This window comes from Panthera tigris, chromosome E2 (assembly GCF_018350195.1).
Source record: "Panthera tigris isolate Pti1 chromosome E2, P.tigris_Pti1_mat1.1, whole genome shotgun sequence".
Taxonomy (NCBI): Eukaryota; Metazoa; Chordata; class Mammalia; order Carnivora; family Felidae; genus Panthera; species Panthera tigris.
Window position 1 is genome coordinate 18,929,855 of NC_056674.1, and position 220,194 is coordinate 19,150,048.

General features: G+C 42.0%; 2 protein-coding genes, 1 long non-coding RNA gene and 1 other non-coding gene across 9 annotated transcripts; 1 reads left to right on the forward strand and 3 right to left on the reverse strand.

Moving 5' to 3' along the window:
- Positions 1–6,549: 6,549 nt before the first annotated feature.
- GARRE1 (granule associated Rac and RHOG effector 1) lies at positions 6,550–88,188 on the reverse strand. 3 transcript variants are annotated; one of them, XM_042967940.1, is made up of 14 exons: positions 88,131–88,188; positions 57,328–58,628; positions 34,051–34,257; positions 27,674–27,814; positions 27,379–27,474; positions 27,092–27,253; positions 26,052–26,210; positions 23,675–23,772; positions 18,251–18,376; positions 16,132–17,165; positions 12,651–12,816; positions 11,733–11,870; positions 10,100–10,178; positions 6,550–9,650 (listed from the first exon to the last, which is right to left on the reverse strand). In XM_042967940.1, the coding sequence occupies exons 2-14, from the start codon at positions 57,820–57,822 to the stop codon at positions 9,342–9,344; spliced, it is 3,210 nt and encodes a 1,069-aa protein (XP_042823874.1). In that variant the 5' UTR covers positions 57,823–58,628; positions 88,131–88,188; the 3' UTR covers positions 6,550–9,341. The 3 variants fall into 3 exon arrangements, with proteins under 3 accessions (XP_042823874.1, XP_042823876.1, XP_042823875.1); XM_042967942.1 differs by lacking the exon at positions 88,131–88,188 and adding an exon at positions 81,561–82,153; XM_042967941.1 differs by lacking the exon at positions 88,131–88,188 and adding an exon at positions 70,430–70,466.
- Positions 88,189–112,783: 24,595 nt separating this feature from the next.
- LSM14A (LSM14A mRNA processing body assembly factor) lies at positions 112,784–164,194 on the reverse strand. 4 transcript variants are annotated; one of them, XM_042968070.1, is made up of 11 exons: positions 163,893–164,193; positions 140,509–140,672; positions 137,521–137,650; positions 132,504–132,626; positions 127,142–127,318; positions 126,792–126,857; positions 123,900–124,082; positions 123,624–123,795; positions 122,022–122,253; positions 116,782–116,840; positions 112,784–115,848 (listed from the first exon to the last, which is right to left on the reverse strand). In XM_042968070.1, the coding sequence occupies exons 1-10, from the start codon at positions 164,011–164,013 to the stop codon at positions 116,817–116,819; spliced, it is 1,392 nt and encodes a 463-aa protein (XP_042824004.1). In that variant the 5' UTR covers positions 164,014–164,193; the 3' UTR covers positions 112,784–115,848; positions 116,782–116,816. The 4 variants fall into 4 exon arrangements, with proteins under 4 accessions (XP_042824004.1, XP_042824007.1, XP_042824003.1 ...); XM_042968073.1 differs by lacking the exon at positions 127,142–127,318 and having other exon boundaries at positions 163,893–164,194; XM_042968069.1 differs by lacking the exon at positions 116,782–116,840.
- On the forward strand, positions 163,368–169,263 carry LOC122233993. Its single transcript, XR_006211676.1, has 3 exons — positions 163,368–163,721; positions 168,684–168,707; positions 168,915–169,263. It is a non-coding gene; the product is annotated as an uncharacterized LOC122233993 (long non-coding RNA).
- Positions 169,264–190,600: 21,337 nt separating this feature from the next.
- Positions 190,601–190,708, reverse strand: LOC122234454. The gene has a single exon (XR_006212242.1). It is a non-coding gene; the product is annotated as a U6 spliceosomal RNA (small nuclear RNA).
- Positions 190,709–220,194: the final 29,486 nt, after the last annotated feature.

Here is a 220,194-nt window from a genome sequence, read left to right on the forward strand (position 1 = left end):
TCCTGCCCAGAAATATTTGGCGTCGTAAAGGTGAAGAAGGAAAACAGGCTAAGGCTGAAGACTGAAGAAATGAGTGGTCAGCAGGACTTTACAGGGAACAGCTCTGTCCACATGGTCCTTGTTTACCCTCAGTTTCAGGTCAGCTGTCAACTCAGATTTAACTGAGCTCCCCATACTCAGCACAACCCTGACAATGCAGAACAGCCTCTGTCCTACTGGAGTCGCTGAGAAATACTCCAGCCGTGCAAGCCAGTTGTCTACACAGAACAACACTCCTGCCCCTAAATCCTATGTTTTGTAATCTCATCCAAGGAAGGCCAGTCTCAGTAGCCATTGCCTCATCATCACTTGCCCTATGATTCTCCTGATGACTCTAGCCCAACAGTAGCCACTGACTCCTTCTTTCTAGTAGGCTCTCTTTGGTGACCACAGTGGATGTCTGTTGTCTTTTTCCCAAACCACTCCGTTCCATCCTCGTGTTTCTTCCTCTGCCTTCCTGATTGCATCAGAGATAAGCCAGCCGAACAAGTGCCGGCAAGAGAAATTCCGTGTTTGGTAGTGTTAAGTTGCCTTTCTGAAAGAGCAGACCTGAGGACCAGTCCCTGGTGTCAAGGAAAACAATGTAGAGCGTGAACCCCAGAGAGGTACAGGACCCAAGTTCCTGGGGCTAGGCCTCTTCTGTCTGCAGCTGGAACATAAATCAGTAATTTTTCTTAGCGTTGATGTTGTTTGGAGCTGATCTGTCATTTACAACTCCCAAGTCTTTCCAAAGGTTTTATGGGTGTTCACCTAAGCACTGCCACACTGTCTTCTCTAATGTCTCCCGGTCACTTGAAACCTACAGGTGCTACTTTGGTTACTGAAGAAGAGGCTGGAGGTAAATCCTGATGATTGCCTTTTTGAAGAACTCATCTTTTTTTTTTTTTTTTTAAGTTTATTTTATTTATTTTGAGACAGAGAACAGGGGAGGGGCAGAGAGACAGAGGGAGAGAAAGAATTCCAAGCAGGCTCTGCTCTGTCAGCGCAGAGCCCAATGTAAGGCTCGATTTCATGAACTGTGACATCATGACATGAGCAGAAATCAAGAGTCAGACATTTAATCTACCGAGCCACCCAGGTGCCCCTTGTCATGTTTTCTCTCACCTCCAGCAGTTTGGGCTCTGTGATTCCAGCAGGTTCAATGACTCCAGATTTCCCAATAATATTTTAAATTTAACATTGGGCTTTGAAAACCCAGTTACATGGATTTTCTATATCAGCAGAAAACTATATTGCTATCCGGAGGGCCATAAGGAAAGAAAACAAATAGGAGGGGACAAAGGAGATCATTATTACTTGACAGCCATTCATCATCCAACTACTAACATGGTTAAACTTCTGCCAGTTTACTGTGTTTGGAGCCCTGCGCTAAATGTTCTCCCATATAATCCTCATAGCAGCCCTGTTAACAATCCTGTTGTCCTCCCCATTTAACAGACAGGTTGAGAAATCTGAAAATAGCCATTCTGTTGCTAAGTGGAAAATCAATCCAAGTTTGTCTGCCTTCTGAGCCCTTTTCTTTATTGCAATCCTGTCCCGCCTGCCACGTTCTGGCAAATCCCCATCATCACAGTTCTGTTTTAACATCAATTAAGCCTCTGTGATATTTTTTTTTAAAGTTTTTTTTTTTAACGTTTTATTTATTTTTGAGACAGAGAGAGACAGAGCATGAACAGGGGAGGGGCAGAGAGAGAGGGAGACACAGAATCGGAAGCAGGCTCCAGGCTCTGAGCCATCAGCCCAGAGCCCGATGCGGGGCTCGAACTCACGGACCGCGAGATCGTGACCTGAGCTGAAGTCGGAGGCTTAACCGACTGAGCCACCCAGGCGCCCCAAGCCTCTGTGATATTAATTCTGATTGACAGGGTAGAGTTTTAGTGGAAACGGCCAAGAACGGCATCTCAAAGAGAAAGGACAGCAGCAAGGGAAAAAGCAGGGAGGCAGGAAAATTCAACCACCACATTACTATTGGTCCCTTTGGACCGAATCTGAGGATTTGTATATGGCAGCATGGAGAAACCCACCAGGAAAGGTGCAGTGTGTGGGAGGGTGATTAGTCCTTGGAGTGTGAGGTTAGCATCTCTGAGCAAATCTTGGGAGATGGTGTGGGATTTGGGAATTTGGAAAAATTTCAAAGTAAGGTAATTTTACATTCTCACAAAAGTTAAGCCCTACTGTTTTCTACCACCATGACCACCACTGCTACCATATGTTGTGCCAACCCCTGTCTGCAACCACCCAGAGAGTATAGTGTTCAGATACCTGAGGATCCTGGCGACAGTGAAGCTTGGAGCGTTTGACTAAACCACAACAAAAAGAAAATCTGGCTCAGAAAGTTCAAGTGATCCTGCTCGGCCCTGGGCATCTTCAAGGGCCCTCAGCAAGACAGACTGGTCCGGGACAAAGGATTTGACAGCGGAGGCAATTTAGGAAGTCAGGGACCGTCCTACCTCTGCAGAAGGATTTAATTTCAGAGCCTAGCGCAGCCTTGAAAAACCAGTTGGCTCCCATTATTTGTGAAACTAGTACAGCTCCAATTAAGAGCCCTGTTCTACAGATGGGGAAACTGAGGCACGGGCATTTATATATTTCAGGCCTTAAATCGGAGTAGCTGGGCAGGAGTCAGGCAGGAGCAGGAAACATGGAAGCACCCGCATGTGTATGCAGGATGAAGTCCGGGGGAGGGAAAGGTGGGTGGAGCGCTAGTTCTGCGGCTGAGTTGAAGGAGCCCACGGGAAGGCGGGGCGATCCACGCGGAGGGATTTTTTCGAGCTGCTCCAAGAGCTGCGCCCATTGGGATGCTGAGTCATGGCGACCTGCCGAGGGATTGAGAATAGCGCCTCCAAAGAGCTCCGCGGAGCTCCTAGAGCTGGCCCACTCTCGGGAGAGGGCGGTGCGCACGATCTTTGGCGCAGGAAAGGCTGGTTCGGCGCAGGTTGGGGGCGCTGATACGCACGCATCTGCGTGTGGGATCGCACGTCTGAGATGCACGTGTGCGCATGTCCCCGCGCGGGGTTGGAAGCTAGGGTGCAGACAGAACTAGCAAACGTCTCAGTCCGCACGTCTGGAATGGACGTGTGCGCGCATGTGCACAAAGTCTGAGTGGGGCGACATGCGCACGCGCACTCGCACGCGAGCAAAAAAACCCCGTGAGTGGGCTCATCAGCGCCTCCAGCCGGCCAGGAGCTCGTCCTGCGTCTCGGTTTTTGCTTGCGGCGGTGTTTTGTCCTTTCGGGATGTCGTCCCCAGATTTTCCCTGTGACTCTATTGTTAGGTGCTTTAAAAAAATTCCGTACCGCACAGAGGCATATTTCCACGAGAATGGAAAACTCTATAGAGTTTGTAAAAAGCTGTATAATCCTATCCGCAGTTCCTAATGTCAGTCTCATCTCACACTTCTGGTACAAACGCTGGTTATCATGTATTATTCTTTTAGTTTGATGTGAGAGCTAATTTTAAGTTATTATTTTTATAAATATAATTATAATTATAAGTAATTATAAATAATATATAAATAACATATATCAATTAAATAATTATAAATAAATACTAAATATAAAATTAGAAATTATAATTTATCTATGTTTATTTGGCATCAGAATTTGCTCGATGATTTGCGCGTCAATGCCTCTTTTGGTCTGGCTCCTCTGGAATTGCTTCTCGCCATTCTGCACCCTGGCCATGTGGCCATGAACAAGACTTGTTCCTTGCTCTCATGAGGCCTCCCTTCTAGTGAGAGGATCAAAGGCAAACATGGCTCCAGGGGAATGCTAAGTGCTATCATGAAAAACAACCCAGGTAGAGGTTGGGCTCTGGCCCAAGAGAACAGATGGAGGCAGAAGCAGGGAGCATTTGTGGGAGCAGCAGGCAAGTGGGCACTGGGGGAGGCAATGTTGAGGTAGCAGAGGTGTTTGGGAAACCCTGAGGCCAGAGAGGGAGAGGCAGGAGTCAGGTGATGACCAGGTTGTTGGCAGCATATTTAAGAACATAATAGAATTCAAATATGCTTTGGGGGCACCTGGGTGGTTCAGTTAAACGTCAGACTCTTGGTTTCAGCGGGCGACGTGATCTCGAGGTTGGTGAGTTCAAGCCCCCATCGGGCTCCACACTGACAGTGCGGAGCCTGCTTGGGATATTCTCTCTCTCAAAAATAAATAACCTTAAAAAGAATTCAAATGCCCTTGTAATGATAGGCTTATAGGACTTGCTGGAAGAGGAGAATAAAGGAAAGAGGAATCAAGAATGAATGTCTTCTAAGAATTTTGCCAGAACAGCTGGGTAGATGGAGGGTGGCCTCTTAACAAGGAAGGGAAAGATGGGGTTGTCTCCCCTAAAAGACTATGAGTTTTCTCCTCCAAAGAAGACATACCGATGGCCAAGAGACACACGAAATGATGCTCAACATCCCTCATTATCAGGGAAATGCAAGTCAAAACCACAATATCACCTCATACCTGTCTGAATGACTAAACCAAAAAACACAAAAAACAAACGCTGAAGAACATGTGGAGAAACAGGAACCTTTGTGCACTGTTGGCGGGAATGCAAACTGGTGCAACCAGTGTGAAAAACAGAATGGAGGTTCCTCAAAAAATTAAAAATAGAACTACCCTGTGAGTCAGTAATCACACTACTGGGTATTCACCCAAAGAATATGGAAACACTAATTCAAAGGGATACATGCACCCCTATGTTTACTGCAGCATTACTTACAATAGGCAAATTATGGAAGCAATGTGTCAATAGATGAATGGATAAAGAAAATGTGCTATCTATATATACGCGCGGAGTCTTCTTCAGCTGTAAAGAATGAAATCTTGCCATCTGCAACAACATGGATGAAGCTAAGTATTTTGCTAAGTGAAATGAGCCAGTCTGAGGAAGACAAACACCATATGATTTCACTCATATGTGGAATTTAAGGGACAAAAAACAAAAACCAGACTCCGACTGAGCCACCCAGGTGCCCCGGAAATAAAGTAGTTTTTAAAAAGATATTAAAAAATAAATACAAGACCGAGTTTTAAGAACAGAGACTGTATCTTCTTTGCAGCCCTGGCTTCTAGCAAGGGCCTTGCCCTTAGGTGACTTTATTAAATTAAAAAAAACAAGGTTTTTTTTGAGAGACAGCACAAGTGGGGGAGGGGCAGAGAGAGAGGGGGACAGAGGATCTGAAGCAGGCTCTGTGCTGACAGCAGCGAGCCCGATGCAGGGCTTGAATTCACAAACCACGAGATCATGACCTGAGCCCAAGTTGGAGGCTCAATCGACTGAGCCACCCAGGCGCCCTAGCCCTGAAGTGACTTTAGATGTGGAAATGAACATGACACTCTTGAAACAGTCCTTTCTCCTCACTTATGCCCACCTCCCAAACTCAGGCTCAATATTAGCCACATCCAGGAGCCTGGCCCGGGAGGTTCCTCGACACATGTGGCTGGGAGGCGGCCAGTCATGCTTTCCACATACATGGCTTTTGGGCATTTGAGGAGCTCGCCATTGGAAGGGTTTATTTCCTCGGTGTTTCCAGATCAGGAAGCAGTCACAACAGTGGCCACACGGTGTGCACAAAGGGCCATCCTCTCACAGTGTCACGATTGGCATGCTGTGTTTCAGCTACACTTTTTAAAAAATTATTTATTTTCTTTAAAGTTTATTGACTTATTTTGAGAGTGTGAGAGAGAGAGAGAGGGAAAGAGAGAGAGCGGGACAAGGGAAGAGAGAGAGGATTCCAAGTAGGCCCTGCACTGTCAGTGCAGAGCCCCACAGGGGGCTTGAACTCACTAGCTGTGAGATCACCACCTCAGCCAAAACCAGGAGTCGGATGCTTAACAGACTGAGCCACCCAGGCACCCCCCTACACTTTTTTTTTTTTAACGTTTATGTATTTTTGAGAGAGTACAAATGGAGGAGGGGTAGAGATGGGCCGACAGAGGATCCGAAGCAGGTTCCGCGCTCAGCTACACTCTTTGAGCTGGACGCCCTACTTTCCCAGGATCCCCCAGGTGGAAACGGAGGGTCACCAGCCTCACAAGGACCCTCTTGCTGTTCAGGCGTAACATCTGTTCAGCTTTCCACTCTCACCCATCCGGCACATAGCCCGGCCACAGAACTCTTCTGTCTCCACCACTGCTGTGAATTGAAACCAGTGAACAGCACCAAGTACTGGTGGTAAACAGAGCATGCTTGAATAAAATGCTAGCATTTTAATAGGTACTTCTGGTGTATTTCCTATCACACTCATGCAACATAGCTGTTACTAAGTAACCTTGTCCCGAGGTGCACTTAGAAGGCTCTGGGTCTTGGTCCCCATGCTCAGCTTCTGGGCAGAAAGATGCCTTAGTATTTATACTGGTAGGTTATAGATTAATGCTTGTATCTTTTCCCGAGGCCATGAAAAAAAGCCTCAATCAAGTACTATCTTGCTGTAAATGAAAAGTTGAAATTCCCCTGTAACCCACCCTCCCTTTGTGGTTCCCACTGAACAAGCTTCCCATTGCTTAGCAGGAGGGCATCCTCCAATGAGACTAGTCCTTGTCCCTCCCTGTAAGGTATGATCTCCTTGCCAAATATGGGGTCTCTGGTGGAGCAAGGGGAGAGCTCATCCCTGGGTCTGCTCCTTGGAAAGGCTGGTTGGGCAGCTCACAGCGCCCCTGGCTGGTGGAATGGGGGTACTGGCGGACCACAACCCAAGGAGAGAACTTGCATCCCTCCAGGTGGCTCCTTCACCGTGACGCTGGCTCTGTCCTCACAGACGTCTATCCGGATCTCCTTTGGCCTTAGGGAAGCCGGCTGGAGACGTGCGGTAGTTGTCAGCTTCCTGCCCACCCACTCCAGCTCATCCCAACACTCCCAGGGTTCTTTCCTCTTGCGAGGTCTCAGAATCAGAGGACAAACTGACCTCAAAAGCAACGTGGGTGCAGCTTTTCAAAGTAATGAATCAGGCAGGGCTTCTCACATGTCTGCTGCAGTTCATTTTAAACAGAGATACAAGATATTATTAAATGTATATTTTTAATAAAGCCAATAGTTACTTTACTTATAGGAGCTTTAAAAGTAAGATACAAAATGTAGAGTTCCAGTTTGGAAGCGTTGTAACTATTCACACGATGTCCTGCTGATGCCCGAGCAAGGCGGCCACGCCCGGCCATGCAAAGGACACACACACTCACACACGCACACACATGCGCTTTGGCGAGACCCCTCTGCCGAGCGCAGCACCTGGAATAACCAGTGTTCAGAGCAAGGTGGTGCTGAGAACACAGCACCTGCAAGGAGACCACACAAACAGTTTCACACAGTCTCACAGCCCACGGAGATGCAATTACGAAATGTCCTGCTTAGTCGAGCAAAACAGACTGGAAAGTGACAATTAGCGGTGTCGACGTCACCTGCACTGGGGCGTCAAGGGCTGACCTCTGTCCAGGGTGAGGTCCTTGGGGAGGCACTATTAAAACAAGAGTACTTCAGTATAATAGAACTTGAAATACAAGGGACTGGGGACACGTTACTGAAGGGAACAGAAAACTATCTTACGAGGGAAACAGCCACAAACAACTTCAACAGAGATCAGTGCACACACCGACGGCTAACACAGACAAGGGCCACGCGGGGTGGGCGCAAAGCACGTGCCTGGAAAAGTCTATGTACAAAATAGTTCTCTGTAAACGTGGTGAGGTGAATGTTCGGAACCCGCGGTGAAAGGATCAGAAGTACAGGCAGCAATGGCAACCCCCACAGCACAAAAGACGACACCCGAGCCCTGGGAGCAGCCTGGCAACACAGTGCTAAGAACTCAGATGGCTGGGCTCAGACACCCTAAGGGGCCTCTTGAATTGGTGTGTATACATACATATACGTATATCTTTTTTCTTTTTGGTATTTTTAAATATAAATTTACTTATATCCGTAGAAAAATGAGAACATAAATGTGTTATTACAATCTTCGCTGGAAAAGCTTATGTGGAGTTAGAAAGAATAAACCATTTATTAGTAGTTAACATATATATTAAAATGGTTTAATGATTTAAGAAAATATAAAAAAAATATTAATACTGTCAAACTTTCATACCAGAAAATATTATGGATTTTTCTCAATTAGACTTTTTCAAAGATGAAATATGAAAAATTTAAATAAGTTTTATATAAAGAACTTCTGTAACCTCAATTAATATACAGTGGGATATGTCTATTCTATATAGATATATTTATTATTTCTCAATTTAAGCACCATTCAATTCTTCTGGATCCATTCTGGCTGGAAAATATCCTTAAATCCACAGGATGTCATCTATTTAATGGCACATGTTAACTGAAAATGAGGTGGTTTTTTGTTTGTGTTTTTCTAAAGAAAAGACTTTAAATTAATTCCTGTCTACATCGTAATTGGTTTGTCTTGAGCCAGCTCACAAATGTTAACTGCAATTTCAAGTGCAGGTGTGTCTGTGCAGCCTCTTGACCACACCCCCACGTTCCGAGACCGTGTCAAAGCCTCTGGCCATGTGTGGATCTGAGGGCAGCAGGTGCAGCCTGACTCTGCACACGGACAGCAGCCAGCTGGCTCATCTCCATGCACCATCAGGAATATGCCTCTGACATCAGTTTTACGATCCTGCTTTTGTAAATCCGGTAAAGACTGCACCCCTTGGGTGCTGCTGGGGTGGCGAGGGGCTGCCCACCCACAGAAAACCCAGGTGATTGCTTCCGATCACAAATATTCTATACTTTGCCCATTTTGTTTAAGCTTAAATAAAGATAGTGTTGAACAAACCTCCGGCCTCTATATTTGTTATCTTAAAATCTTCAATGCATTTGGGGCAGGAGATGTTTTAACTAAAAACCTATATGAAAAATAGCTATAAAATACAGTGACTGGTGTGGTCATCACTCAATGCGTTAAGAAGGGGGAGGGGAGGGTTTCAGAAGAATGGTCAGTTTTGCTCTCAGCCTTTAGGCCTGATGCCTTCCCAACACACACAGTGGGACTACAAACTAGAGAGCTGTGTTTCTCAAAGTGTGGCCTCTGGCCCACCTGCATCAGAATCACCGGAGGAGCTTATTAAGCTCAAAGATCCCCCAGCATCTCCCTGAGGGTCAGAAACCTGTCTCCAGCTGGCCCTCCAGGGGTCCGATGCCTCCAAAGTTTGAGAAGCCAGGCCTTGAAGGCTTGGAGCTGCCAACTACCCCCATCCCCAAGGAGCCCTGCCTGGGACAGGGGTGCACTGGTCCTCTGGGGGGGCTGGTGCCAGCTAGTCAGGGTGGGGATGCTGGCCCCAACAGCTCTGGGCGGGCAGGCCGGCCCTGGGTCAGTACTGGGGCAAGTAGGCCGGCCGGCGCTCAGCCTTCCCGGGGAAGGCCTTGAAGCCCTTGGGCGCTGCCTTGTGGGCTGGTGGGGGCGGGGGCTGCGGTGGGGTCTGCACATAGGTGAAGGAGGCGGCGCTGCGATCGCCGGTCGCGGCCCACACCGGGGACTGCAGCATCTGCATGGTGTCGTTCCACTGGCTGCCGGGGCCGGCGACTGCGTACAGAGGTGCGCTCGGGCTCGGCAGCGTGCTGGGCACCGGGGAAGGGTGTTGCCAGGGTGCTTTGGGTGGCCACGTTTTGGTTTTGTTATCCTGAGAGACAGAAGAGGGTTCTTAGGGGCATTTCTGGCAGTTCATCGTCTTTTCCCACCTCCCCAGGTCTCTGGTCCTGACGCACACCTAGGAGCCACGTGCGAGCCCCACACCTCCCCACGGCCCCAGGACAGCCTCATCCAATCGAACCTGCAAGGACAGAAATGTTCTGTGTCTGCGCCGTTCAACACAGTAGCCACTACCACATATGGCTAGTGTCACTAAGGAACTAAGGAATGCTGCAACTGAAATAGCCACGTGTGGCTGTTGCCTGTCACCGTGGATGGCACAGCCCCAGAGCTTCCTGTAAATCTGGCTCTGAGTCAGCTGAGGTAGTTAAGAACCTGTCATTGCTTTGAAGCCCTCTTAAAACTGAAGCTTTGCAACTTTGCTCATGGTCTGCACCCCAGAGAGCTGGCCCTCCTTGGCCAGAACAGGGCCCACGATACCTGGTTCACGTCCTCCACGGTGCTAAGAAGAGGTGGTGAGGGCAGCGTGCTGGTCTCCTGTTCTCCACTGCTGTGTTTCCTGAAAGAACCCGGAGCTCAGCACAGTGGGCCCCTGGCGTCCCACCCAGCTTGCCTCCCGGGGACACACTGGCCACCTGGCTCTGGTGGCTCTGGGCACTGGTTCTAGGTGGGGAGGCCTCGGTGGGTCGCCAGTGAATGGAGCACTCCCGGAAGCCGCCACAGGCTTGGGGAGGGGTGGGAGTGGCGGGCGTGAAGACGGGCACTGGCCATTCCCCTGGCTCTGGCTTTTGTGAATTTATTCAACAGATACTGAATGCTTCCCGCGCCCTGGGGAAGTGGGACTTAAAAGACTGTTGGTGTGAATCACAAACATGAAAAATTTCCGTTCTGACGCTGAATGACACAGGCAGGGCGGAGCAGACTCGGGGCCCAGTAAATCAGTCTGCTCCTGCAGGTGGACTGCAGGTGGACGGCAGTGTCTGCAGAGGCAGTGCTGCTCATCGATGTCTCACTGCCCTCTCCAGTGTCCCTTGTCTAAAACAGACGTCTTACACGCTACCCCTGGTCAGTTCCACTCCTCCTGCCTCCTCCTGCCTCAGTTCGCAGCACCCCCTTCGTACAGATGCTCTGGCCAAACAAAAACTTGCAGAGCATCCCTGATTCTTCTCTCTGACACATACCCCACTGCCAATTTCTCACCCTCATTTTGTTCAGTTTTCTGCTCGTCAGAAGACTCCTTGACCCTTATATTTTTCTTCATAGCACCCAATCCATCCTGACATGTTTGTTTGTTTTAAAGCTTATTTACTTATTTATTTTGAGAGAAAGAGAGTGAGCAGGGAACGGGCAGAGAAAGAGGGAGAGAGAGAGAATCCCAAGCAGGCTCTACCCTGGCAGTGCCTGACTTCGGGCTCCAACTCATGAACCGTGACATCATGACCTGAGCTGAAACCAAAAGTCGGATGCTCAACTGACTGGGCCACCCAGATGCCCCTCTTTTCTTCTCTCTCTCTCTCTCTCTCTCTCTCTCTCTCTCTCTTTTTTTTTTTTTTTGAGTGAGCACCATGCCCCATGTGGGGCTTGAACTAATGACCCTGAGATCAAGAGTTGCATGTTCCACCGACTGAGCCAGCCACGTATCCCTACTTTTAAAACTTCTCAGACCTGAATATACTCCATTACTATTTTTTTCACCGAAGAAACAGGGTCAGAGAGGGCCAGGCCCTTGTCTGGAGTTTCAAAGCCTGACTAGAACCTGGTTGACCCGGTCCTGCTCCTCCCATAGAAAGGGCTGCCTCTCACACGACACAGTCCAGTATCAGCAGACCAGACCCTGTCTCCAGAACCCTCCCCTGCCTCACACTGTTATTTTTGGCTACCGCTTGCATGAGACTGTTCTGCCAGCAAAACCCAACCCAATGTCAAGTCACCTGGGCTACGAGCCTGCATGGTAGCCAGAGAGGACTCAGCAAGACAGTGGTGGCCGAGGCCCTCTGCCTTTCCCACACCAGGCTGACTGGGGACAATGCGGTTCCCGAGCTTTCCAGAGGAATAAGCTGTGGATCGCATTCTTGTGCCCCTCTGTCCTTTGCACTTGAAAATCTCTTCATACCTTCTCTGCTTGACAGCAGCAACGAGGTCGGGCCCTGAAAACATGGAGAACAAGCTGTCTCCGTTGGCAGAGGACGTCTCATCACTTGAGCTGGCAGAGTCTGCCTGAGCACCCGACCAGCCGCTGTGTAGGCCGTCCCTGAAAGCCAAAGACAGAAGGTGGTCCCGGGGCTCCTACGGCCGGCCTGGACACCAGCTGGACAGCCCCCAGGCCGGCCGCCCGCCTGCCCCAGCCCTAAAGGAACAGTCTTTGTCCTGCATTCATCCAACAACCAGACAGTGGTCTCTCACCTCCCCTTCTAAAAACCCGAGCAGTTCTTCCTGTCCCTTATTTCAAAAGTAACATGTGCTCATCGTTGCCCTTTATTCTTCTCAGAAGACTGTGCTCTGCATAGGAAATTCATTTGAGAGCAACAAGTTGAAATGGTCTTTGGCCGTCTAGACTTATGAACCAGGTGGCAATAAGAGACATGAAAAGTCAACGTCCGGTTGTCTTTAGGATGAAAATCCCCGTTGTCTCACTACACTGGCCTCTGGATCATACACCTTTGCTTTTTGGAGGCTACAAGGGCCACATTCCGTAAATCACATGGGTTCCACGGCCATGCCCATTTCAACATCAAGATCGTGGTAAACATGCAGTTACCTCATAAACACCATCAAATAAGTTCCTCGTTTAGGGCAGAAGAGCACGTGTTGAAAATTATCAATTTATACTGATGATGGTGTTTACAGAGACACATCATGCCACTTGGCATTGTAAGAGTCTGTCACAGAACTCTGACCTCCTGAAGGGTTGACAAGATGTCACTCTCTCATCTGGGGCCTTGGAAATGAACTGCCTGGTAAGAGTGCACAAGGGCCCCACGGGGCTTACCCCAGTCCCAAACTCCGCCTCCCTGCCACACGCAGCACTCACCCTTCTGTGAAGAACTCTGGGAAAGGCCAGGTCCGATGGGCATCATCCATGGGTGGCCAGTGGCCCCGGGGGTTGCCTGGGCGGCGACCGTGTTGAACTTGCCTTTTCTGCTGCATTGCCTGGCTCACTCCTGCCACATAGCGTGCAAACTCGGGGTCTGAACCCACTGTGTCAAGACAAAGGGACAAATAGGTTTTGGGGTCACACTGGCCTCTTGTTTCCTTCCCTGCCTCCTGAGGATGTGCTGGTCACACACACAATGAAAAGTGCCAAGGCGCTGCCGGGCTTGTGGCCCAGAGCAGCAGGATTGCCCGGCAGCCCGCCATGGTGAGATGGGCTCTCAGCCACAGGTCTGAAGCTGGGGTGTGGTGTGTGCATAGGGACTGTCAAGAAGGGTTATACCTAGGACAGAGGCAGGCTGACTCTGAACAAAAGACCGAGAACACAAAAGGATCCATGATTAAATGTTAAAGACAAACACCAGTTACTTTAAAAATTCCCAATGTCTGGTGCTACATACTTAAGAGCTTAGAACATCAGATGATGTCTTCGGCCAACTGATAACCTGATAGTTATCAGAGCATCACGGTCAGTCAGAGATATGTCATTCCCATGTGGCCCAACTCGAATCCAGGATTTTCCTGGATACTGGATGGCAGACCTACTCATTCAGTCTGAAGATAACAAGAGTGGTAATGGAGGAGTTAAAACTTCAGAATGTATTAAGAGGTGACTGGAAACATACCGGACAGAGCCGAGTAAGGATGGGCAGGAGAGAAAACAGCATAAAGGGCATGACAGAAAGCATCAGACAAGAAGATATGGCAGGAAAGTATCTATGGATCACAAACTGAACAGGCCTCAGCAGTGTATACTTGTCAGCTTTAAGCTGGCGAAGGTACCAGGGCACGATCGCATTACTGGCCTGTCCTCAGGGCACTGCCACAGGACTGCTGCGTGAGACTGCCCTGTGTGCAATGCACAAAGATGCCCACACTGGGGCGGTAGTGCTGGGCCGAAACCAAGGCCCCCTTCTCAGTGAGTCAAACCATGCCACCAGGGGCCAGAGTGTCTGTGCAGGGCGGGGTGGGGGGGGCACTCTGCCCTGCCAGGCCCTGCCCTAAAGGGTGCCTTCTGAAACTCATCTATCCAGAGGAGTGTCCTTCCTTAATTTGGAGAAAGGGCTATAGAGACCTTATGCTCTCAGGTGGGGTCTGCAGGAAGGTACATAAGGACCTGCAGGTCAGAAAGGAGGAGCCAGAAGCAAAAGCCAGTCAAGTCCTTAGGCTAAAGACATAAAGGCTGCCCAGGCCTCAACAAAGATCAAAGATCTGGCAAAATTCTGCCAAACACCATTTATACTCTGGATTTAATTACATGACTATCAAAAGACGTACCGTTTAACAGCAGCTGAGAAACCGTGCTGCACCCACCCCGGTCAGGGCAACCAGGTAGGCCTGCTCTCCCTGTGCCCCGTGGGCAGGGCTGCCCACATCTACCACCCAAGGACAGCAGGAACAAGCAAGCACGAGCAACGGTATGAGGAATTTTTAGAAGACATAAGAAAACATTTCTTTCCATTAATAGTTAATGCCAGGTTGTTTTAGCAGTGGATCTCCTCTTCCACTGGTTATTTCTATAAATATTTGCTGTAGTTATTTATAATACTTCACAGTATTCTCCTTGTGAATGAGACATATTTTCTATTCTGTATACCTTTTGCTAAATTCGAGAAGACAGTAATGGATTTCTCTGTATTTATCTTCCATCCACCTGCCTTACCGACTTGCTTACTAATTTTAGAAGTTTTTTTATTGAGCTTTCTTTTTTTCTAATTCTACTGCCAGCAAAAAATGGTTTTCTTTTTTTAAATTTGTTTATTTGTTTTTGAGAGAAAGAGAGAGCGTGAGGGAGGGAGGGGCAGAGAGGGGGAGGGGGCAGAGAGGGGGAGGGGGCAGAGGATCTGTGCCGACAAGAGAGAGCCTGACATGGGGCCTGAACTCATGAACTTGAGATCATGACCTGAGCCAAGGTCGGAAGCTTAACCAACTGAGCCACCCACATGGCCCCAGAGATGTGCCTTTTAGTGTATCTTTTTCTTTTGCTGTGTTTGCTAGAAAGTCTAAGACCAAGTTATATGCTGTTGGTGGTAATAGCTGTCACCCTGTCTGGGTCACGATTTTAACTGGAATGATTTTGTTTCACTATATAGAGTACTACTTGCTACCGGCTTTTGGAAGTCTTTATATATATATATATATATATATATATATATATATATATATATTCAAGAAATTTCTTTCTATTCATCTCTTGAGTTTTGTTTGTTTTTCTGTGTTTCTGTTTTTATTTGTTTGTTTTAAGGAATTACGGGTGTCTTTTTCTAGAGTCTTTACAGCATCTCATTTAACTGGCTGACGCGATGGATTACTCTACGGTAGCAGAGTCCCTAACACTGAACCACTTTCCACCCCTGCAGTAAACCGGGTTTAGTAACAGACACTGTATCAGACACTTCTGACACACTGCTAGGTTGTCTTGCCCCTACCCACATTCATGAAGAGATGACTGCAGTTTGCTTTTTTAACAATCCTTATAAAGTTTTTATGGTGAATCACGTTGGCTTCATAATTACCGTTCCAATCTCTTCCACTGACGGAGATCTAGGCAGGTCTTCCACTTCTGGGTACGATTTTGGTAAATGTGTATTTTATTAGGAAAGAAGTCATTTTCCACTCAGTTTTCAAATATGTTGTCATTGAGTCATATGTAGTAATGTCTTACACTTCTTTCAACCTCTCCTATTTCTGGAATGACAGCTCCTTTCTCTTTCTTAATCTTGTCTCTTTGCTCTTACTAAGGCTTACGATAAATTGGTTTGTCTACTTGCTTCAAGAGATTTCTTCTTTTAGATTTTATTTTACAATTTTGACACTACTTTTCTTTTAAATTTAATTAATTATGGCTTTTGGCCTTAATTAGTTCCTCCTCCTAGTCTATTTTTGTTTGTTGTGAAGTTATGTTTCTAACTTCCCAAGATAACTCTGGTGGTATTTTCAGTGTTCAGGCCAGAAGCCTTATTCTATGAGGCAGGAAGAACTCCACTACCTCCCATAGGCCCAAGAGTCTAGGCAAAGAAGAGTCACAGAACAGGTTGTGTACTCACAAAGGACCAGCCACCTTGGCTCTCACGAACGGGAGGACCCAGACTGGAGCCCGCTTGAATTATGGGACTGGGAGCTACTCAAGTAACTTCTCTTAGCCTCAATCCCATCCTCCATATAGTGAGAGAAACCTCATTCTCACCACTGTTGCCTATCTTTGCTGGAGGTGCCCCATGATTACCAACTGACAGTGAGAAAGGGTCTTTAAAAGGAAATTAGGTCACTTCCCCCCACAAGTAAGGCTGTGTCAGGTGCTATGAAGTCCTCAGTGATTATATTTATCTGAAAATCCCAAGGGGCAGGGGTGGGTCACATACCTGCAGGATCAAAAGGCAGAATCTCCCCCAACATTCCAAAGACTCCATCACTTTGGTCACGGTTTGGCCAGGTGTTATTTCTAGGTCCCTGTGGCTTCTGCCCCAAAACCTCCGACATCACATTATCCATATAGCTGCTCACCAGACCCAAGCTGTACAAGTCAGAACTGAGATCAGATATGCCAGGCCACTGGCCAAGAGGAGACAGACCTGCTCCAACAGGCTGTGCTGGCTGCTGGGATGAGCCATGTACCCATTTCCCAGGGGCCCGAGGCTGGGGTGGGGGTTGCTGAGGTCCAATGGGTTGGAGCAGGTGTTGGTAGTATTGGAGCTGGGGCTGTTGTTGCTTTGGGGACTGCTGCTGAGCTGCCAGGCCTGGCTGGGGTGTCAGAGGAGTGTGGGCCCCAGCCTGGGGCGGCCGTGGTGGAGGGGGCACTGGCAGTGGTGGCTGCTGTGGCTGCATGGCTCCTGCCTTCTGTTCAGTCACCATGACTGTGGCAGCAGAATTACGCCTTGTCACCAATGGGGAGCCCTGATGTGACTGGCCCATGTTAAAGCCCGAGAGAAAATCTATCACCTCCTGCATTTCCTGATCGGTTGGTAAGTTCATACCCTTCTCATCCTTGCCATCGTCCCCTTGCAGGAAGTTGTCACGCCTCTCCATGAGAAAACCATTGGCCATTTGATTACCGGGATTTTGAGTGGACTGTGAGGGGTCTGTAGTCCTGGGGAAATTACCAATGTTCAAAATGCTTTGTAACCTTGAATCAATATTGCTGGGCATTTTGGCCTTCTCTTCTGAACACCCAGCTATGAAGATGTTTTTGGAAGGGGTATTTGGGATGGAATAATTTGTGCTGCTGCTGGAGCTGGTACACGAAGCTTTCTTGGTGAACCGGGATGTCAGTTTGGAGAACGTCTTCTGCAGACCACCTGAAGATTTGTTTCCATTCCCAGAAGGCAGGTCAGCCTGATTCCCAAATTCACAGATCTCCCTCTGAAGCTGGATCTGTATGCAGGGTAAAGCTTGCTCCCTATTTAAACAGAGATGTATTTAAAAAAAAAAAAAAAGACAAACATACAGATTGGACAATGAAATGATCTCTACGCATTTAAGGACAAAAACAATCTCTCTAGTTGGTATCAGGTTCCCTTATTTTATAGATAAATAAATAAATACCCAAGGCTTTTAAGTGTATGTAGTTAAGTACTTACTATCCATATTTATTATAAAAAAAAAACTACAGCGTCTAACATGAGGCTGTGAAAAGTACATTTAGGTTCTGGCCGGAGGAGTTTGAGCGAAACCCTCTAACCACAGTACAGAGTGAAGCAAGGGTAGAGCGGGCATGCAAGTGGCAGAGGCCAGCTTTGTGCCTGGAGGACGAGGATGGGGGCTGGGCCAGCAGAGGGACGTGGACAAAGCCCCACAGCAGAGAGGGTGGGCGAGCGGGACTCAGTGACACTGTGCAGCACTGGTGTCCTTGGAAGTGATTTACAGACAATGCTAAGAACAGATGGTTGTTACTTCCAAGGTTTCCTGGGCACTTTTTCTAGTACTGAAAGCCCTAGAGTCAGAAAGGGTATGGAGTGGAGGCAGGCGATGGCTGGTGGGACCCTGGACAAGCCACCTCAGTCTCCTGGGCCTCATCGCGCGTGAGTTAAGAAGGGGGTGCGTGGCTAGATGTTTAAGATCCCTACCATTCTAATGTCCATAATTTCCAGAGACAATCTTGTGACCGTCAGCTGCTTTCAGATATAAAGTTGATATAGGACATAAGTACATTTTCTAAACATTTCTCTGCTCATAAGGTGTAAATGAGTTGGGTTAAAATCCTCTTGATGGGCTTACTCTCGAGTGATAAAACAAATGAAGGCAGACATGTGAAGTAACTGGAGGAGTCTGGGTAAAGGGCAGAGAGCAATTCTTGGTATCACTGCAACTCTTCTGTAAAATCTGAAATCATTCCAAAGTTAGGTTACCTAACTTTCGCTTTCTCGCCTTACTGACTCACACGCTATCAGCGACGTGAGCACACACAAAGCTGTATGTGGTCATGCTGTCCCTAAGTGCGGGCCTGAATATAAAGCACTTGAGGTGACCGGTGGGGACACTGACCTCCCTGCCCTCCAGCGGTTGAGGTCCAGCACAGCCGTGTAGAGCACGTCCACCAGCCCCAGGGTCTTCTCCGGATCCAGGCTTCTCTGCAGCAGGGACATGGTCGCAGGGTCCTCTTTCAGGCACCTAGCCACGAATCAGGCTGTGTCAGTCTGGGCTACACTTCCCTGAAAAAGTGTTTCAAGCAGGCCTCCTACAAAAGGCTGCCATTTTTACATGCTTTTGGCACCAAATAAAAATTGAGCAACTGAAGAGCACTTCGAGAATGACAAGGCGGACGCTGGAACCCGCTGCCCTGCAAGAGGAGGGGGAGCTCTAGGATCTCCCTGGAGTCTGTTCAGGAGCAAGAGAAGGGTTGGCTGGAGGGGATACCTTCTGGGGGCCCTAACGCCCTCTCGCTGCCCACACCGGCCCCGGTCCTGACTTTCTGCCCTACCCTGCGCAGATTCTGTGAGCCAACACAGTATCTGCTCCTTTCCAGAACATCCCTGCTCCCACTTTCTTGTTAGTGCTTCACACCTGCACCCGGGAAACTGCAGGTCCGTGGAGGTAAAACCCTCACCGTCTGCCACCCGGACTCGCTGCAAATTTCAGGTAAGCAACAAACAGCCTTCCCATAAGTGAACGTTTTCCAAGATGACCACCTCAGCCCGCGTCCTCTCTCCTCAGATCCTGCCATCCCTGCTGCCGTCATCCCTTCTTCCCCATCACGGCTCTCAAGTAACTGAGAAGACACACGAGATGAGGTCTGCTTCCTCTCCTCATCACCACGCACCAGCTCACCTGCCTGTGCCGCCTGCCCCTCCAGTCACGGCGGAACACAAGCCTTGCTCTGCCACAGACTGTCCCTCCAGCCGAGCAAGCACTGCATGCTCTGGACCCTCCTGCTTTCCCGAGGACCCTGCTCACCTAATCGCCCCCTTTGTCCCCATGACATTCCCTTTGGCAAACAAACCAGCCTCACTGACCAGTTTCTTTCTCTTCGCCCCCCATTCCCCGCCAGACACTGTGAATTTCTCTGCTCCCCTTCTTTTTTTTTTTTTCAACGTTTTTTATTTATTTTTGGGACAGAGAGAGACAGAGCATGAATGGGGGAGGGGCAGAGAGAGAGGGAGACACAGAATCGGAAACAGGCTCCAGGCTCCGAGCCATCAGCCCAGAGCCTGACGCAGGACTCGAACTCAAGGACCGCGAGATCGTGACCTGGCTGAAGTCGGACACTTAACCGACTGTGCCACCCAGGCGCCCCTCTCTGCTCCCCTTCTTAGCCAAACACACTGTCTTCTCCTCTTCCTTACCTCATATTCTCTCTTTCTTTTTTAAAGTTTATTTATTGATTTTGAGAGAGAGAGAGAGAGAGAGAGAGAGAGAGAGAGAGGCAGAAAGAGAGAGAGAATCCCAGGCAGGTTCCACTGTCAGCACAGAGCCCGATGCGGGGCTTGATCTTGCAAACTGTGAGACCATGACCTGAGCTGAAATCAAGAATTTAGCCGACTGAGCCACTCAGGCACCCCTTACCTCCTATTCTCCCTTCCTCCCACCACCAATGGGCTTTCATCCCCATAGCTACACCAGAATAGCTTTTATCAAATAACTTCGTTCTTGCTAATGTCAAAGGTCAATTGCCTGTCTCCGCCTTACTCAATCTCTCAGCAACTTTTTGCAATGTTTCTTTCCTCCCGGAGCACTGTCTTCTGTAGCCCGATGACCCCCAAACTTGCTCAACTTTCTTCTCACCTGGCTGGCAGCTCCCTCTTGGTCTCCTCTGCCAACTCTTCCTGCTCCGCTTCCCCCACCTCCGCATGGTGGCGAGTCCCAAGTTTTGTCCTTTCTCCCTAGACTGCTGCATCCGGTCCTGCGGCTGTACAGACCACCCTACACTGAGGACTCAAATCTCCTTCATCAGCCGACCTCCTTCTCCCAAACCCCACTCTCCAGTATCTAACTGCACCCTTGACATCTCTCAGGTACATCTAACAGGCAGCCTGGCCAGCACAACGGATTCCTCTCCTCTCCACCAGAAACCACTCTGATTCCTACAGACTTCCTCCATAAGTAAACAACACAGGGGCCTACCCCAAACCTACACATCATCTCTGGCTCCCTCACGGCCCATGCCAACCCACCAGCAATTCCCGACAGCTCTTCTTCCAAGACACATTCTGAATCCAAGCCCTCCTCACCACCCCTCTTATTACCGCTCTACTCCAAGAAACCTCCAGCAGCTGTGTCTCAGGACCAACCACCCAGCCGGACTCCTTTCCTCTATCTACTCCTGTCCCTCCCAGGCCCACTCTCCCACGTAGCCAGAGTGAGCCTCCTATAGCACAAATCAGAACACATGACTTCCCTATTTAAAACTATCCGGTGGCATTCCATCGTGATTGACATAAAATCTAAATGGCACCTCAGGGGTTTTTGTGACCTGGTCTCTCCTGCCTCTCTGGCCACATCTCTCTTCACTGTCACCTCCGCTCACCTTGTCCCAGCCACAAGCCCTTTGCTCGCTCCCTGCATATGTTGGATTTGCCCACATCTCAGAACCTTTGCTTTTGCTGCCTCTGCCCAGACTGCTCTCCCCTGAGAGCTGCTTCCCACCATTCAGGCCCTCACTGCCCATTCAGGGTACCTCCTCAAAAGAGGCCTCTTCTGAGAGGCAGAACCGGGAAGATGTGGTCTGTCTTCTCCTAAGCACTCTGGGAGTTAAATGGTGAAATCAACCCTTGCGAAGCCATCCTAAGGAGGCAGCGGCACTCTCCAGCATGACTTAGGGCTGGAGAAGAAATACGTCTGTGAGGCTACGAGCCAGCCAGCTCCAGAAATACTGCAAAAGGCAAGCTCTGCCAGTGCCAACCAGACCCTGGCTCTGGGGAGAGAATGTTGGCCAGTGGACCTGGCCAGGGCTCATGTACCTGACTCTCTCAGCCTGGAACTGCTGATTATTAGGACCTACTAGCTCTGTGCTCCCAAGCCACTCCTGGCTGTGATTTGGCTGGTCACATATGTTTGCCCACTAGGAGAGCATCTGCTGCTGGTCATGCAGAAAGAAGTACTACACTTGCTGGTGAGAATAATTTCTCTTTCTGAAAATCAACAAATTGGCACTTTTATCGTATCCATCAGTCTCAAGAGTTGATCACTAATATCTCTTTAAGAGATGAAAGCCATTCTTTTGGTAAATCACACAGACTTGCTCAAAGCCATTCTACTCTGGATAAAAATCCAAGTCCCTCAGGGACCCTGTGCCTCTTCAAGACCACCTTGCACATCTCCAGCCAGGCCAGGTCACCCCCCCACCCCCGCCAGGCTTTTGCATTTGCTGTTCCTTCTACCTGGACGAAACACTCTCCCATCTGCTCTGTGCATGGCTGGTTCCTCTCAAATATCGCATCTTCAAAGAAGGACCACTCACAAGTGACCTTCTCATCCAAAAGAGCCTCCCTTCTCCCAGCTATTCCAGTTATTCTTCATCATATGACATCATTCTACTCTAATTCCCCTCATACACATGCCGCGGCTTGAACTGAACTCGTAGGCTTGTTAGCTGCCCCTCACACTCCCTGTCATTAACAGGTCAACACTATTAGGGGCAGGGACCCTGTCTGTGTTGCTCATACTTAAATTCCAAGAGCCAGACAGTATCTCTGACACATAGTAGGTATTCAGTAAGTTCTTGTTGAAAGAAAGAATGGATGGACACCTTAAATAGGACGATTAATACATCTAAAAAAGGTATTATGAAAGAAACCCTATCTGGCAGTGGGACACTCCATTTTATTAAAAGCAAAGCATATAATAAATTCTTGACTGGCTTTGCTAATAATTTCATTTTTCTGAAGGTGGAGTAAAGCAATCACTTCTGCTTGCATTCTTCTCAACAAGCACATACTTTATACTTTGAAAGAAACAAAAACGTGCATTTTAAAAGACTTTGTATTTTTACCAAAAGCAACCAGCAGAGGGAGCCTCTCCAAGAAATTACAGTCTGTAAGGCCTTTATTGGAGGTGCAATGAATTACAAAGGAAATCAATCATACACGGAGAGTTCTGGAACCAGTGAACTGCAATTAGCCATTTTAGTACTAGTTGTACACCTTGGGGTGGGGAAGGATGTGAACTGGAAAACAGATTCAGGAACACAAAAATCTTACAGACAAGTGAGCTTTCAGTTTATTGTTTGATAGGAATGAAGATGTGTATATAAGTTAACAGTATGCCATCTCAATAATCAGATAAAAAATTGGAAGGGGGAGGTTTTGGGACATGAAGTGAACTGCCAACTGTGACTTGATTTATCAGCAAGTTCTAAAACTCTGGGCAGAGTCTACCACTGGGCCCTCTCATGTCTGGGAGCAATGGCTTAAATACAACTCGAATGCATTACCCGGCTCCCATTTTAGTCCCCCTGGGCACCAAGAGTGCCATCACGCCTGACCATGGCCATCTCTTCCTATCTAAATGTCTCAGAAATTTTCTGTATGGTTACTCATTCATATCATAATCTTAATAACAAAAGTCGGCCAACACATGCTCATTTTTGCCATTAATAAAGTTATGATGCTGATCCTTTAGCTGAATTTCTCTGCACATCATTGGGATGAGCCGCCGGACTATGGAGCCGCTCGCGTCAGATCGCTTCTTTCAAGGCTTCTGACACACTGAGCTGCCCTCCAGAAAGGCTGTGTGATTTATTCACTTTCTGTGCCTGTTTTTGTATGGTCTGGCTCAAACTTTTATTTTTTTTATTTTAGAAATGTATTTATTACTCTAAAACAATTTTTCAACACCAGTGGGCAAAATGACATCATACTGTTTCTTTACTCTGCCTCTATTAGGTGAGGTTACACATTTTCTTCATCTATTGTTGATTACCTATTCATGCACCTGTCCATTGTCTTACCAATTTGTAGGAGTTTTAATAAACTAAGGAGAATACTTTATCATCAGTTCATAAATGTAATTAAATAATTAGAAACAAAAATGGCTCAGTCCACCCCCAGATTGGGAATGGCATGAGCTCAAGATCATCAGGGTTGTTACTGGAACAGACAAAGGAGGAGAAGGAATTTTATGTTCTGTACTTAGTTTTAGAGAAACACTGGTGACTTAGGGGAAATGATGTACTCTGTTCAAAAGCTATGGACTCAGTAACAAAGAGAAGATAATATTGCTCATTATGATCCAGGAGTATGTAACATTTTAGTTATACTACTTGTCAGACTATTTTTCAGACACTTTGGCTTCCTTATCATGGACTGATAACCATGACACATGATGTTAACACACCACCATTGCCCGTGTACCTGTGCAAGTAGCAAGACCTGACGCGTCACCTAACACGGGGTTTGTCCAAAGCAAAGCAATGTTTTCAAAGACGTGCAAACTTCAATCATTAGGCTTGTGTTAATATAAGAGTCACGTTACCATGTGGATGGGACTTGAACCACAATTCTGGAGCCCTCTAAACTGATTTGGGGGGCATAGGCTTCTTTATTTTCAATCTGTGCTGTGTCAACTACCACCTAAGAGAGAGTGAGAAAAACAACAATCAGCTTTCAGAGAGGAAAATGGATCGCAAATAAATCCAATACATGAGCTTACTAAAGTTGAGTGACTCTGGCAAGAACTATCCCCATGGCAAGGCAGTTATGCAGAGGCCAGTCAAGAGCCCCATGAAGACAAATGCAAGTAATAAAGATGACTGAAGACAGTAATACTTCAATAAACAGAAACCAAATTCTGAGTGCAAGATGTACTGAACTTTCCAAGCACTTTTAGTACTTTTTGCCAAACTATAAATATGTTAATTAGGAATTGTTTTGTTTCCACTTAGTATTTTTTTTTTTTACTTTATGCACTTGAAAGAAATAAGACCGTCATTAAAAATTGAACCACAGCTTCAGAAAAGCCCATTTGTAACGAATGAATACAAGCTAGAAGTGGATGAAGCTTTTTTTTTTTACAAGATCATTTTATTCTCAACCATCAATAAAAACAGAAGTAGTTCAGAAATGTTAAGATGATTCTTCTCTCAATGATTTCTTCTTATTTGGAGGAGAGTCTTCAATATTACACAGGTGATATAGTAGCTAGGTAAGTTCGACAGTTTGACAAAATGACGACTATATTTTCAAATAACTGAAAGAATTTAAGAAAAAATCATAAAGCACTTCAAAAATAATCTGTTACAGGGCACCCGGCTGGCTTATTCAGTAATCTGACTCTTGATCTCAGGGTTGTGTGTGCGTGCCCCATGCGGAGTGTAGAGATTACTTAAAATTAAAAAAAAAAAATCTACATCTCTATATATATCTGTTATATTTCAAAGCCATGCAGAGTTGCTTATTATGATTCCAAACTCAGCCTCTAATGGAGCTGATTTCCACTGCTGTAAACAGATTTCCCACAGCTGGTCTGCAATGTCCTTTGGAAAAGACTTCCTGTCCAAGTAATAGCCATTGTTGGACCGGGCAGGTGTTTCCTCTCTCCTCCCATCTCCAGAACCACAACCTAAAGTTTCTTTGTCTGTCACACACAAAGGTGCCCTGGGAGCAAGGAGTAAGGAACTGGAAGAAGTTTCTGCTCTCTCAATAACCTGGGGCTTTTAATTTTTTTTAAAAATACGTTTTCCCAAAACAGACTGTATGTCTGTCTGCCTTATTTTACCCACTCCTTTCTAGAGAACTTATCCCCATGGCTTTTCTAGTTCCAGCTAACATGATCTTTGGGAATATGGATCAATTTCCTCAAGCCAGTGGGCTCCCACATACTTCAGCAGGGGGTCTCCAGCTTACTCCTTCTCTTCCCGTATTAAGGGCCGGATCCTAAAAGAAGCCTAACTCCCCGCTGTGGACGGGCCCTCACCTGGCCCTACACAAGGCAGCACCACCCTGAGCTGGGCCACCTGAGGCCTCACCCACATGAAACGAAAGAACAGCATCCTCCCAACAGCTCCATTTATGAATAAAGTAGGAATTAAAGAAACAGTTTTTTAAATTTTCTTAATCTCTAATTAGCTTCTGTTAACCTCTGACTGAAATGCTGTTATCTTTTCAAAAAGTAGTCATTTAATTCTCGAAAGTGGGATCAAGGTTGTAAGGTTATATGAGTCCCAGGTGCCAAACAAAAAGCTAAGTGGTGACTTCAGAGATTGATCTCTGGATCCCACCTTTGACAAAAGTCACTCTTCTTTCCCAAGGTGAAAAGACTAAATTTATTTCTGAATTGATGTTGTTATTTCATTGTTAAGAAGGAGATAAACAGAGAGCTGGGATACAAAGTGACTGGATGGGGGGGGGCACTGCTTATACCACTGAGGTTTCTTGGAGGAGGCGGTGTTCGAGCTGACATCTGGAAGACGAAAAGATGTCACACATGCAGATTAGAGGGGAGTCTTCTCAAGTAAGAAGAGCATCAATGGCAAAGGCCCGAGACGGGAAGAAGCTTGGCATGTTTGAGCATCAGAAAGATACCACTGTCGCTCCAGAGTGGGTGAGCTGTGCAGAGAGGCCCACCCCATCAACCAGCACTCACGGAAGGTTTCTGCACAGGAAACCCGCAACATCACTTTGCAACTAGGTTCCCTGCAAATATGTATTATCAGTCTATACGAGAAAACAAAAAAGGCTTTTTAATGCTGCTGTTCCTCTACCTTCTCCACTTGCTGTAAATGCTGCGGTACTGAAGAACTTTTAAAATTATTCAGTATTTCCACACTTGTGCCCACACCGCATCCTCCCATGCGGGAAACACTCTCTGCTCTCTGCTCTCTCTCTCCGGGGCGTCCCACACGCTCACTCACCAGACCAGCCTGGCCGAACAGCAGCTGCACAGCAGTCTTGCAGGCGCCCCGCCACGTGGACGGGCACACCTGGTTCAGTACTTCGGTCACAGGAAGGTCGTCCCTGGGTGTAATTCCATTGTAGCAGCCCGCCTCCTTGATGAGCTGCAACATCGTATGCTACGGGTCGAGAAGATGAGAGTTCACCCCTCAAGATAAGCTGTACAAGATTCTACAATGTGCTGAAATGAATTTACAAGCACACAATAGTCCTCAAGAAAAGATCACTGTTTCAGTCCCCCCACTCAAATCACGTCATTTTCATTTCTTAGGTAACGGTCATCAGATACCCTCAGAGAATACGGATACGCAGACATTAATACACACACGTGATTTCTATACTAGCAAAAAATATAGCATTGCATTTGCTGACACAAATTGGCTGAGGAATTTTGAAATTCTGAATTCCTCTAAATAAGGAGACAAAATCATCTGACAAAAATAAATACCAATGAAAACCTCAACTTTATTTTGGATGACCAAGTGGTCAGGTATGCAGACTCTGGAAACAGACTACATAGCCTCAAATTCCAGTCTACTACTTTGTAGCTGTGTGACCTTGGGCCTCAGTTCCTCTGTCAAATGGAGAAAAGAGCAGTGTCCGTCTCCTGGGTGAGCATTAAACGAGACGATGCATGTGGAGCCCTTGGCATGATGCCTGGCTCACACGACGCTCCCAAACTGGTCATAATTACTGCGGTATCATGATAAAATTTCCTATCTAATTCACAAAAGTCCCCTAAAACATTAATCATAGATAGTATTTCATAGCGTACTTTCAAAATACTTTATGTGAAACATTTGAACAAAATTAGGAATAAAACCTGGCAAATGTCTATTAAAATAAGTCATCATAGTCTGCTTTTAGACACCAGTTTACTAATACCTCCTGCCTTGACTTCAGTTTTGTTTTTTAATCTATATTCTTTACAAGCCCTCAGGTTTCCCTTAAGAACGGTTTCCAAGTTCACACCCGGTATTGGAACCCCATGGAAAGCTACCGTCTTAAGTTTCAGGTTGTCGGCGGCAGATTCGTTGAAGGAGACGCCCTTCAGGAAGTGTGATCCTATCTGCACAGGGACGGTGGGAAGCTCACACTGCATGGGCTGCGGGGGCGTCTGCCTCCGCCCTGTCTGCTGCGCCTCGGCCTCGCTACAGCAGCCCTGCAAAAGGTTTGGAGAGGAGAGGGGAGGTGACCCACGGCAATTCTGCCAAGACAGCCGGTTCACTTGGTATGGCGACACTGCCATACCACGGCTCCCAAGAGCTTCCAGAAAGAGAAGCATACCTGTAAACTGGCTTCAATTGCCTTTGGATTCAGGTGGAAACCAGCTTTCATTGCATATTCACAGTGGCCTAAGCTTTCCAGAGCTATTTTATATGCCTGCAAAAAAATTGTAAGAATCAAGATTACACGGCAGATCGTACAATGACAAAGTCCAGGGACAACAGGAATTTAAAATTTCTATGGTGACTGAATGACTTCAGGCCAACTACCACCCTACTATTCCTTCCAACGGGTTCAACCTCACAACTTGAATGCCCTCCCTTGTTTCTATCTGTCCTCAGATAGTAACACTTACTTGCAAAGCGCTGTCGATTTTCAAGTTCAGTTCCTTGAGCTGGTGCTCGGGAATGGCCGCACTCTGAGAACAGAAGAGTTGCTGCACCTCAATGCCCGCCAGGCGGCTGTCACAGCCTCTTTCCCTCAGTCTCGATGTTGCCTGCAACAGTAACAGTGACGGGAAGGCACAAGAGAATGTAACAGACGTAGCTATGTTTAAAAAATAAGAAACGAAGAAAAAAAACAACGGAGTTAAACCCAGATGCTATCTGAACATTAGCTATATACCGGACATTCTGGATTGTCTGTATTACCAAGTGAGCAACCAGAAATCTGGGAAGATTAAACCAAGCATCTTGAAGAGAAAGCAAAGCTGACACAGAACTACTTTATTTAAGAAACCCTGGGGAGGGTGGGGTGCACCTGGGTGGCTCAGTTGGTTAAGTGTCTGACTCTTGATCTTGGCTCTCTGCTCAGGTCTTGATCTGAGTTGAAGCCTCACGTTGGGCTCCATGCTGCATGTGAAGCTACTTAGGAAAATTAAAAAAAGAAACCCTGGAAAAAAGACTCACCTACCTGTTATTAATTTTTCCTATATGTAAAACTTTCACATTTAAAAAATGGTTTTTTTTGCGAGAGAGAGAGAAAGAGAGCATGCACACAGGTGGGGGAGGGGGCAGAGAGAGAAGAGAGAGAGAATCCCAAGCACGCTCCATGCTGTCAGTGCAGGGCTCATGAACCATGAGATCGTGACCTGAACTGAAATCAATATTTGGATACTTAACTGACTGAGCCACCCAGGCACCCCTGTAAGACCTTCACATTTTTAATTTCTCTTTTAAAGACAGACAAACTAAAATATTGGCACTTGGAGTTTCCAGAATCATCATAATGAACATATAAGGTTAGGTGTTCCTATACACCAAAGTAAAAGGCCACACCAACATAGAACAGGGAAAAAACGTACCCTGGAGTATTAAAGGAAAAATAAGACTTCTGAAATCTGCACAAAAAAATTTAAATACTTACTGTTTGGTCATTAAATATGTTCATGAACAAGACAGAGAAACAAGAAAAAAAACCTAATCAATGTCTTATTGTGATGAAACGTAAGTTACTTATACATATGGGTCAGGACTGGAGAATACAGAAAAAATGTCTTTAATTTCTTAAATGGGAGAAGGAATTCAGGATGAACTGCCTTTCAATTTTTCAGTGTCTATTTCTGTTGCAGTAACATTTGTGCAACAAATAACATTTTTTTAACAGCTAATTTTTGTTCTTCTCTCTTTTTTGTTCTTCTGCTGTAGGAGTTACAATGTTTACCAAAACTGCAGAAAGGTAATTAGCAGAAACAATGCTATAAAGTTCCAAAGCTTCACAAATTACACATGTATGACTACATTCCATCCAGTCCCTGAACCCTAACTAGTCTTACCGTTTAAAACTATTTGACTCTCTAAGATTCTTTCACTGAAATATTTGGCCCAGAAGGTCTTGTGTTGCATATCTATGGCTAGGCAATGGAGCACAAAGCCTGGTGCCTGCCATCTTAGGGCTGACAGCCTCATGGGCCAAACAAAACATTTAAACCATTTAAAATGGAGAAAAACACACCAAGGAAAACAGGGAGAACTATAATAGGGAGGAGCACCCTAAACACTCAGAAATCAGCATTTAGGTTATGAATTTGAGGTGGAGGAGGAAGTCAGCAGAAGTGTGGGATGGGTGAGCAGACATGTCAGCAAAGAAACCGGAACCCAGTGAGCAAGGGAGACAGTGACCGCAGATGAGGTTGGTGAGCAAGGCAGGAACCAGACTGTGTGGGACTAGGCAGGTCATGGTGAAGGGTCGGTACTTTACCCTAAGGAAGTAGCAACATCATCCAACTTTAAATGGAGGGAGATGAAGGGTGGCAAGACAGGGAGGGGAGAAGGGAATCTAGCCACTGCAGGTGTCTGGGGAGAGGAGGGACATCCTGAACTAGGGCAGTGAAAGGGACACATGTGGGGTAATGCTTTGGGGTGGAACCTACAGGGCTTATGGACTGGATGTAGATGTGATGGAAAGACAGGAGGATAAATCTTCAGTTTCATGCATGAATGACCCAGTGTGGGATGGCAGCACTTGCTAGTATGGGGAAGATTTGGGCAAGACCAGGGGTGTGGGGAAAAGCTAAGCCTGAGCCACCTAGATACCTGAGGTAAGCAGCAGCTGAATACAGGGGCCTGAAGCCCACAGAACTGGACTGGTCACACATATGTGAGGGCCCCCAGCACACAGGCAGTTCTTAATGTCCCAAGGCTATATGGAGACCCTACAGGGAGGGCACTCAGAAATGAGCACTGAGAAACGGACATAAGTTTTGTGTATAAGTTGTGTTGAAGAGAAAAAGCTAGCAAAGTAGATGGAGAGGATGGCCCAAGAGATTAATGCCTGCTTCAGGGACGCCACAGGAAGAGAGGGTCTCTAAGGGCCCGTATTGCTGTGAGCTGCTGAATGGAGTCAAACGGTTCCCTGGATTTGGCCACACAGAAGGCACCAGTGACCTTGACGAGAGAATGCCTGTTCTTTTTTTTTTTTTTTTAATGTTTATTTATTTATATTGAGAGAGAGTGAGAGCTTGAATGTGAGCAGAGAGAAAGAGAGAATCTCAAGCAGGCTCTGCACTCTCAGCACAGAGCCTGAGGCAGGGCTCAACCCCATGAACTGTGAGATCACGACGTGAGCTGAAATCAAGAGTTGGACGCTCAACCAACTGAGCCACCCAGGTGCCCCTGAGAATGCTTGTTCTTGTGTAGGAGGGGAAGCCAGATTTCAGCCAGCTGAATGATGCTATTTATATAAAGTTTCATATTGTGCAAGATACACCTTATACTACTTATGGATACATGTATACAGAGTGAAAATATAAAAATATGCGCAGGACTCACAAACTCCAAATTCAAAAGAGGTTATCTCTACAAAGGAAGAGATGTGAGTAAGGCAGTAAAAAGGTACAGAGGAAATCAGCTGCATTTGTAAATAATATTTTTTCTGTTAAAAATAAAAAGCATGAAAGGGGCGCCTGGCTGACTCAGTCTGTACAGCCTATGACTCTTGATCTTGGAGTTGTGAGTTCAAGCTGTACGCTGGGCATGAAGCCTACTTAAAAATAAATAAGTGAGCATATAAATAAATAAACCAATGGTATGAAGCAACTGACAAGAAGTTAAGATTCACTCGACAAAGCTAAAAGGCAGACAGGGTATGTGCGACATTTCCTATATGCTTGAAATCTTTCATAATAATCTTTTTTAGAATGACTCAAAGGTACGGTAGACAATTCCTCCAAGAAGTTGGCTGTGAGAAGAGCAGAGAAACAGGGCAGAACAGCGAGGATTTCTGTGTATGCGGGTTTATGTAGTGGGTGGGAGGGCATGCTGAAGAGGAGGGAGAGAAAACACAGGGCCCCACCACAGAGGCCTTGAGGGTGGGGGAAGGTGGGGACAGGGCGGACCCCGGACAGAAGGGTCCTGTAATGAAGGGAAGGAACTGACAAGGAACTGATGCAGGGCTCTGAATGGGGGAAGCAGTGTGGTTTTGGGGCGAAGAAAAGGGACTGCTGCCAGGTGGATTCTATTTCCTCAGTACAGTGTAGGGCAGGGTCACCGGCTGGTGGCTAAGTGAGTGAGAAAGCACAAGGGCCTGTGCAGACTGCAGTGGGTGAAGAAAAAGGTTAAGGTGAGGAGATCAAGAGACTGCTGGGGTTCTCACAAGCACTGGGTTCTCAGCATGATGATGTCAACAGGAGACAACTGTGAGCCCGGTATTAAGGGTATGAATATGAGCTGCATGATCAGGAGGCTGGAGCCCAGCAACCAAGAGGACACAGAGGTCTGCAAGGTGACAAATGGCCACCTGCAATAAGGTCAGCAGGTCCCACTTCCACACTGGACCCCAATTAGCATTTCAGGGCTGCTCTGACAAACACCGAGAGGCAGAGGAAAGCCCTTAACAGGAAAGAGAGACCAAAACAAGAAAAAGAAACTGAAAAGAAATTCAAAAGAAGTAAGAACAGAGAACAGCATAAAACTGAAATAATAAGAAAATTAAAGAATGTACAATGTGAGACTAGTAAATAATATTTAAAATTTTGATTAAAGGAGATTTCTAAAACATGAAATAATCTGCCAACTGATTATGGAAGGATTAAAACTAAACATTATATAAAAAAATCAATATTATACTCCTTAACTGTAAATTATCTCTTTCACTACGTAAAACGTATCAAAAAGTCCTAGTCAGTCCTAGTTAAAGTCTTGACTTGGAAGGCTTTTCACTCCCACCCCCCCGGAAACACCTAAAAACAAATAATCCAGTGAAGAAATGGGCAAAAGACACGGACAGACGTCTTTCCAAAGAAGTCATCCAGATGGCTCATAGACACATGAAAAGATGCTCAACATCACACATCACCAGGAAAATATAAATTAAAACTACAATGAGTTACCACCTCACACCTGTCAGAATGGTTAAAATTAACAACACAGGCAACAACAGATGTTGGCGAGGATGCAGAGAAAGGGGAACACTTTTGCACTGTTGGTGGGAATGAAAGCTGGTGCAGCCCCTCTGAAAACAGTATGGAGCTTCCTCCAAAAGTTAAAAAAAGAACTATCCTACAATCCAGCAACTGCACTACAAGGTATTTATCCAAAGGATACAAAAATGCCAGTTCAAAGGGGCACATGCACCCCGATGTTTATAGCAGCACTATCGATAATAGCCAAAGTATGGAAAGAGCCTAAATATCCACTGACTGATGAATGAATAAAGATGTGGTGTGTGTGTATATACACACACACACACATATATACACAATGGAATATTATTTGGCAATCAAAAAGAATGAAATCTTGCCACTTGCAACAATGCGGATGGAATTAGAATGTATTATGCTAAGCGAAATAAATCAGTGAGGGGAAGAGATACATACACACACACACACACACACACACACACACACACACACACATATGATTTCACTCATTTAAGAAACAAATGAACATAGGGGAAGGGAAGGAAAAATAAGATAAAGACAGAGAGGGAGGCAAACCATAAGAGACTCTTAAATACTGGGGGCACCTGGGTGGCTCTGTCGGTTAAAGCGTCCGACTATGGCTCAGGTCATGATCTCTCAGATCGTGGGTTTGAGCCCCATGTCGGGCTCTGTGCTGACAGCTCGGAGCCTGGAGCCTGCTTCAGATTCTGTGTCTCCCTCTCTCTCTGCCCCTCCCACACTCACACTCTGTCTCTCTGTCTCTATCTCTCTCTCTCTCTCAAAAAAATTTTTTTTTAAACTTTTTTTTACATTTATTTATTTTTGAGAAACAGTGAGACAAAGCATCAGTGAGGGGGAGGGGCAGAGAGAGAAGGAGACACAGAATCTGAAGCAGGCTGCAGGCTCTGAGCAAGCTGTCAGCACAGAGCCTGATGCGGGGCTCGGTGAGATCACGACCTGAGCCGAAGTCGGACGGACGCTCAACCGACTGAGCCACCCAGATGCCCTTAAAAAAAATTTTTTTTAAGAGACTCTTAAATACTGAGAACAAATTGAGGGTTAATGGAGGGGTACTGGGTGAGGGGATGGGCTAAGTGACAGGCATTAAGGAGGGTACTTGTTGGGATGAGCATTGGGTGTTATCTATAAGTGATGAATCACTAAATTCTACTCCTGAAACCAATACTACACTATATGTTAACTAGCTTTGATTTAAATAAAATTTAAAAAAATAATAAAATATAAGAAATAATAATAAAAAGAAGAATATGTGGGGCGCCTCAGTCAGAAGAGCATGTGGCTCTTTATCTTGGGATCTTTTGAGCCCCATGTCGGGTGTAGAGATTACTTAAATAAATGAACAACAAAACAAAACAAAACAAAACAAAATACCTACAAGAAACGTGCTGTCACTGACCACATCCCCATGTGGCTGCCTGGCTGGCCGCTTTACCCTCCGCAGCCAGTTCTGGCCTGTCTTTCCAGACTTCGGCTCCAACCTCTTCTCCCTGGTCTCTCTTCCTTGAAGCTTTGCTGCACTGCTCCTAGTTGGAGGCAGGACCCTTTCTCTGGGCTCCTGCACACCTCCATCACAGCCCTTTAACCCTATTTTTGTAGGCCCTCCCTCTTAGGAGGCTGTGAGCAGAGGCTGTCACCCCAGTGCCTGGCGCACGCCTGGCCCAAAGTGAGCGTTCACAAAAGCATTCACTATGAAATGAATGAACAAGCTAGTGATAACGGTTTAAAACTAACAGTTCTAAATAAAATGCCTCTTTCAGGAACCAACAGGCAAAGGTCCTCTGGAGCCTCTCCTAGTTGAACATAGGGCACCAATCTCCCCCAGGGAGGGTTACCTCAGCAGCCCCCCGCCAGGATCGCACGGCTTCCTCCAGTTCGGGTGTGTGGCTCATGCCAGATAAGCCGCCGCCGCCGCCATTCTTCTTTTCTGGCACGACGACCTCGGCAAAGCACGAGTGAGCCACTGGCTGGACCTTCTGTAATGCCTGGGTCAAAAACTGGAAATGGACCTGTACCACTGTCAGGAAACATCGCCCCAACACCTGTGAAAACAAGAAAGCCAGGGATTTTTAGGTTGTGGGCTGCTACTGCATTAGTGCAATAAATTCTCAACTATCAGTGTGAGCAGAAAGTAACAACACTTGGAAGTCTGAAATCACAGGAAGTTAGAAAGTCACCAGCCTTTAGGAGGATCCTTGTTCTCATGTTCGCACCTGGGTGCCTGATGTCTAGAAGTCAAGATATTTCCACCAAATTGCAAACCCCATGGTTCAAATGAGCCTTCCCAGTTCCCAGCTAGCCCCCCACTCCTGTTCTCCGCTCCCCTCATGTGGACTCGGGCTCACAACAACCCTTGGTTGTCTGTGAGTTCCTACTGAACCAGAGGAACCCACAGTTCCAATTATGTCCACACAGCATTCAGAAGGCAGAGTGAAAGCCGTGTGACTGAAAATCTGAAAGGTCGGTTTGACTATAAGACGACACTATTTATTAGAAATGGAATCCAAAGATACAGGTTATTTTGGTAACAATGTTATTAACATAGTTTTATTAACATAGCTGTGTGTCATTAATTGCAGTCTTAGGAAACAAAGCTGATAGACCAGTCTTCTAGGAGTCAACAAAACATACTGGACAACTCTGTCAGAACAGTAGAAACTCACTCACCCGAGACATTATCAGTAGTTGGTTGGTTGATGGAACATCCATTAAAGTAGGGAATTCATTTAAAAAATATTATAGACATATGTTAATACATACTATTAATATGTAACTATAATAATTTACATGTCAAAAAAATACCACAGACCATAAATATTTTAAGACACAAATGTGCATTTATCTGCCAAGGCCAAGGCTGTTTATTGACACTGTCATTCGTTTGCTTTCTTGAGGCAACCCTAGCTACAAGGTATTCTCTAAGATTTCCTATTTCTTTTTCTTTAAAGGAGAGCAAGAACTTGTCACTTACAAAGTAACTTGAGCAGAGAACTTCCCGATTACTGACATCTTCCCCTAAGCTTTTACAGTTGTTTGGTCCATACCAAATTTGACATTCACGTTTTTCCCATGGAGGGTATGTCATATTCCACTGCTTTACATGGTGGATTACTTACTTACAAATTACTTTATTTATTGAGCTTGCAATTTATTCAACGGGTAGGAGCGCAGCGGGGAGGGCTCACTGGCTGTCGGTGATCAGTGCACTGCCTCGGGGAGGTGCTGAAGGCTGGGTAACTGTTTCCATTGCCTGTACAAGGAACCAACACCTAACCCCAGTGTCTACCCTCTAGTCCAGCCCTGTCCCTTAAGGTAGCCAAAAACAAGATTCAAGTCTGGCCCCACCTCCCAACATACATTTCAGATGCTGTCCTTTTCCATCTCCACTGGTCAGAGCTCTGCTTCCTAGAGAAAGAGTCAGGCAAGTCTCAGTGGTAACACTTACTCACTCCGATTTTCCCCTGTGAAGTCACCAGGGCGAAACTAAAACAAACTCACACAAATCTCACACCAAAGCATCCTCCTCCTACAAGAGAACAATTAGAATTACAGGCTGGATCCCCACCCAAACCTCCTGGGTTTGCACTCATACCTGCCTCAAAGCTCCTCCCCATCAATGATTGGTGCCAGATGGGGCAGGGTGAGGGACACAGATGAAGCAGACCTAGCAACCTAGAGTGATGTGACAGGCATAGAATAAACAGCATGTATTTAGTGCCACTGTACATAATATTTAGTACACAATAGCAGCCAGCCTCAATCGAGCACTCAGCCTGTACTTCACCTATGCTAAAGATCTCACATGGATTATCTCATTTAATGCTAGGAACAACGGTACGAGGTCATTCCCATTTTACAGGCAGTAAGAGTGAGGCACAGAAAGGTTACGAACTTTGTCATGGGGACACAAACTGGAGGCGACAGAGTGGGCACTTGACTCAAATGTCTGTGCCCTTAGCCAGTATGCCCCACTGCCTTCAGTCGGCTCTAAGCGGCTGGATACAGCTGTCGGCTGGCAGCGGCTGGCTGCTGCAGGAATGAGTGGGGGAAAAGATGCCGGACAGTTTAAAGGCAGACTTTTGGCATGTTGTCTCCACCATTCTTACATGTTTGACCTTGGATGAGTCATTTAATCTAAATTTCTTCCCTGTAAATAAGGAATGATGAGAACAAGAACTCGGCATCTCCCTGCTCCCACCCGTGATACAGGGAGCAGCAGTCCAAATTACACTTGTAACAAAATATCTGTGCCGTAAACGTTTTGTTAAGAGCCGATCAAAGCAATGGCCACCCTGGATTTGGAAAAGCTATTTCACAGAATATCTGCTCTAAAAGTTTCAAGTAACAGATGCATAAACACTACCTTGAGAGAGAGCGCCTGCCTCTGGGCATCTCCTGTCTCAGCCCAGCTCCCCTCCTGGAACACACCCCACCCACCTTGACCCAGACTTGGGCCAGTCCTTGGGGGTCTTCCTGAGAAACGTGGAAAGAAATACAGACTCTAAAGTTGTGAATTCAAAAGCAGGTGACCTCGGGGCCGTGGGCAGCTATTTTCTCCCTCACACGGAGAATGCTGCTTGGACTGCAGGATTCAGTGAGGCTGAAGAACAGACGTGGCAACCCGGGGAACGGATGAGTAGAGTGGTCAGAGACACTGCAGTTTAAAATGTCAATGCAGCTATACAGTTGCAGCGGTACCAACAGCCACTTTTATTGAGCGCTGAATCTACGCCCGTGTTAGGATCATGGAGTGCCCAAAGCCACCCATCCCCCAGCACACCTAGTGATTTTCATATCGATACACACAATATCTCACTAAGTTCGTTTTCTACTTAACCTCACTTAACAATCCATCTTTCTCACATCCCTAGAGTGAAGAACAAATAAAACCAATACATATACCACATGGTCAAATGTCCAGGAACTCCATCATTTATTTCTGATCAGTTTAAAAGTCCAGAGTGAATGAAATGAAGGCGATCGGGATTGGCTGCTTTTATTAGAAATTCCAAAGTCATTCAATCATTTCTTTCTCTTCAATATTTACTTTTACCTTAAACATTACAGTTGGTTCCAAGTTCCCTCAACCTTGCTCTTTTGTTCGTATGATAATTCCAGAGTTATTACATAATGACCTAACCAATAGACCAGAATGTGATATAAAAACCTAAATGTGTCTCCAGAGAAATAGAGAATGCAGTGGACCATGCCCAGGCTATGGAAAGTGCTTGCAAAGATTAGATTACAGTATAAAAATGCAAAAAAGAAACTTACTGCAACTATGTATAGTCTGACCTAAAAACCGATTACAGGGAGTATTTAAATATTTAAAAATTTAAAAAGCAACTAACAAACCGACAAAGATCTCTTTGCAGCAGGTATTAACCTAGAGCATAAAGAAGCTGCCGTGTTATGTATAAGAGGGAGAATACAGAAAGGAAAGAAAAGCTAACACCTGCCCAAGGGTGGCTGAGCCAACACCAAATGCTAATCACTCACACAAGATTATATTCTGCCTCTGGATATGCTGCTCCCTTGCTGGTAAAAATATCAACAGACACAGTTTCAGAACTCCTACTTCATGGACCGAGCACTCGGGTGCACAAAACCTTTTATGTCAGTAAAACATAATCATTGCAAACAAATTAGGGGGAAAAAGATCAGCTAAATAAAAATCTACCAAATATTACCAAATAGATATAACCACTGATTACATGTTTCCTGTACAGCCTACATTTGTACCTGTAGATGGTCTTTTTGTAAAAACTAGATTATGTTTATATGTTCTATTTATTTAAAAATTTTTTTAATGTTTATTTTTGGGGGAGAGAGAGAGAGAGAGAGAGACAGACAGACAGACAGACAGACAGACAGACAAAGCAGGAGTTGGAGAGGGGCAGAGAGAGAGAGAGAGGGAGGGAGACACAGAAGCTGAAGCTGGCTCCAGGCTCCTAGCTGTCAGCACAGAGCCCAATGAGGGCTCGAACCCACGAACCGGGAGATCATGACCTGAGCTGAAGTCAGACACTTAACCGACTGAGCCACCCAGGAGCCCCTATGTGTTCTGTTTTATAACCTGCTGTCCAAAAGAAAATATATTAACAATTTATTACCATGCCAACACGCACAGGGAGTTTTATATTTTAGCTATGTTGCTATAAATCTTAACAATAAGGATAACTATAAAATATCATTCAGGACATAAAAAAAGTGAAAGGTTACTCAAGGTAACTAAATCCATATTAATTTTGGTAAGCAAAGGACCCTGCTCTTATAGTAATTTTTCCTATTCAAAATGCAAGTTTCCTCCATAAACAAGCAAATTTATATTGTGGGTTTCTACGGGGCATAGATAAAAATATATTTAAGTCACCCAGACAAGCATACGGCCTGGGAGCCTATTAGAGTTCAGGAAATTCTTTTTGTTGATATGAGTGTATTTTTCATCAAAAGTTGGCACTTTGATCAAGAAGAAAAAATTACCAGGGCGCCTGGGTGGCTCAGTCAGTTGAGTGTCTGGCTCTTAGTTTCAGCCCAGGTCATGATCTCACTGTCAGTTTGAGACTCATGTTGGTTTCCACATTGACAGTGTGGAGCCTCCTTGGGATTCTCTCTCCCTCTGTCTGCCCCTCCCCTGCACTCTCCTTCCCAAGATGGATAAATAAAAAAAGAAGAAGAAAATACTATAACTGGGATGTCTGAGCGGTTAAGACATGTCTTTTTTTTTTTTTTAATGTTTATTTATTTAGTTTTGAGGGGAGTGGGAAGGGCAGAGAGAGGGGGATGGAGTATCCCAAGCAGGCTCCACATTGTCACTGCATAACCCAATGTGGGGTTCAAACCTATGAACCATAAGATCATGACCTGCTGAAATCAAGAGTCAGAAGCTTAACCCACTGAGCTACCCAGGTGCCTCAAGGCACTGGTCTTAAGAAGAAAATACTAAGGGCGCCTGGGTGGCTCGGTTGGTTAAACGCCCGACTTCGGCTTACGTCATGATCTCACAGTTCGTGGGTTTGAGCCCCGTGTCAGGCCCTGTGCTGTTAGCCTGGAGCCTGCTTTGGGTTCTGGGTCTCCCTCTCTCTCTCTGCCCTTCCCCTGCTCACCCTCTCTCCCTCTCTCTGTCAAAAATAAACATTAAATGAAAATTAAAAAGAAGAAAATACTAAACTATCTCCACTGAAAAAAAAATGATTAAAAAGACAAATGGGGAATTCAAAGTGGAAATTCACTCCATCAACATTATTTTCACCATAGGACACTGAGGAGAGGCCTTCTGCGTCCCAGGACCCGGTGCCACGTGTGTCACCTATTCCCTGAGAGAGGGCTCACCGCACACATCAGACCGACTGCCTCTGTTATTCTTGTGAATTCCAACCGGTGACGGCTGTGGCAAATCCTGGGCTGAGGTGGAAAAGGGGGTCTCCCACCACCTCTCAGCAGCATCTGGGACAGTGGGTCCCTCCCGCTCACCCCGCTCCTTCTTGAAACACTTGCTTCTCTTGGCTTCCAAGACACTGCACTTACTCCATCTCTGCCTCACTCTCCGGCTGCTCCTTTAGCGTACTCCTAGGCTGCTCCCAAGTCATCTTCTCACCTCTAAATACCGGAGTGTCCCTGGGCTCACTCGTCCTTGGATTCGCCCTCTGATTCTTCTCCAGTTTATATTCACTCCCTTGATGACCAGGTCCAGTTTCACAGCTTTAAATACCACCTATTGAATCTACTGTTCCCCGGTTCCTATCTCCTGTCCGGACCTCAGCCCTGAACTCCAAATTTGTATATCCAACTGTCTACCTGACATTGCCCCTGGGATGTCAAATAAGCACTGCAGACCTGTTATTCCAGCTACTCTTCCCTCACTGCTCCCCGCCTCAGTAAGGAGTACTACCAGTGGTCCAGGTGCTTGTGTCATAAACCCTGGAGCCATCTTGCAGCCCCTCCCCTCTCCCTCATGCACACCCATGCACACCCCCACGGTGCTAGAATATTAATCAGCCTTAAGAAGGAGGGGAGCTCTGACACATGCTGCAATATGGATGAGCCTTAAAGACAATGGTAAGTGAAAGCAGCCAGTCACAAAAAGACAGATATTGTATGATCTTATATGAGGTACCTATAATAGGCAAATTCATAGAGACAGAAGGTAGAATTGTGGTTTCCTGGGGTTGGGGAGAGGGCGGAATGGGAGTTACTGTTGAAAGGGTTCAGGCTTTCAGTTTGGGAAGACGAAAACGTTCTGGAGTTGGATGGCGGTAAAGGCTGTGCAATACTGGGAATCTGCTTAATGCCACCGAGCTGCACACTTAAAAACGAGTACAACTGCTTCTAGTCACCTCCTCTGCTAACATTCTGTTCTAAGTTATGATCATCTCTTGCTTGGATTAATTACTATAATAGCCTCTTAACTGATCTTCCTGCTCCATTCAATTAGGATTAGGTCTGTCTACACCCAACAGCAACAAAACAAATGTAGTGGCTTAAACAAGAGTGATATTTACTTCTTTTCTTTCTAAGATAAAAAAAATAAACCTAGGGTTAGGCAGTCCAGAGCAGGCAATGGGGACTCCTGGGGTCACAAGGAACCCAGTTCCCGTCCTTCTGCTCTGCATCCTCACGCAAGGCTGGCATTCTTCAGTTGCCTCATAGTTCTAAGTGGCTAAATGACCTTCAGCCATTGGCCTGCATTCTAGAGAGCAGCCAACTGGGACAGGGGAAGGGCGTACCTCTTCCCTCTAAGGAAACTTCCCGGTAGACTCATCCCAAACCTCTAGCTACATCTTCCCAGACCTGAATTTATTCAAGAGACCCCCAGATGTAAGGAAGGCTGGGAGTCCAGTCCTTTTTCCAGGCACAATATGTCTGAAAACAAAACAAAACAAAACAAATCCAGGGTTTTGTTACTAAGGAGAGAGAGGAGACTGGATTTGGGGAGCCAACTAGCAGCATCTACTCTCTCTCCTAGAGGCGACTTTTTGCACAGGGAAGTCTTAGAAAACAGAAAGTGGATTATTGTACTCCCCTGCTCAAAATCTTCCAATGGCTTTCCACTACAATCAGAAGAAAATCCAAAGTCCTCATTCTGTCCTATAATACTCTATGTGAACAGGCCCCTGACTATTCTCTAAACTTATTTCCTATCCTTCTCAGCTCTAGCCACCCAGCTTTCTTGCTATTCCTCAAAAATTCTGAGCACAGCTCCTGTCTCAAGTCTTTTGCACAAGCCAGTTCCCACTACATCAGGGTGTCTCAGCATCAACACTATTGACATTTGGGACCAGAGACTTCACCATTACAGGGGCTGGCTTATGCAGGTTCACATGTTGCTAGCAGTGTCCCTGGTCTTTCCTTATGAGATGCTAGCAGCACTGGCAACAGATGCAGTAACCACAACCCCTCAGATCATATTGTTTTGAATACATTTTCAAATTTTTACTGGTTTTTTAAGTTTGTTTACTAATTTGGAAGGGGGGGGGGCACGGAGGGGCAGAGAGAGGGAGAGAGAGAATCCCAGGCAGGCTCCACACATAGAGCCTGACTGGGGACTTGATCTCACAGTTTGTGAGACCATGACCTGAGCCAAGATCAAGAGTCCGATGCTTAACTGACTAAGCCACCCAGGTGCCCCTGTTTTGTTTCGTTTGTAATTTTTTTTAATGTTTATTTATTTTGAGAGAGAGAGAGAGAGAGACAGAGACAGAGACAGAGACAGCACGAGCAGAGGAGGGGCAAAGAAAGAGGGAGACACAGAATCCGAAGCAGGCTCCAGGGCTCAGAGCTGTCAGCACAGAGCCCAACCTGGAGCTTGAACTCACAAACTGCAAGATTGTGACCTGAGCTGAAGTCGGATGCTCAACAGACTGAGCCAGCCAAGGCACCCCTGGTTTCTTTCTTTCTTTCTTTTTTTTTTTAAGCAAAAAAGCGGGGAAAATCCCTTCCTCCCAGGGTGACTTCTGAGAGATCAACAGCTGCAGAAGAGCTTGAATGTGGCTGTAGAGGGGAGGTTTTGAGTATCTACACATCTGTTCTGCCGCAGGATTGAAATACAATGTGATGGGCTATAAGGAAGAGAAATACCAAGATTTTACCTTCTCCAAGTAAATTTGAGTTGAAAATAAGATAAATCAAAGACCTTTGTGCTCCTGCAAACTTCTGTGTTTCAGGATCTGGGGCCTGAGTCAGGTCACCTAAAGTTTCATACTTCCTGCAAAAACACCATTCAACCATGGGTGTATACGTGTGGGATAAGAAGGATGGGATATTGGTCAGAAGCAGAGAGAGAAACTGAGGTCTTAAAAGATGGCAAAAATTGTCCCCCAAATACATAGTGGGTCAGTGATATTCTGACTCCTTAGCATGCAAGTTCACTGCCTCCTCCTTCAAACCATTCTGTGCCCTCTGGTGTAACAGTCAAGTTCCTCCCTACCCCTAATATGGGGGGGGAGGGGGGGGAAGGGAGATGTCATTTTTGTGCCAACTGAAAATACTTCTAGACATTGCCAAATGTACTCTGAGGAACAGCCCACCCTGACCCACTGGGGAATGAACCACTGCTCTATCTGGAGCATCCTTCCCTCTGGAATTCGTACAGCTGTAGCTCTCATAGTCATTGCTCAAATGTCCCATCCTTGGCCTTTCCTCTACCTCTCTCTCCCCCCTTATCCTTCTTCATTTCTCTCTACAGCACCTCTCACCACCTGACATTTGCACATGCTATTTGTTTTTTGGTCTGTTTCCCCACCTAGAAGCTAAGCTGGATGAGGGTAGGATCTTGGTTTTGCTTACTCTTGCGTTTTCAGTGCCTGGCATGCCAAGCCAAGCCAAGCGAGCAGCATGGTGACTCCAGGGCTGAGTGCAGGACATCAAAAGGCCAGTATCTTTGTGAAAATGACATCTGATCCACCCCCCCACCCCTTCCACACACACACACACTTCCTGCTTTTTCCCCTGGACAGCTCTTCTGCAGCCAGCCCACAGAGACCAGCTGCAAACCTTGAGATTACTTTAAGGTGACCTTACCAACAGGCACAGGGAAGATCATGACTTTTGTGGAGAAAGGAAGTCCATAAACCACACAAGGCTTTCCTGTAAGTGACAACTCATCCATGAATAAAGAATCACGTATAACATTTGTTATGGCTTGGAACTATACTCTTATTCTTTCAACCTAAGAGCCAATAATATAATTAATGGGTATGCTGTTAATAGAATTAAGGATATGTGTAAGGGAATAAAAAGATGTATTTTCCTTATATGTTTCTGTGTGCATATCTATTTGCTGCTCTTTGCATAGATCCATAAGACAATTAATAGTAGTTATATCTGGGACTGGCATGGAATTGGAAGGGAGGATCATTATTTTTGGAAAGGGAGACTTATGCTATTCAGAAATGTTTGAATTTTTTATCATGAGCATGTACCATGTATAAGAGAAACTAATTTTTTAAAATCAATAATCAACAGTAATATATCCAAAGCATTCCCATTAAAATGAAGACCAAAACAAGGATGCTCACTCTTTTTTTTTTTTTTAAAAGGGAACACTTTTTTTTTTTTAATTTTTTTTTTTTTTTAACATTTATTTATTTTTGAGAGAGAGAGAGACAGAGCATGAACGGGGGAGGGGCAGAGAGACAGGGAGACACAGAATCGGAAGCAGGCTCCAGGCTCTGAGCCATCAGCCCAGAGCCCGACGCGGGGCTCAAACTCACGGACCGCGAGATCATGAGATCGTGACCTGAGCTGAAGTCGGACGCTCAACCGACTGAGTCACCCAGGTGTCCTGGATGCTCACTCTTAAAGGTGATTATTTCACATATTAAAACTTTTGGTCAACACAAAATATGTAACTACTGGAAGGGAGGAGACATATGCAGATGACGTGACCATATATACACCAAAAAACCCCAAATAAACTAATTGAAACATGGGAATTATTGCATTCAGTCATGTGGGAGGAGACAAAAATCAAGGATGTTTCCATGTTATAGAAAAAAATGCTAAAATAGTATCTCATTCATTAGAGCAACTGAAATATAAATTATTTAAGAATTTCAAGAAGAAATATGGGCATCTCTGGGTGGCTTGACTAGTCGATTGAGTGTCGGACTCTTTTTTTTTTTATAATTTTTTTTTTAATGTTGATTTATGTCCAAAGGGGAGAGAGACAGACCGTGAGTGGGGGAGGGGCAGAGAGACAGAGAGAGAGAGAGAGAGAGAGAGAGAGAGAGAGACAGACAGACAGACAGAATCTGAAGCAGGGTCCAGGCTACGTGCTGTCAGCACAGAGCCTGACTCAGGGTTCAAACCCATGAACTCCAAGATCATGATCTGAGCCGAAGACAGATGGTCAACCGAGCCACCCAGGTGCCCCTGAGTGTCTGACTCCTGATTTCAGTTCAGGTCATGATCCCAGGGTCATGGGATTGAGCTGTGCATCAGGTTTGGTGCTGAGTGTGAAGTCTGCTTAAGACTCTCTCTCCCTCTGCCCCTCTGCCATGCTAGCACACTGTCTCTCTAAAATTAAAATTAAAAAAAAAAAAAAAAAGACTTTTAAGAAGAAACATACACAATCATTAGGAAGGAGACTATGGAACTTTACCAAGAGACATAACAGAAGACTTCACAGAAAGGCATAATTGCTAAAATCCTGAAAAACAAACAAAACAATTTAGCAATGCATATGGAGGGTTATAACTGTGTTTCTCATCTTCTGACCCCCTCCAGATCTGGGTGTGGCCTCCTTCGGAGGGAGCCCCCCTCAGAGAGCCACTCTCAGTCCTGTGGCTTGGGGGAGGCGGACCCCGCTTGTACCGCAGCCATGGGGTGGGCATACAGTCAGGCCTGGCTAATCGGCGTGTCAGTTTAACCTTTCTGGTCATAGGGTCCAAGGACAAGCAAGGTGACCCAAGCCAAGCCAACTGGACTCAGTTCTGGAACTTTTGTCAGAACCTCAGGGAAAGCAGAGGTGCTCTTTCTGTTGAGTTGCTGGGGGCTCTGGCATGGAGACAGTCTGCCTAGCCTTCTGTCTAGGACAGTCCAGTCTGCCTAGAAATGAAGGGAGCACTCGTGAAGGCAAAAGAAGAGACAAAATTTGGGTCTTTTCGGTACGGTGTGAACCCCTGAATCCAGCCACGCCCAAAGAGCTTACTTGCTTCAGTTTCATGGGTCAATATATTGTTCTCTTGAGAGGTAGCACAGTGCTACAGTCAAGAGTTTGTACTCTATAGAGTGAGACCGCCTGGCTCTAAAGTCTGGATCTGCCGAGGAGACTTTTGATAAGTTGCTTAATCTCTCCACACCTCAGGGTCCTCATCAACAAAACAGGAATGGGAATAGTACCTAACTCATAAGGTTATTAATAGAATTAAGGGGCGCCTGGGTGGCTCAGTCCGTTGAGCATCCGACTTCGGCTCAGGTCATGATCTCATGGTTTGTAAGTTCGAGCCCCACATCAGGCTCTGTGCGGACAAGTTCAAAGTGAGGCCTGCTTCGGATTCTGTCTCACTCTCTCTCTGCCCTCCCCTGCTTGTGCTCTCTCTCACCCTCAAAAATAAAAGATAAAAATTAAAAAAAAAATTAATAGAATTCAGTGAATTAATGCGTAGAGTCTCAGAACAGAGCACAGCATACATCACTATTAGCTGCTTTTTGCTTTTATTGTCATTTAAGCTATTTGAGTTTGGTTTCTGTCACTTGTAGCCATAGTGATTTTTTTTATAAAAACAAGTCTAATCATGCTGGTCTCTTGCTCAAAATCCCCCTTAAAAAATCCCATATCAGGGCGCCTAGGTGGCTCAGTTGGTTGAGTGTCCACCCCCTGGTTTTGGCTCAGGTCATCATTCACGGTTCCATGAGTTGGAGTCTGGCATCAGGCTCCACTCTGACAGTATGGAGCTTGAGACTGTCTCCCTCTCTCTGTACCTCCTGTTCCCTCTCTCTCAAAATAAGCAAATAAATTAAAAAAAAAAAATCCCATCTCATTCTGTGTAAGTTCTAAATCCTTATCAGGGCCCAACCTAGTTCTCTGCCCTGCCCTAACCTCTTCTAGGCTGGGTAGGAAGTTCCGGTGTAGGGGGCTGGGTCCTGCCAGAGTAAGAGGAGCAGGAGAACTCCGAACCAACCAGCAGTCATTTGCATCCCACCGCATCACACCTACTGTCTCAGTCTACTTATTTGTCTGTCTTGTCCACAAGGCCTAGAGCACTTTTGACTGTTCTCACTCATCTTTGCCAGCTCGTAGCCAGCTCGTGTGTATTTTCTCCAGGAGGGTGGGTGGTAGCAGCTAGGTAAAGAGGAGAGCAGACCAAAGGAGCTGGTGAGGCCTCAGGAGGGGTCCTGGAGTGAGCAAGGACTCATGGGGTTCCTCCACATCAAGCTATTTCTATCTTCCTGGCTCTGGATATGTCAGCATCAGCCAGAGGGCAAAGAAGCCCAGTCTCGTGGGGGACTGGACACTGCAAACAAGCCCCCTCCACACAAAGACTGCACACTGGCCTGAGGCAGCAGGGGGGTACAGGGCACCACCCCTGTATACGCTGGTCCCAGAAGGATTTTAGGCAACTGTCATTTTACAGACACTCAGAATCCTGATTTGTAAAGATGAGGGAGGCTGCCAAAACAGGCTGTTATCCAATCCTGTGAAATCTCACAAGCCAACCAGTAACCATAAACATTTAGAAGAGAAAATAATTCGGGAAAGCTAGTTCTATGTACAATTATACTCCAGGAACTCTTTTATTTCTCTTTCCTTCGAATTTGCCCACCAAACCTAGTAGTTCCCTTATGTTCCCTGAAGCCTTTTTAGCAACTATTAAATTTTAAATCCTATTCTCCTAAAGGAAAGCAACATTGCCATTTGAGTCACCAAAATGAGGAGCACACCCTGCCTACCTGCTGTTGGGGTCCTTCCTGCCCAGGGGGGTGTTTTTCTGCTTCTTCCTTGACTCACTTTTATTTTCTTCATTTTCCTGAAAAGTACCTGCTTTCCTTTTCATCACAACAACTTAATAATACTCCCTGTGATATTGTGATTTATAGTAAGAAATATGTATTTTGGTCTTCTTCCAAGGTTCCTGCCACATAGCTCCTAAAACTCTTGGAATTTTCTATGTGATAAGAGAGATAAAGTGTGGTTTGTTATTCGTAACAAGCCTCTCTACACCATACCTGAGTTTATGTTGATGAGGTGACTTTTGAAAAGCCCCTAGGAATGGGGGGCTGGTTGTCAAGGGAACCAACCACTGATTACAGGTTTGGAACTTTCAGTCCCACCACTCTGGGGAAGGGAGAGGTTAGAAGTAGAATCAATCAACAATGGCCAATGATTTAATCAATCACACCTACATAATGAAGCCTGGAAAAAGTCCAAAGGACAGGGCTCAGAGAGCCTCTGGGTTGGTGAACACGGGCAGGTGCTAGAGGGTTGGTGTGTCCGGAGTGGGCGTGGAAGCTGCACACCCCTTGCTCTGTGCATCCCTTTCATCTGGCTGATAATGAGTTATAGCCTTTTATGATGTAGTAAGTAAAATGTTTTCTGAGTTCTGTGAGCTGCTCTCGCAAATTAACCGAACCCATGGTGGCAGTCATGAGAACCTCTCCTTTACACCCAGTTGGTAGTAAGCAAGGGTAACAACACCCTGGACATGTGACTGGTGTCTAAAGTGGAGGAGGACAGTCCTGTGGGACTGAGCCCTTCCACTGTGGGGTCTGATGCTAACTTCCAGTAAATAGTGTCAAAACTGACTCAGAATTGCCAGTGTGGGAAAAACTCCCAGCGCACATTTGGCGATCGGATGTGCCAGAAGTGAAGTATTCTGTGAGGAGACAGAAAACAGAAGAGTCTACCTAAAGACTCTTAAAGACTTCCTAAAGACTCCTAAACACTCCCCTTTCTGTTATGAGACCACTTCATAGGCACAAATCCTCCAAGGAATGGAATCATTTCTGGGGTATTCCTGATACACTACTCCTAACATAAGTTTCTCTCTCCCTTTTTTAAAACTTGGAGTATGCCCAAACAAATAGAGAGTGTTAACAAACCCTCATATACCCAACAAAAAGCTTCAATAACCATCAACATTTTGCCATGTTATTATCACCCTTCTCCTGAATACCACCTTTTTTTGCTGGAATGTTTTGAAGCAAATCCCAACCAACGAAGACACAGTACATGTTCAAACTTCCCAAATTTTCTTTTAAAATGTCTTTTGTTTGCTTGAATCTCAACCCCAAAATGCTTATCTTATTTGGTTGTCATATCTCTTAACTCTCATTTTAGATGCCTTCTACTCTTTTTTTTTCCCCCATGCTACTTGACTTGTTAAATCAGGTCAACTGCCTATAGAACATGCCACATTCTGACCCGTCTAATGGCTTCCTTGTGGTGTATAATTTGCTCCACTACGCCCCGTATTTTGTGTAGACTGGGAATTCATTCCAGAGGACTGATGAGATTATGTCAGGTCCCCTCCCACCCTGGGGACAGGGGAGAAGAGGGAGAGGTGCAAGAATATACTATGGGGGTACTGTGTGGTTCTTAGGAGATATGATCAACTAACTGGTTATCTCATTTTTGGTGATGCTGAGATTGACCAATGGATTTGAGTGAGAAAGTCCTGATCTTTCCCTTATGAAGTTCCCCAGTGACCTTTTACCAACTGGTTTTATCCTCCATTGTTGACCACTTGCCCGAGTCAGTTAATTCATTATGGTCTGCAAAATGGTGATTTTCCTAATTGTATCGTCTCTTCTATCCAGAAAATACGGAGATTTTTCTAAACAGAAGAACAACCTTCCCCCATCCAGTAGGGCTATTTGATTACGCTAAAAAACAGTTGTACTGGAGAAGCAGGAAATTTGCTTAATTCCTTGTTTTTCTTTTAATTAGCAATTTTCAGAATAATGAGTTGGTTGCACAGTGGGTCTTGGCCACTCAAAATCAAAGGATCCAGTGCTTCCAGAGTGGCAGCCACCCCCTGGCCCCAGTGGCTTCCACCCACACGGATTGGGCGGGGCAGACAGTACGTCTTGTTGATCCACAATGAAGTTTACAAAATCACCCAAATTCCAGCTGCTTAATTAATTATAGATTCTTCTAAAGGCTAAAATCTGAAGGCAATTTAGATGCTAGAAGAGTCACCTCAATAAAAGAATAAGCCAAAAAGAGTGGTTAGAAATTAGCAACAGCCTGAAAACTGGATTTATATAAGCTTTTAATGAAGTGAACTTCAGTTTCTGATTAATAGCAGCAATTTGGGTTTTCACTTGGCACATATAGTTAGGAAATATTGACCCCATAATCTGTTATGAAAGATCTACTAGTCAAAACAAGAAAGAAAATAAAGAAGAAACAATGAATTTTACCTTTAGGCAAAAAAAAAAAAAAAAAAAAAAAGGAACAACATGCAAATTTAATTCCATTAAGGTTAATGAAAATCACATTTTGAAACCAGCCCCTAATATTTTCCATTGCTGTTGCTCTACAATATTTTTGGCATATATCTACCAAAAGAAATGTGAATATGTCTGAATTAAGGTTCTTACGAGTCAGTGCTTACAAATGAATTATTTCAAACAGATTCACAGATAATCACACAGTACACAAAAGACATTTGTTAGTGCATAAAGTTGAAGGCCGAGATTCAATTACATAAAGGTTTGATTTAAAGTCTGCCTGCCCACTTACAAAGTGGTGATGATACTTGGAAAGCCACTAAAATTGCCAGAAGAAATAAAATAGAGTCTCCTTAAAGACATACAACTCCTGGGATCCCTAAAGCTGCCCTGGGCTTCTGGAATGTCTATGCACAGCATCTGCCCGGAGGGCCATGCCCTCCCAACACTGAGGCCCCAGCCCCAGCCCTAGAGCCCCCCACCACCACCCCAAGAAGTGGCAACGGCTGCTCACTCATCGCACAAGAATCGTCAAGGATGCCGTTCCTGCTGCCCTCCCTTCCACCTTCCCTTCAAAGGCTGACCTCAGGACACTCTGACCTCACCTCCCCCACCCCTACTCTCCTGTACTCTCCCTTTTGCTCACTGTTTCAGCCACAATAGGTCCTCATCACTCTCCAAACACTCAGGTTCATCCTGCCTCAGAAACTGCGCTAGCCGTTCCCTCTGCCTGGAATCCTCTGTTCCTGTTATCAACAGGGCTTACTCCTTCACCTCCTTCAGGTCTTTATTTAAAAAAAGAAACAAGGCGGGGCGCCTGGGTGGCTCAGTCGGTTAGGCGGCCGACTTCGGCTCAGGTCATGATCCCGCGGTCCGTGAGTTCAAGCCCCGCGTCGGGCTCTGTGCTGACAGCTCAGAGCCTGGAGCCTGTTTCGGATTCTGTGTCTCTCTCTCTCTCTCTCTGACCCTCCCCTGTTCATGCTCTGTCTCTCCGTGTCTCAAAAATAAATAAAACGTTAAAAAAAATTAAAAAAAAAGAAACAAGGCGGGGGGTGCCGGGGTGGTTGGGCATCTGACTTTGGCTGGGGTCAAGATCCTGCAGTTTGTGAATTTGAGTCGGGCTCAGTGCTGGCAGCTCAGAGCCTGGAGCCTGCTGCAGATTCTGTGCCTCCCTCTCTCTCTGCCTCTTCCCCACTCACACTCTGTCTCTCTCAAAAATAAAACAGTAAAAATATTTTAGATAAATAAATAACAAATAAAGAAAGAAACAAGGGGCCCCAAATGGAGTCACTTGTGCTAAGCCTCACATCAGCAAACCAAGATTTAATACTTAACCTAACTGCAATTTCAGCCTCTTCCAGGAATAATACCTGTAACCTGTCAATTTAGAACTACCTGGTCAACAGTAGTGAGGTAATCCACCCAAGAGACCCGTTCCATCTCATATAGAAGGTAGTGGCCTTGCCGGAAGCAATCCACTCTTTGCTAGAAACTTTCTTTGCCTGCTCCTTTCTGCCTTATAAAAGCCTTCTATGTTGTATAGCTCCTTGGAGCTCCTTTCTATCTGCTTGCTAGATGGGATGCTGCCCGATTCATGAATAGCTGAATAAAGCCAGTAAGATCTTTAAAATTTACTTGGATGAATTTTGTTTTTTAGTAAGTCAAATGTCACCTCAATGACACCGTTTCTAATTATCTTATCTAAGACTGCAGTCCCCTTTTCTCTACACAAAGGGAACAATTTCTATCTTGTTCACTAGTGTATCCTTTGTGCCTGGCAGTATCTGGCACAAATAAAGTGTTCAATATATATCTGTGCAATGAATGCATGAATCACAAGTCAGTTCGATTCTTTTACTTACATGTGCACTGAAAAAGGAATTTTATTAAAGACAAGTGATAAATACTTGTAAAAAGAGGTGGACATCTGTGACTTTCTGATAAATAAAAAACCACTTTACAGGACTGTCTATACTGCTTTAATATGGACTACACGGTTTAAGTGCAAAGGATAACAGATTTCTAGGACAAGCGATACTGAGGTAGATAAAATCAAGGAGAAAGCAGCCAATTTAGCCAGGCCAGCATTTTACAGGAAAACTGGAATTAACACAATCTTAAAAATCTGTGGTAGAGATAGATTCTCCTAGACTCAAAGAGAAAAGATACAGACAGCAGGTCCCGTGTGGTCTACCTCACAAAAATGTTTGGTTGGGATGTTCAAAGCTTTGTATAAAGAACAAATTCAATATGGGAAACCATATTTTTCCTGAATTCACATTTTGGCTGGACTGACAGTTTGAGACTTATACAAAGGAATTCCCATGAAGCAGTTAATTAAGATCACATTTCCTATTCAGACAAAATCCCAGTTCATATATGATGTAAACTACGTGTTTTCTATAAATCCAGAGGAGGACAAGTCCTACCTAAACTGTCAACTGGCTTGTCCAAAGGTTGTTAGGTACTGCAAATATATTTAATGGATACCCCACCCCCAGCCCTCTTCCTTCCCCAATGTCCCATTCTTGGCGGGAGGCAAAGAGAGGGAGGACTCTTGGTAGAAGCAGTCCCCTTGGGCTTTTATGATGAAAAGGTCCTGGCAGCTGCTCCATCAGGCAGGTAATACTGCTGCTGCCTTACAACAAGGGAGGTGCCGACTTCAAGAACCAGGAAAGGGGCGCCTGGGTGGCTCAGGTGGTTGAACGTCCCACTTCAGCTCAGGTCATGATCTCACAGTTGGTGAGGTGAAGCCCCACGTCGGGCTCTGCGCTGACAGCTCAGAGCCTGGAGCCTGATTCAGATTCTGTGTCTCCCTCTCTCTCTCTCTCTCTGCCCCTTCCCTCTTTGCCCTCTGTCTCTCTCTCTCTCTTAAAAATAAATAAACATTAAAAAACAAAACAGGAAAGAAATTAACAGAGCTACGGTTTTAGGAGTGGCAGTTTTTTCCCCTTAAAAGGATTCCAGTTAGAAAAATACTTGCCGAACATTTCTCTCTGATGTTGGTTTGGTACATAGTTGTGTTCTGCACTTCAGAGAAGGGCTATTAGCACCATTCAAGCCATGTTGGAAGCAATAATAATAAATGATGACAACTGGGTAAAGTGTTTCAGAAACACTAATCACCTCTGATCTTCACCAGAACTCTGGAAGGTGGGTGGTAATTCCATTTTATTTTTTTTAAAGATTTTTTTTTAAGTAACCTCTACTCCCAGTGTGAGGCTCGAACCCACAGCCCCAAGACCAAGAGTCACACACTCTATCGACTGAGCCAGCCAGGTGCCCTGATAATTCCATTTTATAATTCCATTTTATAGATGGGCAAAGTGAGGCTTAGAGAGTTTAGAAGATTTGCTCAAGACTATACAGACAGAAGCAGAGTCATTTTCTAAACCCAGATCTTCTGACCCCATGCCTCATAACCATGATCCTAGCGCTTGTTAACTAGTGAAACACTACAGTTACAACTCATTTCTCTACCAGTGAGATTATAACCATGAGATTGGGAGGGTAAGGGGCAAAGTCACTGACAAGTCCAGACAGGACAGGACTCATGCACACCAGGTCTGTCCCAGAGCACAGAGTGAGCAGCCGCAGTTCCTAGCCAGGCACCGAGATCAAGGAGCACATCCCAGACCTGGCTGTGAGTAAGGGAACAGAACAAGCATGCTTTGGCCCCCCTCTAGGGTGGGACAGTGGGATCAGTACTTTGACTTAGGTTTAAAATGGTGACGGGAACGCAAGCTGGTGCAGCCACTCTGGAAAACAGTATGGAGGTTTCTCAAAAAACTAAAAACAGAACTATCCTACAACCCAGCAATTGCACTACTAGGCATTTATCCACGGGGTACAGGTGTGCTGTTTCAAAGGGACACATGCACCCCCATGTTTATAGCAGCACTATCAACAATAGCCAAAGTATGAAAGGAGCCCAAATGTCCATCGATGGATGAATGGATAAAGAAGATGTGCTATATATATACAATGGAGTATTACCCAGCAATCCAAAAGAATGAAATCTTGCCATTTGCATCCATCTTGGATGGAACTGGAGGGTACTATGCTAAGTGAAATTAGTCAGGGAAAGACAAAAATCATACGACTTCACTCGTATGAGGACTTTAAGAGACAAAACAGATGAACATAAGGGAAGGGAATCAAAAATAATATAAAAACAGGGAGGGGGACAAAACATAAGAGACTCATAAATATGGAGAACAAACGGAGAGTTACTGGAGGGGTTGGGGGAGGGGGGATGGGCTAAATGGGTGAGGGGCACTAAGGAATCTACTCCTGAAATCATTGTTGCACTATATGCTAACTAATTTGGATGTAAATTAAAAAAAAAAAAATTGAAAGAAAAAATAATAAAATAAAAAGTAAAATGGTGATGCGTTTGAACACTGAATTCAGGGCTGTCCTCAGTCACAGTCCTCGGCTAAGCTCCTCAGCAGAGAAGTCCTACCTAGCCAGTCAAGTTCAGCATTGTGAGGCCCCAGGGATGAATGTTAAAGAGTCTCTCAAGGCCTTGCCGATAAAACCCTAAAAAGACCAACAGGAAAAAACCCAAATGCCTAGCCATTCCATGTGAATTGGTGAGTATTCTGAGGGTAAGACCCTTATTGGCCCATGGCAGTACCTAAGTTCCAGAAACAACAAATACTGCTCTGTGGAAAAAGCAAAATGTTAAGTCTGCGGGCCTAAACTTGGCAATCACACTTTAGAATTTACTTATAAGTCAAGCTGTTTGAAACTTAGAATACACCCATAGATTCTAAAACCCATCAACAGCACTTAGTTTCCAGTCTAGCCTCCAAAGCCTGTTTAGCCTATTATGTACAAAAACATGGTAGTATTCCAGCTGTCCTAATCACATTTCAGTGGGGAAGCCAAGTCAAAATCCCAAACCACAACAATTAGAAATATTTCTCCTGGGGCGTCTGCGTGGCTCAGTCGATTGAGCGTCTGACTTCGGCTCAGGTCATGATCCTGTAGTTCGTGAGTTCAAGCCCCGTGTCAGGCTCTGTGCTAACAGCTCAGCGCCTGGAGCCTGCTTCAGATTCTGTGTCTCCCTCTCTCTCTCCCCCTTCCCCACTCACGCTCTGTCTGTCTCTCAAAAATGAATAAAATTAAAAAAAAGTTTTTAAAAAAGAAATATTTCTCCTTCTCAGCTCAAGTGGTCCATGATGGTCCCAAGAAAGCAGAAGGGCCAAGGTAAGTGCAACTTCAGCCCAGTAGCTTCCTAAACCCCCAGTCCTCAGGGCTGGTTCCTCCTGCTCTAGTGGTCCACTCGCCAGGCAAGGGTTGGAGGGCAAAAGGGCCATGACTAACTCTGTCTCCTCTAGCACCTGGAGGCATGGGCTGAAAAAGAGCTCAAAGATGTTCAAGTTAAAATAAAAGCCTTTGGCCTTATTTTTCAAACCACTCTTGTCTGAAAGTCTAAAAATGAAAAGTGTTTATGTCATTACAGGATGAGAGCTGTGACAGGCTGAGTCTAATACTGTATAACCCTTTCTGAGAGGGCAGAGTCCCTAACTGCTCTCTTGCCACATCTCTGTAAAGCAGCGACCAGGCACACTGGTGGCTGAACAACACGGTCCTTTCTGTAAAACAAACAAAAGCCAAAGCTGTACATTTGTGCATGCGCACATATGTACCCAGACAGCAGTCCGGAATGGCACACGCTGGCCAGCTCACGGTGGCCACTTCTGGGAAACAGAATGGGATGGGAGAGTAAAGCAGCAGTTTTACATTTCACCTTTTGAATTTCTTTTGAGAAGTACATTTTTTTTAAGTTTATTTATTTATTTTGAAAGAGAGACAGTGGGAGTGTGGAAAGGGGCAGAGAGGGAGGGAGAGAGAAAATCCCAAGCAGGCCCTACACTGTCAGTGCAGAGCCCAACATGGACTTGATCTCACAACCCTGAGATCATGACCTAAACCAAAACCAAGAGTCGGCAGCTTAACCAACTGAGCTACCCAGGTGCCCCAAAAAGTATATTAAAAAAAAAAAATGCTTTATGTATATCTTACACATGTAACTCAAAAAATACTTGAAACTATCACAAGCCATTTTAAAAACACTTCAAGATGGTAATTTCCCTGAATATAAAATGTGATCATAGAAATAATCAGAAATTTAAAATATACTTGGACAGACTCAAAAGAAAATGACCAGCAGGTTCAGTAAACTACAGCCCATGGGCCAAATCCAGTTCAACAGACAGATCCAGAAGGTAAGACAGGTTTTTACATTCATAAAGGTTATTAAAAAAGCAGAAAGGAACATCTGGGTGGCTCAGTCAGTTAAGTGTCCGACTCTCGACTTCGGCTCAGGTAATGATCTCGTGGTTCATGAAACTGAGCCCGGCATTGGGCTCTGTGTTGACAGTGCAGAACCTGCTTGGGATTCTCTCTTTCCCCCTCTCTCTGCCCCTCCCCTGCTTGTGCGTGCACTCTCTCTCTCTGAAATAAACTTAATTTACTATTTGCTTGGTACAGAAAGTCTGATGATCCCTAATTTACACCAATAATACTCTTTTCTTTCTTTTTTTTTTTTTTAATTTTTTTTTTTAACGTTTATTTATTTTTGAGACAGAGAGAGACAGAGCATGAACGGGGGAGGGTCACAGAGAGAGGGAGACACAGAATCTGAAACAGGCTCCAGGCTCTGAGCTGTCAGCACAGAGCCTGACGCGGAGCTCGAACCCACGGACCGTGAGATCATGACCTGAGCCGAAGTCCGACGCTTAACCGACCGAGCCACCCAGGCGCCCCAATAATACTCTTTTCAAATACGGTTCTAAATTCTCTTGGAAACACCTTCAAAATCACTTTTAAACAATACAAATTAGTCACATTATTTAATAGCTTACCTTTTTTATACCCCCTAAATTCACAGCAGTATAAATTAACTTGTTTAGCCACCCTAACCACCAGAGTTGGCTCAGAAGACGTGATTTCCTAAAATCAAATTCAGCCCCAAGACGGAAAGGGGCATTCTCTGTTCTAGCATTCAGGAACCTAACCCCTGACACGTTGTTAAAATGCACAAGGACATGAGAAATCAAACTCAGAAGAACTCTCTGAGCAGCTAACAATGATTTTTAAAATCTAGCAGTGACACTAATTAGTGACACTAATCTAGCAGCAGATCAGTTTAATAAATGATTTCCTAAATGAAGGAAATCTTTATAAAGGAATTCATCTTTATTCTGAATGAAATGTGTATTCTAATCTTACGTTCTAATCTAGAGCCCTGAAAGAGGGAGAATACTTCATTTCGATTAACAAAGACCCTAAGAAATATATCAATTAATTTAGAACTGGAAAAATAATTTATCCCGTAAACATGTGTGAACTTTCTACATTAAACCAATGGTTCCATATAATGACAATTCACAAAGTTCATGCTCATATTTAGAACTCTCAGTCCCCACTATGTACTTTTAACAGTATGCTATTCAGAACTAAAGTTTCAACTTCAAAATTGAAAGAACATAAAATACAGGCTGATTTGTTTAACAGTCTTTTAACCTACTTAATTTGCAATGAAAGCAATTTAGAACCTGGTACTGCACAGTGTTTTACAAGGACAGAGTCTCAACAGAAAGAAGATGATCATCACTGTCGTGATTTAGGAAAAAAATGAAAACCACATTCTCACTTCCCTCTGGAATACATTTTCCTACCCAAGTATGACACAGAAGATACTCTACCTCAATGTCCTGGAGGCTGAATTCCTTCTGATCTGTAAAGTTTGCGGCCCCAGCACTAAGTTCCATCAGCATCTTGGCGATCTCGGGCTTTATGGCTGAAGTCAGCCGACTGGCTGCTTCCATGACGTGCTCCTGCACATCTTTAAGCTGCATGGCTGCCTTGGAGTAGTGAGAATTCCTAAACACAGTGCTGAAGAGATCCGTGAGGAAAGTACTGGCACGGCAGAAGACGTTGAGGGCATCCAGGTACTTGGAGATGCCCTGCTGGATGTCGGCGATGGGAGTGGAGTGGGGCATGGCGTGGTGGCAGCTGCCCGCAGCGGTCAGGCTGCCCAGGGGGGCGGTGGTGGCCGTCGACGCCAGGGGAGCACTCAGTGCTCGGCCCAGCTCAGGCATCGGGTACTGCTGGTGCTGCTGCACCTTCTGCTTGGACCCGCCAAGCAGGAAGCGCCGCTTGTAGTCCATTTTACTGTCCTGGGCGCTGCAGCAATACATGCGGGAGGGGTGGCTGTCCCAGTGACCGTGAGCGGGTCAGGGTCCTGATTCTATTTTCTTTCCCCCCAGAACTGTAGCTAGGTATAAAAATAGTGGAGTTCTGCAAATCTAAGTTTTAAAAAAGGCATTTCCATGAGGCAGGTGACCATGTGACCCAAAGCAGATGCAAGAACGACAGGTTTATGTAATTAATATTTTCAGTGTAGGCAGGACCCCTGACCAAAAATAAACATGTGTCCAAAATGCTGTATAGGAACTGTTAGCATTCCACTCTCTTAATAAAAAGATATGCTTGCCGAGAAAAATGTTTACGTATAATTGCTTTGCAAGAATATTTTGGTACTTGTATTTACAATGGCAGAAAAATAACTTAACTTTTAAAAAATGTAATATAATGTAATATAATGTATCTTCAATATACCAGAAAAGTTAGAACCCCCAAACCCACAAGCTGATCAACAGCAATTTAAAAAGCAGTCCAGTTACTTCACACTAGGTCCTGAAGAAGGAAGATCAAACCTCTGCAGAATGTTGACAGAGCCTGCCTGCCAAATCCATTCACCTGCAAAGCTTCTTCTCAATGCGAAACATTTCCAAATTTCCTTTGATGTTTTCTGAAAACAAGCATTTTTTTAAAAAATGGCATTTGTTATTATAAGTCTCCTCCTCCTTTCTTTTTGTTTGCTGAGGTAGCAGTTTCCTTGTAACAGTAATAAGAGGTGCTTCCAGACTGGGCTGGCCCTCAATTGTAAAGTCTGAAGCAAGAATGCGCCGCCGATGTATTTGTAAGGCCTCTAAGTCATTTCCTGTGAGGGGGAAAAATAAGATAAAGTTAGGAAAGTTACAGGACAATGAGGAATTCTGAAACATTAACTCCTGAAATGCTAAAATCCACAAAGGCGGGCTATAAGTAAGAAATCACAGACAACCTTACAAAAGCAGGTAGGGGAGCTAGAGTTGAACTATGACATGGTGACTATTAGAAAATTCTTCAAGTTGTACAAAAATAGTGCAACCAGGAAGGTTTGATTCCACACCAACCACTTCAAAGCTGAGGCTAACGGGGCCTGGATTTGTGATGGTATTTGGCCTAACCCTTGATTCCTCCCCAAAGAGCTCATAAATTCGCAAGGGGATCAGGAGAGTATCCAGACCACGGTGAGGATGGTCAACAAGTACAGCAGTCATAAAACCTTAAGGGGGACTGGAAAAGAGAGTGAGGAGCAAAAACAGAGAGATATCAGAAGGTTGCTACAAAGAAAATGTTCCCGTGAGGTAGCCCCTGACCGAAGGATAGGTTTTCACAAATGCAAAGGGATGGGTGGGGTTCCCCAGCTCCAAGGACCACCAGAGCAAAGGCCCTGAAACAGGACGGCACAGAGGGCATTCAGGATACTCCAGCTGGGCGGAAGCGCAGTGCACAGACAGAGCCTGGTGTGGTGAGTGGCTGACAGGAGGTCTGCCGACAGGATTCTCCTCGTCCCCACCTAGGTTCCCCTCTGGATGTTCAAAGGGAAGCCTGGCGGGGTGTGTGCTGGTTCTCATACCCTGGGGCACCTTCTGTAGAAACCCCGGCTCTGCACAGGTGTAAATAGCAACATCTGGGTTTCTCTGGTTACACTTTCTGGTACCTTTAATGTTTATTTATTTTTGAAAGGACAGAGCACAAGCTGGGGAGGGACAGAGAGAGAGGGAGACACAGAATACAAAGCAGGATCCGGGCTCTGAGCTGTCAGCACAGAGCCCGCCCGACTCAAGACTCGAACCCACAGACCGCGAGATCATGACCTGAGCTGAAGTCGGATGCTTTACCAACTGAGCCACCCAGGCGCCCCTCTGGTCCTTTAACAGTGAAGTAGTGTGACTCTTCTCAAACAGCTAACATCAGGGTTCACATTTGCCTGAACTATCTGTTCTCCCAAATGTAACAATAGTCCGAGTCTATTTTACCGAGTGTTATACTTAGTCCCTGTTAAACTACAAACTACATGATCTCTGAATATAGTTTGGCCTACTTATTGATAAGTAGGTTTTCTTTCTTTTCATTTTACTTTTTCGTTGATAAAAAAATACAAGTCACACTTTGTCGCTCATCTTGGCCAACTACCACGCCTTTACAATTGCACAAGGAACGGAGGAAGGTACGGAGGCTAAAAGAGCAAGAGATGAGAGAAACACACATACACTCTAAAGGCGTAGCAACTCTAAGCCAGGTAGCATGTAAGTACAACTAAACTGGCTGCCATTTGCAGCTCTGTGTTCAAGAGAATCTTAGCTCTTAAAAAATCTGGGGTGCCTGGGTGGCTCGGTTGGTTGAGCGACCGACTTCGGCTCGGGTCATGATCTCATGGTTTGTGAGTTCGAGCCCCACATCAGGCTCTGTGCTGACAGCTCAGAGCCTAGAGCCTGCTTCAGATTCTGTGTCTCCCTCTCTCTCTGCCCCTCCCCCACTCATGCTGTCTCTCTCTGTCTCGGAAATAAACATTAAAAAAAAATCTCATAAGCTTTTTATTTATTATTTTTTTTTATTAAATTTTTTTTCATGTTTATTTATTTTTGAGAGAGAGAGAGAGACAGAGCATGAATGGGGGAGGGTCAGAGAGAGAGAGAGACACAGAATCCGAAGAAGGCTGTAGGCTCTGATCTGTCAGCAGAGAGCCCGACGCGAGGCTCGAACCCACGAGCTGTGAGATCATGACCTGAGCCAAAGTCGGACGCTCAACCGACTAAGCCACCCAGGTGCCCCTCATAAGCTTTTTAAGAAACAACATATCAGACAACTACTTGTAAGAAATGTTCCCAAATGTTCTTTTTTCAAATTTATGACAATAAGGAAATCCTATCTATCCCTACCCAAGTGCTCTATTATAACCAATGCAGCTTTACAAATTCTGATGTACAACAGAAGTCCTCAACAGGAATGCTGTTTACACAGAAACCATGTGGTCTATGAAAGAAAATCATCGCCTTGAGCTGGCTATAGTGAGCATCTTGCGCAGTTCTGAGGAGCACTCTTTGTTCTGTGTGACACACGGGTGCCTGTGGCTCTGACAGTCCACCCCCATTCCTCTGCTAGTTGGTCCTGAAAGGCCAAGAAGACCCATATACTTACCTAATTTTAAAGAAAGCATCATAAACATTATACTCTTTTTTCACTTCACGTATTTCCAAAATTTATTTGAATCAAACTTATAACGCTTAAAGATAACACTATTTCACCAAATTCATCTACAAATTCAAAATCAAAATCTAAACCACCTTTTTTTATAGAAACCAGCAAGCTGATCCTAAGATTCATATGGAAATGCAAGGGACCCACGATGCCCAAAACATGTATTAGAAAAAAATATGTTGTTGAGGAGCCTGGTGGCTCAGTCGGTTAAGCGTCTGACTTCGGCTCAGGTCACGATCTTACGGTTCATGAATTTGAGCCCGGTGTTGGGCTCTGTGCTGATAGTTCAGAGCCAGGAAGGATACTGCTTCGGATTCTGTGTTTCTGTTTCTCTCTCTCTCTGCCCCTCCCCCGTTTGCACTTGCGCTCTCTCTCTCAAAAATAAATACACATCAAAAAAAAAAAGAAAAAGAAAAAAATACATTGGAGGATTCACACTTCCTGATTTGAAAACCTACTATAAAGCTATAATAATCAGTGGAGTACTGGCATGAGGAAAGACACATAAATCAATGGAAATAGATAAACATTAAAAAAAAAAAACAAAAAAAAAAGAGCAACAAACAAAAACAATACAAGTATGAGCAACAACGTGGAGAACCTAGAACTCTCATACAGTGTTGGTAGGAATCTGAAATGATGCAAACCACATCAAACAGTCTGGATGCAAACCGTCTGGCAGTTCCTCAAAATGTTAGAATTGCCATATGACCCAAAATTCCACTCCTAACTACGTACCCATGAAAACTGAAAATACAAGTTCATAGAAAAACTTACACATGACAGCTAAATAAAATCATAAGCAAAAAACTTATACACAAATGTCCATGGCAGTATTATTCATAACAGCCAAAAAGTGGAAACCACCCAAATGTCTATCAACTGGTAAATGAATAAACAGGATGTGGTATAGCCATACATATCATTCAGCCATAAAAAGGAATGAAGCACTGATAAATGCTACAATGTGGACGAACCTTGAAAATATATGGTAAGTGAAAGAAGCCAGACACAGAAGACCATACAATGAGAGATTCCACTGACATGAAACATTCAGATAGAGCAAATCTACAGAGATAGATAAAAGTAGGTTAGTGGTTGCCAGGAATCAAAGACACATAGAGAATGGGAAATGACTGCTAATTAATACAGAGTTTCTTCCTGGGGTGATAAGGATGTTCTGGAACTAGATGGTGGTGATAACCATACAACTTTGTTAATACAATAAAACCCACTGAATCACACACTTTAAAATGGTAAATTTTATGGCATGTGAATTATATACCAATGAAAAAGGAGATACAGGAAAACATATATACCACTGGCTTCCAGAAATGTCTATTTAGGATAGATGAACAAAGGTCTGATAGGCTACATCTGAAAAATGACCCACTGGTTCCTGGGTAGATCTGCAGCACTGTGGGTAGTTACTGACTAACCAGGGTGGTGATCACCTGGGTGTTTATTTGGAGGTAAAAAACTAAGCACTGTTGTTGTAATTTGTGCATTTTTCTAAGTTCAGCAAAAAATTTAAGGAAGATGGGGCACCCTGGTAGCTCAGTCGGTTAAGCATCTGCCTCGGTTGGCTCAGGTCATGATCTCACAGTCGTGAGACTGAGCCCTGCATGGGGCTCTGAGCCCGGGGTGGAGCCCGCTTAAGATTATCTTCTCTCTCCTTCTGCCCCTCCCCCACTCAAGCTTGCTCTCTTTCTCTCTCTCTCAAAAAAAAAAAAAAAAAATTAAAAGAAGAAAACAAAAAGTTAACTAGCATAGAAAGGAGGGACACTTGGGTAGGGAAAAAACACTGAGGGTGGGAAGGGAAGAGTGGGACCTGAGAGGCAGTAAGACAGAGATTACCAAATGGCTGGTCTCAGTCAAATCTCCTTCCTTCTTTATAATAAACCAGTGGGGCCACGAATATGTGCATTGCACTAGTCTGAAATGTGTATGCTTATATGACTAATTTGGAGTGTAAGAAAAAGTTCTAGATTAAAAGCTTTGGCAAACTCTAAGATTCAGACCTAATCCAAACTGCAATTTCACTATTAAGAAGAGAGCAACAGGGATGTCTGGGTGGCTCAGTAGGTTGAGGGTCTCACTCTTGATTTCAGCTCAGGTCATGATCCCAGGGTCATGGGATCGCGGCCCGCATCAGGCTCGATTCTCATTCTCTTGAGGCACCTGGGTGGCTCAGTCGGTTGAGCATCTGACTTCGGATCAGGTCATGATCTCTAGTCTGTGGGTTCGAGCCCTACATAGGGCTCTGTGCTGTCGGGCTCTGTGCTGTCAGCTCAGAGCCTGGAGCCTGCTTTGGATTCTGTTTCCCTCTCTTTCTGCTCCTCCCTAGCTTGCACTCTGTCTCTCAAAAAATAAAACAAAACGTTAAAAAAAAAAAAAGATTCTCATTCTCTCTCCCTCTTCCTCTCTCTCCCTCTGCCCCTCTAGACCCTGCTTGTGTGCACTCTAATTAAAAAAAAAAGAAAAGAAAAAAGAAAAGAGCGACAGATTCATGAAAATAAAAACATGTAAAGAAAGAGGAGGGGAATGATATCCAAAGTGCTGCCACTTACTCTGCAGTAAGGACCTCTAAAACTTCTCTTTTCCATAAAAACAATAAGAACACTGGCCAAAATGGTCAGAATCAACTTTTTCCAAACTCCGGAAACTAACAGGCTTCCAGAAAACTGGAGAACATCTATTCAAGAAAAACAGCTGAATTTCAGTATGAATAGTGAGTTCTATAGCATTTTAACTTGACCTAGTTCCATTCCCTGTTCTCTAACTCTGTGATAGAGTTGAAAACTAATAGCTACATTTGCAGTGAAAACCAGAAGGCGGGCAGCCACCAGAGGGAGGAAAACTGGGCTAGAGGTCCTACAAAGATTCCAGTCCCTAGAAATTAAAATTATTTGACCTATCTGGTAGTTCCCTGAAAGATCCCACTTCTCTATCTGAACTGACATGGAACTCACTTGGAGATGGGAGAAAATCAGCTTTCCAGAGTTCCCATATTCTATCACTTAAAATGGTCAGTTTTCAAGTAAATCTTACAAGACATGAATGAAACAAGAAAGTTTGACCCATACACAGGAAAACAAACAACAGAAAGAATTCCTGAGGAAACTGGATTTACTAGACAAAGACTTAAAACCAGCTATTTAAAAATACATTGAAAGAACCAAAGAAACCATATGTAAAGAACTAAAGGAAAGTACGATAGTGCTGTCTCAGCTAATAAAGAATACCAATAAAAGATAAAAACTGTATTGAAAAAAATAGAACCAAACAGAAATTCTGGAGTTTAAAGATATAATAACTGACATAAAAAATATACTAAGTGGTTCAACATAAAATACACTACGTGAGCAGGAGTCAGCACACTTGAACATAAATCAAAATCATCCAGTCTGAGGAGCCTCAGAGACCTGTGAGACACCATTGGGCATACGATGGGATTCCTACAAGGAGTGGAGGGACAGGCACATATTGGAAGAAACAACGGCCAAAAACTTCTCAAATTTGACGAAAAACAGGAATCTACATGAAGCTCAACAAACTCCAAGTAGGATAAAATAATCAAATTGCCTAAAGCCAAAGAGAATCTTGAAAGCAGCAAGAAAGAAGCAACACATCATGTACAGCTGACCCTGTCATTTATAGTAGTTACATTATATAAGGTCACCATGCAAACTGTAATTTGCAAATACTGAATCAATACTCTTAGAAGACACACAGAATTCAATTCCTATGAGTCTCTGGTCATAACATTTTCATCAGTCAATACACAACCTTGTTTTATTTGTTTCTCTTTAAACATCTTATTTAATATATATTGTTGATTCATTAATATTGAACTAACAACCAACAGGACTGTACCTCATGCCTTAATGAAGCTTATCTAACACATGTATTTTATCTATATGGCACATCATAGCTTTCTTAGGCTTAGGAACACTTGACAGCTCTTTAGTACTATGCTTGGGGGCTTTTTAAACAGTGAAATTGCCAACATAAAGCATAAAAATGCAAAAACCATGGCATTGGATAGATTATGGAATAGACACCTTACAATCTAAGAGTTGAAATAAGAAGGCAGAGCATCACCTTGTTTGACAGCCACAGGGGTGTGCACACTGGGCAATTCAAAATTTTTTGTTAATCTGCACATGTCCAAAAATGACCATAATAGCTTCACAAGTTCTGATTTTATATTACAAATAAATTTTAGTCATTAAGTCAATCCACAAATATAGAATCTGAGAATAGTGAGGATAGACTATACAAATATACTACCTGAAATACCTATATTCAGGATAGACTATACAAATATACTACCTGAAATACCTATATTCCCAACATAATGGGGTATACCTCTTCTCAACAATTTAATATACAAAACATCAACCTTTGAAACAAATAATCACAGAGTTAATGAACATCTTAAAAGATACACAAATGGGGCGCCTGGGTGGCTCAGTCGGTTAAGCGTCTGACTTCGGCTCAGGTCACGATCTCACGGTCCGTGAGTTCGAGCCCCGCGTCAGGCTCTGTGCTGGCAGCTCAGAGCCTGGAGCCTGCTTCAGATTCTGTGTCTCCCTCTCTCTCTGGCTCTCCCCCATTCATGCTCTGTCTCTCTCTGTCTCAAAAATAAATAAACATTAAAAAAAAAAATTAGAAAAAAAAAGATACACAAAGGTTGCTCTTTAAGTACTCAACCCTGAATATACTTAATGTAATATATCAACAGTTCCATTATGTGCAACCTGTCAGGATTTCATTGTGATTTAAAAAAAAAATTTTTTTTAAATGTTTATTTATTTTTGAGACAGAGAGAGACAGAGCATGAACGGGGGAGGGTCAGAGAGAGGGAGACACAGAATCTGAAACAGGCTCCAGGCTCTGAGCTGTCAGCCCGACTCGGGGCTTGAACTCACGGACCGAGAGATCATGACCTGAGCTAAAGCCGGCTGCTTAACCAACTGAGCCACCCAGGCGCCCCTCATTGTGATTTTTAAAGATTCAAGCCTATATAAGGTACAATCCATCTGGTATTTAGAAGTGTACAGTTTATATAGACAAATTTATGCTTTAAGAGAACAATTACATCTGGTGAATCATTTACTCCTTTTCCCTTCAAGAATGTATTATTTAAAAATTTTAAGTATAATTAACATACCGTGTTATGCTAGGTTTCAGATAGAAGGAATGTATTATTTTTTCAAATAAAAATAATTTTTCTAAAATCCAAACAAGTTGGGGGATTGTGTTATTAGTCATTAAACATTTTATTTTAGGGGTGCCTGGGTGGTTCAGTCGGTTGGGTATCTGACTCTTGATTTTAGCTCAGATCATGAATGATCTCGCAGTTTGTGGGGTTGAGCCCCGCACTGGGCTCTGTGCTGACAGTGTGGAACTTGCTTGGGATTCTCTCTCTCTCTCAAAATAAATGAATAAACTTAATATATATATATACACACACAAATAAAAAGACTGCTGTTCTTTTGTTTTTGTTTTTGTTTTTTTTTTAAAGGGATGCCTGAGTAGCTCAGTCAGTTGGGCGTCCAACTTCAGTTAAGGTCATGATCTCATGGTTCATGAGTTTGAGTCCTGAATCGGGCTCTCTGCTGTCAGCACAGAGTCTGCTTCAGATCTTCTGTCTCCCTCTCTCTCTGTCCTTCCCCCAATGGCACGTGCATGTCCACACACGCTCTTGCTCTCTCTCTCCAAAATAAATTAAAAATAAACTTTTTATTTTAGTGCTAAGTTCACAGTGAAAAAGAATCACTTAACAAGCTAAAATATGTATTAAAATCTCCTCATTGTTTGGTTTGCATATAGCTGCTTCATCAAAAATAATTACTTCAAACAAAAAGGCAATAACCAGTGCTGGTGAGGATGCGGGGAAATTGGGCACTCACACATTGCTAGTAGGATTGTAAGATGGGACAGTACTTTGGAAAAAACAGTTTGGCAGTTCCTCAAAATGTTAAATATAGTGTTACCACATGACCCAGTAATTCCACTCCTATGCACATACCCAAGAGAAATGAAAACTATATGTTCACACGAAAACCTGTACATAAATGTTCACGGCAGCATTACTCATAGTAGCCAAAAAATCGAAACAATCCAAATGTCTGCCCACTGATGAGTAAATGTGGTACAGCTATATAATACTGGATGTATATATATTACATACATGTAAAGGAATGAAGTATTGATACAAACTAAAATGGATGAACCTTGAAAACACGGCTAAGTGAAAGAAGCGAAACACAAGAAGCCACATGTTATATGATCCCATTGATACGGAATGTTCAGAACAGGCAAATCCAGAGACAGAAAGCAGATATGTAGAATGGGGAGTTACTGCTAATGGGTACAGGGTTTCTTTTTGGGGTGATGACAAAGTACTGAAGTTAGATAGTGGTGATAGTTGTACCACCGTGAATATGCTAAAACACACGGTATATAAACTATATCTCAATAAAGCTGTTATTTTTAAATGAATTTTTAAAAAATGAATTTAAATAATAAATCTTTCATTGCCATTTTCCTTTCGTAACTTCTCATTTTTTTTTTTAAATTTTTTTTTTCAACGTTTTTTATTTATTTTTGGGACAGAGAGAGACAGACAGAGCATGAACGGGGGAGGGGCAGAGAGAGAGGGAGACACAGAATCGGAAACAGGCTCCAGGCTCCGAGCCATCAGCCCAGAGCCCGATGCGGGGCTCGAACTCACGGACCGCGAGATCGTGACCTGGCTGAAGTTGGACGCTTAACCGACTGCGCCACCCAGGCGCCCCTCATAACTTCTCATTTAACAGCAAAAGGTACATAATAAAAAACAAGTTTCCCAGGGACACCTTTATTTTTTTATTTTTTATTTCTTTTATATTTTTTAATGTTTATTTTTCAGAGAGAGACACACACACACACACATAGAGCGTGAGCAGAGGAGGGGCAGAGAGAGGAGGAGACACAGAATCTGAAGCAGGCTCCAGGCTCTGAGCTGTCAGCACAGAGCCCAACGTGGGGCTCGAACTCACAAACTGTGAGATCATGACCTGAGCCAAAGTCAGATGCTCAACTGACTAAGCCACCCAGGTGCCCCAAAAACAAGTTTCCCAGGGACACCTTTAATGCCAGCGTTAGTCTCCTTTTCGTACTTCATTAGAAAGCTGTACTTAAATGCTGCTAACCAGAATCTAGAAACGTCGGTGCCAAAAGGGTCCATAAAGATCATCTAATTTAAGCCCTTCAATTTACAGATGAGGAGGAAAATCCCAGGATGCTGAACAGCTGCCCTAGACCATAGAGCGCCGGGATCAAACTTGGGTGTGTGGATTCTCAGAGCTCCGAACACATATGTAAATGTTCTGTTCTGAACTATTCCGACTGGCAGACAGATTAAGCTATGCTGTAGCAACAAATCCTGAAACAAGTGGCTTAACCGGACAGATTTATTTCTTGCTCACATGAAGTTCAGCATGGGTCTGGCAGCCCTTCTTCAACTTGTTGTGACACGATCAGAACTTGTGTTTTCCAGGGGCGCCTGGGTGGCTCAGTCGGTTAAGCGGCCGACTTCGGCTCAGGTCATGATCTCGCAGTCAGTGAGTTCAAGCCCCGCGTCGGGCTCTGTGCTGACTGCTCAGAGCCTGGAGCCTGTTTCGGATTCTGTGTCTCCCTCTCTCTGACCCTCCCCCGTTCATGCTCTGTCTCTCTCTGTCTCAAAAATAAATAAACGGTAAAAAAAAAAAAAAAAAAAAAAAGAACTTGTGTTTTCCAGTCATCTCAGCACAAAAAAAGGAACTCAGACCTACTCTTCACTACTTCCCACCGGAAGCAACACACATCACTTCCCCTCATGGCCCTTTGACTAGAATTAGTCACATGGTACCAATGTAATGACAAGAGAGGCTGGGAAATGTAGGGGCCCATATGGAATATTGGGTAAGCGTTACCATCAGCCATGGCTGACAACCTAGCCTTGCTGGGTGTTGTGTAGTTCTGACTAGGTGGTGGACGCAATTCTGATCCCACACAGGAGAGGCTGTTTGGTAACACAGAGTCCTCAAAGATGCTTTCCAGATGCCAGGTGATTCCCACATGGGCTGCTCCGGGACATGGTTCTGTGTTGTGTATATGTATGTGGAGTTGGGGAGTGGAAGATCGGGGAGGGGGGGGGGGCGGGAAAGGTCATAGTCTCTTTTGAGAAACTGATGAAAAAACACTCCTAGTCAAACACATATCCAAAACACTGAGGTCTCCCTTCAGTTTTGGAATTGGAGCCCCAGGTGAAGAACCACCTGCCCTCCGTACTCCCCGTGCCTCAGTGAGAACCTGTGTGTATAATCCCTTCTAACAAGACCACTTAAGTCCCACAGTCAGGTGGGTTCTTCCCCAGGCAGAGAGAACACACAAGCCCCTTAAGAAGATGAAAACTGGCTTTTACTTTTCTTAACAGATCTGTTTGTTCCTGTGCTGATCTTTGCTATAATAAAACTAGACAGTGTTGAATTCAAGGAAATATGATGGAATTGAAATAACACTCAGGTTCTATCGTTTTCAAACAGGATTTTGCCAAGAGCTAAGAAGCAGGAAAGGTGGTGACATCCATTTAAGGAGTTGTCTTCACGGCGGTGATAACATCCCCTGACAAAATACTGTTGGATGGGTGATGGGTACCTGAGATCCATCAACCATTTGCTCTACTGCTGTGTATGACTGAACATTTCCACAATAAAAAGTATAAAATGCACACAGACATGCACAGAAGCACCTGGATATATCTCTTTTGTTATTTTTTACATAAAATTCTTCTCAACGCTTAATGTTTTTCTAATGCTTTCACCCCATATTTATCTGCCTGAAGGGCTAAAATATGTTCAATCTATTTCAGGACATTTCTGTATTTTCTTACAAAGAATTTTCACGGGGAAAATATTAATCACTTATGAATCCATTATTCATATGCATTGTGGAAGTCAATATACATTGTGAAAGACCTCAGTAGTCAGTTGTAGCCAAGACCTGTAAGATTTAAGTATTTTATTCATAAGCTTTAATGATGCCCAAGATTTACAAACACATAGCTGAAGAGGACACTTTAGTAGATAAGTCACGTTTTTTCAACACCACAGTAGTTTGCTAAATTCTCAATAGATTAAAATTGAACCCAGACCTGATTATGTCATTTAAAACCTTCCTTTCTGCAATCAAAGTCATCAGCAATTTCTATTTCAAACAATAACAAAGAACATGCTTGAAACCAGACAAGTATAAAAAGAGTTTTCTTATACTCCTAACTGATATCAAAAATGGTTTGGTCAGCCTGAGAAAATCTGAAAAGCTTCCCTTTATAGAGAGTACAGTGGATAAGAGAGTGACCTTAGGGACCGACTAACTGGGTGGGATCCTGGCTCTGCCACTTACCAGCTATGTGACCTTGGCAAGTTCTTTAACCTCTCTGTGCCTCAGTTTCATCATCTGTAAGATAGGGATAATAACAGTAACTACTGTTATGAAGTTAAATGAGTTTATACACATAAAGCACATAGAATGACACCTGGCACATACTGAGCACTAAATGATGAAGTTGTTATTGTCATTCCCATACAATAAGTGAGAGTAGGCAGGCCTTGTTATCTCTGTTCGTCTGGAGAAAAGTACAGACAAAGGTCCTGGAAAGGTCCCAACCCCGGAACTAAGTAGAAATCTATGTATCCTAGGGCAGGAGGCATCACATGTTTCAACGATGTGATAGCTATGATTTGGGAATACAGAGAATAATTATAAATCCATTTCAGTCATTAGTCAGCAGAGAAAATGGGAGTGAAAAGCAGTCCTGTTGTCTGCAACGGTATGGCACAAAGTGGCTTCACTTCAGAATGACGGGCTAAATAAATAGGCACACATACTTACCTTCCCACTGGCCCCAAATCCTAATGAAGTAACCATAAAGACATTGACAAGGGAATCACAACATAACAGTGATGAGTAGGGCTGAGGGATATAGTCTATTTAAATGCTGGCCACTTTCCAGAAGATGAAGAGAAGGCAGAGGGAATTATATGATACAACAGACCACAGCCGAGCTAAACACTTCCCAGAACACGCAGAGCCAAAGGCGGGCAGAGGGACAGAGCCTTTTTTCCTGGAGGAGCTGTATAAACACCTGGCTTTGAGTCAGCAGGTACAGAAGTAAGGAGTGGGAAATAGGTTCATCAACTTGATCTCCATACTTCTGATGGTTGGTCACTTAATCAGCTAACTCCTCCTATGGCAAAAGGACTGCTGGAAAAACAGGAACCTTTTCTCAATTACCTATATATATATCATCAACCCAGTTCTTCACTGATAAGGATCATCAGACAGTAGACTTAAAAAAACAAAAATGAAAAACAAACACAAAAACCAAAAAACCCCTAACAACCAGAGGACACAAAAGGACACCTAGGATGAAAAGCAGATTGGACTCCAGAAGAAACATAGATTTTGTCCCTGAAAATAAATTTTAACTGGTATCCTTAGAGAGATATCAGATAATGCACCCTTAAAACAAAAGCAAGCAAACCATAAAGGAGGCAGAGGAAGAATTCTTGAAAATAAGAAATATGATTGCTAAGATGAAAAACAAGTGAAAAATAAAATGAGAGTGGAGTAGGGTGCAGGAGATATGCACACACATTTGCTTATATATTTTAAAGTAAGCAATAGAAGAATAAATCAAAAACCAATAAAAATGTTACTATGTGGTACAGAGTAAACAAGGGCATGGAAGAAAAGCCATTCATTCTCTCAATCTACCTTGCTTTATAGTTTTATCTTTAGGACTAAGTAAATATTTTGTACAACTAAAAAAAGAAAAGTAAATCAAAAAGAAAACAATCCCTAAAAATAAAAAAAAAAAAAAAACAGAAAAATTAACCTAAACTATCAAATAGTGTGGCATAACCACACAGAGAAGGATTATTTCAAGTTGAAAACAGTATTTTTACTGTAACTCTTTGGTGTTACTGCCAACGAAGGAGAACAGACACAAATATAAAATCAAAGAAACAAAAATCCTTTAATGATTCATCTGATTTTGAGATATTAGCCTGAAATCATGATTTACCTTTTTCTTTCCAAAATGTACATGTTTACTTTACTAAAAAGACCTAGAAAGATTCACATCTCAGTTGTAATGAATGTCCCTAATACTATTTCCCACCCCCAAAACCAGAGCTCCTTAAAGAAATGGCTGATTCTAGATCTGGGGTCAGAAACAAAAAAGATAAGCCAGGAATTCTTATCAGGCCAGGCAGCAAGGAATTCTTCTAATGTGACTCCTGTCAAAAGGACTCAGACTCAACCTGAAGAATAAGCTGTATTAATGGCCAATAATGGGACAATTTAAGCATACTAAATAAATAAATGCATACTCTCCTAGAACAAAATTCATTAAATATATAAAAATTAATGAGCTTGGACTTGGCAATGACTTCCTGGATAAAACACTGAAGCATAGGCAACAAAAGAAAAAAACAGACAAACTGAACTCATCAAAATTAAAACTATTGTGCACCAAAGGACACTATCAACAGAGTGAAAAGGCAACCCACAGAATGAGAGAAAATGTATGTAAATTATACCTCTGAAAGGGGATTAATATCCAGGATATATAAGATCTACATACAACTCAAAATAAAAAACAAAGCAGAAACAAAAACAAAAACCCCAAACCAAACAATCCAGTTTTAATACGGGCAAAGGACGTGACTAGAAATAAACAAATGGCTAACAAACACATGAAAAGATGCTCAACATTACTGATCATCAGGAAACTGCAAATCAAAACCACAATGACATACCACCACAAATCCATTAGGGTGGCTATTATAAAAAGAAAAAAAACCACACAGAAAATAACATGTTCTCAAGGATATTGAAAAATTGGAACCCTGGGCATCACCAGTGGGTATATAAAACGGTACTGTCGCTGTGGAAACAGTACAATGGTGCCTCAAAAAATTAAATGTATAATTACCATAAGATCCAACAATTTCACTTCTTGATATATACACAACAAAAGAAGTGAAAGCAAGAACTTGAACAGATGTTTGTACGCCGACGTTCATAGCAGCATTATTCATAACAGCTAAAAGGTGGAAATAAGACTAATGTCCATCAATGGATGAGTGTAAACAAAATTTGGTACCACCATAAAATGGGATATCATTAAGCCTAAAAAGGAAGGAAATTCTGATACATGGTTCAACATGTTCATCCACGTGGCAAGCTACTTCTCTAACTTGTCAGGCCACTGTTCTACAGAAACCTGCAGTGGTGGCAGTATCTGGGTACTTAAGTGCTACAGGGAAGAAGGCAGAGATCATGGTCCCTACTTCCAAAGTCACAGCTAGGTAACAGGATCATCAAACACTCTGTTTCTCAAGCTCAGGTGGAGAGTGAAGAGGACAGGTGGGTGGAGAGTACAGTGCTGGTGATTTCTCTGGGGAGCCTGTCCTTTATCTTTTATATCTGTTTACAGCATCTTTCACTACGTGCACGCACACGCATGCACACCTAATTTCTGTTGTCAAATATGTTCATCTGTTCTTCAGTGTCAGGTTTTGCAACTTAATTTACTTGCCAAAATTAATGATCAAGCGTAGATGAACCTTTCGAAAAAGATATATAAATGGCCAATAAGCATACAAAAAGATGCTCAGCATCATTAGCTATCAGGGAAATGCAAGTTAAAACCATGATACCACTTCACAGCAACTGAGATGGCTTTCATAAAAAAGACAGACAATACCAAGTGCTGGTGAGGATGTGGAGAAACTGGACTCCTCATATACTGCTTGTGGGAATGTAAAATGGTGCAGATACTCTGGAAAGCAGTCTGGCAGTACTTCAAAAGGTTAAAAATAGAATTACCACATAACCGAGCAATTCCACACCTACGTATACACCTAAGAGAAATGAAAAACATGTCTACGCAAAAAACCTGTATATGAAGTTTACTATTCATAATCGTAAAAACGTGGGGACAACCCAAATGTCTATCAACTGATGAATGAACAAAGAAGACGTAATTTAGCAGCCATCCAATGGGATATTATTCAGGCATAAAAAGGAATGAAACATTGATACACGCTACAACACGTATGTGCCTTGAAAACGTTATGCTAAGTGAAAGAAGACAGACACAAAAGGCCACATACTACAGGACTGCATTAATATGAAACATCCAGGATAGGCAGATCCATTGAAACAGAAAGTAGATTAATGGTTGCCTAGGGCTGGGGGATGAGAAGAATAAGGAATGAATGCTAATGGGTACAGGGTTTCTTTTTAGAGTGATAAAAACATTCTAAAATTGATTATGGTGGTGGCTGTAGAATTCTGAATGTACTAAAAATCACTGAATCATATATTTTAAATGGATGAATTATAGAGTATGTGAGTTATATTTCAATAAAGCTGTTATAAAAGAAAAAAAAAACATGAACCACTCCATAAACAATTCCCTCTTCAAAGAAAAAAATACAGAATATTTTCTCTCCTCTCCAGTCTGTAACAATGTAAATCTAAATCTACCCTTGATAATGTGGAGACGCCACAGGAAATTCTTCAGGGAGATTAGTGAAGTTATTGTCTGTGAAGTTCAAAGCCCAATCATTTCCATGCTCTTTGTCAGTTCAGAATGACACAAGCCATATTTAGAAATGCGCTCCAGAAAAATGCTTTGAAGAATTTTATTCTCAACATTCATGAATTTAAAATATCTATCCAGGCAAGAGAAAATGCCCGAAAGATTTAGTTCTTTGTTCTCTGAGTCCTAGGACTCTACTTTTTTGGCTCCCCTTATCTGTTATCACACTAAGAAGAGTGAGGCAATGCTGACTGAGGAGATGTTAGCTCTCCTAAGCTCCACTCCTGTCCCCCTGGCCATTCTTAGTGGCCTCTTTGAGCCACTCGTCCCCTGACAGACCTGAAGCACTATGGTTCCCCCAGAGTTCTATGCTGTGCCTTGTCTGTTTCTATTATCAACATATTCTCCCTGGGAAGATCCCCAAATCCATCTCTCTAGCCCAGATCTTTCTCCCGTGCTCCTGATCCCAAATATTCAACAACCTTCCGGACAGGTCCTCAAATCAAGTGCCCACAAACAACCCTCCCCGTCTTCCATTGCTCCTTTCCTGTCTTAGTGAACGTCATCGCCGCCTACCTACTGGATCCACCATCTCTACCTGTGAGCCAGACGCCTGGGTGCTATCCTCTACTCCTCACTCCCCTCTACAGCCACTTAATCATTTAGTCGTACCCTTCCTGCCTCCTTAATAGCTCTCAAGTCTTTTCTCTTCAATCTTTATTGGCGATCCAGAGTTCTGATCTTCTTTTCCTCTTGCTGGAATTACACAGGAGCCTCCTTCCAAACTCCTGGACGGCTCCATTCTGGTTGCTGTGTCATTGTTTTAGAGCCAATTTAATTATCTACTCTGCTGCTTAACATCACTTACGGCTGTCCACAACGCTTCCCAGCTGTCTTCCCCCACCCCACTGCCCACCACTGTCCAGGTCTTGCTTGTGCCATCTTCCCTCTTACCATCTACGTGCTCAGTTCCCTCTGCCTGGAAAGCTCTCCTGGTTTATTCTCACTTCTCTTGGATGTCTAACTTAGAAATCACCTCCTCTGGGAAGCCACCTTGGCAAAAAGTGAGCTAGGAGTCCCTCTGTGTGCTACTGTACCACACTGTTTTTGGCCACGTCTTAGCATTATCTTTACTGTATTTAACATACTGCATCACACTACCAGTTTGCGTGTTTCCCTACCACCTCCAACGCTCGGGATCATGGAGCTCATTCAAGATATTCAAGAGTGCTAAGTACACTGTAAACATTCAACAGGTATTTGATGAATGATGAGTACATCCTCAGTATTTATTTAATGGTGATTTTTATACAGTCAGTGTTGCTGCCCACAGAGGCAGTGGTTAAGTGCTAGAAATAAGGCTCTGCTTAAAAAAAACAAAAAACAAAAAACAAAAAACAAAAACAAAACTACTGATGACATGTCATGTTCACACAAGCACTCCTCAACAAAACAAACCATTTATCAAGCGCCGACAATCTGTCAAGCATTAAACCATGCTTTAGCTACATAATCTCATTTAATCCTTGCTAGAACCCTAAAATAAAAACAGCTGACATGAACCAAGTGGGTATTCAATACTAGGCTTTGTGCTATGCACTTTACATGTTATTATCTAATTTAATTCTCTCCATGACCCTGTGAGGTAGGTGAAGCATCTAAAGAGGTTAAGTGAGTTTTTCAAGTTCTTGCCACATGGCTAAGGTAGGAGTCACCAAGAGAACTGGGTTTGGGGCCTGGCAGTCTGCTGCCAGAGGCGGAGCTCTCCACCGCACTATCCCACCTCTGTCAAATATCTAGATGGCAACATTCTGTTTATCACTCTTAGAGAATATGGCTTAAAGCTGTAGTCTTGGAAGTGACAGGAAGTTGAGCTGGAGTAATGAAAAGTAAAGAGATTTCTCTTTAGGAGATCATACCCATATCTATTCTTAATGACACCCACATTCAACTCTGGTCAAGACCCCTCTCTCCCTCCCTCCCTCCCTCCCTCCCTCCCTCCCTCCCTCCCTCCCTCCCAGGACTAGACCCATGAGACATCTCCTCAGGTCCTTCAAACTATACTTAGTCATCCTTCCACTCCCTGCTCCTCTTGCTGTATTTACTGTCTTGGTTAAAGGCACCTCCAACCATGAGCCTAAACCCAAGATGTTGCCCTACGTGGGCCCTGTCCTGGTCCCTTTGCTTTCTATCCCTTACATTCAATCCCACAAATTCTGTTCACCTGGTCTACAGCAACCGCTCCATAAATGTTAGCTATTGTTACTGCTACATGCAGTAGCCTCTAAATGCCTCTCATTTTCTTCTTTATACATGCAGTAGTCTTCTGGAGCAAGCAAGACAGGACTGAGAGAGAATGCTTGCCATGAGGACCAGAAGCCAAGCTGTCAGATGTTCAGACCCAGCTCATTCAACTGAAGTATGCAGAAGGGAAGATGTACCTCAGCGTTGGAACCCAACATTGTATTTTATTCCATTTTACAAAAGTAGAAGTCAGCATTCAATCCTTTAACACAGTGGTTCTCAACAAGTGGAGGAGAGGATACTTCACACACATACACACACATGCACCCACCTCAGGGGACATTTGGCAATGTCTGGAAACATTTTTTGGTCATCACAACTGGGGCAAGTGCTAGGGGGTAGAGGCCAGAAATGCTAACTATCCTATGATGCACAGGGCATCTCCCTCGTTCATCCAAAGACAATTACCCAACCCAAGATGTCCACCTTCCGTGTTCAAGTTACCTAATGTGTAAAAAGTTACTTCTCTCTGGGAAGAGGATACACACTTCCTACATAAGTTAAGCTATCACAGGTCCACAATACAGTACGAGTTATCATGGGAAAACAAGTGGTAAATGCTAAACAGTGGCTTAAAAAGCAAACACCATTATGAGTTCAGGGGAAGGAGAATACCACAAAGGCTGAGGCACTCTTCAAAGATCTCAAAGAGCAGACAGGGCTCTTTAGTCCCCTCCGAGCCTGCCAGTCAAGGCTCCCACTAAGTGACCAGAACCCACCTTTCCAGCCTTACTTGGAACAGGTCCCTTCAGCCTATCCTCTGCTTCTGCCAGACTGTTCACCCAGGACAGCAGCTAGGCCACGACGTCCCGCTCCTACTGTTATAATGGAGAAAACCTCTCACCTACTGCACAGAAGCCCTGCCCTCCTACTGAGCAACACCACACCACACCAAGGGTAAGGAGGACTCGTCATCATCTCAACCCAATCATAAAATCAGGTTCCTGTGATTCCTACAGGAAAGAGGTAGCGAAAAGACTAAGGTGGAAAATGTTTTAAATGGCTCAGGCCCTAAGGCCTTGTCCTCTGCCACCCCAAATCAGTGCTTAGCAGCAGCCAGCCAGGAGCTGCCTCATTTCCTGTAGTTGCTCGGTAAAAATAGGAAGTGGGGGAGGAAGTTCGCAAAGCAGAAACAAAAGTAATCACTGCCTAGCTTCCTGAACACAAATCACTGAGCAGGGAGGGTATCATTAAAACATCAAAATGGAAAGGCAGGCATGGAGAGCCAAAGCCAGAGCAAAGGAAGTGACACTTCTGGGTCCACCAAGCCCAGATTATTTCTGTGCCCAGGAGACTGCCCCCAAATAAAAATATGTGCAAAACTGAACACTAGCCTATTATATGAACACAGTTTCCATGGAACTAATGTTAATTAGTTAAAGAATGTTAATTTAAAGAATCATGCAAAAACTCCGGAAACATTAAAGTTCTATCGGAGTAAAACATGTCAGTGAAAAAGTTTTAAGGAGGCCAAGATTATTTTTTTTTCTGTTCAAGAAATGACTACTAAAACTACTGTTAATGCAAAACAAAAACTTACTGAATAACTGATCAGTTGACAAAATCCGAAGTTCATGTATCCTAAAGTGAGCTATGAAAACTCAAGGACATAGAAAAAAAAAAAAACCCTACTAAATAGACTCTAATCAATGTTCGAATTTACAATAGTTAAAATAAAGATGTTACTATACCCATCCCACAGCAACACCTTGAACCCTGTGAATGGTGCCTGAGTGTTCCAGGAACCCAGGATATCAGTGCCTGCGGTCAAGGAGCTTCTGGTCTAAGAGGGGAACTAACTGTCTCCACATGTGATGTCTGACTGTCTCCTGTCCTGACACTTGCTCTGTAACACTGTAACATTTATCACCACAAAACAGGACATTCCTCTACAATAACAAAGCAAGTTGTCATTAGTGGGTCTGAAGAGCTTTTTTTATTTAGTAATCTACAAACAACTGATAATTTAAGCAGAAGAAAAAAATTTTCTAACCATAAAGTCAACAGAGTTGAAATTCAGTTTCAAAATAGCACAGGCAAAATAAAAAATAAAAAAAAAAGGCCAAATGTGTTACATAGTCATATAGATGAAGGGCAATTTTGTTTAAATTGAGGGTATTTTGGGGGTGGGGAGAGAAAGGAAGATCAAAGACTAGTTTATTTTTTTTAAGTTTATTTATTAATTTTGAGAAAGAGAGTGCAGGAGAGGCAGAGAGAGGGGGAGAGAGAGAGAGAGAGAGAAAATCCCACACTGACTCAGCACTGTTAGCACAGAGCTGACACGGGGCTTGATCCCATGAACTGTGAGATCATGACTTGAGTCGAAACCAAGAGTTGGACACTCAACCAACTGAGGCACCCAGGCGCCCCAAGACTAATTTATTTTTGTAAACAGCATATCAATAAGTAGAAAAGTCAATGAAATGGATGGTAATCACCATATATTCAGTTTCATACCAAGAAAAATGGTGAAAATTTAATGGGAAAAAAAATCCATTATGGGTCCTCATGAGGAGAGATCTAGCTAGGTATTGAATTTTTTCGTAATAAATCAACCTACTGTATCCTAAGACTTGTGTTTAGTCTTATAAAATCAAAAGAGTAACTCAAAAGCTGTTGCCTTTAAAACAAAACAAGGATAGAAATTTTGAAAGAATTTTATTAGAGGAACACTCTGAGCCAAAAAAACTTTATTCAACAGAAGTCTTCAAAAGAAGGAAAAGCAGGGGGTGGGGGCAGCTGGCAAAGCCTTGCCAAGAAAAGGTTTATCTACAAATAACTACCACACATCACCAAAGGATAAATAAAGTTAGCTCTGAAACTTCTGAGAGAAAGTCTGCTCAGGTAACACCAGGTTTTTATTTATAAACTAAAATGGTTTGGGGCCATTAAAATTTTTCACATCAGGGGCACCTGGGTGGCTCAGTCGGTTAAGCGACCAACTCTTGATTTTGACTCAGGTCATGACTCACGGTTCATGAGTTTGAGTCCAGCATCTGGCTCCATGCTGGCAGTGCTGAGCCCGCTTGGGGATTCTCTCTACATATCCCTCTGCCCCTACCCTGCTTGCACGTGCTCTCTCTCAAAATAAATAAACATTAAATAATTTTTTTAAATAAAAAGTATTGAAAAAAATTTTTTCACATCAAATGCAGCTGAGCACTATGAAAACATTCACAACAACAAATTTTGCCCATGACAGAAATTCGGGTATAAGTCAAGGAGAATGACCTAAAGTCCATCTTTTTTCTAAACTGAAGTATAGTTGACTAAAGTCAATCATTTTTTAAAAAACACAAGCACTGATGTAATTTTTTGAACCCAAATTGTTAAAATGGTCCCCCAAATCTACATCTATTGAAAACCTCTAGTTTATTTTTATTAGTATATTACGTGAAAAAGCCTTGATCAACACTCAGCTCTGTTTGAGCCTAGTTTTAGCAGCTCTTATTCGCAAAGTTTCCTAACATAAAAGCAAGTTGAACTAATGAAAATTGATGTGCCCATTAGAAAGTGATTTAAGAAAACTTAATAGTGCTACTCATTCTTAACAATCTGCACTGTGGAACCTATTTAAAATTAACCTCAAATGGGGAAAAACAAGTATTTATCAAGAAACTCATATACAAATGGGTAAACCAAACTGTAATCTATAAATTATTTCTCTTACTATGGAGAGGAATTACACAAATGTTAGATAAATATGCTTCAGATTCAGGACCGTTTCTGAAAATTTAAGGCACCCTTGAAAAATTTTATCAGTGGACAATTACCCAGCTCCTGCCTCCAAGCTGGGAACACTGCCTTCAATTCTGCACACCCAGCAAGCCTTCCCAACTCTCAAAAAGAACCACAAGTCAGAGTGAAGGCAGAGGGACCCCATTCTACCTCACAAAATCCCAGCAGGTCAAACAATTAGGAGTGAGGACATTTAAGAAGCCTCCTCTCCATCCCTCCCATTCTCCCCAGGCAGGGAAGACAGCGCTAGAGCAGGCCTGCAGTGGCTTACCACCAGACTGACTTCCAGGCTCTGCCACTTCTCCAGGCCATGAGCCCTCACATACTCGAGCATTTACTGAGGCCCTACTATGTGCATGACACCGCTCCAGGCACTGGGGATACAGTGATGAATGAAAGAGACACAATTCCTGTTCTTGAGGAGCTTCCAACCTAACGGGAGAAAAAGCTCATGCTTTTACCTTGTAGGTAAGATGCTCCAATACAAAGAGATTTCCTGGAAACAGGCACTGACAAAGCGCAAGTCGTTATCGCTATGGGTTTGGGAGTCAGACTGACCTAGATATGCATCTTTGTTCTCAGTAATTACCAGTTGAGTGAATGGCACTTACTAATCTACGCCTCAGTTTCTTTGAACTCTGTGCCTCAGTTTCTTCAGTCCAGTGGGGAGGCCTAAATCCATAAACCACAGTACCTGGCACAGCTTGAGTCTCACTCAGGAACTGCAGCTATCCGCTCGGCACCAGTCTGGGCACCAGTCAGAAAGAAGCATTTTATCTTCTGGTGAAATTCTTCATACTGCCCTACTGTCAGTGAAAAAAGCAAACTTTTGCTCCTCAAAATACCACAGTTACAATATTTTTCAAAAATAGTACTTACCTTCCTGCTGCTCTGACCCCAACTCTCAAAGTCCTGGCAACAAACTAAGAGGGCTGCCCTGTGTCCTTCAGAGGGAAGGTCAAGGCTCCTCCCATTTCCCTGCTCACCACTCCCTCCCCTTCGGCCCCTAGCTGAAGGAAGATGAGCCAGGACAAGGCTGAAGAGGGGGACTGCCTCACATTATGAAGCACAGGGATGTGGCTGCATTCTCTGCTACTCTGAGACTCAGGGGCAGGACAGGTCTTTGGGAGCACGAGAGAGGGACCACTTTTGACTTCCCTGCCCAGGTTACCGCAACCTGCAGCACTTGAGTCTGGGAGCCGGGCCAGCTCTCCTCTGCCAGTTCTCAGGCATCCACCTCTAGGACCTGGGGGGTGGGGTAGGGGAAGACTCTGGGATTCCCAGGTTCCCCATCGTAATTACCATCTTGCTAGTACCTAATCCCAAAATTATTTCTAAAACGAAAATTTAGATTTTTTTTCCAGGTAATATCTAGATCTAATTCTGCACTCAAACAACTATCCCATTAACACTCTTTGCAACTACCAATTTGAAAAAGCACATATCAGACTGTGGCCCAGACACAAGGGACATAGTCAAACAGTTTAAAAAAAAAAAAAAAAAAGTGACAGCATCTAGGAATGAATCCTAGAAACAGACTCAGTAAATGTAGAGGCCTGTATCCAAGACAGTCACTGGCAGCACTGTCCACAGGCATCCACCTGGAAGTAGCCCACGTATTCTGCATTACGGGATTCATTAAATAAATTACACAGGAACATCTACATCATGGCCATTTCAAAGATCAAGGTACATTTCATCAAACCTAGGATGTCATTTATAAATCATATCATTATTTTATACCTGCTAAGAGAAACTCTGCCATATAATGACGACCTGCCATCACACGCTATATCCCAATTTTAGGCTCCCTTCAGCCTCTTGCCTGTCTCATTTCTCTGTCTGTCTAGGGCACAGATCACCCTTGAAACAAGTCCCTGTGTTCCCTTTTCTCTCATTTCACTTTTTCTAGCAGTTGCCCATATTTAAGATCCACTGTTTGGATGAAACCATCCTGGGCCCCTTCAGTTCCCAGAGCCTGTCGTGAGCTCCTGCAGCCTCCACTGCCATTGCTTTTTGTTAGCTTCCCTTTCTGCATGAACTGCAAGTGCGCAGCAACAGGCTGGCCCCATCTTCACATGCACCGCAGTGCACAGTACAAGGCCACAAGGCCACACCACCACCACCACCACCACCACCACCACCACCACCACCACCACCACCACCACCACCAAACACATCGGTCAGGAACTGTTCTAAGGACTTCACAAGTACTGACTCATTTACACCTCACTGTAACTCCGGGAGATAGCTAATACTGCCTCTCCCATTTTCAGACAGGGTAAAATGGGGAAAACAGAGGCTGTGTGACTTAGAGATTAATGACTAGTAAGTGGCAGAGGCAGGAACGGAACCCAAGCAGTCTGGATAGAGTCCTTGTTCTCAACATCTATGCTACAATCCCCCTCTTAATGACTGCTACATACATGGCAAACATTTAAAAATTTGCTTTAACTTTTAATTGAAAATATAATACACATATACAGTGAAAAGGAAATCACACAAAAGAGTATGTGAGAAAAAGCTAGTTCAGTCTAACAGCCTAGATTTCTTGGGCTTCATCCCAAAGGCAACCACTGTTTCTTTTCTATCATTCCAGGAATTTTTTTCTACACTTAGAAACCTATTTCATGGGGCGCCTGGATGGTTCAGTTAGTTAAGAATCCAACTCTTGATCTCAGCTCAGGTCTTGATCTCAGGCTTATGAGTTCAAGCCCCATGTTGGGCTCCGTGCTGGACATGAAGCCTACTTAGAAAAACAAAAAACAAAACATTTCATGTGTACCTCTCTCTCTCTCTCTTTTTTTTTTTTTTTTTTTTACACAAATGGGCCCATATACAGTGTTCTGCATCTTGCCTTTTTCACTGAATGGCATTTCTCCAAGCTTGATGCATATCTGCACCTGCACCCTTTTTTATTCAATGCTAAGATACACCATATTTTCACATTTTAACCCAAGATGGTTCATAAAGTCAGAGGATCTTGATGGGCGTGGACTTCATCAGGAAATACATGAGTCAGAAAGGCTTTTAAATGTACAAAAGATACCAAGTGTTAGCCTTGCAGAGATGTGCAGACTGAATCACCCACCAGGCAGAGACCAACCAGCTGACCTTCCACATGTTACTTCTCCTGTAATATACCTCTCTACTTCATGGGGTTGTTGTAAAGACTAAACAAGGTAATATACACAAGACACATGGCACCAAACCTGGCTACCACAGTGAGTCTAAGGGATTAACATAATACCTGACACATTGTTAGTGCCCAATAAGTTACATATTGTTCTTAATTGTTTCTTCAAGAGCTGGCTCCACTTTCCTCTCCAATCTCATTTCCCTCTACTTCCTTATTCGTACCTGCCTACCCTTTACCCTAAAACTCTATAGCTCACATACCTCAGCCTGCTCACCTCTACACCTTTGTGCCTGTCATGGCCCTCCCTAAAAGTCCTTTCCCCTCACTGTGGTGCCGAACTAACGTTCTCCCACAGTATGCAGCTCAAGCCCATCCTCCAGGGAATCTTCCCTGACAACTGCAGGTGGATTCTCTGGAGGAACGGTTTGGGAAAATTGTATCTATCATGGCTACCCCTTTTGGTTCTAGGTTTTGTCAGTGCACCCAGGAGCAAGCTGGTCCAGGGCAACTGATTCAGGTCACCTAAACTCAAAGATGACTATGTATGAACCAGAGGGCTAGTTACTAAATTTATAAATACCCATGAAAGCTAATATTTACTGAGCACTTACCAGATGCCAGGCAGCAAAAAGGAAAGTACTACTATTATCCCCATTCTACAGAAGGGCAAACAGAGATTAGCCAGCACCCCAAGACCAGGATCTGATCCAAGCAGTCTGCATATGGAGCTCTCAGCCATTCATAATCTCTCGTTGGCAGGAAATCTCCATGTGAAGCCATGTTCTAATCAGAAGGTATCAGGAGAATGGAAGCCAAGGAAGGGAAAGATTCTCCTGGGTAGGGGCATCAACAGAGATGCACCCATCTGCTTGATGGCTCACTGAAGGACTGCACACAGCTCCTCTGGCCAGAGTCCCCAGGCAGTCCTACAGACATATCACCAAATTCCTCTCTTGGATTCACCACCCCAATTTCCACAGACAGCATCCCAACCCTCTCCTAGAAATGCAGTCTTTCTTCTGAGGATACAAAATTAAGTTTAAGCAATTCTGGCTACAAACACATTCCAATCATGCCTTCTTGGGGTTACAGCTGGGTCATTTTGGTTGAACTTAAAGTTTTCCCTGAAATTCTCCAAACTACACTTACAAAAATGTCTCTTGGTTTACATCTTTTCTATAGACAGCTCTTTTATTCTCATTTCATTCACAGATGATCACTGATTCGTTCAACAAACACTTGATTGTTCCCAGAACACTGTGTTCTAGGTCCTGGAGATAATAGCAGTGAACAGGACAGGCAAGATCTCTGAAACCTGGTGGAGCTTATCATGTGTCCCCCACTTCTAGGCACTTATGACACTTTATGGCAATTGCTTATTTGGCCTTCTTGTTCAGGCTGTGCCTTTCAGCTCTGTATTCCAATTTTCCACAACAGTAACTGGCCCACACTGTGAGTACTTCATAAATGTGAGTTGACTAAATTAATCAATAAAAGCACTGGGTCTCATCTTTCTCATCCAGGGTGGGACCAGATTATGTCTGAAGTCCCTAAGAGTAAACATACAAAATCTAAATCATGTTAAAGGGACAGAAAGCAAACCGCAAATACAACTCCAATCAAGAAGGAAAATGGAATGAGATAGGTCCTTACAGTCATGAAAGACAGGCCACCTTGGGAAGCAGTGAAGGGCTCCCTCACCTGGAGAAAGCACAGACTGGAGAACATGACCAGGGGTCTGTTGGAGGTACGGAAATGACTTGCAGTAAAGTCTGAGTTGGGGTCAATGTATGGAGACAGGAGTGAGGGGGTGAAGTGGTTCTCTGCCTAGATCTCATACTGGATGAGTGCAAAGAAGCACTGTTTTGGGGGAAAAGAGGTAGAGGCATGAAGCTAGGCCTTGGAAAATGCTCATAGACAGATGTGGGACGAGCACCAACAAAGACAAGTGAAAAACCACAGTCACAAAGTTTAAGAAAAGGACTACAATAGCTCCAAGTCAAAAAGGCCAACCAAGAGGAGACTGACAACAGCAAGAAAATCTGGCTTACCATGCCAAATATTTATGGTCAAGGTCAAGGGAAATGAGTAAGCAGCAGCCACTGCATCTATCGATTGGGCCTCAAGAGCAGTTTCAATAGAAATAAACACATTTGAAACACAACCCCTCACTCATTCAGGCTCTTAGTGAACTTATACTAAGAGAAAAAGGCACCCCCCCCCAACCCCCCTTCCCCGGCCCCACCATAACTCCAAAGTAAAGCTATTCCTTATTCAAACCAACATTCTTTGTCCAGAGAGGAAGGTCATCATTTTCCACTAAGGACGAAGTCTCAGGAGGGAAAGAAAGAGACTGGGCACCCAACCCATGGGATGCCCCAGCCGACTAGCTCTTACATACGATTATTTTCCTACAGTCTTGGAAGCACCACTTGACATAAAGCTTCTGGTGTATTAGGCTCCGGGATTGAAATAGAATAAACATTTAGTAAGATTTCAGCAGAATCATATGCAACTTGTTTAAATTTCTTTTTTAAAGGATGCTTAAAACATGCTGTCTTCCAAAAATCCAGAGATAATTTTAGATTGAAAAATCAAGGCTTGCCAAGGGAATCTGAGAGCTTTTCTATCTTGGTCTCCAATGCTAACCTACGTATTCGTGTGCAAAAATAGAGGAAGATTAGAATCTCAAATGCCAGACTGAAAAGTTGCCACAACAAACCTGAACTCTTCATATGGAGTTTGTTATCCTGTCAGCAAGAAAGCAATGAAACAATAAACTAAACTTTTCATTTTTAAAGAGAAAAAGAAAAGAAAAAAAAACCACACCCAAACACGAAATATTTCCTAGCCTTGTAAAGGAAAATTATTAAGAAAAAAGAAAAGATACTGCGAACGAAATTTAAAAACGGTCTTCACAAAATCTACATATCAAATTTGTGAGTAGTGTCTTATAAACACATACTGAGAACTTCAGATCTAAAATATGATAAAATGGCAGTCATAGCTTATTCAATAAAACTGGGTCAACTAACCATTTGGAAAATATTTTCTATCTCACACCAAAACGAAATTTTGAGTAGCAATTTTTAAACCGAAATTTAAAAAATAATCATAATAAAACCATGAAATGAGAAGCAAAATGAATGGAAGTTTTTATAACACCGGGACGGAGAAGAATTTTTCCAACTTGTCAATAAAGGAAACAAATATAACCGATTTTTTACACGAAGGTTACCTTTGACCTCATTTGTAAATTTATCCTAAACCAATCAGACGATTCCTTTGGACAAAATTATCTTGTGATGTGACCAACTGGGAACAATCTACCTATGTACCAGCAGGGCTTTAAATTACGGTGTGCAATCAAGTCCACAGAAGTGACAATACAAGTGAAATGCGTTGTATTTACTGACATAACCAAAATGTTAGCAATGATCGTCACTGAGTGGCAGGCTGGCGGATGACTGTCCTTTGAAAAAGTATTGTCACAACACTTTTTGTGTTGTCTTGAATGTGAGGAGAATGAATTGCTTTTATAATGGGGGTGACGGTGCGGGAACAAGCTTTTTTCAAATCGGGGTCCCCCAACCTGAGTGTTCACCTGGCAAATTTTGTGAGGAGTATGAACAGAATTCTTATCATGCCAACCAGGCGTGCTTCTTTGCTCGCACCGCGCGGAGCAGGAAGACACACCCCTGACCCTGCACTCGCCCCACAGGCGTGGGTCCCTTCAGCCCCCAGCCCTGCCGGGTCCCCGCAGAACCTCCCCCGGCCCGACTGCGCCAGCAGGCTCCGCGGGGCCGGAAAATCGTGTCCCTCGGTGGCCCCGCACGGCCGCGAAGGTGCGCGCAGCCGGCCAGGCAGCCGCGGGGCGGCGTGAGGGCCGCGTCCCCAGCCAGTCTCGGCGGACCCCGGACGCCCACAGGCCGCCGTGCCTCCGCGGACCGCTCCGCCGGCTTCCGGGAACGGGCGCCGGCGCCAGCCCGACCTCCCCGGCCCCGGGGGCCCGAGGGAGCGCCCCCCGCCCCTCCTGTCCAGCGTCTGCGGAGTACCCCGGCGCCCCCCGTCCCGGGCACGAGCCATGAGGCCCCTCCGGGCTTCCGTCCGCCCGGCCAGCGCCCCCAGAGCCCGGCGTCCTCCACAGCGGACGGGCAAGGGGCGGGAGCCCACGGCCCCGCGCCCCGCGGCCCCGAGCGGAGCGGCTGTCCGCGAGCTCGTCCAGTCGCCAGTCCCGGCCCGCAGCCCACCGGCCACCCACCAGCCAGCCCGCCTGCGCCACGGAGTGCCCGCTCGCGCCCGTTCCTCACCTGCGACGCGCCCCGGCCCCCAGCACACCGCCCGGACCGGCTGTGTACACCGGAAGTGACGTCTCCAGGCCGGCCCCGCCCCCGCCCCAGGGGGACGCGGGAGTGGAGGCGGACCCGGGGGCTCGGAGCTGATCCCCGCTGCGCGAGCCGGGAGGGGGCGGCCCTGAGCTTCCTACCCCAGGCACCGAGGACCTCCCTGTGGGACGGCTAGGGTGGGGGCTAAAGACAGTCGGCCAGAGCCTGCAGGGCCACCCCTATCCTCCACTGTGGCTTGGCCTGTGGGCGGGATGGGTTAGCTACGTCCTCACAGACTTATTATTGAAATAGATTACTCAAATAATGAGTGCTTACTGGATGCCACGTCCTGACAGGCACTGTAGGAACAGGGTAATGCCCTCACTCTCATTGGTTTATTCTCTAGTGGAAACACAATAAAATTGCCACAAATACGCACGATGAGATAGTGCCAATTGTGACAAGTGGTAGGAGGGGAAAGTGAAAGAGGGAGGGGGAGAGTTCCCTGACCTAGTGTAGGAGGGTGATCAGGGAATTATTTGCCCAGGAAATAGAACAGGAGTTGAGGCCCTAAAGGAGAGAAGGAAGAAACAACTTAGAGAAGCAGAGAGGAAAGCATGTTAGGGCAGAAGAAACAGCAGGTGTCTTCAATGTGTGTTCGAGAAACTAGGATAGTAAGATTTTGACTGAGAGCAGTGGGAAACTAGTAAATTTAAAGCGAGGGATGATTTTACCATGCTTGTGCGTTTAAAGGGATTGCCTGGACTACAGTTGCAGAGAAGGACTATAGAGGGGGAGGCAAAAGGGGATGTAGATTTCTACACCCATGTTCATAGCAGCTTTTTTCATAATAGTCAAAAAGGTGGAGGCAGCCCAAGTGTTATTTGATGGATGAGTAGATAAAATGTGGTATATCCATGCAATGGAATACTATTCAGCCTTAAAAAGGAAGGAAATTCTGACATGCTACAAATGTATGAACCATGAAGCATTATGCTAATAAGCCACTCACAAAAGGACAAATATTTTATAATTCTACTTATAGGAGATACCTAGAATAAGCAACTCGTAGAGACAGGAAGTAGAATGGTAGTTGCCAGGGAATGGGGCGAGGGGAGCATGGGGAGTTTATATTTAACGGGTATAGAGTTTCAGTTTCGGAAGATGAAAACTGCTGGAGATGGATGTGGTGATAGTGCACAACCACCCCAAAACTATACAATTAAAAATGGTTAAAATTGTGAATTGTATGTATATTTTAGATAGCTAGCTATCAGGAAACTATTTCAATTGTCCAAGCAAAAAACAATTCTGATATAGATCAGGGCCTCCACATTTTTCTTATTGTTCTTGAACTTCTATCAGCAAAAGTTTGACTACTATCTAGATTTCATTAATACATACAAAAATACCTCATTCTAATATGCTTCCCTTTATTGCACTTTTCAGATCCAGCATTTTTTACAATTTGTAGGTTTGTGGCAACTCTGCATTGAGCTAGTTATTGGCATTATTTTTTCTAACAGTATTTGTTCACTCTGTATCTCTGTGCACTTTTGGTAATTCTCCCAATATTTCATGTTTTTGCATTATTATTGTATTTGTTATGATAATCTATGATTAGTGATTATGATTCAGTGAAAACGCAGATGATGCTTAGCATTTTTTAGCAATACAGTATTTTTAAATTAAGGTATGTACATTGTTTTCTTTTTTTTTTTAATGTTTATTTTTGAAGGAGAAAGAGACAGAGTGTGAGTGGGGGAGCAGGCAGAGAGACAGAGGGAGAATCTGAAGCAGGCTCCAGGCTCTGAGCTGCCAGCACAGAGTCTGACGTGGGGGGCTTGAACCCACAAACTGCGAGATCATGACCTGAGCCGAGGTCGGACGCTCAACAGACTGAGCCACCCAGGCACCCCTGTACATTGTTTTCTTAGACATAATGCTGTTGCACACTTAACAGACTACAGTATTATTGTAAACAAAACTTAAAAAGAACTTTAATGTTTACTTTTGAGAGAGAGAGTGTGAGCAGGGGAGGGGCAAAAAGAGAGGGAGACATAGAATCAAGAGCAGGCTCCAGGCTCTGGACTGACAGCACAGAGCCCACGCGGGGCTCGAACCCACAAACTGTGAGATCATGACCTGAGCTGAAGTCAGACACTTAACTGACTGAGCCACCCGGGCGCCCCTAAACATAACTTTTATATGCACTGGAAAACCAAAAAATTCACTTGACTCACTTTATTGCATTATTAGCTTTTTTACAGTGGTCTGGGACCAAATCTGGAATATGCCAAGGAATGCCTATATATATCCACTACACTACTAACATACTATTTACATTATGAAACATAAATAATTTTAAAGGATTAAAAAGAAAATCTATATAGAAGTTCTGACATTTTCTTCCTGTACTCTAGTAGATGGCTTTCTTATACCCGTGGGTATGTGAACCTCATGTGGAAAGCCACTCACAGACTGAGGTAGTGGCAGTGGGGAACAAAGCAGATGGAAGTCACTGATGAAATGGATATGGAGGGTCAGGAAGAGAACGGAATCCTAGATTTCTCCCGGGTCTCTGGGATGAACCACTGTAGTGGTGACACAGTGCTGGAAAGTCTCGAAGACAGAAAGAAGGCCATGAGTTCCACTGTAAACATGACATCAAGGAGGATGCACTGAGGAGGCAACTGGGGATGGAGGGTCTGCAGCTGGAGATGTCATTGGAGCTTAGGTTCATTGAAGCTGTGGGTAGGAGCTGAAGGTGAGTTTAGATTGAAGGGAGGCTTTTTGGTGACTTTTTTTTTTTTTTTTAAAGTAAGCTCTATGCCCGACGTGGGGTGTGAACTCAGAACCCTAGCATCAAGAGTCGCATCCATTGACTGAGCCAGCCGGGTGCCCTGGTGTTTGGTTTTTTAAAATGGAAGAGAGTTAGGGGCGCCTGGGTGGTTCAGTTGGTTAAGCATCTGACTCCTGATTCTGCTTAGGTGGTTATCTCATGGTTCATGGGTTCGAGCCTGTGTAGGGCTCTGAACTGACAGCATGGATCCTGCTTTGGATCCTCTCTCTCCCCCTCTGCCCCTCCTCATGTGCACCCAGGTGCGTGCACACGCTCTCTCTAATTAAACATTAAAACATTTTTTCTTAAATAAGGTGGAAGAGATTTACACACATTTCAATGTCAGAGAGGAGGATCCAGTTGACAGAAACAGGCTGAGTATACAGGAGAGACATGATGGTCATTTTGTGAGGTTCTGCAAAGGCTCGAGGGGATGTAAAATGCTTTGCAGCAAAGAGAGAGGGAAGCTTGGGGACAGAGGTGTGAGGAAAGTGGGAAAGGTGTGAAAGCAGAAAGGGGAGTTGAAAGGAGAAATTTGGGAGAATTTACAAATTGCATGGAGAATCTATTTCAGGTTGCTAATTATCCATTCAGAGTAGAGCCCTCTTTCCTGTTAAGTGACTTGCCCCAGCAGCTTTCAGGTAAAGGTGAAGAAGGTGAAGCAAGGATTCATCTGGCAGTTGAGTAACAGAGCCAAAAGTGTTACTGACATGATGGGCCGTGGATCCCAAGCTTTTTCAAGCGAGAAGAGGAAGCATGTGAGGCGGAAAGGACAGCTGGTTTGGAGGAAGTGTCCCTGGGTGCTGGTGTCACCTTACCTGTGTAGGCTGGAGAAGGACCAGGGATGATGGCTGGCTTCTATGTGGCCAAGTGTGGTTCCTGCCATCTCAGAACAAGCCCATCCACCATTCGGAGGTGTTCCTAGCTCCTGAGACAGGCCCCAGGCTCCAGTGGCTATGCCTGGAGGCACTTGGTAAACATTGGATGGGACTTGAAAGAGGCTCCCTCCCTACTTGCCAGGCTCTGACCCATGCGCTTAACCACTGCTGCTCACTTCACTCTGAACCCCATGGTCCCAGATAGTGTGTCGGAAACAACTTATGCCTGGGCCCCTTCCATAGACTTTAATCCAGGACCAGGAGGTTCTAGAGACCCATTCAGCCATGCATGCAGTTCTGTTTTGTTTTCTTTTTATTGAAGTATCATTAACATGCAGTGTTATATTAGTTTCAGCTCATTTGTGCAGTTCTTATTTGGGCTCAGTGTGAACCTTGCCAACCTTGGGGCCCTTTTGGTGGCCTCTGAGCACTAGGCCGTCTTGGGCTTTTCAAGCTTACCTGAGGATATTTTGCACTGTGCACATATCAAATCTGCTTTGCGAATAGTATATCTACAGCTATCATACCTACCTCCTAGAGGTCTGAACTATTGTTTGCATTCATCAAACACTCATACATATGGAGAGGAAGGAAAAAAAACACCCATGTACCCATCACACACATTTGAGATATCTGTCAAGTCGTGTCACCTCTTTATTCCAAGCTCCCTTAGAGTGTCAAGAAAAGAGGGTGTAGTCCACAGGGTCTAGAGATGGAGGCCAGGCCCTCCTGGAGTCCCCATGTCTTCAGGGAGGGAAGCTGTGACCCTGCAGCTCTCCAGAGAGGTCTGTGATTGGACCCTTAACATGCACATAGGGATAGGATGGCACCCCAGAGACCACCAGACTAACACCTCAGTTTGCCACTGAGGCCAAGAAGGCCCAGGCCGGGGAGCAGGGTCTCTCCCTGAATCACCTGATCCCCTGTGTATCTGGTTAGAGGCACAGCTGGTTGGAGCCAGACCCCATGCAAGGGATGAGAACCTCAGAGGTCGTCACTGCAGGAAATGAGCAGAATGAGACTTCAGGAGCTCCTCAGTGACGCAACAGCTCTGCATTAGTGAGATGGGCGAGATGCACCTTGACCTTGGCATGAGATGCCTCCCCCTTCACTGAGAGAGAAAAGCAGATTTGCTATGGCTAGCTTTTTATGAAGGCTTCACATTCCTAATGTGAAAGGCCGCAGAATACAAACATCCACACAGAGGGGCTCATGAGGAATGAGAACTGATTTTTTTTTAAGCAGCCAAAATTGTTACTGTTGGCTTGTGTATTCTTCATGGCAGAAGCCAGGGCTCCCAGGCTGGGCTTTCACATGTTAGTTTTAGTGGGCATGTCTGAAAGAAGAGCCTTCAGGGAAGGAGTTGTCACAGCCAAGTTTTGGAGGTGGGGCAGGAGCAATGGCGTTGGTTTGGAAAGGGTACCTTTGCTCCTCTACCTTACTGGTCTCCCCTGGGCAGAGTGTGAAAGCTGCAATATGGGCTGTGAGCCCCAGGAAGGGTAACTGCATTCCAGAATCCACAGGATTGGGAAGCGAGTCTGGAGAGGGCTGGCCAGACGTTCTGGACACAGAGCAACCGGCTGTCTGCTGCTGGGCATGGAGAGAGGCTGTGGCAAGGCCAGTCCAGTCTAGCTTGAGTGGCGTGGCCCAGGCAGGAAAGGGGGTAAGGGCAGTGTGAGTCATGTGTTAAAGGGGAAACTTCTCCCCCAGTCTCTGGATTGCCTCCCTGAGGAAGTCATTGCTCACTCCTCCCTTTCCCCTGTGTGTAAGCATCTGAGCATCCTGTTGTCCTTTCTTCACTGGCTGGAAATGGTTGTACTGTGGCCAAGGGGCCCTTACCAGGAAGAGCCATCTGCTGCTGTCTCACCACCTCTAAGATCCCAGGTTGCCTTTCATTGTTCTGAGGGGCTGGGGCTGGCCAGGGGCCTGGGAGAAACCTGATGGGTGGGCTGGACCCCAGGAGTCCAGGCTCCTTCCCCTGTAGGCAGGACAGAATACCTGGTACCACCTCAGGGAACATGGAAGATACAGGCAGGAGGAGCTGCTGGGGGACTCCCTGGGGGCTCTTTGGGGTTTGGTGAAACAGAGGTGTCCAGATTATGTGGAAGAGGTGTTAGGGAGAGCAGCTGGATAGACTAGGGACCACCCTAGAGGCTAAGCCCACCACAGTGATCAGCCGTGAAGGTCTACACAGTGGAAAGGGATATATCCCAGGCCCTACAGACTTCCAGGGGTCCAAGGGCTTATGGGCAGGAAAGGAAGGTGTGCTGGGGTGGGAACAAGGCAAGGCTCTGGTATTGGTGAAGCCATAGGTGCTGTGGCCTTCAGGTCAAGTCATCCTGAAAGCCAGGGGCAGCTCCAGTCCATTTCATAGCTGACAGAACCAAGGCCTTACTCTCCTCAGGTTCCAGTATATGGACCTGGCCACGGGCACTGCCCTAGCTCAGAAGGTCTCTGCTTGGTTCTCGTCTGGCAAGATGTGTCTCTCAGGAATTGCAAGTGAATAGTTGCAGTCAACTCCGTGGCCTCGTAAAAAGTACGGACTTGAACACTTGTTGGGAGTTCTGAACAATTAAATTTATGAGCATCCCCCTCAGATTTGTAAACCCACCAGGGGCCAAGATTGAGGGGAATGAGAGACCTTCTCGGGTCCATCTGGCTGAAGAAAGCAGAACTCTGTCCCGCTTCCTGAGTGCGGGTGACTTTCTTTTGGTTATCAAAACGTAATAACCCCAACTCCTTGTCACAGAAACAAGAGGGGATTTATTAGCCCTAACAAAAAGAACACTGTGGCCACTAGAATGGCTGTCCTTGGCAGCTGTCCTGATGCCCGGGAGTAACTTACAGACTGCTATCCTGTGGCTTGTCTGCTCCCTCACACAGTGGGAAGGAGAGTCTCGGGAGCTGGGTTTTCATTTCTTCAAAACACGGTGCCAGATTCCTCCAACCTGACAACTCTGAAGTTGCTGTATGGCTCCACGTAGAGATCTTTACATGTGGTTATCCCCAGTTACAGTCTGGTTAGAGCATTTCAATTGGGTCTTCTTCAACTGTTAGCAAGCAGGAGCAGTAAACTGCCACTGGCTTAATTTCTAGTGGTGATGGCAACCTGTGAGACCTTGGGGACTGGTCACAGAACCCAGACTCCCTTCCAAAGAGGTCTGGGCTACTCAACTCATGGCAGATGTAGGTGCTGGAGGGCAGGACCACATAAGCATCAGATAGCTGGCTGCCTCCCATGTGCAATTCGGGGAAGCAGATGTTCCAGCCAGGTCAGAGAGCAGTGTGTTTGAGTGACGAAAGGCAAGAGGGGTTTTCTCCTCCTGCCGCCCCCACTCACTCCACTGGGAGAGATGGGCCCAGAGCCCAGACCCCCCAGCCTTCTCACTGCCTGGCAGTGTTGCGCCTAACCTTAACCCTAACCCGCAAGCTGCCAAGTACTCATGCCTTCCATATAGGGGCAAAGCTGGGCAGAACCAAATATATTTTTAAGCTAAGTCATTAGAAATACTTGGGGAAAGGCTGAGTTTATACACTAAGATTTGGCTCTTAACCTACAATGATTTCACTTCCATGAAACATTGCTGGTAAAGGGCAAAACAATGAAGCCTCATCAGTCTACGCTGCTCCAAATGAGGGTGCAAGAGCATCCAGTTCTGAGCTACCCAGTGAACACCATAAGAGGGAGCTGATGAAACTAAAAGCCACTTTTGACTTGCCATAGCTCCGAGCTTCCTACTAGAATCACCAAGGAGATTGGGCTGATTGAAAGGGAGCCAGGTGGCCTTAAAATATATGGAGAAACCCTGAAAGTACTACATCACCTCACACAGAAGCTGATCAGGTCAGTAAGAAGAAATGAGATTACCTGTGATCTCATAAAATTAGCAATTCAAGCTGTTTTCCACATCTACACAGTCACAGTCATGGGCAAATCCAAGAGCACCACGAGTCCAGAACCGGTCACAAGTTTGGCCCTCACCCAGAACAGGCCTCTGGTGGCAGAGCTCTTTAAAGCATGACCTCGTGGGCCTCCTCTTCCAGGAAGTCTTCTCTGAAATCCTCAACTGTATATCTCCCCATAGTCTTTATGCCCACAAAACTGTAAGTTTTGCCCTTTCTGGACAGTGAGCTTAGACAATGTTCATCTCATACTCAGCTGTATCTTCAGCACTGGATATGGTATACAGCAAACAGCAGGCATTCACTAAGTAGGTTCCTCATTTATTCAACACATACTGAGCACCTACTATGGGCCAGGCACTGTGCTGGGTATTGGGGATAGAGTGATGAATGAGATAAAAGTGATCCTTAACACCCATTTGGTGGGAAAAACAGAGCTGAACACAAATCCACAAACATAAACCTAACACAAGCATGTAAGCACAATTAGAATATGTTGCAGTGAAGAAAAAAATGCTAAAATACTACTTCAAGAAGAGCTCAACACATTCTGGAAGGTCCTGGAAGGCATCTCTGAAAATGTTATGCTTAAACTGGCATTTGAAGAATGAGAAGCAATTACAGTTGATCCTTAAACAGCACAGGCTTGAACTGTATGGGTGCACTTACAGGTGAGTTTTTTTTAACAAGAGTGCTGGATTTTCTCTGGTTATTTTCTCAGTAACCTTTGCTCTAGCTTTATTGTAAGAATACAGCATATAATGCATATGACATACAAAATATGTCTTAATCAACTGTTTATGTTACTAGTGGGCTTTTGGCTAACACGAGGCTGTAAGTTTTGGAAAGTCAAAAGTTATACGTGGTTTTTTACTAGGGGGGTGGTCAGCACCCCAAACCTCCACAATGTCCAAGAGTCAACTATAGCTGGGAGAAGCCCTCCAGGTGAAAGGAACTGCCTGTACAAAGGCCCTAGACAAGGAATCTGGCTCATTTTTGGAACCAAGGGAAGGCTAAGGGAGTTCCCCAGGGACTAGATCACACAAGACAGGATGGGCAGGATGGCTCTTTCTGAAGAGAAACAGGAAGTTACTGGAAGAATGTGATGCAAAAATTTGTTTCCATAGCACTGGTGAGGGCGGTGGGGAGGAGAGGTAGAGGCAAAGGGAGTTAGCAAGGCTCTCAGGGGCCTGTGTGTGGTATCAAAGGGGCAGAGCAATGGAAAAAATCCAAGGTCCCCCTCCACGTACCTCTCATACTGACATTCAATTTACATAAAGTACACATATCTTAAGTGCACAGTTTAAATTTTCACTTATATATACAAACCACCCCAAGATAGAATACTTTAGCAGGCCCTGCCTCCCCCAAAGATAACTAGTACTTCATCTCTATCACTATAGGTAAGTTTTGCCTGTTTTGAGTTTCAGGTAGATGAAATCCTATAGTATAGTATAGGTGAAATAGTATAGTATAGCAGTATTCTTTATGTCTGGCTTCTGTCATTCATCATGATGAGTGCCTGGGAGATTCATTTATGTTGTGTAGAACAAGTTTTAATTTTTTTACACTGTATTCCACTGATGAACATACCACTATTCGTTCTATTGTTGCTAAATATTGGAATTATTTCCAGGTTTTGGCTATTAGGATTACTATGAACATTCCTGTCTGTTGGTGGACATAAGCCAATCACTGCTATTGGGAAAATACCCAACAATGAAACTGATGGATCATAACTACATATGATATATACATATGGCTTTAGTAGACACTATACATTAGTTTTGTGGTTGTACCAATTTACACTCCCACCATTAAAGTGTGTCCATCCCACCTCCTCCACTTCCTCACCAACACTTGACATTATGGTCTTCAAAAAGTTTGTCAGTTTTGTGGGAGTAGAATGGTATCTCACTACAGTTTTAATTTGCATTTCTTTGATGACAAAATGTCAAGAATGTTTTCACATGTTCACTAGATCTGAATATTCTTACTGTCTGGTCAAAATGTTAAAAATTGAACTGTTGGGTTTAAAAAAAAAATTTTGGGGGCGCCTGGGTGGCTCAGTCAGTTAAGCGTCCGACTTCAGCCTGGGTCACGATCTCATGGTCCGTGAGTTCGAGCCCCGCGTCGGGCTCTGGGCTGATGGCTTAGAGCCTGGAGCCTGCTTCGGATTCTGTGTCTCCCTCTCTCTCTGCCCCTCCCCCATTCATGCTGTGTCTCTCTCTGTCTCAAAAATAAATAAATGTTAAAAAAAAAAAAATTAAAAAAAAAATTAAAAAAAATAAATAAATAAAAATTTTTTTTTAATGTTTAGTTTTGAGAGAGACAGAGACAGAGTGTGAGTGGGGGAGGGGCAGAGAGAGGAAGACACAGAATCTGAAGCAGGCTCCAGGCTCCAAGCTCCAAGATGCCAGCGCAGAGACTGATGCGGGGCTCGAACCCATGAACCACAAGATCATGACCTGAGCCAAAGTCAGACGTTCAACAACTGAGCCACCCAGGTGCCCTGAATTGTTGGTTTTTAAAAAATAAAACTGACTTGTAGTTCTTCATATATTCTGGATTATGAGCCCTTTGATGGCTAATATTACATAATGTTAAGTATCTTCTCCCAGGCTGTGGCCCCCATTTTCACTCTTTCAGTAGTTTTTACTCTTAATGAAGTCGTTTATCAACATCTTTTATTTTCATTTTTTGTTTGGTATCTTCTTTGCCTACCTGGTTCAAGGTCTTAAAGATATTATCCTATTTTTTTCTCAGAAATATTTTGTAGTTTTCAGTGTAGAGGTCTTACACATCTTTCGTCAGATTGTTAGGTATTTAGTTGTTTTGGTAGGGTACTATTATAAATGGTAATATTTTAACTTATTTTATAATTAGTTGGTGATTGTTTATAAAAACAAATGATTTTTGTATATGTTAATAGTAATTTTTTTAAGTTTCTCTTTTTTTTTAAAGTAATCGCTATACCCAACATGGGGCTTCAACTCACGACCCGAGATTTAGAGTTGCATGCTCTTCCTACTGAGCCAGCTAGGTGCCCTGATAATTCACTTATTAATTGTAGTAGTTTGTATACAGGTTTGTTATATCCCATCATGTCATGTTACAAATGATAGTTTTTTCTTTTTCCCAATCTTTCTACCTTTATTTTTTTTTCATGCCTTATTGCACTAGCCAGGATGGCCAACACAATGCTAAATGTAAGTGGTATTTGATACCAGTCTTGAGATAAGAATACAATATTTCACCATTATGTGTGATATTGCCTAACATTTTTGGTAAATATCCTTTATTAGATTAAGTAACTTTCTATCTATTCCTAATTTGCTGAGGAAATTTAAAAAAAAAAAAAAAATCTTTCTTTTTGAAAGGCCAAAGACTATGTGCACATCCAATTTATTCATGGTGGAAGAGTGGGGAATCAAATGTGAAAAGATGTCAGCCTGTTCCAGAAGGCACCCTGGGGCTCTTGCCAGCAATTGTTGGGGGGTGCTGCCAGTCCTTCCACCAACAGTGTGGGCTCATCATTGCCAGGTCATCTGTAGCTGGCTGTCGTTTTTTGGTAGTTGGCTGTGACAGACATTACTTGTACTAATATGTGGTTCTATATTTCCCTACCTCCTTAAGTTAAGTGAGATCAAGGTAAGTTCAAGTTGGGATACTGCAAAAATGAACATTTCTGACAGCTCCTTTCCATTCCCTGGAAAAGAAAAAGCAGCCATCTTTTGATTGCTAGGGATAGACAGTGGACCATCTCAGTTCTGGGGAAGTCTGAAGTCTACAGGATTTCCAGATTTAAATCAAGTAGCAGCTGGAAGAGAAAAATTAAGTCAGCCCAGACTAGGTATGTTTTGAGCCTAAGTCATCATCTGGATTGATGAAAACTGCAGAGCAAACCCACTGACTCTGGAAACCAAACAGGCATCTGACACAGGGACACATCCAGGGAGATGTTAAAGTATGGGCTAGCCTGGCATTTTGTCAAGCATCCCTTTAAATAATTATATATATATGTATATATATTTTTAAGTGTTTAATTATTTCAAGAGACAGAGCATGAACAGGGGAGGGGCAAAGAGACAGAGACACAGAATCCGAAGCAGGCTCCAGGCTCTGAGCTCTCAGCACAGGGCCTGATGCAGGACTCGAACTCACAAACCGTGAGATCACGACCTAAGCCGAAGTCAGATGCTTTAACCGACTAAGCCACCCGCGTGCCCCAAGAATCCCTTTAGACACTTGCAGACAATAGGCACGAGGTTCTGATCACTTACAACTTCAAGATAAGCCCAGTGCCAGGTTATGGGCAGCTCGAGGCCTAGTCCCTGGGGGAGCTGAGCCGGATCTCCAGGCTGTCTGGAGCAGTAGCAGAGTTGGACATGGGGATGTGCTGCTGAACACCAGCTAGTCACAGAACAGAGGTGTGCAGCTGCCCTGCTAGCTCACAGCCTTGTGCCTTATTTTTAGATCTGTGATTCAGAGTCCTAAACCAGGACAGAGGCCTTGGGGAGAGAAGAGGCCCCGCTCAGGGGCTGGCTCTGGTGAGTAGTGTGGGCCTGCCTGTGTGACATGACAACCACATGCATATCAGACCATCACTGCAGTGACAGAATTTCCTCTAGGACACAATCTCTTGAGGTCTCTATATTAGATGTGTTCTCAAAGACACGTGATATAATTTGACGATCAGATTTGAGTTCCCTAAAATTCATTCCGGTTGCCGCATGGAAAATGAATTGGATGGAGGGGGACCAGTGAAGAAGTTACTGCGGTAACACATGCAAGAGTTAACGGTGCTTCACACTAGAGTAGAGGCAAACGGATTTCTGGTTCGAGACAGTAAACCAACTATAAATGTTTTTCCTTTGAGATGACACTAAAATGCCATTAAATGAATAAAAAACGATTTCTAATATAAATAGAACTGGGCGGAAAGGAATCTGTGAGGTATTTTTCAACAAATCTCTAGACTGAGTAGAACATATGGAATAAGTCTGGTGGCCCAGGGCACAGCAGAGGGGTGCTGCCACCTGGACCATGCCTGGTGGTGCTGCTGTGCAGGAGGAGCCAACTGTCTGAACTCTGAAATGCTTCAGACTCTGAGGCAGCAGGTATGACAGACGGCAAGAGTAAGAAGGAGGTCTGAAAACAGAAAAACTAACTTCAGGTCTGTCTGCACAATAAGCAGGGGGAATAATCCTCTGCTGCAATGAGAATGACCTATAATTAGGCAACAAATTACTAGGAAAAACATACAAATAAAAGGAAGATTCTTCTCTGCAGCTATCCATGGGATCTGTGAATATCAACACCTCTGAACAAAGCCTTCTGGAATTCAGAGATCTGAGGATAAAGAGCACTACCTTAAAGCAAACCCTACCAGATGACAATTCTGGCTACAAAAAGAGCTCCTGGCAACAATTCTGCCTCCTATTCTAGTAAGACACAACCAAGAATCCTCAGATATTTGAAGAAAGTATGTTATAGGAAGGAAACCAAGACTGACAATCAGGATAAGGAAAGAAAATATAAGAAAAAAATCGATAACACAGAGGATCAATCTGAAGCTCTTATATCTGAATAAGAGAGAGATTTAGTGAAAGAGGTGGCATTAAAGAAATTACCTAAGAAGTAATAAGAAAAAGAATGAAAGGAAAAGCACAAATCTTTAAATCAAGAGTCTACTGTTCAGCATAATGATGGGCTAAAACAAAAAAGACCCAGAGAAGTCCTCATACGATTTCTTAACACAAAGGTCACTGCTAAGTTTCCAGAGTTTTTTGGAAAAAACCCACCATCTACAATGAAAATGAATCAGATTCGCATTGGACTTAACACCACTGCACATTAGATCAAGGGTCAGCAATTGAGCTAAGAATGGTTTTTATATTTTTAAAGGGCTGTTAAATTTTAAAAAGATGATGTGACAGAGACCGTACTATCTGGCCCTTTGTATATACTTTCTTAGAAAGCTCTCTAAGGAAGAATTATAGCAAATAAAGGAATGGAAAACATGGCATCCATGAAACTCTCTCACCTAGGAGAGCAATGAAGAAAAATCCCACAATCATCACTTTGCTGAAGATCTCGAAAGCAATGTTGGGATTTTAGCAGGACAGCAGAAAGCTATAGAACAACCTCTAGGAAAAAAGATGAGTTCACAGACCAAATCAAAAAGATAGTACGGCTGAGGGCTTAGAAAAACTTTATACGGAAAAGCAACAAATACAGGCTAAGAAGAACATTCACCAACTCCAGCAAAAACAAATAGCTGTAGAGAAAGTAATCATCCAAGGAAAAACTGTCTAAATTATATTAGAAGACTGGTGGACTCAGGAATGAAGTAGATTCCAAGTAATAGAGAATACGAGAGAAGAGAAAACTAGATAAGAGACAGAGAGCGAGTGTGTGTGTGCAAACATGTGCAAAAGCCAACCAGAAATTTTAGAGATAAACATTGTAAACATAACCCAAACCAAGATAATACATATAAAATTCAGAATAGTGATTTCCTTTTGTGTGAAGCACAAATGGAATAGGGGAACAGTAATACATAGATGCAGGTTGTTGATAACACTAGTTTTTGGGCCAAATAACAGATTCACGGTTCCTCATCATATCATGGTGACATATTCCTTTGTAGATCTTAAATGTGACAAGGGAAAAAGATAAAGGAAAAACAATTAGAAAAAATTTTCTTAATATTTATTTATTTTTGAGAAGGGGGGTAGGGGAGGGGCAGAGAGAGAGGGAGACACAGAATCCAAAGCAGGCTCCAGGCTCTGAGCTGTCAGTACAGAGCCCAATGTGGAGCTCAAACCCATGAATGAAGATCATGACCTGAGCCGAAGTCAGACGCTCAACCGACTGGGCCACCCAGGTGCCCCAGAAAAACAATTAAAAAAAATGTTTTTTAAATGTTTTTGAGAGTGCATGCACGCGCACACACACATACACACGTGCAAGTGCACACATGGGAGAAGAGCATAGAGAGGGAGACAGAGAATCTCAAACAGGCTCTCTGCTGACAGCAGAAAGCCCAATGGGGGGCTTGAACTCATGAACCGTGAGATCATGACCTAAGCTGAAGTCAGACACTTAACCGACAGAGCCACTCAGGTGGAAAAACAATTTAAAAATTGGAGGAAGGCAAAGTCCAATCATGAAGCAAAATTAAAATGTGGATGATTTTAAGAAATTGGTGGAATCGAAGAAAAGACAACCTATTTAATCTTGATCACAGTAATACATTTTTTTGAAAGGTACAGTATTTATGAAACTAGAATGGTGGTAGGGAAGGCATACCACCCCCTTGGCTCTGTGCTGAGAAATTCTTATGAAATCATACCAGGACACTGTTTATTCATTTCTAGCTTTTAAAGTCAACCAACAGGGCACCCGAAAGGTTCAGTCGGTTAAGCACCTGACTTTGGCTCAGGTCATGATCTCATGGTCTGTGAGTTTGAGTCCTGTGTGGGGTGAGCTTGAGCACCACTTCTCTCTCTCTCTGCCCCTCATGGGATTCTGTCTCTCCCTCTCTCTCTGCCCTTGTTCACTTGCACCCTCTCTCTCTCAAAAAAATAAAATAAAGTCAACCAATATGTGAAAATAAGGCAATTTTTAGTGCCAGGAGGAATAAATAAAGCATTTCTACGAAAAGAAATACAGATGAGGTTCATACACTTGGCTCATTCATGAATGATATTTACTTAGTTGTTGTATTATGTATTAGTCTTTATCAAGTATTATGATAAATATATTCAAGGTACTGAGCAAGGATGTGTGAATCTCTGCGTGAAGGGTTAAATCTTCCTATCAAGGAGGTCTGCAGTTGGTAAAAAAGGTGAAAAAAAAAACCAGTAAAAAATAGTTTACGTAGGCTTTTCCTACTGATATATTAATAAAAGGGGGGACGTGGGTAGTGTGCACACACACATATACATACACACAAATTTGAAGAGGGACACTATTTAGAAGAAAACAGATAAACAGTATTTGCCTTTAAGGAAGAAAAGTAGACTTCTTATATACTATTTTGTTTCTTTTGTAGCAAATACATACAGGTATACAAAGAATCTTTTTTTAAAGAATAACCTCTTTTTTCCTAGTAAAAAAGAACTCCTGGGGTGCCTGGGCAGCTTAGTCGGTTGAGCACCCAACTCCTGATTTTGGCTCGGGTCATGATCTCACGGTCTGTGGGCTCCAGACCCCAAGTTGGACTCTGTGCTCACAATGCTGAGCCTACTTGGGAATCTCTCTCTCTGCCCCTCCCCCACTCATATTCACTCTTTCATAATAAACATTAAAAAAAAAAAAGAGCTCCTGTAAATAACTAAAAAAAAGCCTAACATCTGAAGAGAAAAATAATTAAACAGTTCACTGAAAAGGAAGTACTAATAACTTACTTATGACAAAATATCCAACCACACTCCAAATAAAATGCATGGGGTACTGGGATAACATTTTTCACTTATCAGGCAAAGATTTCCAACGTGTGGCAAAGACTGGCAAAGATTTCCAAAAGTGTGGTAACACTGTACTGGTGACCGTATGGGTAACAGGCAGCCTCAAAAACTGGTTGACGTGTAAACTGCAATAATCTCATATTGAGAGAGGATGCAGGAATATTCATTAGAATTACAAAGCTATGTCTCCTATTATCCAGAATTTCCAGTTACGGATTTATCTTACAGATAAATTCACCTATTTATGAAATAATTCATGGAGGTCCTTCATTGCAGGACTATCTGCAAAAACTGGAAACCTAGCTCCTTGTGGAGAGATGGTTAAGTTTTAAGTCAGAGACGACAGAAGAGGAAAACTTTTGACTGTAAACGCTCTTAATCTGTTTTTGAACTGTGCGAATATGTACATTAAAGCCTTGGTCAGAGAAACAATCTGCTGAGGATACCATGCTGGCCACATGGGCCTCTGCAGCAGATTCAGGGCTGGAAGTCTAGGCTGCAGGTTCCGAATGCCCAGGAGCAGGGAGAACACCCGGTCCGCCCTGGCCTCCTAACTGGTCTTCCTGCTTCTTACCCCACTAAGTTTATTCTCAACATAGTAGCCAGAGGTTCTCTTTAACTGTAAGACTGTCACTCTTTTTTTAAATTTTAAAATTTTATTTTTTAAAATTTTATTGTACTTAAAAAATTTGTTTTTAATTTTAAAAAATTTACATCCAAGCTAGCATATAGTGCAATAATGATTTCAGGAGTAGAATCCAGTGGTTCATCACATACATATAACACTCAGTGCCCATCCCGACAAGTGCCCTCCTCAATGCCCCTTGCCCATTTTGCTTAGCATAGTACACTCTAGTTCCATCCACATTGTTGCAAATGGCAAGATTCCATTCTTTTTTATTGCCGAGTAATATTCCATTGCACGCGTGCACGCGTGTGTGTGTGTATATATATATATATAGGTATACATACATATATACACACACACACACCACATCTTCTTTATCCACTCATTTGGGATCCTTCCATACTTTGGCTATTGTTGATAGCGCTGCTATAAACATTGGGGTGGACGTGCCCCTTGAAAACAGCACTGCTGTATTCTTTGGATAAATACTTTGTAGTCCAATTGCTGGGTTGTAGTGTAGTTCTATTTTTATTTTGAGGAACCTCCATACTGTTTTCCAGAGTGGGTGCACCAGTTTGTATTTCCACAGATTGTTTCTTCTGTTCAAAACCCTACAACTGCTTCTACCTCACAATAAATGACAATCATTACACCACACTCTGCTGCTTCTTCTCTACCTGGGCTCCACTTACTCTCTATCATATTCTACTACTCTCCTCCTTTGCTCCACCCGTCATACAAGGTTCACTCCTGCTTCAGGGTTTTTGCAGCTACAATTTCTTCTCCTTGAATATCTAATCACCTTCTTGAGTCATCTCTCAAATGTCAGCTTCCCTAACCTATTTATTTACTTAAAACATCTTTTTTTTTTTTTTTTGAGACAGAGACAGAGTGTGAGTGGGGGAGGTGCAGAGAGAGAGAGGGAGACACAGAATCCGAAGCAGGCTCCAGGCTTCGAGCTGTCAGCACAGAGCCCGATGTGGGGCTCGAACCCACGGACAGTGAGATCATGACCTGAGCCAAAGCTGGACACCCAACCGACTGAGCCATCCAGGCGCCCCTTAAAAGATTTTTTTTAAAGTTTATTTATTTTGAGAGAGAGAGAGAATGAGCGCGTGGAGAAGGAGAAGAGAGAGAGAAGCCTAAGCAGGTTCTGCACCATCACCATGGAGCCTGATGCAGGGCTTGAACTCATGATCTGTGAGACCATGACCTGAGCTGAAGTCGGATGCTTAACTGGCCAGGCGCCCCATATCTACTTAAAAGACTTTTAATTAATCTCTACACCCAATGTGGGGCTCAAACTCACAACCTTGATATCAAGAGTTGCATGTTCCATTGACTAGGCCAGCCAGGCACCGCCCCCCCCCCCAACCTATTTTAAATTGGAAGCAGCAATCCCTCCTCTAGTCCATGTACCTTTTCTTAGCTCTTTTCTTCATAGCACTTAATCATCTTAACATATTACGTATTTTATTCATTTATTTTGTCTTTTCACAATAGAAAACAAGCCCCTAATAAGGGCCAGGTTTGTTTTGTTCACTGCTGCTTACTCTGCAATTGCAACTGTATCTCTTCCACAGTAAGGACTCAATAAATATTTGTTGAATAAACAAATTCTTTCCCATTTTCCACAGAAAATCAGCAAAACTAAAAACAGAAGACCAGAGGTAGGAAGGCATAAGACTGTGAGCATGATTACTGCCTTTCATTAAAATCCTTTCTGATTTAAACCAAAACACATACGTGTGCACGTGCATACACACACACCCATACCTCTTATCAAAACAATTTTTTTTTTTTTTTAAAGAGGTATTAGGAAGTAGAGTTGACAGGACTTGGTAATGGGTGTGATGGTGGTACAGAACTGAAGGAAAATGGGAGTGTCAAAGATGACTGCCAGATTTCTGGCATGCAGGTTAGTAGGTGGCACTGCTACATACTGGGATCAAGAACACTGGAAGAAAAGTAGAGGGGAGATCACTTCGGTTTGGGGACACTGAATGTGACAGGCTATTAAGACCTTCAAGTACAGGTAACAAGAAGTCTGATCTAGACTCAGAAAAGAGATCTATACCAGGTATGTGAATCTGAGAATAACTTCATATAAAGGCCATAGAAGCTGAGGCCAGAGAGAATGCAGCTTAAAAAAGAGAAAAAAGGCAAAGTAAAACTCTAAGGAGCACTATTATTTCAAAATGGGGTGGTGGAGGATCCGGTAAGAGACTGAGGAGTAGCCACTGAAGAAGGTAGGAGGAGCAGATAATATGGCAGCCAGGAAGGTAAGAACACTTCAAGAAGGAAGAGTTCAGTTGTACACAACACTTCTGTAAAGCAAGTATGACAGGAAAGCTGGAAAGGCTCACTAGAGATCAATGGTGATCTTACCAAAAACTGTTTTAGTGGAGTAGATCAAGTGGGTTAAGTGAAAGGGAGATTGGGCATCTTGTCAGTTAAAGAAGTAGGTAGGGGCTGGGTGGATGTAGAATTCAAGTATAAATTTCTTTTCTTTCTTTCTATTTATTTTTATTTTTTAATATAATTTATTGTCAAGTTGGCTAACATAGTGCATACAGTGTGCTCTTGGTTTTGGGGGTAGATTCCTGTGATTCATCGCTTACATACAACACCCAGTACTCATCCCCACAAGTGCCCTCCTCAATGCCCATCACCCATTCCCCTCACCCCCACCCCCCCCAACTCTGTTTATTCTCTGTATTTAAGATTCTCTTATTGTCTGCCTCCCTCCCTCTCTGTTTGTAACTATTTTCCCCCCTTCCTTTCCCCCATGGTCTTCTGTTAAGTTTCTCAAGTTCCACATGAGTGAAAACATGTATCTGTCTTTCTCTGACTTATTTCACTTAGCGTAATACCCTTTAGTTCCATCCACGTTCAAGCATCAATTTCTTTAAAAAAATGAGTAACAATAAATATGCTACGTATTCACAATTATATATTAATATATATGAATATTAACACATTAATAGGATACAGTATGCTAATACAATTAAATACAAATGAAAGGATCCCTTATCAAGAAAGATGTTGAAGATACAGGCAGAGAAAGAAGTAAGGTAAATCAATATTTTAAGTCTGGAATGATAGGAGTTAGGGAGCCAGAGCACATGCAGTTTGTTGATAGGTGTTTTTTGTTTTTTCTTTTTTTATAGGGCCGCCAGGAAAAGACTGGATACAGATGGAGTTGGTTGAGAGTGTGGTAAGTATCTGGAGTAGTTTCCATCATGTCCTCTAATTTCTCTTTGAAATAGATGGCAAGGCCTTTTGTTGACTGTAAAAAGGTGATTAAAGAAAAGTACCCCGTTTTGCTGGCAATGCTGAGAGCCCAGTAGAAAGTGGTAATGAGATTTACAGTGGCACTAATTTACTCAATTGTGATTCTCTTCCGCAGGACTCAACCCTCTGGGTGAATACTAACAATGTTAAAGATGGATGCTTTCAGAGTAGAAGTTCCTTTAGGCAGGACCATAAGAAGCTCAGGAAAGGAGGAGGGAAATTTAGGGTATTTGCAAGATAAATGATGGATCATGGAGTCTAGGCTGGCTGGAGATGGTGGTGGGGAAAGCAAAAGAAAGGAGGGAGTTATATGAATCCAAAGTAGAAAGATCTTGGACCTGGACATCTGCACCAGCCTAAGAACAGTTACTGAGCAAGGGAGTGGTTAGGTCACTGTATATATATATTTTTTTATTTTTTATTAAATATTTTATTTTTTTAAGTAATCTCTACACCCAATGTGGGGCTCTAACTCACAACTCTGAGATCAACAGTCACATGATGGCTGACTGAACCAGCCAGGTGCCCCTACAGTTATTTCTTGACTAAGCCAGTTGGAAGATCAGTGTGGTTGTCTAAATCCATGATTCAGAAGTGACGCAACTGATGTTGATGTACAAGGTCTGGGTTTGTCCACAGCTTTGGGTGGGAGATGGAGGATAAGAGGAAAAGGTCACAGGTCAAGGAACAGGAACCAGCGTGTGGGATGGGCCCAGAAGAGTTAACATAGCAGGCCTGACTGCTATCCTTTATAAGGCCTGCTTACGAGTTTGGCCCTTCACTGATACATGGAAACTGGAAACTTGGATTTCAGGAGGGTTTCCACCATTCCCAGAACTGGTAAGAGTAGCTCACTGTGCCTAAACTGTTTGGACAATCAATATGGTTTAATTGTGCTTTACTTCTGGCATTCTGGGACTTGGGTATGTGCCAAGCAGATGGTGCTTACATAGTCAGTCCACAATCAAAATCATGGACACCAAGTCTCTAATGAGCTTCCCTGATACATTCCTCATGTGTTCTAACAACTTGTTGCTGGGGGAATGAAATACATCCTGTGTGATTTCACTTCAAAATCCCCTCTGAAAGTTTGAGCCTGGTTTCCTCCAGACTTTGCCTATGTGTCTTTTCCCTTTGCTAATTTTGCTTTGCATCCTTTTGTTAAGAAATCACAGCCATGATTATGATTATCCTGGGGTCTCTCAATACAGATGGGTAAACCACACTGAAGCTGGTCACTTGGAAGGAGAGAAATGTAGAGGAAGGGGAAGACAAGTGACAGACTTTTCAAGAGAATGGGTAGTAATCAGACGATGAGATGATCATATAAGCCTCAATAAAATAAGGAGGGGTTTCAACCAGGAGCGGAAGAACAAGGACACCAAGATCACATCCTGAACACTGGTTTGCAGGGCAAGAAATACTCTAGTGTCCCCATGGGAAGGTTGCTTTGGGAAGCAGTGTCCTTAAGGGACAAAGGCTATGCACAGAGGAGGATAAACCCTGCATCTGCTCTAATATAAACATCTATCTATGTCTACATCTATAGTACATCAGGGTTTTCTGGTACTTTATGGTTAGTAACAAATCAGTGTGCTGGTGTGGAGTGGCACCATAGCTGGGCACTACCATCTTTCACCATACTCTAAGTCCACTAGAAGGTAAATCAGTGCTCCACTCACCTACTCCAGCTCTGCCTTCTCTTGCAGAGGAAAAGCAGTGCTAGCATTATTTTAACAATCAAAAGCTAGAAATTACCCAAATGTAGTATCAATGGTAGAATGGCTAAACAGTGGTCTGTTAACACAATGGAATATTATGCTGCAATGAAAACCTCACAGCCAAATGCAACAATATGGACTAATCCCACAATGTTGAGCAAAGAAGCTAAGCACAAAAAGAGTATACATACTGTATAATTCCATTTATATAAAGAACACAAAAAAGCAAAAGCCATCTATGCTGGTAGAAGTCAGGATAGTAGTTACTCCTGAGGGGGCAAGGAGCTACTGGAAGGGAGCTGTAGGGGGGCTTATGGGGAACTATTAATACTCTGAATCTTGAGCTGGGTGCAATTTACAATTACTGATACATATACTATTCTGTGTGTATATTATACTTCAAAACTAAAACAGTACTGCTCAATATATTAAGTGACAACAGCAAGTTTCACCATAGTACGTATACTATGAATCCATTTTTGCTGAAAAGCACATGGCTGTAGAATAATGCCAGGCAGAACATGCCCAAATAGTGTTGATGATGGTTAGCTCTGGGTGGTGGGACTGTAAATTTTCTTTTCTTCTTTTCCTTTACCTATTTTTAGAAACCATTTCCATACTGCCTGCATTCTTTTTTTTTTTTTTTTTTTTTTAAGTAAGCCCAGCACGGGGCTTGAACTCACAACCCCAAGATCAAGAGTTGCATGCTCTACCAACTGAGCCAGCCAGGTGCCCCATACTGCCTACAATCTTTTTAAATGTATTACTTTTATAGACATAAAACAAAACAACACCTAATTCCATTTTATAAACTGCAACCTGCAAGGTTCCACATACCCACCCTGGACAAAGCAATGCTACTAAACACTGGGGAGGGAGCAAGTGATAACCAACACCCAACTAACCCATGAAGAAAAAAATTTACAAAACAATTTCGGCACAAGCAAAACCCTGAACTGCAATGTTGGGATCTGCATTCTCATCAGCAATCCTATGTGAGGCTAGCACTGGAGGATTACCCGGATTAGGTGAGCACTAGGATTACAGGGGCACACTCCAGACATCTAGTAAACATGTTCCTGTCCTCTGTACCAGGAGGACTGAAAACCATTCACTGGAATTCATCACAATGTCGCCTGGGCCCGAGTTTCTCACACTCCCTCAAGACTGGTATTCTTTGCTCTTTCCTTGCACTCTCAGACTACTCTTCAGTCTGGGGGCAAAAGCAAGACTTCCTAAACGGGAGAGTCACTTTAAGAAAGCCTTATTATTGAACTGAAATATGCTTTTGCCTCACAGTGCTACTTTGTTTCTTTATAAACCACAACATGGACATCAGTGCACTTTAAAGCATTTCCTTAAAATCAACATTCATTATGAACTAGAATTAGATTCAGGTCTATTCTGATCCGTTTGTGAGCTAAACCTGAAAACATTTTAATCAGTCAGCCAAGTTCGTTAAATATGAACCGAGCTGAAATTTAAAGGACACCCACACCACTGGCTCATAGCTCTGCACCATCACTGAGAACAGAAACCACATTAGATTCATAGTCTCACCACGTGCTCCTGAAGCCAGATTTATAAATGTCTCAAAACCACAAACTTGCTTTTACTAACACTGGCTCTGAAAAACACAGGAAGAACCTTTGCCATCACACCTCCTCAGAAGTTTGGGATTACCCCAAGAGCAATGCCTGGGACCTGCACCTCTAGCTACCCAGTGCACACACTACCTGGCTGCCTGGCTGCCACGGGCTGCCAAGCCCCTGCTGCTCAAAGCTACGCCTCCCTTGCTTCCCTAACTTGACCAACTCCTTGCTAGTCAGGGAATACCTCTTCCAAGAAGTTATCCCTGTTTCTCCATCTTGGGAGAAGCTAGGGTAGTCTGCTCTGAGCAAACCCCGATTTAGTATCTTAGATTCACAGATCAATGGTGCTACTTTACTTCCCTAAATTGGCTTCCAATGTACAAATAAAACCTGTTGTCTTTTAAAAACACAGTCAAGGGGCGCCTGGGTGGTTCAGTTGGTTAAGCATCCAACTTCAGCTCAGGTCATGATCTCACGGCTCATGAGTTCGAGCCCTGCGTCGGGCTCTGTGCTGACAGCTCAGAGCCTGGAGCCTGCTTCGGATTCTGTTTCTCTCTCTCTCTGCTCTTCCCCCACTCCCGCGTGTGTGCTCTCTCTCTCTCTCAAAAATAATTAAAAAACAAAAAACAAACCCACAGTCAAAATGGTTTAAGTAAGCAAATTGGTGACATGTAAGGTCCTAAGAGAGATCACTTACCTTGCTTACTCTATCCTGTGACCTCTCCCCACAGTCACAAATTAAACCAGCTCTGAACTAATAATAGGGCAGGGGGATCCTAGAATCTGGACATAAGTAGATCTGAGTGATTAGCATGGCCTTGCGAAAGGTGCAGCTTCTCTTTCAGACAGATAACCCACAGAGACAGGGACAACAGCCATGTAAAACTGAGACACAGAAACAACCCACACCCTTTTCCTGTATGCTAGGAATAAAAAACCAAGTCTCAGCACTCAAATCAGCCAAACCCATAGGAAACTTGAGTCTCTGTCTCCCTGTTTTTCCCTGGATTCTGTCCTGCAGAAATGCTCCCTCCTGACTCTTAGTCCTTCCCCCCTCTTCCTGCCCCAGTTACAACCAAGATGTACTAGATTTGAGAGAATGGAGAAATGGTACAATAATCCTACTGTGAAAACTTTACCAAGGCCCTTTAAGGAGGGGGCTGGATTAGATGAGCTGTGCTGTGTGCATATGTGTGTATGTGTGTGTGTGTGCGAGTAAATATATATATATATATTTGTTTGTTTGTTTGGTTTTTTAATTAAGTAGGCTCCACACCCAGTGCAGAAGCCCAACATGGGGCTTGAACTTATGACCCTGAGATCAAGACGTGAACCAAGATTAAGACTTGGACACTCAACTGAATGAGCTACCCAGGTAGGCACCTCTGGCTGTGCTGTTTTAAAGCTGTTTTTCTAATCCTGTGATCAGAACTACCTGGGGGACATAGCCTGATGCCCAGGCTCCTCTGTAGAACTTCGGACTCAGACTCTCCAGATGTGGGCATGGGAATTTGCACTTTAAAATGTTCCTCAGCTGATTTGGAGAAGAGATTTGTGAACCATTTCTTGAAAGAGACCAGGCTGAAGTGGTAATTCCTGTGATAATGGGTTTCCAAAACATTGTGCCACTGGAAGTAAGGTCCCTTTATACCTCGATCTTTCATAGTCCATGTGAAGACCACGTTTTCAGTAAACGTTTTTAAAGATTTTGGGGAAGGGAGAAGAATGAATTCCCTACTCACTGTCTTTTCATGTGGAGGGAACTCAGCCAGTGTTTCTCAGAATGGAAGGGTCACCGTTGCACTTTGGGCTGGATAGCTGATTATGTGGCACTGTCCAGTATGGTGTAGGATTTTGCAATCCTTGGCCCTTGCTCTTAAATGCCAGTGGTGGTCCCTGGTCACTGTGACAACCAAAACACATCCCCTCATACTCCTCTAAATGCTCTCTGGTTATCAGTTCAATCTGTGATTAAGAGCCACTGAGCTGGATTAACATTCCTGACCTCTCTCCCTACCCCCTACAATAAGTCCTGCTTTTCGGGGGAAGAAATGGTCTATCCAACAAATGAGTTTAGGAGTCAGCCTTCCCTCTCTTCTCTTTCACACTTGCCTGCCCACAGAGGAAGCATTTTAGCCTGAGGCTTCCAGCCTGGCCTGTGCCTGGCTGGCTTAGTCTTCTCAAGACAGGGACTGTAACTCAAGAACACTCCACACTCTAGTGGGGGAGAACGGAGCTTCTAGCTTTACCTATAACAATAAATTAGTCTTAGGAAAAGTGTTGGAAATTAATTTAGTTATTTGAGAGAATATAAACATAACCATAATTCCATTCTTACACTTAAAAGATGTCTTTCATTGTTTCTCTCTATTATGGCATTATTATTTTAAGAGAAAGAACTTTGACGAACATTTTTTATTTACCAGTTTTATTCTGTCTTAGAATAAAAACCTTGCTTTAATATTGTGAGGTGCACTGCAGGTATGCCATGCTGCCAGTTTTTACTGGGGCAAAAAATGCCTTAGTCAGTGACCCAGAGAGAGGCCTTGGAAAACACACGAATGCATACTTTCAGAGCATGTAGAGCTGGTATTTACAGCTTTTCTTGGAATTGGCCCGGGACATCTCCAACAATCTACATAGGTACTGTCATAGCATTTGCTTTGATGTTCAGAATGCTTCAGAAATGTGTTCAATATCATGATTTGTGGGTCCTCCAAAAGGTTTCGTTGTTAACATGCAAGCAAACAGTATTAAGCAATATTACCTAAACTATGGCTGGCAAGAACTGGACCTCAGTAATGAAACCAAATTACAAAACATTTCCGTGTAGCTATACAAAAGATATAAAATTAAAATTAAAAATATCAACCATCTTTAAATATTCCAATTCTCCTACAGTGCAGTTTTCCACATCTTTATCACTATTGAATACTTTAAGGACAAAGTTAACAAAAATCAAAATAGATAAAAATATTTAAATCTTTGGATCCCTTTATTCTATGGCCTTCATAAAAACTCAAAAATGGCCAGATTTTCCCCCACTATAGCTTAAAATATCAAAAAGATTTACTAGTGATTTATAATTAGCAATGAACTCTATTACTGAGTCATTTGTGGGCCACAGGCCCAAGGACCAGTGTTAGGATATCTTATAGGTTGCCAAAATAATATCTAACACTCTGAATCCTCTTGAAATATAATGGAATGAATCAAGGTATTACAACAAAATTCCAGGCATATCTGGAAGAACAGGTTAATTGATGCCCAGTTTTATTGTCTTAAAAAAGGGGAGGGTGCTTATTTGAAAATACAGCTAAGTACATTCTTATCTATGATTATTTACATTCATATACTGAAAATATTTATTATTTGGACAAATCCTGTGATATGCCATTTGTTATAAAATGAAGTTCTTACAATGAGTATGAGTAATTTATCCTTTTCAGGTAATGGAAGAAATTTATCAAATCCTCATTTGTGTTCCAAACATTAAAAAAAAAAAAAAAAAAAAAAAAAAAAAATCAAAATCAGAAATCTCAAGCCTGGAAAACTATGAAAAAAGACCCACCACCCATAGCTCTGCTCCTCAGCACATCAACTTCTGCAAGGACACAGTATGTTTGCTGACTTTAAAATGTTTATTCTTTAAAAAATTAGTTGCTTTTTATACAGCTATACAAAGTTCTTAATGTTTCTTTGGCAATGGAATATAATGGAATTTTACAACTATATAAAAAAGTTACCTTTGCCTAAGAAACAGTATTTACTGTGTTTACATAGTTGACTGACAAAATTCTCTACCATCCAGCACCCTAATTAATTGACGAAATAAGCTACCTCAAAAGGGATATTACAGGATTTCCAAAAAGAAAGAAACAAAGAGAGAAAGATACACACACACACACACACACACACACACACACACACACACAACCTTCTGTGGCTCAAAACACAGTATCACGGCCCTATCTGCAGGCAACTTACAATCATTGCCAAATACAATTTAGTGATAAGAAAAATCCTTTCAGTGATGAAAAAATACTTATAAGTCCCATTGAAGTACTGTTGTAGTTTAACTATACATAAGAAATTACTTAACCTTCTGCTATTCCAAATATATTTAATGCTCATTTTTTAAGATGAGCCTTCCCGCCCCCTCCCTCCCCCCCAAAGTAACTGCATTGGATCTTTGAAATTAAGCAGAAAAAAACACACAAACAAACACCCAGTGCTGGTGACAAATATACAGCGGATTCACCTCTTCCTTCTTCTCAAAGACCGGAACCAATTCTCAGGACCATGAAGAGCTAGAAATTCACCTACTTTCAAAGACTTGTCTGTAGACTATGCAGCAACTTTGTTGTCTTTCTAAAAAGGAAAAAAAAAATTAGCTCAAGTTTCACATGATTGGTTTATTAGTATTTCTTTCTAATTTACTTAAGTATATTTCCCATTACTTTTAAATATACCCTCCTTTTCCTTTCATGTATAAATCTTTTCACTAATTTCCGGAAAACATTTTATAACTTCCACACACCCAGCAGTAGCTCGTTATTTGTTAACTGCATTTTCCAGTTAGTGGAGGTTAAAGCAGTCATGGTGTGGGCTGGTTCCAGCAAGAAGGCCCCCTAAGATATAGGCATACCTTACTATCTTTGTTTGCATCCTAATTATTTTTAAACACAATGACAGAACTTAAACTTTCAACACAGTTAGCCAAGGTCATCCAATATAACTGACAACATACTCTGGAAAAAGATTAATAAAATCCCTAAGTCTCTGATGTCCTTACTAAGCAATAAAATATCCAGACAGTAAAATAACATTTCTCTCCAAAGTTTCATGCAAGGAGAAAGCAATGATTTAGAAATTCATTTTAAAACGATAACTTTTAAATTTCAAATAAGTTCTGCAAATCAGCAAGCTGACAGGGTAATTTTTAAAAAGTAACCATGGAAAAAACAAAAATGTCAGAGAGTCTCTAGCTTCCTAGTGAGACGAATCCTAATCTAAAGTCTTATATATAACATCAGAGCCAGGGGCCTGTTTTCCTCAGGACTAGTTGTTACCACATACCTGATTTTAACTGCTGATTTTCATCCTGTTAGAAATACACTATTTCCTATGTTAAAGATTTAACTTTATCTGTGTATACGGCACCAAACCATTTGTACAACGTCATTAAACTGGAATACAAATGGCATGGTGTAAACTGGTACAGAAAGAAATAAACTGAAGATAATCCCACCCCACTGTCCCCCACCAAAGCCAACCTTCACATGCCCCCATTTTTTTTTTTACCTTTCAGAAAGCTGTACGATCAATCCAGACCTATTTTAGGGTCCAAAAGCTGTGGTTTTCTGAAAGGTAAAAAAAAAAAAAGCAAGAGAGAGAGAGAGAGGGAGAGAGAGAAGGGAAGAGGAGGGGGATACAGAGAAATAGAGGGAGGGAGGGGAGAAAACAAAAGGGGGGAAGGGAGAGAGAGTACCATGCTGAGTCATTTTGGTTACCTCTTTGTCTCTGGACCCTATCTGAAAAAACAGACTCAAACGGAAAGTAATCTGTCTTACCTGCCATGGTGGCTTAACCATCTTAGAAGCAGCATATAAAATAAGAGCAGACTATACTCTTATTACACCCAACCTGATCTCCTTGCCCTCCACCCCCACAAAGCATCAAAGGACCAAGCTCAGCACAAGTTTATGTTTCTAACATTATCCTTGAGAAAAACTGGGCTAGAAGTCAACGAGAGGAAGTTTTGGCTTTATTAGCTTGTATCTATATCAAGAGAGTTAACCTTGGGGCGCCTGGGTGGCTCAGTCCGTTAAGCAACTGACTTCAGCTCAGGTCATGATCTTACAGTTTGTGAGTTCGAGCCCCGTGTCGGGCTCTGTGCTGACAGCTCGGAGCCTGGAGCCAGCTTCAGATTCTGTGTCTCCCTCTCTCTCTGCCCCTCTCCAACTTGTGCTCTGTCTCTCAAAAATAAACATTAAAAACATAAAAAAATAAATTAAAAAAAGAGTTAACCTCTCTGGGTCCTTGGTTTCCTAACTATCTATTGGGGGTAGGGTGAGAGAGAGCCTACAGTTCAGCTGATACTTTAAAGGAGTTCTAAAAATCTACAATTCTGCTTTGCCCATGTTTTCATTAAACAACCACTTGCTTATGTACACCTCAAAACTAATGATTCATGCCAATAGAGCACAAAGAACAAAGCCAACCCATTACATAAAGGCTGCTGCAAATGCCACTGACATCCATTTATGAGAAGTATTAGATGTTGTTTTAGAAACAGGTTTAATCCTTGAAAGTAAATCTCCTTTATGTAATAGTGATCACTATTTCTGCCAGGTGATATGATTTAGAAGGCATAGAATGCAGAGAAGGTCACTGTTCTAGTGGCAGACATAAGGGTCATGCAACTTTGGAATGGGCAATCAAGGGCTAGCCACACTGATGGATCTTCTGCCTTGCTGAAGGCTGAAATAGTGTATTCCTAATCAGCATGCTGAGCATTTACTTCAAACCCACTATGGTTCCATGTCCACTGGTGGAAATGAAAGTAAAATACATATTCACTAATTGCCAAGAGACTCCCATCTAGCTGGCGATGCAGAACAAAACACATGAAATATGGAAAATGAGTGTTAAAATGTGTGCCAATGAAAGCAGATACCACAAGAGGTCAGAAAAGGAAGAAATCTGTGGAGGAAGGAAGAGAAGTTTCCGAAGACAGAGCATACCTTGGACAAGACTGTGAAGGGTGTGAAAGGGACCCCTTGACTTTCAGCTGTGTCTATCTCTACATTGGACTAAAACACAAGAAGGCTAGGACTGCATCTGTTTTGCTCACACTAACATCCAGGCTAGTGCATGGCATATATGAATTCAATGTATTTGGTCAAGGAATGAGGTCAGTGTTGGAATCAAGGACAGTGTATACAAGTGATGACCACGAGTCAAACTGCTTGAACCAGACAGCTTAAAGGGTAATGAGAAATGGGGCTGGATACATTAGCAGGATCCTCACAGAGTACGAAGAGCAGGCAGTACAAGGTCACACTTGAACCTTCTTGTCATCAGGGCAATACCTAGGGTCCGGTCAATCTATCACCCCTTGAAACACTCAAGCAGAGGCTGGACTATTTGTCAAGGATACACTAATGTGGATAAAGACTCATGCAGATAACTTCTACAGTGCATTCTAATTCTGCAATGTATGTGACGGGGATTTAACTGAAGGCTCAAAGTGACCAAAGAGTGAGACAGAGCTTCAAAAAATGTTTGTATTCATAAATGTATGTACTGTGCACCCAGCAGTTAATCAACAGTTTATGGATGACTGTTCAGATAAAGGGAAATAATAGTTCAATCTTACAGACAACATGACAGCTCTTTTTTCAAATATCTGCAAAATTATTAAGACAATTATGTATATTCTGTACTTTTACAAGGGTAGAGTTAAACTAATAGGGTGAGGATACAGGGGAAAAAAATCTTCACTCACATTGTGAAATTGTAACAATTAAGACCATTCCTGAGGTAGGATGGATGCTCTTAGAAAAAGTAAGCTGCCAGCTCCCTAACAGGGATACTTCAGGACTCATGGCTTGGCCAAGAGCTCAGACCTCTCAAATGTTTTCCAACTCTGAAACTTTAATGATCTTTAGAAGGTGTACAGGAGATAAAACTGTGTTAACTCTATTTCCACAATGTGAAAACTGAGGGCCTGAAAGGTTTGACGACTCAACTGAGGTCACACTAGCAACAATCACTAAAATCCTCATTGGGATCCAAGTTTAATTTAAATGTACTTTTTCTCAAACCAAGCTGACTCAATGTGGTCTTCAACAAGAAGGTGTCATAGGTTCTTCAACAGGTAACTGACATGCCTGAAGTGAGGTAAAGAAGAGACTGAATGTCTGAAGACCAATCAGTGAGTTGTTATGGTAGCTGGCAGGGACATCTCACAGGAATGAATGTGGTAATGCGGACATGGGCTATACTGCCTGGGAGATGAAAAGAGTGACACACCATTAGCCAATGCAGACACTGGGAGGAGGCTGTGCGGAGACGATGGAAAGGCTAGAAGATGATAAGGTCATTTGAGGAAGGTTAAGTTTAAGTTGGTCACAGGACATAAAGCACATAAAGACAGAGAAATGCAGGTAGAAGCACAGAAGGTCCTAGGTGAAAAACCAATTAAAAGCGATGAATCAACACGTTTACAAAGGAGAGGAGGAAAGAAAGGGGAAGGTAGAGGAAAAAGAAAGAAGGGAGAGGAAGCAGGAGCCTAAACATGAGCACAAATGCTTACAAGGAGCAAACTGAACATTCTGGGCAGAAGGAATGGGTGAAAAGGTCCTGAGATAGTTGTAAGTTTGGCACTGAACAAGAGCAAGAAGGTCCACATATCTGCAGCAGAGTGAATAAAGAAATGGTGAGTCCCACTGGCAAAAAAGACCAGAGCCAGTATAAGACTTATGACCTGAAGAAGCAGTCAGATCATGAAGTGCCTGGCTGTGGTGAGGAACACATGTTATTATTATTTTCTAAAGATTTTATTAAATAATATTTTATTTTTAAGTAATAGCTGCACTTGGGGTGCCTGGGTGGCTCAGTCGGTTAAGCGTCCGACTTCAGCTCAGGTCATGATCTCCCGGTTCGTGAGTTCAAGCTCCACGTCAGGCCGTGTGCTGCCAGATCAGAGCCTGGAGCCTGCTTCAGATTCTGTGTCTCCTTCTCTCTGCCCCTCCCCCGCTCATGCTCTGTCTCTCTGTCTGTCTCTTTCTCAAAAAATAAACATTAAAACAATTTTTTTACATTGTATTCCATTTTAAAATGAAAACTTGCCTCAATGCTTATAATCTTTTCTGAGTAAGATATTGAAAAGCAAAAAAAAAAAAAAAAAAAAAAAAAAATTGTTTTTAAAGATTAAAACAAAAAGAAAAAAGTAATGTCTACACTCAATGTAGGGCTTAAATTCACAACCCCGAGGTCAAGACTCATACTCCACTGACTGACCAGCCAGGTGCCCTGGAATATGTGTTATTTTTTAAAAAGAAAAAAACAAAACAAAAAGACCCCAAATAACAGTATTTAAAAAAAAAAAAAACTAGGAAGAAAGTTTCTAAGTTGGATCAGTGGTTGTCAGTGTCAAATACTGCAGAGGAGTTCAGGGCAAATATTTGTGAAAAGGCTACTGACCTCTATAAGCAAAAGGTCACTGGCAAGAACCTTAATAGTGACAAGCAAAAGGCATTCTGTAACTCCTAAGACACAGTCTCCCCAGCCAGAACGGCAACTTCCCAAGTTATAAGTCCTGTAGCTGCACCAGGTCACCAGTGCTGGATAGCCTGAGCTAATGAACTGAGGCTAATTTTCAGCAGTCTTGGCTGGATGATACAGTATCAGAGGTGTCAAAGTTAACAGACCAGACCCAAAAGCCACTAACACTGATCCTTCAAGAAGGATCTCAACAATGTCCAGTTCAAATAATGGACAGTGAAACTCCTGCCAGTAGGTCTTTTTGTTTCCAGCTGCCCTGTGCAACTCTTAGATCTCTTTATAAGGTGATTTTGATCCCTTCTGTGATTATATAAAGTTCCTCTCTACTAAACCTAAAAATCAATAAACTAGGAAGTGACACTGACTTAATTGACAGACTCCTTTAAATAAATTAATTATATATATAAACAATACTATACAGAGCTATATAGTTTTCTAGCAGCAGTTTGCAAATACCAACATATCACAGTATTTTCAAGACCAAGGTAAAATAAGAAAACCAGGGAAAACATAGCTGAATTTTCCACAAAACTAAATTAAGGGTACTGACTCAGAAACAAACTTACAAGGCTTGAGACCCTGAAGCATCGCTTACTAGCTGACCTTGGACAAGGTATTTACTATCTCAATACCTATTTCTTCATCTGTCTGTAAAATGGCGATAAGAATAGTACTATCTTACAGAGTTCATGTGAGGTTTAAGCGAGTTAATACACAAAAAACATTTAGAACAATGCCTAGTACATGCAAAATTCTATATAAATGTTGGCTGCTATGAATGCTTTCCACTCTGGAGTATGTGCTTCCTAGACTCTTTTGGTGTTAAAACACACTCCATAATATGAAATAAAGGTGATATTATACAATCTTTTTTTGGTATAATTACTTTAGCAATCCCCCATGCCTCCAAAAAAAAAAAAAAAAATCCTAAGCCTATCTCTAACACATTTTTTATTTTTGGGGGAAATTTTACTATCCATGAAATCTAAAACCATGGTTCTATAATAAAAAAGACCCCTCCACCCCAATCTCATTTCTATCTTTCGCTTCCTCCAAATGGAAACAGTTAAAAAAAACTTGGACTCATTAGCCAAGAAATTACTGCTCCTTATAATTATATAAACAACCTCATCCCCCACTGAAGAGTCAAAATGGAAGTTCTACAATGTCTTAAAAATATTCACCCAATATAAAGTAAAAACATTCCAAATTTCATAAAACTGCCTGCCAACCCCAAAGCAGACAATACTTACTCTGTATTCAAAATCTGCAAACTCCCTGCCCCCACGACCTCCTCTGAATCCACCACGAAATCCTCGAGGGGTAGTGAAGGTACCACCTCTGCCACCACCACGTCCTCGGCCACCACGGAAACCAAGACCTCCTCTGCCTCTGTAACCGCCACGGCCACGGTTTGGACGAAGTGGGATTCCAAATGTTTCGGCATTTAATCTTCTTTCCTCAGCCCAGGTTGGTCTCCGTTCTCTGTTATAAGAATAAACTACTGTATCAGGTCGTAAGAACATTTTCCGGCAAAACTATGTGACACTAATTCCCAAATTATGGATAAGTAATTCCTAAAGATCAAATAAAAATAAGCACCTTTTCTGCGCTGACAGTGTGGAGCCTGCTTGGGATTCTGTCTCCTCTCTCTGCCCCTCCCCTGTGCACTCTCAAAAATAAACATTAAAAAAATAAAAGATGAAAAACCAAGCACCTTATCTAAGTCATCACAAGCCATCCATGGCAAAATGTCCTCATGATATTCTCTTAAATTTCATGTGCAAATATGACCAGTATTAGTTTTTTTCAAATACAGTATATAAAACAAACATGGTAATAGCCCCCAATACAATGGGAATTCAAATATAGGATTGGCAACTGACTCCACTCTCCCTTTGGCCCAATGTAAGAGAGGGCAAAGCCAGGAAAGGGGACTCTGTCTCAGGAAGCTGGAAGAAGGAAGCTAAGTCCCCGAGTTCCTAGTATGTTCCCGGCCCAGTCCCCGGACCTGGTGTCTGAAGCAAGTGTTTAAATTGCTACTGCTGCAGGGGTGCCTGGGTGGCTCAGTCAGTTAAGTGTCCAACTCTTGGCATCAGCTCAGGTCATGATCTCATGGTTCGTGGGATCGAGCCCTGCATCAGGCTCTGCTCCGACAGTGTGGAACCTGCTTGGGATTCTCTCTCCCTCTCTCTGTCCCTTCTCTGCTCATGCTCGCTCTCTGTCTCACTCTCAAAATAAATAAATAAACAACAAAAAAAATTAAATTGCTACTGCTGCTGTAGTAAATTGCTCCAGCCCAGACAATCAGGACTTTGATCACAACATCTCCATCCGTGTTTACACTGAAGTAGACAACTGCCACCAGGTGGCACCAAACTATAGTCAGGAGAATGAAAATGTGGCTTGGGTAGCAGAAACTCTGGAACTCGTGATGCTGGATCTTTCAATTAACCTGACAATTTTCTGGATCCACATTTGCTGTGATATGACAAAGTTTTACTGTATCAACAAACTTCAAAGTAACATTAGTGCTTTTGGCCCTGGCTTCATGTGAACCACACTGAAGAGGAGTAAGATAAAAGGTCTTACTTAGATGTCAGATGTTAGCTTTTGGTTTAATTACCAATTTTCAAATGTGAATGCATCCCTAAACAAAAGTATATGGTTATTTCTTCTTCACAAGGAGTAATATCACTGAAAATTTTAGTATGGATTATTTTCTTCCAGTAAAATAAAACATTAAAAAATTATAGTCATTAGATATCTTTAAGTATTCATTAAAGTTTGTGAATTTCTAAGAAATCATTTCATATTTCAAGCTAAGAATATAAGAGCAGCTTAAAAGACTGTACCTATTATCATCACAAGAAATATTATCAAAGAAGGATTTGGTTTTATCATAGTAGCAATTAGGTCCAAGTGGATCTTCTTCATCTGCATTTCCTTCACTGTTTTGGGTATCAACTCCTGAGTCTCCTTTATCTTCACCATTTACAGGCTTTTCCTGCTTCTCAAGTTTATCTTCTAATGAAAAGCAAGCACATACCAGAAAGTCAAGACTTCTATTAAACATCCATGATTCACAAGTCAAATCAGAACATTTTCTGAATAGAAAAACGAAAACTCACCTTTCAATTTAAGTTTATTATGAAACTCTCTGTCAATTTCCTCCTTGTTAAATTGTGCATTCGCACTTTCAAAGTCAAAGTCTTTCTCAAACTTCATTGGACCATCTCGTCGGATACCAAATCGTCCCCTGCCACCTCGATGACCTCCACGTCCTCTTCTTGGAGCTGAAGGAGCACCTGGAACTAGGTCAATAAAGAAAGAATAAGCTGGTTTAGGACAGAAACTATTATTGTAGTCAACAACAAAAATGCTTACAAGTCTCTATACACATCACTGTACTTGTAGTTTTTATATATAAAAAAAAGGAGTTTCACTAACACTTAATATATAGTAGGCTGAGAACCACGCACATGAAATTTATTTTTATGGGGTCCACACTCATATATGTTATTTACAGAGTGTACAACCAAACAATTTTGGAGGCTCCTGTACCAAATTACTCTAATACTCTTTGAGGGAGGGGCTTTGCTCTGCTTATAGTTTTAATTCCTACAATGTGCCAAACGTATAGTGAATTCTCAAAATTTAGGAAGTCTTCTATGAAAGGATCATAAGAATCAACATTTAGAATGAGAAAAATAAATGAACACTAATAAACACAAATTGCAAGGTAGGAGGTATTCTTTCCACATCACAGATCACAAAAGAAGCACCAGGTCTCAACCACTCCAACCACTTCCTCTTTCACCTTTCTTTTCTCCCTCTAAATGTCTTCATATTATTCAAGTCTTCTAGCACCTATTCTTTCTCTATTATGATAACAGGATTTATGAGATATGATAATGAAATACCAAAGTAGCATAAATGACAGTGAAAAGTTGAGAACCCAAATAAATATACAACACAAGAGGAAAAGTTAAGAAAAAACAAAAGAGGAATATGGAGCAGTAACTGATGTGAGTTAACAGTAACAACACAAAGCAGTATGAATTCAATGATTATAATTATGTGAAATGTTTAATACTGACAAAGATCAGAAAGTGGCTGCACAGTAATAGGTTTGTGATCAGTGTTTGCTGAAGTTTGGCAAATTGCCCATGTTTGAGAAAACAAACCACAAAAAGCCACAGCGGCATATCCAGACACTTAGATCTAGATAAGCAGGATGTTTAAAACATTCAACTTCACTATTAAAAACACTTTGGCCACAAGCCAGGAAGTTAAGTATAGCACAATCTTTCCGTGTTAAAAAAAGTTGAAGTGTAGTCTGTTTGTAAAACCATAAGAAAAACAATCTGAAAGAATATTCACTGTTCTGTTAATGAACCTTTGAGGGATGAATATAAGGGCAGTAAAAGGTCCTTTTATTTATTACTTTATATGATTTTTAAATGATGGGTAGTATGGCAATTATCTTTTTTTCTTTTATTTAGATTTATTTATTTATTTTTGAGAGAGAGAGAAACACATGAGTGGGGGAGGGACAGAGCAAGAATCCCAAGCAGACCCTGCACTGTCAGTGCAGAGCCCAGAGCCCGACGCAGGTCTCAAACTCACAAACTATGAATTTATGACCTGACCCGAAGTTGCACCGTGGCATTTATCTTATTTTGAGAGAGAAGTTCTCTCTCTTTCAAGATAAAAAAAAAAGCGAAATGTAGTAAATCAAACCAAAACTTCTGTATTCTATGGCACATAGCACATACAAAAATATATACAGCAACGTACAAGAGAAATACAGTATACATTTTCTGAAGTGAAAAATCACTTTCTTATTATTACCTAAACAAGGTGGTTAAAACCTGCCTTTTATTTTTTAATTTGGACATTTAAAATAATACTTTATCCTCTAATAATATATTTGAAAGTATTAATAAAATGAATGAATCTGGGGATAAATGTTATAGATTACAAAACAGAAGAGTACAATCATATGAAGTCAAAAATCATTTAAGAAAATTAAAATTCTTCAACAATTATAGAAAAAAAGCTCAGGGGTTAAATAATTATATTAAGAAAGCCTCAAACCTTCAAGGTACAGATAATTTTACTCCTAACAGCATAGAAAACATTGAAAATAATTTTATAATGCTAATGTGAAACTGACACAAAAATGTAAAAAAAGAATACAAAAGTACAAATGAGGAAACCATACAACAATTTAAGTATACAAATCTTACTGACAGATAAAGTCAATATACTTTAAGACAACTGCCTACCATCCAGTAGAGTTTATTCCAGAAATATAATGGTCATTAAAAAAAAAAAAAACCAACTTGTAATTTAAAACAATTAGACACAAAAAAATTGAAAATATAGTACCGAGCAGTCCTATATGCTCATTACCTAGTCTCCCATCTAATGGTAAAATCTTATTTAACTATTTTACTTTACAAAAACCAGGAAACTGACCCTGGCACAATATAATTATAATACCAATCTCACTCCGATTTCAACAGTTTTTTGTGCATACTCACTTTTTGGTGTATCTTTATGTATAATTCTATAACATTCTGCTACATGCATACATCTGCACAACTAGTGCCCTAATCAAGATTAAGAAATGTTTTGTTTCCCCAATAAAACTCCCCAGTGCTACTCCTTCATAGTCGCCAACTCCAGGCTTTCATTCTTTTTTTTTTTTTTTTTTTTTTTAACGTTTATTTATTTTTGAGACAGAGAGAGGCAGAGCATGAACGGGGGAGGGTCAGAGAGAGAGGGAGACACAGAATCGGAAGCAGGCTCCAGGCTCTGGGCCATCATCAGCCCAGAGCCCGACGCGGGGCTCGAACTCACGGACCGTGAGATCGTGACCTGAGCCGAAGTCGGACGCTCAACCGACTGAGCCACCCAGGCGCCCCCAGGCTTTCATTCTTTAAAAGTAATTATGCATCAAATGTTCCTTCTAACTGAACAGCACAGAATATGGCTTTCAGAATAAAGTAACTTACCGATTTGTCTCTTGCTATCATTTCTGAGTTGCTCATTTTCTGGTCTTGAAACTTTGTGTACTTCAGCTACAAAAGATATACAAAGTCACAAATCAGCTCAGTACACAAAATCAAACACTTCTGTAAAGTTCAAAAATGGGGAAAACAAAGAAACCCAAAACAAAAAGCAAAAAATCCATACCCCCACCACCATCACTACTTTGAGTCAAATTTGAAAGACTGAACATCTATCAAGTTCAGTTTAAACCTTCTAGAATCATTTGTATAAAGTAAATCTTTTTAATGAAAAATAAGGTGAATGGAAAATGTGGATCAGTCAATTAATGAATAGTAAATAGCTAAAGTTCTACCTCGCCTGTGCTCTTGATTCTCTATTGCTTTTTGGCTGGTAGATGGTAAAGGCCTGGTTGATACAGGGCTCCTCCTCCCAACAGGTGCTGGAGCAGGTAAGTGGGCCGAGGCGGTCTGTACTGCTTGTTCCATGGTTGGGCTTTTTCTCAAAGGGTCTAACTGAGGGCTTGAACGACCTAAAACGTAACCAAAAGATAAGAAACTACCCTATCCTCTGGGGATTTCAAAATAATCTAGACCCTCAACAAAAATGTCTACAGTTTTATTTCTACCAATTTAAATCTTTAGCACAAATTTGAATTCACCTACTTATTAGACCAGAGTTTAAACCTGGTTATCTTTAGTGGGCTGGTCACTAGGCTAGTAAAGAAACATTGAAAAAACAAAACAAAACAAAAAAACAAAACCACCCAACGACCAACCAACCAACCTTTGGAACTTTATTTGTATTTTAACTGGTGGAATAAGATTTCAGTAAGTTTTTAAAAAAGTGCTGCCTGGGCAAGATTTCTGAAGAATACTATCAAAGATCATGTTGTAGGCAGTCAGATGCAGGCTTTCCCCAGTAATGACAGCCACAAGATTATACTGACACCTCAGCCATTATTTCCAAAGGCTGTAACCTAAGGTTTTATATCTCCATTACAATCCATTATAAAGGAAGTAAAGGATTAGAAAATTAGACAGGTGAAGTCCTCTAATACCTTAGGTAAATTATACATCAATACTCAGGCCAGCAACAGATACAACCTTCAGATAATTACACAGCAGCTGTATTCATTTCTGGCCATTTGAAACATCTCTTGGAAGTTTTTGTTTAATATGGGTTTTATACTTAAAACTTCCATTTTTCCTTTTATGAGGTCAGAGTCTGGTCACAGTATGAACAGAAATCAGATGCTCCCATCATGCTTTTTGTCCCTATAATGTTTTCTATAAATCTCTGCTCCAGGTGCCCTCATATCCCATGATATTGCACCAAAATGTTCTAAGGAAATTATGCTCATTTCATGTAAAAAAAAAAAAAAAAATTCCAAGTATGCTGCACATGTTACTACCCACCTGTGCATATCTGCATAGGCTCCAACCACTGGTAAACTGCGGTGAGTGCTGACAATGCACTGGTTACTGTGTACCAGATGCTTCAGGGACCATTTATTAGTAACACTTCCCAAGTTTATGGTTATCTAAAGTATGCATTCATAAATGTGTATCACCATTTCCAGCCATTAATGCCAAAGTTTACCATTAAGAGGAACAGTACAATGTTCCCACTGATTATAATGGGAAACCATGGCAGTCTGTGTAAGTTTTGGCCTGTGAGAAAACATTCTATAATCACTTACCACCTTACAAAGGGCTTTATTTACAAAACAAGTGCTAAGGTTTTTTTGAAAAGCCTATTGTTTAATTTTACAATACTAAATTAAATAATCTTATAAATATACAAGATTTGTCTCATCAAGGCTTTTGAGAAAAAAATCCTGTGACTCCCAAGTGTTACAGAACTACAAGTGATGGGGCAATCAAAGCAATCAAGTCTAGTCTTCTAGTCACAGCAATTTCGTTATCGGAGGGAAAGACACGTAATGCTGGACATACCATTAGGAATAAGATCAGAAGGTGGTTTTTTAGCATAGTAAAAACACACCCCTTCACCTAGCGTCACATTCTTATCAGTTCAAAGAATATTCTTGGTATTTTAATTTTGTAAAATTCAGAAGTTTTAATTGATGAAACTTAATAATGCAGAATCCCAGGCTTTCTCCATCACTGCTTTATAGAAATACATCCCTCTCTTCTAATAAATATGTACTTGAAAAAATCTTAAAATACATTAATCTATTTAAAATTTATTTTCTAAGCATGCAAGAAAGAATCTAGATTTATTTCTCCCAAATGATCAGGCAGTTGTCTCTCCCAACATCACTTACTGGATAGCCAGTTTTCCTCTACTAATTAAAAAATATCTTTATCATATACTAATCACTTATTTATATTTAGAACAGTATCTTTTTTTTTTAAATGTTAATTCCTTTTTTTTTTTTTTTTTGAGGGAGAGAGAGCATGAGTGGGGGAGGGACAGAGAGAGCGGGAGACACAGAATCTGAAGCAGGCTCTAGGCTCTGAACTGTCAGCACAGAGCCCGACACAGGGCTCGAACCCATGAACCATAAGATCATGACCTGAGCCAAAGTCGGACGTCCAAGTGCCTGAGCCACCCAGGTGCCCCAATATTTGGAACTATTTCTGACTTTTATTCCTGCATTGCTTTATTTTAGGTGTACTATTATCAATTAGGTAAGCCCATGTCATTACTTTTATTCTAAAAATATGTCTAATTATACTTCCATGTTTATTTTTAAGACTGTGTATGTTTTATTAAGTTCTCCTACTATTTTATTTAGATTTACTAGAAGTATCATAAATTTAATTATATGAGACATAAAGTCTTTCTAATACTACATCTTTCTATCTAGGAACAAGATCTGTTTCTTCAATTATATGTACATTTTATATTTTCTACAGAAATTGGCCATATTATGTATTTTATACATAATTTTTATTTCTCATTATCGTGAACACCTTTCACCTCCATTACATAATCAGTGGGTAGGTTTTAGGACCACTGTTGGTTTTTCATATGTCTGACTTTACAGCTGACCTCGAATTTAGTCCTTTATTAGTTCTAGGTTTTTCAGTGAATTCTCAATTCCAAGTACAAAGTCACAGCACTGTCAAATAATACTAATTCTAATCATTTATGCTTATTTCTTTTTCATGTGTTCCTGATTTGGCTAAAGCTTCCAGAACAATGCTGAGTAGCAGTGGTAACAGGCTTCCTTATTTATGATTTTAATAAATGCTTCAATATTAAGGTTAATGTTCGCTATTAAGATATTTAACATCTAAGCACACTATGTGTTAGGCACTATGCTAAAGGCACTGCACACATTTTAAGAAATGTAATTCTCACGATAAATGTTAGTTACCAAGGAAGTCCATTTTAATTTTTTTTAAACTTTATTTCTGACAGAGAAAGAGTGAATGAGGGAGAGACACAGAGAGAGGGAGAGAGAAAGAATCCCAAACAGGCTCTGCACTGTCACTGTGGGAGCCTGAAGTGGGGATCAAATCCACAAACTGAGATCATGATATGAGCTGAAATCAAGAGCCAGATGCTTAACGGTCTGAGCCACGCAGGTGCCCATTTTAAATTTTTTAAAAGATTTTATTTTTAAGTAATTAATGTCTACACCCCATGGGGGGCTTGAATTCACAATCCGGAGATCAAGAGTTGCATCTTCTACTGACTAAGCCAGCCACGTGCCCCCTAAAGTCCCATTTTATAGTTTAGAAAACTAATGCTTAAAAACATGAAGTATTTTATCTAAGAAAGAATTCTTAAAAACCATTTTAGCTACAGATAAAATCAGATACAGAATCTTGGGACCACCGAAGATTATAAGACTGGCTGGTGGCAAAACAGATTAAATGGGAATGCAAGCTGGTGCAGCCACTCTGGAAAACAGTATGGAGGTTCCTCAAAAAACTAAAAATAGAACTACCCTATGACCCAGCAATTGCACTACTAGGCATTTATCCACAGGATACAGGTGTGCTGTTTCAAAGGGACACGTGCACCCCCATGTTTATAGCAGCACTATCAACAATAGACAAAGTATGGAAAGAGCCCAAATGTCCATCGATGGATGAATGGATAAAGAAGATGTGGTATATATATACAATGGAGTATTACTCGGCAATCAAAAAGAAGGAAATCTTGCCATTTGCAACTACGTGGATGGAACTGGAGGGTATTATGCTAAGTGAAATTAGTCAGAGAAAGACAAAAATCATATGACTTCACTCATATGAAGACTTTAAGAGACAAAACAGATGAACATAAGGGAAGGGAAACAAAAATAATATAAAAAACAGGGAGGGGGACAAAACAGAAGAGACTCATAAATATGGAGAACAAACTGAGGGTTACTGGAAGGGTTGTGGGAGGGGGGATGGGCTAAATGGGTAAGGGGCACTAAGGAATCTACTCCTGAAATCATTGTTGCACTATATGCTAATTTGGATGTAAATTAAAAAAAATAAAAAGCAAAATAAAAAAAAAAGATAAAGATTAAAAAAAAATTAAAAGATCTTTTAAGAAGCTAATTAGAATGCACATCCCCAAACTCCAAGGAGTCTAATACAGCAGTTTTCAGGATCTACATATACTTTTTAAAGTTATTCTTTCTCTTTTTTTTTTCAGGATCTACATTTTTTTAAGTTTTTAGAATTTATTTATTTAGAGAGAGAGCGAGCGAGTGCATGCAAATGTGTGCAGAGGAGGGGTATGAGAGAGAGACAGAGAATCTCAAGCAGGCTTCATGCTATCAGTGCAGAGCCCAGCAGGGGGCCACCCAGGCGTCCCTTAGCATCTACATCTTCAAGAAGCACTCCAGGGGTGCCTGGGTGGCTCTGTCGTTGTCCGTTAGGTGTCCGACTTCAGCTCAGGTCATGATCTCGCGATATGTGGGTTCAAGCCCCGCATCAGGATCTGTGCTGACAGCTCAAAGCTTGGAGCCTGCTTTAGATTCTGTGTTTCCTCTTCTCTCTGCCCCTCCCCTACTCGTGCTGTCTCACTAGGTCTCTCAAAAATAAATAAATGTTTAAAAAAAAAAAAAAGCACTCCAGATGATTTGGTTGTGTGTGGTCTACACTGAGAACCACTGCTTTAGATCCTGTGAGGATGCTAAGAAAGACCCAACAGCATAAAGCAAAGCTTGCCTTTTTTTTTTTTAAGGTATTTCTTTTTGTTGTTGTTAATGTTTATTATTTTTGAGAGAGTGCAGGCGGGGGAGGGGTAAAGAGAGAGAAGGGGACAGAGGATCCTAAGCAGGCTCTGTAATGACAGCAGAGAGCCCGACACAGGGCTCGAACTCACGAACCACGAGATCATGACCTGAGCCAGTCATATGTTCAACTGACTGAGGCAACCCAGGCTTCCCTTAGCTGCTATTTCAAATTCACTAAGAATAGTTCATCTTCAATGGTGAGTCTGGGACTAATTTGATATATTTAAGTGTTATATACAAGTTATATAATTGCCTTGCAAAAAAAAGTGTCAAATTTAGAGAGTGTTCACTGGTTCACAGTTTTATGATCTAAGAATTGTAGAGTATAAATGGTGGATGCCATTCAATAACACAACTATTGCAAGAGCAAGCAGGAGAAAAATTAAAAAAAAAAAAATTACACATGTGATTTGCAAGCTGCAAAAGCTCTTACATTCAGAGAAAGACAAAAACCACTATAGATGTTAGGAATGGAAACATATGAAGAAAAAAAACCCCAGCTTACCTTGAGATAACTGTGTTTTTAGAGCTCTTGTATCCTGTGTAAAGGCAGAACCAACTGCACTACTTTGGGATAGGGTACCACTGTTTGATGTTTCTGTTCCAAAGGATGTCAAAGAGCTTCCAGCTTTAAGAGATTTTTTTAATGACAAAAAAAATGTATTAATTTAAACTTTTCAATGATATAAAGCAATATTCCATTTTAATGATAATAACTGTTGCCACCCTTCCCCTTTTGGAACACTTGTGCAAATTAATAATCGTGAAAAATTAATGGAAGTGCATCAAAAATAATTCGAGAAATCTTTCACACTACATGAAAAAAGCAAGCCAACACATACATACTCCAGCATCCTTGGATACAAACAATTTTTATTTTTATTTTTAAAGTTTTATTTTAAGAGAGAGAGTGTGAGCAGGGGAGGGACAGAGAGAAGGAGAGAGAATCTCAGGTAGGCTCCCCATTGCCAGTGCAGAGCCTGACACAGGACTTGAACTCACAAACCATGAGATCATGACATGAGCTGAAACCAAGAGTGGGACACTCAACCAACTCAAGCCACACAGGCGCCCCCAAACAATTTTTATAACAGCAACACTGTCCTAGGCAGTTACATGTATGGGACAGCAAGGACCCATGTCAGACAGAGAAGTAGCAGGAAAAGGCACATTCTACACCAATATTAAGATTTAATTACTTTAATACCAAGTATCTGCACAAATAGCCAAACGGGCAGTCAGGTCTATGAAGAGCTTGTCCAGCATTTCTAAGGCAACAGCCAGTTGGCTCCTGATTTTAATGCTTTCCCCCAGGATGGCACTGAGGGGCTGCATTCTGCCTAAAGCAACCACAAAAAGTTCTGCTTTTGTGATGTGAATAACAAATCCCTAGAAAGAACCCAAATTCTTTGCTATACAAGGTTATGTCAATCTTCTCTAAGTTTCTACAGCACTTGTGGATCATTTACTTTTCACATGCTATGTTCTCTTCTGGTAGTGCCCCCATTTGTCTGATATTAATTTGTCTAACATAGTTTTGTTATTAGTGTTTGTATGGTACATCATGCTGTTTCTTATTCTTTTACCTCTTTCAGGGTATTTCTTATAGACATCATATAGTTGGATCTTGCTTTTTTTTTTAAAATTCATTTTGATGCTCTCTGCTTTTTAACTGGAATGTTTAATTCCTTTCACTTTACCGAAGTGGATCCTTAACAATCCTTACTTAGCCTGTCAGTCTCAACGTATGAAATAGCCTCCTGGCTTTATGCTCACTATAAAGTTCATAAGCATGCCTTCTAATGTTCTTCAAACTCAGTGATTAAAAATTAATCTGTATGAAACACTGGAGACATAAGAGAATCATTGTCTAATATGGTTTGACTACTTAACCAGGTAAAATGTACCCATTTGTCTGTCTCTTCAGCCAGTACCCCTCCATCCTCTCCACAAAGGTACTGTGAGACTTAGCTTGCCATGGCTGTTCTGCTGTTTCCTTTATCGTGGGATCATTATTTTTTCCTAAGGATCCACTCATTAAAGTGAATAAAGACTGAAAATCTTTGCACATAAGAATTACTTTAGCATCAGTTTAAAAAAAAGAGTGCTTTAATTCTGTCTGGTGCATCACCCCTTTCAATGTATCTGTTTCCCCATTATCTTATAAAGACAGTATATATATACTCAAACTTTTGGGTTTTTGCCAAATTGATAGTGAGAAACGATGCCTCAGCACAGATTTAATTTTTATATCTATTATAAGCAAAATTTAAGCATTTTTCCATGTTTAGGGGACATTTGTATTCCTTTTTGAAAAAGGCAAAGTAGTTCCTAACACCTGCCTCTTTTTCTGTTGGGTTGTAGGTCCTCATTTCTGGAAGCCCTATAGACGTTATGGATATTAATTCTTCATGATATAAATTCCAAATAAAACTGTAAAGACTATAATATATAAAAATTAAAAAGGAAAAATTTTCCCCAAAATAGCAATAGTGTTTCCCTGATTTATTTAAACCTTTTTTTTTTTTTTAAAGTAGGCTTCATGCCCAGTGCGGAGCCTAACGTGAGGCTTGAACTCATGACCCTGAGATCAAGACCTGGGCTGAAACCAATAGTCCAATAATTAACTGACTGAACCACCTAGGCATCCCTAACCTTCCTTTTTAAGTCAGAATACTGTACTATGTTCTGACAATAAGCTGGAGAAAACAAAATGTTATTAACAAAATCACATGGTAGAAAAAATACATTTAGTACTGTATTTATCAGGAAAAAACCCACGTTTAAGTGGACTTATGCAGTTCAAACCCATATTGTTCAAGGGTCAATTGCACTAGGAATTGAAAATGAAAACAAGAGGTTTAGATTAAAATGGCTTCTTTGGTGCCAACACAAACCATATCTGAGTTAATTCTTTTTCCAAAAAATGCCTGCCACCTTAATCAATGCTCCAATTTTCCTCTTCCTCATTTAACAACTTCTAAATATTATTATAGCTCTCTAGCCACTCCATAAATTATCCTACAAATACAGAAATCAAAAAATCAAAAATAATCTGCAAAAATTACCTAACTGACATAGAAAATACAAACAACACCCTCTACCTTTGTGACACCCAAAGAACATTGAACTAGCAACTCCCAGTAATATTAAAACTAGACAAAAGCATTTATAAGGAAGAGATATTTCACCACCACAAAATATTTCTTGGTTAGAAGACCAGGCTCTGAAGAATGGTAGAAGCAGTATTTACTATGTAACACCATGTGCTAGACCCTATTCAAATGCTTTATACATATTAAATCATACAAACATCACAGTAATGTAGGAGGTAAGTACAATAAAAATCTGTGTTAGCCAACTATTCAATTTAATCAAAGGAATCTCAAAAGGCTAATTTGCAACCGTCCCTTATTTAAAACCTCAGAATAGGATTCTAACAGTTACAGCTAACAGAGTAAATCTTGATTTACCTCCTCCCTATATCATCACATTAGGAGACATTTAATTAGTTAACTATGGCAATGCCAAACTGTATGACTTGATTAAAATGGTGAGCATCAGATCTCTCCCTTACAAAGGCACGATGTCTTCCCTCTGTAATTAATAAGTTAACTCTGAGATGATACTTTAGGACCATTTTAATATTCTGCCCAGCACTGTTCACCCAATGATTTTAGCATCCACTACTAATCCCTGCTAATTAGTATACTGGAGATTACAAAAATGGTGATTTTCTACATCTACCATTCCTTCTATTTATTAGCTAGCATTTTTTGGTAAAAAAAAAAATAAGTAAATAAAATAAAGAACTTTTATTTTATTTACTGTTAGGGTGCCTAGCTGGCTCAGTTGGAAAAGTATGCAACTCTTGATCTTGGGGTCATTAGTTAAAGCCCCATGCTGGGTGTAGAGATTACTTAAACAAACAAACAAACAAACAAACAAACAAACAAACATAAAAAGAAAAAAGAGCATTGTTTCCCCATCTTCTTTTTTCAAGGGTTCCAGTTCCTTTTAGTGGGGAACAGTATTTAGAAACCAATTTCAGGTGTATCTTGAAACTCACTAGTCTACACATATTCTCTGCCACTGGGCATCATTGCTTCTAGGCCCTTTCTATGAACAGAATCAAGAAATAACCAGTTCTAAAAAAATAAGTTCACATTCATACTTCCAATTCATATTCAACACCACAGGGTTCTGCATCATCCCTATATTTCTATCTCCCTTCTCCATGGAAAGAACAGCATTTGCCAACAATATTAATATACTAGTCATTTGCCCTATCCTGTAATACATACAAAATAGTTTAAAAATTAACATCAATACCACTACCAATTACAAACCCTAAGTCAAGGTTTTTTTACATTGCTATTTATTCTTACAATATATCCCTACTGCAAGTGTAAAAGTTACTTGAATTCTTTTTTTCTCTGTGGCTATATTATCAATTTGATATACACTTAGCACCAGTTGTGGATACCAGTTGTATCCATTCAACTTTAGGATTTATTTTTTCCCCATCCTTTTTGATTTTGTGAAAGCCAAACATTCAACATACTTGAAATCACAACTATATAAAAAGTATATTTATAAAAAGAAATTAATTTTAATAAAACCTGTTAACATACTGATGAGTTTTAAGATACATCTGAAACTGGATTTGTGATTCAGAGAAACAAGGTAAACTGATAAATGGTTATTTCAATTGAACGCACAAAGATTAAGGGCTAGAATTTGAGATTTAAAAAAAGTTATTCTTTACTGTGGGAATTTCAGTAAAGGTGTAGAGCTAAACAGCTATAAAAACAAAACAACGCTGATCTGATCTGATTATATCTAGCTTTCTCCTTACAGTGTTAACGTTTCTAAAACATTGTTACAATAAACAAAGCACCACACCCTCGAAACATGCTATATAGGAGTATCTTTTCACATTCTGCATAATATAAATACTCCTTACTGGCATCATCATTCCCTAATAATTACAGCATCTCTAATCCCTTTCTGAAAACCCAACCTGCTGAGAATAAATGGTTATTTTACTATTATTTTTATTTTTTAAAGTTTATTTATTTAATTTTAGTAATCTCCACATCCAACGTGGGGCTCAAACATACAACCCTGAGATCAAGAGTCACATATTCTTCTGACTGAGCCAGCCAGGCAACCCAGAAAAAAATGCTTATTTTAAACGGATATAGCTTATATAAATTTAAAACAACATTCAATGAAAATTGGTACTTGGATATATGTAGGTTTAAAAACAAATGTGACTATTCTGGGCAATGACCTTCATAGAACCACTAGTCAGTCATCAAGGGCATTAAATAAAGCCTTTAAAATAATAGGTTACAGAAAGAACAACAAACAACATGTCTGCAAATTTGTGGTAAAGGCAGGTAAATTAAAAAAAAGAAAGAAAGAAAGAAAGAAAGAAAGAAAGAAAGAAAGAAAGAAAGAAAAGAAAGAGAAAGGAAGAAAGAAAGGAAGAAAGAAAAAGCAAAAGTACAACATACCAACACCAACAGCACCAAACTGCTGCCCCACTAATGAACTTGGACTGAACTGACTGTATGTCGACATCCTGCCAAAAGGTCCATAGGAACCCACTGACTGGAATGAAGAAGTAGATGAGCCTAGTGAAGACTGAAGAAAGACCGGGGTTATTTTTCCAGGCTCTACACAACATGTATAGAATGAAAAAATTTGAGTATTTACACTTCTAAGAAAACTTTAATTATAATTACTAGATACAAAACCAATTATAACAACTTACAACATGCATTTAATATCAAAACAGTTTAATACCCTTCTAATTTCAATATTTGCAGACAATGTGCCAATTACACTGGATGTGATTTATAAATAATTTTTTTCTGCAATAAACTACTTTGAGTTAAGAGTTTTATAGCAGATTTAGGAAAGAAAAGTTACTTGAATAAGTAACTCTGCTTGCAGAAAAAAATATGGGAAAAATTACATTTGGTTATACTGTGTTTCAGTCTGGTGCTGACAAAAATAAGACAACTCACTTTTGATTTTGCTCATATTTTCAATCATTCGAGATGCACTATTAAATTTACAGGAAAGAGATGAAGAAACAAACTATCTCACATAAGACCATTTACATTTTTAAATATATTTAGCATTACATTAAAGGTCATTTTCTAAAAACTTTAACTTACTAAACCTAAAATAATTATAATATGTAAGTATGCATGCTATACACTAATTTATCTTAATATATAAAATATCTCATAATACAGATATGCAGTGTACTACTAATGACCAAAAGAATATAAGCTCACTGATGGCAGGACTTTGTGTGTTTACTGCTACTATGAGGAACATGGCAGGTACTCACTAAATACTACTGAATATTTGAATCAAAAGATCAAAAGTGAAAATTTATGGTGGCTGGAAGAAATTCAACACCAGTTTAACTTGTGTTCTTTTGGTTCTTCTTATTCCATAAAGCTGATTACTTAAGTAACTATTTCCCTGGAGAATTATCAGAAGATATATATACAAAAGACAATCAGCTAACACCACTATTTGGTGAGGGCTAGCTCTATTAAAATGTGTCTCTTCTCCCTCCATTAAAAAAAATCACATTTTTGGGGTGTCTGGCTGGCTTAGTCAATAGAGTTTGTAACTCAATCTCAGGGTCATGAGTTCAAGCCCTGCACTGGGAGTGGAGCCTACTTAAAAGAAAAAAAAAATTTTCTTTTAAGGATTTTCTCAGGATTCCTTCAGACTACTTCCTCAAAAGTTAAGACTTAAAAAGGAGCGGGGGTGGAAGGGGAGATGAGAGTAGAGAATTTCTCCAGTTTATGTATATTACAAGAATAAATTTAACTATTTCTTATTAAAAAGCTTATATTCAGGGGTGCCTAGTGGCTTGGTCAATTGAACATCCGACTTTTGATTTAGGCTCAGGTCATATCCCAGGGTCATGGGACTGAGCCCTGTGTCAGGCTTCATGATAGAGCCTGCTTAACATTCTCTCAAAACAAAAAGCAAAAACAAAAACAAAAACAAAAACAAAAACAGAGAGAGATTCTCTCTCTCTCTCCCCCATGCTTGCATGTGCTTTCTCTCTAAAATAAAAAAAAATTGTTTTAAAGCTTATATTCAGGAAAAATAAATACTAAATAAATGTTAAAAGGTACTTTCTCTTTTTTTCTAAACTAATTTCTATACCCAATGCGGGGCTTGAACCTACAACCCTGAGATCATACACCCCATCCACTGAGCAAGACAGGCACCCCTCTTTTTTTTCCATTTTAATTTTATATACCACTTACTATTTTCTTCAGAAGAGTTTATCAGGTATTTTCTTTTAATAGCTGGAAGTAAGACAAACCTTATGCAAGATAATATTTATTCTAAGAATCTGTTTTGTGGAAAACTAAGATTTTATCACGTACAGCATTAAAAAGGGGAAGTTAATTTTTAAAAATCTAAAAGTATAACCTTAAAAAAAGTCAACAAGCATATTTTAGTGCAAATGACCAAAAATTCTGACAAGAAAAAAGGCTGAGAAGAAAATGGGTCCAGGAGAAAAACCTAGGGGGTTTTAATCAGCTATGCCCTAAAATGAAAATAATATTCCTATATGAAATCTGCTTCCTCTGCTGTTATAACTAAATTCAGGCAGTTTCTATACACTTCCAATTAACATGGAAACAAGTACTGAAAGGAACAACCTTTTTAATTCATAATTTACAATCTCTTAGATATGTTATATCTATTTCTAATAAATTACAAATTTTTTATTTCTTTTACTGAGAATACTTAGGGTCTTCTTTTTTCATACCTTTTTAGAAGTATACATAAAATCCTTTTATGTTTTTGTGCTACCTTATTATATAACACTGCATGCATATTATGTAATATACATATATAAAGTACCAATGTAATTTATCACTTTTTTTCACTGAACCTAATTATCTTAACCTAAGAGTAGCCATTACCACCCTGGTTTATAATATGAACCAAATGTGAATAACATAGTGAGTGGCATGGATTCTGGATTCCAGAGCCAGACTGCTTGGTCTGTCCAAATTGTGGCTCTATATTATTCACTTGTAAAAATGAGAAATATAAAAACAAGATTATAGTACCAAGCTCAGAGAGTATTGTGAGGATTGATTTATTGTATGTGCAGTGGTTTGAACAGTGCTTCTCATACAGTTAGACTTCAATAAATATAAGCTATTTTAACTATTGCTGAAATTAGAAAATATTTTATGATAAAAATAAATTCCTCTGCTATCACTTACTTTATTTAGTCCCAACTTATGATCTAAAGAATAAAACCTGGGTGAAAACATTATCCAGGTATTTTAGGTATCTAGGTGACTAGGAAATGGTAAGTACACGAACATTCAACTGAGAAAATTAAAAAAAAAAAAATGCCAAAACCCAAGAGAGGTACAAGCTAAGGCTAGCCATGTACTTGCAGTTTTCTTGCACTCTAAGACAAATTTACTATCCGTTACCTGAACGATAGCTGGGTCCTGAGGCAAAGAACATTGTGGTTTTGGTGGCTCACAAACAGTGAGGTCTTTAATATCACTCCCACGGAATATGATGTATTCAAAGACTTCATCACGAGGTGGTATTGGACGATCTGTTGGTCTGTCTTCTGTACCAAAGGATCGAACTGGTGAGAAAACAGAGGATATGAGATACACGTCTACTCATCATATTCAGGTAGTGACTGTCAGAAGTATACTCTTCCAAGTACAGTTCCAATAAACTGCGGTTCCAATACAGCAGTTCTTAAATGTCAGCTGTGAGAAAATATCTATTAATCTGTAGCTAAAGAAATTTTGTTTAAAAAAAGAGGAAAACAGAGCGGGTTTTGCCTAGAGCTCAATGTACTCAATTTAAAAAACAATCTGTATCATGAGGTCGTGTTCTTCCTACATCTTTATTTATTTATATCTTTGGTGATTATGGTGAGAGGAGGTGTTAAAAATGTCCTTTCATTGTTGATTTATTTTGAATGTCATCATTCAGCAACATAAAAAACTGGCAAGCCTACATGAGATTTCTTGTTGGGAGTGGCAAGTGAAGATTTCCCTGTCCACAAAATCCCAAATTGAACTTTTGGATTAGAGAAGACAATGAAGGGAACATCTATCCTGGTGAGTAGTAGGTCCTCTAGAAGCCAAGCCAAGCGGCTGTCAGGTATTCACCCCAGGGGACAGCCTGAAATGACCTAGTTACCTAAAATATTTTTCTCATAATTAAATATGATTATTTCAACACTTAAGACAGCATGACTCAAAGTTAAACATAGACCACCTGCACAATGGTAAGCTGGCTAAAAAGATTTCTGGAATCCTATTCAAATCCATTGAATCAGACTTTGAGGACAGTCTAGAAATCTGTATTTTAAACCAATTCCTTAAGAGTTTCTTATGAACACTAAAGTTTCAGGTTTACTGTCTTACACCGCTGAAAATATCTGCATCCATACGTAAGTTCCAAATAAGAAAGTTTGAAAGATCATATATTATCCACTTAAAGACTAACCTAAAGGGAGTAAACGCTTTAACACTGTGCAACATTTTGAATGTATGCATTTTTCTGCAAAACTAATTCAGGGCTAGATTAAATATGAATGCTATTTCCTTTTAAATAATGACCCACCCATCCTAAAAATTCTATTACTTATGCTGCTTCCAGGAAAGATGGTGGCATAGATGTAGGCTTGCAGAAGAATATCCCTCCCTAAAATTAAAGAAAATGAAAAGCTAAAATACCCCTATTGAGAAGATCTCAAATTCATACCATAACTTTTATTAAAAAGTATCACTCAGCTACTGAATTTGTTAGTCCAAACTGGAAGGCCGGTCTGAGAATCCACATGCGGCATGCCCTGAGAAATTTTCACTGGCACCTCCGTATTGGTAGATGGGGACAGAAACACTGATGTGGTAAGGGCAAAGATGCAGAATGCCCTAGTTGAAGTTCTTCTTTCCCTAATGGCCAAAGAATACTTTATAAGGAGAGGAGTAAGTGACAAGGTTCTATATTTTGTCCTGTATCCAAAAGGAAGGGTAAAGAGTTAGAAAAATCAGGATTAAGAAAATTGCATATAAATCAGTATCATCCCTAACCTCAGTAACAGCAGCACCACCACAACCACCACACAATGTATAAAGTCTCAGGCCTCAGGGGCACCTGGGTGGCTCAGTCGGTTAAGCGTCCGACTTCGGCTCAGGCCATGATCTCATGGTCCGTGAGTTCGAGCCCCGCGTCGGGCTCTGTGCTGACAGCTCAGAGGCTGGAGCCTGTTTCAGATTCTGTGTCTCCCTCTCTCTCTGCCCCTCCCCTGTTCATGCTCTGTCTCTGTCTCAAAAATAAACATTAAAAAAAAAAAAAAAATTTTAAAGTCCCAGGCCTCAGAAGTAATAGACTAGTTCATCTGAAGCAGAGGGAGGAAAAGTTCAAAGTCTTCCTTACACAAAAATGATGGACAAGCCCCATCAGCTTTTCCAAGGCCTAACAAAACCATTCAAACTATACCCACGTAGCCATTAGACAGATGAAAAATCCATGCAGGATTAATATTTGTCCCAGGAAATAGAAGAACATTTCAGGAACATACTGCTTTACCTTTTGAAAAAATTAAAACTCTTAGGATCAAAATGATACTGAGGGGCGGCTGGGTGGCTAGGTCGGTTAAGCGTCTGACTCTTGATTTTGGCTCTGGTCATGATCTGTTTGTATGTTCAAGCTCCTTGTTGGGCTCTGCATTGACAGCTCAAAGCCTGCTTGGGATTCTTTCTCTCTCTCCCCCTCTCTCTCTGCTCCTCCCCTGCTCATGCACACATGCTCTCTCAAAATAAATAAACTTAAAAAAAAAAAAAAGATGCTGAAAAGGTAGCATACAGAGTTAAGGAAAAAATAGATAAGACAAATATAATATAGAACATAATATAGAGTTATTAGCAGAATAATTACATCAACAGATCAAAGCAGTAAAGCCAAGTCATTAATAAAGAATAATTTTGAGAAAAAGCAAGTAAAGAAAAACTACAGCAATAAAATGGTTGGAGGTGATTATTCTTGCAGACCCAACAGTTAACTGATGCTGGTTAGAAAGACAACAAAATGAGAAAATATACTTAAATATATAACAAATTTCCTGAATGAAGCTCTAAATTTGATCAAAAGGTTCCACTGTATTTCCAGAAAAAGACTTAGTGCTCTATCAGCCATAGCGACTTATCCTTTGCTGTATCAAAATAAGGAACTCACAGAAAAGTGGTATCAAATAAAAGATAAGAGATGAAAAATAAATTCATTTAAGCACATAAATGTGTATGACAATTTACTATGGTCTTAGAACAGAATGTGTTGAATAGTTGTCAAAAAAGCTACAAAGTTACACACTGACAAAATCAGTCAGGACAGTGTATCACATAGTATTCTAACAAAAATTGGAAGATGAGTGGAAACAGGAAAACACAAAAGGAAATACATAAATTAATACTCTCCCTTTTTATAGCAGGGAATCACTTGACAAAATTTTGGAGAAAGTTGATAAATTAATATACGTAGGCTTAAAATTGTGTTATTTGAGGTTCTAAAGGTAACCAATAATACAGTTTAAAGCTTAGGGCATATTTTCCAAAATGTGGTGTGAAGAAAACCTCTTATCATAGAGGAAAATGAAAATAGAGACCATGGAGAATGAATTGCACACACCAAGAGTATGGGAAACACGCTCCAATGATAGAAACTGATTTGATTAGATTTAATGTTTCTAACAGACAATTCTTGTACCATTATAAAGAACAAATTAAAAGACATCAGAAGGACACACATGGCTGGAAGATGATACAAATAACCTGGGCACTGTGAGTGGAAAGAAAGGAACGGTAAGCACAGAAAAGGTAGAATGTCACCACTACCATTCAGCTACAACACATTTCAACACATGAATTAGCTCATGTACACGTACAACTTGTAGGCAGGGGAATTATGTCAATGCACTAAGAAATCACACTGGTTCACCTCAGTTTATCCTGTTATTTAATTTTTGCACTTGGAGGTAACAGCAGCTAAACACAACAAACCATGGAAGAATAGTATATGATACCCACTCACCCCAAGTTTCCTCTTGGCTCAACCTGGTTATGCAAAGAAGACTTAAAAGTGCTTATTGTATGGTTCTCCCTGATCTTTATGCACTCGTCTCCAGCAACAAGCCTGAATTCTTTATCTTCTTCTATCAAGCTTTCAATTTTTTCTTTAAAGCTGACAACTTTATTAGGTATACGTCACCAGCATTTTTGTTAATGCTATCATTTTGATTTTTTTAAAAACTGCAGTAAGAACACATGAAATCTACCCTCTTAACAAAATTTTAAGCATACAGTACAGTATTTGCATAACAAAATGTTGTATAGTAGAGATCTAGAACTCTATCATCTTTTTTTAAAATTTTAATGTTTATTTTTTATTTTTGAGAGAGAGAGAGCGAGTTGAGCACGAGAGGGGAAGGGGCAGGGACAGAGAAGGAGACAGACTCTGAAATAGGCTCCAGGCTCTGAGCTGTCAGCACAGAGCATGACGTGGGGCTTGAACTCAGAAATGTTGAGATCATGACCTGAGTCGAAGTCAGACGCTTAGGCCACCCAGGTGGCCCTAGAACTCTATCATCTTGCTCAACTAAAACTTTATACCCACAGAACCACGATTCTTCATTTCCCCTGCTCTTAGCCCCTGGCAACCACTATTATATGTCCTTCTGTGACCGTGGAAAACAAAGTGAAAATAGAAACAAGAAGACCAGTTTGGAATTTACCAGGCAAGTAATGGTGAACAGGAACTTAAAGAAAGGGGCCAGTCTTAAAGAGACTCAAGCTTGGGGTGCCTGGGTGACTCAGTCAGTTAAGCATCCAGCTCTTAATCTCGGCTCAGGTCTAGGTCATGATCTGTTGTGCTGCCGGCGGGGAGCTTTTGGGATTCTCTCTCTGACCCTCCCCTGCTCATGCATGCTCTCTCTCTAAATAAATAAATAAATATACTTAAAAAAAAGACTCAAACTCACCAAAATAGTATGATTTGTTGAATGCAATTTCTTAGAATTCTACAACTCTGATCATTATTTTTTTCAAAATAGATAGGTATATTATTTGTAGCATTAAAAAATCAGGTAAATATATAGTAACATTAAACATCTTATATAGGCAGATTATAAAACTGTAATTTTCAAGAGATTACAACTACCTAAAATTAAAACACAGATGCAACTGCCATAATGAAAGATGGCAAAGTAGGAAGATCCAGGATTCAGTCCTTACACCGAAACAACTATTTAGTTGGCACGTAACGTCTGAATAAACCATTTTGGAACTGTGACGTCCACTCATAGACTTGTAGCATCTGTGGGAGTACCTGATGAAGAAAGAGGCTGTTAACTTGAGGTAAATTTTAGCATTTTGTGTAGTGGCTGGCTGTACCATTCATAAACTCCCAACTCCACAAAAGGCAGCTATGGGGATGGCGGCTCATGTTCCTGATGCAGCTTTGCTAGTGATAGAGGGACAACAGGAAGCATATCCTACAAAAATTGGGGTTGTATGATTTGAAACTACCTGGCAATTCATTGAGAGACCACTGTTTCCACCCTCAAGGGCCAAAAGCACTTCCCCCATAGTGTCTTTAAAGTATTTAAAAGCAACAGATTATGCCCCTACCCCCCACCACCAACAGCAGAATATACATTATTCTCAATTGCACATGGAACATTCTTCAGGAAAGACCACATGTTAGGTCAAATTCAACTCTCAATAGATTGAAAAAAATCGAGATTTACAAAATATCTTCTCTGACCACAGAGGAATAAAGCTGGAAACAATAATAAAAAGAAAACTGGAAAGGTCACAAGTACCTGGAAATCAAATAATACACTCTTAAACAACCAATGAGTCAAAGAAATCACTAAGGAAATTAAGAAAAATTGAGACAAATGAAAAAGAAAAAACAATATGCCAAAATTATGGGATATAAAGAATGAACTCAAAAGGGAAATTTATAGCTATAATCACATTTAAAAAAATCTCGTATCAATTTTACATCTTAAAAATCTAGAATAAGAGCAAACAAAACCCAAATCCAGCAGAAAGAAGGAAATAAGAGAGATTAGAGCTGAGATTAAAAACACAGAACAGAAAAATAGAACTAACAAAACCAAAAGTAGGTTCTTGGAGAAGACCAACAAAATTAACAAGATTTTAGCTAGAATGACTAACGGAAAAAGGTGAGAAGATGCAAATAACTAAAATCAAAAAGGAAAGCAAGGACACTGCTACCAACCTTATGGAACTTAAAAGGCTTATAAGAAAAAACTACAATTGTATGCCAACTAACTAGAAAATCTGGATGAAATAGAAAAATCTCCAGAAATAGCAAATTACCAAAACTGACTCAGGAAGGAACAGAAAATCTTAACAGAACTATATAACAAGCAAAGAGACTGGACCAGTAATCAAAAACCTCCAAAGAATTAGACCAGATGGTTTCACTGGTGAATTTTACCAAACATTTAAAGAAGAAACAACACCAATCCTACTCAAACTCCTTCAAAAAAGAGAAAAGGGAACACTTTCTAATAGACTCTTTGAGGCCAATGTTACTCAAGTAATACTAAAGTCAGACAAAGATACCATAAGAAAACTAAAGACCAGTATCTCTTATGAATACACATATATAAGTCCTCAACAAGATAACAGTAAAGAGAATCCAAAAGTATATTAAGAGGATTATATATCACAACCAATGGGGATTTTATTCTAAGAAGGTATGGGTAGTTGAACAACAACAACAAAAAATCCGGGGCGCTTGGGTGACTCAGTTTAAGTGTCCAACTCTTGATTTCCGCTCAGGTCACAATCTCACGGTTTGAGGGATCCAGCCCCATGTTGGGCTCCACACCGTCAGCATGGAGCCTGCTTGGGATTCTCTCTCTCCCTCTCCCTGCTCGCACAGATGCTCTCTCTCTCTCTCTCTTTCAAAGTAAATAAACTTAAAAAAATCCAATGTAATACACATTAATAAATCAAAGGGGAAAAATACCCCACACGATCATTTCAATATATGCAAAAAAACCAAACCAAAACAAAACCACATGTGATAAAATTTAACACCTTTTCATGATAAAAACACTTAGCAAACAAGGAATAGAAGTTATTTCCCCAACAGGATAAATGGCATATATGAAAAACCAAGCGCTAACATCATATTTACTGGTAAAAGACTGAAAACTTTCCCTTAAGATCAGAAACAAGACAAAGATGTCCACTTTCACCACTGCTATTCAATGTACTAGAAGTTCCAGACAGTACAATTAGCAAGAAAAAGAAATAAAAGGCATCCAAACTGGAGAAGAAGTAACTCTTTTCTTGCAGATGATATGATTCCATATGGGAATTCTACATATACAGAATCCATTAAAAAACTAAACACTAGTGTTAATAAATGAATTAAGCAAAATTACAGGTACAATATCAAAATACAAAAATCTGGGGGTGCCTGAGTGGCTCAGTTGGTTGAGCATCTGATTTCAGCTCAGGTCATGATCTTGCGGTGAATTCAAGCCCTGTATCAGGTTCTGTTGACAGCTCGGAGCCTGGAGATTGCTTCGGATTCTGTGTCTCCCTCTCTCTCCGCCCCTCCCCTGGGTGCACTCTGGCTCTCTCTCTCTCAAAGATAAATAAACATTAAAAATTTTTTTTAAAAAGTAAAAACAAAACAAAAAAAAACCAATCTCACTTACAGTACCATCCAAATGAATAAAGCACCTAAGAATAAGTTTAACAAAGGAGGTAAAAGACTTGTACACTGACAACTACAAAACATTGCTGAAATAAATTAAAAAGCAGCTGAATAAATGGAAAGTCAGCCCATGTTCATGGCCTGGAAGACTTAAGTATTAAGATTACAGTGCTCCCCAGAGTGAGCTAAGATTCAGTGCAATCCCTATTGAAAACGCAATTCCCCCACCCTGCAAAAAAGGTAAAGCCAAACTTCAAATTGATAGGAAACTTTGAGGGAATCTGAATAGCCTGAAAAGGTTGGAAGACTCATACTTCCCAATTTCAAAACTTACTAAGTTACAGTAGTCAAAACAACGTGGTAGACCTATAAGGGGAGACATATAGATTTATGGAATGGAACAGAGTCCAGAAATAAGCCCAAACATCTCTGGCCAATTGATTTTAGATAAGGGTCCAAGGATATCCAATGGGGAAAAGTATGGTCTCTTCAAACAATGGTTTTGGGACAACAATGACCATCTACAAAAGAATGAGACTAGAACTCCATCTTATTCCAAAACAAAATTTAACTCAAAGCAGGTATGATGCTGTAATATAATAAACAATATATATTTGGTCTCTGTCCGCAGCTCCCGGCCATAACTCCTAAAACCTTTGCATCTCCTAAGAGATAAAGGTACTAAGAGAATCTTTTTTTTTTTTTTTTTAAAGATTTACTCTTAAGTAATCTCTATACCCAACATGGCGCTTGAACTCACAACTCCAAGATCAAGAGTCTCACGCTCTTCCGACTGAACCAGCAAGGCACACCGATCATCTTTTGTTCTAATATTTGGTTCCTAATACAGAGCTCCCAAATCTCTTGGAATTTCCTGGGCAATAAGAGCATCTTTTGTTCTAATGAAGAGACTCTTGGTGGGCTCCTGGACAGCTTCAGAAAAGGGGCTGGTCACCAGAAAGCCCATCCTCTGGGGAGGAGAAAGGGCTGGAGACTGAGTTGATAACCATGCCCACGTGATGAAATGTCCAAAAAAATCCCTGAACTATGGGGTTTAGAGAGCTTCTGGGTTGGTGAACACGTGGAGGTGCTGGGAGATCGACTCACCTGGAAAAAACACAGGATCTCTGTATTCCTTCCCACATATCTTGCCCTATATATCTGTTCTATCTGGATGTTCCTGAGTTGTATTCCGTTATAATAAACCAATAATCTAATAAGTAAGCTGATTTCCTGAGTTTTGTAAGCTATTCTATCAAATGACCAAACCAAGGAGGGGGTCATGGGAACCCCCAAATTATAGTCAGGTGGTTAGAAATACAGTTCACAAGTTGTGACTGGAGACTGGCATGTGAAGTAGGCGGGATGGGTCATCTTGTAGGACTGAGCCCTTAACCTGTGGGTTCTGACATCAACTTCAGACAGTGTCAGAAAACGAATTAAATTGTAGGATACCCAGTTGGTGTCTAGGGAGTTGGGAAAATTGGTTGATGACTTGACTTGACACATGTGGTAGTAGCCAGAACTACTGAGTAAACTGGTAAGTAGAGGAAAAGCAGTTTTTCTTTTAGTGAGTCAACAATATAAACCAAAACTATAAAACTATTAAGAGAATACAGGAGTAGGGGTGCCTGGGTGGCTCAGTTGGTTAAGTGTCCAACTATTTCGGCTCAAGTCATGATCTCACAGTTCATCAGAGCCCTGCATCTACTGTCAGTGCAGAGCTTGCTCGGGATTCTCTCTCTCAAAATAAATAAATAACTTAAAAAAAAAAAAAAAGAATGTAATCAATTCCCTATTTCTGGCTACAAATGATTTATTCAGAAATATGTGTCGGGGAGCCTGGGTGGCTCAGTCGGTTGAGCGTCTGACTTTGGCTCAGGTCATGATCTTGCAGTCTGTGAGTTCGAGCCCCGTGTCGGGCTCTGTGCTGACGGCTTGGAGCCTGGAGCCTGCTTCGGATTCTGTGTCTCCCTCTCTCTCTCTGCCCCTCCCCCGGCTCATGCTCTGCCTCTCTCTCTGTCAAAAATAAATAAACATTAAAAAAGAAAGAAAGAAAGAAAGAAATATGTGTCCCATGATTGTCTTAAAAAGAAAAATAATAGAAGTGACCAGGTGGCTCAGTTGGTTGAGTGTCCAATTTTGACTCACGTCATGATCTCATGGTTTTTGAGTTTGAGCCCCTCATTGAGCTCACTACTGTCAGCACGGAGCCCACTTTGGATCCTCTGTATCTGTCCTCTCTGCCTCTCCCTGACTTGTCTGCACTCTCTCTCTCTCAAAAATAAGCAAACATTAAAACAAAAAACATAAATAGCGTCAAGGTTCTGTCAAAATCACTTACCTAAAAAAAAAAAAAATCTCTATTTCTAATAGATCAAGTTCAAACATCACACTAATGTCAAATCTAGTTACCAGTATATTAATACCTCTACATACAGTTATAGTACATGCATAGAGGGAAGAGCTATAGTGACCGACTTCCCAATACAATATCTCTATTATAAAATACCAAAGCTTGATAAACATATACATAGTTAAATATAGTCAATATGCACAAAATGACACCATTAGTATTTTCCAAAGACTTCACCTTTGGATACAAACTAAAAATTATAAATTAGGCTCTAATACCAATTTGATAAGGAAGAAACACAAGTCTGTTGAATACCAAAATGTGAGAGCAATAAACAAAAGACTGAATTATTCAAGTTAAGTTAGAAATCTAAGACTAAGTTCAAATGGAAGTCTAGAATAAGATTTCTGATGTAGTCTCAAAGTTAAAACTGTAGTCAAGTATCAGTTGAAGATCTGGTCCCAACCCACTTACAGAATCTTAAGTTCCAACCAAGCTCATTATTCTCAATGCACAGAGCAGTTCTGTACTCTACCACAGCTTCTCCCCACATTCAACCCATCCTAAATTTCAGCTTATATACTACTTGTATTCATCAGGTTTCTCAGAGAAACAGAACCAACAGGATGTGTTTGTGTGTGTGCGTGCACACACACATTTATTTACATTAAGGAACTGGTTCATGTGAAAATCCAAAATCTTCAGAGTAGGTTGGCAGGCTGAAATTGAGGGAAGAGCCACAATCTGAAGTCCAAAAGTGGTCTGGTGGTAAAATTCCTTCTTGCTCAGGGGAAGTCACTCTTTGTTCTATTAAGGCCTTCATATGATTGGATGAGGCCCACTCACATCATGGAAGGTAATCTGCTTTACTTAAAGTCTACCGATCTAAAAATTAATATCATCAAAAAAACATCTTCACAGAAACATCCAGAATATGTGACCAAATATCTGGGCACCTGGCCCAGCCAAAGTGATACAACTCTATCCGTAGTATTTCCAGGTGGAAGTAACAAATTCTCCCTCTAAAAATGACAGTGCATTCTACCCCTGTCTATAGCTCCCCCTTCCTAGAATTGAAAGATCTTCAGAAAAATCTGTATTAAAGTAATCTTTGCAACTCCCCCAGTATCCAATGCAGTGCCTTACATACTGCTGACATCTGAATACTTCCTGAATAAATTCCACAGTGGAAAAAGCTATTAAGTAAGCAATTTCCAAAATTACTGGATGACTACATCAAAAAGAAATGACAATTAGAAATCAATAGGATGGGAAAACAGAAAAACAGCATTATTTAAAAAACAGCATATATGGAAAAGCATCGAACCAAGGGAAAAAAAGTGAAAAGTTGCACTTGGTATTTTTCTCCTCTGATATTTATCCAGAAGTACAGTTCTTGTTGTACATCCAGTATCATACACTAACTCTTGTCAAAAGCATATGAAATACTGAATACTTATTACCTGTTATATATGGTTTAATTATTTACAATACTCAAAGAGTAGTGTAGAAGAGAAGCCATCTCTTCTACAATGTAGTATCCTTGTACAAACACTGAAAACATGCTCTTCATTTTTTTTTTTTTAATTTTTTTTTTCAACGTTTTTTTATTTTTTATTTTTGGGACAGAGAGAGACAGAGCATGAACGGGGGAGGGGCAGAGAGAGAGGGAGACACAGAATCGGAAACAGGCTCCAGGCTCCGAGCCGTCAGCCCAGAGCCCGACGCGGGGCTCGAACTCACGGACCGCGAGATCGTGACCTGGCTGAAGTCGGACGCTTAACCGACTGCGCCACCCAGGCACCCCATGCTCTTCATTTTTTATTTGGGAGGGACACAGGCCTGTTTGTGAATCACATCACAAACTGCCTCCACAAAGCTTCACTTTCCACATATCTGCACTTTGGCCCCTTCTTCATTCTCGCCCACACTACTTTGTGTCAGGAAGTATTACTACACTGAGTGAAAACATCAGTCTCTGGCCTCTATCATCTCTCTCCTGTATGTATATGCAGCTATAGACATGTCAGCCCTAATAGACTTTACTACCAATCTTTGTCTGCAATATTCCAAATCTCCTCAGCACTTACCACATGCCAATCACTGGTGATCCGAAGACAAAAAAAAACCCACCTCCACCTCCAGAGTTCACAACCCAGATGACTTTCCCCTCACCTTTCAAACATTCTTAGAACCAACTCCTTACTACTTTACCTCTAAAGGATGGGGAGCCTGTATGGCTCAGTTGGTTAAGTGCCCGACTCGATTTCAGCTCAGGTCATGGTCTCACGGCTTGTGAGTTTGAGCCCCTCATCGGGCTCCACAGTAGCAGTGTGGAGCCTTCTTGGGATTCTATCTCCCTTTCTCCCTCTCTCTCAAAATACATAAACTTAAGAAAAAAATAGGGGTACTTTGGGTGGCTCAGCTGATTAAGCATCTGACTCTGGGTTTCGGCTCAGGTCATGATCTCGCAGTTCCTGAGTTCAAGTCCCACATCAGGCTCCTCCGCACTGACAGCGTGGAGCCTGCTTGGGCTTCTCTCTCTCTCCCTCTCTCAAAATAAAAGACTTTTGAAAAAAGAAATTTTAAATAAATAAAGAACTGCTAAAGTAAAAAAACTTGTCCTTTTCATCAATACATTTCATCATCTTCACTGATTTTCTTCCCTCTTGCTTGCACACTTGGGGGGAAGAAAGACCCTTACATTTCCTTTAACCTAAAGTCATCTCCCACAATTACAGATTTGAGACCTTGCTCAGTTAACTAGCTCCTCTCATTTGCAACTTCACTTCTTATGCAAGACTCTTTCCCTCAAATTACTAATATATGCAGATTTACTCAGATGCATCTTTCCTCAAACATAATTTCAGACTAAGCGTAAGGGAAGAATGACTTGTGAGAATAAGAATTTGGGGAGAGTGGATGCAGAGAGAATGGTAAAACCAAAAAGCAATTAAAAAATTTAGATGGTGAAGCAATAACAAGACAACAGTAATAACGCTAAACGCATTTACGAGGACCTTTTTGAAACTGTAAATAGGAGACTCTGAAACATTTCTATCAGGCACAGGATGGCAAAAGAAAATTGAGTTATACTCATTAATCTGAGAGAATAAAATATCTTTAATAGTGTCTTCATTTATCACACTGTCTTTTCCTATTAAATATCAAGCTGTTCAACTACATGTTTTCCAACGAAGGAAAATTTTCAGATAATAACCCTTCATGCGACCAACAAAGAGTTAATAGTTAATTTGCTATGTACGAGGGACATAAGGGGGACAAGATGCTGAGGTCTAGTAGTGAAATATAATAAGAAAGGCTCAATAAGCACAAGAAAATAAAAGACAAAAAGAGAACACAGAAGGTACATCTAACATTTCCTGACTTATGGGAATTAGGGAAGGCTTTGCGGGGTGATGACACTCAAGCAGAATCTAGAAGGATATACCTGATTCCCTCCTGATCCACTCCTAATTTGTTGACAGGAACCACTATATGTACTATCACTTAATTCCTCCCTGTTCCTTGCCCAGTCAACTTTTGAAAAGCCACGCCATTCTCCTCATTTCTCATGTATCTGTTCCTCGTTCTCTATTTTAACTAGTTTAGGTCTGTATTTCCTCTTTTCCAAACTCTTAAAAATACTCCAACTGACTTCACTACTATCAGCCTCTCCTCTCACCCCCCATCAATCTTTGCACAGAGTTGCAGCATAAGCTTCCTAAAGCTGGACTCGGACATGCCACTTTACTGGTGAAAAAACTCTCAATGGCTCCCTACAATCTACCAACAAAATTCAGACTTGTTAGCCTGTCATTCAGATGACAAACTGAATATATTAAGATAAATTTAGCAGTGGAAGCAAAATAAAAGGGGAGGGGAGAGTGCCTGAGCCTGTTATTTGACACATCTTCGCTGTCACTTAAGCTTCCAGAGCTGTTAGTTCTTTTCTTTCCACTGTGACTTCTTAATCTGGTGCGTTGTTCATTTCTTCAACAATAGCCATATAAGGGGAGTAGGGAAAGAGAATTCCAATTCAAGGGAAGCTTGTGAAAAGGCCCCAAATCTGAAGGAACTTGACTGAGTTGAGGACCTGAATGACCTCTAGTATAATCCTACCCTTAGTGAGCTGCAAGGTGTTATAAGTCAGGATGAAAGTTTTAGACTCTAGTTGCTTTTGTGTTTGCTTCCCTGGTAGACTGCAAACTCCCTGTGGCTTGGAACCAGACACTTACTTCCTCCCAGATATCCTCTTCCTGTGGCTAACTGTGATTATCTGTCAGGCTGCACCTTAAGACACTGTGTTCTCAAGAATCTTGTCTGTAAGCTCTCTTTTGTTTCCTAGCACCTAGCATACTATCTAGTAAGCACTCAGTAATTCTCCTGAATGAAATAATAAGCACCAGGGGTGCCTGGGTGGCTCAGTCGATTGAGCGTCTGAGTCTTGATTTTGGGTCAGGTCATGATCCCAGGGTCGTGGGATTGAACCCCGTGTTGAGCTCTGCTCTGAGCACGGAGCCTGCTTAAGATTCATTCTCTCTCTCTCTCTCTCTCTCTTCCTCTGCCCCTCTCCCCTGCACTTGTTCCCTCTCTGTCTCTCATAAATGAATGAATGAATGAATGAATGAATGAATAAATACGCCAGGCATATGCAAGCTTCTTCTATGCCCCATTTGCTCCAAACTGTTCTTAGTGTGGTGGTAGTAGGTACCTATGTTCCCAACTGTGCCTGGGTTTCCCCAGAACCTCTATTTTACCCTCTCCAGAGAGTACCAGGGTTGGAGAAGAGTACCTATCCAGGTTGTGTGAAATGCAAAAGGGGATTTGGAAATCTGACCACTGCTGAAACAAATTATGAGTTACTCTTCTAGTTTTTAACTCCATCTTCACTCCTAATTACTTCATAGCCTTCTAGTTTCCCTGCACCTGGTGATGGTCAATTGCTGAGCCTTTTAGGAGTTTGGGTGTAAATCAGGCTTTACCTACTGTCTACTTAGGTTGCAGCTTTCTCAATTCTTCTAAGTCATTTAAATTCACCCATTTGCTTTTCAGACTGTTGCTGTTGTCTCCTTTCCAAATCTACCTTGTCCTTTATGGGTTTATGCCTAAAACAACAAAAAAGTCCCTCTCACATAGTTTTAGGATTTATCAGCAGGAAGTAAAAGCAAAAGCTTGTCCAATTTGCAGTCTAAATTTAATCTTCACCCTGTAAGCTGCTTTCAGTTGTGCATTCTTCGTTATAGTTAGTTTTATATCTTAATCTCCCAAACTATCAAACCAAGAGACAGAGATATGAAAATATAAGAGCAAATACACGCGCACACACACAATATTGCATCCAAAAGGAATTAAAACAAAACAAAAAACAAACAGAACAAAACAAAACATGGATGAGGAAGGGAGGAACAGAAACAAGACTGTCTAATCTGAGATAGACACAGAATTTATTAGGTTAAAGAGACTTTGAGTCTTTAGATTTGTAAGGTCTACAGAGAAACCATTCAGGAATCAGTGTGGTAACATTTCTCAACTCTTAAGAATAAAAGCTTCCAGAGAGAAAAGTGACTGAGAATCAGACTGACATCAGTAATCAGAATGTTAGAACACAACAAACCCATACCCTCAAAGTTCTACAGAAAAAGATTCTAAATTTAGAATCATACAGTCAAGTGATTAAGAAAAACATAGGCTCACTAAAAAAACTTGCTACCCACACATTCCATGTTGTTTTAATGGTAAAGATACACTCAAACAGTACTGAGGGTGAAAAGAGAATCAAATAAGAGGCTGACACTGAAATAGGAACCCCTGAGTGTCTCTGAATAATCTAGTGAAAGATAATAAACCAAAGTAGAGCAGTAGAGGCAGTAAGAGGTCAAATTTTGGATATATTTTTAAAATAGAGGTGATAGGATCCAAAACGCATATGAGGTGTGCGAGAAAAGAGCAATTAAGGATGACTCAAAGGTTTTTGGTCTTACCAACTCAAAGAATGAATTGTCATTCAAATAGATGGAGAAGGCTGAATGAGAAATAGGTATGCAAGATCCCTACTAGATATCCCTCCAGGTGGCAGTGTTAGGGAGGCAGGTGGTATATACATCAGGAGTTCAAAGAGGTCCAGGCTGGAGATAGGAGTCAGTAATATACAGAGAGTATTCAAAGGTAGGTATTGCAGGAGATTATCAAGAGAAAAGTGCAGATGGTAAAATAAAGTAAATTTTTAAAAGACAGAAACAGGGGAGCTTGGGAGGCTCAGTTGGTTGAGCTTTGGACTTTGGCTCAGGTCATGATCTTGCAGTTCGTGAGTTCAAGCCCCGCACTGGACACACTGATGTCAGTGCAGAACCCACTTCGGATCCTCTGTCCCCCTGCTCCTTGCCCCTTACCAGCTTGTGCTCTCTCTCAAAAATAACTAAACATTAAAAAAATAAATAAAGAGTGAAAGACACATACACACAGAAACAAGAGAGAATGAGACCCTGGAGCTGGCCAACATATGGAGATTTGTAGAAGAATCAACAAAAGAGACTGAGATGCAACCCATGAGGTATGAGAGAAAACCAGGATAAGTCAAGTGAAGAACAGACCAACTGTTCAAGGAGAACAGACCAACTATGCCATATATTGGTGATGGGTCAAATAGACTGAGGATAAGCACCAACCACTAGATTCAGCAACATGGAAGTTTTTGGGGACCTTGATAAGTTTGTCATCAAATAAAAAACCTAAATAAAATGGGTTCAAAAATTAACGGATAAGTGATGTAGACAATTCCAAGGGGTTTTGGTGGAAAGGAAAGGACAGAAATGGGGTGATAGAAAAGAGGAAACAGTTAAGAGTAGTAGTGTTTTCTTGTTGCTGTTTTTAAGATGGGTGAAATAGCATCATATCTCTTAGACAGGAAAGATCTGGTAGAGAAGGAAAAACTGAATACACAGAAGAGAGAGTACAGAATCACTAAAAGAAATACCTTCAAATCAAGAGGAGATGAAATCTGCACAAGGGGAAGGGTGGTCTGACAGAGAAGAAAGAACACTTTATCTACACTGACCAGAGAAATGGTAGAGGTGTGGAGCACAGATGTGAGGAACTGGGTACATGTGGGATAAGTTAATCAAAAATTTCTATTTGCTATTCTTTCCTCAATTAAATAGGAAGCAAGGCTCACAGGCTGAAAGTGAAGATGGGAAGGAGGTGTTGGAGGTTGGAGGAAAACAAGGAATAAAAGAGTCATTAGGAAAAATGGAACAAATAGACTATGGAAATGCATTAAGACTGCTGGGAAATAACCATGACTGATGAGGTTAGTGAATGAAGATTTAGAGTGAAAGTGGTCACCATGTCTGTGTTAATATAATCTGGACGGTGGTTTCTCTAAGCTTGTGCAAGAAAGCAGAAGGGCGGGGGGGGGGGGGCGGTTAGAGTTTATACTAAGTACTGATTGTAACAACTGCTCATGGAATTTAAACAGGATAAAGAAGTAAAGTCATGAGGGGGATGTGGGACAGTGAAAGGTAGTAAGATCAACAGACTATAGAATACAGCAGGTCCGAATGACTAATGGAGTTCAGGTACTAGAGAGACACAGATGGAGATGGTAGCTGGAAGTAACAAGGAGATAGTTACTCTCTATTAAGCACCTACAATAAACTAGTTACGTTTGACATCATCTCATTTAATTTTCAGAATGACTGAAAGATGGGCATTATTATCTATATTTAAAAGATGCAGAAGTTAAAAGCTAAGGGTTCAATAACTTGTCCAAGGTGAAAGAGCTCCTAAGCATTCCAACTGGCCTTTTGGGTCACATTTTCTTCCAGAAACAAACACCTCACAAAACTAGAATAAGATCCCTGTGAATAAAATATTTTACAAATGAACTCACACTTTATTCATTAAAAAACTTACCTCAGTGATACCTAGCTTTTAATACAGCTAAGTAAAGTATCGTAGAGAAAGTAAAAGGTAAACTGTTCCTGTAGAGGGCATCTTCTACCACGGAGTAATAAATTGAAGCTAAACCATCTGCAGTTACTGCTATTATTACTTTGGCACTGAGTTTATTATTATAAAAACTCTTGCTATGTGTCAAGAACAGATAATATTTCTTTATTCTTCCTACTTCCGTCTTTCTACTACTACTATTATTATTATTTCGGAGGAGGGGGGGCTTTCTGCTGTTTTCTCTACTTCTGATTCAGAAGGCCACAGCTTATCTCACTCTGCTGGAAAGTGCAGTTGGTTTCTGGCATCTGACTTCAGACTCCCAAAATTACTAAATATTTCTGTGGACTGTACAGCAACAATAAACTGTTTCCAAGGCTCCCAGTTCTGGCAACCTCACTAAACAGAGGAACCAAAAGAAACTACTGCTTTAAGTGTTACTAGATCTTTGACATTCTAAGTAGTGATTTTGTGAACTGCTAGATTTAGGTCCCCAACTCAAGTGAGAATGGAAGAAATCAATAAAGTACTTTACAAGTATTTCATCCATCATACAAAGCTCTCCTACTTGCTCACTCGAGTCTATGAGTACATCGCTAATTAACAATCAAGAAGTGGGTAAGATACACCAATGGGCAAGACTTAGCAGATGATTTAAGGAAATAATTCATTACCAACTTTTATATTCCCTCTACCAAAGCCCTGATTTTAAGGACAAATCATTTTAAAAGCAGCTAGCTTGGGGCGCCTAAGTGGCTCAGTTGGTTAAGCATCTGACTTTGGCTTAGGCCATGATCTTGCCCTTCCTGAGTTCGAGTCCCAGGTGGGGCTCTGTGCTAACAGCTCAGAGCCTGGAGCCTGCTTCGGATTCTGTGTCTCCCTCTCTCCCTGCCCCTCCCCTGCTCGCACTGTCTCTCTCTTTCTCTCTCTCAAAAATAAATAAACATTAAAAAAAATTTTTTTAATCAATAAAAGCAGCTGGCTTATAATCATTCTTCTTTACAAAGTCTCTTTTCCTAATGCAGCAGCAACCTGGTTTTCATTAGAGTAGTGTATTATCCAGGTATGGCTGACTTAATATGTTAGATAAGAATTTTGCTCTTTTTAGGGGCACCTGGGTGGCTTAGTCGGTTAAATGTCCAACTCTTGATTTCAGCTGGGGTCTTGATCTCACAGTTCCAGGGATCAAGCTCGCTAAGCAATCTGCGCTGGAGCCTATCTGGGACTCTTTCCCTCCCCCTCTCTCTAACCCTCCTCCGCACTCCCTCTCAAAAATAAACAAAAAAGAACTTTACTTATTTTAGCCCATTTTATTAGTGTAAAAGTCTACATATATGATGCTTATAGTAAATGTGTACTTTCTCCAACTTTGAAATTCCCATAATTAGAAACCTTCAGTAACTACAAGTATCCTTTCATTTATTCAAACATTTACCAAGGGCGTGCTATGTGCCAGGCACTGTTCTAGGCACTGAGGATACAGCAGTGAAGGAGACAAAAATCCTGCATTCACGAAACTTCCATTCTGTGGGCAATCTCTTGGCATGCAGGATCTAGTATGTGCTTGAGCATCATGTTCACAAGACACAGGTGTGAATATACGGTAAATTGAAAACATGCCACCACTTTGTAATTCCCTCCAACATCTTGAACTAATTCTTCCCTTAAATTTTAAATGAAAATTATAATTGAGCTTGAGTCATAAGGTAAAACTCTGTCTTCCTAACAATGTCAATTTTGTTATAAGATTTTTTTAATCCTCTTGTATCCTTATTCTCCAAAATCTCTCACTGTTGGGGGGGGGGGGTGACAACATATCTTAGGCATTGTAAGTTTAGGGAGATATACAATTGTGAACATGGAAAGCATTATTTGGAGATACCCCAAGAAACTTCTACGAGATTAATAAACAAAAATGCTAAATCATTTTCACTTATTCATTAAATAAACATCCGTTCTTCCAGGAGCTCAGACTATGGTGGGGAGGGAAGGTGACAATAAACACATGCAAATAAAGCAAAGCAGATTATGTGCAGATCATAATCAGTGTTAGGAAGAAAAACTCAGAGATGTGACAAAGACTCCAAGAGACAAACTACAGACAGATGATCTATTAGCATACTTAGGAAACTGACATCAAGGTTGCCTTTATGACTTCTTGACATTCATACAGAAGATCCTGTGTATCAAAGCCCATCAAACTTACTTCTATTTTACCTTCACGGAACTAGAGCTAATCTGTGAAATTTCTAGTAGAAAATAAAGGACATCACTCACTTAGTTATGATCTCTGGGATTGGGCTTTTGATTATATTTAGTGTGACCATACAATTTATTACCCAAACTGGAACATTTTCAAGAAAATAAAGGGATACTTTAATAATCATGCTAGAACAACAGGCACAAACAAGGACCTTCCACCAGGGCAAAACAAGCCATACGGTCACCCTAATTATATACCACATGAAACATAACGAATCCAAAATTTTAAAGAGCATTGTATAATTCCACATGAATTTAAATTATAAGTAACATCCAAGTAAGAGACATAAATTTTAATCTGGACCATATAAACCAGGTGAACCTCTTGCTAAATTTAAGTGAAAAGTGAAACAAAAAGTTTTGTCAAAGTAATCAAAGTACCTCCATGACCTTGGGGTAGGGAAAAATTCCTTAAAAAAAAAAAAAAAAAAAAAAGAAAAACACTAGCCATAAATAAAAGTGATAAACATGTCTACGTTAAAATGAACTTCTGTTCACCAAAAGAAACCATTAAATGGAGAAAGAGGTTTACAACAGATATTCCCAGCAAAGGATTCATACTCAAAATGCTGAACTCTAGAAAGAGATATGCATTTCAGTAGTAAAATGGGCACAAGATTTCAAAGGCATTTCATGAAAGATGAAATCCAAATGAGTAAGATATGAAAAAGTGCTCACCTCATTAGCAATCAGGAAGATTAAAGCCAGGTACAATCACACCCACCAGATTGGAGAGAATTAAAATATCTGATACTAAGTATTACTGTTAGTAAGGGATGTGGAACTACAATTCTCATATACTAGTAACTGAAATCTAAACTAGTAAACAACCACTTTGGAAACTGCTTGGCATTTCCTAATAAAGACGAACTTTCCCCATGATCCTCCAATTCAAGTATATACCCTCAAGAAAGGTACACAGGCCATCAGTGTACTTAAACACAAATATTTATAAAGGCATTGTTCATAATAGCAAAAAACTGTAAACAATTTAATAAACATTAACTGTAGAATATCAAAAACAAATGCAGAATAAAGCTGTGTTATACTCATGATGGAATACTATGCCACAACAAAAGCCAAAATCAAAAATATACAAGATGGTTCCATTTATATAAAGTTCAAAAAAGGACAAACATAAACACTATTACTTAGGGATGTAAACTTAAGTGATAAATCTACAAATGTGAGAATAATGTTTCTATCTAGCTTAAGAGTGTAGTAGTGATAATGGGAAGATGCAGGGGGTGGGAAGCTTCTGAGATTCTGCAATGTCTTTCTTGCCCTGGGTGGTAGTTACATGGAGGTTTGTTTAAAAATATTTCATTTTTATGCATGCATCTTTTCAAATGTGTGGTTATTTCACAATAAAAAAGGGGAAAAAACTCTTCCCAGAGGGGGACAAATTAACATCCAAAAGAGAATTCTAAGAATGTCACTTGAAGAGATTAACTCAATTGATAGTTTACAAAGATAAGGGATCTCTAAATCCAAAAAATATTGTATTCTAAACTCCATAAATAAACTTTAGGCTTTTATCTGTTAGACTGCCATTCTTCAACCAAATTTTCAAAAAGGTGGAAGTGGAATATCAGATATCAAATTACTCACAAGGCATGTAAATTGTAAAATCTGAAGACCAAACACCCCACTTCTAATTTTAAAATTTGAATTAAGTGCCCAGGGTTGACTAGACAGCTATATAGTAGTTCTAGATTAGATACTGCTAAGTAGAATAAGCTACCAAAATTTGATAACTTCAGTTTTTACAAACACAATTAACTTCCCAAACCTGTCACACATTAAATAACTCCTACTGCTTAAGAAAAAGCATATATTTTGTGTCGTGAGATTATCAAAGCCATAAGTACAGATATAAACTCAATGATTAAAAAAATCTTTTCACTGTTGTACTATTTATGAAGTCATGACTGATACAAGGAACAAACTGGCATATGAATTATTACAGAATAATAAAATTTTAGTTTATGGACTCTAGAAGCTGTTGAAAATAAAAGTTTTTTAAAATGTTGGTCATTAACAAAATAAAGATTTTTTAGTTTTCCTGCATAAAAGAACATATTCAAAGATTTTTAAAAGACTTTTTGAAATCTTACATATGTACATATTTTTTTTCACTGTGAAGAATAAAGCCAATTCAACAATAAGTCACTAGGCTGGCAACACACCTTAAATAAAAAATTATTAAACGCCCTTAATGAAAAGTACTGTATGTGGCTGTCATCAAGAACTTTAGGAAGCCTTTTTCATAATTTCATAAAGCCATAAAAACTAACACAATATACAGCTAAATATCCATGGGGGGAGAGCGGGGTGGCAAGGAACCTAAGATAAAAAAATTTAAGACCTCTTACTCAGGTAATAAAATTTGTCCCAACTTAAGTGTTATTAAAAAGGACACAAAAAATGTCACTAAAACGTTTGCTTGATATTGTGAAACGACTCTCCTGTAAGTTATACGTTAATTTTCTTTTCTTTTCTTTTTACAGATCTAGATAATTTCTTCCTAGCCCTTGGCCCTCTGTCTCTACCACGGTATTCATTCTGTAACACTACCAGATGTGCTGGGAAAGCTACCTTGGTTATCTTGCTACCCTCTCCTAAGTATTCTTAACTTGGCGAGATTTCTTTCTAGAGAATGAGCTAAAGTTTATTTTCTTCCTGGTCTTCTGGCGGAGCGAAGGCACAGGACGTGTGAACGGAGAGAAAACCCACTCAGCCTGTGCGACCCTTAATTACATACTCTACTACGGGTAGGGCACTATCCTCAACACCCAGAATCCGCCGGCCCAGGGAGGCTGCCCGACGATCGGTCAGCGCCCAATGACCACTCCGATTAAGGGTACTCCGCACCGGCTTTCCAGAAACAGGGTCGATGCGACAACAGCAAGCAGCTTTAAAGAGGTGGTTGCACAACAGCCTTGGAGAAGGATTCCGGTTTAACAGGTAAATACCACGTATGAGACAAGTGGGATGCGATCTGCTGGATGGTACCGATGGCACTTCGAGACCGTCTGCGTCGCTGAGCAAACCCAAAGTTTTGCACATGACTTACAGTTCACCTGATGAATACCGTAACGAATTGAAATTAAGAACGTGAGAAAATAGGTGCCTTAGATTCACCAAATCAGCACTAAACTCAAGCTAGGCGGAAAAATTCTTTGAATACTTAGGCTTTGTTTTGCGGTAAGACGACAGAACCACCGAATTTCGGAGTTGGAAGACACGTCTCTCCGTGTTCTCCGGCCCGTTCTCGGACTTCAGGGCCGCCCCGCCCGCCCCGCTCACCGTCCTGTAGTTCCCGGATTGAAGGCGCGGACCTTCGGGGTGGGAGCCGGGAAGCCCGGGGAGGCCGCGGCCCAGCCCGAGACGCCGGGGCCCGGAGGGAGGGAAGGGAGCGGCCTCCGGGAGGACGACGGAGGGGGCAGGGAGGGAACGAGGAGGCCGCGGGCCGAGAGCCGGGCGCAGCACCCCACCCCGAGGCCCGCCCCGGCGTACCTTTGGCGAGAGCTACGGTGGAGTTCTCGGTGTCGATGGTGTAGAGGATGCCCTCGTAGCGGATCTCCGCCTTGGAGATAAGGCTGATCTTGCTGCCGATGTAAGGGGTGCCCCCGCTCATGGCGCCGCCGCCGCCGCCGCTCCCGGCCGCTCGCAGAGAGGCAGATCCCACGTCGCTGTCGCCGCTCCTCAAGTCCGCTCGCTCCGTCGGCGCCTACAGCAGCCGCCTCAGACCCAACATGGCGGCGGCGCCGGCTCCGCTACCCTCCCCCAGCCTCCCGCCCTCAAGCCGCGGCGCGGCGGCGGCGGCGGCGGCAGCGGCGGCGGCGCGGGGCATGCTGGGCTGGCGAGGCCGCGCTCTCGCGAGAGTCGGCCGGTTTCGAGCGGCTCAGCCCTCCGCGGCGTGCGGCCTCGGTGGTCCTGACAGCGCCGCTTGGCGAAGTCCAGGGCTGCCGTGTCCGCGCGGGCGGAGAGGCGACTCAGGGAGAGACGGAGTACCTCGTGGCTCTCGGACGCCGTGGGCTGGAGTGGAAGTGCGCGCGGCGCTCTTAACCTCACCTGCGGCCTCCGCCATTTCCAGACCCGTCGTATCTAGTCCTAACTCCTGTGTCTTTGCTAATGCGGATACCTCAGCCTGGAAAGTTGCCCATCCGCCTCCAAGCTGCTGGCGAGCCCCTCTATGACCGGGTCCTTTCCCCTTTGAGACTATTATGCCCCTTTTGAAGCTCTCGAGGCCCCATTACAGCATCCATTAGCCAACTATCCCTCCCTCCCCCCCCCCCCCCCCCCCCCCCCGTTCTCTCTTTCGCAGCTGCTGGAGCTGGGACTCTGTCCAGTACTTTCAGATGGTCTCATCTAGACTCATGGCTTTCAATACCAGTGTACACAGACCAATCCCAAGCATTTGTCTGCAGCTTTGACCGGTTCTGTGAACTCTGGATTCATATAAGCCATAGTCTTCTCAACCTCTCTAGTTGGGTGTCTAATCAGCATCTAATTAACTTTGTGTATCCAAAGCAATACTCCCGATTTTCCCTCTAAAGTTAACCTTTGCTCATTATTTACCGCTGAGGTAACTGGTATCATTAATTCACCTGCTCATCCTTGGAGTCATCCTTGACTTCTCTCTCACCCCCCCACATCTGTTCTCACTGCAAATCCTGTCCATTCCACCTATAAAATATACCCTGATCACTTCTCGCCATTTCCATCCCTACTCTTAGCACAACAAACCCCACTTACCCTGCCCAGCATTATTGTAATAGCCTCCTAAAACATCCCTCTACCTCTCTTCTTGCCCCTAGTAGTTAATTGTGGACACAGCAGCCAGAGCGATCATGTCAAAACCTAAGTCAGATCATGTCCTTCCTGTACTCAAAACTCTCCACGGTTATCCCCTGTCACACAGGAGTGAAAGCCAGACTCCTTACTTAGGCTTATAAAAACATATATGATTTAGCTTCTTGTTACCTCATTTCACCATTCTGTTCTAGCCCCCCTTTCTTCACCCAGAACTTTTGCACTTCATTCAGATCTCAAATGTGACTTCTAGAGATGACTTATGTCTTCATTAAAATAGGACAGCTCCATCACTATATGCTCTTAGCTTGCTTACTTTTTCTTCATAGCATTTATCTCTCCCCTGTATGTCTTTTTAATTATGTGTGTGTGCATGTCTCCTTGGCTAGAATGTAAACATTTTGAGGCAGGGATGTTTTGGTCACTGCAGTATGGGCAGGACCTAACATAGCTCCTGGCACAGGGTGGCTTCTCAGTAAATTTGCTGTATGAACGAGCAGTTGGATGAGGGCCGGGCACAGACACGATGTCTGGTGAGCTAAGTGAACAAATGGCGAGAAGCTTGACAATGCAGAGAGGGAAAGGCAGGAGACAAGACTAGAGGTTGTTTTGGGTCTGATGCACAATGGCTTCAAAGGAAGGCTATGAAATACCTGCTTCAGTACAAGCTTCCTGCCGGGAAGTTGAGCTCTTACTCCTGTTCATTCCTTTCCCTTTGAACCCTGGAACCTAGCTTGGCTTCTCATGCTTCCCGAGTGAGCTCATCTTTTTTCCATCTCAAAGCTGATGATTCCCAAATTTACATCTTCATTCCTGATCTCCTGACTTCCAGGTCATACAAACTATGTACTTTCTAGATGCAATTGCTTGGGGCGTATCTCACAGGCACTTCCAACTCAACATGCTCAAAATTATCTGCATCTATACCCTTCCTTCCCCCAAAATAAACCTGCCCTTTATCCATGCTCCTCATTCCCATCACTGGCAGGACTCCCCCAGGTATCCGATACTGAAACCAAGAGTACTCATCTAGCTAGGCCCAATCAATCACCAATCTTTGTTGCTTTTACTTAATGTTTTGCAACTCATGGTTTCCTGTACTCTATGTCATTATCAACTATGCTGATCAGTGTGATAGCCCATAGTATATTATGCACATGAATTTCCAACTTACGTGCTAGAAAATGGTTGAGAACTGTGACACATTTCATTACTGTGGCTTCCAAAAACCCAAATCCCATGTTGCTCCCCTGCTTAAGAGCTACAAGATCCCGATTCTTTTTTTTTCTTTTTAAAAATTTTTAATGTTTATTTCTTTTTAAGAGAGAGACAGAGTGCGAGCAGGAGAGGGGCAGAGAGGGAGACACAGAATCCAAAGCAGGCTCCAGGCTCTGAGATGTCAGCACAGAGCCTGATGCAGGGCTGCGAACCACAAGGCGTGAGATCATGACCTGAGCTAACGTTGGACACTCAAACAACTGAGCCACCTAGGCGCCCCAACAAGATCCCAATTCTAATGTGTGTGGGGGAGATTCCCATGTAACCCCTGGACACCAGCTGTAGTGTCCTACAATTCAACTTAATTTTGACACTATTTACCCAGATTCCACAGGTTGAGGGCTCAGTCCTACAAGACTGCCCTACCCCCTTCAGATGCCAATCATAAGCCCAGGTTATTACCAGTGCCTCTGACCAACCAACTACAGACTGGGGGGCTCCAATGATTCCCTCCTTGGACATCAGACCCAGTCCCAAGTACAGGTTACCATACTTCTGACAAACTGACTATATCAGAGGTTCCCACAACCCCCTTTCTTGGGTTCAATTAATTTGCTAGAGCGGCTCACAGAACCCAGAGAAACATTTTACCTACTAGATCACTGGATTATTATAAAAGGATAGAACTCAAGGGTGAGTGGGTGGCTCAAGGGGTTAAGCGTCCGACTTCGGCTCAGGTCATGATCTCACAGCTCGTAAGTTCGAGCCCCGCGTCGGGCTGTGTGCTGACAGCTCAGAGCCTGGAGCCTGCTTCAGATTCTGTGTCTCCCTCTCTCTCTGCCCCTAACCCATCGTATCCTGTCTCTGTCTCTCTCAAAAATAAATAAACATTAAAAAAAAAAAAAAAAAAGAACTCAGGAACAGCCAAAAGGAAGAGATGCACAGGGCAAGCTATGTTGAAAGGGGTGTGGAGCTCCTATGCTCTCTCTAGGTGTGCTGCCATCCCCAAATCTCCACATCTTCACCAGCCTGGAAATTCTCAGAACCCCTTCATTTTGGATTTTTATATAAGTTTCATTACACGGACATGATTGGCCATTGGCAATTGATTCAATCTCCAGCCCCTCTTGATTCCCAGAAGTTGGGAGTACGGGTTGTAGAGGGTGGGAGAGTGGGACTGAAAGTTCTAACCTGTAATTACCCTGTCCACTGCACTGGCAACCAGCCACAATTCTTAGGTACTTTCTAAAAGTTACCCCATTAACAACAACAAAAAAAGCAAGAACAAACAAACAAGATTCCTTTATCACTATCATTACTTAGGAAATTTCAAGGATTTTAAGAGCTCTCTTCCAGAAACAGGATGAAGACCAAACATGTATTTTTTATTATAAATGACAATATAACAAGTTCACCTGGGGTTCAAATGCCTTGAGGGCAAGATATGATCTATGTGTCTTACAGGCTTCCCCTTCTATTAGGACTTAGGCCCCAAACTTTGGGAAATGATGGAACTGTCTTTCAGTTCAGGCCCCAGCCTTCTGCACTGCCACACATTTAACCCAAAAGGAGGATTGGCTCTGTGTTCTGAATGTTCATGTATTCTTGTCTGTTGCTTTAGCCCATAGGGATGTTTAAAGTATCACTGGTTTCTTCTTGGCCAAGCAAAGCCCTCTGACTGGTGGCAGGCCCCATCATTTGCCTGCCCCCATGGCAAATGCCCCCAGTAGCCACTAATCTCTTCTCATCTATAAAGTCTTGTTCCCCTTCTCCAGAATGTACTTTCTGCAGACTACTTTGTGATATCTGTAAAAATATTTTTACTTCACTCATTTCTCCCCCCCCCCCCCCCCCCCCCCCCCCCCGTTAATACAGGGGAAATGGTCATCCATTGTGACCTTTTCAACCTCATTGGAAGTGGAATTTGGAAGATTTTTTTTTTTTTTGCCATATGTATCCATTAGGGATATGCCCATTTTATCCCTAGAGAGGCCCTCCCAGTCAGTGTTTCCTCTAGATTTGGGATAGACTGTTGTTACTTCAGTTAAATAACATATGACATTGTTGGCCTGCATCTAAGGCCTGTGTTTTGGGAAAATATGTTCCTTCAGACATCAGAACCACTCTCAGTGCAGTGAGATGCTCATTCTATGAGACATGCAATAAACAGATTAATTGATGGTTCTGTGGAGGTGCTATGTCCCATGTTTGCTCCGTGGTGCAGACACATAAAGTGAAATTGTTACTGATTTCTCTCTTACTCTTTCCTTTCAGAGCGTGATCACTGAATTTACACAGGTAAATGCACAGATGATACAATTTCATTGTTTGCTGCCTTTCGATGAATAGTAGCTCTGAGTAACATGTTTTTATTTCTGATTTGTAAATGAGGAAACTGAGGCTCAGAGATGTCAAGTAACTTAAATCCAACATTAAGGTGGGAAATCACGAATTTCAACCACATCTGTATGATTCCATTAATGTGTGTGCTTTATACCATTCTAGGATGGCAAATTGAACTTTTCATCAAGTGACAACTAAAGTAGATAGCACTGTTTGCCTGGAGGTTTGTGTTGCAAGTTCTGAGGATGTGTCTGAAACCATCAGGACCTTGTGCCATGATCGATTATCAGTATCTTCCACGGACAGGAGGTGGAAGAATGGTGATGCCAGGAAATCTCCGCCTATACCACCTTCTGTGAGAGTGCATATGATAAAGTGCTTTGTAAACTGAATAGCACTCTGTAATTAGTTACAATAGTCTTATCATCATGCAAATATCTGTCCAATGACCTTAACAACAAACAACAGAAATGGGTAAGAAGTGTGTGATTGGAAAGTAAACAAAGTAATAAAAATCAGTCTATAATGAATTTATCTGAGGAAAAGCTTTCTCTTTTTTAAAAATTTACTTATTTGAAAGAGAGCAAGTGCGAGGGGGAGGGGCAAAGAGAGAGACAGAGAGACAGAGAGACAGAGAGAGAATGAGAAGCAGCTGACAGTGCATGGAGCCAGATGTGGGGCTCGATCTCACGAACCTCAAGATCATGACCTCAGCTGAAATCAAGAGCATGACGCTTAACCACGCCCCAAGGAAAAGATTTATAAAATGCAAATCTTAGGATGTGAGATCTGGCCCGCAAACCTTACCTCAGAAAACCTTCAATGACTTCTGTGGCTCTGTGACCTTAGAATAACCTGGGGTCTGTTTACAAAACCCTGTGTGAACTGGCTCTTGAAGCCTCCTGTCTCAACTTTTTTTTTTTTTTTTAATATTTAGTTATTTTTTATTTTAAGAGAGAAGGACAGAGTGTGAGCAGGGGAGGAGCAGAGAGAGAGACACACAGAATCCGAAGCAGGCTCCAAGCCATCAGCACAGAGCCCGATGCAGGGCTCGAACTCACTAATGGTGAGATCGTGACTTGAGCCAAAGTCAGACGCTCAACTGACAGAGCCACCCAGGTGCCCCTCCTGTCTCAACTCTTATTACTCCCCTTTACTGTCCCACATTCTTGTTGCTGGGTACAGTTGGTGCAGCAGCACTGGCGAGGGGCAGGGGTAGGGGTGGGGCGGTGGGGTGGAGTGTGGCAAGTTGAGTCACTTGCTGCTGACAAAATCCAAAGGCAGAGAAATGAGTGGAGGTGAAACAAGAAAGGAATTTATTTCAGGGAGGCCAACACCAGGAACACAGTAGACTGGTGTCTCAATGGTCTCCAAAGTGTAGAAAATACTTCCAGGTTTTTAAAAAAAGTGTGGTCTGTGCACCTGGGCAGTAAAGATCAGGTCAATCCATGTCTCGGACTCAATCACTGGCAGGGTCTTGCTGGCTCAGAGCAGTCCTTGTTGCTTGAGGGGGTAGGTTCAGGTCCCATCGCGGGATGCTTTGCCCTCAGGGTCTTCATCTGAGCCACGAACCAAGCTGGAAAGAAGAACCCAACTAGGAAGTTTGAGATCAAAATTGGAAGCAGCCCAAGTCCTCTTTCATTCTCTCCACCCTCCAGGCTTTGTCCTCCATTCCAGAAGCCACGTAAATCTTCTCTCTGAATCCCCCTCTGGAGCCTTCTCACTGCAGCTCTAAGTCTAGATACCACTCCAGTCCAAGGGCCTTCTCATTGCTGTCCTGAGAGCAGCTGTTGAGATAGTTGCTCTGTCCAAGCGATCCTATCCAACCTTCCTATCCAACCTGTGCTAACTCTGCCATTGAGCTAATCACAGTGTGGTGAATTGCCTGTATATGTATCCATTTTCAACATTAGTTCACAAGTTGTGCCAAGAGCAGGGACTGTATATGTGCCTTTTCACCACTGCATTCTCAAGTACTGACTCAGGACCATGTGCAGACCTGCAAAATACCGGTCGGTCTCTCTCTGTCAAGAGACCAATTATTTTTTGGCATTTTGTAAACTTTCAAGAAAGATACAGTGAAGGTGACCTTTTTTATTTTACTTTTTATTTTTTTATTTTTAGGAGACAGAGCATGAGGGGCAGAGGGAGAGAGAATCTTTAACCAGGCTCCATGCTCGGCATGGAGCCCAAATCGTGGCTCAATCCCATGCCCCTGGGATCATGACCCGAGCCAAAATCAAGAGTCGGATGCTTGACCCACTGAACCACCCAGGTGCCCCAGAAGGTGACCTTTTTAAAAAATAGGAGATACAGAAGGAACGACTTCCAGCTTTACAGATTCTATTTTAATACGTGAGGCCTTAAATGAGTGGTGTAGGGGCTTCATTGTGGCACCTGTGTTCTATGTTTGTTTTTTTTTTTTTTTTTTAAAGTGAAATGTTTTGCCTCCAATCCAGGCATTTTTATTCATTTCTTGTTGTGTACTAAGTTAACATGCAAATTTCAATTGCCAGTTGAGTAGTTCTGGGTGATGTTTTCTTGTTACTATATGGCAGACACCCATGGCTTTCTCATTCACCCCATCTGGGCCTCCAGTGTGGTCTAATTATCCTGAAAAGCCAAGATGTGTTAGAGCTGAGCTTGATTACTCTAATGGCACACAGTGTTTTTACAAACCTCCTGATTCCTGAATAATTATCATTATCATATGTATGTGTTTAGCCAAAAGCTTAATTGGAAAATTCCAGAATGAAACAATGCTACATGAGGAAAAAAAAAAAAAACAACAACAACAAAACTTCCAGTCATTTTCTTAAAAAAAAAAAAACATTAAAAAAAATCAAAGTACTGCTAATATATGCACAAGGTTAAACCATCAAATCATGCAGACGGGCTTCTATCGCAGGGCAATTATTCCCAGCCTATGTCTCCCCCGCCGTGGTCCTACGGAGGCAGCCGCTTTTAACTCATTCGGCTGTTTCTCTTGGTGGTTTCTCTAAATAATATGCTTACATCACCAGTTCTTGATTCATCCATTTTAGACATTATCTTAATTTCTAGCTATGTTAAATGAAGGTTTATCTTACAGGGGTAGTACTTAGGGATATTTTAAAGTTCTTTTCCATTCCCTAGTTGCCTTTATTTCCTTCATGCGGGACTGAGGTCCAGGCTGTATGCATTGTAAGGTGGGCTTGTCATGTCTGGGTGGTGCCTGTTCTGACCATGCACAGCCTTTGCTCTACCCATAGTTCCGTGGTATGAGGATGGCCCTCGCCTCTTGGTGCTATGTTTTGTTTTGCTTATCTTAGTGTGACTCTTCCTTTTGGAGGCTTTCCTCAAAGTCTGGTGACTATTGGAGCACATATGAGAACAGGATCATAGGGAATCTCTGGATGGGACCTCTGGGCTTGCAGGGGGCTCACAAATTGAAGGAATTCACTTAGGGTGATCAGGTGGGAAGCCACTCTCTTAGACAGTTAGCTGGTGAACCTCTAGATGACAGATTGTGGAAGTTTGGGGATGTTCGATTCTCTTTTAGAGAAGAACCTTTGCCCTATTTCTGGGGATGGTGTATGTCAAGCCAGCACATGGCTGCTGGTTCCGAGTGGTGGGGAGTGGGCAAGGTTCAGCCCCTTGTCTTACTCCTACCCTTTGTTGTACTGGGTATTTATATGACACAAGCCACTTGGGAGTCCAAAGGGATGATTTGCTCTCTGCTTGGCTGCTGTTTCCTTCCCCGCCATGTGCATTCCAGTCCTTGGCCTCCTGTACTTGGCTTTGTCAGTTGCCTCCATTCTCGTTTTTTTGTGTGTATGTCCGGTAAAATAGACATAAAATTGACCATTTTCACCATTTTTGCATGTAAGGTTTGGTGGCATTAACTACATTCACAGTGTTGTGCAGCCGTCACCACCATCTACCTTCAGAACTTTCCCATCTACTCAAACTGAAACTCTGTACCCGGTAAACAATACCCCCCTGTTCTCCCCTCCCCACAGCCCCTGGCAACCACTATTCTACCCTCTGTCTCTATGATTTGACTACTCCAGGAACCTCATATCAGGGTAATCATACAATATTTGTTCTTTGTGTCCGCCCTCCATTTTACATCATCAATAAGGCTGTTGAAATTTCTTATCTCTTCGATTTCTACTGAAGTTCCCAGCTCTGGTTGTGGATTTGCACCTTTTACCTCTTTCACTGTTCTTTTAGTAGGGTAGTGGGAAGGCACGGAGATAAAAATGTGAGGTTAAACAGCCATTTAACCAGAGTTTACTTGTTTGGAAGGGGGGGCATTCCAACAAAAGGACAGATATTGTTTGATTGCACTTGTATGAAGTACCTGGAATAGCCAAATTCACGGAGACAGAAAGTAGCATGGTGGTTACCAGGGGCTGGTGGCAGGGGTCGTGGGGAGTTACTGTTTAATGAGTACAGAGTTTTCAGTTTGGGGAGAGGTGGTGGTGATGGTTGTACAACAGTCTGAATACACTCAAAGCCACCAAACTATACACTTAAAAATGGTGAAATTGGTCAATTTTATGTTATGTATACTCTATCACAACAAAACCTTTTTTAAAGAAAGGAAATAATTGAGACTTCTGTCTTTACTGCATTTAATTCTATTACAATTGAGCGTCGGAGGAAAAGTAGCTCCTTTAAAATGCTATGGAAGGGGGGTGCCTGGGTGGCTCGGTCCGTTAAGCGTCCCACTTCGGCTTCGGCCATAATCTCTCGGTTTGTGAGTTCAAGCCCTGCAGGGAGCTCGCTTCGGGCTCTCTGCTGTCAGTGCAGAGCCTGCTTCGAATCCTCTGCCTCCTCCCCACTTGCCTTCTCTCTCTCTCTCTCTCTCTCTCTCTCTCAAAAATAATACATAAACATCTTTTAAAAAAAATTCTATGGAAGGTGGGGTTTTAATTCTGGAAATGACAGTATCTTGTATTGGACCCACTTACTTGTTTATAACGATTACTAACCCTAGAAGAAAAACATTTTTTAATGTTATTGCTTGAAGGCACTGGTAAACAATCTAGAGCAGGCAGGAATTGAAGGGAACATGAGTCTTGTAAGAAGGGAAGGAAATAGGTTTAGTGCCAATTTATTAGGCTTTTCCTCTGAGGACATTCCGCCTTTCAGCAACACACGGCACCTTGTAGAGTAGGGTTAAGATATAAAGAGGTGGTTTTAGTAGCTGAAGAGACTGAGCTTAGATTTTGGGGCTGCCAAAACAGTTGGGAATTGAGGGGTGACCTCCCAGGAAGGAGAGAGTCATACTACAAAATGTGCATATAAATTCCCCCAAATCTCTGGCTGACTCCTAAAGGGAACATGCACAGGGCAGGACCTCAGGGACCCCAGTGAAAGTTTTAGGTAGAATTTTAGGCAGATATTTCTGTACTAGTTTGAAGTTCAAGTCCTGACAAGTAGGAGGGGCTCGAGTAACTCCCAAATCTTTTTATAGAAAACCAAAAGTAAGCCCAGAGTTGAGTATTATCAGAAATCAAAGACATCCTTGGGGTGGCCTAATGGCAGACTGGATACAAGAGAGTCAAGTTGAAGACAAGTCAGTAGAAATTATTCAAATGAAGATTTGAATAGGGAGAAAATGATTGAGGAAGATGAGTAAGAGTCTCTGTGACTTTTGGGAAAATATCAAAATGGTCTATTAGATGTGCATTTGGAGTCCCAAAAGGAGAGGAAAAAAAGAATGGGGTAGAAAAAAATATTCCAAATACCAGTGTTCAAAATTCCCCAAATCCGGTGAGGTACATCAACCCCAGGTCCAAGACTGAAAAGAGAATCTGTAACACAGCTTCATAGCTGCTTTTGTTTTGTTTTGTTTTGTTTTCCTGAAGTGTATGTATAGATGTAAAGTTTGCAGAGAGGGGAGACTTAGTCCGTGGGCAGCCACAAGATGGGACATGAAGTTAAAATCCAATGACTTCTAGGCCCACGGTTAGCTTGATGTAAAGGAATGCAGAAGGCCAGTCCCTCTGTGATGGAGCTTCAATAACCAGAGCACGATAGGCCAGGAAACAATGACAATGCTTATTCCTGTATCTGTGGGCTTTGTAAGTATCTCTCCCAGGGTACCAGGGCCACGGCAAGGGTGAAGCAAGGCAGGTACCTAACACGCAAAATTTAAGAAGGCCCTCATTCCCAAGATAGAGTCCCAATAAAGAGACAGAGGGCTGCTCCAGCACATTATCTGTTCGGATGACATCTGTCAAAGGAACACAATGCCACCACAGCATTAGGGATCATGATCCCAGGAACAGCCTTGGCACGCGGTGAAATGATACCGACCAGCCCATTAAGGTACTGCTAATAAAGCATTTATCATTTGATCTTCCTATGACCTGCATTGCAGAGCAGAGAACCAGCATTATCATGCTCCTCTCTTTACAGTGGGAAGAAAACTAAGGGCCAGGGAAGGTGGTGGTTTTGACCTCAGGGGGTTTTGGCTGAGCCCAAACCAGCACTTGAGGCTTTTCAGTCCAAACCTCAGCTCTTTCTATTGCAGCTAGAAGAGAAGGGAATCCACTCAATAACTGATTCAGCCCTATATGTTTGTGTGCAAAATTCCCGTGTTTGTTCGGTCTCATATCTTGCCTAATTATGTGTTTTGACAGTGACTTGAGTTATTGAGGGTATAAATAAGTAAATTATGATAAGCATAGGCATAACTATTGGCAAATAAAAATGATAGAGTAACTCATCAATATAGTATTGCAAAGCACTTTCATAAAAATGGCCTTCTCCTGGCGATTCAAAGCATCATAAAGAGAAAACAAATTACAGTGGAACAACTTTTAGAGTTTATAGAACACGATTTTAGGACAAAAGTAAAAAAATAGAGCAAAATAATGAAAAGAAGAGTAAACTATATAACAGCAAATTATATGTTACTAGAGTCTAGTAATTATGTAAATTACATAGCAGTATATTCTTAGATTTAGATGTTATTGGATGCCTTGCCAAAAGTATTACTTTATTGAAAATGATATTTAGACCAATACCCATCACTTACCTCTAAAAAAGTTAGAAGTACTTCATGGGGTAACATTTTAGAGAATCGATCGTCTTTCCCAATACACTGCACTGCTTACAAGATCTGGGCACCATACTGGTGTTTGCGTAGGTAGCTAGTTGGAGTTCCAAAGTCTCTTGGACACGAGTATGCACTAGTGTTGGTAAGATGGCGACCCCCTACAACGTCTTCTGGGTTTGGAGTGTTCTGAGTGACGGAAATGTGACTTATAGGCTCTGCGGTGAGCACAGAGGAAGTGGTGGCAGTGTGGTGATGGCAGAGGTGGCGGTAGTCATGGTGACGGTGGCAGTCATGGCAGTGGCAGCGGGGGTCATGATGAGGGTGACGGTGGTGGCGCTGATGGTCGTGGTGATGGTGACGGTGGTGGCAGCGGTGGTGACGACAGAGGTGGGAGTCATCATGGTAGGGATAGTATGTTAAATGAATGATAAAGGGAGACAAAAAGCAACCTTCAGAGGTCTTCCATCTGCCACAAAGGAATGTGTTGTTCAAACATCAAGAGGTTCAAAGAAAGTAGTTAGATAAACTAGAAAGAAAAGACGTTCCAGAAGTATCTGATAGGAGGAATGAGGAACTGGCCAGTTGGTGTCATCCTTGTTCTGTCACTGAGAACATGAGCACTGAGCACGGGGCCTGCAGCCAAGCCGAGGAGCTGAAGGCGAGGGAGGCTGCGCGGCATTGCCACAGGTCTCTCCAGACTCTCCCGGAGCGATGTGGAGATAGGAGCCAGCTCGCAGATTCCCTTTGCAGATGAGCGCCTGTGGGGACCCGTTCAGCTGGCTGAAGCTGTTCTGAGAAGTGTTTGTGCTTTTGCACAGGTTGCCCCTTGCATTCTGGGGCAAGGGCAAAATATAAATGGAGACCACATACCATATGTCTGAATGTTTAGAAGTTATAATTCAAGCAATAAATGGTTGAATAAAATATGTTAAGTTCTTTTTTCTCTGGACAAAGTAAACCTTCAGACCAAGCTGAAGGCCAGGTTCAAATGTAGACTTTTTAGACTCCTTGGAGTCCCACACTGGAACGTGGGAAGTGGAAGAGAGGCCCACACAGGCCAGTCCTGTATAGGGGGCATGAGGCTGTTGGGGCATGGCATTGTGGATCTTTGGGTAGCCACGGCATGGATTAGAAAAGTGGTTAGTAAGCTATGCTCCTGGGCCAAATCGAGGCCCTCTGTCTGATTTTGTAAATAAAATGTTATTGGAATCCCAGCCACACTTCTTCATTTACATATCATCTGTGGCTGCTTTCTTGTTACACAATGGCACAGCTGAGGAGTTAGAGCAGACATCTTCAGGGCTACAAAGCCTAAAATATTTATTCTCTGTTCCTTTATTAGTTTTTTTCTAATGCTTATTTATTTGTTTTTGAGAAAGAGAGAGCGCACAAGCAGGGAAGGGACAGAAAGAGAGAGAGACACACAGAATCTGAAGCAGGCTCCAGGCTCCAAGCTGTCAGCTCAGAGCCTGACGCGGGGCTTGAGCCCACAAACTGTGAAATCATGACCTGAGTTGAAGTTGGATGCCTAACTGACTGAGCCATCCAGGTGCCCCTAACTTCTGTTCCTTTAAAGAAAAAGTTTGCTGACCTTTGGTCTGGAAGGAAGTGGGCAGGTTCCCATGGGCTTGCCTCCTTGACTCTAGACTTGGGAGATGCAGGTAGAGGAGGGCCAGAGTGGATTTCCCGAAAGTGTGGGGCCCCAAACCTGGATCTGAGCATGAGGGAGCAAGGCCTATACTCTTCAAACTTCCTGTGCCATGAAAGACAAACAAACAAACAAACAAACAAACAAACAAAAAAGGGGCTAAGGAGCTATTCCCAGCTAAAGAGGAATAGAAGTACAAGACCAACACAAGCAATGTGATGACTAAAAGATGGGATCTGGGACCAGGAAAACATATGCTCTAAAGTACAATATTGGAAAAACTGGTGAAATTTTCATAGGTCTGTCAATTAGGTAATAGCTTTGTATTAATGTGATTTCCCACCTTGAGAGTTATACTGTGGTTATGCAAGTAGATGTCTTGTTTTTAGAATATTCACAATAAAGTATTTAAGAGTAAAGGGATATGATGGCTGCAACTTGCTCCCAAATAATAATAATAATAATAATAATAATAATAATAAAATAATAGTAATAATACATGTAGAGGGAAAATAAAAATAAAATAAAGCAAACGTGGCAAAATGTTAGCAGTGAATCCCTGTGAAGTCTTTCTAGGAGTTCTTCAGCCACTGAACCCCTTTCCCTCGCTATTATATTCATTATAATTCAACAAATTATAACAAATTACAAATGAAAAGGAAATGAATACGGTTAAGGAAAGGAAACGGAAAAAAAAGTCATTTGGGTGGCTGATGTAATTACCTACGCAAGGCCCATCAGGGGTGATGTTAGGCTGACCCAGGCTCACAAGGTGACCATGGGCCACGTTCAACTTATTAAGAAGGATACGGGGCAAGAACTGCAGCAGTCAGCAGGGAAGATCTGGAACTCTTTCCAGTGAGTGCGCCTGTCATAGTTCACTCAGTAGGTGCAAGGAGCTGAGGTGCACATCTGGCCCTTACCAGAGCAGCTCTGATTTCAATGTGCATGCCTCCCGGGAGGCAATCTCACAGTAATTCTGGAGGCATAGCTTCCAGGGCCTCTGCAAGGGACGTGCGCAGTTACAAGGGTTCCACACTCAGGAAACCCAAAACAGTGGTTTCCCCATCAGGTATTTATAAGTCTGTCAGTCCAGATGCAATTTACCAATGATCATTTTTACTGTAAGCAACATTGTCTAGCAACATAGTTGACGCATACTCTCAGGGAAAGAAACCCAGGATTAGATTCTCATGCAGAAGTGTTTTGTTAAACCTTTGCCAGTCATTTACCTCCATGAGTTTGTTGAACACTTTTAATGAAGAAAAGGACAAGTAGGCACATCTTTTGATCACCAGAATTTATATTACCCAGGGGGGTAAGGATGTCCCCTCCATATCTTATGCAACTGGACTGGTCTTTGGCCATCTGTCTTTACAGGACCTACAGTACCCTTTTTATTCTGGGAATTCTAGGAATTTTACATCAGACAATATTACATGCTAGTTTGTAACAAACAACATGCTACAGTGAAATTTATTTAAACTTTTTAGAAAAATCATCTCCCCACACCATATGCTGTTAAATCAAGAATTTTATCTAGTCTGAAAGTACAGTGCGGGCCCTTAAAATAACCAATTGTGGCTTTAAAAAAATGTCTGAACTGTAGAAAATCTTTTCATTCCCATCTATTTTCACTAGGTGGCAGCAGAGGACACTGGTCGGGCTCTAGTGTCGCACTAAATTCACTCAAGCGCTCAGTCCATAGTTTTTGTCAGACTTTGGGGTTACCCCTTTCGACACACAGAGAACTTTCTTTCATTGGTGACCCCAGTCCTGTTGTTACTGTAGTCCTGCTGGACACCACTCAGCCATGTGTCTGCTTTTGCCCTTTGCTCCCTTGTGTGCTCTCGAACATTCCTCCATGCAGATAAGAGTTTGAATGGAGTTGGAGTCAACTTGGAGGTACCACCTAGTTTATCACAAGTATGGGGTCTTCAAGTTCATTCTCTTGTCTTCGTGGCCCCCCTCAACACCCACGCAGCCAGACACGAATCCATCCCCGTAGCCGCCCTTTCTGGCCAGGTTTCCAGGTTTCTGGCCAGGTCCCTTTCGCGGACAATGAACAGTTTCTCCTCTCCGTATGAATTTGGTTTTACTCCAACCTGCAACTGCCCCACAGGGATTTGTCCTCTGTCATATGTCTCAGATTTTTCTACATCAGAGAAGGGGTAAAAGTACTTTTTCACCCAGACATTCAGTGCTTTGTTAGCATTTCCTTTCCAATTCCTTTATCTTGTAGTCCATCGGTTGAAGTAAATTGAGCATTTGAGGGTCTTAGCCTACTGTTGCCATTACCCTGTGATGCCCACGGGTAGGTCTTCTTAGATTCAGCCTAACTTTCAGACTCCTAAGGCTACTGGAGGTCACACACGACACTATTCAGAAAATATAGGACACTATTCAGAAAATATAGGACACTATTCAGAAAATATAGGACAGGAACCTCACATGCCACCAAGGCACTGTCAGATATTTCCAACCGTGGGAATCTTTGAAGCAGTTCACTCAGCAGATGGCTCAGGAGCAAGAAGACAAGATCTACATTGGGCAGGTGTACAAGTTGCCCTGATTTCATGCCCCCTAGCAAACAATATCTCTGGAAACAACTTTAAGGCATGGCCTTCAGGGTCCCCACAAGGGACTTGCAGGTTAGAAAAGGACCCCAAGGCTACAGTGACTCCAAGTCCAGATAAAAGTTACAAACCAAGCAATGTTGCCAAGTAACATAGTTGACACATATCATCTTTACCTGTTTCCAAGAAAACGTGGAAAATTAACCAAAAATCAGACTCTCATATAATGGAGAAAAGGTTTGATACTTTATACCTGGAAGTTAAAAAAGTCCAATGAAGAAAAACTATAATACTTTGTTCAATGAAAATGAAGAAGCTCATCAAAGTGGCCAGATTTATCTATCTATCCATCATCCATCCATCTACCTATCCATCCACCTATCATCTATCTATCTATCCATCCATCCATCCATCCATCCATCCATTATCTATCTATCTATCTGGATATTTTTTATTTGAGAAAGAGAGAGAAAAAGGGAATGGAGGGGCAGAGGGAGGGAGAGAGAATCCCAAGCAGGCTCCCCGAGTATGGAGCCTGACGTAGGGCCCAATCCCATGACCCCGGGACCATGACCTGAGCTGAAATCAAGAGTCAGATCCTCCACCAACTAGCCACCCAGGTGCCCCAGATACATAATTTTTAAAAGCCTTTTCATGTACCATCAATGATTACAGAATGTAACAGGATAAATATTTCTTATATAATAGCAGCAGAAATAATAATTACTTAATACATATCATGTACATAATAATAATATACCAAAAATATTCAAGCATTACCTGAAAAATACCTTAAAACTTGACTGAATTCCTGAATAAATGAACCATGTTAATTGGATGGAAAGAGTCAATATTGAAGAGATTTAAGTGCTCTCCAAATAAAGTACAGATATGGCATAATTCCAACGAAAATCCTAACAGGTTTTTTCTGAGGAATTTGAAAAACTGATCCCAAAGTTCACCTGGAAGCATACATGTGCAGGAAATTTTTGAAAGAAAAACAGTTAGACTTATTTTTCAGACATCAAACCTCCTAGGAAGTTACAGCGTTAAGAGTGCAACTTTGGCTCAGAAATAGATACATATCAGTAGAATTGCATTATGTTCAGAAACCAATACTTTATTTAGTTGTCTTTTATGTTAATAAAACTTATGTACATAAAACAAATAAATCTTATGTGTAGAGCACAGTATATTTTCACGTGTGTATATCTCTGTTTAGCCACCACACAAAGATACAGATCATTTCCGGTACCCCAATAAGTTTGCTTGTACTTGTCCCAGTGGTTATCAGTCCCCACCCCCAACAAAAATAACCATGGGTTAGTCTGGCCTCTTTATGAACTTCATATAAATAGAATTATACAGATGTAATATTTTGTGGCTAGGTTGTTTTGATTGCATTATATTTGTGATATTCATCCATATGCTTGCATGCGGCAGTGGTTTGTTCTTTTTCATTATTGTATTCCACAGCATACGGTAGTATTTCAATTTATGAGTAAAACAAAATATGGTTGCGCATTCTATTGTTGATGGAATTGGGCTTGTTTCTAGTTTTAGCCATTACAAATAAAGCTTCCATGAACACTCCTCTTCATGTCTTTCTCTGGACATAAGCATTCATTTGTATGGGGCATATATCCAGAAATGGAGCTGCTAGGTCATAGGGCATATATGTATATTTAGCTTTAATAATGCTTCCAGTTTTCCAGACTGGTTGCAGTATGGTGGGAGGTTGAGAGTTTTGATTTATAGTGGTAAATCAATTGTGGTTTTAATTTGCATTTTCTTGTTGACCTAATGATGTTGAATGTCTTTTCATCTGCTTGGATCTTCATCCATTTGGATCTTCTTTTTTGTGAAGGTCAGTGCAAGTCTTCTGCCTCTCCCCTTCCCTAAAATTAATCCAGAGATTTTCTTATTAATTTATAGGAGCCCTTTGTCAGATATATGTTTTACAAACATCTCCTGCTGCCCTGTCACTTACCTTTTCACTCTCTTAATGGTGTCTTTTGATGAGTAGAAATTTTATTAACTGATGTAGAAGTTAAGCTCATTTAATTTATAAATTAAATTGAATTAATGTATCAGTCTTCTATGGTTATAGCTATTTGTGTCCCATGAAGGAAATATTTCCCTGCTGTTACCCATTAACATGGTCTCTTATCTTTCATCTCTTACCTTTCATATGCTTCTCAAATTGATTTTTGTGTATGGTGTGTGGTGGAGGCCAAGGTTCATGTTTTTTTTTATTAAAAATTTTTTATATGTATTGATTTTTTGAGAGAGAGAGAGCACATGCACGCAAACAAGAGGGGGACAGAGGATCTGAAGAGGGCTCTGTGCTGACAGCAGATGGCCTGATGTGGGCTCTAACCCACAAACTTCGAGATCATGACCTGGGCCGAAGTTGGATGCTTAACCGACTGAGCCACCCAAGCACCCCTCATGTTTCCTTATTTAAATATTCAACTGACCTAGCCATATTTATATTGAAAAGACTACCCATTCCCCATTAAATGCTACTAGAGGTTCTAGCTAGTGCAGTAAGGTAAGAAAAAGAAGTAAAAGTCATCCAAGTTAGAAAGGAAGACCAAAATGGTCATTATTCATTGATGAAATGACTGTCTATATAGAAAATCTTTTGGTCTGTATAAAAAACTACCTAAACTAATAAGTGAGTGTACTAAGTTTTCAGGATACAAGATAAGTATACAAAAATCATTTGTATTTCTATATATTAGCAATAAACTATTAAAAATATAAAAATAATACCATTTATAATAACACTAGAACTATGAAAACTTAGAGATAAATCTGTCAAAAGATACGCAAGGCCTATACACTGAAAACTACAAACATTTCTGAGAGAAATTACAGAATACCTGTGTACATGGAGATGTATACCATATTCATAGATTGGAAGACTCAATTTTTTTAAGGTTTGATGTAGATTGATCTATAGATCCCTTACAATTCCAATCAAAATCTCAGCAGGCTTTGTTTTTTGTTTTTGTTGAAACTGACAAACTGATTCTAAAATTCATTTGGAAATGCAAAGCATGTAGCAAAGACCACTTTGAGAAAAAAGAACAAATTTGGAGGATTTAAATTATCTGATTTCAAGCTTATTATAAAGCTATGGTAATCAGGACTATGTGGTATCAATGTCATGATAGATAAATCAATGAATAGAATAGATTCCATAAATAAGCCCACATTTATATAATCAACTGATTTCCCACTAAGTGGCAAAGGCAGTTCAATGGAGAAAATATAATCTTTTCAACAAATGGCTGAAAAAAATGGATAGTTATAGCAAAAAATTAACTTTAACTCATCGCTTGCAATATATATAAAAATTAATGTAGCATAGGTCATCATCATAAGTTTAAATTTTAGAACTATGAAACTTATAGAGAAAAAATAGACAAAATCTGTAGGACCTTGGGTTAGGCAAAGATTTCTTAGATATGACACTAAAAACAAATAAAAATAGCTAAGTTAAACTTTGTCAAAATTAAGAATGTCTGCTTTTGAAACATGCTTTTAAGTCAGTGAAAAGATTCCAGCCACAGACTGGAAGAAAATATTCACAAATCACATATCTGAAAAGACATATCCAAAGTATATAAAAAACTTGAAACACTTATTAGTAAGAGAATGAGAAACCCAATTTTTAAAAATGGGCAAAAGATTTGAATTGACACTTTACTAAAAAAATACATGGATGACATATGCTTATGAAAGGATGTTCAACTTCAGTAGTCATTAGACAAAAGCAAATTAAACCTACATGAGATCTTTTAGATCTCTAGAATGTCTTTTAGACATTTAGAATGTCCAATAAGTTTTGGTGAGAATATGGAGAATCTAGAACTGTCACTCACTGTTGGTGGGAATGTAAAGTGGAACAACCACTTTGAAAAACAATTTGTCAGTTTTCTTAAAAAGTTAAATATATATCTATCATAATGAGAGCCATTCACTCGTAGGTATTGAGCCAAACAAAAGCGTATGCCCATACAAAGGCTTGCACAACTATGTCGATAGCTTCGGGATAGCCAGAAACTGGAAACAACCTAAAAGTCCAACAACGTGTGAATGGATAAACACATGGTGCGATATCCATATAATGGACTACTACTCAGTAATAAAAAAGGAATGAACTATTGATACACTCAGCAACATGGATGAATCCAGAAATGATTAAGCTGGATTTCTAACCCCCTCCAAAGCACATAGTATATGATTACATTTACATACAACTCCATAAGCTGCAAACTAATCTATAGTGACCAAAAGCAGATCTATGGTTATGTAAGGAATAGTTACAGTAGACTGCCTGGGAAGAGGGATTACCAACGGGCTGAAGGAAATTTTTGGGGGTGAGGTTTATGTTCACTCTTGATTGGGGTTTGAGGACTGAGAAGGCCGGACACTCAGATGGCGGGCACAGGTGATGAGGATGTGGCTAAGGCTAGAGCAGCGCAACAAGCAACTTGCCAGCGCACCAACCACCAGGCCATCGCTACCTCCCAGCCGGCCCCACGTTATCAGGCGCAGGCGCAGAGAGGTGGGCGGAGGAAGGGTCTGGCCCCAAGGGCCTGTGGGTGTGATTTGGCCCTCAACCCCGCCCCGGCCGTGGCCACACCCCTCTCCCCGCCTCCTGGCTCGGGACGCCCCAGGCGAGGTGCTGCTGCGTTCGGTTGGGCAGCTTTTTGGTGGCAGGTGAGTGAGGTACAGCGTCGGCGCCCGGCGTTATTTTCACCGGCTTGTCTGCCGGAGGGGAAGGCGGGAAGTTGTGGGTACCGAGTGGGTTGATCTTACCCCGTTCCTCTGCTCTCTTAGGACAAGAGTCCTGTCGGGAGTGGGACGACTACCCAGGGGACGCTCCCTGCATCCTCGCGTGGGCTTCAGGGGCACTGTTGCAAAACAGATGCAGCACCTGAGTGGTTTTCTTCCTGGGAGGGGAGTTTTCGGTTTAAATAAGGCTTCCTTCCCGAGCTTTCTTTAAAAATAAAAAGAAAGTCCTCAGCCCTGTCTAGAAATGAGAGTTCTTAGGGGCGGCTCCATTAGATGGCCAAAATAAAGGTTTGTTTTCGAAGTTTTTCGTGATGCAAAACAAAATAAAATATATTTTTATAAAAATATTGTTCTACTCAGTTTCATTTGTGAAGACCTCCTTAAAATGTAATATATGCGTGCCAATATAGTATGTGAGTGCGTGAGGCAACTGTGGCACAGATAGGCAATTTTGCCTCCCAAAGATTTCACACCTATTACTTGGAAGAGTCAAGATCAGAATCTCGTTATTCTGGCTTCAGAGCTTGTGCTCTTGACTATATGATATTGCCCCCTGGCCACTTTCTTGTCAAACTGTGGGTAGTATTCAATTGCCTTTTTCTTTTCTAATTTTTTTTTTTTTTTTTTTTAAGAATAAAATGGCTAGATCCTGGATACTAATTTGCCTCACTAATAAATGAGGCAAAAGTTACCCAGGGAGGGGTGCCTGGGTAGCTCAGTCTGTTAAGCCTCTGACTCTTGGTTGCAGCTCAAGTCATGATCTCAGGGTTCATGAGGTCAAGTGCCTAGTCCGGCTCCGCACTGTCCGTGAGAGCCTGCTTGGGATTCTCTCTCTCTCGCTCTCTCTCTGCCCCTCCCCCACTTGCTCTGTCTCTTATTAATTAATTAATTAAATAAATAAACTTAAAAAAATTAAAAATAACATTAAAAAAAAAGTTACCCAGGATAATCTGATGTGTCTCATTCATACCTGAACTTGAATGACATCAGTTAGGAAATTGTTATTTTACTCATAATCAAGTTATGAAAAACATATTTATGACTCAAAACACTCCTTGTTTCATTTTAGTCTCAAAGTAATTGAATCTATATGGGAGAACACCTGCGGTTTTATGATAATTTCCATTCTTTAGAGATACAGTGTCTCCCCTTAATGAGGAGGGCCATCTTCACTTCTGCTGGCCCCTCAGTCCTCTCCTGGGCTGCACAGTAGCTGCTAGTCAGCTGAATAGACTCAAAAGCAGCCATGACTCACGAGTGCTTGGCAGGCTGCTAATTTTTGTTTTCCTACCATAGCAATTGTTAAACACACAGGAACAAGAATAAAAACTCAATAGATGACAAACCAAAGCACAGATTTCCCTTACAAAATGGCAGTGCAGCTTTTCTTCTGTGTAGGCAAAACATTTTAAGTGGACTTTAGAGTTTGTGGTTATGTGGCATCTCAGTGGTACATGTTCTGCATAAATAGATGTACAGTTTCACAGGTGAGATTTCTCTTTCCTTCCTGTCTGGTCATTTAATGATTTTGTAGTTGCCATCACATGTCCTCTGTCTGCCTCCAGCCTGGAATCAGATCTTCTTATGATACTTGGCTGCCCTTCTTCTGTGATCGTATTGGGGAATCTTGGATCCAGCTTGGGTCGAATCCTCTGTTCTTCACCTCCCCTGACCCACAGCCTTCTGTGAAGACAGGGCACCCAGCCCCAATTGGCAGCTGTCTTTTTCAGCTTCCTTTTCTTTTTTTTTTTTTTTGTTTTTGTTTCAGTCTGCAATTTTTTTTTCATAATTTAACTTTATTTTTTATTTTTATTTTTATTTATTTATTTTTAATTTACATCCAAATTAGTTAGTATAAGTGAAGCAATGATTTCAGGAGTAGATTCCTTAATGCCCCTTACCCATTTAGCCCATCCCCCCTCCCCCAACCCCTCCAGCAACCCTCAGTTTGTTCTCCATATTTAAGAGTCTCTCTTGTTTTGTCCCCCTCCCTGTTTTTATATTATTTTTGTTTTCCTTCCCTTATGTTCATCTGTTTTGTCTCTTAGAGTCCTCATATGAGTGAGCTCATATGATTTTTGTCTTTCTCTAACTTCACTTAGCATAATACCCTCCAGTTCCATCCATGTAGTTGCAAACGGCAAGATTTCCTTCTTTTTGATTGCCGAGTAATACTCCATTGTATATATATACCACATCTTCTTTATCCATTCATCCATCGATGGACATTTTGGCTCTTTCCATACTTTGGCTATTGTCGATAGTGCTGCCATAAACATGGGGGTGCATGTGTCCCTTCGAAACAGCACACCTATATCCCTGGATAAATACCTAATAGTGCAATTGCTCGGTCGTAGGGTAGTTCTATTTTTAGTTTTTTGAGGAACCTCCGTACTGTTTTCCAGAGTGGCTGCACCAGCTTGCATTCCCGCCAACAGTGCAAAAGAGATCCTCTTTCTCCGCATCCTCGCCAACATCTGTTGTTACCTGAGTTGTTAATGTGAGCCATTCTGACAGGTGTGAGGTGTTATCTCATTGTGGTTTTGATTTGTATTTCCCTGATGATGAGTGATGTTGAGCATTTTTTTCAGCTTCTTTTTAAGGAAAAGAGCTTTCTTGCAGAAAGCAAGACTCCTTTGTCCCAAAGGAACTGAATCCCTGGTTGCCAGTGCTGGGACCTGTCCCTAATCCAGTAGGCCTGGGGCTGCCCTCTTGCCACCACTGTGTATATCTGTACCTTGTCCACCGAGATGATTTTCTTATTCTTGAGCCTAACTGGCTTACTGTTTTTCTCTTTTTATATTTGATCACTCACTCTAGGCTCTCAGAGGAGAGGAACTGTCCATTTTGTTCATCACTGTATCTTTAGCATTCAGAATGGAACCTGACACATGGTAGGTATCCAGTAAATATTCATTGAATAAATAGATGAACAAAATGCTTTGTTTTGAAAAAGGATGTGTTAAAGTGTAAACTTAGGAATCAGCCAGAAGTGGAATTTGACATGTTCTCCTGGATATGCATTCTGAAGAGCAAAATATGGCAGTGTTTCAATATTAATCTCTAGTTGTCTTCGTCTCTCATTTAAAACCACATACAAACTTTCTAGTCTTATCTTTGTTTCATCTAATAGCTTTACTTTATAATTTCGTAAAGACATATGAAAAGAATAATTAGATCATTTTCATTAGCAACATATTTCTGTAGGATGGAGAATTCTATTTAAAGCTGCTAATTTTATCAGGTCTTTATTGTACTAGTTATCAATTTCTGGGTAACAAATTACCCCACAGCTCAGGGAGTTAAAACAACAGTCATTTTCTCATAGTTTTGTGGGACAGGAATTCAGACAGAACACAGTAAGGAAGATTTATTTATACTTATTTATATGTGAGACCTCATCTGGGGGCGGGCTGGGCATGTCTGTCCTCTCATGCGGTCTCAGGACCTCCCTACATGTGTCTCCAGCAAGGGGGCCTTAAGGTAGTTGGAATTCTTACATGGTGGCTGACGGCTCCAAGAGAGGCTGTTTCAAGACTCAAGAAACGGAAGCTGCTTGTTTCTTAAGGTCCGGGCCTATGACTGGCATAGCATCACTCTTGTATTCTGCTGGTCAGAGCAGTTAGAGAACTTGGCCAAATTTAAGGGACAGTGACACCTCTAATGGTAGCAGTATCACTTTCTGGCCATCTTTAGTCCAACACATTGACTACAGAAAAAAATATCTTTGTTACAAGGCATCTCATGACCTGCCATTTAACTTTTTTTCTTAAAAAGTTAAATATATATCTATCATATCTGCCATGTAAATAGCATCCCCAACAAAAGAAGTTCAATTTTTGCTCAAACATATTCAATGAGGTGAAAGTAAGCCTTTGTTTTGATCTTAAACCAGCCGCTAATGTCAGCTTTGAGATCAAGTGAATCATAAAAATGGACAGTTGATTTGACCACTAAGATCCCTCATTTTATAGCTAATCTTTTTTGAAGTTTGTACAGAACCTCAGTTAAAGCAACAGTTATGGTGATACCCAGGGAAAGTGGGAATCTCTGGGATGCTGAAAATCCAAACCATGCACGATGCCAATGTGTTGGATGTAAATCCTCCAAGTTGCATTTGAAGTAGAGAAAACCAGCTAAGAGGCAACGGCTGTAATCTGTGGAGAGGAGACGTGGTCCTGACATTATAACAAGGCAGCTAGTTAGCAGCAGTGGGTGCTGTTGAGGCTGAATGGACAGGACTTTTGCACCTGGGTGTGGGAGAGGAAGGGACTATCTGGTACCTCCACACGTTGAGTCTTGGTGGCTGGAGATGGAGACTCCTCTCCCTGAGGCAGGGAGGGAGGATGAGCATGTGTTACTGAACTGAGATGATTATGAAGTCCAAGATATCCCACTTGAACCGGAAACACGAACGCATAGTTCGCAGATAGGAAACCAGAATGGACAGGCCTCTGTTTGGGGACTAGATGACTTCATTTTTTAAAAATTTTATTTATTTTTGAGGCAGACAGAGAAAGAGAGAGAGCACGCACAAGTGGGGGAGGGGCAAAGAGAGTGAGGGAGACACAGAATCCGAAGCAGGCTGTAGGCTCTGAGATGTCAGCACAGAGCCCAACATGGGGCTTGAACCCACGAACCGTGACATGATGACCTGAGCCGAAGTCTGACGGTTAACTGACTGAGCCACCCAGATGCCCCAGGGACTAGATGACTTCAGACATTACATTCCCTGGGTGTGTTCCTAGACTAGACCAGGTAGTACTTGGCCTATTGTTCTGCTAGGAGTTTAGATATTCTTTTACAGGTAGCATAAATCTATCAAAGAGCGTTTAATGAGGGAGTGAATTTTAGGAAGGGTTATGAATTTTAGGAAGGTCACTCTTTGGGCATTGTAGAGAAATAATTAAGAAATGGTAAGTCCAGTTATAAATCTATTTTGCCAGTCCAGGGGTGTGAACTAAGCCTGGGTCATTAGTAGTGAATATGAAGGGGCAGATTTGAGAGCGTGAAACTCTAAAGGGTTTGGTAATAGAGCAGATGAAGAGGAAGAGGGAAGTCTAGAATGGGTTGGACTTGAAGACTATTAAATAACTGGTGATGTGCTAACTAAGATAAAAAATAGGAGGAAAAGGGAAAGAAGAATGAGGCTTGATTATTTATGTTAATCAGGGTATAATTTACATATAGTGAAATGCATAGATCTCAAGCGTACAGTTCAACCGATTGGACAAATGCATGTATCTGTGTAAGTCACAGCTCTGTCAAGATATAAGACATTTCCATCACCCCCAAAGAGTTTCCTGTTGCCTCTTCCCAGTGAGTCCCCTGTCCAGAAGCAACCGTTCCTCTGATTTCTCTCATCAAAGGTATGAGTTTTGCCCATACCTTCTGGGTACTACTCTGTGTCTCGCTTTTCTCACTGAGTGTAATGTTGCTGAGATCACTCTGTTTTTATGTGTATCAGTAATTCATTCCACTTAGTTGCTGGGTAGTTTTCTCTTACGTGACTATGCTACGGTTTATCTCTTTGCCTATGGACACCGGGGCCATTTTGAATTTTGTCACTGATGTAAATAAAACTCCTATGAACATTCTCGTACAAGGCTTTCCATCGACGTACGTTTTTATTTTTCCTTGGATAAATACCTAGGAGCGGGATTGCTGAGTTTTTAAGTTAAGAAAGTGCCTAGGAGTGTTTGTGTGCCGTTTTACACTCTACCAGCAGAATGTCAGAGTTCTGGTTGTTTCTCATATTCACCAACACTTGGTGTTGTGGGTCTTTTTGCATATCATCCCTGCAACAGGGGCCATGCTGCTCTTTTCTGTATTGTTTCAGTTTTAGCACATGTGCTGCCGAGGCGAGCACCTCAGCCTTCTTCCTATTAACTATTCTGATGGGTGTATGGAGGTATCTCATTGTGGTTAATTTGCATTCTGCTGATGATTTATGATGTTGAGACCATTTTCATGTGCTCACTGGCCTTTCAAATGTTTTTTGTTAATTGTCTATTCAAGCCCTTTATTACTAACTTGTAGAAGCTCTTTATGTATCCTACATATAAATCTTTTGTCAGATACATATATGTATTGAGAATATTAACTCTGAACTGCAGCTTTCCAATTAATATTCTTTTAAAAAATATTTTTAATCTGGGGCGCCTGGGTGGCTCGGTTGGTTAAGTGTCCGACCACTTCACTCAGGTCATGATCTCATGGTTTGTGGGTTCAGGCCCCACATCGGGCTCTGTGTTGACAGCTCAGAGCCTGGAGCCTGCTTCGGATTCTGTGTCTCCCTCTCTCTCTGCCCCTCCCCTGCTCATGCTCCGTCTCTCTCTGCCTCAAAAATGAATAAACACTAAAAAAAAAATTAATTTTAGAGAGGGGGGTGGTGTAGAGAGAGACAGGGAGAGAATCCCAAGCAGGCTCCACACTCCGTGCAGAGCCTGACGTGGGGCTCAGTCCCATAACCCTGAGATCATGGCCTGAGCCGAAATCAAGAGTCAGACACTCAACCAACTGAGCCACCCAGGCACCCACTTAGTAGTATTTAGGCACCCCAGCAATTAATATTCTTAGTAGAGTATTAAATCCTGTGTCCTGGGAAGGTGATTGTAAGTGGATAAACTCTCCCTTCTTCAATTTATATATTCTAGTCCTCTTGATCAAACAAACACTCTAGAATCCAATCTTATAGGTGCTCTCCTGGCTTTTGCTGGCACATGCTAGCTCCCTTTGGGGTACAGTCCCTTTCCTTCCTTATCAGGCCCTATGGGTTATATTGTGGGTCAATCCTAATTTTAAGATTCAGTCACCATTTGGAGATTAAACTCCTGGTGGTTAGGAAGGACAGGTCCTGAGGGTCCACCTCCCTGCAGAGATGGGAGTGGGTGGGTGAGTGTTGTCTTGTGGGGGAGCAGCCTCTGTGTGATCTCCACAAGGGGGAGATGAGAGGTTAGCTCTTAATGGGAGGGGGTGAGCTCCTTCTGTAGGCTCAAAGGGCTCAGAGGAATCTGGGTATTCAAGTTTTTCAAGGACATCAATCCAGCTAATTCATTCCATTTCTTCTCACTGGGCCCTGACCTAGGTGCAGCAGACCTCCTTCGTTGGGAATGTATCTTTCCGTGGAGTTTGGCTCCTGTGACCATTAAGTCTTGGGACTGGTCCCCGGCTCCTCTGCCTTCCCACAGAGCAGATGAGAGCCTGTTTCTTTACTCCTAAGGAGGCCGTGGTGGTTTTGAGATATGTCTACATATACTCTTCCCTTCAGGAGGTGGGGCCAAACGGAATAACCGGCTTTCCAGTTTCTCTTTTAAGTAAAAATGACATTCTATCAAAAGAGTGGCTAGGTCCGCTTAGAACTCAAGTGATCACACACGTGCTTTTCCTCAAGATAACCATTGTACTTCAGTATGTCACAGAAGTGCTTCCCGCACACCTCATACGTCATCTCATAGCATGTATTATATTAAAATGGTTTTTTAAAGATTTGATTTTTATTTTTTTAAAAATGTTTATTTTTGAGAGAGAGAGAGAGAGAGAGAGGGAGAGAGCATGTGCGTGCATGTGTGCACACGCAGGGGAAGGACAGAGAGAGAATCCCAAGCAGGCTCCCTGCTGTCAGCTGGGAGGCCAGCATGGGGCTCGCGAACCATGAGATCAAGACCTGAGCCTAAATCAAGAGTCAGTTGCTTGGGGCGCCCGGGTGACTCAGTTCGTTAGGACTCTGACTTTGGCTCAGGTCATGATCTTGTGGTTCATGAGTTCGAGCCCCACATAGGACTCTGTGCTGACAGCTCAGAGCCTAGAGCCTGCTTTGGATTCTGTGTCTCCCTCTGTCTCTACCCCTCCCTCACCTGCTCGCTCTCTCTCTCTCTCTCTCTCTCTCTCTCTCTGTGTGTCTCAAAAAATGAATAAACATTAAAAAAAAAAAAGACACTTAACTGACTGAGCCACCCAGGCACCCCTTATATTAAAATGTTAAGAAGATTTATATTCAAGGGCAAGATTTAGGAGCATTAATAATATTTACTGCTTCATCAAGACAGGCGCCTCTTATATTAAAATGTTAAGAAGATGTATATTCAAGAGCAAGATTTAGGAACATTAATAATATTTACTGTTTCATCAAGAACATTCTTGAGGAGTAAAACTGGCCCTGCCTCCCAGGCCCCATTGTGAGGGCAGGGCTATGAAGAATACAATGACTCTGACAGTTTGGTGCTGCAGCCTTGATTTGTGCTAGGACATCAGCTCCCCTCTGGTCACATCTGCTCCCCTGCACCTGGGGGAGCAGATAACTGCTATCCTAATTTCTCATGTGCTAGATAAAGTTTTGCCTGCTTTTGAACTTCATATAAATGAAACCACAGAATACGTACTTTTTCGTGCCCAGCTTCTTTTGCTCAACATTATGTTTGTGAGATTCATATGTGTGTGCTGTTGCAGTTTATCCATTCTTATTACTATTTATAATTTCCTCGTATAAATCTTTGTCCCTTCTGCGACCATCGTTCCACTTGGGGTGAGCAAAGCATAATGTATGGAGAAGGTGAATCACTGTGTTGTGCACCTGCAACTAATGCGACATTGTATACCAACTATACTCAAATAAAAAAATTAAAGAATACACGCATGTTTCTGTTGGTATTTACCCAGGAGTAGAACGGCTAGGGTGTAAAACACGTGTAAATTCAGCTTCAGCAACTGCTGGTTGCTTTCCTATGATGTTCTTTTTTTTTTTTTTTTTTCTTTTTGAAATAATAAAATTAGGTTGGAGAAACAACTTTGATTTATGTATAACAAAATAAGAGCTGTGAAAATGTGTATTAGGTTGGGGAGGCAGTTTGGGGTTACATTGTTCAGAGCCTGAAAGCCATGTGAAGGTCAGGTGGGCTGGGAAGTCCAATGAAGAAGGGGCCGGGTTTGAATCCTGGGTCCACTGCTTACACTCTATATCACCTTGGCCAAGTGACTTAACCTTCAACCTTAGTTTCCTCATCTGTAAAATGGGGATAGTACTCACATACAAGGGTTGTTTTGAAGAGTAAATGAATAATGTATGAAAACTTTTTTTTAGTGTTTTGATTTATTTATTTTTAATGTTTACTTATTTTTGAGACAGAGAGAGACAGAGTGCAAGTGGGGGAGGGGCAGAGAGAGAGGGAGACACAGAATCTGAAACAGGCTCCAGGCTCTGAGCAGTCAGCACAGAGCCCGACATGGGGCTCGAACCCACGGACTGTGAGATCATGACCTGAGCCGAAGTCAGACGCTCAACTGACTGAGCCACCCAGGCGCCCCGTGTTTTGATTTATTTTTGAGAGTACAAGTAGGGGAGGGGCAGAGAGGGGGGCAGAGGATCCAAAGAGGGCTCTGTGCTGATGGCAGCGAGCTCAATGTGGGGCTCTAACTCAGGAACTGTGAAATCATGATCTGAGCCGAAGTCCTATGCTCAACTGACTGAGCCACCCAGGTGCCCCTGTGAACATTTCTTAGAAGAGGGCCTGGTACCTAAGACACCCCACAAATATTAGTTTCTTTCCTTTCATTAGTTTCTTACCTTTTATTTGAAGGTATTAGGAGATTGATAATATTTGAGCAGGAAGATATATCCTTAACTGTATATCCTTTAAAGTGTTTAAGAAAATAAAGGTAAGTCTGAGACTGAACCATTAGAGGCACAATCTTGTAGTTTTCTGCTGGTGGGTATATTTTATGCGAAGCACAGAAAGGGAGTGAGTGTTTCTCAGCTTCTTTTTCAAGATGCTGTTTTGCAGAATACACAGACTCACCCGCGTATTTACAGTGCTTTGAAGAGTTAGAGACAACTCACTGCCCTCACCTGACAACAGAATCTATCACAGAGGATGAAGCCCTACAAGGTAAGGAGTAGAGACCAAGATGCAAATAATTGGTCTTTGTCTCAGCTGCAAAGACATGACCATTGCCATCACAGCCAAAAAAAAAAAAAAAAAAGGCAAAAAGTAAAGGGATCTGAAGCCTCAAAGTCCGAGCACCTAACATTGTGAACGTTGATGTCAGGTACAAGAGAGGGTAGGGAACAGCATCAGGATCTTACGTCATACTCACAGATGTTGTAAAAGAATAAGCAGATGGACCTGACTGGAACAAAATGAGGTGACCTAGTAATGCAGGTGTTTTGTCTGGAGGTAAGGGAGGAGTAAGCCAACTAGAGGGCGTCTCCTGCTTGCCCAGTGGCTATGGGCTGAGTAAAGACTTATCTTCTTTAACCTCATTGAGACACAGAGCTTGAATAAGTCGGCCTGCAGTTTGGTTATCTGTGATCTCTTCCAACTAAACAAGGTACGTGCAGCAGTGAACATCCTGGAGATATCCATCCAGACGCTGTTGTTTGGGGGGTAACTCTGTTCTCAAAGCTTATGTTAAAAAATGGAAAATTCCCTACAGGGAAGGCTGAGTGGATTAGTGACAGTTTCCTCTCATCCTTCAGTCTCCTACCTTGCCAGAATAATCTTCCTAAAATACCACATTGATCATAGGAAGGCCCTCCATTGAACCTTGAAGTAGCTCTCATTGGCTGTAAAATAAATCTCATCCTGGCATTAATGGTCCTCAATGAGTTGAGTCCATTCTGCTATGAGCCTTCTTTCTGATTACTCACTAAACCACACTCTCTTCTGTAGCAAAATGAGATTATTGGAGCTTTCACGACTTTTTCAGTTTTTGTGCTTTAATGAATCCTACTCATTCTTCAAGGGCTAATTCACATTCATTTTCTGTCTTCTCTGATGTTTTTTCTTTCCAGTCCAACTTCAAGTGTTTTCCTTCCTGAGAATTTCTATAGCAAATAATTTGTTCGTATTTAACAGCTAATCTTGTGGCACCATGTGGTGGTAGTTTATGTTAGGCTGTTATTTATATTTTTCTGTTTACTTCTTTATTATTATTTTCTAACTCCAATCAATTTGTGAACTCCTGTCCCTGCTATGAAGTTACATTAAAAAAAAAAAAATCAAAGGGCATCTGGGTGGCTCAGTCAGTTAAGCGACCAACTCTTGATTTTGGCTCAGGTCACGATCTCAGGGTAATGAGATGGGGCCCTGAGTCGGGCTCTGCACTGAGCTTGGACCTGCTTGGGATTCTCCCTCTCCTCCTCTCTGCCCCTCCCCTCAAAATAAATAAATAAAGCTAAAAATTGTTTTTAAACAATTAAGTTGCTTTTTATGTAAGCAAAATGACTTTATATGAAGCAAATGATTTGCAAGTACTAGGCCCTTAATAAGGGTGTGTGTGTGTGTGTGTGTGTGTGTGTGTGTGTGTGTGTGTGTGTTTTAATATAAGTATAAATGAAGATAAAGAAAACTATATACCATAAAACATCAAGGATATCTTACAAAACAAGATTTTCATAAGCAGAAAATAGAACATGATTTTCCATCATGCCAGACATGATGTGGTGATGCACAGAACTGAGGATGCTATGTCTTCTGGAAGACGAGTCTTCTAGGAAAACTGTAACATTGGGTAGATTTCTTGATCCAACCAGGAGTCTCGAAGGTGTATTGCTTTCTCATGCCCCCTAGGACTGTAAGTCCTACACGTGCTATAAGTTTTAAGACTTTTGAATAAGTCTTGTGCCCAAGAAATCCCTCATTTCATTTCATTTTTATGGCAAGCCTGCTATGTTCCAGACACTGAAGCAGGTGTTGGTGACAAGACGGACAAAGTCCCTACCCTTGTAGAACATGTGTTATGGAAGATGTGTTCAAAATGAATGTGTGTCTATTTTGTTAGGTATCGAGGGAGGAAGAAGGAGACAGTATATAAAATAATTTTGGAGGGAAATGATAGGATGATGGGATAGTAACCGGGTGGGGTGGAGTAGGGATAGTGGCCATGAGTTTACTTTAGGGATAGAGTGGTCAACTACTTTTGTCAAATAAATGTGAGGTGAAGAGCCCCCCTGAATTTAGAGCCAAGAAGACCCGGACTCTGTCCGGCTCTGCACTTATGACTTCACATAAGACCCTCAGTATCTCTGAACTTTAGTACCTCACTTGTAAAATGAAGATATCGATAATTGCCTTACAGTGTTGTGCAAATTAAGTGAGATGTTGCCTATGGAATGTTATATATATTATATATTATATATTATACATATAATATATATAAATTATATATTAATTATATATTATATTTAATATAATATATATAAATAAAATATATATATTTTATATATATAAAATATTTATATATTTATATATAAATTTATATAAATATATATAAATTATATAAATTATATAAATATATAAAAATATATATAAATATATAATATATTATATATAATAGATAATATTATAATTATTAATATTAATAATTATATAATTATATAAATTATATTTATAATTTATATAATAATTATATTTATAATTTATATAAAATAATTATATTTTATATAATTTTATAAATTATATTTTATATAATTATATAAATAATTTATATAAAAATAATAATTATAATTATTAATATATAATAATATATAAATATATAAATTATATAAATATATATATAAATTATATATTTATATTATAAAATATATAATTTATATATATAAAATATATATTTTATTTATATATAAAAATATATATTATAATTATATATTAATTAATATATATATTAATATATATTATACATAATATATAATATATATAAATACACACACACAGTGTGTGTGTGTTTTGGTATAACAGTATAAATATATCTATGTATTTTTTTCATATGTATATATGAAAAAACTAAAATATGATGTTATTCTATTTCTCAAATGACTTCTTGGATTTCATGCAGTGATGATGATTGTGTACCAACCCTTTGGTGGGAACTTGAAGCAGAGACGTGGGCCATATGAGCTCTGGACCGCTTGGATCTTCTGCTTCTCTCATATCTAAACAAGTATTACTGTTAAAAGCTCATGAACTCATACTTAGTTTAGGCAAACTCAACAGTAAGAAGAAAAGTATGAATGAATATTAACAGTGTTTGAAATTTATAAACTAAATTGTATCAACTCCTAGAATTTTCACTTTTGATTCCTGATTATTTTTGATGTTTGAAAGATGACAGCAGTGTGACTTCCATTTGTAGCAGGCAGGTGCTGCCATCTAGTTTTAGATGTTTGACTGTTGTCTTTGCTCACAGTTGGAACAATGTTTCTGGAGAAACTTTCTGAAATACTAAATAGTGGTTAACATATAGGGTAAAGCTCATTTTTCATTTGTAGCTTGTTACAACCTCGTAGGGTTGATTTACCATTATTTTAATTATGTGGCATGTTTTTCTTTTTCATTTTATTTGTTTATTTTGAGAGAGAGAGTGAGAGCAGGGGAGGGGCGGGGGGGTGGGGTGGGGAGAGAGACCAAGCAGGCTCCATGCTGTCAGCGCAGAGCCTGATGCAGGGCTCGAACGCACAAACTGTGAGACCGTGACCTGAGCCAAAACCAAGAGTCAGACGCTTAACTGACTGGGCCACCCAGGTGCCCCAATTGTGTGACATATTTCATATCTTTGGTTTAACTTTTGACTCAACTATTCTAGAACACGGGAAAGTCTGTTTTAGGACAGGAAGGTGTGTGGTGGACTGAATATAGAGTTGTCCACAAAGTGCACTGTTTTGGCCATGGTGGTATTACAGACAACTCCAAACACCCAATTTTCAAGTATTTAAAGACCATTTTTAGTTGTGGCTCAGGATGGAAAGTGCAGTTATTGGAGTGGATTAAGTTTTGATCAGAGGCAAGCTTATGAATGACATTCCAGGGTTCCAGAGTGGCCAGCAAGCTCTGGTGGTGGTTTTCTTTTCTTTTTTTTTTTTTAATTTGTTTTTTAATGTTTATTTATGTTTGAGACAAAGAGAGAGAGACAGAGCACGAGTGGGGGAGGGATAGAGAGAGAGAGGGAGACACAGAATCCGAAGCAGGTTCCAGGCTCTGAGCTGTCAGCACAGAGTGACGCGGGGCTCGAACTCACGAGCCATGAGATCATGACCTGAGCCGAAGTCAGACGCTTAACTGACTGAGCCACCCAGGCGCCCCACTGGTGGTGGTTTTCTACCCCTCTGCCTCACATTGTAGGACTTTCTGTTCCGTACTATTTTCCTTTAGTTTCTGGGTGACACCAATCTCCTTCCTCTAGGTTCGGCATTCATGCCATTTCTTTTGCTGGCAACATTCTTGCCTCTACTCTGGTTTATTTACTTGTTATTTTTTGGAAATTGAAAATGCACAGCAAGGCCAAAGAAGAAAGCAACAATCATTTATACTCCTACCACTTAGAGGACTAGGTCCTGCTAACGTGTTTGCCTGTTTGCTTTAAATATCACTTTTAAAGTAAAATCACTATCAGTTTATGTGATACTGTGATTTATAAGAAACACCTATTTTGAAAAAGAAATATGTATTTTGTCATTCAGATAGTCAAATATATATTACTGATATATTACTGATATATTTGTATTTTGTCCATGGTTCCTGGATCACAGCTCCCTAAACACTTGGGATTTCCTAAGTGGTAATAGCTTATAGGTTTTTCTTATACTATGTTAATAAAGTGACTTTCGGAAAGCACCTAAGGATGAGGGCTGGTTGCCAGAAGAAGCAACTGTGTAATTAAAGGCTTGGGACTTTCAGTCTCACCCCAGCCCTCTAGGGAAGGGAGAGGAGCTGAAGGTTGGATCAGTTGCCGGTGACCAATGATTTCATCAGTCATGCCTATGTAATGAAGCCTCCATAAAAACCCAGAAGGATGGGGGCGCCTGGGGCCTAAGTCAGTTAGGCGTCTGACTCTTGGTTTTAGCTCAGGTCATGATCTCGTGGTTTTGTGAGTTCGAGCCCCATGTCGGGCTCTGAGCTGACAGTGTGGAGCCTGCTTGGGATTCTCTGTCTCCTCTCTCTGTGCCTCTCCCCTAGTTGCGCTCTCTTTGTCTCTTTCAAAATAAATAAATAAACTAACAAAAATCCCAGAAGGATGGGAGTTCAGGGAGCTTTACTGTTGATGAACACATGGAAATTGGGGGGAGAGTGACATGCTTTGAGAGGGCATGGAAGCTCTGTGCCCTGTCCCCGCACCTTGCCCTGTGCATCTCCTCTATCCGGCTGTTCCTGAGTTCTATCCTTTTATAATAAACTGGTAATCTAGTAACTAAACTGCTTCTCTGAGTTTTGTGGATTGCCCCAACGTATTAATCCACCCAAGGCAGGGGTCATTGGAGCCTCTAATCTATAACCTGTTGGTCAGAAGCCTGGGTGATAAACTGGGTTTGCGACTAGTGTCTGAAATTGGGGGTGAGCTCAGTTCTCCAAGAACTTAACCTGTGGAATCTGGTGCCATCCCCGGGTAAAAAGTATCAGAATCGGGGTGCCCGGCTGGCTCAGTCAGTTGGGCGTCCGACTTCAGCTCAGGTCATGATCTCATGGTTTGTGAGTTCGAGCCCCTCATCAGGCTTTGTGCTGACAGCTCAGAGCCTGGAGCCTGCTTCAGATTCCGTCTCCATCTCTCCACCCCTCCCCTGTTCACGCTCGCTCACGCTCTCTCAAATATAAAATTAAAAAAAAATACATAAAAAAAGTATCAGAATTGAGTTGAATTGTGGGACATCCTGCTGGTGTTCCAAAAATTGGTGCCGTAAAGGAATCCCACTCCCACTACAGTGGAAATTGGGTCCCAGAACCTTTTAATTTGATAACAGTGTTTGTTTATTCTACAGAGTTCAAATAATACAGAAAATGGCAATGATAAAACTAAAAAAAATATATAACCCTTTCCATTGCCCATCAGCCAGAAATAACCACCATTAAATAAGCATTAAATAAACATTGTTTATTAACATTAAGCTTCTTTTTTTAACTAAAATTTTTTTTTAATTTTTTTTTTTTTGACAGAGACAGAGTGCAACTGGGGGAGGGGCAGAGAGAGAGGGAGACACAGAATGTGAAGCAGGCTCCAGGCTCTGAGCTGTCAGCACAGAGCCCCACGCGGGGCTTGAACTCACGGACCGTGAGATAACGACCCGAGCTGAAGTCGGACATTCAGCCAACTGAGTCACCCAAGTGCCCCTCTTGTGTTTTTTCTTTGAAAACTTCTTTTCCATTTGCTGGGTTTTCACAGCAGGGTCACCAATCATCCTATCCCCTAACCTCCATAGCCATCTGTTTCTCTCTAATTGCTTTAATTTCTTTTACTTTTGAGTCTTTGTTCACTGCCATTCCTATAAACCCCCTTTCTCCCATCTGTCATAAATGTGATAATGGGCTGTGTTCTAGTTTGTTACCATTTCTATTGTATTGACTTGTTCTGTGATGTTTTGGTCCTCAGTTTTAGTAAGCCTGCAATCTTTCTTTTCATACCATTCTGTTGTTTTTCATCTTGTCCTTGAGCATTATTGAATTCTTGTTCTCTCCGACTTGGATTGTGAGAAGCAGCGTGGGGAAGTGTTCCTCTGTTCCTTGAGTTCATTTTCTTCAGGGTGAGTTTTGTAGGCTCAGTTCCTGGGAGTGTGTTTGCGGATTGCATGCTGTTCCCGTTCAACCTGCTCCTGCTTGGGTGACTCTGCACATGCGCAGGCCGGCCCCTCTGCTCCTGAGGTCACTCGGTGAGGTGACTGCTTGACAGTCTTTCTATAGCATCTGGGCAATTTGTTTGCCGCAGGAGCCGCAGAATGAGAGCTGGACATTTCCTGTGATGTCCAGTTGTTGCTGTGCCTTGAAGGATTCGTGGATGAAGCTGGTGTGGGGTTTGGGGGGGGGTTTGCTCAGGTGAGGGCTTGACCTGTAAACGTAGTAGAGATGTTATTACTCCCCAAAATGACCTGTAGGGTTAATTCAATTCCTATTAAAATCCCAGCACAGTTTTCTTTCTAGATGTAGATGAGCTTATTCTAAAATTTTCATGGAAAGTCACAGGCTCAAGAATAGCTAAAATGATTTTTTAAACATTTTTTTAATGTTTATTCATTTTTGAGAGAGAGAGAGAGAGCAAGAGAGAGTGAGTAGGGGAGGCAGAGAGAGAGTGGGGGACAAAGGATCCAAAACAGGCTCTGTGCTGAGAGCAGCAAGCCTGATGTGGGTCTCGAACTCACAAACCGTGAGATCATGACCTGAGCCGAAGTCGGATGCTCAGCCGACTGAGCCACCAGGCGCCCCTAAAATGAATTTTTTTTTTAATTTTTTTTTTATTTTTTAATATATGAAATTTACTGTCAAATTGGTTTCCATACAACACCCAGTGCTCATCCCAAAAGGTGCCCTCCTCAATACCCATCACCCACCCTGCCCTCCCTCCCACCCCCCATCAACCCTCAGTTTGTTCTCAGTTTTTAACAGTCTCTTATGCTTTGGCTCTCTCCCACTCTAACCTCTTTTTTTTTTTTTTTTTTCCTTCCCCTCCCCCATGGATTTCTGTTACGTTTCTCAGGATCCACATAAGAGTGAAACCATATGGTATCTGTCTTTCTCTGTATGGCTTATTTCACTTAGCATAACACTCTCCAGTTCCATCCATGTTGCTACAAAAGGCCATATTTCATTTTTTCTCATTGCCACGTAGTATTCCATTGTGTATATAAACCACAATTTCTTTATCCATTCATCAGTTGATGGACATTTAGGCTCTTTCCATAATTTGGCTATTGTTGAGAGTGCTGCTATAAACATTGGGGTACAAGTGCCCCTATGCATCAGTACTCCTGTATCCCTTGGATAAATTCCTAGCAGTGCTATTGCTGGGTCATAGGGTAGGTCTATTTTTAATTTTCTGAGGAACCTCCACACCGCTTTCCAGAGCGGCTGCACCAATTTGCATTCCCACCAACAGTGCAAGAGGGTTCCTGTTTCTCCACATCCTCTCCAGCATCTATAGTCCCCTGATTTCTTCATTTTGGCCACTCTGACTGGCGTGAGGTGGTATCTGAGTGTGGTTTTGATTTGTATTTCCCTGATAAGGAGCGACGTTGAACATCTTTTCATGTGCCTGTTGGCCATCCGGATGTCTTCTCTAGAGAAGTGTCTATTCATGTTTTCTGCCCATTTCTTCACTGGGTTATTTGTTTTTCGGGTGTGGAGTTTGATGAGCTCTTTATAGATTTTGGATACTAGCCCTTTGTCCGATGTGTCATTTGCAAATATCTTTTCCCATTCCGTTGGTTGCCTTTTAGTTTTGTTGGTTGTTTCCTTTGCTGTGCAGAAGCTTTTTATCTTCATAAGGTCCCAGTAATTCACTTTTGCTTTTAATTCCCTTGCCTTTGGGGATGTGCCGAGTAAGAGATTGCTACGGCTGAGGTCAGAGAGGTCTTTTCCTGCTTTCTCCTCTAAGGTTTTGATGGTTTCCTGTCTCACATTCAGGTCCTTTATCCATTTTGAGTTTATTTTTGTGAATGGTGTGAGAAAGTGGTCTAGTTTCAACCTTCTGCATGTTGCTGTCCAGTTCTCCCAGCACCATTTGTTAAAGAGACTGTCTTTTTTCCATTGGATGTTCTTTCCTGCTTTGTCAAAGATTAGTTGGCCATACGTTTGTGGGTCTAGTTCTGGGGTCTCTATTCTATTCCATTGGTCTATGTGTCTGTTTTTGTGCCAATACCATGCTGTCTTGATGATGACAGCTTTGTAGTAGAGGCTAAAGTCTGGGATTGTGATGCCTCCTGCTTTGGTCTTCTTCTTCAAAATTACTTTGGCTATTCGGGGCCTTTTGTGGTTCCATATGAATTTTAGGATTGCTTGTTCTAGTTTTGAGAAGAATGCTGGTGCAATTTTGATTGGGATTGCATTGAATGTGTAGATGTGTAGATAGCTTTGGGTAGTATTGACATTTTGACAATATTTATTCTTCCAATCCATGAGCACGGAATGTCTTTCCATTTCTTTATATCTTCTTCAATTACCTGCATAAGCTTTCTATAGTTTTCAGCATACAGATCTTTTACATCTTTGGTTAGATTTATTCCTAGGTATTTTATGCTTCTTGGTGCAATTGTGAATGGGATCAGTTTCTTCATTTGTCTTTCTGTTGCTTCATTGTTAGTGTATAAGAATGCAACTGATTTCTGCACATTGATTTTGTATCCTGCAACTTTGCTGAATTCATGTATCAGTTCTAGCAGACTTTTGGTGGAGTCTATCGGATTTTCCATGTATAATATCATGTCATCTGCAAAAAGCGAAAGCTTGACTTCATCTTTGCCAATTTTGATGCCTTTGATTTCCTTGTGTTGTCTGATTGCTGATGCTAGAACTTCCAGCACTATATTAAACAACAGCGGTGAGAGTGGGCATCCCTGTCGTGTTCCTGATCTCAGGGAAAAAGCTCTCAGTTTTTCCCCGTTGAGGATGATGTTAGCTGTGGGCTTTTCATAAATGGCCTTTATGATCTTTAAGTATGTTCCTTCTATCCCGACTTTCTCAAGGGTTTTTATTAAAAAAGGGTGTTGGGTTTTGTCAAAGGCCTTTTCTGCATCGATTGACAGGATCATATGGTTCTTCTCTTTTTTTTTGTTAATGTGATGTATCACGTTGATCGATTTGCGAATGTTGAACCAGCCCTGCATCCCAGGAATGAATCCCACTTGATCATGGTGAATAATTCTTTTTATATGCTGTTGAATTCGATTTGCTAGTATCTTATTGAGAATTTTTGCATCCATATTCATCAGAGATATTGGCCTGTAGTTCTCTTTTTTTACTGGGTCTCTGTCTGGTTTAGGAATCAAAGTAATACTGGCTTCATAGAATGAGTCTGGAAGTTTTCCTTCCCTTTCTATTTCTTGGAATAGCTTGAGAAGGATAGGTATTATCTCTGCTTTAAACGTCTGGTAGAACTCCCCTGGGAAGCCATCTGGTCCTGGACTCTAATTTGTTGGGAGATTTTTGATGACTGATTCAATTTCTTCGCTGGTTATGGGTCTGTTCAAGCTTTCTATTTCCTCCTGATTGAGTTTTGGAAGAGTGTGGGTGTTTAGGAATTTGTCCATTTCTTCCAGGTTGTCCAATTTGTTGGCATATAATTTTTCATAGTATTCCCTGATAATTGTTTGTATCTCTGAGGGATTGGTTGTAATAATTCCATTTTCATTCATGATTTTATCTATTTGGGTCATCTCCCTTTTCTTTTTGAGAAGCCTGGCTAGAGGTTTGTCAATTTTGTTTATTTTTTCAAGAAACCGACTCTTGGTTTCGTTGATCTGCTCTACCGTTTTTTTAGATTCTATATTGTTTATTTCTGCTCTGATCTTTATTATTTCTCTTCTTCTGCTGGGTTTAGGCTGCCTTTGCTGTTCTGCTTCTATTTCCTTTAGGTGTGCTGTTAGATTTTGTATTTGGGATTTTTCTTGTTTCTTGAGATAGGCCCGGATTGCAATGTATTTTCCTCTCAGGACTGCCTTCGCTGCGTCCCAAAGCATTTGGATTGTTGTATTTTCATTTTCGTTTGTTTCCATATATTTTTTAATTTCTTCTCTAATTGCCTGGTTGACCCACTCATTCGTTAGTAGGGTGTTCTTTAACGTCCATGCTTTTGGAGGTTTTCCAGACTTTTTCCTGTGGTTGATTTCAAGCTTCATAGCATTGTGGTCTGAAAGTATGCATGGTATAATTTCAATTCTTGTAAACTTATGAAGGGCTGTTTTGTGACCCAGTATATGATCTATCTTGGAGAATGTTCCATGTGCACTCGAGAAGAAAGTATATTCTGTTGCTTTGGGATGCAGAGTTCTAAATATATCTGTCAAGTCCATCTGATCCAATGTATCATTCAGGGCCCTTGTTTCTTTATTGACTGTGTGTCTAGATGATCTATCCATTTCTGTAAGTGGGGTGTTAAAGTCCCCTGCAATGACCACATTCTTATCAATAAGGTTGCTTATGTTTATGAGTAATTGTTTTATATATCTGGGGGCTCCGGTATTCGGCGCATAGACATTTATAATAGTTAGCTCTTCCTGATGGATAGACCCTGTGATTATTATATAATGCCCTTCTTCATCTCTTGTTACAGCCTTTAATTTAAAGTCTAGTTTGTCTGATATAAGTATGGCTACTCCAGCTTTCTTTTGGCTTCCAGTAGCATGATAAATAGTTCTCCATCCCCTCACTCTCAATCTAAAGGTGTCCTCAGATCTAAAATGAGTCTCTTGTAGACAGCAAATAGATGGGTCTTGTTTTTGTATCCATTCTGATACCCTATGTCTTTTAGTTGGTGCATTTAATCCATTTACATTCAGTGTTATTATAGAAAGATACGGGTTTAGAGTCATTGTGATGTCTGTATGTTTTATGCTTGTAGTGATGTCTCTGGTACTTTGTCTCACAGGATCCCCCTTAGGATCTCTTGTAGGGCTGGTTTCGTGGTGACAAATTCCTTCAGTTTTTGTTTGTTTGGGAAGACCTTTATCTCTCCTTCTATTCTAAATGACAGACTTGCTGGATAAAGGATTCTCGGCTGCATATTTTTTCTGTTTAGCACACTGTAGATATCGTGCCAAGCCTTTCTGGCCTGCCAAGTTTCAAATGAGAGATCAGTCACGAGTCTTATAGGTCTCCCTTTATATGTGAGGGCACGTTTATCCCTTGCTGCTTTCAGAATTTTCTCTTTATCCTTGTATTTTGCCAGTTTCACTATGATATGTCGTGAAGAAGATCGATTCAAGTTACGTCTGAAGGGAGTTCTCTGTGCCTCTTGGATTTCAATGCCTTTTTCCTTCCCCAGTTCAGGGAAGTTCTCAGCTATTATTTCTTCCAGTACCCCTTCAGCACCTTTCCCTCTCTCTTCCTCCTCTGGGATACCAATTATGTGTATATTATTTCTTTTTAGTGTATCACTTAGTTCTCTAATTTTCCCCTCATACTCCTGGATTTTTTTTATCTCTCTTTCTTTCAGCTTCCTCTTTCTCCATAACTTTATCTTCTAGTTCGCCTATTCTCTCCTCTGCCTCTTCAAGCCGAGCTGTCGTGGTTTCCATTTTGTTTTGCATTTCGTTTAAAGCGTTTTTCAGCTCCTCGTGACTGGTCCTTAGTCCCTTGATCTCTGTAGCAAGAGATTCTCTGCTGTCCTGTATACTGTTTTCAAGCCCAGCGATTAATTTTATGACTATTATTCTAAATTCACTTTCTGTTATATTATTTAAATCCTTTTTGATCAGTTCATTCGCTGTTGTTATTTCCTGGAGATTCTTCTGAGGGGAATTCTTCCGTTTGGTCATTTTGGATAGTCCCTGGAGTCGTGAGGACCTGCAGGGCACTTCCCCCGTGCTGTGGTGTATAACTGGAGTTGGTGGGCGGGGCCGCAGTCCGACCTGATGTCTGCCCCCAGCCCACCGCTGGGGCCACAGTCAGACTGGTGTGTGCCTTCTCTTCCCCTCTCCTAGGGGCGGGATTCACTGTGGGGTGGCGTGGCCCGTCTGGGCTACTTGCACACCGCCAGGCTTGTGGTGCTGGGGATCTGGCGTATTAGCTGGGGTGGGTAGGCAAGGTGCACAGGGGCAGGAGGGGCAGGCTTAGCTCGCTTCTCCTTAGGTGATCCACTTCAGGAGGGGCCCTGTGGCAGCGGGAGGGAGTCACATCCGCTGCCGGAGGTTTGGCTCCGCAGATGCACAGAGTTTGGTGTTTGCGCTGCGCGAGCAAGTTCCCTGGCAGGAACTGGTTCCCTTTGGGATTTTGGCTGGGGGATGGGCGGGGGAGATGGCGCTGGCGAGCGCCTTTGTTCCCCGCCAAGCTGAGCTCTGCGGTCCGGGGGCTCAGCAGCTCTCCCTCCCTTTGTCCTCCAGCCTTCCCGCTTTCTGAGCAGAGCTGTTCACTTATGACCTCCCAGACGCTAAGTCGCGCTTGCTGTCGGAACACAGTCCGTCCGGCCCCTCCGCTTTTGCCAGCCCGACTCGGGAGCTCCGCTTGGCCGGCGAGCCGCCCCTCCGCCCCGGCTCCCTCCCGCCAGTCCGTGGAGCGCGCACCGCCTCGCCGCCCTTCCTACCCTCTTCCGTGGGCCTCTCGTCCGCGCTTGGCTCTGGAGACTCCGTTCTGCTAATCCTCTGGCGGTTTTCTGGGTTCTTTAGGCAGGTGTAGGTGGAATCTAAGTGATCGGCAGGACACGCGGTGAGCCCAGCGTCCTCCTACGCCGCCATCTTCCGGACTCCTCTGTAAAATGATTTTTAAAAAGAAGAATAATGAGACCCCCGCATCGGGCTCTGTGCTGACAGCTCAGAGCCTGGAGCCTGTTCTGGATTCTGTCTCCCTTTCTCTCTGCCCCTCCCCTGCTCCCACTCTGTCTCTGTCTCTCTCAAAAATAAATACACATTAAAAAAATTTTTTTAAAAAGAAGAATAATGAAGGAACCACTCTAACCCAATCTTAAGGCCTACTATACAGCTACAGTAAATAAGACAATGTGGAATTGGAGGAGGGATGGACACATAGGTCAGTGGGACAGAATACATAATCCAGAAATAGACCCAAACAAACATACTCAATTTGTTTTTGACAAAAGTGCAAAATCAATTCAATAGAGGAGGCACAGTGTTTCCACAAACAGTGTAGGAACAATTGGACATTCATAGGCAAAAGAAATGAGTCTTGACCTGTAACTCAAAATGGAAAATGCAAAACTATAAAGCTTTTAGGAAAAAGCCATGGGAGAAAATCCTTAGGGTCTAGAACAAGGCAGAAAGTTTCTTAGACTTGTTACCAGAAGCACAATCCATAGAAGGAAAAATTGACAAATTGTACTTCATCAAAATTAAAAACATTTGCTCTGCTAAAGCCCATGTGAAGGCACATGAAAAGACAAGCTGCAGACTAGGGAAAGATATCCAGCAAAGCACTGGTATTTACGATATATAAAGAACCCTCAAAACTAATGTTAAAAAAACAAAACAAAACAAAAACCAACAACTCTCAGGGCACCTGGCTCAGTCAGTGGAGCGTGTGACTCTCGATCTTGGGATCATGAGTTTGAGCCCCATGTTGGGTGTAGAGTTTACTTAAAAATAAAATCTTTAAAAAAATCTATTATTTTCTGCAACTTCATGTAAACCTACAATTACCTTAAAATGAGAAGTTTAATTGAAAAGAAAAAAAAAGAAACTTCACATCTCCAGAGCATCCTTTTTTTCTGATCCTTCCGACTAAGGATCTTAGGTCTTATTGGACCCTGAACTTTTCCTTTAGAGCATTTGTCATGGTTTTGTACTTATTTGAGGGGTTATTAGTTTAATGTCTTGTTTCTCTCACCAGGCTGTGAGCTCTATGCCACTGTATTTCCAGTGCTAAAACAATGCCTGATACATATTTATTAAATTAATAAGAGTTAATGCCTTGCAGAATTATTGAAGGGCTTTGTATTTGGAAAACACTTTATTTTGAATTTTAATTTTTTAAAAGTAATCTCTTTGCCCAATGTGGGGCTTGAACTCATGACCTCGAGATCAGAAGTCACATGCTCTACCAACTGAGCCAGCCAAAAAGCCCTGGAAAATATTTTAAATCCATGCCTCCCCAACTTTTTGTTTGAAAAAATGAACACCCATCCTTTTTCCAGGACACTCCTCATACTTTGAGGTTCCTGGCTCAGCCCTGCATCGTCAGCAGCCTCTGTACAACATCTGCCATTTCTCTGAATTCTCCAAGTTGGACAGCTGCCGAGAAAATCCACCCTTTTGGCCTCCTCAGGGCTGAGTTTACCCAGTAATTGGTCTCATTATTCTATGTTGGAGTTTTAGAAAGACAGCATGATGCTGTCATTATTCAATGAATAACAACATCTAAATTGATCCAAGGCTCCATGAAAATGACATTTCTAGGCTTATTTATAACAGCCTATTCAAACATTTTGACTTATTACTAAAACAATTCAAGTGACTTCAACTTCCCAAATGACAAGGTATCTTCAGAAAGTATATGGAGGGGAATCTCTGTGACAGGTAAGACCTTGTAACAAAGTGACTAACTTGACAGTTAGTTTCAGAATTCTCTTTGAATCCCAAGCAGTGTTTGCCTGAGAAAGAGGCAGTTTTTGAGGTTACAGGCTGGTGGCATTCTTGTTTGCTGTTCTTGGGCCAGTCCGGTTGTGAAGTCTGCAGGATTTTCTTATGTGGTCTGACTTGTCACAGCATTTTTGAAGCATATACACACACACACACACACACACACACACACACATATATATATATATATATATATATATATATATATATATACACACACACACACCTACACTCAAGACAACAGAGAAATCCCCCTTTATGACTACAGAAATATATACTCAATGCAGAAGACTTAGAAAAGAGTAAAATACAGGGGCACCTGGGTGGCTCAGTGGCTTGAGCAACTGACTCTTGATTTTGGCTCTTGTGGTTCGTGAGATCAAGCCCTGGGTCAGGCTGAGCGTGGAGCCTGCTTGGGATTCTCTGTCTCCCTCTCTTTCTGCTCCTCCCCCGCTCACACGAGCTTATGCATGCTCTCTCTCAAAATAAGCTTTAAAAAATGTAAAAAATAAATTTCTTCAAATATCACCATCAAGAGATTATCATTCTTTTTAAGTTTTAATTTTGAACTAATTTTAGCCTTGGAGACAAGTTGCAAATATACTTGTAGGAAAGTGGACCCCCCCTCCCAATATCCATGCCCTACTCTCAGAATCCTCTGAATATATTATGGTGATGGCCATGGAGACTTTGCAGATGTATTTAAGGTCATAAACCTTAAAATAGGGAGAGTAGCCTGGAATGTCCAGGTGGGTCCAATTTAACCAGAGCTCCTAAAAGCGGAGAACTTTCTCTGGCTGAAGTCAGAGAGATTCAGAGCATGAACACACTTTTGCTAGCTGTGAGTTGGAGGGGGCTCCCTGCATAGACCAGAGGGAGGCCTCTAGAAGGTAAGGGTGGCCCCTGGCTGACACACAACAAGGAAATGGAACGTCCTCCTGTAACTGCAAGGAATTCAATCCTGCCAACAACCTGAGTGAGCTTGCGAGGGGACCCTGGGTCTCAGGTGAGAATCATGACCTCCATGGGTATCTGAATTTTAGCCTGGTGAGACCCTGAGCAGAGAATCTAGCGATGCTGCTGCAGGCTTCTGACTCTGTGGATCTGTGAGATAATAAATGAGTAGTGTTTTAAGCTGCTAATTTTGTGGCAATTTGTTATGGAGCAATAGAAAAGGAATAGAAGAGAACAAAGAATTCCTGTCTATCCTTTACCCAGCTTCCCCTAATGTTAACATTTTACACACCATAGGACAGTGATCAAAAACCAGAACATCGGGGCGCCTGGGTGGCTCAGTCGGTTAAGCGGCCAACTTCGGCTCAGGTCATGATCTCGCGGTCCGTGAGTTCGAGCCCCGCGTCGGGCTCTGGGCTGACAGCTCAGAGCCTGGAGCCTGTTTCGGGTTCTGTGTCTCCCTCTCTCTGACCCTCCCCCATTCATGCTCTGTCTCTCTCTGTCTCAAAAATAAATAAACGTTAAAAAAAAATTTAAAAAAAAAAAACCCCCGAACATTGACATTGATACAATACTACTGATGAAACTACCGACTTGACCTGAATTTCACCGGTGTTTCCACTAATGTCCTTTTTCTGTTCCAGGACCCCATCTAGAATTAAACGGTGCATTTAATCATCACGTCTCCTTAATCTCGTCCAATCTGTGACAGTTCCCCAGTCTTTCTTGACCTTGACACTTTTGAAGAGTACTGTCTAGTTATTTTGTAGAATATAACTTGATTTGAATTTGTTAGGCATTCCTACATGATTGCAATGACATTATGTACCGTTGGCAAGAATACCATAGAAGGGTGCTTTTCTTGGCACATTATATCCAATGCTTCGTGATTTTGAGATGTCTTTTTACTGGCTTTATTCACCTTGATCGCTTGGTTATTATGGTGTCTGCTGGGTTTCTCCACCATAAAGTTACTATCTTTCCTTTTGTATTAATCAATATCTTTGAGACCATGCAAATCTTATTTGTCTTTAAACTTTTGTCCACTATGGGGCGTCTGGGTGGCTCAGTTGGTTGAGCGTCCAGCTTCAGCTCAGGTCATGATCTCACAGTTCGTGAGTTCGAGCCCCGCATCAGGCTCTGTGCTGACAGCTCGGAGCCTGGAGCCTGCTTCAGATTCCGTGTCTCCCTCTCTCTCTGGTCCTCCCCTGCTCACACTTTTGTCTCTCTCTCTCAAAAATAAATAAAGGTTAAAAAAAATTAAAAAATCACTTTTGTCCACTAGTTTTAGCATTTATTAGATTTTATCATGTGTAACAAGGAGGGATGGAAGGACTCTTAATAGTTTAAACAATATTCTTCTAACTCCCTCCCATGTTTGGTAAATATGTGTTTGTGCATATAACATATATATAAATGTAAATACATATATAAAACAAATAGGGTATATTTGTTACATATAATACTAGTGCTATTTTGTAACCAGCTATTTACTTAACAAGCATCATAAACATTTTTCCTTGTCATGAAATATTTTTTAGAACATGGGTTCTAAAAGTAGTTAATACTGGTAGTTAGATAGCATTTTATGTTTCCATTATTTTTCTTTTCTCTATTTTTAATTGAAAAAAAATTTTTTTAAGTTTATTTACTTTTGAGGCAGAGAGAACGTCAGTGGGGGAGGGACAGAGAGAGAGAGGGAGACAGAATCCAAAGCAGGCCCCAGGCTCTAGGCTCTCAGCTGTGAGCACAGATCCTGACGCGGGGCTTGAACTCACAAACCATGAGATCATTATGTGGGCTGTAGTCAGATGCTTAACCAACTGAGCCACCCAGGCACCCTGGTTCCATTATTTTTCTCGCCAGTTTACAATTTTTAGGTGAGTGGTTTAAGTTATTTTCTTTTTTTTTCTTTTATTTTTATTTTTTCAATATATGAAATTTATTGTCAAATTGGTTTCCATACAACACCCAGTGCTCATCCCAAAAGGTGCCCTCCTCAATACCCATCACCCACCCTCCCTTCCCTCCCACCCCCCATCAACCCTCAGTTTGTTCTCAGTTTTTAAGAGTCTCTTATGCTTTGGCTCTCTCCCACTCTAACCTCTTTTTTTTTTTTTTTTTTTTCCTTCCCCTCCTCCATGGGTTTCTGTTAAGTTTCTCAGGATCCACATAAGAGTTATTTTCTATTATACGTAGGGTGCAATGAATATCTTTGCACACATCTCTGTATTTCCTAAGGGTGGTTTTCTTTTTTTTTTTTTTTTTAATGTTTATTTTTGAGAGAGAGAGAGCGAGCGAGCAGGGGAGGGGCAGAGAGAGAGGGAGGCACAGAATCCGAAGCAGGCTCCAGGTTCCGAGCTGTCGGCACAGAGCCCGACGTGGGGCTCGAACCCACAGACTGTGAGATCGTGACCTGAGCTGAAGGTGGACGCTTAACCCACTGAACCACCCGGGTGCCCCCCTAAGGGTGGTTTTCTTGAAAGTTGAACCTGCTGGCTCAAAAGATTTGTACACTATTTAAAAAGACTTTTTAAATAGTGATTTCGTTTTGAGAGAAAGAGACAGAAAGTGAGTGGGGGAGGGGCAGAGAGAGAGACACACACAGAATGTAAAGCAGGCTTCAGGTTCTGCGCTGTCAGCACAGAGCCCAATGTGGGAATGGAACTCACGAACCATGAGACCGTGACCTGAGCTGAAGTCAGAAGCCTCACTGACTGAGCCACCCAGGTGCCCCGATTTGGACACATTTGATACGCATTGTAAACTCCCTCTCTCTAACCCAAAATGCAGTGTGGAAGATTCTCCCATTCATCCTATTCCTAACAGCGTTTTACATCAGGATTTTCAGCATTCTTGCTCATGGTATAATCATTTAATAAGAATTCTATTCCCGCAAAGCCAGCTTTCTGTTTTCACAACCCACGGCTTTTAGGGGAGACACAGACCACTGCAGAACCAGCCTGTGGTGTTCTGGGGGTGAGCGGGAGGCCCAGCTCAGTCTGGAGCTAGGAGTCTTCTCTGTGTAGGCACAAGCTCATGGTTAGTGGGCTACCCTGTGGCACAGGCTGCTGTGGTGGTCCTCAGAGTTTGGTGGTATCAGAATTATTTGGGAGGTTTATTAAAAGGTAAATTTCTGGATTCAGATCCAGGCCTTTAAAGATCGGAATCGTTGGTGGACCATCCCAGGCATTTGTATTTTAAACAATCTCATCAAGGGTGTAAAAATGAGGTGGCCCTTGGGGCCGTACTTTGAGAAACACCAGTTTTGGCTTTAAGCCACTTTAAGAGATTATTCTTTGGAATAATCTGTGAGAAATAAACATAACAGGGGAATCAATACCTTAATTTTCACCATGTGCAAAGACAGGTTTTTCTCTCGCCTTCCTCTCTCAATTACCCACTTTTTAGTTAGTCCTTTTTTTTTTTTTTTTTCTGTCCAGGCTCTCTTTCCAGCATGCAGCTTTCCCAAAATAGAAACATTTTCTTTGTATCAATAAATGGTCTTGTCACTCCCACCCTTTCAGGTCTCCTTCAGCCTCTCTTGCTTTGATGAACATTTTGTAATATGCCCATACTTCACGTATGCGATTTCACAGGATCCTAACGGCAGCCCTTCATGGGAAGGGGTGCTGGTATTAGGAGCCATTGCATTTGTAAATATAGGAAATAGGATTAGAGAAGTTAAGTAATAGTAATAATAATTGCATTCATTGAGTCTCTGTTGTGTCCCAGCACCTCTGCAGTGTGGAAATTCATAGTATTAGGCCCAAAATGGTCAAGAGACTGATCTAAGTGAGCTGGTTAGAAACCGAGTGAAAGTTCACATCACAGCCTGGTCCAGAGCAGATCCTCACTGTAGCTGATCAAGCCCTTGTTCCCTGGTGTGTGTGTGTGTGTGTGTGTGTGTGTGTGTGTGTAGTGAGGGATGGGATCCAAGTTCTGGGATCTTGGTTCTTGGTCTAAAGCAGTTTCTGTCTGCAGTATATTTACTTACAATCTTAGCGTGTGTATGGGGCACCTGGGTGGCTCAGTTGATTAAGCATCTGACTCTTGGTTTCGGCTCAGGTCATGATCTTGTGGTTTGTGGATTTGAGCCCCCACATCAGGTTCTGTGCTGGCAGCACAAAGCCTGCTTGGGATTTGCTCTCTCACCCTCTCTCTGCACCTCCCCTGCTCTCTCTTTCTCTCTCTCTCTCAAAATAAATAAACATTAAAAAAAAACACGATCTAGCGGTGCCTGGGTGGCTCAGTCAGTTAAGTGTCTGACTTTGGCTCAGGTATCTGCTTCTGAACTTCCATGGTGCTATATAGTTGTTTATGTGAACAGGATGCATTTTAAGGTGTAATATTTGAAACATTTGGAACATAGTTCTGCTCTTAACATTTTTCATGGAGAAGTTGGGACATGGTTTCATTTGTACAGATTATTCATTTAGATTATTAGGCTCATCTCCTTAACAGAGTCTAGCTTCTTAAAGTAATGGGTTTGATGTGTACAAGGATAATTTTTGTATAAGTAGCTCTTAAACTATGCAGTTGAGAGCAGAGACAGTGGGGAGTACAGTGTAATTGCTTTCTGTAAGGAATGTTCATCACTTCCGTTAGCTCATGCTAAAGATTAGGTATAAATACGTAAGACCTTTTTACATTAGATAGTGTATTGACAGAAGCAGGTCCTTAAAATAGCTCAGTTTCTCTGGGTTCAAAGCTGAGGGAAGAAGGCAATGGATTTCACCTGGATGACCCTTTCACAACTTCTTTTCCTGAAACCTCATATCCCTTCTCTCCCATTCTCACTTCCGACAATCAGTGAGAACCTGTGGACCTCCCATCACCATGTCTACACAGCAGCCATGTCCCTCTGTGTGAGCTTTGCCTTCCCTCCTGTGACTTTGACTACCACCATCCTTTGCCTTCTCAAGCATCTGGCTCCAGCAGTTTTTCCCTGTTCTGTATCTTCACATTTTCCCCATCTACCGGATCATTCCCATCAACATATACATTTGCTATAATATCACCTATTGTAAGATTAAAAAAAAAAAAAAGCTTCCTTACCCTATATCCTTCCCTAGTGAGGACTTATTTCTCTTTTCCCTTTATAGCAAAACTCCTTGAAAGAGTTGTCATATTCTTTCTTGAACGCACACAGGCTTTCGGGCCCTCGTTCCCTTCCACTGAAGGTCACCAAAGACCCTGTGTTGTTAAATCCAGTGGTCATTTCTCAGACCTTTCTTGACCAGCCTGCAGCATCTGAAGCAGTCACTCCTTCCTTCTTCAAACTCTTTGTAAACCCTTGGCTTCGGAGAACACACAGTCTTGGCTCACTTCCTTCATCACCATTCACTCTTCTGCAATTTCCTTTGCTGGCTTTTCCTCATCTCCCCAACGTCTAAATTCTGAGTACTCTAGGACTCAGTCTTTGAGCCTCTTCTCTGTATCCCCATTCCTTACATTACCACTTCTGAAGCTTTCTCACACCAGAGCCCCCACAAGAAAATAACCACTCATTTAGTCACACTGGGGTCATTAAGGCTCTTGGTTTGAGATGACCAGTCGGGAGGCTCTTGTAGCCCCCGGCTGCCATATCTTGGCTCACCCATCACCCTTTTATATGCAGAGAAATCTCTTTACTAGAAATCTCTTTACTAGATGACCTGCTTTCTGTTATAGACTTTTAAAAATTTTTAATGTTTATTTATTTTTGAGGGGGGTGGAGGGGCAGAGAAAGAGAGACACAGAATCTGAAACAGGCTCCAGGCTCTGAGCTGTCAGCACAGAGCCCAACGCAGGGCTTGAACCCACTAACTGCGAGATCATGACCTGAGCCAAAGTCAGATGTTTGACTGAGCCACCCAGGCACCCCATGTTATAGACTTTAAATAGCATCCATACTTTGATCTCCAAATTTGTTTCTTTAGCCTAGATCTCTCCGTAAACCTTCCCTAAACCTATCCAACTGCCTCCTGCAGTCTCCATTTGGACATCACTTTCCATCTGCTCTCAGTTCTTTTTCAGGAGGAATTTCTCTATAAATAGGTATAGATTTGGTGTGTCTGTGGAGGAGGTGAGTTCAAGGTCTTCCTACATTGCCATTAACAAGGGAACCCTTAACAAGGGTGGAGAGAGGAGAGAGAGGGGGGGGGAGAGGGAGAAGGAAACATAGAGAAATAGGGCGAAAATCAGTTCATGAGGTTTAACATTCAAATGAGAGGAGTTCCAGAAAGTGAAATCAGAAAGAGCTGAGGAAGGATATAATTAGTTAATTCAGGAAACCGAAGTCTCTAAATTAAAATGACCCATCTCAGTACTCATCTCGATGGATAATTAAAAAAAAAGACTCACACCAAGTCATGAAAGGTTAGACTTCTGGGGATAAAGAGAAAATCATAATAGGTTATAGAGAGGAAAAAATAACACACAAAAAGATTAAGCGTCAGAATGACTGCTTGTCAATACTGTGAAGTAGAAGAGGCAATGCTGTAACATTTTTTTTAGTATAAAAATATTGGCATGAAAACAAAAACTATCATTGTTTGTAGATACTATGATTGTTCTTCCTAAAAAAAATCCATGACAACTGAAAAATATAGTCGTCAGAACTAGCGAGATGGCTGGGTACAATATCAACATGAAAAATCAGTAGGAATTTTATGCCTGTCAATCTCTCAAACTCATTGGGTTTTAACTAAACTCATCTTTCCCCCCAAACAATGTATTCTGGATATTCGTATTTCGGTGAATTTTATCATTACTCTTTCAGTTAGTCTGCACACCTTAGGGTTATCCTTTCCTTCTCCCTCCACATCTTTTTTAAAAAAAAAATTTTTTTTAACGTTTATTTATTTTTGAGACAGAGAGAGACAGAGCATGAATGGGGGAGGGTCAGAGAGAGAGGGAGACACAGAATCCAAAACAGGCTCCAGGCTCTGAGCAGTCAGCACAGAGCCTGACGCGGGGCTTGAACTCACGGACCGCGAGATCACAACCTGAGCCAAAGTCGGACGCTTAACCGACTGAGCCACCCAGGCGCCCCCCTTCTCCCTCCACATCTAAACAGCCACTTTATATTATAGATTATCCCCAGACAGTGCCTTTGAATATATCTCTTCTGATACTACCAATACAACACTCATAGATTTCCATTTCACACAACACTGAGTCCAACTCCCTTCTCCCTGACCTTGCTCTGCAGTAGAGGCTGGAAATATGGAAATGTTAGAACTTCCAGCTTTCAAGCCATGGGTGACCACTTGACACAGGTCAGGCCAATGAGCCGTTAAGCAGAGGTCCCTGGGAAGACTTCTGGTTTTTCAACAGAAACTGAGAAACACCAAGACAATGGATAACATCTTTAAAGTGCTGGAAAAAACCAACAACCTATATTCACACATCCAGTAAAAATATCCTTCAAAGACATTTTTGAAGTGAAATTAAGGGAGTTCCTTAGGCTAAAGGAAAATGGCCTTGGACAGAAGCATGCAATGCAGAAAGGAAGATCACCAGAAACAAAAAATACGTGATCAATACAAAGGAGCATTTCTTATTTAGAAAGCAATAATGATAGTATTTTATAAAATTTGTAATATATACAAAAGTATTAAAAAATTTTTTTTAAATGTGTATTTACTTTTGAGAGAGAGAGAGACAGACAGAGTGTGAGCAGGGGAGGGGCAGAGAGAGAGGGAGATACAGAATCTGAAGCAGGCTCCAGGCTCTGAACCATCAGCACAGAGTCAGATGCAGGGCTTGAACCCACAAACTGTGAGATCATGACCTGAGCCAAAGTCAGACACCGAACTGAGCCACCCAGGTGCCCCATGTAATATACACAGAAGTAGAACATATGACAACAATATATAGGAAAAAAAGGCAAGAGGGTATTAAAAATGGAGCTGAGTTTCTTGTATTATTTAGAAAGTGATAAAGGCACTAATTTAAAGAAGTCTACAACAACTATTTTTTTTGAAGTTTATTTATTTTCAGAGAGAGAGAGAGAGCAAGCAAGCACAAGTGGGAGAGGAACAGAGAGAGGGAGAGAGAGGGAACACCAAGCAGCCTCCATACCATCAGCTCAGAGCCTGATGTGGGGCTCAAACCCACGAACCACGAGGTAATGACCTGAGCTGAAATCAAGAGTGGGACGCTTAACCGACTGAGCCACCCAGGCGCCCCATCCAACAACTATTTTTAAGTAAGCATACATACAGTGATTACTAATGAAAAGATTACTGTAAGAATGTTTGTAAGGATAATATAGGAGAAAAATGATTGAGACTTGGATTAATCCAGAGAGGGCAAAACAGAAGGACTGAATCCAGTTTCTCAACTCGGGGTTTGTGGGACCCTAGGGTTCCAACAAGATGTTGCCTAGAAATTATGATTGAAAGGAAACAAAAACATTGAATTTTAACTTTGCACACCATGCTGGGACTCCTAGGGATGAGCAGTGATGAAACAAGCCCTTTAACAATTTGGTTAGTGATCTTTCAGCCCCTATGGTGGTGCAAAGTATGACCTCGTTCATTCATTAAGCCCAGTGTCTGTTCTGATGTAAGCAAAAGAGTAACATATGAGAGTCAGAAAGATAGGAGGGAGCCAGATTCTGTAGGCCACTGTAAAGACTTGACTCTAAGATCGGAAATCCCTGGTGGGTTCTGAACACAGGAGTGACCTGATTTGACTTCTATTTTAAAATAATAATTCTGAGTGCTGTATTGCAAATGGCTAGCAGGAGTGCAAAGCCTAAAGCAAAGAGGCTGGCCTGGACACTGTTGTACTAAACGAACAAGACGATGAATCCTTATAACCAGGATGCACCGGTGGTAAGCGGAAGGAACTTGGTACATTTTGAAGTGACACCAACAGTTTTTTTTTCTGATGGATTGGAGGTAGGGTGTTGGACAAAGAAATAAGTCAAGCAACTGGAAGAAAACCTGCCATTTATAGATATGAGGAAGATGATGTGATAAGCAGTTCTGAGACTAAGATCAAGAGATCAGTTTCAGATGTGTTATTTCTGTCTCTCTCTCTCTCTCTCTCTTCTGGAAAATTTTCCTGACTTACTTTTTAAAAAATCTCTTCTACGGAATCTTTGAATTGTTGAATTTTTTTTTTTTTGAGTGTCCATTTTCCAGAATTCCTAATCTTATTTCCTGGATGAAATATCTTTTCTCTCCGAAAACATGAATTACAATTTAAAAGTTTTTTTTTTCCTGCCCCATGAGGTATCTTTTTTTACTGGGTTCCTTTATTTCCTGGGTTTCATTTGTTTATAATTTTTATTCAAAGTTGATAATCCTGCAAGGTTCACTGTAGAAACCAGCATCATCTGTCCCCTCTCCCTTTGTTCATTTTGCCACTTCCCCTCCCCCCCGGGGAAAACACAAGTCTTCTAGCTGATA

Coding starts and splice junctions, on each gene's coding strand:
- GARRE1 (XM_042967940.1), bottom strand. CDS start 57,822: ATGTATTGCTGCAGCGCCCAGGACAGTAAAATGGACTACAAGCGGCGC. Junction 27,815..34,050: donor CCTGGCGGGGGGCTGCTGAG/GTAACCCTCCCT, acceptor TTACTGTTGCAG/GCAACATCGAGACTGAGGGA. Junction 27,475..27,673: donor AAATCGACAGCGCTTTGCAA/GTAAGTGTTACT, acceptor ATTTTTTTGCAG/GCATATAAAATAGCTCTGGA.
- LSM14A (XM_042968069.1), bottom strand. CDS start 164,013: ATGAGCGGGGGCACCCCTTACATCGGCAGCAAGATCAGCCTTATCTCC. Junction 127,319..132,503: donor AAAAACACAGTTATCTCAAG/GTAAGCTGGGGT, acceptor GTTACGTTTTAG/GTCGTTCAAGCCCTCAGTTA. Junction 124,083..126,791: donor TGATAGCAAGAGACAAATCG/GTAAGTTACTTT, acceptor TTATTGACCTAG/TTCCAGGTGCTCCTTCAGCT.